A 250474-nucleotide genomic window follows, 5' to 3' on the forward strand; every position below is an offset into this window, starting at 1 on the left:
TTTGTCACTCACATTCCACGCGTTGCGTGAATCTCGCTCCCCGCGAGTAAAATGGCCACTTTGAAGTAGTATCTACTGTATATTGAACGAAGTTACTGTACAGTCTTTGTCACTGTACAGAGTAGACACTCTGTACTCACTAGCCTATAGCCTATAGGCACACCCCTCGCTTTCAATAATACACACGATATGTTGTGAGCCTCCGTCGTAGTAAAGCCATCAGATCTACTCTTCATGTAATAACTGCGCCACCTTGTGGCTAAACATCTACACTGAAGTCATCATAACTTCATAAGTTCTCATTTTCATTATGAATAGCCTACTATTATTGTTATTTGAAGCCGTGTCAGTCTTGACTGTGGGTGATGGGGTCATCTATGTCTGATAGTGTCTGTAGCCTACAGTAATATTTTTGTCGACATTATTAAATTGAGGAACTTTTATTTTGAAGGGCACAGGGCAAGGAAGCACACTAGGACCCGCCCACCCACGGAAACAAAATATTGAGTGGTAAAGTCGTTTTGTTAAATAAGAACCAAAAACGAGAAAACAAACTGAAATTTTGATTTCCGTTTTTTTTTCCAAAACGAAAAAACGAAAAAACGGCTTGTTTCTGGTTTCTCCTTATGTCAATTATTCCCAGAAAACAGACTGATAAAACGTACCTTGGTCAATATAAGTCTTAAATAGTTATATCTTCTGACAGCAATCACTTACATAGAGTGTTTGGTCTGAAACACGGGTCTGTCAGTCACTCTGCTCTGCTCTGAGCCGAGGAGAAAACATTTATCGTATCCTACAGTTTTTATCCAATGAGGAGAGAGAACGGCATGCAGGGCTGTGTGTGCAGCCAAGGGACGCCGTGAATGTGGCGACGTAGGGACGAGGACTGTTATGGTGCGTTCAAGGAAACTCGTATTTTTCCGACCGTGAAGTCGTACCAGTTCGATCTGGTACGAGTTCACCGGTCGGAAGTTACGAGTGGCCGTTATAGTGACTTTCACCGGTAAAACAGGTCGGAAAAACACGAGTGGGTTGCCTGGAACGCTACAAAGTCGTAAGTTGTGACTTGAAGCTGTAATTTACGATTTCAAAAGCCTGCCTGGAACGCAGCATTAGCGAAAACGACCGGACCACTTACTTCTGCTTTAATAATATTGCAGAACTTTCTTTTCAGGTTTTTAAAATATATATATATATAGTCGATGCTTAAATTAAATAATGTAGGCTAAATGAATTAAACATGGATGTATTATATTACATTAAACATATATTAAAATAAATATATAACAACATGCTGGCCGTGAACATTGACTGGCCGTGAAGTACCCGGATGTGTGACGTCATCTCGCTGAGACGAAGCTGTGTGCGGCCGCGACGTGACTTGTTGAGTAACCGGTGTGTAAAACGTCCTGTGATAGAAAACACACACTGTTAAAGTCATCATGTTGGCTTGTAAACGCGGTCTGTCCGGCCCCGTGACCTCGGCTCTCCGGTTCCTCCGCAGCAACAACCCGGTAAACGAACCGTTCATGTTGTTCACGTCGCTGCTGTTTCTGCCGGTGAGTCTCTGCACGGAGCTCCGGTGTTATGGTAACCGCTGACCGACCGCTGCTCGGTGTCTGTTTGCAGGTCGCCGCCGCCGCCGGTTGCAGCCCGGCGCAGAGACACCTGTCCACAGAGACAGACGGGGAGGTCCGCATCGCACAGGTCCTGAAGGAGAAGTTTCCCTCAGCCTCGTCCCTCAAAGTTGTGGATATTTCAGGTAAACACATAATGACAGATCTAGCACGTGACTGGCTGCGTGCAGTTTATTCTTATTATAACAACAACAACTAGGGCACATCATCAGGATTTGGGATTAGTGATGCTAGTGAGTGACATAAACATTAACTATTAGTTAACCGATTATTTTTCTCAATTCACCGATTAATAATCAAATTACGCCACAGAAAATTATGAAAATAGCCTATGTGTATTGTTTTCTAAAGATTCTATACTATGACAGGAAACGGCACAATAAGGTTGAAAACAGCATTTCCCTAACCATTCGTATTTAAGTAAATACTGAAGATTATTCAGTGGCACTTATTCAGTTCAGCACTTAATTGTTGTGGCTGCAGTGCAAATTGTTCAACCATATAGCCTACTCTTGTAGTGAGTTATTCTATCTGGCCAGTAACATTCTTGTAACATCAGGTTTCCCATTTTTTTCCTTAAAATATCAGCTTCTCACTGAATACTGATATTTACACTGAATAAAAGAAACCCAGCCATGATAGCAGTCTGAGGGGTTTAGTTTATAAATACTGACAAAGTTAATTACCAATCCCATTGGTAATGGTTTTTGGTGCAACACATCCCTGTTGATCAGTATACTACTAATATATCAACTTTTATTATGTAGACCAGTTTCTTATTATTATGTAGAGAGCAGATTGTCATAACAAACTTAGGAATTGACAGTGTTGTTTGTGTGATCCTGTGCTGTGTTTAGGAGGTTGTGGGGCCATGTATGAGATCCACATAGAGTCCAGTGAGTTCAAAGGGAAGAGGACGGTGCAACAACATCAGTTAGTGAATCAGGTAAATTACTGTAACAGTCAGCTCAGTTTTTTTCCTGTGACAGGATAAAATAAAGATTAGCTCTAAACTACATTTTGGCAACATGTTTGATGTCTTTGTTTTATTAATTTTACTGAAGCTTGTACTGGGACTTGTTTGATGTGGTCTGTATCAATCTGTCAACCACACACTTGAGATTTTAAGACATGTTCCTGTTAAAATAATAATTGATTTTTCTGTTGTGTTTTGTCCTCCACAGGCTCTCAAGGACGAGATTCAAGGAATGCACGGACTGCGAATATTTACTGACGTTCCAAAACATTAGAGCAAATCCTTCCACTGTTGTCCCACAGCTTTCCCCTTTGTCCACCCTATATCTACTTTGAATGTACAGAGGATATCGTGTAGCAAATTAATCTCATTAACAGTGAGAAGTGTGTAATGAATGAGAGATTACACTGAGCTATTTTTTTTAACCAGTGAGGGTATCTCCTCCTCTGAGATAATATATACAACCAGTGAAGGCTACAATACGCACAAAACGACTTGGTATATGCCAGAAAAATGTCTAGCCATGTTGGTCTTCTCAGGGTTGAAATGACTTTGGTGTCATAAAAAGCAGTGGAGGAAGTTATAATAAAACCAACTTGAATATTGAAGCTATGCCACAGAACCTTGTTTAAAACTATTAGAGGAGCACTACTTTTCAATGTCATTCACATTGTGATCACACTGTCTGTGCTACAGTCCAATGAAAGGTGATTCAAATAGGTTACAATCCATTTGATTGAACATGGACCATATATTTTATGCTACGTGTGCACCTGTAATTCAAGTTGAAATAAAAAGCTGCTGCTTTTCCCCACACACGTCTTACTCGATTGACTATAGAAGCTTTTGTGATTTGAAGAAAAAAATAATTGTAAGACTGAAATCGGTTAACTAATTTATGCTTTGTGTCAGTGTTATACACAGAAAATATAAACTTGTGTTTCTGCAAACCTTTGTTTGATACTGTCTAAAAGCAAGGACAGTTTTGCAGTTGTTGGAGAAATAAACGCTGAGACTCACTCACCACAGAGGAAGTCTGTTAATAATCCAAAGTGTGTGTCCTGAACAATAAAACGATATACAGTTAAGGCCAGAATTATTCATACCCCTTAAATGAATAATCATTTTGTCATGTTGCAGACTTCAGCACTCAGACTGATTGGTGGAAAAAGATGTAAGTGAGGAATGTTTGCAGACTTTGTGAAAATATTGAAATAGTATGAATATTCGGCCTTTAAATGTATTGGCCAAGCCGACGAATAACATGTCCATGAATAGTGTTTAAAGAAGAAGCAAAAATTAGGTTGTTTTTTTTTCCTGTTTTTTTTTAATTATTTTTTAAATTAACTATCTTTTTCAGCTCTACTTGGAAACACTGTCAAGTATTTCAACTCATAGTTGCACATCATATTGAACATGCTCCATATGCTCTGTGTGGGGAAAAAAATCATCTGTCATCTAATAATTAAAGCTGAGCCTGTGAAATAGATATATTTGAGTAAAATTATGTAAGTATGAAGTCTATAGCATTTCCCTCTGTGGAGTATTTGTGGCATGAAAAGAAAATGTAGTAGCCTAGTAAGCTACCTCAATTTTGTACTCGCGTTCAATCCTGCAGTATTTAATAGAAAATCTACTTTCCATCACTGGAACACTTGCTGTACTTCAGTCTTTTAACCAGCAGATGGCGCAAATCACACTTTAATAACCTGCTGCAAGAAAAATACAATACACAGGGATGAATTGTATTTCAATTCAAACTTCAAGTTGAAATCATCAGTTTGACTACGTCACTTTAGAAAAAAAGAAATACAGCACGTTATTTCGCATGATTGAATAAACTGAAAACAACAGAGGGTGAGCGCTCATGGCTCCACTGAAGAGCAGCACCATCCTCTCCTCTCCTCCCTCCGTCCATCCATCCATCCATCCTTTCATCCATCCAGCGCCTGGGCTGTGCGCAGGCTGCTCGCCACATCACTCTGAGCCCCCGAGGAGGAGCGGTGAGGAGAGCAGCAGGTCTCCGTCCGACATCATGGCTAAAGAAGGAGCAGATATGACAGAGGAAACCGAGTTCATGATAGACAAAAACGTGGGGAAAGAAGCGGAGACCGTGGAGTCGTCCGGCGATGCCAAAGAAATGCGAGCGGTGATACTGGCGGCTTTCGGAGGTCTTAACAAACTCAGGGTGAGCAGGAAGGCAATGCCCGAGCCTCAGAGCGGGGAAGTGAAGATCCGCGTCAAAGCATGGTAAATATGAGAAAGAAAGAAAAAAAAAGACATCTGACATGTGTTCACTGACTGTGATGAGCCGCGTCCTCTCAGTATTTTGTGACCACAGTCTGAACCTGGATGATGAACAACAACAAAGGAGGATTTCGCAGTCGTGAAGCTACAGGTCTTTCCCTGATAACAGCAGGTCGTTCTGGCTGGAAGCAAAAAACTAGGCAGCATTTTGATTTCCAAGCACATTCACTCATGATTCAAAGTACATTTTGTGTTTCTATTTTTTAACAGGGGTATTGATCAGTCAGTTTCGTCCCAGACTAGAGCTGGAGAACCTTTTTTCCCAGTGTTGGCTTTATCTCAGTTTTAGAGAAATTAAAGTGCAAGCCTTTTTAATTTTCCTTGAAAGGAAAATTGCCCGTTGAATCTGGCCTTGTATTCACAGGGGTATAAAGCCAGTGAGTCACTGCTGATAATCATGAAATAAATAGCACAGGGCAAGCCTCAGATCTCTCAACATAAAGCCAATACTAAATAGTTGTGGTATTGATTAAAGAGCTGCCAGTGGTCAGAGACGGGTCAGATGCATTGTTTCCATCCAGATATTGAATGGGGGTCTATTTATTCTTTGTTGCAGTGGCTTGAATTTCCTGGATCTGATGGTGCGTCAGGGGACTATTGATAATCCTCCAAAACCTCCTCTTGTACCTGGGTTTGAGTGCTCTGGTATAGTGGAGTCTGTGGGTGAGAACACAAAAGGTTTTGAGGTTAGTGAAATGACATAATGTGAATGTTGTGACCATGACTAAATGTTTCCAGTCCCCCAAAACCCCCAAAAGAGTTATCAATGCCTGCTGCTAACTAATGGTGTTTCTTTCAGATAGGCGACAGAGTTATGGCCTTTGTGAATTACAATGCCTGGGCAGAGGTGGTTTGCACACCAGTGGACTTTGTCTACAAGATGCCAGATGAAATGACTTTTGCAGAGGCGGCAGCGTTCTCCCTGAACTTTGTCGCCGCCTATATGATGCTCTTTGAGGTCGCCAATTTGCGAGAGGGGATGTCGGTGTTGGTGCACTCGGCGGGAGGTGGTGTAGTAAGTCTTGTTTCTTCCTACACGACTATTGCACAGGCAACACAACACAAGAAGTTCAGCCGTTTCATCCAGTGCTCATTATCACCCACAGTTTCACAGCCACAAATGGAACAAGTTGTCTATCTTGCTGTTGTTGTGTAATGTGTTGCACACAGTGAAGAAACTGTGCTTTGAATTATCTTTGTCTAAAACATCTGTAGAGTTTTTTGAAATTTTGAAACGACTGAAAGAAATGCTTAACGACTCAAAAGACTGACAGAAAGACACTGTGGGTTATAACCAAGGCTAAGCAATCAATCAGTAGTATTACACATATCAAAATAACTTGTTTTCTGTGAATTTCTGTTATGTGACAGTGGATTGTGCTGCTGTTTTCTGTGGTGTGTTAAGACTGGAGGCTCCTGGGCTCTGATAGATTGTTGCAACTGTTTGTTTATTCCCAGGGTCAAGCTGTGGCTCAGCTGTGCTCCACCGTTCCCAACGTCACCGTGTTCGGGATCGCCTCATGTTTCAAACACGCAGCCATCAGAGACTCTGTGACTCACCTGTTTGACAGAAATGTCGATTATGTACAAGAAGTCAAAAAGTAAGTCTCTGTTTCGCTCCTCGTTGTTTCTTTTGGGAACAGTAATTTGTTTAGGGCTGTAAAATGAAATTGAATCTGATGGTATCGCCATGTGATGATAACGTGGACCTTGCCGAGCGAGCACAGAGGGCTGCTGCGCGAGGGTGCAGATGTTACCTGTTGCCTTATTTGGTCTTGTGTGGTCATGGTCCCCATGGCAACTCGCAGCTCATCTCAGAGAGCAGCAGCATTGTGTAGGGCGGAGGTCTGCGCTGGCAATGTGGAACAACTGAGCCAATTAGGGGCCGGGTGTTGATAGCCCACACATTTCATTCACAACAAAGCACGCTCACACACACACACACACACACACACACACCAGTGCACGCCACAAAGAAAACACCTTGTAGCAAAAGCAAACCTGCCTGGCGTTTACTGCAACACTGCAACTCTGCCATAGAGTCTGCCTGTTTCTAAAGATGTTGCAGAGCTTTGATGACTCCATCACCACACCGCCTCCTCTGCTTTACAAAAGCTTTTGCAGTAATTTTTCTGCCACATGTGTCAATACTGTTGAATCATTTAACCAGGACAGATGTGTCATCCACTCTACAAATGAATTACGCTGCAACACTGAATTCAGCTGATTATTATAATACTACACAGGGATTCAAATTATATTGTTTCTTTAGCACTGATTGTTTCATGCTTTCTACTTACATATCAACAGTGGTAGTGGATTAATGTGCCTTTCATCTCTCTGGCCCACACATTCTTCTCAGGATCAAGAGCAAAGTACAATTAAATTAATCTTTTTACAAAAGGCAAAAACCATGGGAATCACAAGACCACCAAGCAGTTTAGCCAAGCCGGTGTCCCAGGCCACAAGGCAGACAAGTAAGGAATTAAGGTGCCCTTGATAATAACATGCCTTTCATTTTTTTCATATACATTCTTCTAATGAGTCTCATTATGTTTTTGTCTGATGTCTGATTGATTCGGTGTGCGCTAAGAGCATAAACCTTTTTCAACATGATATAAAATGTGTTTCCGCCGAGGAGCCATGTGGGCACTGCAAAACATCAATAATCTCTTTATAAGAAAACTGTGGGCAGAGTCAGAAGAAAAATGTGGGTTGCATGCTGCAACTTTTTCTCAAAGTTATTCTCCAGGGAATCAATTCCTATATTTTATAAATCCATGATGATGCTGCTGCTGCAGAGTTTGAATTATTGGGCTGAATATATGGTCTTGTACATTGTTTTGCACAGTTTGTGGTCACAGTCATAAACTAGGCATTGGCAATTCATATAACTGTGTGTGAATGTATGAAGTCGGCTGTTTAGTGTACTTTGTCTCAGCTGTATGAACTTTTTTTGTAGATTAAATCTTCACAACATGTTCAGTAGAACCAGAATGGTTAGTTGATTAACTGATTAGATAGATAGGTAATTAATGTCATGTTTGATTAACCTGCTGATTATTTCCTTGGTAAATCATTTGGCCTGTCAGAAAAACAGAATTTCCTAATCCCCAAGTTGATGTTTTAAGATTTGTTTGTTTTGTCCAACCAACCGTCCCAAACCCAAAGATTTTGAGCTCTTTATTGTGTAACACAAGTTCCCACATTTGAGGATTATTTGTTTTTCATCTTATTACCATTTCAACTAAAATCCTGACTGATGTGGCAATTACAATGTCTACAATTTTTTTTTCTTTTGGATATTGTTCAGCCCCGATTCAAACAATATTTTGCATGTATGTTTGCATTTTATATGAATCTCACTTTTAGTGGACGTCACCTTTACTTTGTTCTTAATGTTGTAGAATTTCTCCAGAGGGAGTGGACATCTTGTTGGACTGCCTGTGTGGGGAGAACACAGGAAAAGGTTTGAGTCTGCTGAAGCCACTGGGAACTTACATCCTCTATGGTAGGAACAATCACTTTCAGCGTGAAAATAGTGAACTTTATTCATTATGCTTCAACTTCCAGGCTAACATGAATACTTAAAGGAACAGTTTGACAACTTTGGGAATACACTCATATGTGTGACATGGGAAGATCGTTACCACTCTTATACCAGTCCAGTTTTAGTAAAATTGAGCAAAGAGGCTGATAACTTAGTTTAGCTTATCTTGGCTTAGTGGTAGATTCTTACCCAGACCGAGGCTTACAACTTAAACAGAAAAACACGTAAAAGACAAAAGCTTTACTGGGAGCTTGGCTTTAAATACTGTGTATGTAAGTGTAACAGAGGTGCAGTCACTCACCAATAAAGGACCATTGAGCTCTTGGTGAAACGGTTTGCAGGGCCAGATTAACATCAGATACATAAGCATAGACATTTGGACAATGATGTCAGCGATTTACAATTACAGCACCAACTTTGCACATTGACCATACGTTGTCTAGACATATATTACGTTTTGATCTAGCCTTAGATCTCGTCTAACAGACAGGCATGAGAGTGGCATCGATTTTCTCATCAAACTTGTAGCAAGAGAGTGAATAAATTAATTTCCCTTAATATTCAACTATTCCTTTAAAGATGAGTCTTGAATAAAATACAATCCATAGCCTGAAAATGAAATGTGTTGTCTTTAACAGCTACCATTCTTATCTGATCTCTGTTAATTACTTTAGTTCCTGTCAGGCCTCATGAATAAAGTAAGAGAATTAGATGAATTTATTAGTTATGTTGAATATGTGCGAAGGCATGCTCACACAGATCTAAAGGTCTGAAGGTGCCAAATGTTTCTCCCCCCACCACGTCACCCTTCATGCTTCTTAGCTGCCTATTAGTGACCAGTCACTTCTGTCTCGCCGTTTGTACAGCATACAGAAATCCTTTTATTTTTGTTTTTTCAGGCGCGTCAAACATGGTAACTGGGGAAACAAAGAGTTTCTTCAGCTTTGCAAAATCTGTGAGTCAGAGATGCAGTCTGTCATCAACATTTGAAGGAAACAGTATCCAGTTACTATCCAATGAACATTTCATGGCAAATGAAACACACATACAAATGAGTCACTCAGGATGAATGTGTCTGTGTTTTTCTTTTTTTTCCCCCGCAGTGGTGGCAGGTGGAGAAGGTGAACCCTATTAAATTATATGAGGAGAACAAAGTCATAGCTGGATTCTCGCTTCTCAACCTCCTCTTTAAACAAGGGAGATGCAGTCTCATTAGATCAGTGATGGACAAGCTCCTGTGCCTCTACAACCAAAAGAAGATCAAACCGGTAGTGGACTCCCTGTGGGCGCTGGAGGAGGTAAGAGCCAGATCAGAATGGCCAGAGGGCTGAAAGATGATGAAGTCAATGATGATGCGATTAAGAAAAAATGGAAATCTGATCACAGCGGTAATGGAAGATTTCATGCACACATCTTGGATAGCACAAATCTTTATTAGTTTGCTTTGCCCCCCCGCTGCTTTCTGTGGATCATCGTCAGCTGTTCGTGGACACTCTTCCACAGTTGGTGGGTGGGATGCATCTTCCTCTTCCACAATTATTTCACACCCACGCAAAACAGGCCATATGTTGATCACTTCACTCACAGTTTGTAGAAAGTCCCCACCCCACTGTTTATTTATTTATTTTTTTAAAATTTTTTGCCACATCCCAGAACTGGATAAATTGACAGTCAGGACTGGAGTGTCTCATACAGGTGGACACAACGATGCTGCCTTTGAAATCTAACTCAGTTCTTGATTTCCTTTCTTTGTCTTTAAACATAAGCCTTTAACTTTACAAACCCCTTTTATGGCAGGTTGGCCCTTCACATCTCAGCTGGTGCTTCTGCTAATAGAAAACTCTTATTCCTCTGCCAGTAAAGAGGCACAAACCTGTCTTTAGTTTCAATATGTCTTGTTGGCTGCATTGGAATCTTTTAGGATATTTCGTCTCTGGTCAGATGATAGAAATAGTTGTCACAGTCCCTAACGCCATGGCTCATAATGCCTGACTGCATGTCTCTGCTCGCTTGACTAGTTTGTTGCACTTTTCCTGTTCTTATGGGTTTATGAGGCTTGGTGACCTCATGTGACTCCCACATAGCATTGCCTTTAAATTGGCTGTTTTTCCACCCAGTATTAAAAATCTAGTCACTGTGTACAGACATAAATTGTTTAGAGTTGGTCTTCAGCAGCAGGCAGTAGCTACTTGTCCAAACCTATATAATCAGACTGGTCAAACTGGACCAAAGGTTAGAGAATAACAAACTGAGCAAAGTTTGTGGGAACTTCTGCAACTGTGTTTGGTGCAAAGTTTGACAAACAATGTTTCATTTCCACTGTATTTATTTGTCCTGTGCTTTATTTTCAGACATTACACTATGTAACAAGTGGAAAAAAATAGAAGTATTCCTAAACCTACCCCCCATGCTTACATATACAGTTTTACCAGGAAGTGATTTTCCATTTTGACCACTGTTCCCATCAGTGATATCAAAATGCAGCTTCTCTACAGTATTTACAGGTAAAATGTTAGGAATTTGTTTCACGCACACACAAACACTCCCAGGTTGCAGATAAGAGCAGAGGGAGGGCAGCTAATACATCACAGGAAGCAGATTACAAGTCCCCCAGAGCTTTCTATCTGCAGCCAGAGAGAGAATACGTTGATGAAATGATTGCTGTCCTCAGATTTTCAATTCTCATGGGAAACTTTCCCTCCGCTGTTGTCATTAAAATCTGGCTGATTGCTCAGGCCATTCACCGGAACCATTGCCCATGAAGAATCTCATTAGATGGGAGGATGGCGTGGGATGTGGTGTCAGGGGCACAGCCTGGTTCAATTGTTTACAGGCCTGGAAGGAGAAATCAGAGAGCATTCGTTTACGAGTTGACCTCGGGAAACCTTTTTTTTTTTCTGGAATGAAAAAGGCTTTGAACATGCGAGACATTTGTATAAGAAGAGGCTTTTTTCCCCCCATTAGTATCACTAAAGAAAATATTACATTTGTCTCTCTATCACCTGAGTTTCCCAGGTGTATACTGCCCACACACGTGTCCTATTGGTCACTGACCAAAAAGTCTTTTTTCAACCAAAATACCAGTGATATTTATCCCCTCTGCTCTGTAAACTTGCCACCTCGCAGCCAAGTGCTGGACAAGTTTCTGACCTAATTTTGCTCTTGGCTTGATTTCCGGTATTTAATTTAACAAATGAATGCTTGGGACACAATGGCTTCTAGACAAAGAGGCACATTCAGTTGTGTCTCTGTGTGGATTATAATAGGCAAGAAAGATATGACATCCTGAGTAATCTTTTGTGATGTGTTTTTTTCTCTCTCTAACAATGAGTCAGATATGGTTTAATGAGTTTCATTGGTATTTTACTGTTTATAGTTTCCACCTGCTACGTTGTTGCTGCCCTCAAAATAGGCTTGTTAAGTTTAGCCTAGTTGGAGGAAATCATGAAAATTATTGCACTTGCTGCCCTAGATGGCAGTTAATTGAATATATGGACCAAATATTTTAAGTTCTTATAGACAGGTATAATCGCCCAGCAGGTGCACTGGGATAAGTTTGGTTGAACTGGATCAAAATGTTGGCTAAATGAAATATACTGTGGACAGGTGTCTCCACAGACCCTGGTGACAAAAGCCCTGCCTGCTTCGTTTTGACTTAAAGCTCTGTCTGCAGAACCTGCATGCACTCTTGGAGAGTTTTGCAGAGTATTTAGGTTTCAAGGATTAATGTTCTTTATCTATAACAGACACTCCATATGTCAGTCATTACTCATTAAGTTAGTTTCTAAAAAAAGCAATCACTGCCTTTTAATGTGTTATTTAGTTTAAGTTGTTTGAAAATGTTAAGTCTCACTATTTCCTTCAGTTATCCTAACATGAGTGAAACCAGCACCAGATTTAGATTATGTCTTTGCAGAGTTGGTGTGAGCTTTTTTTTTTTTTTTTTTGAAAATGAAAAACATCTGTTTCTGCAAGATGTGAATCAATGAAGACTGAACCTACACAGTTCCTGCAGACTCAGTCATAGGTCATATGAAGCAGTGGCAGTGCAGTTACCTACATAGATCTATTGATCAGTAAAAGCAGTGAAGTGTTCAGTGTGTGATGTCAAACATGGCCGAGCAGGATGAGTCAGCAGCATCTAGTCAACATCAAGGCCATTAACTTTTCTCCCAGAGGGACTGTGAGGGACTCTTGTGTCTGTAACAGCCAAGAAGTGGTTACAAAAGTGTCGTTGGTGTGATGCTTTTAGCAGGTATACGTATTTTGTCTTTTCGGTGTCACCGCAGCCTCTGTCTTGGAAAACCTGTATTGTTGGAAGCTCTGTCTCATTCTGCTCATAAAAAGACCCATTTTATGAGCAGAAATTATTTTATGAGCAGAAGTGAAATCAATGTTATAAAGCAGCCCAATTTCTTTCACAGTTACAAAAAATGTTACAGTTAAATTCTGGTTTTAAAATATTGGTGCAGAAGTTTTTTGGATCAGACTAAGATGTAGTACCAGCCTAATGCTGCTCTACAAGAAGAACTTTAAAGGGATAGTTCAACATTTTGGTAAATTCACTTATTGCCATAATCCCTATAATCTTAGGGGTAGGTTCCATACCTTTAATTGTCGTTGCATGCTGTTCGGCAGGGCAGAGACACGAGCTGCTCAGCTAACGCAACGGAGGCGTACGGTACTTCCACCTTTCCCTCATCAAACTCATCAAATACACAATCCAGCAACTCCAAACTGCGCTTGTGGAGGTTGTGACCTGCACATTCACCATGCCATGAAACAATGATGTAACATTACAGGACAGAGTTGTTTTTAAGGCAAAGTGTAACCGAAAGTACATTCCAGACACGACTGCCGGGTGGAGTGATTTAAAAAATGCAAGTATTTGCTTCATGTGTCGTAATGTGCATAATTATACGTGATTATTTCATAGCATGGTGAATGTGCAGGTCACAACTTGTCCACAGGACCGTTTTGGAGTTGTTGGATTTGATTAGTTTTGAGGGAAAAAAGCACCGTTCACCCCCATTGCGTTAGCTACATGTAAGCAGCTCGCGTCTCTGCCCCGCAGATCTAAAAACAGCTTGCACCGACAATTAAAGGTAATGAACCTACCCCTAAAACTATAGTGATTATGGCAATAGGCGAATTTACCACTGCTATCCCTTTAAGGTCTTTGGTTGGTTGACACATAAGAGTCAGCATTGTATGAGATTTGATTTGTGATATCACAGTTGATGTCTGCACCTAAGCTTGTGAAAAGTAAGTTGACTGTTGTGTTTTTCTCTGCAGGTAAAAGAGGCCATGCAGAGAATTCATGACCGAGGCAACATAGGAAAACTCATTCTGGATGTGGAGAAGTCTCCCACCCCTCTGGTAACAACAGTAAATTGATCAACAAGAAAAAATATATTTTTTCTAAGTGCAGTGCTCTACAAATATATACAATGTTCACTCCAACACAGGCAGAAAAAAAAAGAAAAAAAAACAGTAGACAGAGACATGTATATGTTCACACTGGACACATGAAGTTATGTTTCACAATTAGTGATTCCAGCTTGAGCTGAATGACATAATAAATAGATATCAATGACAAAAACAACAGATTAAATATAAGTATCACATGACATTAATGGTTGTGGGTATATGACCAAAAGGATGACGAGGGACCAGAAGGAAGATGACTAAGAAAAATAATTGGCAAACATGCCAAACCAGATGAACCAACATTTCAACAAGTTATTGAGGAATGAAGAAAATATCTCCCCCTTGTGGACTCCCTGTCCTTGTTTATGTGGCTTGTGTAGAGTTCAGTGTTACTGTAAGATAGAAACGCTGTAAATATAAAAAGGCAATGAGTGAGATGGCTTTTCTTGTGTCTGTGCTTAAATAGCCACACAGACATCTTGCTGGCAGTGCAGTAGTTGTTGTTGATAAATAGTCCAGTCTGACATTTCGGATGCCTACTGCACAGTTTCAGGTCATAAATCTGTAAAGGATTTCCTCCCTCTTTAGTCCATCAGTCTTTTCCGTATCAATCTACAACGTATTAGTAGACTAAACCTGTTCATATTGAGAATTGCCTGCACCAGTACACAATTAATGATCTGCTTAATATTGTATGACCACTGTAGATGGCCAGCGACAGCACGGAGACCAGTGAGGCCGGAGAGGAAGAGGAGGAGCCCGAGGGAGACAACGACAGCAAGGAGCGGATGCCATTCATCCATTAGGGCCGACAGAGGCCTCTGCACTACGGCCAGAGAGGCTGCACAGCTTCACCACAGAGGAACACAACCACACACCAGTGTTGTGCAGTATGTGCTGTATGCATGTATGCATGAATGTATGTATGTATGTATGTATGTACAGTGTCAGTGTGTGCCTCCTACCTATTGTTTGTCAGTTGATTGGTCGAGCAAAATTTTGGGTTAAATGAAGACTAACTACATGTTTGTCACCCAGGCAACAAGTGTCAAGTGCCATTCTCAAAAAAAAAAAATAGTATTATTATATTTTTTACCGTATTATGAAGTAACATTACGCTAGCCAATAATGTGAATAGGTCTGTGCCTGTTTTACATTTAATTAAATCTGCCAGCAGTTTATTGAATTAGCACCAGACTTTGCTATTTTCAGCTTAAAGCGTAGTTTGTTTAAAATTAGAGTTAGTCAAAGCTCATAAGTGTCAAGCTCAGCAGCATGTTTAAACATTTCACAAGACGGAAAAAACATTTAATTTAATTCTGACCTGCATGTCCTCAGCGATGACAGAGGAGAACGAAAGCAAACAAGTGATGCTGAAGTTTGAGAAAATTACCCCAATGTGTTAAAGCCTCTGAATCACTTTCTCATGTTACAGTAGTAACACATAAGCCAGGAGAGATAGAAAAGTCTGTGTGTAGATACTTGCATGATATTTTACTCTTTGATGCCAACCTTGTAATATTACGGGATCACCAGTGCCTTTGAGCTACAGACGAGTATTTGATACTTGACATGTTTTCCTTCGTGCAAAGTTCATATTGAACAAACTTACAAAAAAAAGGTTGTTTTAACTGGAATGTGAAAACGGATGCATATACTAAAAATAAAACCTTCCTTGCATGATTATGTAATTTTGTAGGAACAAGGACACATTTCCCGACTAAACTCTCCGTATATGATACCTTACTGTGTTACAGTACATTTATCTTCAGATCATGTAAAGTTGACACTTTTGTAACACAGAACAAATTCGAGTTTCAACACATCAAATGTATATCTTGCAGAACATATAGAAATACAAAAGCAGCGAAGATAAATTAGTAAATTCTTGGATTTTCTTTAGGAGGAACATGAAAAAGCCAGTCAGACTGCAGCCCATTGTTTGTGGAGTATCTGCTACACTTGTCTGACCAAAGTTGTTTACTTGCTGGTGCCTCTCAACAAAAGTGCCATAATGCTCCGGGGATAATTTATTTTTACTATGAGCAGGTGTAGAAGGCAGGCTGATGCAGGTTTCAGCACCAATGTGTGTTTCTTAATTTAAGTATGACGCCCTCTACTATACTCTGAAATCTGCAAGTTGCTAATGAAATGCAAGAGAGGAACAGCTGACAAGGAACAAATGTTTGCCACACACACATTCATCCACTCCGATTCATTTGTTTTTATTTCTAATTGCAAAAAGTGCATTGAATTTTCACTATTTATTCGGCCTTGCTTACTCAGCTTGGTTGTCATCTGAATTGTTTATTCATATAATGTTTAGCAATCATGTCATTTAAAAAGAAATGTATCAGCTTAGCAAGAGCAAAAGTAACAGGAGTAAACACTGCATGCTTTGAAGCTGAGTGATAAACAGTGGAGACAGTGTCAGTGGTTGTTAATAATTTTGGAAATTGATTTCTAGACTTGGAGAAGCAGATAATGATGCATAGAGACCTTGAAAATACAGTTTTTATGCCTTCAATGTCAGGTCTGTGTGTGTGTGTGAGTGCGTTTGTGTGGGTGCAAGAGTGAGCATGTTTTTAAGTGTGTGCCTTGTAAAAAAAAAAAAATAGAAGAAAAAAGTCTAAACAAGAGTTTGGCATTGTAATACATTCACAAAATTCCTTAAAACTCTGGTTTACCTGTGGTCGTATATTTTTGTCACTTTTTGTGTACTTTCTTTGAGTACAGCTCTGTTTACTTGAATAAATGTATCTGCAAACTATTCTGTGCCTGTTTTTTTTGTCTTAGTTCATCATTTTAATTTATTTCATATAAGATTGAAACCTTCTTTGAAAGTATTTCTCCCCATGTTAGATTAAAAACACACCCCTCGTACATCTCTTTAACATTTGTAATATCAATTTGTACTTACTTTGATCTTATGAAATATAGTTTGTCAGTAAATATTTTGTCACCAGAGAAATATGCTGGCATCTAATTAATGCTTGTGTTCTACCATCATGCAAATGAGCAACTGTTGACCTTTGCTGTGGCGCACACAGGTAGACAACAGCACTGCCAGAATCAATTCATGAACTGCTGACAGAACTGCTGCAAACTGTATTTTATTCATGTGGTCTCTCGATCATTTATTATTAATTAAACTTTGACTACTGATCCTCTATAAAGCAGCTGCCTCATCCTCGACTCCAGGCCCAGAGTTAGTTTTGGGTGTTATGTTTGCCTCAGGGTGGAAAGAGAGTAGTGTTAGAGAGATTGCGTTGGAATAGCATGTGCTATTACAGCTTCTTTTTCTTTTTTTTTGCATGCTGACTAAACATAGAACTTGGACTCGGGGCTGTGCAATGAGTCTGAATTAAATAGATGTTTGATACAGTACCATTTTATATAATAATCTGGACAGCACATCAAAATGTTATCATACCGATGCTCAGAAATGTACAATTTGAACACTGTTCAAAGAAAAAGGGTGTCAAATGGGAAAACACACATGAGCTGGCTGTGAGCGTTGCATTGCTATATTGAGCCCATATGCCCGAGGGTGTTTCTTATTTAGCTCCCACCTCTCATCTATATACAACATCTCCCTCTAAAAATAACTTTGTCTGCAGCCTGAGCTGGGATCCGGACTTTCCTCGGGGCTAATTGGAGTTTTATTTTTAAATATTATATAAGTGGAAGTCTGTGTGATTGAACTGTTGTGAAGATATCTACAGTTTATAAAAGACAGCAGCATTTAGGGTACTTGATATCTGTATACATGTGCTGACAGCTCTTATTAAACCCTTATTATTAATACCAATAGTGCACATGAATCCAGTGTTTCCCTTTTAACTGGTGTCATTTCATAGTTTGCACTTTTTACCGAGTTGACAACAAGGTCTAACATAATTTTTCACTTGTCAAAAAGTGACTTAGCGTGTCCAAAGCTTATACGCGTGAGGGGGAAGGGAAGATGGATGAAGAACGCTCTGTAATAGCAAAGCAGTCAATGAATTTCCAGTTTGTTTGTGAAATGAAAGGGAACACTGCTTAGTGCACCTTGTCCCAAGCAAATATTTATCAAAAGCCAGACACAAGGAAATCATTATTTGCCACTCCACCCTTATACCTCCCTCACCTCCTCCTGATGTTTGGACAAAAACAAACAGAGCTGGAGCCAATGCAGGGAGAGTATGCCGAAAAGGCATACAGAGGGCCAGTATATATATTGAGCTGCCTGCAGTGTTTTTGGTTCCTTTCACAGCAGTATAAGTTGTGCCACTGTGTCCTGTCCCGTAGGATCCACTGGCCCTCAGACATGGCACGTCTGGCCCTCCCCGTCTTCCTCGTCCTTTGCTTCTCCCTTCAGCTCCACTTCAGCTCCAGCCGCCCATCGCGCACCAGAAAGGCAGTGTCATCTCGACAGTCCGGAGGTAACTGTAGGGTACACATCACGTACAGCTCAGCAGTTACATGCTCTGCACCGATGCTCCTCTGACGATGTTTCTTTCTTTTTGGTTCTTTTGTCGAGGTGCAGCTGCAGATGGAGATGATGTGAGGTCCCAGCTTGAGAGGTTGTGGCAGGAGGTGAATTCACTGAAAGAGATGCAGGCGTTGCAGACAGGTACAACTGCTCTCACTAAATAAAACTAGAAGACAGAAAGAACAGAAGACAGCAGAGACATTAGAATCATAAGCATCATTGCATTCAATGTTATATTTGAAAAACAAGTAAATCAGAGATAAAAATAAAAAAAAGTTAACGTATTTGTATTGTTAGTGTCTTAAGATGTTGCCTGTAATTCATGCCACTGGGCTGTTATGCAAGAGTGTGACACATAATTGGTAACTTCATAATCAGAATTTTGAAACAGTCAGTGTGAAGACTTACCAGCAGGGGGCAGCAGCACTCACATCTGCTATTGTAGAGAAAAAGGTCGGATCACACAAAGGAAAGAATGTAAGAAAGAATTTATAAGGAATGTAAGACCACCAAAATTTTTATATATTTTTTTTAAATACAATTTTGTGTCACTTTCTTATACTTTTCATTTGTCTTGTAGTTTTTCATATAAAAATGCTATAAATCTATCTATCTTTGTTGTTGTTATTGGCTAACTTCAGACTGATGGTGAGTATGGCTGTAATAACTGCTGCATTATCACAGCAGAAATAAGATATTGCAAAAATATTTTTTTAGCTCTTTCAGTACATTATAGTTACTTTAAAGTTACTCATTAGGTAAATACTCTGTGTTTTCAGTCTGTCTCCGTGGCATCAAAGCTCATAGGAAGTGTTATCTGACAATTGAGGAACCCAAACATTACCACGAAGCAAATGAGGACTGCATTGCACAAGGAGGAACTCTCGCAACGCCAAGGGACATGATTGAGAACAGTGAACTGAACGAGTATGCAAAGAGGAGCGCCCAAGGATCCAAGGACTTCTGGATCGGTGTGGCGGACATAGTGAAAGAGGGCCAGTATGTTGATGTCAACAGCCTGCCAGTCAGCTTCTTCAACTGGGACCGCTCCAAGAAGCAGCCCACAGGAACGAAGAGGGAGAGCTGTGTTGCCCTTTCAGTGGCTGCACAGGGAAAGTGGTACGATGAGGTGTGTCGCAGCCTCAAGAAGTACATCTGTGAATATGTCATTCCTTAGAGGCAGTGTTGTTGTTGTTGTTGTTGACAATCTGATGATCATTTATGCGGGTCATTAATTAAAAATTGTGCAAAGCTGTGTTGTCAAATTTGTGGCAATTCATAGTGGAAACATGATTGATATGTGATTATGTCTCTATAATGATTAACTCAAGAATTAGCCTTTATACACAAAGTAGTAACTGGCTATATGTCGTGTTCACCAAAGACTCAGGTGATGACTGAGTAGCATGAGAAATAAGATATTTTGGATGAAACTACGGTAACACTTCACAATAAGGGTCCCTTAATTAACGTTAGTACATTATTACAGTAAGCATTAATTAACTGTTTACAGATATATTAACAATCATTATTATGTATTGCTTAGAATTAGGATACACATTAATTAATGTAGCCTATTAGTAAGCAGTTAATTAATGTTTACTACTCAAAGTTAGTTAATACACTTAAAAGTTGAATAATGTAATTAGTTATCATTATGTATGCATTACTCAGCATTAATTAACACATTAGTTTATATATTATGCTTAATAATGTACTAACTAAGGTTAATTAAGGGACCCTTATTGTAAAGTGTTACCGAAACTACACAGAAATAAACAAAGATGTAATCATTTCGTTAAAACTATTTATTTTTGTCTGTACACTTCTCAACATTTCATGACTACTTTTCCACCTCGAGTTCAGATGCTACTGTATGTAATTTTACATTGAATTAGCTCAATGGGCAAATACAGATGGAGTGATTTACTCAGCAGCCGCATGGAAGTAATGGGAAGAGTTTTTACTTCCCATTCCTGTTGGTTATTCTTGGTCATTATTAAACATTTTCAACTAACTTTGAGGAGTAATTTACACAAAAGTTAAGGAGCTATTATGTCATCTTTTAAGGGACCCTAGTTGTGTTTTCAAATTAATTTTGAGATTCATTGATTTAAAAAATATTGAACCGTTTAGCTACAACAAAGCGAGGAGGCTCTGCAATATTACATTTGGTAAAAATTTCATGCTGAAATATTGAAGGTTAACAAACAAAGAGGTACAAAACTTTTTCCCTGCACTTAGAGGGGTTTACAGTGAAACTGAAACCATATGCAACTCTAATAGAGTTTAGACTCAGTAAAAGTGACTTGTCTCTGGAATGTGGGAGGAAACCCAGATCACTAAAAAAAAACCCTGAACAAACAGAAAAAGAACATGCAAACATACAGAATAGGTTTGTTATCAAACTGTGACCCTTTCTGCTGTGACGTGACAATGTGAACTATGCATTTTAACTGTTTGCTCTGAGTTGATGCTGCAACACAAGTCCAGTTATTTCTGCATCTCTGCCCCCTGTCAGAGAGATGCTAACTGCAGCCACTCATTGTCACCCACTGGTAGACATTAATTTAAATTACAGATCAAGGGCATCTCCTAATATTAGAGGTGAAGATGCCCCGTTTTGAGTTTGAACTGTTGAGTCTCTCTTTGTCTAAATATGAAATAAAGACCTAAACTATCTGTAGTATGGCTACAGCCACAATAACCTGCTGGCTTGTTATATCCACTCCTTCCCTATCTGTCCTCTGTGTACAGTATAACTCTGATGGCCAGAGAAAATTTAGTGATTTGATTATGCTCCATGCTCAATTTGATAGATTGTAAAACTACAATTCAATTCTGGGGCTCCTGGAACAGGTTATAAGGTGGGGCCCATAAAATCTGGGGCCCTTGAGCAGCTACAGGCTCCATAGAGTCTATATTAATACCATCTTCTGCAGTGTATCTGAGTTGTCTTACTGCAGGACAGGCTCTGACCAATGAGTCCCTTTCTACCATTCACATACAAAAATAGTTCCATGTGAATTTCTGTTAGCCTATTACTCATTATAAAATCATGCTGAGCACTTCCTTGGATTTAATCAATCATAATTGCTGTGATGGGATTGAAAGCGGTGCATTGTGGAATTGAAAGCATTACCGAGGTGAGTCTCAGGCTGACCGGTGTCGCTCCCATTAACATGGTTTTTTGGGTGTTTCAGAGCCGGCTCAAGGCAAAAGCAAACTAAACACCTGCTCAGGGCCCAGTGACCACTAGGGGGTCCCCAAAGCTGTAGTGCGTAATTGATCCCACAAGAAATTCTGTGTAGCCTAATTACAAAAAAAAACCCAATTGTTGTTGTTTGACTTAAAATTGTTGTTGCACTTTGCTGGTGCAGTTTATTTATAACCAAAAATAAAATAGCAGATGACATGTTTACAGCAAATGCATTGTCTATTGGTTTATTTTGTTACTCTTACTACACCTAGATGATGATATTCAGTAGGCCTATCACATTGAGATCAAGTGTAAATCAACCTGCATTTGGTAGGCTACAATTTCATGATTAACAACCATAGATGGATTAAACATGCCAGGCTAGGATGATGATTCCTAATGACAGATTAATAATTATAAAAATGAAATAACCGTGTACTAAATAAGCAACAATCAGTTTTATTGGCACAAATAGCCCCCCCCCCCTCCAAAAAAAGAAAAAAAGAAAGACATAATACAAAAGTTAATTTGGTTAGGGCCCCGTGGAGGCTTGGGTCGGCCCTGGTTTCTATTATCTCCCTCCTTTAAAAAAAGAAAAGAGAAACACAACAACAATCCGAAAAGCACAGACACTTACCGACGTCATCCTGTCCGCACACATCACGCACGCTTGTCTGGATGGAATGTGACGCCACAGCTCCGTGCGTGAAGTCTCGCGGAGTAAAAACACCGGCCATTTTTCTCCGTTTACAGCAGGACACTTTGTGCTTGGGCAGTGTTATCGAGATCGCTTTTTTTTTTTAAACAAGCCTACAAGTTTTGACAAGTTTAATTTTGTGATCCAAGCATCCAAACTTCCTACAAACAGGACACACGCACCATGTTTGTGTGTACCGTTGCAAAGTTTTTTCGCTGACATCCCTGCCCCGGATAGATGCTTGTCTAAACTGTCGCACAAATGGAAATGGTGCCTAGCGAGGAGAACCAGTTCGTACCCAAAGAGGTGAGGTTGTTACACGGACCCAGCCCAGGTCGGAGAAATCAGCCTCTCTGGCCGTCAGCTGTGACCCTCTCGCAGATCATTTAAATTCATTATGGCAAAAACTTTTGCACCACTTGGCGAGTTTGTGATCTTTGTGTATCATTTATAGGCTAACTCTGCTGCTAACAGTTAGCTCAACATGACTTCTATGGGCCTAACATGACATGGCTAACTAGCGTTAGCTGCAGCCAGTAGACAAAGTGAGTTTATATTGGTAGCTAAAGCTATTTTTATAGCTTATTTATCATTAAGTTATCCAGCCATCTATTTTTTACTTTCTGGTAATCAAAAATACAAGAGCTTTATGAATACCGTGGCTGACTGACACTATGTTATACAACCACCTAAAGACGACAGTTGTCAACAACATTAGTGAGGTAACTTGCAAGTAACATTTAGCTTGTCGGCTTTGGCTAAGCTACTATCGTTAGCTTCTTTCTTCTTCTTTTTTTTTTTTTTTTTTAAAGTCTGATTAATGGCAACAATTCCAGCTAATTTAAATGTTTATGAACTTGCTAAACCAAAAATAAATAGCCACACAGATGACATGACTGGCATCGCAGAAACACCGTTGAGCCCTAACGCTACTTTTAATGTTAACTTACATACATATAGACTTTGATGATGATGATGATGATGATGATGATGATAAAGATACACTTTATTCCAGACTCAAGGTCCATATATAAAAACGCACAAGACAAACATTTAACAGAAACAAACACACAAAAACAAAAATAACTCAGTAAAAGACAGTCTATAAGAGTTCACAATTAAAAGGGCATTTGTACCAGTGCTTCCATAGCTCAAATATGTAAGTTAGCGTGAGGCACTGTACCCGATGTTCACCATTACCAAAACAATTTAATTGTCGGAATCATGTGAATCTGTGTCTATTTTGTCTCTGTCTTGTGTAGTTCAGCTTGTTGTGAATGGGACTTGTAGCTCCACTGTAAAACCTAAACGCTAGCTTGTCAATTTCGTGAGCTAATGCTAAAGCTAAAGCTACCGCTGTTCACGTAGTTACTGTAGATGCAGGTGTGAGACATCGCGTTAATGTTACTGTTTGATACGTTAATGCTCCTCATATCATATTATATTATGTATATTTACCATTTCAATTGTCAGCATCCTTCGTTAACCCATATACTGTAGCGTTAACCACGGTGAGAGGTTACTATCATAGCTTTGCTCGTTTGTCCTGCCATGGTAGTTTGCTAACGTTAACGTTCACTATGCTACACAATAAAACAATATTATCTTGCTCTGCGATAGTATAGTGTTGTGTTAAAAAGGTTTGCACATAAGGTAGAATATAAATCGACTCTATGCCATTTGGTCGATACTGTTTAATTGTGATTTTAACATACATACATCCCACAGGGTTATTATTATTAACATAATAAGGATCCTCATGTTATTTTACATTCATGCCTATACCTAATATTTTTATAGTCATGTTATAGATTTACCTGGAGTAGCGATATGTGATTATGGGTGTATTTGTGGCACTTTTGTCTGCATTTACGTCAGCTGCAAAGTCACACGTCAGACATGGGACGTCACTGTGATTTTAAGGGCTTGTGGGAAATTGGATTTTATGATACATTGCTGCACACATTCAATATGCTTGCACAAAGTGATTGTGTGTCCTTTTTATTTACACACGTTAACAATGAGTCTAGTTAAACATGGCTTTAAAAGGCCTTGTTTAAAAGACATATGACTCACACCTATCAGGAGGAAATAAATTCATATTATATTTGACATTTGCATCATACATTAAACATTTGAAACATAGGCTACACTATATGAATGCTAAAGATAAGGTAGAGTGTGATCAGTGGATTGCTTCAATAATTGACCTGCTCTGCTTTAGATTAATTTCCTGTTTGATCTCAATACAAATATATTTCAACATATGAGTTCTTAAAAATGTTTCCATCTACTACAACATACAGAGCTGTAACATTAAACCCTATGTATCGACAATGATCATGTTCCCTAATATAGCTTATTATTGTTTTACACCACATGTTGTTCTTCTTTGAGATTGTTCAATTCCTTAGGGCCTGGGTTGTGACTGCTGCTATTATTCGGCACATGCAAAAAATACACATAGCTGCATTATGCATGAATAATTTAAAGAAGATAAGTACTTTCACTTTCAAAGGTGTCGCATATTGGTCTGTTTTGGTCGTACAACTCATGCCAAGCTAAAAACAAACAGGCAGTCAGCATGTGATGTTTGTCCCCACAGTTAAAATGGAATTTGTTGCCACCACTGATGTTTCCCAATTTAGTGCTTTGCTATAAACATAATCGCCAAAAGCTGACACGGTGGATTGTTCCACCTTTTTTTGTGTTTGACTTTATCAAGACTTCTTTCTTGTAGCAAAAGCCAAAGTTGACATTTTACATTTTACACATAAAGCCTCCTTTGTTGTCCTCACAGCTCTTTCACTTTTGCCGTCAGGCTACGATCCAATCAGGAATTTGAATAAGCCAATTTATTTTCTTGGGCCATGATTAAGAATATACTAATTACATTTTTTAGAATAGCCTACGTAGCATTAGCAGTGTGTATTTCTATAACAATTAGGCGCATAGACTGACCAGCCCGTTTTCCAAGACCATTCAATTGGTACTTGGTATTGACTGGTTTGCAAAGTTCAGGTAGTGGGATCAGAAGTGGGAAGGAAAATTGTTGTTGGAACGTTCTTAATAATTACACTTAGTTACATCATTAAAGAAATACTGTCTGTGCTTTACGGTACTTGTGGCTTCATGTCAGCACCTTGTGATTATATCCACGGTAAAAATAACCTTTAATCTCATAATACACTTGTGTGGTGTCAGCTGCAGCTTCTTTATAGGACCTGTCAGTTACATTTCGCCAAGATCACAAACCGCTCAAAGAGGTTGGAAGAATGGGAATAACATGAATTTATTCCTGTAATTATCACCCTGTCACCAGGAAAGAAGTTGATCTGCCGGGCAGACTGTAGAAGGCCTTCATGTTGGCTTCATTAAGCCTCAGAGTGGCTACTTCCTGTTTTAAAACTCTTTTTCCTTGATGTCTATGTGTGTGTGTGTTTTTTTTTAACTACAACTATCTCCACATATTATCAGGGTGTGTTTTGGAGTTGCAGACAAAGTATTTTTGATGAGATGAAGAGGATTTCTCAGGTAGACACGTGTGTGGTGTGGGCGATGGTGCTCGCAATTAAGCATGGTGTAAGATTAGATGCATGAGGCAGCACTGTAATGACCATTATACGCAGGCAATTGATTAAGATCAAATAAGAGGCAGCTTCAAAGTCCTGCCATTATCTAATGTAAGATATGTGCAGTTAAATAATGTCCATAGGTAAATGCTTTGGCTGGTAATGACATGCTAGAAGTTGTGCTATAAATGTAGCAAAATTAATGATTTACTTAACATATAGAGTTGTTTTCTACTAAATAATCCATTACACCAATGTAAGTTTTTCTGCCTGTTTTTAACATTTTGAATAATTGCATTGAATCTGCAAATCATTTGAGCCTGAGCAGGTAGAGCAAGTACCAGTACTACAGTATACTAACAAGGAAACAAAGTACAATGACTGGCTGCTGAGACAACATCAGGACTTGCTGCCTCTTGAAACTCCTGTTCTACCTGAAAAATATTTTCCATTGTGTGTAACAGTTTAATGGAGCGTGAGTGAGTCATCGATTGCATGGCATCACAACAATTGTGGCATGATGGATTGATTGTGAGATGGTAACTAAAGATCAGCAGCTGCCCAGCCAATGGGCTCGTCCCAGTCGTCATGTGTGGGAGGTTTCTCGTTGATGTTTTACTGACTGACATACTGTAACTCCCAGTCATGTATTATTCAGTCAACTACTGCAGTGACCGCACCACAATGACAGAAAAGAAAAATAAGCTGCTTTTGCAAGACTGTTATTATTAGAGATGAGTTACTGCAACTCACCACCACATCAATTTATGTTTTATTACTATCAGTTTCATATGGGATGAAAAAAAGATTTGTCCATTGATGAAAACAATAAGTCATTGGTGTAAATGTAAAATGTAAAGTTACATGGTGGTAGGTTTACATGTTACGAGAGCTATCTTTTTATTCATTACATAGCCTATCTGCTTTTCATTTTTTTAAAGTCTAATTTTTTGGGTTCATGCACCTGTTTTTCCAGATTTCATTGTGAGGGATAGAATCTGTATTTTTTGCAAACTTACAGGAATTTTTCTAAAATGAAATAATCAACAGTTGTCATCTACTTAAATGTGGATTTTTTTTACACTATTCAGTTGGATATTCTGCTGTATCTTTAAAAAAATGTACATTGCCTACTAACAGGTTGTTTGTGTCAGCTTTGAGGCATGAGGGGAAGTGGTATTTCTCTTTTGGTGTGTGATTCGTGTGTTTCTGTTACTGGTGTGTTTCTGATAACGTTTGCTGCAAACAAAGCTGCAAAAATATTCTAACACCAAAATACAGTGCCAGTAAATAGGCACAGGTGTGTTACCGGTACTGTTTGGTGAATTAACAGTGCTCAAAACACAGAATGATAATGAAGAAAATATACTGTACATCATGCTGATCTTGTGCTGTTCTTGGTTTTTTTTTTTAGATACAAAATGCAGCCGAGGAGCCCAGAGTGCTGTGCATAATCCAGGACACCACCAGTGCAAAGACGGTCAATGAGAGGCTGACCCTAAACCTGCCGGCCTCCACCACCCTCTCCAGACTTTATGAAGATGTTGCCCACAAAGCAGGATACGTAAATGGCACCTTTGACCTCGCCTGGGGAAACATACCAGACATGGTTAGGACATGAATTCAGTCAATTTTGTTTGTTTGTTTGAGATTACACTAATGGTTATTCTGGTCTGTGATCATCAAGTCCAAGTAAAAGTTGTATTTCAGGTCACAGGTGGTAGAGGTGGTTTGTGTTGGATTAAAAACATGTTGATGTGTCAGTTCAGACACGTTGAAACTACATTAATCAATATTTTATGTATCAAAAACTGATTAACTGACAGAAATGTGCAGGTAGTGATGAACTTGCGGAGATTTGCCACCAAACCTTCAGCTGCATGGAGCGGTTTAGTGTCTTTCAGATTATTGTTTTGTATTTACGGCCTGCTCCGATGTTACTATTTTCGTTTAATTTCTCCACTCTCATTAACCTCGTTTCCAGCCACAGGTGGCAGCTGCTTTCAATGAAAAAGCTCTTTTACAGCCCGAGCCAAGAATTTTCAGTCAGTATTGGTCCTGGTCATATGTCTGTTATAAAATCCTAGCGCACCATGGCGTGTCTCCTCTGCCTGCTTCCTGAGGGAGGGCAGGACAGGAGGTTGTACCAATATCTTTTTCATTAAGCTTTTAGCTCTGGAGCTGAGGGATCTTGGTTGCCCTGCCCTCTGATTCCATCGACAGAGCTGGTTTTGCTCGATGTAATTACATTTAAGACAATTATTTTAGGTGGATTTTAACAGGTGTCAGAATCATGGTCCCTCACCTGTCCACTTCTTCAACTTGTCAGAAGTTTATGTTAGCTGCTGCACTGTAGCTGCTGCAGTATCTTCACTGGAGGGGTAGTGTTGTCACCATATCATGACCTCAGGTAACCTGATAGCGGTGGAGATATGTTAGAAAGTCGGTTGGGGCCAGCAGCTCCTGTAGAAAAACACATTTTGCCATTCTTTTGTTCTCTGCTGGAAAAGAAAACAAAGTGTGTAAGAATGGTATCACACAAAGTAAACTATTAAATGAACCCACCCACTGTGTGCTCTCCCCGTATTGACTGAGTTTGCTCTGTTTGTGTATGTACATACTACTCCCTTTTCTTAAATGAGCCCAGGCTAATCCCGCTGCTGACCCAGGCCAAAGCCCAGGTGCTGTGTCTGTTGTTATCTCACTGAGTAGGTCAGTGGATTAAGCCTCTGCATGTTTCCACTGCAGCACTTTGCTGGCTTGTCCTCGGCTCGTCCAGGAGAAAGACAGCTACGTAGCGCTGTTCACATGTTGATTTCAAGCTACTTTCCTCGTGTGCGACAGTACAAGGAGTTTGCTGAGAATGAATTCAGTAGGAATATAAGAGTTCTCGTGAGTTTTTCTGGTTTCTTTGTTGTACATGACTTGTTTTGAATTTTTTTTTTAGGTATTTTCCAGGGATTGTTGATCTCTGTGTAAAATCTGTCTGTTCATGCGATTGTTGTTTCACTCTGCTCACCTCCAGGCTCCACTGGACCATAACAGTGACATGGCCCTCTCGGATTCTGGGTTTGAGCCTGGTGGTAAGAGGAATTTCCTTCAGGTGACAGACAAAGATGGAGAGCAGCCCCAGATCGCATCGGTGAGTGGCACAGAATTAAGAAAAGGGAGTTTACTGACATCAAAAACAAACTTTTGAGTTTTTGATCTACTGCAGATTTAAATGCAGAGCGGCTGTGGAAACTGTAGATCGTTTTATTAGAGGATTTTTGTCATGTGTGTGCAGGATGAGTCAGGAACAGCAGATAGCAGTGGGCTAGATGACAGCTCCCAGGAGCGGTTTATCGGGCCCCTACCGAGAGACGGCACTGCAGGCTGCAGTGGCGACTACAGCAGTCCATCTTACTCCTACTCGTCCATCCTCAACAAATCAGAGACAGGTATGTTTCAGTCTACTGTTGAATATGTGGCATCACTTAATTTATTTGATCCAAGATGACCTCTTACTACCTGTCTTTTACCTCCACTGTAGGTTACGTGGGCTTGGTTAACCAGGCTATGACCTGTTACCTGAACAGTCTTCTACAAACTCTGTTCATGACCCCGGAGTTCAGAAATGCACTCTACAAGTAAGGAACCATGCTCCTAGAGTCTTTGTAAAGTTTTATTTGTGACGTACAAACCCTAAAATTCTTTTTGTAACATCTGCGGACCTTCAGCTGGGAGTTTGAGGAGTCAGAGGAGGATCCCGTCACCAGTATCCCCTACCAGCTGCAACGGCTGTTCGTCCTGCTGCAGACTAGTAAGAAACGGGCGATCGAGACCACTGACGTGACACGGAGCTTCGGCTGGGACAGCAGCGAGGGTGAGAAGAACTCTCCTGTGACTAGACTCACATGGCCAGTCTGCGTGTTTGTAAAAAGGAGAAACCATGTGCCTCTGCATCGGTACACAAAAAAATGACACTTTTTCATGTATTTTTCTTTTCAGCTTGGCAGCAGCATGACATCCAGGAGCTGTGCAGGGTCATGTTTGATGCCCTGGAGCAAAAGTGGAAGCAGACAGAGCAGGTAGGAGAAAGCAAAAGGTTTTTTTTTTTTTTTTTCCAACACTTCTGACAATGAAAAACTCAGCAGCCAGACTGAGGCCCCCCCACCCCCCCTCCACAATGGAAACAAAAGGCCTACTGTGGGAAAAGTGAAATGGGCCAGTAAGCCCCAGGGTTAGCTGTTTCTTATCTGAGGAGTGCGTTATAAACTGCAAACACACAGACCAGTGTGCGTATATACAGCCATGTGGTCTGTACACATGAGGTCCTGGTAAAAATAACAGAAATAACAGACGACAACAATTGATTAGTTTAGTTTGTGGAGGTCTACTTGTAAAAGTGGCATTTTTTAATAAATGTGAAATGTGGACAAAGTGGTTGCAATATAACTGTTTCACCCAACTCTTGATGACATATGAGGAGTTAATGTTCCCTCAACATTCAGTCTAGGCTCTAGATAAATTGTTTGTGTACATCTAGACTTTGAAAACAGTTGTTCTGTTGAGCCTCAGGCCGTTATGCAGCTGCTTCACAGACTGTGTACCACTCCCCGTGACTTGTTTAAAATCAGTGGAGATCCCCTTTATATCTTAACACGGCACATTACTGTGTTGACTGTGTGTATATACAGTCACATGCAAAAGCTAAAACTGATTACTTCCATTTACTTTCATCCGTGCAGATGATAGACGGACTTCATGAAAAATTAGAAAGTTTTGGAAGCAAATGTCCCGTAATCACTAAAAGAAAGTGAAACTGAAAAGACTCTTGAGTTATGCAACTGGTTATTAATCGAAAGCAGTTCTCAAAATTCACAATGAACTTCCCCAAGAAGCTTTTGTAAATCGAAAGCAGTTCTCAAAATTCACAATGAACTTCCCCAAGAAGCTTTTGTAAATCACATTCCCCTGACCAGTAAACACCATTAAGAATGTGGTGGTAGATCTAAAATTTCCCACACTTTGCATTAATTAGATTGATTGTTGGAAGCTGAGATCCTAACATGTTAAATGCAATGTGATAAAGGTTCAAAGGGCAACATGCTGTGGTTCAAACAGCGGAAGCTGACAGAATACAGCTGCAACTGATCAAAGCTGGCGAACGTAGTGTGAAATGTCCTAAAACAGCCACCGTACAACAGATAATCCCTTCTGATTATGATAACCACATGGCATTGTCCTCCATTAGACCAAATTTTCGATTGTTTCACCCCACGAGTGATAAGAATCTAAAAATGGCAAAGCTGATTTTAATCTGTTTAATTCATCCTTGTTTAATCCATCAAACACTCCTCTGCGCCTACGTCGGTGCCTCCTTTAGTGAGGAATGGTATCAGGGAGAGAAAATCTTGTAGCCCAAACAAAAGCTGTATTGTTAGGAGGGAAACATAGCTGAGGAGGCCTGACTGTCATGCCTTCCTGTCCTCAGGCTGACCTAATCAACCAGCTGTACCAGGGGAAGCTGAAGGATTATGTTCGTTGTCTCGAGTGCGGCTATGAGAGCTGGAGGATTGATACTTACCTGGACATCCCTCTTGTGATCAGACCCTTCGGAGCCAGCCAGGCCTATGGCAGTGTGGTGAGTTTCTCTCTACATTTCATTCGCTTCACGACCATTTCCTTTCCCCCCCTTTTTTTTTTTTATATATGTTGTTGAAACTTTTATTTCTCTGCCACAGGAGGAGGCTTTGCAGGCATTCATCCAACCAGAAACTCTGGATGGGCCCAACCAATACTTCTGTGAACGCTGCAAAAAGAAATGTGACGCCCGGAAGGTGAGCAAACTGAAATTGTGACGTTGGAGTCGTGTTCAGAGAATACAGTGTTCTGTTGCTGACCCTCCTGATCCTCTCTGATAAACTGCCTCTGTGCACAGGGCCTGAGGTTTCTGCACTTTCCCTACCTGCTGACACTACAGCTGAAGAGGTTTGATTTCGACTACACCACTATGCATCGCATCAAACTGAATGACCGCATGACTTTCCCAGAGGAGCTTGACATGAGTCCGTTCATTGATGTGGAAGATGAGGTGAGATGACGGCACCTGTCAGATTTACATTAGATCAATAGATTGTCAGACTAATGAATGTTGGTTGGGTTAAAGGGATAGTTCAACATTTTGGCAAATTGGCCCATTGCCATAATGCCTATAGTTTTAGGAGTAGGTTTGTTACCTTTAATTGTCGGTGCAAGCTATTTTTAGAACGGCGGAGCAGAGCGGCGAGCTGCTCAGAGCTACGCTACGGAGGCTAATGGGATTTCTTGGTTTCCCTCATCAAACTCATCAAATACACAATCCAACAACTCCAAAACGCTCTCATGGACAATTGTGACCTGCACATTCACCACGCTATGAGATAATAACGAAACGTTAAGAGACAGAGTTGTTTTCGAGGTAAATTCATGCTGAACGGCTGATGTGTGTTCCTGTCAAGGGCAGTTTTTTGGCAAGAAGTCTCTGCATTTACCTCTAAAACAACTCCGTATCGTAATGTTCTGTTATTATCTCATAGCGTGGTGAATGTGCAGGTCACAACGTTTTGGAGTTGTCGGATTGTGTATTTGATGAGTTTGATGAGGGAAACCAAGAAATCCCATTAGCCTCTGTAGTGTAGCTCTGAGCAGCTCGTGGCTCTGCTTCACCGTTCTAAAAATAGCCTGCACCAACAAATAAAGGTAATGAGCCTACTGCTATGACTATAGGGATTATGGCAATGGGCCAATTTGCCAAAATGTTGAACTATCCCTTTAACCCAAATATATCTAAATATATCCAAATATATCTATTCACATATATCTGTTCACCATGATTGGTAAAAGTGAAACATGTCAGTGGTTCAGGTTACCTCTGGATAAATATGAATAGCCTGTCAATACTAATATCTAATAGTGAGTAAACTTAATACCCCTGTACAAATCTATTAATGGATCTTTTAGTGACCTTTGGTTTTATCAAGGTAACACCTGATATGTTACACTTGGATGTTGTCGTGTAGAAAAAGATATACATAGCTTTAGTTTGTGACATATCCAGCGCCAAAAGCCTCTCACAGAATATATATGATATGAATCACATTATTATCCCTCTGTAGATTAAACCCCTGTCTGTTTTTGTTGTTGTCTCTTTGACATCGCCCTCCTGTAGAAGTCGCCTCAGACAGAGAGCTGCACCGACAGTGGAGCGGAGAATGAAGGAAGTTGCCACAGCGACCAGATGAGCAATGATTTTTCCACTGATGATTGTGTGGACGAGGGCATCTGCTTGGACAGCACCGGCAGCACGGAGAGGGTGCTGAAGCCAAAGGTGCTCATCTTGACCACTCACTGTATAGATATTGCTGATTGTTGATTGATTGTCACTCTTCTTGGTTCATTACCTGTATGTGAAAACGCATTTGGCCGACAACGAATCCACAGGCAGGGGTCAAAGTACAGAGAAAGCGATCAGTACCACACAGCCATGAGCTCTTCTGGAGGCTCATTGTCTATATGTTGTCTTGTCTCCCATCTTTAGTTTCCATCCTGTAAATTTTATCGAGCAACTGTCCGCCGGCAGACACAGCTGTAAATTGATGCCTGTTACATGAGATGCCCGTCTTCCATTCATAATGTGTACTGGACTTTCCAGATGATGACCTAGCCAACACTTTGTGGGTCATGGTCGTTCTGTTATGTAAAACCCAAAGCCAAACTGTGTTTTTTTCCCTCCTTTTTTCTCAGTGAATGCTCTCTCCACATTTGTGCAGTCAGTGTTGCTATAATTTCACGTTTCAGTAGCTCTGCAGATCTTGAGCCTGATGTTTCCGTTGCCACTGTCAGCATCATGTTAGTAACAGTAAGATTTCCCCTCAGAGTCTGCTGACCTTCGAGCTGTTCTCTGTCATGGTCCACTCTGGGAGCGCTGCGGGTGGCCACTACTACGCCTGCATCAAGTCCTTCAGTGACGGCCAGTGGTACAGCTTCAACGATCAGCACGTGAGCAAGGTCAGCCACAGCCTGTTTTCTTTCTCTTTTTTCTTTTTTTTGTCCTCGTACGGCACTTAAATGTCAGGCAGACTGACTCACCAGACCATATCGGTGCTCGTCATCAGTTTGTTCTCTTCCTAATCTCAGCAAACGTCATTTTAACATTTTACTCCTGAACGTTGAAATGTGAGATCTTTCTGTGCATTTGTGTTGGGCAGATCACCCAGGATGATATCAGGAAGACGTATGGGGGGTCCTCAGGGAGCAGAGGCTATTATTCCAGTGCCTTTGCAAGGTCAGTTGTCTCTCATATTATGTGTCTTTTACAATGAGAAGGTTGACCCACATCACCTGCTTACGACACATTGTTTAAGAAAATAGAATAAAAAAGGACTGAAACCTGTTATTTATATAATGTTTTATTTATGTTCTTGTTTATTCTTCAATAGGAAGCTACTTTAACGAGTAAAAAAAAACAATATTCTCAATTTATCTTCTTCTAGATTCACTAACAAGACACTTTGTTTCTCCCAACAGCTCGACAAACGCATATATGCTGATTTATAGATTGAAAGATCCTTCAAGGAACGCAAGTAAGAAATCCATTCAGTTAAATCAGTGCAAAGTAGATCGAGCTCTAGTCCTGTAATGTGATTTACTGCTATACTCTCTTTCTGTGGCAGAGTATTCAGCCGTTGACGACTTCCCGGAGCACATTAAGAGTTTGGTTCAGAAGGAGAAAGAGTCTGAAGAGCAGGAGAAGAGACAGAGGGAGATTGAGCGCAATACCTGCAAGGTAGGTCACATGCTCCTTTGGCTCAATTCAGATCCGCTGCTCTGCCCCTGAACCAGGATCAGTTCATACATGACCTGTTTGCTTCTATATAAGATGATTCTTAATCTTATGCTCCTTGCTTTCAGATCAAGCTCTTCTGCATGCATCCCGTGAAGATGATGATGGAGAGCAAGCTGGAGGTGCACAAGGACAAAACTCTCAGAGAAGCGACGGAGATGGCCTACAAGGTTTGTTGGATTCCTGCTTTTCCTGTCCACCTGGTTTTCCAACAACATATAATTAAGTCAATCACAATCAAGTCTGCAATTGGCAGCAAGTAGTAATTAATTGTTCAGTGTTGAAGTGTCCTTAAAGCCTTTATTAAGGGGACTTGTAATGGAAGGTTTTTGCTTGGACTTGTCATGCCATGCAAAAATGATGTAACACTGACAAAACCATTGTTATTGTAACATTAACAAATGAAATTGTAATGTTGAGACAGAGTTTCCAGTGTAGAATATTAGGCTGAATATTCCTACTCTATTCCCAGCTATGGGGCTAAGTCTATTTTTAGAAAGTGCATTGCGGTCCTGGCACCACTGTTGTTGTGGTGGTAATTTGTGTGTTCTGTACCTCAGCTGATGGAGCTGGAGGGTGTCGTCCCTCTGGACTGTTGTCGCTTGGTCAAGTACGATGAGTTCCACGAGTACCTGGAGCGCTCCTATGAAGGTGAGGAGGACACGCAGATGGGACTCCTGCTGGGAGGAGTCAAGTCCTCGTACATGTTCGACTTGCTGCTGGAGACGCGCCGGCCAGAGCAAGTGTTCCAGCCTTACAAACCTGGAGGTCAGTCGCCATCTGATATACTACCGAGTGTTGTGTTGTACTAACTGCTGCAGAGGTGGCCATTTAAAAATAAATAATCACGAGAATAATGTACGCTGTCAGTCTGATGGATGTGTCTGTTAAAAAATAATCCTTTCTGCCTGTGTGGGTGTGTTTCTGACTGTCCACAGAGGTGATGGTGAAGGTTCATGTTGTGGATCTGAAAAGTGAGACCATCGCTTCTCCAATCAGCGTCCGGGCGTACTTGAACCAGACGATCACTGAATTCAAACAGCTTATTGCACAGGTTTCCTGCTCTACTCAGTTTCTTCACTGTGTCTATTTCTTCTTCATCATCATCTCCTCCTCTGTTTTCTTTTTTTCCCCCAACTTTGAACACAAACACAGAGAACTGTGTAAAATAAATAAGGTGAGATAAGACCTTGTAGGCTGATGTTTGTGTTCCTTTCCCAGGCTACAGGGTTATCTGCAGAGTCCATGCGTGTGGTACTGGAGCGCTGCTACAATGACCTTCGGCTCCTCTACGTCCCAAACAAGACACTGAAAGCTGAGGGATTCTTCAGGAGTAACAAGGTCTATTCGTTTTCTTTATCATTTTTTTTCTTTCGTTCATGTTTTATTAATTGAAAGTTTTCATCATATACATGACAAGGTAATTGAGGGTGAACTGTTCCAAAGTGATACTTAAAACAATTCACCGAGTATAATATAACGGTTACCTCACACGTAATATAGCATTGCCTCCTACTTCCACCTTAAGATTTGGAGAGAGTTACAGGCTAAATATTATATGACCCACAAATGAAAACAGCAACAGAGGGGAAAAAAAGGAAAAGAAAAAACAGTCATACAGAAAAAACAAAACAAAAATGTGGGGTAGAGGATTGGTCTCCAGAGCAGTTAGATAAGGAAATTCACATGCATAGGCCACAAAGTGATGTAATCATTTTCTTTTTCTGTAGTGATTCAGCAAGTTTCCATTGTGTTGGGCCAGTTTTGTTTAAAAAATGTAGCAGTCATATAATTTACAGTACCATCAAGCTTACGAACGCTATTAATGCTTTGTTTTTAATCAGTTTCGTCGTCTTGTGTTCTTTATCAGGTGTTCGTAGAAAGCTCTGAGTCGACTGATCATCAGGTTGCTTTCACTGACTCAGTCTTGTGGAAACTGTTGGATCGCCACGGGAATACGATCCGACTCTTGGTCTTATTGCCTGAACAGTCTCCTGGTACCTTGGCCAACAGAACTCTTTGCCAAAAAGCGGGAGGTGACACTGACGTGCCCTTTGACGGATCGAAGGGTAACAGGAAATCTGTAGAAGCTATACTTGAGGAAAGCACAGAAAAATTAAAGAATCTGTCTCTGCAGCAGCAGCAGCAGCAGCAGCAGCAGCAGCAGCAGCAGCAGCAGCAGCAGCAGGGCGGCTCCAGCACCAGCGACAGCCAGAAAAGCTCTGACGCCAGTGACTTTGAACATATCGAGTCCCCGACGCAAGAGGCCGACTCAAACTCTTCGCTCTGCGTCGCCGCGGACAACAGAGAGTTGGAGAACCGGATCAGGACCACGGCCGGCAGCAGCAGCGGCGGGGCCTCCTCCGACCCCGAGAACCACTTTGCCTGCGAGGAGCGCTCGGACTCTGAGGTGAACAATGACCGCAGCACCAGCTCGGTGGACAGCGACATCCTCAGCTCCAGCCACAGTAGCGACACACTGTGCAACGCGGACAGCGGGCCCATACAGCTGGCCAACGGCCTGGACTCGCACAGCATCACAAGTAGCCGACGCTCCAAAGCCCACGAGGGCAAAAAAGAGACGTGGGACACTGCGGAGGAGGACTCCGGGACGGACAGCGAGTACGACGACAATGGGAAGAGCAAGGCCGAGGCTCAGTACCTGTACTTCAGAGCAGAGCCCTGTTCTCAGGACGACTCCTCGTGGGATACGCAGAAATGTACGACTCCTGTTTATGATGTAGTGTGTAATTGACTGTGGAGACGGTCAAAGAGAAGGAGAGGGTGTGTCAGAGATGTTTTTCTTCATTTTTGTTCCCAAAATGTTGATTTCTAATTGTTGTTTCTTGTGGTCTACTGCAGGTTTAGTAGTGCATGTGGATAAGAGAATAACATTAGCAGCATTTAAACAGAACCTGGAGCCCTACGTCGGAGTGACCTCCACCCAGTTCAAGGTGTTTCGAGTTTACGCCAACAACCAGGAGTTCGAGAGCGTACGACTCAACGAAACACTCTCATCGTTCTCTGACGACAACAAGGTCGGGATAAATATTTAGCACTTCATTATGTGATAGTTTGCCAAAAAAAACTGAGCTTCCACCTGAACTAAAACTTTTACCTCTTTACAACTTTCCATAGATTACCATCCGACTAGGAAGAGCACTGAAGAAGGGTGAATACAGAGTAAAAGTGTATCAACTGCTAGTAAATGAAACGGAGGTAAGAACTGAGTAAATTATTACAGTGTTTCACAGACTGTCACGACTTCTCCACAATGATAATTATCACGTCATGATGTTGTCTCTGTTTTTTCAGCCATGCAAGTTCCTGGTGGACACGGTGTTTGCCAAGGGCATGACTGTCAGACAGTCAAAAGAGGAGTTGCTCCCTCAGCTGAAAGAGCAGTGCAAGCTCGACCTCAGCATCGACAGGTAACATGATAAAAATGATTGCTACATAAACATAACATCTAGACATTCACCTTCGCGTAGAATTTAGATCGGCATAAAAATATCTTACTGATGTAGATGTAGAAAATCTAAATCCTTAGATAAGTGGGTACAAAAAAAGGTATAAATTGTATAATGTACGTTGTGTGTTCAGGGTTCGTCTCAGGAAAAAGACGTGGAAGAACCCAGGCACAGTGTTTCTGGATTACCATGTCTACGAGGAAGACATCAGCATCTCCTCCAACTGGGAAGTCTTCCTGGAAGTCCTCAATGGTAACAGTCCCTTTATTTTTTTTTGTATTGTTTGTTTTAATTTGAGCTTATAAAGCTGTATTGCCAAACGCTTCTATGCCCTGTTTTTAACTTGCAGCAATAAAATCTCTTAAATTGATCATTTTACTGTGGTTTAAAGTGGTTTAAAGAGGGTTAAATCCTCTATTGCCTCTAAAGACTCTGCAAACGGTGAAACTGCAAATGCCAGCAGATAAATGTCGAGCTGGAAATTGTACCCAGAGAGCAGCAAAGTGCGTTTGACTTCTTCCATTGCCCGCTGCAGTGTCGGGTGACGTAAGGTACAGTTACCCTGGAACTCGATCCACGTTCCTCTTATCTGTTTCTCCAGAACCAGAGAAGATGAAGTCCATGTCACAGCTGGCTGTGCTGACCCGGAGATGGAGCCCGGCTACGATGAAACTGGGTCCGTTTCAGGAAGTGATTCTGGAGAGCAGCAGTGTAGAGGAACTCAAGGAGAAGGTTTGTCTGTCTCCTGACACATGCAATGTGGTGGATAAGTTCATGCACTGTTCAGTTTCTACTATTTATTCATGAATTGTGGGGAAATTACAATTTGTGACTTGTCATTCTTATTTCAGCTCAGTGAAATGAGCAGCATTCCTCTTGAAAACCTGGAGTTTGCCAAGGTATGTGAAACCCATGAGCTCACACATCATTTTCATGTTAAGTTACTTGACTGTTAAGCCCTGTGTCTGCTGTGTGCAGGGTAGAGGAACGTTTCCCTGTGATATTTCTGTGCTGGAGATTCATCAGGACTTGGACTGGAACCCTAAGGTGTCAACTCTTAACGTGTGGCCTCTGTACATCTGTGACGACGGAGCTGTGGTCTTCTACAGGTACAAACCTCATAACCACTGTCCACATGTAAACACAGCTTTTATGTTTTCTGTCTTCCCAGTGTGTTGACCATATCATTAGTAAAGTTGTATTGGCTATAATATGTGATTATCATGTAGTGTTTAAGTTAAATTTTTAGGTTTAGGCATGTGCCAATGTGAAACTTAAAGCAACTACAATTTACGGCACTCAGGCGGGAGACGGCATGCACGAGCCAGATAAGCATTTTTATGACAATACGCGCTAGAGCTCATGGGAAATGCAGTCTTCATTCTGGCAAAACACTTTGCCAGAATCTTTTGTCCACATGGGTTGCTTAAATCAACACAAATTGAAAATTATTTTGTAGATGCTTTAAAGAGGAACTATGCGGGATTTGTAGCTTAACTATGCTACATGTTTACCTTAATTAAAGAGCTTTGGAGTAATTGTGATGGTTTAATAAGTGGCTTAACTTGTTACGAGGGAGAATGGAGGCTCACTGCCTTCCACGTGCATGTCACTTACTGCGTCTCTTGGCTGAAAAACAACCTTGCAAGATCGGGGCCACTGCCCTGGGGTCCCAGCTCCCGTAACCCGTAATCTCTTGTTTATGACAGAGAAGACTACACAAATATACAGGTAAAAGCCAGTGAATTAGAATATTTTGAAAAACTTGATTTATTTCAGTAATTGCATTCAAAAGGTGTAACTTGTACATTATATTTATTCATTGCACACAGACTGATGCATTCAAATGTTTATTTCATTTAATTTTGATGATTTGAAGTGGCAACAAATGAAAATCCAAAATTCCGTGTGTCACAAAATTAGAATATTACTTAAGGCTAATACAAAAAAGGGATTTTTAGAAATGTTGGCCAACTGAAAAGTATGAAAATGAAAAATATGAGCATGTACAATACTCAATACTTGGTTGGAGCTCCTTTTGCCTCAATTACTGCGTTAATGCGGCGTGGCATGGAGTCGATGAGTTTCTGGCACTGCTCAGGTGTTATGAGAGCCCAGGTTGCTCTGATAGTGGCCTTCAACTCTTCTGCGTTTTTGGGTCTGGCATTCTGCATCTTTCTTTTCACAATACCCCACAGATTTTCTATGGGGCTAAGGTCAGGGGAGTTGGCTGGCCAATTTAGAACAGAAATACCATGGTCCGTAAACCAGGCACGGGTAGATTTTGCGCTGTGTGCAGGCGCCAAGTCCTGTTGGAACTTGAAATCTCCATCTCCATAGAGCAGGTCAGCAGCAGGAAGCATGAAGTGCTCTAAAACTTGCTGGTATACGGCTGCGTTGACCCTGGATCTCAGGAAACAGAGTGGACCGACACCAGCAGATGACATGGCACCCCAAACCATCACTGATGGTGGAAACTTTACACTTTACTTTACACTTTACACTTTCCTGAGATCTAGGGTCAACGCAGCCGTATACCAGCAAGTTTTAGAGCACTTCATGCTTCCTGCTGCTGACCTGCTCTATGGAGATGGAGATTTCAAGTTCCAACAGGACTTGGCGCCTGCACACAGCGCAAAATCTACCCGTGCCTGGTTTACGGACCATGGTATTTCTGTTCTAAATTGGCCAGCCAACTCCCCTGACCTTAGCCCCATAGAAAATCTGTGGGGTATTGTGAAAAGGAAGATGCAGAATGCCAGACCCAAAAACGCAGAAGAGTTGAAGGCCACTATCAGAGCAACCTGGGCTCTCATAACACCTGAGCAGTGCCAGAAACTCATCGACTCCATGCCACGCCGCATTAACGCAGTAATTGAGGCAAAAGGAGCTCCAACCAAGTATTGAGTATTGTACATGCTCATATTTTTCATTTTCATACTTTTCAGTTGGCCAACATTTCTAAAAATCCCTTTTTTGTATTAGCCTTAAGTAATATTCTAATTTTGTGACACACGGAATTTTGGATTTTCATTTGTTGCCACTTCAAATCATCAAAATTAAATGAAATAAACATTTGAATGCATCAGTCTGTGTGCAATGAATAAATATAATGTACAAGTGACACCTTTTGAATGCAATTACTGAAATAAATCAAGTTTTTCAAAATATTCTAATTCACTGGCTTTTACCTGTATATGTTGTAACATTGTATATGATACTGTATATAACGTTATCTACTGCTCTATTGATTGATTTCACACTGGCTTGTTGTACACAAATGCACATGGCCAGGAGGAGGGTTAGCAAAACAGCGGAAAAGCGACAGGATTCGCAAAATTCCCCTTTAAATACTGAGGTTGTTGTGCTCTAAAGTGCCAAAGTGTGCACATAAGTGTTCTTTAAATATTAAAGACTATATTGATTAGCCTACATTTTGGTTTTAAAGATGCAAGTCTCAGTTACAAATATTCAGTTAAATTAGCAACTTGATAAATGTTGTGACTACCTCTATGTTGAGGGGTCCAGTTGTTGGATCCATGATATTGAAAAGATGTGAGACTAATCTTTAATCGTTTAGCTGTATACTTTATTTCAGAGACAGATTAGGTCCATAGAGACAAGACAATGAGACAATAAAATCATAAAAAAAACAGTAAAATAATTAAACGATTTTAAAAGCTCTTATGGAGATTGTTGTGCCAGTGTTCATGAGGACCAGATGTATACCGATAGCAGCTTTGCTTAGGGCTAATCAATGCCTTTATAATAGCGTTCATGGACTTGTCCGAACAAGACTTGGATTTGTACATCATCTTAGTAGAGCTCCAACACCACAGTTTGCAGTGCAGCTGACTTGCACTGTGCCATCTGGGGACACAAAGCAGCAGCCTCATAGCATCATTGAAGGCCACAGTGAGCCTCCAAACGCTGCTATTGTTTTATTGCCACCACGTATATAAAATGTTAACCATTAATGACTTTGGATCAACCTTGTCTGTGCAGGGACAGTACAGAGGATCCCATGGAGCTGTCGGACGACGAGCGCAACGAGCTGATGAAGAAGGAGAGCAGCCGTCTGCTCAAGACTGGACACCGCGTCAGCTACTCGCCGCGCAAGGAGAAAGCCCTCAAGATCTACCTGGACGGAGGCCCTGCCAAGGACCCGGGGCAGGACTGAGGCGCGCAGAACCACTCCTGGGTATTTGGATCATCTGGCTGGCGTGGCGTAGCATAGCAGCCAGGCTTCAGGTCTCGGTCTCACTCTCTCGGGCCTGATAGTGACTTGAACATCAAGCAGCGCTGTGAGACGTGCTCTCACCCTCCACTCTGAGCTCCAGGACTGGCTCAGAAAACCCTATTGTGCACTATAGTGTATTGTACTGTAAAGTTTAAAGGGAAGTACAAAAGCTATTCAATACAGAAAAGAATCAAATACTGTATAGAAAAATCAATTGAACGTAAAAAAGCTCCAGAGATGGATGGATGGAGAGATGTTAGGACAGTGAAACTGGGCTGGAAGGCGTCCATCCCCGTCTATTTAAGTCTCCCGTCTTATCTACATCAGTCTCTTTCACTCTCCTGCGTGTTCCTCTTCCTGTTTTGGACATAGTGTTGATTCCGATTCAAGTGTGACCATCTTGTAAGTCCGTACGCTCACACCTTTTTTTTTTTTCCCAGCACCGCTCTGCTAGAGAAATCATTCTTATCTTACATCGCTCACCTTCCTTTAACAGTACATACAACCAAGAACTACTCATCCAGCCTTCCCCAGTCTCACCTCTTGCGGCGAGATAAACCTCACTCTCTCAGTGACTTTGACGAACTGAGGCGTCGTTCACTCACACGATTTGATGAAAAAAAAGAAAAAAAAAGAAATAGAAAAAAGCAACAATTAAGAATTTGTAAACTGGAGGTTGTTTCTGCTCCTCTAATGCTCCTATAATGCCAGAGTATCGTGTTGTCATGGGTCGTCCTTACTGCTGCTCTTTGTGCTTTATAGGAGCTTTGCCTCTGTTACATCACTTCCACTAGATTTAGTGAGACATAGGCTATTGGTCCTTAAATACAAAGTACAATGAAACAAAACCAAGTAGACTATGTTAAGAATCTCCTTGTTTTGTTTTTTGTTTGTTGTAAATTATTATTTTTTGCTCCAGACTTGGATCATTCAGTTAGGTCTCCTGAGGCACCAGGCTCACATCTGTGGTCTGTATTAACCTTTAAGTTAGAAAAGTGGATTTTTCTGTCTCTGTTGTTTTTTTTTTTGTTTTTTTTTGCACCATGTGAACTGGGTGTACATCTCTGGTGTCATCCACGTGTGTGTGTGTGGTGTTGTACTGAGGGGGAGGATGCTCTCTGGGTTTTTGACAGAGAGTGTGAGGTTGTTTTTGGCGCTTCTACCTGCTGCTGCTGCTGCTGCTGCTGCTGCTGCTGCTGCTGTTGCTTTGACAGACTGACACCAGAGGGTGCAGAGAGCCCGCTGGACTCCTCAGTCTGCCCGGGCAACCGCTCTGAGGACTGAAGCTCAGCATCCCGGCCCGTCTGGGCTCCTGATGCTGTCACCAGCTATTCACTGTAGAAATGCCAATATCTGAAGTTTTTTTTTTTCTTTTTCCTTTTTGTTGTTGATGTTTATTTCTTTGAGATTTAAAATCCTGTGTGAAAATAGTTTAAGATGATTTTAGAAATGAATTAAAATGCATTTTTTCATAACAGGTTTCTGTTACTGTAAATTAAAATTGCTCAGATTAATTTTAACTTTGTTTAATTTATAGGACATGTACGCTTCTTATTTTCAAGACTACTTGTTTTTTGGCATTTACAAAAACAAGATGATAACCTTTACAGTTGTAGTTGTAGCACCTGGAAGTTAAAGGGATAGTTCACTCTAATTGAAATTTCACTCATTATCTACTCACCCTCATGTCGACTAAGGGCTGGGAGAAGTTTCAGAGTCCTCCGTGCCTTCTCTGAGTTGCAGCGGGGCTCCGTGCAGCACTGCATGTCCATATGACGGTTGCAAATGGATACTACTTTTCTTCGTAACAAAAAGACACACCAAAAAACATCCAAATACCTGCTTGTATGTAATGTCCGTCTTGTATTTGAGATCGCGCGAGATTTGGACGGACCAGGAAGAGGAGCTTCCGCTACAAACAAGCTTGAAATATAGACTTATTTAATTTTTTTCCGGAACAATTTCGCATTTCGGGGCTTCAATACAAGACGGACATTACATACAAGCAGCATGGAGGTATGTTTTTTGGTGTGTCTTTTTTGCAACCGTTATACTGGACATGCACTGCTACGCTGAGACCCCCTGTAACTCAGAGAAGCCACGGATAACTCTGAAACTTCTCCCAGCCCTTAGTCGACATGAGGGTGAGTAGATAATGAGTGCAATTTGAATTTTGTGTGAACTATTCTTTTAACATCCAGCACAAATTCAATAGAAAACCAACCTGTCTCTTGGTGAGGTGTTGGGACCACCACGGGCCACCAAATCAGCTTCAGTGCACCTTGGCACTGATTCTAGTCTAAACTCTGCCGGAGGAATGAACATCATTCTTCTTAATGACAGCTCTTCATTTGCTGATGGAGGAGGCGAGCGCTATTGATCATGTTGGTCCGAAATCTCCCATAGGTGTTCAAGTGGGTTGAGTTGCAGCACATGATTCACATCTTTTCATTTTTTCATTCTCATCAAACCATTCAGTGAGCCCTAGTGTCCTGTGGATCAGGGTGTCGTCGTCCTGTTTCTCCACTTATTTTTCTGGTTTTTTTTTTTTGCCTGTATCCACAAACATCAGGTTTGGACTGCATCACTAGTTCACCATCCAGCCCATATATTGAAATGGCAAATTCCTGAAGCACATTCAAGTAACATGAGGTATTGGGTGTTGTGAGGGGATTAAATGTGTGTTTTTAAAAAGTAACAACATTTACCTACATTACCTAAAATATACCTTTAAATTTTCAGATTAATATTATTTCTAGTTCTTCAGGGCAAGAGTAAAATACAGCCTCATTGCTTATGCTTGCAGTATGTGGTCTAAAAACACTGAATAGCTGGAGCCCCAGTTAGACAGCTGGGGCGCTATGGTCTCTATTTAGTCCTGCAAAGACTTATCAGCCAGGGTCACACACACACACACAGAGGCCACAACCAACGTTTTTCCTCCGGCACTAATGTCATGGGAGATGTTCTTATATTTAGAGGTCATTTGAAACTAGATAATGATGATGATGCTCACAATGTCATGATTCAGAGCTCATAGGAGAGCAGGCTTAGTCCAAAGAAAGAAAGAAAAGCAAACAAACAGATATCCTTTGGCCCCTTTTTTAGCCCAGTTTTAATACTTTAATAAGTGAAACAGGATTTAAACCCCACATTTTAGTTAATGAAGAACAACTGTACAATTTAAAGCATTTGCAAATGGATACGAGGACCTGCCTGATGAGTGCATTACTAGAATAAAGTGCCATAGTATTCAGTTCATTTATAAAAGAAAAACACAATTTTCATAATCATTATATACACAAACAACCAATATGAGGAGAATAGATCACACCATGACACGATGGACAATGTTTCCTCTTGTTACACATTCAATAACACGCCATCTCTGAGTCTTACAAGTGTTGAGGCTTAGCTCTGAAAAACATACAGCATAACTCTGTGAAACAAAAAAACAACACAAAGGTGTTTCTAGGCAGCAAGGCAAGTTTTTGGAGGATCAAGCAGCAAAGGTCGGCAAAAATGCCTCTCGGGCATAACGAGGCCAAGCGCAGAGAAGAAAATAGAGCTGAACAACGAGCAGCCAGAATTAGATTCACTCTGAAACAACTTTGAAGTTTCATCTAAAAGGAGTGAAGCGCTGGCGTCACGTCAAACAATCTGGGTGATGGTGGTGGGTGATACTTGGCAGCCGTCAAACAACATGACTGCAACTGTGACTGCTTCTGTCATTTAGTTTTCCTGGTTATACAGGACACGGACCGTGACTTGCACCTGTTTGTTTTTGTTGTAAATGGAGTGAGACTGCAAATTCGGTGGTTCAAAGGTAACTCTGTTCTATTTTGGTCTGAGTTTATCAGGATGTTGCAGCGCTGCGAGTGCCAGTGACAATGACATGACAAATTTAGACAGTGAGCGCTTATTTCTGGGATTAGCACTAGATAAAAGTGAAGGTTATAGTAAAATATAAAGATGCAGCAGCACATGGTCAAGAAACCATGATTTAGTATCAATAGGATTTTGCAAATATATATATATACTGTATGTGTGTAGGTATGTGTTTCCTGCTTTTATCTACATTTTCAGAAACATATACTATATTTCCATCTTTTTTCATGCTGTATAGCTTGATCACTTTGGATTTAGTGCTAAAACCTTGCAGCAAAGTAGAGACTCAGGTCCAGATGCAACGTGAATCAAACTAAACTGTGTCTAGAGTATATAGTCTATCTCTGAGTACAGGGTGTCTGACAGGTCCTCTTCACTCGAGTCCTCTCCTTTAAGGCACATGGACCCTCTCCTGTCAAACAGCAGAGCACCACAGTGTGGAGTCAGGGATTAACGTTGCATAGCTCTGTGTTTTTAATTAAGACATTTTGTGGTATTAAATGTGCTGTGCTCACCCCAGGTGCTGGCAGTGGAGGTCTCCTGCACAGGGACAGTGTTTCGCCGGTCCCTCGCCCTTATCGTCCCAGGACAGCAGCGCTGCCAGGTGGTTGGAGGCGCCAAAGCAGCGCTCGCGCTCGATGGGCTTGGCCGAGCAGACGGGGAAGAGGAGGGCTGAACACACGTAAAGGAAATAACACACATACCACTGACTGACTTCTAGGAGAACAAGCAATCAGCGTAGAGAGCACTGTGCGTCCTGTACTGTACCTCTGTGGAAAGCACAGCAGAGGTCGGGGCTGCAGTCAGTCTGGCGCTGACAGGTGCTGCCAGCTTCTCCTTTTGTTGCGTTTTGAGTGCACTGACCCCACACACACAGCTGCTCCCCACAGCACTCCACGTCTTTAGTGCAGGACTGAAAGGACAGAAGAAACTCAGCCAACACTTCACTTCACAGACTTTAAATTCTTGTAGTACCTTCAGTTAAACGCGGCTGAAACTCATCAACAGCATTAATGATTCTGAGTGTGAAGTCTTTTGCCTCTGACAGCACAGAGAGAAGTTCCTGTCCTATACACATCCTTTATGAATAGTTAATTAGGTGGTGCAGAGAACTGGTTACGTCCATGCATTTTCTTTTTTTCCTGTGCATCGTTTTTGACGAGACACAGATCCTGTCCTCTGTATTTATTATCCCGGCTATGTGTCCTTGTTTGGCCGACTGCCAGTCTCTTCTCCCTTTGCATTACTTTTTACTGTGCTGTCCCAAAACCAAATTCATCCAATTAAGATTCAACATAAAAACCAAAAACAAGTCCTCGATAAGATTATTCAACCTTGACCGACACGTGACGTCGTTTCATGTGAAGCTCACAGGACACGGCGTCCACGAGCAGCACACTCCAGTTACACTTGTGGACACACTGCAATGCAGTTGAGGTGAAAACCACAGCTGCTGCTGCTGCTGCTGCTAGTGACTTGTATGTGAAGGCGTCCATATTGGATTCACTTACCACATCCAGTGCTTTGCAAGGCAGACACCTGGAGTCGTGCGAGACAGAGAGACAGTATCTTCCCGTCCCACAGTCCTCATGAGTGTTGCAGCCCTAGTGACAGGAAAGAGGAGGGGGTGTGGGGGGTTACATAAGGGGGTGTGCAACTTCATTTTCCAACTCCATGATGTCATAATTCCCAGTAATCACATAAGGATGACATTGTTTACATTTTCAAAAACATCGGTGAGCTGCTATATAGATACTAAACACCAAATGATATGTGAAACTAAACTCAATACACTTGTATTATAAATTCATATATTATGTGATGTTAAATAGGATTCAAACACCACAGGTAGAGAAACTCTGAAATTAATATGTATTCAGGTCAGGAGTATTTTGTCCAGAAAGCAAAATGAAGATGAAGATCTAAATAAACTAAGCTTCTGAGCTGCATAGACAGAAATCCTGCAACATATTTATGAAGGCAGAAGCACGTCCTCTAGTTTTATTATAGCACAGACTCCCAGAGCTGCCATGTAGACAGCAATCCACGTCTGCTGTTTCTCTGCAATCTGTCTCAACAATGAACTCCCTCTTTTCTGCATTTATATTAAGTATTTAAAAACCAAAAGCTCTATTTAAAGGATGGATTTCCTACTGGCCTGTGTATAGCGACATATTCAGAGCACATGAAGGAACTTACGCGATCAATACTGTTTTCTAAGTCACTGGGCAGGACAGTTGTGGTGCTGATGTTGTTGGTCTCCTGTGTGTGACAGAGCAACATCTGTTAAATTTCATTCACAAAGAGGAAACAAACAGTCTCGCTTTTTTTGTTTCTTGTTTACAAACCCACCTGTTCTACTGAGGTGTGGACAGATTCATTATCACTCACTTTGTCAGGGCCAGTCTCATTGTGTTGACCTGCAGGAAGGTCGCTGTGATCAGGGCTCAGACTGACACTGTTGTTCTCCCTCTGGAAGGATTGGACACATGATCACTCACAGATCTCAGCCAAACAGATGCAGGCGAGAGACAACTCCCATTTTCTAGCTCATTCCTCTGCTGCATGATTTGCAGATACCAACTTATAACAAAGATAGTGAGCAGTGTACTACCTACTGATGTTATGTAATAAACAAAGCTATAATAAAATGTGCAACTAGCTGCCTACTTGGTGAAACGTATCCCCAGGCTTCTGCTGCGGATCCTCTGGCAGTTGCTCCACTTCCACAAACACACGGTCCAGCTCCGATTGTCCCTGGTCGCCGGTGTTGTCCTCCAGGATGTGGCCGATGCCCGAGTCCACTATCTCAGGGAGGATCCCGCTGCAGACTGCGGTGAGAGCCGAGACGAGCAGGACGACCTGCATCATGCTGCTCATGGTGCTGATGCTGCTGCTGCTGATGCTGCTGCTGCTGCTGCTGCTGCTGCACTGTGAGGAGGGTGTGGTGCTGGCGAGGCCGTGATGCTCAACACCCCGCAGCGTCACCGCAGCTGATCCGCCTCCAGCCCTGCGGGGTCATCACCTCACACGTGTGAAAGTATCCCGACTAAACAGTTAAAAAAGAATAAATAGAAAATATTAGTTCACTTCTGCATAATTAATGATTTGTATCGAAATGAGTCGCAGGTGTCCCATAAACTTATTTAACTTTGTTTAAGCAAGTCGATTTGTTTCCATATTATGTGTGTGACAATGATGATAATAATAAAAAATATAGCCTATAGCAACGACCTCCACGACTATAAAAAGAAATCGAGACTCTCAAGAATATCTGGAAAATATACAAATATAAAGACTTTTGAGAAAACTTTCCATCAATCTGAATGAAAACTGACTCGGCCACTTTCAGAAAAACACGTGATCAAATGAGGACGATGCTGTTTTCCCATTTTCAAAGTAAAAGACAGTCTTTGAATTGTTTAACCTACTTACCAAAATAAGACACAACCCACCCAATGAAGCTTTAAATATAACAATATAACTTACAATTTCATCGCTAATATATTTTGAAAATATAACTCACCTTTCTCACATTTCTCTATCATTTTGCACAGAAAGTAATGTAAAACAACATATATCCTAACAGTGTAAAAATGAATGTTCAATCTAAGCTAAGTGTCAAATATAAATACCAGGCTACATTTTAATCCAAATGTCAATTTAACCCCACGCAAAACAGTCAAACAGTCAAAACTAAAGCCTGCTGGCAGATTTCTGGCAGCGCACATACAAAATGACACACATCATTAATGCATTGTGGTGGGAGATGGTTACACCGATGTTAGAGTTGGGAGAAACTAAACCACAACATTTTTCATTACCAAACTCAAGGGTTGAGATAAAAACATGACACCTTGTAGTTTCTTAGCGCAGCCAGGAGATGGCGTCATTTCCCTTCACAGTGAACCTTATGTATCCAATACATTGACACACTCACATTTGCAGCGTCAGTCCAGTGGTTTCGTCCACGTGCTGTGGACCGCTGCTTCTGCTGACACGCAGTAAAACGTAAAACGTGTTGTTTCACCAGGCAGGGGCGCGTGGCGCCAGGTGGTCTCGCGTTTAACGAGGAAGTACACCTGGAAAACCTGTGTGTTGAGTCCTGTAGCTATCAGAAAGAAGTTTCCATTGTCGATATCTGCTTTTATGTAGGCTACATACAGTTTATACTAATAATCTTGAAATGTACCTTTAAATCTGTGTCAAGTATAGTGTAGCCGAAATAAGTTCATACTTTTTTTTCCTTTTTCTTTTTTTTGTATTTTTAGATCTGCAGACCGAACAGATTCAACCCCAAACATCCAGTCTGTTGTGTTGCTGGTCTTTTCTCCCTCGAGGTAAACTCGCACTCGCAGGTTATCAGATGACAGCGGGTGGTCTGTGAAGTGCTGAACTTTGACATGAGAAAGTCTGGATCCCCCTGGATTAAACAACAGTCAGTTAGTGAGTGGGTGAGTCCCAGTAGCTGCTGCCCTGGGGATGTGTCTGCCAGCGGAGCACCGCCCTCCTCCTGCACTGACCCAGCAGCAGCAACAGCAGCATTACAGAGAAACTACCGCCTGTCAGACTGACACCGAGCACCGGCAACACAGCGCTGCCAGGACCCTGTTAGACGGGAGATACTGGGAGGAAGGAGAGTTTCAACTGGTTCAGATATGAGGTGAGTAGCCTACCTTTTGTTTTACACTTTGTAGTAGCTTTGTGAATGAGCTTGTGTGGAGCTGAAACACCTGACTGAAGTTTGGACCTGTTGTGTCTCAGCACCAACATCATTGACTAAAGTTACAGTATGAAACTGTGCTTCAATGAAGGTCTCCAGGAGTAAATAATATCACTATGAACTCACTATAAAGTCACATTGAATACAGCTCAGTAGCTTCATTTTGCTGGTGGGAGTGGGGGTTTGGACTTTTATGAGCAGCTGCTAAATCTTTTACTTTGAAAACCTTGATTGAACATTGTGTGAACTGAGTCAGGCAGCTTGGCTTGTCTTGTCTACTCCCTGATAAAACAAAACTTATCTCCACTTCTTGCGTAATCTGCATTTTTGTACTGCTGATAGCTATACTGTACGACAAAGCCACAAATCACTTTTTGAGCATAAATCACAAGCTGCTTTTCACACAACGCCCTGTGAAGTGACAAGCTCAAAGGTGGGAAGAGAAAAAAACAGCAGAAACAGGTAAAGCGATGTCATGTCACTCACTATCATCCCTCACCGCAGGGGGCTTTGTGTTTTTAAAATCCCACCATTAGTCTGTCACCGTGAGTTTTCCTTTTAAAAGCCTCCCTCGGGCTGACCCCACCTGCTCAGCAGCTTCTTCACAGCGAGTATACGTAGATCTCCTGGCCTGGTTTTGTCGGTTGAAGTGACACCAGGTGAATAATAATAATAAAGGAAGGTGTGGTGTTGACAGGCTTTACTGTCAGGCTGCTGAAAGGAGCACAGTGAGTTACACAAACTGCTTGTTAATGTTTTCCAGTGTGGCTGCAGGTTCATGCATCTAACTGCTACTGATAATACACAGTCTGGTAAACACTGCATTCCTCACGAAGCAGGACACACACAACCACACACACACATATTTGGTCTAAGGAGGAGAAAAAAAGAGATATTTGAGGAATAAATGAGATCAATAACTGAGCCTTAATAGTACATTGTGGATGGGCTCAATTTGTTTCTTCCTCTTCCACATTTCAACACACTGAGTCTGGTATGATTCATACGTTTCGATTCATTCATACTGCACGATGATGCAGGAGCGTTCAGCAACATTTCTTAGGAGAGGTCAGAGGAGTCATATAAACTGTGGTAGCTTTGGGTGAGCAATCATTTCCTGTGCATTTCACGACCGTTGAAAAACAGAGCGCAGCGGCGTCCTGCGTCCAGCCAGTAAGATTCAAACTCTTCTTACAAACAAACTCCTAAACTCCGCCAGTGAACGCGCTATCATCTAAACAGTGTGCATACATACAGTGTCTGGTCTTTGGCCCCACACGCTGATGGCTCACTGTGATTTATACTACAACTGCCACCACATTATCCCCCCCCCTCCCTCGCTCGCTAAGCCTTTCATTGAGTCATTCATGTGCTGTGATCTCAAAGTGTGTTGCTCAATAAGAGATGCAGTGTTTTTTGGGGCTAATACTTCATCTTGTGGTTTAGCTAAATAGCTGCAAGGCTTATGCTGTGATTACAGGTGATTCATGATCCCCTGTCAACACAGAAAGTTGCTGTGGAGCCGAGAGAAAACACAAATATAGGATAACAAAGCAGTGTTTGGGATATGTATGACGCTGTTTCACTGTGTATAGTTAATAATAACAGGTAACATGTTCATACTGTAGTTAAAAAAAGTTATTTAGATCAAACGATCAATGGTTTTGTGAATGAATTAATCAACCAGCTTTATATATCAGAGTGATAAAGTTATGTTATAGGACGTCCTGCTGTGGATAAAACAATGTGAACGTGCTTCTTGTGGCCTGCGAGTGGAAGCTTGTGCTCATTATTGCCAGGGAGGTGTTGTGAACTTTCTCCTTCCTCTTTGCAATATGTTTCCTTCCCTGTTCCACGGCATAAAAAACGGACACATGTGCCCAGTTAAACAAAAGAGATAGGAACTCTCAGAGATAGGTGGGGCTTGTCGCCCCCGCTGCAGTCTGCGAGTCTGTAATCAAACAAACAGTTTTTCTCCTGTATCAAAAACAAAAACACAACAACAGTGAAGCTAGTTGTCCAGTCAGTTCCCGTCTCCTCAGTAAGAACGCTGCTCTGCCAAACGCAGGTCAGATCAAAATAGGACACAACATTTTTAGTTACCATGACAAACATTTCTGCTTTCTGTGAAGCTCTTAATGCATCGCGACATTGGGAAAAACCACATCTAAAACCAACAGGGAGTTATTTTAGTAAATGAACCCCAGGATGTCATTACCGGGTCCCCTCTGGCAGACACAGCAACACACTGCAATGGGTTTTTAAACATGTCTTTTTAAACATGTCTTTTTAAACATGGCTTTAAAACCACAGAGGTGGGATTTTACAGAGGCAGCTCTGCTCCCGTGCTTTGATCTGGACAGGAAACTCTCCACAGGAAGAGTTTGGATGGGAGGCGTCACACACTTTGTTCTCGGAGCGTTTTGAAATGCAAAAGAAGTTATCTTATCTGTTTTGTTTTGTTTTTTTGGTGCATGGCCATGATTCAGTTTGACAGATAAATCATTTTTAACATTTTGTTTAGTGAGACTTATTATGAGTCTGTGTTGCTATCAGGGCCCGGTAGCAGGTCAACAGAGGTGAGAGTGTTATTGAGTTGAACTTTGTCCTCTCGTGTTCATCTTGTTTACATGGTCTCATGTTTACAGTTTCTAGCTCCTGTTGATATGTTTTCAGGTCATGTGCTGTTTTTTTTTTTTCTGCAACATGACACTTTGTCTATTCTGAGCCTGGCTTCAATGATTGTTGCCTTACAGAATCTGCTATTCTTGCCACACAGTTAATACTGCAGTCTAAACCTGGGCTGTCCGCTCCTGTGATATGGATGAGTTAAAGATGCCGACTCTGACCTTTGACCCCTTGTGCCAGTCTGCGCCATCTCATTTGTAATTCTCTGATGACTGTAAATCAGGATTGTGGCACTTTTGACAACTTTATTTTATAACACGAGATCGATTAATTGCAGATGATAGGACATTTCATAAACTACAGTTATCAGCAGAAGTATTGGCTCTGATAGTGGCTGATATATTGCACAAGATCATTTTAATTTAAATAGTGTATTGACATTGAGATTTACCTATATTGCAGAAGTGGAGCTTTCTAAATCAAATGAAAATTAAAATGTGTTGCGTCACATTGTGTAGGCAGGTGGGCTGGCGTCTCTGAGCAGACGGCAGCTCTGAAGCTTCACAAGCTCCACAAGCCGCCTTCTGTTTGTGTAAATGAATAGTTTTCTCCTGTGAAGTTGACTGACATTTTCCGCGCTCTGCCAGTCTTTCTACCTTGCTCCTGACTGATCTTCTTTTGTGTTGGCACCGCTGCCTGAACACGCAGCCAGACTTCAGAGCGTTGAGATAATACCGTGCAGCTCTGGGGCCTGGTGAAGGGCAGAGCTGGCAGAGCTGAAGTCCACATGAGAGCAGTGTTTTCTGAGGCACGCTGCCTCCTTATCAGGCCTACAGATGGTTCCTTCCTGGTTTTCTTGAGTCCAGTCTGTAATTACTGTAGCTGGCTGGCTGACTACACTGGACTATGTGCATTTCCCAGCACTCCCAATGTTTTCCTTGTGTAGTCAGCTTCCCATTGTATTCTGATAGCCTGGAGATATGTGGTCTGCAGAAACAAATGAAGACATTACATCACTGCTTCGACTCTCAGTTCAAGCTTTATAGTTTTGTCACTGTCAAAGTTTAACTGTTTGTTTTAAATTTAACTTTCCTGTAGCAAGTATAGTCTCTGGCAAACACATGGTCACATTGGGTGGTCAAATGTGATTATTTTGGATAAAACCCTTGGGCAGTCAAGGGTGAAACACTTAGTTGATTAAGAGTTGAGTTGTTTGCCAGAAAATTTGTCACCAATTATTTTGATTGAATTCATTCATAGTTTTAAGTCAGTAAGTTTTTCAAGCAAAAATCACCAAGTTGCAGCTTCTGAGATGTAAAATTTTGCTTCTTTTCTGTATGTAATGTGTACGTAAACTGAATACCTTTAAAGTTTTGGACTATTGATTGGACAAAACAAGACATTTTATGAAGTCACATAGGGCTTTATGAAGAAATAGTGTGAAATTTAATCATGCATACTAAAATTTTATCATTGCGTAGACCAAAAAATGATCAGAAGTGTAACTGACAATGAAAACAATCATCAGTTGCAGCAGGAAGGAAGTCGTAGTAACATATATTACCTGCGTAAGGCTCATATGGCCAATTTTATGGTCTGTGTTCATTGCTCAATGATGCACATGTCACACTGGGTTTTATGTTCTATTATTACAGTAAACATGGATCCTGTAGGTCCCTTTGAGTCAGTGTCACATACACTATATATATATACATACATATGTATATATATATCTGTGACTCATCTGTCCTCAGGAGGATCAAATGCCATAGACTTTATAGAGAACAGAGAGAAGTACTAACACATTATCTGTTAAATCCTCTTTATTGTTCCTTGACAGATCATCCCTGCTGCAGATGTTGTAGAGTAATGCTTGTTTTTTAAAAAGGGAATGTGGAAGGATATACTATGTGTGTCTAAATGCGGCATGCCTGTGCATGCTTTGATTTCTGTCTTTTTCTCTTTTTTTTCTGCCCTTCAGGTGTAACAGGTACATTTTTCACATTCCTCACATTCCCACTCCATCATATTGGACAGTGACGGCTCGCTTTGTCTCAGATACACACACTAGTGCTTTTATTTACACACACCACACTCCACCATATGGATCTGAGTTACACATAAAGTACAGACACTTATCTCTGTGATCAGTGTGTCACAAGTAAAGTGAATAATGCCACATGAATGATACATAAACATCACTTGAATCGTTAAATGAAAGTAACAAGCCATGGAATAGTTTGGATAAAGTTTTGATGACCTTAAGAAGACATATTTGTGGTTTAAAAGTAGAAAGTATGTCAGTGTAACTCCCCTCTCCAGCAAGTACAGGCCAGTTTGTGTCTGTCTGAGCCTCTGTAATGACGGGCTGAATGTTTCCTGAGTGATGCACAGCCAGGCCAAACACTGGTGATGCCTCACTACTGTAGTTTGGTAAATCTGACGATGATCAGACAGCTCCAGTATTTCAGAATAAGACAGACTTTAACTGCCATCCTGCATGATTATCGTCCGTGTGAAAAGATATATTCTCCATCTGACGTCCAACCACTGTGCATCCTGTTTCCATGCTGTAGCTTGCTGTCTCAGTGACAGATTTACTGCTTGGTTTTGTAGTTGTAAATGAAGTTAAAGCAACAAAGAAAAGGTCAGTGGGCGTGGCAGGCTGCGTAGTTGTGACATCACAGCCTCACAGACGTCCTGACAGCTTGTTTTAATGCATGGATTGTGTGTGCATCTCTCTGTGGAGCGAGGCCTTCAACACATCCACAATATGTATATCGCACCTGGTCCTGCTTTCTAATAAAGAAGGCATGGAAATCCCACCTTCAGCAATATGGGACTTTTAAACCGTGCACACACCATTGAACTCGCTGATCCTCTTAAGTATTCTATGGTTTGGTTGTGATGTATAATGTGTGTGTGTGAGTATTTTTTCCGCTTTGTCTGTCATTAGTTGTATTTTTACAGCCGCTCTGTGGGTTCAGTCCGTCTGCCCACAAGTGACTTTCCATTCTGTCAGACTGAAATGGTGAAGTCATAGGACTCTGTCTGACACAATGCAGTTTGAGTGTTGAGCGCTGACTTGGCTGGTAAGACAGTTAATGGTACCTTTTCATTAGTCCTCCTCACAGACATCTGCATACAACAGATGGTTCCAATAATTGGGCTTTTTTTCTTTCTTTTTTACCACTTTACTCGGACTGTAAAGGGGGAAAGCATAAGTGCAGTCAACATGTCTTTATTTGAACTTTCCACCAAAGTCACGAGAGATTCTTGAACAGTAGCCAAGGTTAAGGAATAAAATGATATCAACATGAAATTATTTTTAGGAGCTCTTGTGAAAAAATAGCCACTCCTTTGCTAGTTAACAAAAAATGGAAGTTTACTTTTTTTGGCAGGAAATTTGCATCCTGTAGTCTCAAAGAAACTTATTTAAAACTCGGCTGGTGAGAGAAACGACTCTGCAGAGGCTTTATAGGAGATTTTTTTTTATTTTTTATATTGGGCCCCAAACACTCGACATACCACATGGTAGAATACACAGCAATTTTCCCATCAGAGTCTCCTGCCATGCATGAAAGATTAAAGCACCTGCATCGTATATCATGCCTGTCTCAGTCATTGCTCGTCACTCACTGACAATCAGAGAGTAAATTCCCCCGAAACTATGAAGGTGGTCCTGTGACTAGATGGCTGGTGGAGCCACCGAGAGGCATAGCGGCGCACAGTGTTGGACTCATGCTGATGGAGCAGTTCAGAGCTGCTCTGGCCACGTGGCACAGGAATGTCAGCTCACTGAGCTCGAAGCCGAATGTTTGCTGTGAAAGACCTCAGGGGTCCGTGGTGTATACCTTCCCACAGGTCCGGAGCTTTATGAAGGTGTGAAGCTCACCTGGATGATCAGTGTCACTGCGACCTGGTTGCTGCTCTTTCCTTTGCCTGACTCACTCTCTGAAATGTAAAACAACAGCAGAAGCAAAACAGGATGCAAAAACACGGCCAAACAGGATCCTGTGTAAATTAATATGCTAATTTTAGCCCGGGGACAAACGCTGTTGCTGTGGGAACAACATTAAAAACCTCACTACATTCAAATCACAAACATGTCGTGACCCGTAACTATTAAACATTGAATGTCGTGAGTAACTTTTTATATACACATGTGTATTTGACTCTGTCTGAAGCTGCGTACGAACAGTTTTATGACACGGTCACGTTGCCACCTGAGGCCCCGGGGCTGGACTGTGACAGTAACAGTGGATTACTGAGGGGCACTGTTTGAGTCCTGCACAGCGAGCATGACCTCTCCTCTAACCCTGCCTATCCCACTCCATGGGACATTAAAATATCAAAGGCAGACTTCTCCTAAATCTCACGGAAGCCGTGGTCTCCGCCCAAGTGAGCACACACATGCTTAATGCAGAAAATTTCCACATTTTGCTTTGATGTCGACTTCTGGCACAGATTTCCTGGCATCTTTTTCTAAATGCTTGATGGTTGATTGGAGGAAAACGAGAGAGCGAGCTATATTGTGTTTAATTCTATCAGTCCAGCTCTGCTCTGACATGATGAGCGTGTGTTTTGGTAACAGCGTCTTTCACACACACACACACACACAGGCACAGATGTAAAGTTACCGAAGGCACATGAGGCTAAGTAGAAGGAGGATCCAGTCAACCTGTGTTGGTCTGGTGTGTTTTAACAAGTCACGTTCAAAGAGCTGCGGGAAACATTGTCTGGTTTTTCAGCTGGAGTAAAGACGCCACCAGACGTATACATCCACTCCTCCTGCCTACTCATCCATGTTCAGGAGAACTGGTTTGAAATAACAGGAAAACCACTTTTTGGCCTTGTTGAATATGATGTATGCAGATGAAATGTTGTGACATGTTGAAATAGCGAAGAACCAACAATAACACATGTTTCTGTATATGCATGTATGCCATAGACAGTATATCCATCCATTGTCCATGTCCATCCATGTTCTGCTTATCTGGGCGGGGTCACACAGGGCTGGAGCAAATCCTGACATAGGTCGAGGGCAGAGTTCACCCTGGACAGGTCACCAGTGTATCACAGGGCTGACATATAGAGACAAACAATCTCACACACCCAGATTCACACCTACGGACGAATTAGAGTCACTAATGAGTCATTAATGTGCATGTTTTTGGACTGTGGGAGGAAGCTGGAGAGAATCTACTGTATGCACGACTTCAACTTCACGCAGAAAGAGGGAATTGAACCTAAAACCTTCTTGCAGAGAGGTGACAGTGCCAACCACTGGTGAAAATGTAGGATGCATATTGTTGATTCCCTTGTGCCATTTAACAAGCTCTCGTGTCCATTAAACTTTGTATGAAGGTCTTCATGCTAGAAATAAAAAAAAAAGAAAAAAAAAGCCTACAGTTCATTCCCCTTACAAAAATATACAACTAAGGCCCAATGCTTCAGTTTTAAATAAGGCACTAAAATCTTATAACAATGCAGAGTAATTTAGTTTATTTATCCATGGCAGATATGTTGAAGTCATCACTCAAACTTGAGGCTGTTGAAGCAGTTAAAAAGTATTAAGAACCACAAACTGCTTCTTTTTATAAGCCGACGTGGTTATGGCTCTGTAAAAGTAGAAGTAGTAAATGTGCTCCACAACGACAGACGGCCACATTTTACCCTTGTCTGCATGCAAAATGTTATCTGGTGAGTGTGGGGGCGTGAGTTTACTCTGTTACGAAATGCATGGTGTGCAGATAGTGGGTCTGTGTGAGGAGTGGTACTGGAGGCTCTCCTGATAATTGAGTAATGCGAACTGGAGTCAGAGAGCAGATAAAATACAGCTGTGTTGTCAGCTTAATTTAAATGACTCAAATGTTTTGAGTCTCTTCATCATTTCAGTGAAGTGAAATAATAATATATAATAAGGCAGCAGCAATTTTATCAGACCTTTAACAGAATATGGAAAAACATCCGTCGCCCACAGCCATCTGTGCGGGATCCTTTGCCATGAGATGACGTCAGATGTTATGTGTCTTGCCTCCTCAGACTGGGCATGACGGTGCGGGCCAAGCTGAGGGTGTAGCCACATCTGGCAGAGAGCGCTGAAGTGAGCAGGAGCCTCGGCACAGCGAACCATCCAGTGCAGCGGGGGAAGATGGGAGAGACAGAGGAGGAGAGGGACAATGTGGGGAAGCTGTTTGAGAACTTCATCCAGGCCTCGACCTGCAAAGGAGCCCTTCAGGCCTTCAACGTGCTCTGCAGACAGCTGGACCTCGACCCCGCGGACAGCAGCACCTTCTACAGCAGCCTGAAGGAGAAGGTCACCACCTGGAAGGCCAAAGCTCTGTGGACTAAACTAGACAAGAGGATGTGTCATAAGGAGTATAAGAAAGGCCAGGCCTGTGCGGGCACCAAGGTAAGTTCAGTTCCAAAGTAAACCCTATATTTTGTTTTGTTAATTTCCTTTTTTCCAGACAAGACGTTGTTTTCTTTTTCATTTTGGTATGAATTCAGTCTCTTTTATAATTGTGTTAAATATGTAATTCATCCCAATTCACGTGCACTGAATGTTCAGAGATTTGTTATTTTTGTGCGGCCGTGCAGCTGTTTGTTTTTTTCGCTTTGTTGCAGAAGTTGTTGCCAGATTTTGGAGAACAAGAATCAACAATATACATCATCCTTTATACAGTTTCCTTGTTTGCATGATGTAATGCTGTGGCTCAGAAATACAACTGGTTTCTTTGTGTTCACGGCAACAATAGGAGTTTGTATCTGCAGTAACATCACTGTGACCTGACCCACTAAGATGAGCTGAAATGTCATAAAGTTACATGTACATTCACATACATGTGTGGAAAAAAGACCAAAAGAAATCTCATGAGGTTTGTTCATACGTCACAAAAGTTGACATAGTGATTGGGGAAGTGTCTGTTGTGATTTAACCTCATGTGGTTCCACTATTTTTTTTTTTAAACAATCTGCACTTTGTTCCTCTTCAGGACTGTACAGAGCAGCACCATGGCTAAAGCGATGTCATGGTCATCGCTTTAACCTCTACCTGCCCAGACACACAGCTCATCGGCTGCACCAACACTCACTCTTTCCCTGCAGCAGCTCCAAACAGACAGGACAGGAAATGAAAGAGATGTATACCTTGATTTGCACTGATTCTGACATTCTGATAGGTGCTACATGACAAAGTGCAACAATAATACTTAATAATACATAACTCATATATGAATGTGTTGCAGAACCATCAGTTTTTATTCAGCAGCTCTTCACATAATCATAAAGACATGAAATGGAGAGCTATTACTGAACAAAGCCATAATAACACTGGGGTGTATGGTGTCTTATGTGATGAGGAAACGTAGGAAAACCTGGCGGGGTGTGATTACCCCTCTGTCATCAGCTACCCCCGGCTCGAAGAGAGTGTTTTATTGCACAGAGAAACAGACAGCATCACTCAACAACTATGATTATTCAGCCACAGCTACACTGAGGGTGTGCTCTGCTGTTTATAGGCTCGGCCTGAAAGGCTGGAGCGCCGCCCGGATCGTTACTAAAGTGTGTTTTAAACGCTTCAGTGTGAGCTCAGTTTTTTTACAGGTTCAGTTTGTTTTAAGCCATCACCAAAATAGGTAAGAAAGAAAAAAAAAGAAAGAAGAAAATGTGACTCTTAAATTTCAGAGCCAAAGATTTTAGTTCAGATTTGATCATTCTGACAATGTGCAGGTTTGCGTTGTAAAATAAGAAACAGTGCTGTGTACTGAAGTCATAAATGTTGGATTGTGAGCGTTATTGAAACGCTTCGTTGTTGTAAGTTTATTGGATTTTCTTCTAAAAGCCTCAGGTTTAATAAGTTGCACAGACATGTACAGTTTGATTACATCATGAAATCAGTTTTAATCACACACAGGACAGAGACAGACAATCTGCTTTTATTCGATTACTCATTCTCCGTCTCCCTGGGAGAACCGCGAGGTGACGACTCGTGTTTTTATAGCAGCGCAGCTCTTCAGCGGTGACAGATGTGATATCACTCAGCTCCTCGTCTTCATATTCCCGCTGTAGCAGCAATCTTTAAAGGATGTGATGTCATCCCTGTTTTATGGCCCGACACAGCTGGCAGCGCTGACACATAACCGCAGCACGATTCTCTCCCATCAGGTTTTACTGTACCCCCCCCCCCCCAAAAAAAAACATTTCATAATTGATGATTTTTTAATTTTAACCCATGATATGACGTCATGAATCATCCCCCGCACACTTCATCATAGCTCTTTGACACAGTGTGTTTTTAATATACTTAGAAGAAGACGTGCATGGTGCATCCAAGATTTAATCTGTATAATTAAATATTCAGACAGAAGACGACCTCACCTCCATTAAATCCATCTGAAGCTGTAGATCTGGTTTGCTCCTCCACACAGTTGACAGCCTGAAGATATTGAGCAACGATTAACTACCGGTAATTTTTCAAAATTATGATAAAATAAATATATTTCGGCACTTTGTCGAACAAAACTACGACTACTATCAGTGTGGCTGTAGTAGGGGATACTGTACTGTGATGCTTCACTGTGTGCTTAGATGAAAAGCTTCACTTTGACTGGTAGCTATAGGGTTTGATTATGAGGGCAGGAGGACAGATGTGAGCAGGTCAGACCGGGGTGGGTGGGGTGGGGTGGGGTGGGGCTGGGATGAGAGCGAGGTCAGAGGTGGGAAGCCTGAAAGGAAATGGTGTGTGTCCTGACTCAGCAGATGTGGGGGCAAAAGCTTCAGGAAAAGCCTCATATCTGGAAAAATATATCAGCGAATGGAAAAGTACCGAGACAAACGGGCGTTATCTGCCGATGACTGATAGGCGGCTCGAAAACAGTCACATATGTTTAGATAAAAAATATGCGCATTGTGAGCATACTTCTGAATAAACTCAGCTTCAATTGTGAGTATAAATTCTAACATTTTCAACATCCTTCCTTTCTGTCTGTGGCTGTGTAAATAGCCTGTAAACTTACTCACCCTTTTGTTAAGAGATGAAAAAAAAAAAAAAACTTGGCCCGGAGGCAGACTTGTCCAGACAGCACTTCCACCACCTGTGTGTGTGTGTGTGTGTGTGTGTGTGTGTGTGGCTCACACCTGAGAATACCTCATCCCATGATCACCTCAGGCAACACATGATGAAAACTCATGCCCTGTGAAAACCACCCTGGAGCTCGACCAAGAATGAGAGAATATATATAAAGTCACTGAAGCCCAATCATCTTGTTTTTAAGAGACGTCAAGGCTGTGATGTGGGATTTTTTGTTAGCTGACACCGGGCGCTCTGTAAACAGCACCCAGTCTGAGCGTCTCACCGAGCTGACAGCCAGTGGAGCCACCTCGCCCTGCTGCTGCTGCAGCTCTGATCCTTGTTGGTGGATGCACACGGTGGCAGGAAGGAAGTCAGTCCTCCTGAGTCAAGTATGAAGCAAAAAAAAAGCACAGAAAAGAAAAGAAATCCCATCTCTGCACAGTGTAGTAGTGTGGAGTGGCAGCTCTTTGTGCTAGCGGTTGAATGGAAGGCCAAGAAATTCAAGTGTTTTCTGCTACAGTGAAAGAAAAGGGTATTTTCAGCACTAATTTGGTGAAGCTATCGAGACAGGAGACTGTCCAGCTTGTTGAGCACAGCAGGGGCAACCTTCAGAAGTGGTTTGGTCCTGGATTAAATGTCAAAAGGAATACACACACACAGAGACACACACAGAGACACGCACACACACACACACACACACATGCACACATTTGCTCCATAATGTCTCTTAATCTGTTTAGAAGAAAGGAAGATAGAGTTTGCCAGCGCACATGCGTCTTGTTCTTTCATCTATCACTCAAGGGGATGATGTCATGTTTGACCACACATTCTCAGACAGACCATGTTTCTACAGGCGACTGACTTCATGCATTTTTTTTGGGTGAAGCCGATCCATGAATCACACCTTTGATATGTAAAGGTTGTAACAATACTTTACTTGAGGTGTGTGGGAGTTCTCTGCCAACATCCCTCAGTGAAATATCCTCATAAATTCACTTCTTTTTGGGACATGTTTAAACTCTCCTCCTCATTCTTATGTTTTACTAACAATCGCACGCACAGAAGGTGGTCTCGAGAAATAATCTGAAGACTGGAATGATCCTCAGACTCTGTGTATCCTGCTGAAGTGTCCTTGAGTCAGACACTCAGCCTCTAAAGTGGTGCAGTAAAGTGCTGCTCCCCTTCATGATCTATGTACACGTTCGCATACTTCCTGGTGTATTAATAAAAAAAAGTGGGATATGAACCATTCTTCAGCTCAGGCTCTTCAGGGGGAAACGTCTCTGCCTCCTGTTATTGATTTGATAAAGGTCCAGCTCATTTCTCTGAGGTCATTTTGTCTTTTTTTTTTTTTTACTCAGTGTCTCATCATCGGAGGAGGCCCCTGCGGGCTGCGGACAGCCATCGAGCTCGCTCTGCTGGGGGCCAAAGTGGTGGTGATTGAGAAGAGGGACTCCTTCTCCAGGAACAACGTGCTGCACCTTTGGCCCTACACCATCCACGACCTGCGGGGCCTCGGGGCCAAAAAGTTCCACGGCAAATTCTGCGCCGGGGCCATCGACCACATCAGTGAGTATCTGATGTAACAGACACAAAACAGGCTGCAGGGATTTGATTTTCACTGACCCGAGATCACAGGGCATCAATGTCATTGAATTATAATCTTCTCTTTGAGTATGTGCGTGTCTGTAGTTACTGTATGTATTTGAGTTCTGAGTCTTCTTAATCCTTTAATCAAAGCAACAAGAGAAAACAAATCTTTGCTTTGGATTTTCTCTTAACAGTGTCAAGACAACATAACACACAATACAAAGTTTGGCAGAGGTGTACACTGAGTATACAAACATCAGTGTGTGTCTGTGTGTGTGTGTGTGTGTTTGTTAGGCATTCAGCAGCTGCAGCTGATCCTGCTGAAAGTTGCCCTCATCGTTGCAGTGGAGTTTCACATCAATGTGGAGTTTGTCAAGCTGCTGGAACCATCAGAGGATCAGGAAAAAGACGGTATTCACCCGCACGTTCACGTCAGCTACACGTCCAAACAATAGATAAACGGTGCTGTTACATTCACCCACTGACAGTCGCTTTATGAGCCGCGAGCTTTGAGAGAGTAGAGCTGGAGCATTTAGCAGGATGAGGCAGATGAGAAGTTTTATAATGTGTAAAGTTTGATAGAAACATCAGGCTGCATCTGCCAGTTAGTTGAACAGATATGTCGTGCAGCTTCCTGGAAGGTCTATATTTACCCTGCTGTTCCTACGGCTTTGGCCGGTCATGCAGCGAGGGACTCTTCTCATCCTGGAGTATTTAATTTCCTTGACATCCACCAATAAACACAACACAAATATTGGCACCGTGCTGCTGGGTTTTTCATCATGCCTAGATGAGGTCAGTGGACATCGAGTGCATTGCTTAACATCCATGTTATCTCGCTCAAATGCATACAGAATACCAAATACTATATACAGTGTGTGCTTATCGCATTAATACAACAACATTTGTTTGAAAACGTCTACACAGCTACAACCACTCCGCCATAAGACGTAAATGTTTTATAGCCCTGCAGATGACCCCTCTTATCCCACGTCGGACTATATCTTGCACAGCGCTGTCATATGTTGTCTTTTCGGCTGTAATATCACCACACTGATAACAACGAGAGCCTTTGCCTAAGTTTAGACACACACTTATCCCTCCTGTTATGCTATGAAGGACTGAGCGGAGCCCCTTGACATCATGGGATGCATTTTCCACATGGTGATATTACACTTCAAACTGCCAAGCTGTTCCTGTTGCTGCTCTCACACCTCTGCAGCACCCACACACTTAAAATGGCCTATATGATGACATAATTATAATATCATACAGTTTTCTAACTTATTATTATTATTCCAGGTTCGATGCAGATGTGAAGCGTCCTTGTCGTACCTTCATGTGGTTTTATTTTTCTCCAGTCTGGCGTGGACGGCTGTATTTGTCCATGTTTTTCTGGCATCGTACTGTAGCAATAGCAGGTGTTACTGGAAAACAGCAGCATAGAAACACCAAACAGCAACAGCGCTTCAGCGTGCTTACTCATTCCCCTCATTCATTGTCTCTACACTGACACATTTAGATTTTGCACAAGCGTGGCAGGTGGCAGAGTGGTCCAGGAAGGAGAGACAGAGAGAGAGAGAGAGAGAGAGGGTTTGATGGAGATTATTGAAGTGTCCTTGAGCAAAATACCAACCCTTATCCGCTGACATACCACAGCTGATTGTTTGGTGGAGGGGGGAACAGCACAAAGGGAATGTGTCCAGGATTTATATCATGTAGGTTGTTTTTTTTTCTCTCTCTCTCTCCCTCTCACCCCTCTCACACTCTTTCTATGTCTTTGTTCAGGGCTCGGGTGGAGGGCTGGAATCCGACCCGCTGATCACCCTGTGGCTAACTTTGAGTTTGATGTCGTGGTGGGGGCAGACGGACGCAGGAATACTTTGGAAGGTGAGAAGAAAAAGAAGGAGATAAAAAAAGGAAAGACAAGATCAGTATAGAGGCCTCCAGGATGTACTGACCTTTCAAAAAGCTGACAACAAAGTCTCACATCAAGGCACAAGCTGTGATACAAGTGTTAGTCTCCCACTATCTAGTTACTAGAGGCTTTAAAAACTCACGTAATCCTGCACAAATGCTGATTTTTTTTAGTTAAACCTATTGTCTCTTGTTGTTTTTGATGTGCATCTTAACATAACATCCAGCAGCTGAACATACTGTATTGTGTAAGTGAGTGTCTGAGCGTCCTAGATAAGGAAATCAACATGTTTTCTCATGCCAACATTGTTTGACCAGTCATTCATTCATCTGTTTGCACTACTGTGAACATCTATTGACGTATCACATGGAACAAACAGTCTTTTTAAGAGTTTGACATTCACGTAATGAGTTAAAACCCAGCGCAGCTTCATACAGACGTCCCACATTGTTGTTTCTGGACACTCTCTTTGAATAACTGAATAACTTGTGCGGCATTACCTCTATAAATGAAACTCACCTTCTGTAAGCCTACACTTGTGTGAAGCCATTGATGTCTCCCAGTGGGGAAAAGCAACACATGAAACCACTAAAAGTTGTCTACATAAATAGAGCCGAGCCGGGGCTCAGCGCAGCAGCTGATGCATTCATGCTGGACTCACTCCATCTTCTATGTCTCACTGTTTTTGGTCTCTCTCCTTAAAAATGCTGTCATCTAACAACCAATTCACATCAGATGCTTATTCCTAAAAAGGACATTTTTTGGGGGGGCCGAACGAGACGTCTAGCTCATTCTCAAATTATGAAGAAGCCTTGGGGAATGATTTTTCCCTGCAGTGAGCCTGCTTTTGTGCCACGGAGTTAAATACAATTAGATCCGCGCTCTGTTGATTGTTGAGGACCTTTGAAGAGGGATGAGGTGACAGAAAGGAGAAAAGTCCCTTTGTGAGTTTTAACAGCGGCTGTGTGGGGAAGTTGTAACACAAGTTCAAGCCCTTAGTTTTGTTGCCTTAGTTCTCATACATCACTTGTCTTTTCCTTCCCGCAGTCGCAGCTATAAAGTCAGTGACATTCAGGGTAGAGAAGTTGTTCCACAGGTCAAATGATGAACCTTCAATTGAGTCTATTTGACGTCTGCTTGGTGTTTTGGTTTTGTTCTCGCAATTAAGCAAACAGCATTTAACTTTGATGGAAGCATTTAATTCCTGGTGCTTCCTACAATCCCCTGTCTGTATGGAGGCTAGGCTTTGGTAAACTGCCTCTTATCCTATAATAACTGCTTTGTAATTATGGCTTACGGCTTCTTCTTCTTTCCTGTTTTCTGTTTCATTGTATCTCTTCCCCCCCCCCCCCCCCCCCCCATGTCCCTCTCTCTCTCTCTGTCTCTCTGCCAGGTTTCAGGAGGAAGGAGTTCAGGGGTAAACTGGCGATCGCCATCACGGCCAACTTCATCAACAGGAACACCACCGCAGAGGCCAAGGTGGAGGAGATCAGCGGAGTGGCCTTCATCTTCAACCAGAAGTTCTTTCTTGACCTCAGAGAGGAGACAGGTGGGAGAAAGAGGCACTGTTGGGCCACATACATAGATATTCATGTGTGATGATCATACAGCAGTGGTTCCCAACCCGTTTTGGCTAGTCACCCCATTTTGACTTCACAAATTTCTGGCGACCTCGCTATCAAGTACAGTCAAGTGATCACAGCCACCAATCAAGATGCGCCAGACCAGATATATTTATATGCTGCATTTTATTTGAACTTCACTGAAAGTGAAAGTATAGAATACAGTTGTTTAAGATTGTGCGTAGTGTTCATAATTTCATAATCATAATCATAATTTTAAGAAGAAGAATAATTAGTAAAAAAATATTTTTATCAGTGTTTTTTTTTATCAATTACTCGACATTTGGGGCGACCCCATTTGAATTCCAGGCGACCTCACGTGGGGTCCCGACCCCAAGGTTGAAAAACATACAGAGTACACTCAGTTCATTGATTATCTTCAGCAATACCAAGTTAGCACAGCTATGTGTGTGTGTAGGACATTCGCTGCTGTGGGTTTTCTTGTTGATGCATTTTTAAAGTTGTAGTCATATTAAAAGTGTTTCATGTCTTGCAGGTATCGATCTGGAGAACATCGTGTACTACAGGGACAACACACATTACTTTGTCATGACTGCCAAGAAACAGAGTCTGCTTGAAAAGGGTGTTGTCATCAATGTAAGTTGAATTGACAAGAGGCTCGTTGTATAAAATCCAGTATCTGTTTTATTATTTCATGCATTTTTGATATACAGCACTGGTTTCATTTGGCATCTGTGCAGCGTTATTAACAAAAACTCTCCATGGGAACACATCATAAGCAAATGAATCGTAGCCTGTTAGAAGTGCTAAGCTCAGACTTGGCCTGTGTGAACTCCCCCTGACTCTCACGCTTCTTCAACAGGATTACATCGACATCCAGAAGCTGCTGAGCAGTGAGAACGTTAACCAGGAAGCTCTGCTGTGCTACGCCCGCGAGGCTGCTGACTTTGGCACCAACTATCAACTTCCCACGTTGGATTTTGCCATGAACCACTGCGGGCAGCCAGATGTAGCAATGTTTGACTTCACAAGCATGTACGCCTCGGAGAACGCCGCTCTGGTCAGGGAGAGGTTTGGACACCAGCTACTAGTGGCGCTGGTTGGCGACAGTCTGCTGGAGGTAAGAGGAAAAAGAAGAAGATGAAGCTGTGTATCTGTGAGTGTGTGAGTTCAGGGAGGCAGTGGTGTGTTTTAGGAGCCTCGGAGAAGAAGAGGCTGTTACAGAATCTGGCAGTCATGGCTCAGGCGCTCCGGTCGGTGACTCCTGCCAGATGTTGCAGAGTGAGGAGTGTCGGACAAAGCAGGGAAGGGTTTGTTACGGTGCCGGCAACTGGTCCCGTTCCAGTGCTGTGTGAGACTCCAGCTCATCGCTCTAGGCAGAGTTGTTGATGGAGTTAGCAGTCACTGAGGCAAGAGAGAGAAAGAGATGTTTGAGAGTCATTTATCCAGATCAGATTTTTCTCCTCTGTTTTTCCCTTTTATTTAAATATTTTTCCATTATATTTTAATTTCAATTTCATAACGGACATTTATGACAACTAAACATCCATCCATCAACCCCTTTCCTGCACATTATGCCCACATTATCTCCTGAGCTGTGTCTACCCTGACATCCGACTATGCCCAGCAGCATTTTTCCATTCTTATGCTCCCAGTCTCATCACAATATTTGCCAATATTTCAAAATATTGTTGTTTTGTGTCCTCTCGTGCACTGACTCACACATATTCATATATTTGTTGTGTGTTCCTCTGCAGCCGTTCTGGCCGATGGGGACGGGTTGCGCCAGAGGCTTCCTGGCTGCCTTCGACACGGCCTGGATGGTGAAGAGCTGGGCTCAGGGTCGGACAGTCCTGGAGGTGCTGGCAGAGAGGTACAGTACACACACTCAACACACTCACTCACACACATTATGCAAGTGTTTAGATGTTGACAAATCACTGTGCAGAGCTCATTTGTTTCTTTCGTTTCTGCAGGGAGAGTATTTACAGGCTGCTTCCACAGACTACACCAGAAAACATCGCCAAAAACTTTGAACAGTACACTGTCGACCCCGCAACTCGATACCCCAACCTCAACTCCTCCTGTGTCAGGCCGCTCCAGGTGAGAGGAGGAAGAGGAGGAGGACTCACTCTGACAATATCAGATTATTACCATCTGTCTGTAGGTGTTGGACTCATTTTTTCCCCCTCCTTTCTGTTTCAGGTGCGTCACTTGTACATCAGCGCAGAACTGAATTCCTGCTCTCTGGAGCGTGCTGCTACCATACGACGGCCTGTCAATCTCCACAGACGAGGTAGGTTTAACAGGAACTGACAGATTCCTGTGTGCTGCTGTGACATAACTTTTTCAACTTGTCTGCCCATCCCATGCTTATGTACACAAGATCTCGAACATTAATAATTCACTTGATCTCAAAGATGATAAAAATTGGGTGGCGAAAGGTCAAAGGGCAAATGTCAGGGTCATTGGGTTTTTATCAAACATATTTTTGGACATAACTCAGGAATTCACACACTAGTTATTACAAAATGACACGTAAGATGAAATGATAACGTTTTTATGGGTAAATCTACAGGTTAAAAGCAAAGACTGTCACTGCCTGATTCTCTTCTGTTACTTTACAAGGATTCTCACATGATAACATATTATAATGTGTGTTTCTTTTGTCCTTTTCACTTTAACAGAAGTAGCAAGGAGCCAGAATTAACTTCAGTTTAGGGAGTAAGTCACTAGCTGAGGTTTGTTTTTACATGTGGGTTGAGTAGAAGGAGGAAGCTGTGAGAGAACAGCTGCAGGGTTGTGGTAGAAACCGTCAAATACACACATCTCCCTCTCCAAGGTCAACATTACTTTATGTCCCTGTCTATAAACAAAAAAAAAACTCTTACATCATTTTGAAATGTATATGTATGTATGAGGCGCAAGGTAAACATGTGTCCGTATTTATGACAATGTTTTGTTATGGTTCTGCTGAGAGATCAAAGTCTGGTTAAATCTGCTCAGGGAACAGTAAAGACTGAACTGAGCTTTATGTTGCAGCGAGGACGTACATGTTCAGACAGAGCTCTGTACATACTTCATCGACCAATCCCACCTCTCCTGTCATGGCCTTATTTACCGGCACAGTGTTCGTACGCCTACACGATGTGACTTTCAATGTTTTCTTTTGTAGAGTCAGAGATCCGGCCGGCCAGGCTTCTCACCTGGTGCCAAAAACAGACGGAGGGCTACAGGAATGTGACGATCACCGATCTGACGTCTTCTTGGCAAAGCGGCATTGCCCTCTGTGCCCTCATCCACAAGTTCAACCCTCAGCTGATGTAAGATGTGCACACATCTGATATTAACATCCCATCTCTTTGCAGCATTCAATGCCCGAGCGCGCTCACACGAATAAACCAGCTCGCTGTGAGGAAAACTATTTCTAAAGGGTGTGTTAAATATGCTCGGCATGGGAGCGACCAGTTTATCTTGCGAGTCTTCCCTGCTGCGCCGACGTCGGCCTCCTCCTCACAACAGCTTTTTAAAGTGCTGATAGATGAGAAAAAGACTTCGCACATACAGATTTTGTATATATGTAGCTAGTGGAGTGTTCAGATGCAGATGTGCACATTTCACATCAGTCAAAAATGATTATTATTGAGAAATAAAAACAGGTCAGTGGTTTTTTATGTTGTGACTGATCCGTTTACTATTTTTGAGCCATGAAAATGAAAAATTAAAACTAACTAAATGAAGTTTTAATCAAATTACTAATGGTTTAACACGAATAAAAAGCTGTTTCTTGTTTTAATGCTATGGCTGATTGATGTATAATTCAAAATCATGCTGATCTGGAGCTGTGAAAAAAAACAGCTCATGTAGGACTTAGTGTCCTTTGGTTTCTGCTTAGAGAACAACAAATCCTCCTTAGAAAGCAGAAACTGTACCTTAGTTTCCACTTTTTCTGAAGGGTCAGGCTGCCTCGCACAGCATGGAATTCGTCTGTGCAATTGTAGATTAGTGCATTTACAAATCTAATTATATCCTCTCGCTCTTTAATTATTGCCTTCGTACTCTGCCGAATGCCACGACAATTTCATGTGGTGCTGTGAGTTTTCCAGGAACCGCTGGTGTTTTTTTCCCCCCGTTTTCCCTCCTCCATACGTCTGTCAGCACAGAGAGCGAGCGTCTGTAGGTTCAGAGCGACTCCAAAGTTTGTGTGTCCTGCTGCTGCTGCTGCTGCTGCTCGGTTACCGCTCTCCTCTTACATTATGTCTGTCGGTGACTGGACATTGTCAGTGCAGGCGGAGGAGAGATGTCACGGCTGTTTTCTTTTTCTCACATTTAGTTGTAATTTGCTGCCATTTGCTCCCACAGTGTGAGACAGACATTTTTTTTTCTACAGGGTTGAAAGTTGAAAGAGATAAGTTTCAGTGAAAAGTCGTTCCATTGTGCTGACGTCTCCCGTTTTCATATCAAAGTGTGTATTATCTTACTCTCTTGCTCACTCTGTTAGGAAACAGTTTGAGTTAGAAACCTCGCTGCAGCCATCTTGTGTCAATATTCACCTTAAAGGATTAGTTCACCAAAAAATAAAATTCAGTAATTATTGACTCACCCTCATGCTGATGAATATATTTTTTATTCCTCAAAGTGCATCTGGAGATCCGGGAGGTGGGTTCGTAGCCCATAAAAACGTTATATGATAAAAATAGGGCCTTACACAAAAACATCCATAAAACTACACAAAAACCATTTGCACCGTTTGTCCGCGGCAATCCAAGTGTCCTGAAGGGATATAGTCCAGAGTTTAGGCAAGTCCGGTCAGATCCGTGTGCATCGCGTGAACGTGAGAGTGCGCCACAGGCAAATTCAATACAGGAGACTGTAAAAATGTCCTAAATGACGTTGTTTCGAGTAAACTCTGGACTATTTCCCTTCAGGACACATGTATTGCAGCGGACGAGCAGTATGGAGGAATATTAAATAGTTTTTGTGTAGTTTTATGGGCGTTTTTGTGTCGGGCACTATTACTCTCTTATAAAGTTCGTTGGACTAGTACGAACCGGCCTCTCGGGTCTCCAGATGCACTTTGAGGAATAAAAAACTACTCCGGAGTATTCATCAGCATGAGGGTGCGCCACTAATGACTGAATTTCATTTTTTGGTGAACTATTCCTTTAAATCAATGTGACTCTACATTTAAGAAACAGTAAAAGTGAAAATATGTTGAAAGAAACTCTGATTAAACTGAAACTGAAACTGTGGTGCTGATATTTTCACGTAATAACCAGCTTCTCTTTGTCCTTCTCTGCCTCCGTCAGTGATTTTGAGTCTCTGAATGAGGAGGACGATGCTGCGAACCTCCAACTGGCCTTCGACATCAGCGAGAGGGAGTTTGGGATCCGACCGTTCACCTGCGTGAAGGAGCTGAGAGCGGGAGAGGAGCTGGACAAGAGCCGGATGAACTGCTACCTGTCCAAGTTCTACGAGCTCTTCAGAGGAACCCCTCTACCTGCTGCAGGTACTCTACTCTACTCTACTTGACTCTACTTGACTCTACTCCACTCTAGTGTCTGTTCTGCTCTACACTGTTGTACTTCTTCTGATTCTATTGTTCTGTCGTCTACTTGACTTTACTGTTTTCTGTTTGGCTTCACTCAACTCTGTTTTACTGCACTGGACTCCACTCTACTCATCTCTATTGGTTTCCCCTGACTCCACTTGACTCCATCCTACTCTACTCTACTCTACTCTACTCTACTCTACTCTACTCTACTCTACTCTACTCTACACCATGCTACGCTGTTCTACTCTACTCTACTCTACTCTACTCTACTCTACTCTACTCTACTCTACTCTACTCTACTCCATGCTACTCTACTCCATCCTACTCTACTCTCCTCTACGTTGTTCTACTCTACTCTACTCTACGCTATTCTACTCTACTCTATTCTACTCCATGTTATGCTGTTCTACTCTACTCTACTCTACTCTACTCTACTCTACTCTACTCTACTCTACTCTACTCTACTCTACTCTACTCTACACCACACCATGCTACACTGTTCTACTCTACTCTAATCTAATCTACTTCACATTCTGCTATGACCTTATCAACTGTACTGAATTCTACTCTACTCTACTCTACATTCTGCTACGATTTGATACTCTACTCTTATCTACTCTACTACGCTCTGATCCACTCCAGTTAACTCTTCTCTACTCTCTGATTCTACTCTGTTTCATCAGCTGTAGTCATTGAGGCCTACTGTTTTACTCTTCTTTTATTCTGGTTTGTTGACTAAAATATGTACAAATGACACACAAAAAAACAAAAAAACACTTAAATTCCAGTCGAAGGTATTAAATGTCTTTTGGTTTCCTGTAAAAAAAACTCAGTCATGTATAGTGGCATGACTGGAATGTGTATTTGTACCACGGCTGTGGACTGTGTGGACTCCAGTAGTATGACATTCTTGACAACATGAAAACAGCTGCTCGTCTCCGCAGAAGACCAAGACATTATGTTCACCTGTGTTGTTTTATTTAACCTCTAACACAAACTCACCTTCCTCTCACCTGCAGCCGAGTGATTAACCAAAGTTTTGTTTTTATGGGAACTTCCCTCTTCATAAATACACCCCTCTTTTTTTCCCCCAGACCATTCCCATAACCTCACTAATCTTTAAAGGCATAATGCATTGATATTATCTGACATTTATGGCTGTGCATGGTGGAAAATGTGAAAACACTAATGCAGTCACGTGTTGCTCTGCAGGCTCCAGAGGAGTGGACGAAAACAATGAAGATTATCCATCTAAGGAAGTCAGAAGTAATAATAATGTGCTCAATCTTGCTGCTCCCAGGAAACGTGTTCCAAAGGTAACTCCACCCTGACATTTTTACACCTGATGGATTACAACATGTTGACATCTCTGCCTGGGATTCATTTTATCTTCATATAATGTATATATTTAATACAAAATGCTGGTTTGAAATTCCTCTTCTTGGGCCTGCTGGGTACTCAGTCTTTACTCTTTTTTTTAGAACGAGAAGAAGTCAGACGGTTCGGACCCGATTTACAAAAGGAGGCGAAAATTCTGTTATTTGGAGGAGGTTTGTTAATAAACTACTTTCAAATTCACTGCTGTGTGAGACATGTAATATACTCAGTGTAATCTCTCTCCCTTTAGGCCACCAATCTGTCCAGTAACGGCTCCTCTGTGCAAGAGGGTCAGGATCCTAAGGAGAATAAAGTGCGTTCAATGGCCACTCAGCTGCTGGCCAAGTTTGAAAGCTCACCCAACCACACGATCCGCAGAACACAGGTATGGGCCTGTAGATTTTAATTTACTGTAGTATGATTTAGTATGTATATGCTTAATTTATGTATCTATTCATCTATCTGTCTACAGATACTTTTTACTTTTTTATTTTCCCGACTACAGAAAGTTAAATGTGGCGGTTCGCCCTCTTTTTCATGCATCATAAATATGTTTTAAATTTCCCTTGTTGTGAGCTGGAGCTCTGACAGTGGTCTGTGGTTTTAATCTGACAAAACTTTCCCTCTGCTAATGTAACAAAAGTCTTTCTCTTGTCTGTTATTTCCAGCGTCTAATCTTTTCAGCCTTTGCTCCTTTTCTGACTCTTTATTAACCGTCTTCCTGCCATTTTTCTGCACAATCTCAGTCAGACTGTGAGAGGTCATCCCCGCTGCAAACCCTTGTCTTGGTCGACTTCCGTCTGCACAAAAAACCCAGGCCTCCAGTGCCACCTAGACCTCCGCCTGAGACACAGGTTGACAGAAGATGTCAATTAAGACACTAATGCTACACAGACAGCATACATATGTGTGGTACAGAATAAGCCAAACATACAGACTTGTAAGCACATCCTATATATGTACATGTTCCTCAAATACACCGGCCATGTGTAAAACTCAAACAATATAATTTAGGATATTTAACAGACCATACCGGTGGTTTTACATTCTTTAGTCATGACTGACTTGGACTCTAAATTCCCTTCAGAAAATAACTGAACGTGTCACTGCAGCCATAGATAACTATATAGTTATGTAAGACCAGAAACTACATCAGTCTAGTAAAAAAACCAAACTATGAGCTCCAAAAAATTAAATTTGGAAAATGGAAACAATTCAAGTTATGCCAGAGGTCTGTGCAAGTTCTGAGTTTGATAGAAGTTCATCTTTAGGGTCAAGTCAAGACTTCTCTGATGTTTGGTCAAGAGTCGACTGTAAAATGAGACAGAGTGAATTGTACGGTGGCCTTGAGGGCTCAACTCAACACTGCAGTTGAAGAAAACGTGCAAATACGCAAACCTGCTGCTGTTGTTGTTGTTTAATGATCAATTGTGACTTTTCACGTTAAAAGCATTGAATCACAAGTACGTCAGGGGCAGGTTCATCACTTTCTTTTCTCTTTAAGTGATTCTTATGATATTACATTTTTAGTATTTGCCTTAATAGCAACAGTTAGAGAGAGACAGCAAAGTTAGGAAGAAAGAGAGAAGGTGATGAGGGGTCGGGGGGCCACAGGTTGGACTTGAACCCATCACCCTTCACCTTCATGTGTTGTGTCCATTGGAAACACTTGTGTTGCAGGACTGAACCATTGAATATGTCTGGTAATTAGAAACTAATACACTACACACTTATATAATTTCTCCCCAATATCTAAACCAGACGATAACCCTCTCTGCATACAAGTGTAGTCGCTGAGCTCAGAGCATTGTATTCATGAGTTCAAAATCATATCCGTCAGGAAAAAACAAAAGGGAAACATGAGTGTGAAGAAGAGTGAAGATAATGTGAATTTCATTTGAATTTTAGCTCTCGGCTGTTGACACGCAAAGTCAACGCTTGAAAAATGGTTCCTCACTCCAAACTGCATTTCCATGTGACGATTACATAACTCTGGCAAAACATGAAGCAGGCAGAATGTATTCGCTCTAATGGATTACCTATGCAAGCTGCTTTTCATGCTGCGCTGGCAGGACTCGCGCCCGTCAGGAGGGTAAGAAATCAATCTCAGAAACTTGCACTTTGCTTTGAAAGTGGCTGGCAGCTCAGCAAAGAGTTCATAATTCATAGTTAATAGACTGAAACATATAAAACCACCTGTATCGTGTATTTTTTTTAAAATGATCTACACACTCCTCCACACTGAAGGTTAAAAATAACAATAAATTCTAACTTTTCACTGTTTAGTAACTCGACGAGGAACCAAACGAACCACAGCTCACGTGTGCACTGCTGTACTGTATTTTATCCCTTTCAGTTCGAAGTCAGTCTCAGAAAAGCAGCAGAGCAGTTAGTCCGTCTGCCGCCAAAGACTCTGCCCAAACCCCAGATCCAGCCTGAGCCTGAGCCTCAGCATCCATTTTCCATAGTGAAGCTCAGACACGTTGATCTAACACACACTGAGACGAAGCCCGAGCCTCAGTCTGAGAGCGCAGACCCCTCTGCTTCTTCTCCCTCCTGCCAATCTGCAATCCAATTCATGTCAAGAGTCCTCCAGCGCCTCAGGGAGGTGGACGAGCACGTCTCTGAGGTGAACGCTATCTCCTCTCTCATATCTCTTCTACCTTCTTTATTTCCTTTCCTCTTCTGTTTTCCTCTCTGTCCTCTTTTTGCCTAAACTCTTGTGATTGTTGTGATTGCTCCAGAAAAGCCCCGGTAGAATGTTGATTATATATTACACCCTGATTATACATTTAGGTTTTGCGTAATGTGCAGTCAGATGGATGAAGTCAGCCCCTAATTATCCGGTCGGGCAAAAATGGAAAGAGCAGGCGCACAGACCTGGCACAGGCCGAGGCAGACACAGTCGGATTATTGACCGGTCTGCGTCTGTGCGGAGCAGGCCTGCAAAATTGTTCATGTTATTAAGTCATTTTGTGCAGAGTTGAACTGGCAAAGTGTGTTGTTTCAAATGCTGCTTCACCTGATCTTATAAATGCAGGAAACAGACAACATAAAGAAAAAAACTGCACAAAGACGCCTTATTTTAATGGTGTTGGGTTAGTTTTAAAACGTGTAGGCAAGATTTATTGGACTTCTTCTCCTTAAATATGAGATATATTTTAGTTTTTTTTATTACAGATGGGCATTATATCTTAATATGAATGTGTTAAAATGTTGCATGATGCTCCTATTTATAGCCGACATAATAGGCATAAGACATAGGCCTACAGCGCTATCATTACAGGCAGTTTGACAAGTTAGATGATTAAATTGATGCCACGTTCATACACTACCTGTTCTTTTAGTGCAGAGCTGCTGGAGCCAGAAGGTGATTAGCTTAGCATCAACTACTGGAGCCAGGTGGAGACAGACAGTCTGGCTTTCTTGTAAAGTTCAACTATACAGCTCCCAAACGGTGACTTATTAAAACAGATATGTCTCAATCGTTTAATTTATTTTTACAAAAGACGGTTTGCGACCTATGGGAGAGTTGTGTGCTGCAGCTACATTTTGGCCCCAAAACTGACTGCAGTCACTTCTTATAGTGTTTTTTTTATTCAGATACAGTACAGAGGTGTTGTCAGGGGGATTTTTGAACTTTAGACAGAGAGACACTCGCTGTGTCCTTTGCTTAAACTGGGCCCTAACTGCCCTCAGGCTCTTGGTACAGATTTAACAGTAGAGACATAAGCGATAATGATCCTTTAACTCCGCTAATAACAATATGAATAGAGGAACTGTTCCTTCACAGTCATATTATCACTGTGTAGATAATCTAACTTTGAATATGGCTTTCTTTTAAACTAATTTTAGATGTAATTATTATACTTTTATCTATGTGCTGTGAAATTTGCCTTAGATTCACTTGAGCCTCGATACTTCACCATGTGATTTATTAATGCTGATGTATTTTGGCTGAACTGATGAACTCGTCTCAGTTTTCTGTCCCAGTGCAGTATGAGTAACCACATCAAGTGGGGTGTGAAATTAATGTAATAAGGCGGCCTTCGTTCCACACACAGCTACGTTATTGTTCTCCTCACGGCAAAACATACGTAGCTGTCAAATCCTGCTTCTTATTGGGAAAGCAGAACAGAGAGGTCTTTCATTGTTTAACTGTGCAGGGCTCATTAAGTGGATATTAATCTACCTAATTGTGTCTACACAGAAAAAAAAGCTTTTCATTTGTTGATGGGAGAACTCACTGTGCTGAGGACGGAGGCGACACTCATGGTTGTTCTTTTGTTCCTGTGCCTCGTGTCATCCTGCAGAAAAAAGCTCAGACACAACAGACTAGAGAGTTTCACACAAAGAGTATAAAGGAAAAAGCCGTTCACCTTAGTGGACTGTTCACAGGAGACAGCTCTGCTGTGGTCAAGGTGACTATCTCCAGCTCCATCTGTGACCCCACCCTGCTCTTGTGTTTTGCACCACCTGCCTGTCACAGTGTGTGTATTTGCATGTTTGAAATACTTCACGTTTGGGATCACAAGTGTTGCATGCAGCCAATTTTCCCTTTCATCTATTACTTGATAAAGTGTAGATTTTTTTCTATATTTAGATTCAGGAAATCTCATGATAATTAAATTACTTAGCTTTTTTGTTTCTTTGTTCCAGCTCATTAGTAATGTGTAATGTGTCCCTTATTATTTCAGTAATTATTCCTCTTTTTGTAATTTTTTCACCATTGATATGATTTTTCTCAGCTATACTGTAGCCTACCTCAACTTTTTATCTGCAAAAAGATTCTTGAGTCTTTCGCTAATCGAAGCGCTGAAAGTCAAAATCTCCATTAAGAGTTTGGCACTAGGATTGTTTTAAAGGCAATCGTTTTTTATGTTTTACTGTTTATTTGTTACTAACCATGACTGGTTTGTTTTGAAAGCACATTTTATCCAGATTTCTGTTTTTCAGTGGACTTAACTCAGTGCCAGTTTATTAGGTACATATATAGGCTACTGTAATATTATATCAAAGACATTAGATTTATAAAACACAATGGCACCACAAACTCCAGCCTGTAAAATGACCATTAAGTATCATCAGTACCCAGTGAAGTCAATATTTGTTGCAGGGCCGCTGTAGTCATGGTCTGATAATTAAATCAGATATTGTGATTCCCTGCCATATTATACAATACTTTTCATAATATCAAAAACAAAAAAACTGCAGCCTTACCCTGGTGTAAGGAGTTCCTAATAAACTGGTGCAAGAGTGCAGTCATTGTACATTGTAGTGATGTTTGTTCTCAGACAGATATACTATACTAAAGAACCAGACTCTGGCACGGCAGCTCTCTCTCTCTCTCCGACTGCTGTTTCAGCCTCTGGTGCTTTTAATTAGCAGCAGAGCAGAAGTGTGTGTTCTTGTGGTGGCACTTTGTGGGTTTCTGTGCTCCACCCATCCCAAACAGCCTGCTCCATCTCAGCAGCCAGATGTTGGAGCAGGACTTACATACAGACTTACATTAAACATAAAGGAGCAGCTCCCCGCTACACAATTACAATCCATGTGTGTGTGTGTGTGTGTGTGTGTTATTTTTTTTGTTTGGATCTAATTGAATTCTTGAAGAGCAACATGGTTTCTATTCAGAGCCATGGAGCACAGAACATGGTGATTATCCTCTTTCTATAATTATCGTACATTCTTTTTCTTTCTTCTCGTCTGAGCGTGAGTTAGTTAGTGAGTGAGGGAAAAGATTCTCAGAGCCTCATTCCTCTCGTTCTCATCTCAGCCGTCACTCAAAATGTCACAGAGACGCCACCTGAGCATTGAGACATTCATGAAGTGACGTTCACAAGAAAATCATTAACGTGGCTTTGTGTTTTCCTTATCCTCATGTCATCTGCTCACAGTGTTTAGCACCTACGAGACAGACTCGGTGAACATGAAACACAAACATATTCATTCTCAGATTTCACAATGCAAACTCAGAAAATAGAAAAGAAAATGTCAAGTTATTACAGTTTAGCTAACATGTCATATCAACATCCTCAACGTTAGTAAAAATGTTGAGCATGAAAGTTTGTTCTTGACACAAGTTTTTCTCCAGAACCTCACTGATAAGAAGAAAGAGCTGATGTTTGGACCCAGATGCAAGAATACATTGTAATAACAATAAAAAAAAAACATATTTGCAGAGTATTTTCCAAGTAGAAGAAGAAAAACAGAAGAATAATAAAGTCAAACAAGGAATGAGGCAAAATACAGTTAAAAACAAAAGATAAGAACATAAAAAAAGCAAAAGAGATGGATAAAGACTTCACCAAGGATTCCTTATTAAGAAGTTTTGAGTATTTCTTTTGTGAAGCAGAAACAAAGCTCCAGTTTAAATTCAATAGTGATTGACAGCTGAGAGATTCAGTGATCTTATGTTTGCATGTTCACTTATGGGAGATGTTAAAATGAAGGCTCGAATGACTTCAGTGTTGTACTCTGTGTTGATGACTGTCACTCTGCTCTGTCTCTCAGGGCAGCTCACTGCGCCGAGCCTTCCCCCCGTCGGGCGACAAGTGTCACTCATGCGACAAGCGCGTTTACATGGTGGAGCGGATCTGCGCCGAGGGGCTCTACTTCCACAGGGAGTGTTTCCGCTGTTCCACCTGCAGCTCGGCTCTGCGACAGGGAGCTCACGCTTTCGACTCTGAACAGGGTTTGTATCCTCAAGTAGCTTAAAAAAACAGAACAGAAAAAAAGACAAACACCAAGTCTGTTTTGCTGATTTCTGCTGTGATTTTTACAGGGAAACTTTACTGCAAACTTCATTTTGATCAACGCCACAATGGGACAAACCTACGGAGGAATTTCTCTCTACGCTCAGTGAGTAGGCTATATTTCTCTTGATCTGAGTTTTACCAACACTTATTGTAAAGAAGTTTAACTCAATTTCCGTCACTTCCTCTGCTTCAGCATCGTTATGGAGCTGGAGCTCAGGAGCCGTCTGTTGAAGATGAAGAAACCTCCCAGCCCGGCAGCGCAGCAGACCTGCAGAGTCAACCTGCAGCAGGTACCTTCGGCTCGTTCATAAGGAAAAAGCTGAGCTGGCCCCTCAGCGTGACTCGCACGGTGTGTAACGCCCCCTGGTATCTGTCCTGCCGTGTGCGTAACACGGCGCAGGCCCTCGTTGGCCACCTGAGGGACAACGCCCAGGACTATGCATTCCTGTTTGAGCTACTGAGCATGAGCTTGCCCCTGCTGTTTGTTTTACAAGAGGTACTGCTGCAGATGTACACAGAGGCCGTGCCTGACGGGCCCAGCTCTTTCCACCGTCTGCTGCTGTGGCTGCAGGAGCAAATCGGGCACAGGCTCATCTAGACTCTCTCAGCGGTCAATAATCTCCATTGAACATCGCTCCAAATGCCGTTAAACCTGTGGCTGAGGTGTTCTTGTCATATTATCCTCTGTAGCTGGGCACAAGCACCTTTATTTTAATGTTTACCTGCCTGTTAATGATGATACTGTAGTTAGATTCGCTGCCAGTGTGTTGGATGTACATATGCACCAGCCAAAGAAGAGACACTATCACTTGCCCCGTGCAACTTTTTGCAGTTCACTACAGAGGGTTGGGACAGTTAACGTCAGATAACGAAAGCTGCACAATGCAACAATTTTAGCAGTGGTTAGATATGGAAACTGTCCAGTACCTTTAGGGTTGAAGTAGTAGTCAGTGCCTTAAAGACTTGAGACTGCTGAAAAATCACCATTGCTGTAGAATTGAACATTTTTACAAAATGTCTTGGAAAACAGATCCTGCAGTTATAATTTCTTAACTCAGGTTATGTCTGACTGACTCGATGCACTTTATCTTTTGGAACTGCCTTGTGGATGTAGCAGGAAACTGTCACATAGATAAAATAAAAGCCTGGTGTGAGGTGACCGCTGACCACCAACCAGGTCTTCCTATGACTAGTCATATGTTTTCTTTCAATACATATATGCAGGTGTGTGTGTTTTACACATTGGTTAACAATTTGCTCATTAGGTTTTTTTATACTCTAACCACTCCTTTTATGATTTTTTTTATGAATGATACCAAATATCTCTCATGACTTTTATATAATACTGTGTGGACTATGTGGAGTATTTATTAAGTTCTACGTTGCTGCCACCTACAGTCGACTCTCAGAAAGTCCATGATGGCAAGAAAGGACACACTCTGCTCCTCCTCTCCCTGTATAACATAGCAAACAATGACATTTTAAATAACTGCTTTAAGACGTGTTTTCAGACTTACTGTAGACAATAGAAGCCGGCCAGCCTGCTGTGATGTGTTTGAATGTGCTTGCCGCTCTTGCCTTGATTTTAAAGCATGATGTTGGAAGTTCAACTGTAAACCTCTTTGACTATAAGACGCACAGTTTCTTCCTATTCACACTCACACTATCTAATGATGCTTCTGAAGCACTTTAGAGTTGCTTTGTTTAATACGTTTTTTTAAAAATATTTGAAAATGATATTTGCAGAAACTTCAGGCATTATGTCAAATGTTTACGACATGATAATCTGGGATATGCAATATAATGTTTTTTGTGTGCTGCCTTTTACTACATGTTGAATTACTGAATGTGCTGCAGGTAATATGAGCTACATGTTTTGTTTACAGTGCAGTACAGCTGGGAAACCTCAGTGTTTTTTTTTTTTTTTTTAAATGCCAAAGAACTGTTTTCATACACACTGACTGGACTTGTATAATATTAAAGTTAAACAACACGACGACAGTCGCGCAAATTGTTAACACGTACTGTACAACAGTGCCAACGTACAAATATCTTCTCCATAACGAATGTCAGTATTCAGTTTGTTCTCATAAACATTTTCTACTTTTGTGCACTCAGCTGTTTTTATTTCTGTCTGTATGTTTCCTGTGTTTTAGATTATGTTTTTTTCTTTCCTCCCATCAGCCGGAGCCTTTTATGAAGTGTGTGAGACAACAGGATGGTTAGGAGAAAAGACGTTTTGAAGGTGATCACCTGCATGGTCACACGGTTGAAGTGTCATAATTGTGATGTGGCTGCAAGATACTGACGATAAATACCTGACCCAAAGGATCTGATGTGGCTTAACAACATTTTCAGCGCTGAAATAATGACAGATTTTTCCTTTGATGTGACACTGAAGTTTTGGCTAAACTAAACTTAATGAACTTTGTCACTGATCTTAGAGTTGTTATGGGAATGAACTACTACTAACATAATTTGGATTTGGTTGGAGACCACTTCTCAGAGCTTGAGTAATGAATTTATTAATAAATAATGAGGTGGAACTAAAGATTGGAATAAACTGATAAAGAGAGAAAACTAGGATATTTTTTGACTTGAAAGCCAGAAGGCAATAAAATAAACAAAATTGAGGATTGAGTTGCAAAAAATTTTCATGGACTTTGTGGACTTTGAAGGGCAAGACATTTCTGGTTTATATTTAAAACCAATGCAAATGAGTAATCCTCAGAAAGTGTTTAGAAAAATATAGTTTTGAATATCGGCAGTTCAGCTCCATCTGCTGAGGAGGATTTGATTGAAATCTCCAGAACTGTACTCGTCAGCTACTGTTCCCATTTCAGCCATCAAAGTCAACAATTTCCCACAGTGTTCTTGAATGAACTGTGTCCCAGTAACCTGATTATAGGTTTCAGTTTAAAGGGGAACTCCACTCAGTCTGTTTACATGGACATGTGTGAAAACATTACGTAAAGCCTGTTGTAGCTACAGAGGGGAGCTGCTTACTGTCAGATAAACTGCTCTGAGCCACGTCACTTGATATGATACTGATATTTAAATTCAGGCATTAAAAGTTTAACTTGGTAACAACCTGCAGAAACCATGTGCAAAGTCTGGCAAATGCTGCATAGTATCTTCTCATTTGATAGAGAAAAAGAAAGCAATTATAATCCAGTTTAAGAAAATAAGCTTTCCATTGGGCCTTCACCTGCAGCCTGACCAGTGCAGTGAATGAGAAGGATAAACCAGGATGGATGCAGCACTTGTTGCCCTCTTTGCCTCCTTTGAGTTTGATCTGTCCAGCCGCCACCCGCTCCAGAGGAGCTGCTCAGATACATTTCCCCGATGATCTGATAATAGCAACAACAACACACTTCACGTTTACACACAAACTTTCAGATTTAGTGAAGCTTTCTGTGTGCACGCTGACCTCTGTAACGTTATACATTCATCACATAACGACCTAACAACTGGTTGGAAAAACCCATAGTAGTAATACTCTGCCTCCTCCTCGGTCACATTAAATGTAAAACTACATCTGCATTGTTCCAGTTACTGTTTAGAGATCAACTTTGAGCTCAGGGGACTGAACCTCCACTTTACAACAAACACGTTACAGTACATGATTTTTATTAAAACAAAGTCCCTGACTCTGCAGCTGCACACACTTCTTCAGCCTTGATGCAGATCACTGGTTAATTACGCTTTGAAAAGCTGTTGGTGTAAAAACAAATGTTTAATATTAACCAGAATAAATGTAAGGCTTAATAACACAGTCAATGAGTGTATAGCACCACATTGTAGTCATTGAGTTGCACACACAACAACTAATGCTGCATGTTGTGGTGTTGTGTCTTCTGCAGCAAATGTAGTTCTCAATGTTTAATTAAATAGAATTAATTCCTTTTTGATGTAGTTAAATGTATTTCTCTTTGACAGATATGACACAGTTAATGGTGACCTGGCAAACACAACATTAGTTAGAAAATCTTAAAAACTGCAGCTGAAAAAAGTAAACTGAAATAAACTTTGAAGAGCGGTGAAGCGTGAGCATGTCTGCAGAAATATTCAGATTTTTCTTCCATTGTCTGTTTTTTATTCAGAAGCTGCTAAACAGGAGGAGAGTCGCCTCATCCACTCAGGACTGACAATCAGCTTTACTTTTATACTATAGAGTATTATAGATAATGTGATCATGTATATGTTTATTTCAGCTTTTTTGAAGAGTGTGATGAAAAAAAGTTGCATTGTGTTGTTTAGCAAATTATTTTACTACTTAGTTTTACTATTTTTTAACCATTGAATGTAGCCTATGAAGTTACTGTACAGAAGAGGATTCGAGCCACATGTACATTTTAAAATTATATAGAACTGCAAATATATATAAATATACAGTATTCCTTCACATGTGATTTCCATATCACTTATTCATTTTTGGGATTCAGAGTTAGAAGAGAGATTTTTGACTGGTTCACATTTGGTGCTTCACCTTGACAGTGAAGGTTACAGATGCCTATGGTTGTTTTGTTGATCAAAGCAATTGAATTTGAATAGAAAAATACCTTCAATATGTTAATAAAAAAAACTCTCTCTGTTTCCTAAAAAAAAACAACAGTAAAACGATAATAAAAGAAAACAATGTGACCTACTGTATAATGGTTGTTAAAGAAAACATTCATCCTAGAAATTGAATCACAGTGTGATGTAACATTTCCTCAAAATGTTTTGCCAAGATCTGACAGATCCACTCTTTGTCTCTGTTCAAAATCACAATAGCACCATCAACATCTCGACAATGTTCACACACTGACCTTTATATCTCCGTGTTATAACTGGAATAAAATCTGGTTAATAAACTGCATAATTCTCTGCCTCCTCTTAAAAGCAGAATCATATGTGGTGTTCAGAAATGCACTTATACTATAAAGGGCGGAGAGCACTACCTCCATTGACTGCACAGTAAAACAGAATAAAGGTTGGGTAATTGAAGTTTTAAAAAAGTCCTTGAGTCTAAAGAGCTGGTTCATACTCTGAATGCGTTTTAGATTTGACAGTTTTCAAGTGTCAAAGTCGATGAAAAGAGCGGGAAACATGGCTGAGAGTCTGGTGATATATCCAAATTATATTTGCAGTCTGTTAGTTCTCCCACTCTGTTAACAGGTAATTAAAGGACAAGAACAAACTCTCTGTTTCATATTGATTATGGAAGAAAGGTGTAGGTTCTTAATAATCCAGTTTTGTGGATTGAGTAGGCTACTAAGTGCCATTTCATAAAAATCCAAAAAGTCATTCAGAGCAGTGTTCGTTCTCGAGTATTGTAGCTGTGACACTGAGAGCTAGTTTCACTCTGCAGGTAATTTGCTCGACTCAGAAACGCTTCAATTTCAATCCATGAAGCATTAAAAGGTGTTTAAAGGTTCACTGTAATATGTAATGTCTCCACATTAAAATGACTACATATGACTTCATCAATTAATGGAGGTAATGATCTTCATCGAGTTTCATTCAGTCATTCTGTCAATGTCGGCATAACCCCTTTGAATATGTGTCAGTATTGTTGTTGTCTGCCTGAAATGATCAGAATCAACCAGAATTTAGGATATAAATTGTAGATATTGGTCATTTTTAACTCTACATTTTAAGTAAGTGAAGTGTTTAAATCAATAGATCTCTGGATCAAATGTATCAGAGGAACATCTAGTATCTAGTATCTATCTATCTATCTATCTATCTATCTATCTATCTATCTATCTATCTATCTATCTATCTATCTATCTATCTATCTATCTATCTATCTATCTATCTATCTATCTATCTATGAAGTTTTGACATTCAAAGTGATGCTGCTCTGCTCTGTAAGTTGTAGAGACTTCAGAATGATGTGTTCAGTCTGGTGTGGATTTATCAGCCATATTTGTACACGTTACCTTTTTACCCTTTTTTGGCCACCTGGGGGCAGCAGAAATAAATTGTAAGCTCTACACTGATATAATATCGACACCATCTAAGTTGATAATATATTTGTTCATTTATATGTCCAGTAGTCACAGAGTCTTCTTTCAAGTCAGATATCAACTCTCTATTATTATTTAATCAGCTGCTTTGTTGCACACATCACTGTGAGTGTGTAAGTTTATCATATCAGCTCAAACGTACATTGTTGTTGCTGATGTCTAAAATCCTTGAAAAGGATCTTATACAAATATACAGTATGTTTAAATCATAAATGGAAAAACTGGAATGAAAAATAAAACATAATAAAGTTCAGAGGGGCAGGTTGATTTCTGTGGGTTTACCTCAAAAACTTCATATAGTTCACGTTTTTAAAAATCACATCAAACAAACACAAACAGCTCTGTGGATACAAGCTGCATTACACAAATATCAAACAGTCATGATGACAAAGAGGTTTTATTTTTTCAAGTAAAATGAAAAATAAGTAATTATAGCTCACCTCACAGCTGCAGCCTGACTGTGATGTGAAGTGTTGTCATGTGGAAGCTGCAGCTCCTGCTCTTTGTTGTGTGCACACATCTCTGTTGAGTCCAATCTGTACAGACTCCTTATAACTTTCTAATTTCTTTATTTTGTATTTTTCCTATGACATAACCTTTTCGTACATGCAGACAGAGCGGAGCAGAAGACAAGTTATAGCTAAAGTAACAATGATTGGCATTCAAGCAGCAGAGCAATCAGAGCCTGAAATTGCATTGAAATTACAGAAGCTGTCAAAGTTGATGACAAAATAGAAAAGGTGGGACGAGATGAATCTAAAAATGTAATGTCATTATTTTAGCACTTTCACGCAAATCACCCCTTTAAACAGTCAAACACAAATCTCCAAAACAGATGAGCAGAGCTGGCGGAGTAAATAGGCCTAATCTATAATCTATCTGGACATTTACATTTAGAAAATGATCCTCCTTGTGACCCAAAGCAGAGTTTCCTACACATTTATAAAGATGTTCATATTAAAATATAATCAATAAACTGAGAATAAACACTCTTAGATAAAATAAAGTGATTGTAATTGTAAAAATGCCAGTGAGGTCAAAGATGAACTATCTGCTGAGGCTGTTTCATCTCCACAAATGTAAGACACACACCAATCAGGAAAAATATGTTCTGATTATCCAGATAAGATACATTGAAGGTGGAAAAAAAAAAAACAGATAAAAAAAACAGTTTGTTGTTTTATAAGCCGGTCAGAGAGGCTCCTGCTTGACTAGACAGACACCTGTTTGCCAGACAGCTACAACATAGGAAATTTATTATTGTGTTTTTAATGTCTTCAATCACAGGGCAAGTGAGGAAAATTGGGAAGAAATAGATTATTAAATGTTTGCCAACTGCAGAGAGTAGGACAACTAAGCAAATGAGCCATGGGAAGAAAAAAAAATGGAAGAACTGTAATAATGATAGTAATGAAAATACTTAAATAAAAGCATCACAGTGACAGAGGTGAGTGTTGGATGTAACTTTAAAAAGGAGAAGTTTTAGGGCGGCAGGAGAAATCCTGAGGGTGGGGCCGGGTCTCTAGGGATGGATGGATGGATGGATGGATGGATGGATGGATGGATGGATGGATGGATGGATGGATGGATGGATGGATGGATGGATGGATGGATGGATGGATGGATGGATGGATGGATGGATGGATGGATGGATGGATGGATGGATGGATGGTAGGCCGGTGGTAGAGATTTGAGAGGTTGAAGTCGGGGGGCTTTGTACCAGATGATGAGGAGGATCTTGAATTGGACCTCGTGCCTCAAAGTATTGCAGTAATCACTTCTTAAATCAGAAGTGTACATTTTATCGACTGACGGTATTAAATGAAAAATGTTGTTGAAGATCCTTGAACACATCGTACGCTGCCTCTTCAGGATCTACCTGGCGCTCAGAGCATAATGCAAACACTTGAAATTGCAATTTGTAAAAGCCAGTGGGGGGGAAATCTAATCTAATCTAAACCCACACAGCCTTCATCCAAACTAACCAAAGCGAAATCCTTCATATTTCTGCATTTTATTTGAACTGCCAAATTCCAGCAACCTGTTCAAATCGAGTTTCTACAGTTCCTCTGTTAAATTATGCTGCTAAATTATGCTGTGATGTTTTGGCATCACGTCTGATTGTTAGTTACTGTTTTAAAATCAATTTTGAAACACCAACTTGTATAATACTTTGGCAAATGCCACTTAAATACATTACAGATACTTTTTTTTTTCTTTTTCTTTTTAAATCTTAGACAAGTGTTATCCAAACTTGACTCATTGCTAGATGCTGTGTTTGGTATAGTATGTAGTGATTTGAGTGAAGTGAAGTGAACCTTTAAAATGTTCACTAACAATGACATTAACAATTCTCATTGATTCAATTCAATTTCGTTCAGATACCTCAGAGTGACTGTTAGTTTGTCCAGACCTCTGTCTGATAACATGGAGAGACACTGTCTGTGGGTCTGGCAGCGTTAACATTAGCAAATAAAAAAACCCTCAGCAGTGAGTGAAAATGAAGAACCATGTCTGCAAATGGCAACTGAATCAATCCTTGTAAAATATAACTTGATGCAGAACAATGAAAACCCTGTTCTTATTGCGAGCGTGGCATTTTGCCAGAAATGTAAAAGTCATGGTTTGGAGGATTTCTTCCAGGAAATAAGTGAATATAGAGCGGCTGTACACGATACAGTCACATGTAAAAGCTCTCATAAAATGAGGGTAAAGCCTAAATCATTATTCTGGTAAATTAACTGGAAGCACAGAAACAGAAATTGATTCAATTAAAAATGTCACAGATGATTACTCGAGAGGCATTCCACATACAGGAAAACACAGGTTTTACAAGGTAAAATGTAATATAGTACAACATAAAACCAGTTGTTGTTTTCTGTATTGAATATAAAAACATTACTCTGGGGACACTTTTGCAGCATGTCATCCCCTCTCTCCCTCCTTTCCTCCAAACTTTCCTGTCTCTCTCTCCACTGTTATGATAAAAGCATATTTGTGATTGTGTCATTCTCTGTTTGTTTTTCTGTTTTTCCTTTTTTATTATTTGTATCAGAGCACACCAGTGTCTACAAAACGTATGAATATCACATATTCAAGATGGTTTCCCAATAAAGAAAAATGTCAGAAATGTGAGAGAGCAACAATAAATTGGTGAGGGAGTGAAAACTTTCGTTTAATTTTTATCAGATTATGTGAGTGCTCATGTGAGGGATTTTATTCTGGTTTTGCTCATGTTGAGGAATTTCATAAAATTATGAATTGATATAAACTGTCATGGTTTGTGTCTCTCGTCCCATTTTAGTTCCTGTTTTATTTTGAAGTTCAGTGTCCTGTCTTCCTGTGTGCGGCGCCCTGCTGTGGTTACTACATGTGTCTCACCTGTGTCCAACTGTGACCAACTGTGTCTCATTTCCTCATTAACCTCAGTGTTTTCCCATTGGCTTTGTCGGATCATCTGTTGTCCATGCCTGCCTGCGTTTGTCCTGCGGTCTTACCCCGTGTGTTTTCCGTGTTTCTGCCTTCTTGTTTCCTTTATGAGAGAAATAAATACTTTTGTTCACCCAGCCATCCCTGTCTCTGCCTGGTCTGCATTTGGGTCCAGTTTTTCTCGATTCTGACATAAACACAGCTAATGACAATATTTCTGAGCATGAAACTGACTGTGAAACCTTTTATTTTAACCTTTGTTTCACAAGCTATATGAATTGGGGGGGAAAAAAACAACAGCAATGTCAACCAACTGAATGAGCAGCTCCATACATACAGAGGATTAGAGACACATGTGACATTTTTTCCTCTGAATTCTGAGATTAAAGTCAGAATTATAAAAAAAAAAAAAGATAAAATAGAATTCACATGTGGCCCTAATCCCCCCTCTGTGCAAATGTGCCACCGCTGGCAGTTAAAACAAGATAAAATCCAATTTGAACACTAATACTGCTGTGTATCTGGTTTCACTTGGTAATGAATATGTAACACACACAGCAGACGTATCTCAATTAGGCCGTTTATCTGATGTGACTGTGAGGTTAGTACCAGGGCTAAACAGTTTAAAGGCAGTATCTAACTCGTGGTCTGTGATTGGCAGGTATACTGTAGGTTCGCTTTGTTGTCAAACTGATGTTTCCTTGTTTTCCTGCCTGTTAATCCTCTTATCTGCCTGTCAGTGCTTTGCCAGTATCCTGCCTCAGCCCACCAGGTTGGTACCCACACTCATCAGCCCCCCGTCAGTGCTCACTCATACACAGGTGCTTTAAATCTTCCCCAGCCAGCAGACAACCAGACTCCGATCAGACCCTCCTCCTGCTTCCTGCAGACCTTCACCTGTTTGATTCACGTCAACCACTGGGACGAGCAAGCTGAGAAGCAAAAAAAAAAAGTGCTCCCTACAGATGACATGAGAAGAAAAGCACGCGTCCGCCGCCCAGATTCCTCTGAGAAATATCTGTCTTTTCTGTGTTAATGGCCTCAAAGCAGTGACCAGTACAAATGGGTATAATGGTGCACGCTTTCAGACCATCTCTCTGTCAAGATATTCATGGTGTTACACCGAGAGAGAACCACTATGTGAGTGTTGTTAAAGAGTACACCGCCAATTTAGCACTTTTTCTACTTTAGCACTTGTATATCACTGCTGGACTCATAATGGACCATTTTTGAAAAAAAAAAAAAAAAATCTAAATCAATAAAGCAGAGCCAGACATGTGTTTTTTATTCCATTCATAATCTGCCTCATCTTTTCCTCTTCTTTCTTGACACCTGTATTACCCACAATGCAACTAGACTGTCAACAGTTTTGTTGGACATTTAGGTGCATCATGCAGGTAGCGGTTAATACATAGCTGCTGATGGTGACTTACTTCACACGGCTGCCTCTGCAGACACACATGCATTTATATACCCCCCCACTACCCCCCACATAAAGAGGTATTCAACCTGTAAACAGACTTTCGTGTGTAAAAGCACTTGAGTTCCACTTTAGGTCAAAACTGCACCAAAATGAACCTGTGTAAGTTTATTCCCTCAACTCCAGTGTGGCTGCAAAATCCCTCGTTCTGCTTGTGTCTGCACTGGGCAACTCTTGAAAGTGAGTTTTTTTTTCTTCTCCTTCTTCATTTTTTTTTTTTTTGTGCGACTCTGAAACCCCTCAGCTGTGTCAAACAGATGGCTAACTGTAATACATGGACTGACTTATGAGCGGTACTCCACAGGGTACTGCGCTTAAATTGACTGTTGAAGTTGGAGTAGTTTGGATTATAGGACTCTGGAAATCTGCAAACCAAAAATCCTTTTCATCAGAATGTTTATATGTGTCATAGTTCAGCTGCCGTGCTGTAATCCATGTCGCACCCGTGTGTGTGTGTGTGTGTGTGTGTGTGTGTGTGTGTGTGTGTGTGTGTGTGTGTGTGTGTGGTCCCTTGTGGCACTTGAGTGTTTCCATTTCATGCCACTTCTACTGCACCACAGCTCAGAGGTTCATATTGTAGCCTACTTCACTTGGCACACTGAACAAAAAGGGACATACTCAGACATCATCAGTAATAATAACCTAATATTGTATTACATTACAATGCTGACAGTGCAATTAAATTAATGTTAATGATGTAATCTACTTTTACTAAAGTCATTCAGTGTAGGACTTAAATTGTTTGAATGTCCGACCGTACTATACTTGTAATATGTACTGTATACTGTCTTCTTCCTGTATGTACTGTAGCACTTCCTTTCAGTGTGGTGATGTATTTCTGCTATAGTGAGATTTGCTGTTTCCATTCTCTGTGTATCTCTCCCTTCAGTCTTGAGGTTGACCTTTTAAACTGTGACAGCTCTACTTCAAAATATGATCGGAATTTGACGTCATTATAACGACACTAATGTGCAGAACAGATCGACTTCTTTATATGTGAATCTCACGCTTTACAGTATGTACAGTATATACTGTATGTATTTTCAATTGCTTCTCAAGGGGTTGCTTTAGTTCATAGCTTCATAGCAGCTGCTCTTGGTTTTGCTTGAGGATGCTACGATAAATTGAGCCCTGGATTTCTTTCCGTCCTTATCCCCTGACATTTAAGCTGGGATAGTGACAATGCATTTCAATAGCCCATTGTTCTGAACCACTATCATCAGTAAAACCCAGGACCTGGGAGCTGTGCTTTTTCACCAAAAAGCAGAAAATGATCACCCATAATCAGACATCATACACCAAGATATCTTGAACAGGAGCATTTCCAGCCATTAGGTGTAATTACTCTCCTGTATCTGCCTTTATATACCTCTGTATTCATATCAAATAAGCCTCTCTGCACATGCTAACACCGCGGTCCTGTCTCTCCTTTATATAGGACAACAGCGGTTCTGGCAGCAGTTAAGAAAAACACCCAACAAAAACACGAAATGGCGAGCTTGGCAAGACTGACACTGGGGCAGAGTAGTTTATGTCTATTAGAGGTCCAGGAACTCGTATATGTTTGTTATTGATTTGTTCTAAGGTCTGAGAACAGGAGAATCTATCAAATGTTATTCATGTTCTGCAGTATTATCACTCCTCTTTCAACACACCTGTGGTCAGTAATGTTCTGCTTTTCTGAAAAACAGCCAATTCACAGCTGAGATTGTGTGCCGGGAATTTTATTTCACCACCTTTAAAAGCCATATGCCTTTTTTTAATATATATATAAATAAAGCCACGGTTTCTGCAGGAATAATTCCTTCTGAATTTTTTTGTATCATACCGTAGGTCCAACTATTTTTTTTGCCAGATGGCAGAAATTCGATGCTGCACTGATTCTCTTTGATGGCAGGACATAAAGCGCTGCTCTAAAAACATGCATCTGTGTGATATCACAAAATCCTCTGCCTCAGATACAATCTGCGTGTACATCTGGTCATAATCACATTTTAAACATTGGTTATACAATAATCTGTCTTTAATGTCTGTGTGTACTACTGGCAGTGCCTTCTACTGAACAGCAAAGTGAGCTGCCACAGAGATAAAGCGATTTGTAGGCAGCTAGCAGGTATGTAAACTGCTCAATATTCAGAAAAAAAAAATCAAAGAGAAACAATTACAACAGCAAACTGGAACATTTGAAACAGTTTTCATTGAGGATTCTTGTTTGAGCTCCATCAGAAGTGATACGTTCTTCCATATTGGCCTTTATATATCTGCAGAGCACAACTACAACTACCTTTGTATAGTGTGGGTGTAACTTAGGAAAATGTTTACGAGCCTCTGTGTACATTAGCATCTGGACTTGTCTGCATGAACCAGATCACACTGGAGCTTCACACCTTTCGTCTAATGAAGAAGGCGGGTGGCTTTCACGATAGTTACAATAATTTCACTTATAAGTAAAACTGATCATTTGTATCATTTAAATTGCAAACAATGTCAATTGTCAATTGAAAAGAGTTCCTAATGACATCTGTAAAAACAGATCAAGCAGCTCATGTGCAGCATATGTGTGATTAAATAAGGCCTGAACACATCAAAATAAAATTAATGAGTGAGAAAAAGTAAAATGAGGTAGCATTTGTAAAATGAAAAAACAAAAACTAAAATGTGTTCATATAGAAAAAAACACTCAGTATACAAACATTTTATATCTTCACTCTTCAGTTGTGTGTAGAGAAAGAAGTAGGTCACTAATATCTTGGTTGTTCTGTCATGAAAAACATAACAGGAACATATAATTCATATAATTTCATTGCCATACAAAAATACGTCTAAGTCTCATCAGTGATTCACAAGTCTGCAGTGATGAAATATTAAACGTGCCAGGCTGCCCTGACCAGTCATTCGTACATTTCTGCACAATGTACCATACAACAGTAATTTTCATCCATTAGGACTATTGATGGTCAACTACAGACCTACCTGCTATCTAATGGAGTCCTGTTTAACAGCCACAGAGTGGTTGCTGGTGACTGGTTGTGCTACAGAGATTTATTCTATCTTCATATCATAAAATGAATTATCATGGACAGAAAAATGACAGTCTGAAAGCATGGCATCCTGCCAACAAGCTTAGTATCTATTAATTCTGTTTTAGCTGACAACGGTCCTGCTCATTACTTTTCACTTCACGATTTGAAGGCAGTCATTTTGTCTGTTTTAGGACCGTGAAGGAATTGGTTTCTTACTATTTCCAGAGACGGATGATTTGGAGAAAGCCTGTAATCTGGTCCAGACTAGGAAAAGTTAGTGTGCTCCTGACTTTTAGAGGCCTGTCTCACTTGGAGCAGCGTGGATCACCATGGTAACGGACACAGAGTGGCTAACCTGCTCTGAAGCAGGTTATGTTTAGAGGATTACATAAAGCTGTGTGTGAACAGCCTGCCTCCAAACCAATCAGCTCTCTGGAAAAATTGTCAGAATTTCATCAGGATTTTGTTGTTGACACACACACACACACACACACACACACACACACACACACACACACACACACACACACACACACACACACACACACACACACACACACACACATGCTGCTTTCACACGAAATGTCCAGCAAAAACCTTAACTTACCGCAGTTTATAATTAATGTTCATCATACCAACACCCACCGAAACACCTAAAAAGTAATTTGCTATAATACTTCTTTTTTGGAAGAACAATTGGGTCAATGTGGCGTAGTTGTATATCATCAGACTTCAAGCCTCTTTGGGACCAGAACTCAATCAGGTGGTGTGATACTATAAAATATGTCTCCTGTGCTCTGAAGACTTTTAATCCAACAGGAGAGATAATGGGCTCACTGTGATTACACACAAAATATGAAAAGTTTAGATAATGTGGAGTAGCAAATGAGTAAATTTGTATTTCAGTCTTCAACTCTCTGTCACTCTTTCTCTACAAGAGCACAGATATTCGCCAGTATGCATTGAACTTAAACTTTTCACTTCTTTAGGCTTCTTAAAGGGATAGTTCAACATTTTGGCAAATTGGCCCATTGCCATAATCCCTATAGTCATAGCAGTAGGTTTGTTACCATTAATCGTTGGTGCAAGCTGTTTTTAGAATGGCGGAGCAGAGCCGCGAGCTGCTCAGAGCTACACTACAGAGGCTAATGGGATTTCTTGGTTTCCCTCATCAAACTCATCAAATACACAATCCAACAACTCCAAAACGCTCTTGTGGACAAGTTGTGACCTGCTACGAGACAGAGTTGTTTTCGAGGCAAATGCAGAGACTGCTTGCTGAAAAACTGCCCCCGACGGGAACGTGCATCAGCGGTTTTGCATGAATTTACCTCTAAAACAACTCTGTCTCGTAACGCTCCGTTATTATCTCATAGCGTGGTGAATATGCAGGTCACAACCTGTCCACCAGAGCGTTTTGGAGTTGTTGGATTGTGTATTTGATGAGTTAGATGAGGGAAACCAAGAAATCCCATGAGCCTCTGTTGCGTAGCTCTGAGGAGCTTGCGGCTCTGCTCCGCCGTTCTAAAAATAGCTTGCACCGACAATTAAAGGTAACGAACCTACTCCTAAGACAGGGATAATGGCAATGGACCAATTTGCCAAAATGTTGAACTATCCCTTTAACACAAAAAAATGCACATTCACACAGGTGAAAATCTGTTTTCCTTCTTCTACATCAAAGAGGCAGTTATAGCAGACATGCAGCGTATAAGGAATACAGGTACACTTAGTGAGGCAGTATAGTGGCGATGAAAAAAAGGAACCTATGTAGTGTTACAATGAGCCTGTGTGGAGGCTGTTGTACCCACTGTATTTTCACTCATCACTCACTGCTAATGCTCCATTGTTGTCATTCTCGTCATTGTGTGTAAAATATGCTCAAGTGGAAACAAGTCCCATTGTAAAAATATCTGAGGAACTTGTATGTAAGCAGTGACACAGAAACAAGTTACCACAAGGGGGCCTATCTTTCAAAAAAAAAAGTACAACCTTCATTTTACAGCGTTTTTATACATTTTGGACATAAAGAAAATTGGTTTGATTTATGATATCAACTCATTCCTGAAAATAAATTCCTCAAGGTGTTTAAAATCAGATGGTAACAAACAACAAATTTATAGTTGCTCATAATAAACATGTGTAAAAAAAAAAAAAAAAAAAAAAAAAAACACACACATGCACTTAAACACAAAAAACATCAGGAATAATCAGAAGCTTTCCTGATTGGGATGTGGGTTCCCCCGCTCCTATTCATTTATCCCGTAAGTGGCCCTCACTAGTCCTTCTCTTATCTCTGAGTAAAGTGAATCAGTGTGGCCAGCTGAGCAGTCAAAGCAGAGAGCCAGGGAAGCACCTGGCCTTACACAGCTATCTGATTAGAGGACGTTGCAGGCCATGCCGAACCAGACCAGGGCAGGCAGTGGCAGCAGCAGGGCAGATCTGGAGCAAAATGAACTAAACCAGGCTAATTCTATTGCAACTATGGCCTCCCTTAGAGGCTTAGAGCAGCAGGTTCAAATCAAAGCAATGCCATAGCACAGACCAACCTTATCAAGCCAGGAGTCAGGAATGAGGACTGCAGCGAAGAAACTATAGCTTCACTGGTTCAGAACAGCTGATTGGTGTTCTCTGAAGCATGCATTTAATGATTAAACTCTTATTATCTACAGCGTCCCCAAGCTCCCAAATTGGCTTATGAAAAAGAGTCCTCTGACATATTTTATCTCAGCTGACAAACACAGGGATGTTGAAAGTGACACAGTAGAGTGAAGGTATTAGTGAGAGAGTTTCGACATCGAAAAAAAAAAGAAATAAATTACAAAAGAGTTCAGAGAGAATTTCCATGTTATAGAAAAAGGTGGTTAGCACATGGAAAACCATCTGCACTTGCAACATGGAAATATTGCACTGCACCCCCATGATGGTAAAGAATGTATACCAGCATAAGGTAGAGGCTTAGTTGGTAAGACCCATGGGCTGTGCTAGAATTAGATTTGAAGCCGGTGCTACCTGCAGCATGCAGCTGTCAATTTCAGTATCCACATGCAAAATCCATGACTTACATGTTCAGATGAGGCAATAATGCACAGCACATTTTTAATGCACATCTTGCTCATCAGTGCACATGTGATGTTTGCTTAGATTGTTATATTTAGATGTAGAGGGCAACGGAACACAAATCAATTCTTCTCTCATTAGGGAATGTAACCCAGTGAACCACTTTGACTATGGGTGGAAAAATAATATCAAGAGACACATTATGTAGGCTGTCACTAATAGAGCAAGCATCATCATGTCATGATGTGGTATTGGGCCCTTCATGCTGATTAGTTATTTATAGAAAAGGATACTATTAGGCAATCAGAAAGACCTGAAAAACTACAGCCTGTTGTGCAGAAGTGTTTGTTAGTGCTGAGCAAATGTAAGGCTTTTTTTCCTTGACAGTATCAGTCCCATTAGGCTGTTGTTGTTCTTTTTTTCATTTTTTGGTGGAGTGCATGTTGTGCAGTGTGAGTGTAATACAGGAGAGTTGTAGGTCAGAGTACTGCAGGAGTAGTCTGAGCAAGAATGGCCCATGTTTCACTTTTGCTTTCGTCAGGAGTCCATGACAACGACCACAATGTCTGCATTATATCATAGTTGTCGTTTTTAACCATCATATTAGCTACATTGATTAAAGCAGAAGTGAGTGATATATTTGTGTTAATATAAGTCTTAAATAGTTATATCTTCCGACAGCAATCACTTACATAGAGTGTTTGGACCGAAACACGGGTCTCTCAGTCCCTCTGCTCTGCTCTGAGCCGAAGAGAAAACATTTATCGTATCCTACAGTTTTTATCCAATGAGGAGAGAGAACGGCATGCAGGGCTGTGTGTGCAGCCAAGGAACGCCGTGAATGTGGTGACGTAGCGACGAGGACTGTTATGGTGCGTTCAAGGAAACTCGTATTTTTCCGACCATGAAGTGGTACCAGTTCGATCTGGTACGAGTTCACCGGTCGGAAGTTACGAGTGGCCGTTATAGTGACTTTTACCGGTAAAACAGGTCGGAAAAACACGAGTGGGTTGCCTGGAACGCTACAAAGTCGTAAGTTGTGACTTGAAGCTGTAATTTACGATTTCAAAAGCCTGCCTGGAACGCAGCATTAGCGAAAACGACCGGATCACTCACTTCTGCTTTAAGTGCAGCAAATACAGACAATGGTTACATTAAAGTTTTTTTTTTCTTTTATCATGCTATTACATATTTTAAATTCAAGTTTCAAAGGACTATCTGAACAATGCTGAATAAAGTTTGGCCTTCAAGTTCTGTCTGAATGGGCAGGTCCTGAGGTCAATCCTTTCATGGCTGGATTACCACTGCTTCCTCAATGTGTGTCAAGTATATATAAATGATTAATTAAGAATTTATCTAAATAACCTTTTTAGTCTCTTTCATATTTTTCCACGTTCATCAGGACAAACCACTGTGACTCAGTCTATAGGCCAGACTGTTTCTCTCAGATGTAAAGCCAGTTCAAGTACGAGTGGCTTCCTTCATTAGTACTTTCAGAAACGATGTCCTGTCTGTAAGGGGGTTCCCATGTTAAAATTTAGTCTTAAGACCTTTTCGTATTTCAGTTTTGGGCTTATACTTTGCATATTCTTGAATTCATTTGTTTAATCAAGTGACCACCCATTAAATCAAAGACCAGCTAGTATTCTTGCATAGAAACACTTTCCTTATCCCAGCGAGTGTTTCTAAGAAGAATAAAGGTTAACTAGGCCACAAATCCTTCAAATCCAACCCGTGAACTGGGGCACAGTGGAGTTATCTGTCTGATTTTTTTTTTTACAATGTGCTTAATAACCTAAAAAGGAGCCAAAAAAGAAAACATGAATTACCCAACAGAGGTAAATCCCACTGTAGTTCAGTGTCAGACTCCTTCAGACAAAAATACTGGAGACTTCCAGGAATTCCAAATAACAACCAGAGTTCAAATATTTACAATAACAATCAAATATATGCTGATATTATTGTTATTTGGCTTATATAAAATGACCATGGCCATCATGCATTTGAACATATGACTCTCTCACTCTGTCTCACATGTATTTCTTCCCTGCTGACACATTTTTCACCACCTATCACAGAGACAAGACCACTCATGTGGTTACATCCTGTTGCATATGTTGCATAACAAGGTGAGTGACAGGACATCAACAGGAGTCTGCCCCCCCCCACCCATCCATATAAAATGGGCAGCAGGTTTGCACAACCCATAGTTATTGTTGCACAATTCTTGGCCCATGCTTGGAGGAGGTTGGAGTGTATTTCTTAATGTTACCATGACAACAAAATATGCCAATATGCACGCCACTGTTACATTCCAACGGGTCGTATCCAAGGTAGAGACAAATGACCGATCTGGTTGTTTAGGTCTGTGGACTTAATAGCGTCGTCATAGGGTTGGCTTGGTGGGTGAGCTATTTGTTTCGGAATTAACATTTTGGTGCGTGGCTTTTTCTACCTCACCAACTGCGAGAAAGACTGATGAAATACAATAACTGCACGGTGAGGCAGGGAGAGAGATAAAGACATCAGGAATTCATATATCTATAATTTAGCAGTAATCATTTGGCTCAGTAACCTACAAAAACGCAGTCTCTGCCTGGTGCACTGACACCGACTGAAGAAGACTTCTCAGAGCATAGTCTTTCAGTTCGGACACATGTGACAAGATATGCACTGAGATAATGTTTAACAAAAAATGCTGTAAGATGTGAAATTCACAGTGTTACATCTTAGCTTTGTAAAAAAACAAACAAATACTTCTCAGTAAAGGCATCCCATATTCAGCTACAGTTTGATGATTCATATTGTTTTTAAATTGAAGGGATATGCTCAGAGATATGATAACATCGGCCCATTGAATAAAAACACATATGCAGTATAATACAGATTTAAATCATACACTTGCCTGTGTTTCTTGCTCAGCTAAACGTGCACCGACAAGTGTTTAAAGGTGTTGATGGATGCCCTCAGAGGGGCAGTCGTTCATCTTCATAGATCCCTTTCTTTTGAAGGATTGGTGTCAAAACACTGGCTTCTAATGGATGACTTGCTCAGACAGGACCACAGCTGTGTCTCTGGGTTTTCTCTGTATAACTGTTTGAACTCGCACTTGCAGATCTTGCAAACTCTGCCTATATGAAAATGTGTTGAAAGCATATACATTTTGATAACATGGTGAGTTTGGCTTCAGAAATGCATTTTGAGGAGGGGGTGTTTACATTATGACCGTTTTTTGTTGTTGTACATCTAGATGTATATCTATATGCAAATACATAGGCCCAAAAGTTTTTTTCAGTACAATTAATAATACCAGTATAGCAATTTCAGTTAATCTTCAATCTTTTTAGCGCTTTGTTTTCTTAGTTTTCAAGTGCCAGCAATAAATGTTACGTGGGGACTGTGGAGAAACATCCCTGACAGTCAGGACATCTTGAATCTTCAAGCTGCTTTCAAGGTTTGACATGTGTTTGGGGTCATTGTCTTGCTGCAGTGTGACTCCTTTTCTTCAAAGATGCAGACCAGAGGGCATAGCATGACTCTGAAGAATGATGCAGTGCTACTCAATGTTTAGTCAATCCAGTGCAAGTCTCTCTGCAAATATTCCCTCCAAACGTTTGGCCTTGTGTCCCCCTCCTGAGAAGTGGATTGAAGTGGTCTGTTTTCTAAGAAAGTCCCCTCGCTGTTTTTGAGTCTTAATTCTGTATTTAGCAAATTCTGTATCTGTGATGGAGTTACTTTTCTGCCTCTCAGGGAACCTAACTTGTTGTATTGATCTCCTGGTGGAGTGGTCACTTTTTGTCTGTCTGATCGTGCTTTAGAAAACACTGATCCAGTTTTCACAAAGCGCTGCAGAGTTCCCTGCACTGCTCCCTTCGAGACCTTTAGTCTAGCCATGATCTGATGCAGAGAAAACTCCTCTTTGTGTAGAATAACAATTTCACTTCTGACACTTCCACTTTGCACTGATCCCATTTTGCTGCTGTGACAATGCTTCTCAGAAAGCACTGGTCTGCTGATGACTGAAGGGAGAGTCATATTTATATTTATAGCAGGTGAACACTGGCTGCAAGTTGAGTCACTTGAACAGGCCTCTGAGAGTAGATCAGATATATAGATAGGCTTTAGAAGTGGAAAACACACACCCAAACTGGATTTAAAGGAATGCAAACTGTGATACCCAGCTGGAGGCCACAGTTGTTTTTCAGCTGGTGATTACAACTTAAGTTTCTATACACCCAATCTGCAGGAAGGCCTGCCCGGTCCCTTCAGCACCCCCCTCCTTTCCCCTGTTTGAATTTGGTCAGTCCTGTGAATCAGCTGCTGCCTTTAAGTGCCATAGGAAATATTGGACCTCTGAGCTGAGCAATGACGAACGTTGTCAAGATGTCGCCACGTGTTTTGAGGGGAAATGACAGATAAAACCATGACAGCAAATCACACTGTTTGATATATTTCATTGGTTTGCTCTGTTTATTTATTTATTTTTATTTTGACAATTTTTATAGGATAATAAAGGGATTTAAACACCAAACACGGACGTAATGCAGCACAATCCAGCTGCATAGTACTGTTCTCTTTTAGGCTACTACCAGAGTAGCCTTTTCAAATTTTCTGTATCATAGACTGTTTTTTCACAACATTCAAGTGAAAAATAAGGTTGGAAATCAAATAATCTCAGTTCATTTTATTCGAGTTAAATTCACACAATTTAAGTAAAAATTTAAGTAATGGTGTCTTGAGATAGGCTATCAATGTTTGAATGGCAGCATTGTGTTAACCTTTCCACTCACTATATCTGTCTTGTGAGAAACTGATTTATATTTAGTAGTTTGTAGGATATCTCAAGATAATGTTCAAAGTAATGTTTTTTCTTTTCTTTTTAAACAAAAAGCAAAAAACAAAACAGGTGGTATCTGCTGTGATAGCCTAGAAAGTACAATTTTAAGCAAAATGTCATGGAATAATAGAGCTATTATGAAATGAATGACCAATGAGCCCAATGCCACAATTCATTTAATTTGTCATACATGTGCTATTTATGTGTTCTGCACAATTTGTTAACATGGTTATTTCAAAAACATGCATAAAACATTTTCTATTGAATAACAAAACACTCATCTGAAAGCTTCCTACTAATAAGACTGAAACATCACTTGTGTCATTAGTCATTTTGTGTTTCTTTGGAGTCACTTTGTGTCTCATTTTGGATTTTTTTTTTTTTTTTTTTTTTAGGTCTCTGTGGTTATTTTGTGTCTCTTTGTCATCACTTTTTTTTCTTTTAGCTTGTTTGTGACTCCTTGTGGTGATTTTGTTTGTTTGTTTGTTTCCTTGAAGTAAATGTTGAATCTCTGTGTTGTTGTTTGTGATACTTTGTGCACATTTTATGGCCTGTCATCACATTTTTTAGTCCCTTTGTTGCATTTTCTGGGTCTCAATGTTGTAACATTTCAAACACTATGCAGTGTTCATGTAGCATTTAAGCTATTCCCTACTACTCCATTCAGAGGAATTAGGTCAGTATAGTCCCATCAACCACACTTTAGAGAGTTTATCTGAGGTGGACTTTGTTCAAGTGTGTTTTGATCGATAGCTAGTTATAACCTTTTGCATGAGGTCTTCGCAGCTCTGGAGTTGTAAATTCTGAGTTTTGTCGTGGCCCTGAAGGCGTCACTTCCCGGGATGTTTACTGCGCCCTCCTCCCAGTCCCCGCCGCTGCCTGCCGCCTGCTGCCCAGGGCTGGCTGCTGGGGCTCGGGGATGACGCCACCTCTCGCTCCGCCCCGGCGCAAACTCGCTCTTTGCGTTCATTTCATTCCTCTTCTCATTCCGAGCATTCTTCGCATCTCTGTCAGTGCGCGAAGCGATTCACCTACACCTTTTTCCCGGCTGGCTCAGAAACACCAGAATAACTTGACATAGTATTAAAAAAAATACCCAGTAACATCACATTAGCCTACCAAAAGAAAGCGACATTTTTTATATGAGATAGCTATCAATAACGAGGTAAGTTTCACTGGTAGTTGCAGGTATTCAAACTGGTTGTAAGACTTCTGTTCGTGGGGGCTTATAGTTTGCGTGTTTTTTTTTTAATATTTTATTTTGGAAATGCTGTGCAATTTATTAAAATGTTGGCTACATTTAGGTGTTTACTATTCATTCCCATGGCGTGAAGTAACGTTTAGGTCGTCTTGTTTTTTCCATCGCTGAGATAGATGGCCGATTCTGGTCGCTGTTGCAACAGGATGCTCACTTTGAACACTCACTGTTGTTGTGCAGCCCGTGGCTTTGACATAGCAGCGGAAAAATCTTTGACATTTTTCACATTTTTTTGAGAAGAAGCCCGATCGTACGCCCCTATAAAAAGCCCCCAGGTGTCGTTTTGCCCAGTGGCCAAGATCCTTTCCTCAGAAACTCCCGGTGGGATTCAGGATCAGGATGAACTAAAAAAAAAAAAAAAAAAAAAAAAAAGAACACACACACACTGGCACGGTTAACATTTTTTTTTTGGACAAGATGACGGCTGAAAACGTTGCTGTTTTCCTCTCTGTAGTTGGCTCAGCCGGGACTTGTTGGAGATTTCACCGGAGCATTTTCGGACCACCTCGAAGAAAACGCCGGAGAGAGAGAGAGAGAGAGGGAGACTTGTTGCTTCAACACGTTTGACGGTGCTTTTAAAAAAAAATCGACAGCGAAGTTTTGTGTAAGTCATTTCTTTTGTTTCTCTCCCAAACATGTCTTTATTTCTTACTTATCTCACCGGTCTCCATGTTGCTACTGTAACTCTAACGACACCGACTGAACTGAACCGGAGGAAAAGGTTAGAGACCAAACTCCTTTTTTTATTGTTTCGTATTGCGGGCTGGATTAAAAGCTCCTCTCTGCCCCTCCCTGAGTGTCAGAAGTGTAACAAAAACTACTAGTCTGACAAACAAACTATACTAATTTCCATTTTTGTACAGTCTGGTGTCACTCAAGGGATATCTCCAGTGATATAAAGCAGAGTATTCCGGTAAATGTGGAGGGTTTGTTGAGCTTTTACGTGGGGTTTCCTTCATTGTTTTCCTTTTCCTCCCTCCACTTTGGGAAATGCCTGCTCAGCTAAAAACTGAGGTCCCCTAAGTGTAGGCCAGCAGTGTGTGTGTGTGTGTGTGTGTGTGTGTGTCACAAAGTTTTCACTCCTTACTGTAGTTTCCACCCTCATAGCCTATGCAAAGTGAGAAATGTAAGAAAAGGCCAAAAGTTTTCATTATAGCTACTGTTTTTTAAAGTCATCTTAAACTAAACGTGGGTGTAAGCTACTGTAAGCACTGCACTGGACCAAACAGTGAAAGATTTTTCCCTCTTTGTGCCAGACTTTGGTAACTCTCTGCTCCACCACCACCACCACCACCGACCCCCCCTCCCCTTTTCTTGACACTTAACTGAATATTTGCTGCATCAAGTTGTCAGATTTGGTTTGCTTTGAACAAACAGCCCAGTCAGGTCATCAGGCCACAGTTTACACAGCTCAGATATGCGGCCGTGATTCAATCAAAGTCTACTTTGTTTATATACTTCATTAATTTAGCTAAGGGTTGTAAAATGCACGTTAACGTCGCCTCGTTTGTTATGTTTTGGCTCTTCAGTTCAGTATCTCTGTCAGCTGTCATCGCCGGCTTGAGGAAAGTAACTAATCGCCTCCTTTTAGAATATGAATATTGTGAAAATTGCTGTTATGTATTATTATGACTATTGTTATTGTTAGCTTAGCAGGAACTGACACAGCTGAGCAATGGGGTGAGAGACAGATCAATACAAGCTTTAAGGAGGTTCTTGAACAAAATCCACTTTCTGTCACTACTACTAGCCTATTAGAAGTTTTTTTTGTCTGCAGCACCCACACAGCCACCATCCCTTATATGTTTTTGCAGTTTTCATTATATCAAATATGCATTTTCGGCATTTCTTCCAGTAAGTTTGTAGAAAATAAAGATTTAATTTAAGTAATAGGTCTTTTGTCATTTCCGGGATACAGTTTGGATGCAGTCAGGCGTAACCCCAGTCATGTCACAGTGTAAATCTGCTTGCCTGGAAGAAAAAAAAGAAAAGAGCAGGAGTAGAAATAGATGCTTTGTTTTCAGCTTATGCAACCAGTGGACCTGTTGGATGAAAGCCTGCATAACATTTGTGCAAGAATAGGATGTTGTCTTTGTTTGACCGAATTAGACTTTACTTCTGAATCGAAGAGTTTCTAAACGTCCGCTGCTTTTCAATGGAGCATAACTCATCACATTAGGTATTAACTAGCCGACATAGACATGTTCACAGCTATGTTGACAAAGAGTGTCTTTTTCTGTATAGTGTAATTAGTCTAAAGAATGTGTTAAAAAAAAACAGTCTCCTAAAATGATTGTTAAAATTATGTTGTGTGACATTTAAGCAGATGCCGATAGATATGTGAATGGCAGTGGGTTGCTCTGTTATCGACACAGAGCTTTCGAGGCTATACACAGGTGGTGTGTTTTAATGTGCTTTAATGCATTCCTCATTCAGATGTTGCCCCTTTATGTTTCCTTGTTGAGGTCTGAGCGCAGGACCGCACAGTGTCGTCAGTCTGTTGTGAAATGTTGATAGAAGAATAATATTCTTTCTGAAGCACACTGACTTGACTGTGTTAGCTCATGGAGTAAAGTGAGACTGTTTCCTCTCTTTGGCCGTCCACCAAATATCGTTTAAGGGCCGTTGACTTTCAGAGCATCATATTTTGGCCAAACATCTGTCAAATATATTTGTGCGTTTTGAGCTTGATGAGAAAACATAGAAATCAATTCTTGCCTTTTGCTTTTTACAAAGTAGAGATTAACTCTCTCTTGCCAGGAACGGGGGTTTGTGAGGCCAGTATTATGTGTGTAAGACACGCATCGGTCTTCTTCATGTGTGTCTGTGCAGTGACACTGATTTTGAAACTGTCTTTCCAACACTGTGTGTACTTTTGGCATCTGGGGTCATAATTTCTAGCTGTATATCATTTAGTATAGTACACAGATAAACCCTGTGACCCATATCTGTCTGGGCCTCATAACTACACTCTGGACTGATAAGAATATGCTTATTTATTTTCTCGTAACCAAAGAGGAAATAAAAACTCCCTCTCCTACAACTCCATATAGTCACCATCATCTTAAATCTCAGATCGACCCCTAATGGTTCCTGGCTGCTAAATTAATAGCACAAACTCTGTTTCCAGCAGGATGCCCCTGTGTGTCATGTACTCCATGCAACAGGTACTATGGAGCAGCAATGTTTGAATCTCATCTGAATATCTTTTCAGTCCAACCAGTTTTATTTTACATCAGTTGTGATTTAAAAAGAGCTGCCATTAACTCTAATCATAGATTTGGGCCTCATGTTTAGATTATATATAAATATACTGTATAGATGTTACACAAAAGACTTAACAACTGAAATCGTTTCCAGTTTGGATTAAAGGTAATATCTATTGGGTAAACTGCACTGTAAGCTGTCATTTTGTGTTTACTAGTGTTTGTGTGCACAACAGAGGAGATTTAAAAGGAAAAAAATGTCTGTTTACGTCTTGGTTTATGGTTTGTGGGTTACAGCTTTGTTACCACTTAGATTAGATGTTAGGTCCTTGCCAAGATACTTTCATGGTTCGGATGATATTTGTTACTGTCAACAGTGTAAAGCTTTCATAGTGTCGCAGTTTCCACAGTTCTTGGGAATTATTCCACATCATACATGTGTGAGACAGACGTTTTGTGTTCGACGGACAGGCTTTAAGCTGTGAGTGAGTGACTGAAAACACGCATGTATGTGTAACAGGTCTGATGAATTCCTCATGGGAATGTGAACACATTATGTGTCCCAGATTTTTAATTGAAATGATAATACATGATACAATTTTTTGTTATGAAAATTTCCAGGCTAGAAAAAAAAAAATCTCTGATGTGTAATTGAGTCTGATCACAGAGTCATTAATTGTGTAATTAGATGTGATGTGTGGCAGGGGTAGAATCACATCAAAACATCAGTGATCTCCATGGTCAAAAGCACGCTTTAAAAAAGAGGACACTCCTGCAGGCTTCCAGACTGTGTGTGCCCTGAGGTAAACCCTGGTCTAGAAAGGGAATTTTAGAGTATGCACTGCAGCTCAGCAGTTTGAGCTGGGCCCACTGAGGCCAGCGGAGAGTGCCACCAAAAAGGAAAAGCTGGCTCAAAGCCACTGACGTCATCTAAGTAAATCTGCTTCAGTACTGCAGCCATAAAATGACTGCCAGCTACCGAATGCACTTTGGCCTTGTCAACCACCTTTAGTGGTGCAACACGGTTTCTTTTTTTTTTTCTTTCCTCCTCACTGTGTATAGTTATGGAAGACAGTCTGTGTTTAAGTCTAGTCCCATTTCGCTTGAGTAGTAACAGACTTTGCCTGTTCATTCAAAAGGAGCAAGTCATGTTTGAGCCCTTCTAGGTTTACAGAAAGCATCAAATGACTTTGAGCGTTTCATATCCTTTGAAGTCGTACCACTTTAATATTACAGTCTCATAATGTTTACCATATGGCAATCTCAGTCATTTGCTCTGGAAAGAAGGCATTAAGACTACATAATGTCTTAACCACTTACTGTATTATGGACATGCAGTGCCGTAGAAGTAATTTAGATGCTGGGACATGGTCATTTTTTTTCCAAGTTTTTGTTTGAATAAAAAGACAAAATAAATGAGCTGCCTCATGATCACTCACAGATGAAAAGCAATATGTACTCCATGAATCATTAGATGAGTCAGTTTCTGAAACCACTATAAACATTTTGAGTTCTTAACCACAATGAAAGCAGGAAATCTCGGCTTCAACAACTTCCTGTCTCTGGTGGCCATAGTAGCGGTGGTGGTGTTCAGCTTCCCACTAGTGAAAAGAAACAAAGGAACACAGTCACTTCATTTACTGTGTATAATTTGCGGCCTGTATTCAAATGTGGGTTATTCAGTCTCGCTGGCACCGTATTCTCCAGTCGTTGCTTGTAATAAATTCCCACAAGACCTTTCATCAATGTTGTGTTGTTATCATGGCCGACACAGATCAGGCAGGCTCCCTCTGCCCTGAAGGTGCCCTGGATTCAGTGGAGGCACAGATAGACTGGAGGGTAAGCTCCCAACATTAACATGCAGGCTGTGCCCAGTAAATTAGTTTGGAATCCGAGCTGGGACAGAGCAGTGGAGAGCTGCATTGTCCACTGGGCTCCACGCTCACTTTTTTCACTTTTTTCCTCCTCATGTGCTTCTTCTAAGTTGAAAAATTTTAAGAGCACATAAAGAACTTTAGAGGCGTAATGAAAATTTTTATCAAATTATGTGTTTTCCGTATTAAAAAGGGAAAGGAGGAGGCATTTACTAGCAAAATGATTTCACTTATTTGAATACAAAAAGTACAGAAGTTTTTATTTTATTTTTTTTTTTTTTATAAATTAATTCGGCTTCCAAGTGTATTTATTTGATAATGATGTAATTATTCATACTTATTGCCTATGAACAGTATTAACATGGGGATATTTTCTGCCACTGTAGGTGGATGATGGTGTAGTATCAGTATCAGAGCCTTTGGTTAATGTAAATTTGTTTGACTTCCTCCTTTTATGAATCAAAACTTTGTGTATATGCTACTGAACTGAACTGTAGGCATCATCATTATCATCATCATCACTGTCCGTTCCACTCTCGTAAACTTTTTCCCTGTTAAGTCTGCTCAATAGACCCAAATAATAAGCATGTTGGTTTATAAGTCCACCAACATACAGTATTTTATTTTCAAATTTTTAGATGCTATGTCGTTACGTCTACAGCTAATGATTGTTTTAAAATAATCTACTTATTATCTTCGTGCGTCCATTTGTTGTCATCTCATCTCGTTTTGTCCTGATCTCTAACATATTAACTGTACAAATCACAGAAGTGTATGGAAAGGAGCAGATATCTATGGATTTTCTGTTTAACCGACTCTCTGTTTCAGTTCTATATGTCCAAAAAGCATAATAAGACCAAAAGCAAGTATTTGTTAATCCATTTTTTTTTGTGTATTTTCACCAAAACAGATCACACAAATACTTTTATGTTTGTTGTTATATACAATTCATAGTGATTTGGAGAGCCGTGTTCTGTGTGGGCGACTGGACATCTTCTTCTTTGTATAGACTTAGTATAGCGTCTAACTTAATAACTGACTCCTCAGTGTCTTACAAAAAACATCAGCCTTGGATTTCTCATTACCCATCCAATGCCCAAAAAATTCCAATTACAGTAAGCTATACAAGTAAAGACAAGTTTACTGTTTGTTTGGTCAGTGCACTAATCTAAAAATTGATTTTTTTTCGTGGATGAACTACATGAAGTCAAAAATAGAAAATGTATTGTCACATTTCTGTCACTGTTGTAGCTTTGTATCCTCATATTTGTGCCCCCTGCTCCCATATGGAGAGTCTGCCTTTTCATACCACGTTGACCTACAGTAGATGAAAAAACAGAATTTGGTCAAATATGTCATTTTTTACTCCTGTTGCTACATTAAACAATGCTAGTAGTTCGGTGTTGTATAGTGTTGGTATTTCTTTTGTTTTGGACAAAAAGTATTGGACTGAAACACACTGGGAATTTTCTTGATTATACCAGTCATACTTTTCCTTAAATATTTACATCAAATAGTTTTTTAGGAAGATTTATGCTGTGACATGATTTCTTGTTTTCAGCAGCAAGTCTGTAAGGTACATCAACAGATGTCTCAAAAATATTTGAGCGTAAATATATTCTTAATGCAGCCACAGTCATCACCAAAATAAAATCACATTATACACAATTAGTAAGTAGGGGAGAAAAAAAAACACATTTGATTTTGTTAATTTCACCTGGCTGCACAGCAACCCTAAGGAGGCTGCTTTATGGCAGATGAGTCCAGTGTGATATGAAGGAGTTGCCAGGGGAAAAAAAGAAAGGAGGAGAAAAGAATAATGAGATGAGACAAGGAAGAGGGAGAAAAAAAAGTATATGGGGTGGATAAATGATGGCCAGAAAAGCAGAAGAAAGGAGATGGAAGTCAGTGTGAATTGGCAGAGCCAAATGCAAATGGTGGCCTTCATGCTCATCACTGTGATTTGTTTTTTCATGCCCATCCGCACGCGTCCTGATTGAGCCAGTGGCCAGCCCTCGGCCTGCTCTGCTCTCATAACTGTCAGGAGATCCTTTATCTGACGGACCTTTATTTACAGCTTTAATTTCCTGAGCTTTATGTGTTCCGCTCGCACTCCTCACCGCTGTGACATGGGCGTATGCTGTCTGGAATGCACTGCAAATTTTTGATAGGCAAATATCCTCTGAGCTTTCATTACATTTCATGTTTGAATGATAAATTGTATTTTTTTTTATATATATATTTTTGGTATTACTGGCAGGACAGTGATGTATCCTCAGAAGGAGAGATTTTTGTCTCTGATATTACAGTCAATTTTCCCTCTGTTGTTCGGAGTAGAAGACCTTTAGCTATTCCTCTTTTCTCAGCTGCCGACATATCTGATGTTGTCCAGGTCATGTTGTTGCTACCTGTTTCTCAGTCAGAGGCAGGTAGAAAGGGGCTGCTTTGACAGAACCTGTAAATCAATCCCATTCTCTGGCAAACAAAGATTGATCCCACGGTGGCCTGATGGTTGCTGGGTGGTGGGATTCAGGCCTCGGATTTGAGTGGGATGATATCAGACAGATTCATGGCACCTAAGCATGCCGGTTCAAAGAGGCATGAAATAAACACTAGGCCACTGCCAATAAAAGAAGCAGCATAAGTAAGCTTTCTAGCCTCTCCAGTGGACCCACGGAAATTGGTATTGAAAACCTTGTTTACTCATTCATCTGTACTCCAGAGCTGTAGCTGCATTCAGGAAACGTAAAGGAAAATACAAAAATCAATCGTTTTGACCAGAAATTCTTACATAGTTTAGTGACATGAATGCGTTAATTTAATTTTTCCCCTGCTACCAGCCCCATTTTCTTTTCTTAAATGAAATCTAGAGAGGTTAAATATGTGCTTTGAGGATCTTTTTTTCTTTTTAATTAAATGTTGGGGTTTGTGTTCAATGATTCACCTGTTTTGTTGATTTTAATTTATTTTAAACAGTAGCTGCATGCCTCAACTTTACCTTGAGTACTAAAGCTTTCTAAATAGACTCAGAAGACTATCCCCATAGGTTTTTAGGTCAATTTCATTTGATTTTTTTCTTCTGTTCCAAGGTTTGAGGTCCTTAAATACCTACTGCCAAAGACTTCATTCCATAAACACACTTTTCCTAAAGTAATTAATTTGTTTTAATGACAGAAACTAAAAGGAATTTCAGAAACATCTGTCATTGTAAACGTTCATTCATAGTCGGTTACGCGTTGCTCAAAATGGAATACTTTTGACATTGCCGTTATAATTATGCAAAGGCCAGGTTATGTCTTTATAACATGCTGAAAATGTTGAGTTTTGAAATCACATGGTAATTATAGTTTTACACACTGTGGCCTTAACTACTATGGGCCATTATGGGGTGCACAAAAGTCATTCACAGAATCATTATTGCACCCTCTGAGATAACGGCACAAAAGAACTCCACATGGAAAATTACATTTGAGACCTCTCATCTGCTATTTCATTACCTTGCTCTGTCTGATGGGTGAAATGGGTTCTCTTAATTTAAGGAGCTGGATTCCAGCTTGGTGAGTGGTTTATGTAATCTCACAGTAAGTGTAATTTCCCATAATGCCATGTCACAGCTACTACTCTGCTTAGCTACCACATTCACTTATTGCATTGCGGGGCCATCTTCACCCCGCATCTCACAAATAAGACCATTTCTATGGTGCACACCCTGCAAAGACAGAAGTATGCAATTATCTGTAAGCCACAAGTGTTTCTATGGGTGACATTCATACCTTCTTTTGACAGACAGACATTAGTCCGCAGAGTCTAAGGCACTAAGAGACTGTCTTCAATGACGATGCTGCTAGGTTATTCACATGTTGCACATTGCAAAAGCATCCAATTGATGCCAAGGGATTCTTAGAAACCGATCTATTGAGGACAAGATGACTTTATTCTGCATTGTTTCAGCACTGGGGCCGAGTCAACAAACCCCATCTCCAGGTGACAAGATAAGACAGAGATAACGGTGTTAATAGTGGCCGAGGCTTTGTTTACTCATACTGGTATTTAAAGAAGTATGCAGTAGCATCTTTTGTGGACACATGAATAACCTCACCCCACACCCTTTTACTTCTTCGGTGCACAACAACACACATTTCTTTCTTTAGTATTCCACCACATCCCACATTATATGTTGGTAATGGTTTATGTTTTTGTGAGTGTAGCATCAAGGAGCAAGAGTTGAATGAGCAAAAATGGCTCGGATTCTTTTATCAGTCGCCCAAACAATAAGATGTTTTTCTCTGCTGTACGGATCTACAGTTACAGTGTGTATTATGTGTACTAGTTTTTATTGGTGAGAGATGTATTTAATGACAGTAAGAACAAGTCTTTAGCTTATGATGCTGAGTGATACACTGTGGGTAAAGACATTAACTTCATTAGTTGTCAAATGATATGAAGCAGGAGCAATTGTAGCTTTACATAACCTTTTGTAGAAACCCATACAGTTGCTAATAATTTATATCTTTGTTGACCGTAATGGTGCAATCCTTCAATAAATTATTAATAAATTGCATTAATTGCATTAGTCTGCATCCATGTTTTATTCATGTCCACATAAATCTGCACCTTCTCCAAACATCTGCTATGTGCCGCTTAAGTAGAAGTAAGTGTTTCAGTTCAGAGTGTCACCATCACTTACACTTTGTCAAATTGTTTGAAAAATGCATTCGTGAAAGAATCCAGATAGTGTAGGAGGGTAGGACTGCAAGACTGCGCCAGATAATTTGTTTCATTCACAAAAAAATTTACAGAAAACATTACTCATGACAAAGAAACAGAGTGTTCAGAAAAAAACATTTTGAAGTTGCAGGAAACCTGTGTGAGGACCCTTGAGAAACATTAAGGAACGAGTTGTTGAAAGCTTTGTGTGGCTTTTAGGTATAACTGGTATAACTTACCTTGTGAGTGACACGTGAAATTTTATCCAGGGTTGAATCGCTTCGGCGTTTTTTAGAGTGTTGCTCTGCCTTGCATTGATGCACATCAGGGAGAATGTGAACGACTATACCTGAACCATGAAGACGCAGATTATTTTTTACAGATTAAGAAATTATGTGGCGGTGCAAAACAAAACGTCCTGAGAGCGGCGAATTCTTCAAAGAGTGGCATGAAAGTTGAAAGTGAGTTCATCTGATTTGTTGTGTTATTTGTATTGGACGGCTTGTTTCAGTTTTCCTTAGATAATGATCCAGGCGACACAGTTGATCTCAAACTGTAGAAAAAACCCCTGGAGAACCATTGTTTACCAAGTAACATCTGTATTGATGTCCATGTGATGAAGAGTGATTGCAGTAGTGACATACTCAGTGACCCAGCTTCTCCAACAGCCATCGCGTTTCTTTTTTTTCCTTTTTTTTTTTGGAAGCAACACTTTTCGGCAGCAATAATTGATGTAGTTCTTCCATGTCTTGAGTTATTCTCATACAGTTCAGTGAGACAAGTTGAAGTTTATATAACGTAATTCATTGCACGCTACTGTAACAGTAATAATTTCCTGGTGAGGTGTTGAGCGCTGGCAGAGGAGGGAAATGTTGGTGTGTAAGAATCAATCTGCTTTGATGGACAGATCCACAAAGTCACCAAGGACTACTTAAACATATCACTTCATCAACTTTAACACAGCATGACAATTAAACGGAGCCAATGCTCATAAAAAAGAAAATTAGAAATTCATAGTTTTATAAAGGAAGGATTGACAAAAAAAAAGTTTATAAGGGGGGGATCATAAAAAGCTAAACTTTAGGTTTAATGGACAAAATCGACTTTTGCATTTTTGCCTTTTTAAGCTTTTACAAACTTTGTAATCCAGTGTTTGGACCTGATGGGGACAGAAATAACTTTCCTCAGAAGCTCTTCTTGCAGTGAAAATGAAAGGTGGAATTGATTACCAGCACAGTTCATCATATGGTCGGGATGAGAGGAGCAGAGGATCTAGAAAGAGTCCCAGCCTTTTAGTGGTTGAAATGGGAATTTTTTCCCCTCCCTCATCAGTTTGTGAGTTAGTTCTGCAGTGTCAGCAGTCAGCACACAAAAACGGAATTCAGTAAAAGCTCTCTCTGCTCTCTGGGAGTGTTTTTTTCCCCCAACAGCTTGCTCCCATCCCCCCCTTTCCCCCTCATGAACTGACATGCTGGAAGAAACATATGCTACTATTCCCACTTCCTGACAGCTTGTGCTGCTTGAATAGGATCTTGCTCAGGGAGGAAGCAGTTGTCTGGAAAGAGTGGAGAGATTAAGACAGGAGAGAGAAAAAAAACCTCTGTGATTTTCCTGTAAAGGAAGTAAAACGGTATTTGAAACATTGAGTTAAGGGTTAAAGACAGTAGCTGTTTGATAGTTGATAGATATTCTGAGGTTGCTTTATATTGAAAGCAAAGTCTTTGTTTGGTTCTGAGGTGAAAAAAATCAAACACACTCGACTCGTCATGTTATTCCGAGTTAGAGCGACTGGAAACAAAACTCAGTCAGGGCAGTGTTACATCATTTCACACCAGGAGGGTGGTAGCGTCACCTCACACCTTACAGTTTGTGCAGTAGGCTATATAAGTATAGTTTATACTGTAGGTTGGCTTTGCCATGACGGCAGCACATCAGCAGAGCAGCAACAGCTGGAATCCTTCACCTGTGTGTTCACTAGATATGATCAGCCTCAGTGTTGTTGTTGTGTTCACACTCACAGAAACATTCGACATGTCTCACTGCCCAATATACACACTTCACAGGTCTCCCAATGTAGGAGCAGTTACTGTTATTATCGTCCTTGTTGTTATCGTTATTATTTTTGTTACAGGGGAAGGCCATTTACAGAGAGCTCTGTTTTACAAGGGCGCCCTGATTACATTACATATACCACCATTTACATATATTACAGGATGCATAACAAAGACATGTATAAAAACTGTGTAGGTAAAAATGCATATTCAAGAAAGATTGGTATGCCCCATACCATAAAGTAAACCAATCAAAAGAGATTTAAATTGATTAAAAGGGATTAGTTAGTCTATTTATTTTAAAAAATGAAAAAAAAAAAACACTTATTGGTAGTTTCATTGAAAACCTTGTTTACTCATTCACCTGTACTCCAGAGCTGTAGACACATTCAGGAAATGTAGGAAGAAAAATACAAAAATCAATCATTTTAACCAGAAATGCAAAAAAAAATGCAGCTATGAACTAAAACAAGTCTGGTTTACACAACCTGTCACAGTGTTTCCTCCCCACCTGTTGGTCAGATGAGACCTGTTCTTCATTGGGAATGTGTCTGCTGAAGAAGTTCTGTGAAACATTTACTATATCATGACATGAGCATTAAATGCCTGTCTTGTTTATTTAGGCATGATTGAAGCAATGTTATCTTATTTGGCTTGAGCCGTGTTTGCTTTGCTGCAATCTGCATTTATAAAAAAAAACGTAACCATAACAGTTGAGGGACTGGAAAGTTCTGAGAATCAACTATTATATTATTTTTTATTCTTTGTAGTAGAATGATGATAGCACCGTTTTGTAAATAAAGCTCACCTATGCAATGTGTGCCATAAAGGAAACCATCTGTGTGTCTGCTGGTTGTGTCTGTTGAACTCCGTGGCTGCTAATCCCGCTCTGCAGAATGATTTCCATTCATGAAGGCCACACAGCGTATATTAACTGCAATATTGCTGAATCTCATTTTACCACATGCATGCTTCACTGGTACCCAATAAAATACCATGATTAGTCTCATCTGTACATTCATGAAGTTGTATTGTGCAAGAGTCATTGCCCATAATATGCAAGAAAGTCCGCTGGTTTATGTTACTGGACATGCTACGCACTCTGCTTCTGATGCAGTCAGTCGCCACATAATGATACAGGCCCCCCCAAGTTTATTAGCTGCAGATTCATCGAGCTCGTTGGTCTTGTCAAAAGCTGCTGGTGACATGAGACTTTCTCCAGCAGCTTGGTAAGCCACACAAAAGGGCACTGGTTCTCAGATTGAGCTGTAGTCTGTTAATGGCAGTTTTCTTGTAAAGCCTGCAGATCTCTAGTCCACTACAGGACAAAAAAATCCTCTAATTTCTCTGAGTTGCTTGAGTGTCTGATGTCTGTATATTATTATCGTGGTGCAATGACTGTGGCTGATTAGTAGCCACAACGCTTTTTTTCAAATGTTTTGCAGACGTCTTGTCGAGTTCATAACTTTCAAAAAAAACAATGACATTTCTCAGTTTCAGCATTTGATATGTTGTCTGTTCTATCTTCCAATAAATATGGGGTTTAATCGTTCTGTTTCTATTAATGCTTTTTTCAAACCTTTTGGAAAAGTGTTGTAAAACCTTGTGGACTCATCAAATCATATTTCTCCACATGTACCCTATTATCGTCAGAAGCAGGTAACACTTTATAATAGGTCCACACTATTAAGCATTAGTTAAAGCAGAAGTGAGTGATATATTTGTGTTAATATAAGTCTTAAATAGTTATATCTTCCGACAGCAATCACTTACATAGAGTGTTTGGACTGAAACACGGGTCTCTCAGTCCCTCTGCTCTGCTCTGAGCCGAAGAGAAAACATTTATCGTATCCTACAGTTTTTATCCAATGAGGAGAGAGAACGGCATGCAGGGCTGTGTGTGCAGCCAAGGAACGCCGTGAATGTGGTGACGTAGCGACGAGGACTGTTATGGTGCGTTCAAGGAAACTCGTATTTTTCCGACCGTGAAGTGGTACCAGTTCGATCTGGTACGAGTTCACCGGTCGGAAGTTACGAGTGGCCGTTATAGTGACTTTCACCGGTAAAACAGGTCGGAAAAACACGAGTGGGTTGCCTGAAACGCTACAAAGTCGCAAGTTGTGACTTGAAGCTGTAATTTACGATTTCAAAAGCCTGCCTGGAACGCAGCATTAGCGAAAACGACCGGATCACTCACTTCTGCTTTAAGCATTAATAAATACTGAATTCTTCATCTATAAAGCATGAATACTCATTAGTATGTAGTTTATAAATACAGTTAGTTATTGCTTATCAATGATGAGTAAAATATTTGTAACTGTGTTTATAAACTACATACTAATGAGTATTCATGTGTTATAAATGATGAATTCAGTATTTCATGCTTAACAGTATGTACTTATTATAAAGTGTTATAGCATATATCTGATCTCTGAACAATTGTTCGTGGTTTTAACCTTTGTCCTCTCACTTAATAAGAAGGAAGTGCCACAAGTTCATATGAGAAAATATTTCAAATTGTTTAAACCCATCCATTGTAAATCAAGTCAACAATATTCCTGGTCATGTCCAAGTTTATTGGCTGCTTTCGCTCCATATTGTCTTGTCATCTAACAGTGTGCAGTGTTGTTTGAAAGCAGATGTCCGCTGCTCTGTTGTGGAGACTGACATCTTGGTTGTGTTTTGTTTATTTGGGAATTCCAGGTCTCTCCCTAGTCTGCTCCAGGCTTCAGCTTGGAGAGCCCAACCGCCACGATTGATCCCAGCAGCTGGAGCGGCAGTGAGAGTCCTGCCGAGGATCTGGAGAGGATGAGCGACTCGGCAGACAAGCCTGTAGACAATGATGCCGAGGGGGTGTGGAGCCCTGACATTGAACAGAGCTTCCAGGAGGCCCTGGCTATCTATCCTCCTTGTGGACGCAGGAAGATCATCCTTTCTGATGAGGGAAAGATGTACGGTAAGTCCACATGTGTGTATGAATGAGCTTTAACCAAGGCGGCATTATCTGTGTTTGTTTTTTTTTGCATAATTTCTAATAGATGAGAATAGAAGGAGCTTAAAGGAGTTACTTTAAATGTGAAGCTGGTGTAAGAAGCTGTAGCTTAGCATAAAGTCTGAAAGCAGGAGGAATCATTCACCTTACTTTGTTCAAAGGTAACACATCTGTCTACCAGCACCTAAAGTTATACTCTTCTAAAGTATTTGTTAATATCATTATTTTGGATATGTATGGATATGGATTCACCGCTGACTGTAGTTTCATATTTAACAGACAGACATGACAGTGGCATCAACTCCTCATTTAAAATGACATAAAACAAAGTGATGAAGTATAATTTTCCCAAATGAAAAAGGGGAATCAATACATGCTTGTGCTGAGAAATGCAACATTATACGACTCCCATGCTGAGATCAGTCTGTGATGTGCTCTGTGCCTATATAGCCACTACTCTGGTTCACAGAAGTGCAAGTTTATAAGTAAAGCAGCATGAACTATTAGTCAGTAGCAGATGGTACTGCGGCTGCCACCAGCTGTGCCCTCTCTCCTCCCGCCACTTCCCCCCCCCATTCCTGGCTGGGTGATGTCATGGAAAGAGGGAATATTTTCTCTCTGTGGTGTTGGACCGTCTCACAGCCTGTCAGTGTCAAGTGAAAGCAGAAAGCCCCTCGGAGCATTCGCTCGCAGCTGTCATGTGACCCCTCCGGCCAAACAAAATGTAAATTCTAGGAGTTTCAGTGAAACCCCTCAGCTGCCACTACAAAGATATGGGCTCAGACAACAGGACACTCCCCATTGTCTTTTCCTCCAGTTCCTCTGTCCCCACACAGAGTGAAGCTGGCAGAGAAGCTGCCCCTCTGCTGTGGATTAAAGCATGACAATTCGGTTTTTCTAGAGTTATAAATGAGCAGTGCTAAGTGCAGGCCTCTCTGTTTAGTCAGTGAACACGCTCAGTATGATGAAAATTTTCAGCTTTTTGGCAGACTGTGGCATTAAAAAAGGTCAAATGCCCTTTTTAATTTATTATTTTTGAGAAGTTACAAAGAGAATAGAAAGTCAGCTTTACTGCAAAGACCTTGAATGGGGTCGGTGCTTCTCGTTTAAATCGTAATGTTTAATTAGATAAACAGATGAGAATTATCATAAACTGAGCTGAAAGACGACCCTAAGCCACTGAAATCTACCTCATGAAAAAGACAAAGGATACAATTCACAGACGGAATAAAAGATTATTACTCAAGAGAGATTAAAAACCTCAATAACAAACCCAGCGAAAGGTTTGTTTTTGTGGTGTTGAATCCGTCTTAAAATCTGCTGAGGAGACAACTGTGGGGTTGAATAGACGTTCGTCCTGCCAGATGTGCTCTGTATCTGGTTACACGTTGTCTCACCGGTAGCAGAATCCTTTGTCTGTCCGTCTCGTCTTACTGAATCAGAACAGTATGGCGTTAGATAAATAGTAGATAAAAGTGTAGAAAACTGAAATTGTACAGAATAGAGAGCTAATGTATAGTTACATGTTTCAAGAATGTGGAAGAAAAAGGAGCTGAATGCCGCGGTGGACTTACAGCTTAACGTATGGGAGTTTGGTTGGTGGGACAATGTAATGGACTGTGAACAGCCTCGTATATTTTCTGGGGACAGTGCTTGTTGTTCAGCTCTCCAACTGTTGCTACAACCCAGTGCCAGTTCCATCATGCCATGAACCGTGACAGTCCCCCAAAGCGAGGAGGTGCCATGGGTCTTTCTTACTCCAAAAAAAAAAGAAAAGAAAAAAAGGGAAAAGGCAGCCATGTTTTATTTTCAATAGATTGAGCTGTTCATTATTTGAACAGGGTGTTAACCAAACATAAAACTACACCAGGGACAATACAGTGGACTTGTGTTTGTGCAGTGTGACTGTACACATCACAAATTAAATACAGTATAGACACTGACATGTAAATAGTAGTAGGGGACTTTTTTTTAGAAGCTACAGGACAGTGTCTTTGTGAACATTCACACTGGATTTGAAATGTTTTATGGCTGTGAATGAATCCCATGTGTGATGGACAATAAGGTCATAGCTGTAGGGAGCAGCCAGTTTGATTACCTCAGTGTTGAAAATTACAATGAACTCAGTGTTGGGAATGTTTTGAGGAATGCTTGGAATGTGACTCGGTTCGTTTCTTTTTTTCTTCTCTCTTCTCTTATTCCTCTGACATATTTACTGTTTTTTGTGAGCAAATCTTACAAAATACTTTCCATTGTTTCCTTTTGACTCTGCCGTCCGCTTCCTCGCTCCTCTTTGTGAAATACGTGAAATATTGTAACACTCAGTCAGTATGCAGTATTAAGATGCAAAATAAATGATATTATTTAAGGAATTTATAAGCTAGACAGATTTACTATTAAGACAGCGCAAATATTCAAAGAAATGCAAACCCTGGCTGCATGCGCTCTATAAAGATAAAGATGCTCTCTTAGCCAGTATGTGTACACTGTATATTCTTTGTATGATCCCTCGGATTGTCATTTGTGCAAGCAGTGCAGGCCTTTGAAATGCCATCAAAAGATAAGTAACCAATGAAGTGGTCCTCCATGCTGCTGCAAGGGATTGATTTGTCTAAAACATCCAGTGATTTGTCTTTTGAGAGGGGAAGGGTTCAGCTTATCATGGTGAGGCTGATATGGCACTGTGATCCGGGTCCATAGGGTTTATAACAGACACAGAGAGACACCACACAAAACCTCTTATGGCATCTGAGATGAAAGTTGGCTACAAGGAGACAGGTATTTTGTAGTTGAGAGACCCTGGGGATGGCATAGTGTTCCATACACAGAGCTCATCACAAGAGGAGCCGCCCTGAGTGCCCTTAAGCCCTTTGTTATCCTGGGGTAGAGTGCAGTTAATTAGCAACAGTCTCTATAGCAACTGTGTTGCGGTTCAAAACAATTTCTAATTTCTGCTTCTTAGCTTATTGTGGTGTTTACCTGAAGTGTTTCGGATGTGCTGAGACCAGTGCTGGCTGGCGCTGCGCCCGTTTCTCTGAGGCTAATTGTAACTGCAATGGAAACACTACATCTGCATCTAGACTGTATCACCCAGCCAGCGTTTTGCCTCTGCCCCAGAGTTTACTTAGGAGAATATTTTAAAAAGTAAAGGGAAATAGAGGGCACTGGCCCCTAGCCAAAGGCCTTAGATTCTGCACTTGCATAATTCACCTGCTGTGCGGGGCTGCATTCATTTATCCCAGAAATAGAGTTGATAAATGAAACAACACGCTTCACTCAAATTGTATGTTTATTCATTGAGTTATGTATTTGCACTTGCCCCGCAAGCTAAATGACATTGGTGAATTTTTCTCAGTTACCGTTTAAATATAGAAGAACTGGTTCTTATTCCATCTAGTGACAGAAAAATGTAAATACCTACTCTACCTGAAGGCTGCTTGCACCACACCCACATGGTGTTTTTCCTGTTTTTGCAGCGGCCACTTGTATTTGATGGCTAAGGTTCTCAGTCTATTGAAACCTAAATGGCGGAGTCATATCCATCTCTCAAGACATTTTCGGGTGCTCTTTGTGCCAGTGTCATTTAATCAGTCTGGTTCTGATAAGCAATAGCAGTAATCATTACCATTAATCAGATCTTCCAAATGATACAGTCAGTAAATGATTGAAAGCCTGTACATACTGTATGTTGCAATATTCCCGTTGCAGACGCGCTGCTGGACGTTATGCCTCCGTCTGCACGTGACTTTTGATGTAAAGCTTTTCCTGTTACCATTGTGCTGTTTGCTCTGCCATCTCGTCAGTGATCCAGCCCAGACCCCTCCTGTGGGAACTAAGTGGCACTTGGTTTGCAGAGATGCCAAGGATGAGTTAGATATAATGAGCAGACCTGGCTTGCCCCCGATGGCCCAGCACTGTGCTCCTCTGGGTCTCGTCTCACCGGGCCGAGCATGCTCTGAGACAGAGCGAGCGGATCTGATCCTCCCTGCTGGGCAGATAATGAGGAATTCTGGGATCAGCTCAGGCTCCCCGAGTCACCTGCATTCACTCAGAATGGAGTGTGAGGAACTTCATTGCAGGAGAGGCATCACACACCTCCAGAATAATCCCTCATTTGTTCCCTCGTCATTGTCAGTGTAAGGCTACCGTGTTTTCACACACATGGTAGTGAAAAAAGTCCAATTATTTTATGTCTTTCTCAAAAGACGTAACTGTTGAAAGTGTAAATAGCATTGATGCAGGTTACGATGAGGGGAAGGAAGAAGCCATTTTGAGCTGAAATTCAAGGTTTTAAGGTTGGTTTGTGGCCAAAACTGGTTATTTATTCATCACGGGTCGCTATGGAGATGCCTTTAACTCAACATGCACAAGTTGACCTGTTTTTTGTTGTTGTTTTTTTTTAACTTATCTCGTGAAGATGTTGGACTGGTCATGCAACCTCCTGTGATGAGAACATCATATATACAAGGTGTGAAGAGGAAACCACTTTGTCCACCAGCGTTATGAAACATGGATTATGTATCAATATGCTATATTTAAACTATTACATAGCACATGTGTGTATGTGTTGACGTGATCCTCTCATGTCTGTTTAAACAAACCCCGATGTTCCTCATGGTCCTTCTGCACCTGTTGTTTTTCACCGCAATGCGATGCACTCCTGGGTCTAATACACCCAGTAGACACCAGTCAGACCGAAAGGAGCCAACCAAAACATACAGATGATGATGATGATGATAATAATAATAATAATAAAAGAATTGAGATGAGGCTGATTTCACTCACTCTTTTGCATCGCTCAGTTCCTACATCTCTTTAGCTTATTGTCCATGTGTGATTTTGTGGCTCTGAGAACGAGCAATTAATGAGACTCAGCCCCAAAATGGGTCTACGTTTAGAGCTCCCCTGTTGCTGAGCAGCAGAATTGATTTTGAAGTGCATATTATTTCATGGCAGTCTGTTCAGGGAGGGGGGTAGGGGTAGGGGTAGGGGTAGGGTTTGGGGGGTGGGGGGGGGGCAGGTTTTTTAGCTCTAACTCATGTCCATGTTGTGGTGACCAAGCATAACATGTTGTGGCTCGTGCGAGATTCCAGTCTCCTGCCCATGGCCTCATGTTGCCGAGGGTTCATGCCTCACAGGGCTGCCGTGGTGATGGACAGGACTGATGCTGACCAGGCTGTGGAGAGAGGTTTCTGAAAAAAGGAGGATTTGTGACTTTCTGAGGCGCTGATTCTGTGTTTTGTCTTGCACCATGTTGTATAAAACATTTTTTTTAAGTTAATCCAGTAGCACCACATGACAATAGTGGATAATGCTTTCACAATCAAATCATTGCTGAACACTGTTAACGTTTCATTTTTTAGAAACTGGGTGCTTGTGTTTCCAGAGGTTAGACGGAGCCGCTCTGTGAGTGTGTGTGTTTGTGTGTATTTTTCAGACTTGTGTGTGGAAGTGTTTTCACTGAATGGCTGGATCGCAGGCCGTGGTTCTCTGCCTGCCTGAATCGGGAGCACACGGGGTGTGTCCGTGCTCTGAGGACTGTGCGAGGCCCTCTGCGCCTGGCTTCTGGTTTCATGTTGCATGTTCTCAATTGGCTGCTTTTGTTTGACTAAAACACAGTGAGACTCTGGGCTTCTTAAAGATGCAGTGTCATTTTTCATGCTCTCCTCAAGAAAAGTCATCAGTTTCACGCTGATTACATCATACCCCATTGATGAAACACTTTTATTCTGACAAGATCATCTCATACTGATGGGACGATTTTGTGTAATCAACATATGAATGGAATCTGAATGCCAGTGTTATTCTCTCACCCAGAGCGCAGGGACTTCACTCCAGTGCTAACACACTGTCATCTCTTTCTGTGCTGTTTGTGCAATAGACAAAGGTCTCTCAACACTGCAGCAGCATCCCTGGAAACAAAGGAAGACTGTCGTCATAGTCATAAAATGATCATACTCAAAACAGTGTTATTGTCTGACCTTAAGCTGAATATGTTATGTATATGACCATTTATTATCCTTGTAATCAGATAGTAAGTGCATGTTTACCATGGCCTGACTGTCTGGGCTTTCTGTTAACTATTTAGGACCTTGTCTCTTTCCAAAAGACTTGGATTCAGTTGCAACTTTCAGTCAAGAATCCCTCAACTTTGCACCCGTGATTACAAAAAGAACGTGAGACAGAAGAAGCCCATCATGACCACAAAGTTTGACTTTTCATTTATACACAATGGGCACAGCCAACATGTCTTCCTTTGTGCTCAGATGCTGAATTGATCCTGAGAGATTGAAAATATTGATTTGACTCAGTGTCTTACTTTGTTGTGGAGAAGGGGGGTAAGTGCACCTTCCTGACTGTTAGCGCCATGTTCACACATTGGACTTGCCACACAGCCAGTTCCTCGGGAGACTCATAATTACAGCCGTCCTTTCAGATTAGTCCAGCAGTCTGTCCAACTGTGGCTTCGCTCCCTGGTCATTTATTTCATCTGTTTCCCTCTCCTGAGAGGCACACCTCAACACAATGACCAGGCCAGCCTCTACAATAATGTATGTGATGATAAACACAGTGGCTCCTAATTGATAGAGTGATTCAGACAAGGGCTGGCTGTGCAAATTGGTCCCCTGTGAGTATACTGCACTGAGTTGGGACTAACAGGTTTCAGGTCTGGCCTTGTTTGAGAGAGGCAGTGTGGGGAGAAAAGGAAATAGAATGGGCTGGACCTGCTGAGTGATAAAGAGGCTGTCTTTGCCTCCTCAGCCCCGACTGAATACAAGCACAGTTCAGCAGAGGTTGGCTGCTGTAATCCTCTCAGTGTCTCCAGGAAGGCTCAGGTTAGTGACCTGCTGCTTTGTGATGTCTTGTAAGATTTTGAGAGAACACCTCACCTTTAATCCCCCACTGTTCAACTAACACATTAGCTCAACCGCTCCTGACCCAGCCCCTGCGATAAAGCCTTTTATCCAGCTCAATAAGGTCATTTGAAGTTAAGTATTGATTTCTTTTGGTGTCCAGAGAAAAAATGGATTTTTAAAGAGCTGTTAATTACAGTCGCACACTACATTATATAGAGAACTTAATTTTACCAGGGCTGGATTTTTAAACCCCGAGTGATTCTTAAAATCATCAATTAAAGTCTAAAAAGCTGTAATGTCTCAGAGCAGAGCTTTGTTCAGTTGACTCCATTATATAGTTGATATCAATACAGATATATTTGAGATCTATACTGTGCATCTTTGTAAAAAAGTTTAAATGGTTATACCCAGTAGCATATGGAGTGGGAGCTGAAAGATGTACAATGGAAAGATGGTAACATTTTGTTGTTGTAAAATGCAATTGAAACAGACTTGTTGAATTTATTGAGATATTTATTAATCATCACATACAAGAAAGGGGCGACAAAAAAGTGCCTGTCAGATGAAGGGTGATGAAGAGACTCTAACCTTCAAATGAATAAACAACATGTGCTCTTTTAAGCTGATTTTGTGTAAACTTGCTAAATTTGGACGGAGGCTAGCTCCATTAAACACGGTGGATTTTGCAGATATTAAGGCTGTCAAGATTTGTGTTTTACCAAAACTGTTTGTGATGTTGATTTGAGATATAAAAGGTTGCAATTAAAAGAGAGCTCTCTACTCACCAGAAAGATGTACTTCTGCTGAGACCCAAAGACATTGGCCTTCTGTGTGAATAATCTCTCATATGACAAAGAATAATAATAATAAACCTAAGCAGTGCTGCCATGGTCATTAAAGAGAGGCAGGTTTTAAAATCACGTATCATCAAAGTTGCAGAATAAATTCACACAAAGCAGAAAACCCACTCGGTGCCTCTGCCTGTCGCCTGAATGAGTAGTGAACAGAGCAGTTACCTGAGGATGTGGGAGGAACACCCTTGTTCATGTGTGGCCAGAACTCAAAGAGCCTGAGAGGATTTTATGAGACACTGAAGAGACTGTTGTACTGGATGTAAGTCAGATATTACATGGAGTTTAAAGGAAAAGTATAGAAGAGTTTGGTTCAGTCCCTAATTACACAAATATAATAATCTACAAGTGTGTCAAATTTACAAACACGTGATGCATTAATGCAGAACCAGTTTAATGAGAGGATACATGGGCTTGAACTTTACTGATTTAGCCTGCAGGCATTGGGTTGTGTGTGTGTGTGTGTGTGTGTTTTGTGTGCACGTGTGTGTGTGTGTGTGTGTGTGTGTGTAGGAGGAGGAGGGGGAGCAGGAGGGATTTCTATTGTGTCTCAGAGAATAGCTTTAGTGTTTGTGATCACTGTGGCGTCACGCATGCAGCGTCTGGCCTTGAAGTCTTTCTTATGGACCCACGCTTCCAGTGTAGGCTAAGTGTCCAACAATACAGGAAGTTAAGGCACTTGTGTCAATCAGCTGGTGGACTGGAGTCAGATGTTACGAACGATCAGCAGATATTGTCTTACTTGGCTTTCACAAGGGATCTTTTTTTTTTCTTTTTCTCTGCCTGAGTGAAGGGGCCTGAGAAAGGACTTTGTAAATGTTGGTGCGGCACCTTCCTCGGGAAACACCTGCAGGATCTGGCCGGCTGCACAGTGTTTTTTTTTTTATTTAGTTCTAATTGTTTAAGCTTACATAACTGACTTGTTGTTTTCTCAGTGAGGCAGCAGCTGTGTGTTATTTGGTCTCATGAAAATTATTCATCATCACACAGGAACCTCAGCCATACTCTTTGACCTGTCAGCCAGAGTTAATGCAACGCTAAACTGATAGCATGGCGTTTTTCCTTCCAAAAAAAAAAAAAAAAAAAGGCCACTGTCAATTTTCTTTCAAGTCGCAAGTCACAGCTTCTCCTCCACTTGGCAAGCGGTGTTCTCCCATTGATGTTGTAAGTAAAAGGCTTCCTGCCCCTGCCTGCTATTCCCAAAACCTGGGACGAATGCCTTCATATTGTTGGTTTAGTCTATTGTGATGCTAATGTCTGCCTGAGACCCCTGAGTCATCTATCACGGATGACAGGAAAGCTGGGGCCATTGTGTTGGCCTGCTACACACACACACACACACACACACACAGGAACAAACCCATAATGGGCTGTGGTCTGCATAACTTCAAAGTTGAAGAAACTGAAGAAATTATTTTGATTTGTTGATTTTTTTTTTTTCTCGAAATGGCAAACTGATTAATTAATAATTCTCTAAGTAATAGCAACAAACACCGATCACAAGTTTCAAAAGCTCAAGGTTACATTTTCAAACAGTTTCAAACTGCTTCTTTTGTCGGACCAAAGGTCTACAACTCAAAAATATTACAAAAAGATATTTGAGAGGCTTGAGCCGGCAAATATTTTCCTATTGAATACAAAACCTACATGTCATTTGACCCAATCATTTGTATAGATGTAGGCTATAAAGTATTAGTTTAATTTTATTGAAATGACTTTTGTTTTATTGAAATGAGTTTTGTTCAGGAATTAATGATGTATGGTTGAATTGAACCTAATGACTTCATAATCGTTTCCTCTGCCATTCATCTTCTCTCGCAAAGATGTCGCCAAGATTTCAGAAAACAATGAAAATATACCCGGCACAGTTTCCAAGGTGACATCATTGTTGCATTGTTTGGTCCCAACAACCATCTAAAGCGCAATAATATTCAGTTTTCAGTCACGCCAAGACCAGGAAAATCAACCATCCAAAGTTTGACGACATTGTTGCTCAGAGGAGGACTTTAATGAAAAGATCATTTCCGGCATGTTGTGTCAAAGCAGTTTATCCATTTAAATATAAATAATTGAATGAGGGGTTAATGATAGATGTGTCCTGTGTGTGTTGGCCAGTGTGACATGTGTGCTCTCAGTTCTGTCAGGCCCTGCACAGAGACAGAGAGACAGAGAGACAGAGAGAGAGAACTGGGCGGTCGAAGCCACACACATGTAGGCAATCTGCCGACTGATTCTTGGCCAGGCCCGGCGCTGTCTCATGGCAGAGTGCTGGGCCAGATGTGACTGTGGTTCTGCCTGTGTTAGAAAAAAAAAAGTGCTGTTACAGGAAATGGATGCTTTTAAAAAGAGCAAAAGGAGAAAAAATCCCGAGCGGAGCAGTAAAGTATTGTTCTTGCTGCTCGAAAGGAGGCACCCAAGGCAGTTAAATTGTTTAATATGCCATTACTTAAATTATCCTCTGTTTATGTTACACAGGTGCACAAAGGCTTTTGGGAGTGGATTCAATGACAGGCCTTTGTGCCTGCATGCCAGTGGAGATTCAGCACTGCTTCACTCAGTATTACCTCATTCATCAAGGGAATTTAGAAAGATGCAAAAAACAATCAATTTTTTATATGTAGTATTGATTAAAATGTGTTTACATAGATGTCTTTTTTTCTATTCTGTAACAGATATCTTGATGAAGTTTTTAAGAGATGTTAATACACATTAATATTAATCACAATCTATCAAATTTGTCAATATGATTCCCAAAAATCCTTTTGCAAAGTGGAAACAAAAGTGGAAAAGGACCAAATAAACAACTATAAAAGTTAGAGTTTCATTATATAAGCATAATATTAGTCTTTTTCTTTTACTGTTTAACATGCTAAATCTGGATTGCTACACAGAAATCATGTAATATCCCACTGATACCCGTTTCAATCTGCCACTTTCAACCAGCTTCAATACAAAAACACAAATAACCAACTTTCTTATAACTTTAGCAAACAATCCTGTGTTTTAATGTTTAACCAGACTGCGAATAATAATCTGCTGATATTCAACACATGTAAACATCTTCAATGCGGCTACAGTACAGTTTGATAACCGAGCGTTTCTCAGCTATCTAAATCATGAACCGTAAAGGTCAGGTTTGGATGTCAGTCCCTCAGAACTGGAGAACAAAGGCTTCTGTCAACACTCACTATTTACACTGATGTTCAACAATCATGCAGGGTGTAATCCATCGTAGGAATGTCGGGATATACCAGTTTATTCACTGGGAGGAGCCTTAAGAAACCAGAATGCAATATAAACCTACAATATACTATATTGTGCTTAGACTAAATTACATGATTCAGTTCACCTATCACTTATAGGAAAAGCTCTTTCTCTTTATGTTTTACTGTAAGGCTCCTGACAACAACAGGTTGATGGAGGGAATCGCTGTTAAAAAAAGAATACGGTTGTAGCAAGAAGGCCTGTAGTGGCTCTAATAGCTCTTACACTTGAGCTGACTAATGCACTTGTTGCAGCATTTGAGGGCATAAATGTAGCCTATTTTACAAGTAACCACACTGGATCACACCTTCATCTGCAGGGGATGATTGCACTCGTTTTTTTCTTCTTTCTCTCGTTTTGTTTGAGTCGAAGCAGAAAACAAGTCAAGTGTGAGAACCTCATCTTTAAGTTTTGGGTGTCTACAGTACAGTACGTACACTGAATTGTCTAAAACACCGACAGGCAATAAGTCAGCAACTACTTTGCAAATTGATTTAAAGCAGATGTACCAAACATTTGATGAATTGAGAACTTGCAGCTTCTTCTATTGTCTTATAGCGTTGTAATGAGCATTTGGTTTTTTTTAGGCTGCATCTCTGGATTTGGAGTGTTTGTCGGACATAACGAGCAATTTCCGTTTTAAATCTTGGGCTCCAAGAAATTATAGTTGACAATTTTTTCACTAACGTTATAATCACGACTACCCAACATAATAATACACTCAACCCACATAACTAACTAACCAGGCCAGCAAAATAATTGGTTCACCCCAAACCTCCCCTATCTGAGCCGTACACCCGGTCAGTAATCAGGAAAGCCACCCTAATCATGCAGCAGGGCCCCTCTCACCACATCCACCAATCCTCCCAGTCACTGCCATGTGTTTACTTTGTACAGCTTTCCAAGTTGAAAAGGGAGAATTAAATACAAGACACATGCAAAAAAAACAGTCCATGGCATGCTATGTCTTATTATGTTTGTTGAGGTCATTAAGCGTTGATTTAGAGAGTGGAGATCCTATGGGAGGTTATGGGAACTTATTTTTGGGTGTGGTATCTCAGAGGTTGGTCCACAGTGGACTGTGACAATACACCCCATTGTTATTCACAACAGTGGGAGCCTGTCCCAGGTTCCTTGGAGAAAGGATGCTGAGGGCCAAATTGGATTTCTGACTGAATGAGGAATCAGCTGCTTGGGGACTGTCTAGAGAAAGCTGAGCCACCGTCTCTTTGTGGCCTTGCTGCTGGAGTGCCATTCACATGTCGCAGATCCTCCAGACTCATTGAGATTCAGAGGAGAGTTCACTCCGGCCAGGTGGAGGAGGGCTCCTCCAGCTGCTGAACAGCACAAAATCTGCTCAGGGGTCACACTATAAACATTTAATCCCTTTTCCTGCTGCTTTGAGTGACAGGAACACCCCATAAAGAGTTAATTTTCTTAGCTGTCTCCTGGCCTTCCTTCCTTCCTTCCACCACCACAGGACTTTATCGACTATTACCATGAAGAACTTTTCACATGTGCTAATGGTGCTGTAGAATTAAGGAGGAATCCTTAGTGGCAGCCTCCCTTAATGCATGTCTGCCCATTATACATGTAATTAACACAAGAAGCATTGTGAAAGGATGGAGCAAACATTAATGCAAAGATGCTGATGGTTAAAATCGTTCCTGCTCTGGTTTTAGTTTGATTTACTACTGTAGTTGTGGAAAGCAGATTTGAATTAACATCTTACACTGAGGAGAAGTCAAAGTTAGTGCTGAAAATCTGCATGCTCTACTTTTTATTTACCACAGAGATGGGGGGGAAAAAAAACATCTGCTACGTTTTATTTATGGAAGATAATTTTCATATTAGTTTGTGGGGGAAAAAATGTAGCACCTTATGAATCTCAGGTGTGGAAAAGCAGAGTTATGTCTAAAGCATTTCTAGTCCTGAATGTCTGCAGTCACAATTTTTTCAGCAATTGTTTTGCAGTGCAAACACAGGCAAGAAAAAAAAGAATGCAGACCAGCCAGGACCCACTGAGCTTTTTTTTTTTTTTTTTTCCAGCCTGGTGAAAAGAATGAATTATTCAACAGTAAGCAAGCTTTCAGCTGGCCATTTGTGTGCTTTGATCTACGAATCAGGAGTTTGCATGAATGCCTGTATTGTCATGTTATGTTTCCACAGTGTGTGAATTATTGAAAATAGTGTAGGCCCCTGCTTCATCTGGTAAAGTTTACACTACCGGCACACTGGATAGGCTGGTTGGAATTGTAAATCCCCAGATGTTGTTTATTTGTCCTGTGAGGTCGGATGAGTGGGTTCAGTCAGTCTGGCCTCGCCTAAATGTTCGGTGTGAAAAGCGCTCCGGGGGCAACCTTCAACAAACTCCAACTTGACGTCAAACCCCACCCTTCCCCTCTGCGCTGCGCTCAGTGGAACAACAAAATGTGTAGGTGGGGCAGGCGGCCAGGTGCTACAGGTATCAAAGCTTCTCATGTTGCTGACAAGTGTACACACTTGTGTTTTCATTTGAAACTCACAGGGCTCGGATGAAAACAAAACGTGACCTTTCACTGTAACAACTCACGCTTTCTGTGATTAAACTCGGCACAAACAACACATGAAATTGCAATGACACTGAAGAATAAATCTTTCTTTCGTTAAGGGCAAAAGCGGCAAAAATTCTCTAGATTCATTTTTTTTTGTCTTCTGTGGCAGTAAATTGAATTTTTGAGATTCAGAGGGTTTGCTGAACAAACCAAGACATTTGAAGTCATCAAACACTGGAATGTTTTCACCGTTTAATAATTGCTGACACGTTACGGACCGAATAATTTATTTACACTGGCAAATCTGATGTCAAATTTTTAATTCAAGCACAAGAAATTACTAAATGTCAACGACAACGTACAATTTAATTAAATGAGGATTGCAATTGCAGCAGCACACTTGGGCAATACATTCACATAAGAGCGTTGGTGCCTCAACAGATGAGGCTTGGTGGTGGCTACTTGTTTGCATTATACCAACAACAGACAGAGAGGCATCTACATCTAGCACTGCTCTCTTGTCTCTGGATGAATCCAAAGTGACTATGTTCTTCCCCTTTATGCCGCTGAGCTTTACTTTTGTGCTCTATCACATTCTGACCATTGACAGAAAATGCCTTTCCCTCTGATTACCGGAGATACGGCTTATTAGCACATGTGCGATACGTCGCGGTCCCATTGTGTCCTAATAAAAGTAAGACCTTTAATTGATAATGAAGTGAATGTAGAAAAAATATTTCATTATATCGAGGGGTTTTGGTGCATTTCATTGAGGAGAAGAGCAGATCCATGGCATTGGTTGGCTACAGCTGGACACATAATTAGAGTGCCTCCTTACCTATAATTTGTGTAATAGTTTTGGTTGGCGGCATGTTATTACCATATGAAAGGGCTAAGCAGGGGTCATGTGCATTGCTACAGCAATAAGGGCAGAGCTGAGGGCAGAAGAATGTTTAGAGCCGTTGTTAATTGGAGACCTCTACAAAGCTATGCTTTAATTATAATTTAGTCAGAGCTGCACTGTTTTAAACCCAATATATTCAGTTGCCATTATTTTCTGTAATAGTATGAACAGCTAGGTCTGTTTCCTTTCAAAGCATCAGGCTTTGAAGAGAATGAGATTGAATAAGATTAATTTGAAAGGCTGTGCTGCTGATGCTGCTGCCAGTTTTTTTTTTTTTTTTTCATGCTAATGTCACATGGTGTTTTCACAGGGAAATTGGATTTGGTTTTGTTTAGGAGATGTACATACCTTCTGTTGTGGCAAGGTGGCAGAGCTTATAGTTTAGGGCTTTGTGTATGAATCCATGACTGCATGCTAGAAATGTTGTCAATAAAGCTACACACCAGCCAGGTGGCTTTTTGAATATTTGTTGTTCACAATTTGTTTTCTCAGAACTTCAAAGGTATTTATTGATTTATTGATGTGGGTTTAAGAAAATTACCAAACTATGTCTGACTGTATTCTAATTTCACTGTAGTGCACAATCTTTTTCTGAAGCTTAAAAGCAGCAATAAACTGTTATTATAAGAAAAATGATTAACCATTCAAGAAATAAAGATCTCCAATCCACTTCACTAAGAAGAACACAATTGTTAAAAACCCAACACATCGCACTTAGACCTGAACTAAATACTCAGACTCACGAATTGTCATTTTCACACATCCTAGTAATTGGTGCACACACACACCTATTAATCCTGATCCTGTGATGTGGTGTGTTTCTAAATGTTCTCTTCCTCCAAGAAATCCTGAGCTTATCGCTAAATTTTGTTGTTGTTGTTGCTGTCGGAGATACTTTGTCCTTCTTTTCTTTCATTGAACACATTCTGCTCTGTTTTTCTTGTTCACACAGGTCGAAATGAGCTGATAGCGAGATACATCAAGCTTCGGACCGGGAAGACGAGGACTCGTAAACAGGTAAGGCCGGGAGAGAGATGCTTCTCTGTTGCATGAGTGTCAGAGGGCTGTGTGTGTGTGCTCTGCTGCCATTGTTTCTGCAGGGACCTCTGAGGCTCCCCGGCCACCGCTGGGCTGCATGAACAGATGTCCCTGGATTATGACGTTTATGAAAACATCCATTTAACCCTTACTTAAAAAGAACTGTAGCTATAGAAGTCTTGTAAAGGAGATATATTATAGATTCTTCTTTTAAAAGCTTTGATATACAGCATGCCAGTATTCTGCCTAAAACGCAGGCTTTCATTTTATCTGGCTACAACAAATCCACCATCATTGTCATTTGAACAGAGAGGAGCCACTGCGGCTTAGCAGAGCGAGCAGTCCTCCTTGTGACTACATCACAGAGGCTTGTGCACTCGGCCGGGGTAGAGGCCTTTTATTAATAGGAAGGTCGAAAGCCTTAATAGATTGGTACCATCTCTGATCAAAGACTATCTGCTGCTGTAGTCGGTGTTGAGAGTACACGCTGCCGTCTACGACATGCTGTGTGCTCTGGACTGGAGACACACTACTGCAACCACAGGGTTAAGGTTAGACTTAACCTGATGGATTAACTAAGATCTGCTGTGACATGTCAGGCAACTGTCATACAGATAATATGTAAATAGAATAAAAATGCAGGGCTCTTACTGTAGTGTTTTTGTATAAGAGTTATTGAAGGACCTGATAATTAGCAGCTCTCCTGGTGCTTCAGTAACAGTATGAAGCCCACTGACTGATCGTCCCTCTAAACAGGAAATTCCCTGTATGACCACTGACTTGAATGACAATGATAAACAAGCCGGTGTCTACAGTGACATTCGATCACTGTGTGTGAATTGATCAGTCTGGGCCAGAAAGGCCGTGTGGTTTCTCTCTCTCTCTCTCTCTCTCTCTGTGACTCTTCTCGTCAACACAGAGCCAGAGAGAGAGAGAGAGTTGTTTACCTGCAGCTATAGAGAAACACACATCTGTTTCTATTGTTAGTGTAAATGTGTGACGTGTGTGTTTGTGTGTGTGTGTGTGTGTGTGTGTACAGTTGCTGTTATTTATATTAAGTCTGCAGCTAACAGTCTCATTAGAGATAATACTGTTACATCAATCAAGGTTAAATCCATCTGCAGTGAGTTATGTACATTTATTTTAATCAGAAACCACCAGTTTCAGCTTCTCATCACATCCTCCTTTCTTCTGGTTTTTTGATTCTTCTTTGATGATGCACTCAAAATGATTGGGTTTAGTTTATGTTTGTTGGACAAAACATTCTGTCTGTTTAGTCTTTTTTTCTCTGTCTGTCTCGGGCTTTAGGAAATTATGGTTGACATTTTTTTTTTTGGTATTTTCTTACGTTTTCCAGGCTAAACGTTCAATCGAAAACATAATTGTGCATTTATTCTAAAATGAAAATCATTGATGGCGACAGTTCCCATTTTAATTATCAGTTAATTTGCAGATCATTACCTTAATTGTTTTATCCATAACATACAAGAAAACAGCAAAAAAATGGCAAGTATTATTTCCCAGAGCCCAGGGTGATGATGTCCTGTTTTTTGTGGGGGTTTTTTCTCAAACCACCACTCCAGCTCAAAGATGCTGAATTTAAAATAATGCAACACAATAGGAAGTCCTCACATTGGAGAAGCAGGAAACCAAAGATTATTCAGCATCTTTAGTTGGACAAATGGTGGAAATGAATGATACTGTATATGATTGCTGCTTCATTTTCTGTTGAACAATATATCAACCAATTGTTTCAACTTTATTTTATTCTATGTATCAACCTGAATAGAAAGAAAATATGCTCAGGTTGAGTGATGGGGTGTGCTTTTCTGTTAAATCACTCCATTCCTGTTAGAAAACTCACCTTAGGTGTGATTTTGAACAGTGCCAGAGGAGACTGTAAATCCAACCATCGCCGAGGCACATGTAACTTCTCTTTCAAACTGCCTCTTGCACTGGTTGTAATATTAGATAATATTGAACTGTGTGAACATCGGAGGTGAAACTTGGCTGGTGAAATGCCTCGCCCGGCTCCCGTAAGAATACTAGACTAGCCAATTCTCATGCAGCACACAGCAGATCACATCTGTGTGCTCTTAATGTGTGCTAAAGGGGCCTGCATCCTCCTTAATCAGTTCACTTAAGTAACGACAACACAGGAAAACGCTTTATTGGCTGTTAGCTTGTTGTGTGGTTTGGAACATGCTTCTGATACTATGCACCTTATCTCCATCAAGTGTTATTTAAACCAAGAAAGAAATGTGTAATATACCTTGTACTTTTTTCTTTTCTTTTGCTTTTTCTTGTTGTTTTATTTTCCCCTTTTTTCTCTTTTTTTTTTAATGGAGGTGTCTAGTCACATACAGGTCTTAGCAAGAAAGAAAGTTCGAGAAATCCAAGCAGCCATTAAGGTACGTCTGGCTTTGCCCAGTTGTAGGGGGCTTTTCATTGCCATGGTTACAGGCTCTTCCTTTGTTTTCCTCCCCTCCCCTACCCCGCAGGTGTCTAGTCACATTCAGGTTCTTGCCAGAAGGAAATCTCGTGAGTTTCATTCCAAGCTAAAGGTATGCGCTTTTCTGCTTTTGGGCTTGTTGGTTGCTGTGCGTCTTAACTTCCTGTTTCCTGTGGTGACAGAGTGAATGCCTGGTGCTCTGATTTCTCCCTAACCGCTGACTGTAGCTACTGTAGTCTGTTCAGATTCTCTAACCCACCTGCACCTTCTCACTCCTTCTCTCTCGCCCATGCTCCAGACGTGCTGTCGCTGTCCTGTCCTCTTGTTTCATCTAAAATCACTTCCCTTTACGGGTCTTTGCTTTGAGAGTGCCATTTTTGTCATTTGAAGGCGTTTTGCCTTATGCCTCCATTAATAAAAATAATAAAAATTGATTAATAACAATAAGCACTCCAAAGCAAATGCTCCTGGTAGTTTATATGTTTAGTTTTTGATTGCACAAGAGCCTGACCAATATTGAATTTTTTATTTACTGATACTGCGTTTAAAAATCTGATAAATATACAAGATTCACTGAAACACAGCACTTAAAAGATGTCAATAAGCATTGTGACCAATATACAGTATGTATTCTGTAAGACATCATTCAGTTCAGCCATACCAGTGATTGTTTAAGGCTGCATTTAAACACAACAGTGCTTTTGCGCTAATAGCTCACATCACCGTGCTAAAGTGTTTGGAAAGGTCCGACCTGATGGTGGTGCTAGAAGAAAAGTCAGGGAATTCACTAGGATTTGATGTAAGGAATATTTTTGTTTTTTTTAACCAAATTTCATGGCGATCCATTCAAAATTTGTTGAAATATTTGTTTGGACCAAAATGCTCTATGGAGTGGGACAAACAAATATATAAAAGAAAGTGATAACCTTAAAAAATACTTTTTGCATCTACAGTATATCCTGCAGTTTGTTGTTTCTTATTGTCTGGCGTTTACACCAGCACAGGTCACGCTGAGCTAACCATCACACATTTATCGGCTCGGTTTATTCATTGGTCAGGCTCTAAGTCTTACTCTCTGTGTTTGTCAACATTTAGTAAAACCACAGTTAAATGTGCAATTGTCGGGAAGCATGCTGGCATTGGCTGTCGGTGAGTGGCTGAGAGCTGAAGGTCAAAGGAAAGAGTCTGCTTACATCTCTTACTGAGCAGAGTTCATAAAAAAAATGGGGCAAAAAAAGAGGGTCTGTGTTTAGAAAAATAAAGAATGAAGAGGTGATTACACCTCTAGCTCCTTTGACTACGTAACCCAACTTTCCTCGGCTGTCAAAGGCTCAGTTGTGCACATTCAGAGTGGAGAATGGCCGTGGAGCTGGCTGTTTCTGAAATGCCCTCTCTGCTTTCTTGTTCTCCCTTCTAGCTGTTGATAACTCCAGTCTCTCACAATGCCATGGCTGTCAGTCGCTCCCCCCCCCCCCCCCCCCTCCCAGTCCAGATGTCGTCATTTTAGGGCTCCTGTCAGTTATTTCAGTAGTAGTCAAATCACTGGGAAAGCTTTTTCAGAATGGCATATTCAAGTGGGAGAAGCATTGTGGAAAAATGTGTGATAATTATGCAATTATAAGGAAATTAAGGAAGTAATGTGCATTAAAGGATCACATATCCACCTATGGACCATTTTCCTCTTTACTTGGGGAACCTACCATACATTTTGACTTTCACACTTTGCTCCACTCTTGTATTCAACACGAATTAATGACCCCTCATTAATCTGTGTGTGTGTGTGTGTGTGTGTGTGTGAATAAATGTGTGTGTGCGTGTGTGTGTGAGTGAGTGAGACAGACAGAGTCAGACAGGCAGCTAGCCACATGAATGCCTGGTCTTTCAGGGGCACAGGCGGCAGTCTGAAGAAAAACAGACAGCTTTTGTATGAATCCCTGTCTTTTCTCATTTAAAGCAAATTAGAGTTCAGTGGCAAAGAGAAGTACAAGTGTGCCCTTCATTTTAGGGGGCATCAATGGAAACCTGCTGTTTCTGGTCTTGTCTATGGCGTTTTAGTGAAATTACAGTCATTATGTTACTGTTCTGTTGTTTTGTCTCGAGTGAAGACTGCTGATCAGATTGTGAAAATTATAGAGAGCAAGACATTCGCCACAGAGACCAACGATAATTTGTAAATACAAATTTTATAATCCTTTGTTATGAAGTATTCATTACACATCTGTGTTTGTTGTACTTTGTGAAGAAAGCAAGACACTGGTCAAATCAAAGTAGACCTTTTTTTGTTTTGTTTTTTCAACTGATGATTGCAGTAACATTTTCACATTTTCATGCATAGCTTAGACTTGTATCTGTTTGAAAATGTTCAGTTTCTATAATTTACAAATGTACAATAAAACCCTGTTTGTTTGCATCTAGGTTACAAGCATGGTAAGTATTCATTTTATGTTGCTGATGCTGTTTGTGCTTTAATTAGGGCCTGCCTCGTCCTTCAGCTGCTAGATTTGCATTTGTGCTTCTGCCATAGTGTCACAATAGCTGCTGCCCAGTGTTTCCCCCAGTTTATTGGTGTCTCTGTTTGTCATCATATTGCTGCACACTTAGCTATCATACTGTAGCTTGACTCAGCTCCACCAGCATCTGTTGCCAGCATGCTTACCCTTAGCTTCTGCCTTGTGTGTCTGCATGAGGTTTGCTAGCAGCACGTCTGTTGTGTGTGTGTATGTGTGTATGTGTGTGTGCAGGGTCAGTATAACCCACAGTAACCTTGTTAGCACCCTTTAACAAAGGACTATGTTCAAAACAACACACAATGTGTAGAGCTCTTCTGCAGGCCTTTTTGCAATTCATGTAGATTCATCCTGATAATTTAAAAATCTTTTTTAAATGAAAGGAACTAACTGGAGCTTTGAAAGCTCCTCAAACAGTTGTTGTTTGTGTCCTTCAGTTCAGAAAAACATCTTTGCGATGTTTAGATGTGTTTTGACATGAAGACAAATGCAGCCTTGATAGAAGTATTGCTGAATGAGTTTTTATAAAAAGTATTTTAGCAGTAGATTAGTCAATAAGCAAACTCATTTAAGTGCATACCGCTGCTAACCATTGTATAGTAGAATTCAAAGGCGATTGTCTGGCACATTCCTTTTTTTAAAGAAGCCTACACTTAAATAGCAATACTGATGCATCTTCTTTTTACCTGCTTGCTGTTTTCTGTTGTGAGAGAGGTCAGCGGTGCTTTCAGTCTGTTGTTTAGAGTCTGGTTGTTGCTACCTCTGCAACATACTCCACCTCCCTTTTCCGTGTGAGTGCTAAGCCTTTTGTGACTGCTGTTTAAGGACCAAGCCGTGAAGGACAAAGCCCTCCAGAGCATGGCCTCCATGTCCTCGGCTCAGATCGTCTCTGCCACGGCTATTCACAACAAGCTGGGCCTGCCAGGCATCCCGCGCCCAGCCTTCCCCGGAGCAGGGGTAAGAGCCTCATCGGCAGCACTTTTTGATCCATCCAGTCCAGCTTCACCCAGGGCAGCCATGGGGCCAAACACACCGACACCCGGGCCAAATCACATTACACACCGCAGCTTATCTGCCCCTATCAGATAAGCACATGATCAAAAGGAGTGGTAGTCAAGATAACTACATCCACTGAACATGGAGCTAAAAGCCATTTTGATCTTGTCGCTCACAGCTGCTCACAATTGGATGTTGTTTGTCCTTTGTTGTTCTTTGTTGTCTATTTATACATCTAATTCTCTAGTTATGGCAGGGTATGATATCAGCTGGTCAGCCAGGATCCTCACAAGAGTAAGTATCAGAAAAGAAAAACCTGAACTCTCTTAAAGCAATGAGCTCGACATTGTTCGCGTTGTTCTGGTGATTTTTCCTTCTCTCTTAATGGGTCTGTCTTTCTCTGCTCCAGCATTAAGCCTTTCACCCAGCAAGCCTATCCCACCCAGCCAGCAGTCACAACAGCCATTTCAAGTAAGAACACATTTGATTAAAAATCAGCATCACACCTTTTACAGATGTCTTTTTCTAAATTCGACAATTTTTTAAAAGGCAGCTTGTCATTCCTGTCAAGCTGTCTTTGTGCGAAAAGCTGCACAACATAATAAATGTGCTAACTGTAGTACAGTCTGTCAAACTCACTCCCTCTCCACTTCGTCTTTCCCCTGCTTCGTTTCAAACATTTCTGAGGCTCCTAGCTTCTTGCTGTAAAACAAATACACTGACAGACAGAGGTCTGCTTAGAGATAGCAGTGACAATAAAGGTGGGTTTGATACTTTGGACCTACATACTGTACCTTTCCCCCCCCCAGAGCACCTTATCTACTGTGTTCGTCTAGGAGGAATGAAGTAGATGTTTTACATAATGAATGTAGTGATCTATTGTAGTTTGATAGTAATGAATTTAGTGATCTATTGTAGTTTGATAGAATACCAAAATCAACTCTTTTTTTATCAGCTAGAATCTGAAACTTTCAGATTTATCAGCAGCCAAGGTTTATTTTCTAACTGTGTTTTAAGTGCTTAAATGTCCCTCAAACATTATCAGAGGAGAGAAATAACTGCGACTGCAGAAATTCCTGTCATGCAACATATTAAGTCTGATTCAAGTTTGTTTTTTATGTCTGTCTCTTAAAATGTTCTTATTAAAACTGGATGAAAAAAGAAAACAGGCACAAAACCTTGAAAAAATGCACAGACCACTGATCCATCAAAACATTTCTTTAAACTGGGATTATGCATAGATGTCTATAATAGTTATTTTGTCCTAATGCCAGTGTGTTTGTTTTTTCTTGTCCAGAACTGGCCACAAACAGTACAAGTAATGATCTGGACAAATACCAATACCAACCACCAATTAAGTTGCCCACAAGTTTATAGTAGCTCTATGCAGATTTTCATATTTGTGCCATTGCCATGACCTAAAATAACTGCAGTAATTTGCCCATTAATGATTCATTTAGGTTCTACAGTTTGCTGTGCATATTTCTTTTAACTAATGAGCACTATTGCCAATAACATAAGGACAACATAAACAAACGTGACCACCCAACAGATTTCAAAAAGAACACACTCAGACTACATCTAATATAACATAAAGGGTTTTATTTGTTTTGAAATGAACATAATCATGCGGTGGAATAGAGGATAACTCTTATTCTGGTTTTCCTTCAGGTTACGAGACCACAGCAGCTCCAGCGCCCACAGCACCAGCATGGCAGGGCCGCTCCATTGGTACATCTAAACTGCGACTGGTGGAGTTCTCTGCCTTCCTAGAGCAACAGAGGGACCCAGACTCAGTGAGTGGGGCACGACGATACTAAAGCATGAAATATCACATATCTCACGGTGTTAATTCCCACTTCTTATCATCTTTTCCTCTATGAATACACTGGGACATTTTCCCAGGCACACAGTCAGCTGAGAGGGGGCCAAAACAAGCTGAGAAGAGAGAAGTCTGGCCTGTAGGGATGCACGGCAGGAAAACCTGCAGAAATAATGAACGGCTGTATATTAATCAGTTCCCTAAAAGGCATGCCAAAACTATATTTAAACTGCAGACTTCAGCTCAGCAGGACAATCCAGTTAACAAATCAGCATCAGCAGCTCACGTTTCTACAATTTCTTTATTGTTATTGCTCAGAGAACAATAGACCTGAGTTGCACCCTAGACAGTTCATTCACTTATGACAAGCAGCCACCAAAAAATACAAGAATTGACAAAGCAAAATATATAAATAAATTGTATATATTTGAAGAAATAGAGATGGAAAATGGATGCAGTAAGAAAAACAGCTGTGGCATTGCATTTATCAACACATAAAACAGTCTCTGTGAGGGTTTGGCACCGTTTGGTCCTTGTGTAGCTGTGGGGTAGAAGCCAGAGTGTCCGAGCCGAGGTGTGACAGGGTTTTTTTTGTATGTTGGCTGCTCCACTGAGGCAGAAAGAGCTGAATAAGTCCTCTAAGGAGGAAAGTGAACGGCCGATGATCTTCTGGGCCGTATTGACGACCCTCTGGAGGGCTTTATTGTCCACTGCTGAGCGGCTGGCATCAGCACGACCTTGATAGAGCAGCAGCAGCAGCAGCAGTAGTGGGACAAGTGTAGATGAAGAGCTGCTGCCGTGCTTTTGTGGCGTTGGTGGTCCAAGTGCGATGTTGGGTGAGGTGTCGTTACCTAGGAACCTGAAAACAGAGACCCTTTCCTGTCCACATAGTAGAGCTCAGGACGAGATCATTCTCTGTAGAGTTTCTTGTCCAACTACAGTCGTGTCTGTTCGCAAACTTGAAGGTGATGTTGCCGGTGGGACGAGTGGGGGGGCACAGTAATGAGTGTAGAGAAGGGGAGTCAACACACAGCCCTGTGGGGCGCTGGCATTAGGAGAGGTGGGGTTTTAGTCTAACTAGACACTCTGGGGGCAATTAGAGATAAAGTCCTTGATCCAGTGACAGTCTATGAAAAGCATCCTCGCGTGGTGTTCAGGGGGATTCAGTGCAGTGTGGAGAGAAGTGGTAACGTAACCCCTCTGCTGATTGATTTACTCTTTAGGCAACGGGTGTGGGTTGAAGGTTGAAGGTGTCATACAGGAGCAGCAACTGGAAACACTACACTACTACGACCAGTCTCGCAGGTCACTGAGGCCTCTCATGGTGGTCTTCTTCACCAGAGGAATGACTGTGGCCGATGTCTGGCAAAGAGGGATAATTATTTTTTGTCCAGGACAGGTTGAAGATCTTTGTGACATCCTTGCTTGCAGGTTTCCTTGGCTACATCCCTCTGAGGACCGACCACACCTTGTGCTCCTGAGCAGTCAGGATGTGGAGGTGTGATGTCTGTCTCTGCTGCTTTCACCTCATAGTGAGGAATGAAACCATTAAGTTAAGATTACTATGCCAGAATCATTGTTGACAGTTTTGCAGGTGCTGGATTTGTAGTTTCTAACGTGCTGGATGACCAAAAGTCGCTAATTTGACCAAAGTCGCTTATGTGCGTGCCCGTCGGGGGGCAGTTTTTCAACAAGCACCTCTACATTTGCCTCAAAAACAACTCTCATAATGTTGCATTATTATCTCATAGCGTGGTGAATGCACAGGTCACAACTTGTCCACCAGAGCGTTTTGGAGTTGTTGGATTGTGTATTTGAGTTTAATGAGGGAAACCAAGAAATCCCATTAGCCTCCGTAGCGTAGCTCTGAGCAGCTCGCGGCTCTGCTCCGCTATTCTAAAAACAGCTTGCACCGACAATTAACGGTAACAAACCCACTGCTATGACTATAGGGATTATGGCAATGGGCCAGTTTGCCATAATGTTGAACTATCCCTTTAACAGAAATGATAGGTGATATGCCTGGGTTGAGTTTGGTAGCGTTTACGACCATAATGGTTATTAATGTTTAAATAAACTTTCCCATCCGGTCCCAGTGGGAACACATTTGATGTGAGAACGGCCTTTACTGCATGGTTAAAATCACAGCCTATGATATTATTTGCTTTAGCAATTCTTTTAATGTTTGTCCACATTTCATTTTTCCTGTGCCCTTTTTCTTTTTGTATTGATATCACATGACAACAGCCATTAATCTTACATGCAGCTTTGCCCTAAAGGCTACATGCTAGAGAGGCTGCTCTGTGGGCTTTTAGACTGAAGTGCAGCAGCGCCACATGAAAGAGTTTCATAGGGTCACGACGAAGCCAACAACCCTCTGAAAAATCAAATGTTGTTCTCAGATGTTACGCTTCTCTTTCTGCTTTTGGCGATGCATCAAATCCAAATATTGTCAGTTGAAAAGTTTAAAGGAATAGAGCAAGTCTCTGTATTATTTCATCCCATGTTGTCAATTTAGGCTGATTGTAGTTGCCTTTGATGCAGAAATATTGCTTTTCATTTGAGTGCAGACTGAATTATATTCATCTACTATTAGCTTTTCAGAAAATGAATTGGTTTTACCTAATTTAATGCTTGAGATGGATCTATCTATAACAGAATTTGCAGTTTCTCAACTTTCTTTGTTACAATAATGTCACATCTTAAGCTCAGAGAATTTGGTTGAAGCAGTCACATATTTCCTGATTTGGTTTAATCCAAAAAAAGATTGAGATTTTGATTTGAGTTTTTGGCTTTAGTGGAGCAGAATGGCTTTGCCTAATTTGTACAGCATAAAATAAAAATATGACTAAAACCTTGCAGCCAAATAAAAAGCAATGATGTGTAGGCTTATTTCTCATCACAAGACTGCATTGTTACCAGTCTAATTCTGGCTACCTCTTGCTTATTATTTTTGGTTATTTGTCAAAATTGGTTTATTTTACTTCAGCAAATCTTTGTGGATATTGATTTGGAATTTTCTAAATCACAATAATGCAACCTGAACGAGATCATTCCCTTTTTAAGATCCATATTTTAAAATAATGTATGTTTCTAATACTAAATGTATTTTCTTTTCTTCTTCTTTTTTCAGTACAACAAACACCTATTTGTACATATCGGGCAGACAAATCATTCCTACAGTGACGCCCTGCTGGAGTCGGTGGACATTCGTCAGATTTATGATAAATTTCCAGAGAAGAAAGGAGGACTGAAGGAGCTGTATGGAAAAGGTCCCCAGAATTCATTCTTCCTTATAAAGTTCTGGGTGAGTGTTATTTTCCAGCCACGCTGATTATTAATCAACAAGTATAATACAAAATGTGTTGCAGCTTGATGATGTTTCACAAATATACACACTGGTCTTAGGATGATTGGTAAGGTTTTACACATAGAGAAATGTTTGATGACAGAATCTGGTTTGCTAACAGCCTGTTCAGGTTCGTCTTTAACGACCCGGTGTAATCAAACTACACAGAGAAGACTGCTCTCTTAATGTTTGCAGAATGCACTGTGCTATATTTGGACTTGCATAGCAGGAGAGCTTTTGATCAAAGCACTCACTAATTCAATGTAATATCTCCAAACAATGGAGTGACCCAGTTGCACTCCTAATGGCTGTTTAAACATTGCATGTATTTCCTCCTTGATGCAAAATGCTAACTAGCGGCAGCCAACAAAGTAGGGTCCGTATGCACTTGGACCAAGTCCCCTCAAATTCCTTTTGAAGTGACCGACCAATCTAAATTTCAAATGAAAGACAGAATCTGCACAATAATGAATGTATAACTGCTTTGCTTAATGAAGGAGGAGAATGTTGTAGGAGGATGTCTCCTCTTTTTGTATCCATAATGAACAGGATGTTCAGGGCATAGAAAGGCTGCCCTCCGGGAGCAGACCCGTTCAACCTTATAAATCAGTCTTTTAATGTAACTTCATTTAATCCTCTTTAGAATCTTCTTTCCAATATGGACACATTAACATGCTTATTCAGATGTGGTCGGAGATATTCTAATTTGACACGCCGATCTCCACAGCTCTGTGATCACAAATTCAAATTAATTTCACACATTTTCAGGAACAGGTTTAAAAACAAATTCTGACTCGAAGAGTTCACCAGGGTCTCTGTTCAATACAACTGTATGTGCTTTAATTATGTGTTTCTCCACTAATACACTGTTGCCCATAAAGTTGGAATAAATTAATTTTCAGACACATTCCTCTTTTTATTCCTATTTACACACATCAGTAATCACCTTCGACCAGGTGCAGTGATTACATACTACCAGTTTTGAGAAGATATGTACTTTATCTATCAAGAATAAATCACATCACAATAATTTCATGAGAAGAGGTAAAGAAAATATTTTATTTCAACTTTATGGGCAACAGTCTACTAACAAGATACAGGGCTTTTGCTCTGAGACTTGACAGTAGGACGGGCAGTTACACTTAAATCTGCTATGATTTATACTTGAAAATAAGAATTTTGTTCTTAATTTGCTTGCCTGGGTAAATAAAGGTTAAATAAAAAATGTATATATTTATACATCAAATCATAGTGATGAACCTACAGAAAAGTATCTTGCAGCTGCGACTTCACTGCTGTCTCACTGCTTTCAAAGCTTCGTGTTCTGCAGCAGCCGGTTAAAGTGAGAACTTACTTTTGCCAGGTTTTATATGCGTTGTTTTTTCTGTTAAAGCGGATCCTAAACACAAATGTTCTTTTTTTCTCCTCTGCTCTCCAGGCGGACTTGAACTGTAACATTCAAGATGATACTGGATCTTTCTATGGAGTCACTAGTCAGTATGAGAGCTCGGAGAACATGACCATTACATGTTCAACAAAAGTCTGCTCCTTTGGCAAACAGGTGGTCGAGAAAGTTGAGGTACGGACTCAAATCTTTCCTCCTGTAATTTAGCCCCCAGCCTGTATGAGAAAATGCACTGCATATTTTTATTTTTACGTTTCTGTTGTATATTGCTTTTTACCTTCTTAAAATGTTTCGTTCTCCTCTTCCTCAGACTGAATATGCACGCTTTGAGAATGGACGGTTCGTCTACCGAATAAGCCGGTCTCCCATGTGTGAATACATGATCAACTTCATCCATAAGCTAAAACATCTACCAGAGAAATATATGATGAACAGTGTGCTGGAGAACTTCACTATCTTATTGGTAATCACCTCTCTGACCCGAGTGGGTGAGGTTCCTCTCCAGGATCCTCATTCTTCTTCTTCCTCTTTGTCATCGTCTTCTTTCTCCTCCTCCTCTCGTTGCTGTCAGGGTGTGTTGGTGGCTCCAGCTGGCTTTATAAAAAAAAAAAAACTAGGGGGGGGGGGGGGGGGTTAGTTTGGCTGAGCCTTGAGATGAGTTCCTCTTGCTGGTCTCGCATTCCTCTCATTCCACAAGGGATGAAACGCCATGTGAGGAGCCTCATTATCTGCAGGGGAAAAGGGAGGATAAGAGGGGGCAGGAGAAACCCCTGTTATTAGCCATCACATGGGGTCTTAAAATGTCATTCACCACCACTGATAAAGCTAAAAGTGAATAAAAAGACAGGGAGAGATCCGTATGTGTGGGCGTGTACTCAGGATGGCAGCCAGCGCCCCGCTTCCCAAAAGCAAGTAAAGGATAAAATTTTGAAATTATCGTATATTATCACGTGTCGAGATCATCTAAAGAAAGGAAGGAAACCTGCAGGAAGAATAAAAAGTGACATTTTATTGATTCTTAAGATATACTCAAATCCAACTACAGATGATCTTCGTTAAGTGACTCTTAATATAAAATGAGAGTGACGTTTATATGTGCATGAATAAACAAAAACTACAAAACAATAAATGTCTTCTCCCTCTACTACTCCATAAAAATCTGAATGTCTTTTGGCTTAAACACTGTCCTGACGTTTTATCTAATTCCATCGATTAAATACAGATCTGGTGATATTCACATCAGATGAGGTGGATGTTTATCTTTGCATGAGTCAAAACCTTCATGAATCATGCAGAGAACGAAAACCTAACAAGCTCTGAACATGCATCACATGTGCCCACTCCTACTTATTTGTTGGCATGTTAAATGAATAATAATAATACATTTTATTTGTAAGTGCCTTCACAAATGCTAAAAGACACTTTTGTACACTTTTAAGAATTATAAAATAGATCTGAGTCAGAATACAATAAATACAACTCTTAAACAATACATTAAAGGCTGATTTAGAAAGGTGAGTTTTGAGCTTGGTTTTGCATGTTGGGAGGTGTGTGCCGATACGTTAAGGGTTTGGGGAGTGAGTTCCTGAGGGAGGGGGCAGCGATGGAGAAGGCTCTGTCCACCCGGGTTCGATACTTGATCAGTGCAGGTAGTGAGAGGAGATTTCCTGCAGATGAGCGGAGGGGGTGATGGTGTAGTAGGAGGATACATTCATAATAAATACATTTTGAGAAACTTTTAACCTCTAAAAATCGATCAGTATTGGGGATTAGTGTCTATGAGACAATATATATATAAATGATTCATACACATTTGAGCATTAGAGGCATATTCTAATCTCCCTATTTATGATCTTTCAATTCATCTTTTTGTAAAGCGCTGTGTAAAGTTGTTACACAGTTTGGTTAGATCAATCAATCAATCAATCAATCAATCAATCAATCAATCAATCAATCAATCAATCAATCAATCAATCAATCAATCAATTTATTATTTAAAGTGCAAAATCACCATGGTACATGGTCTCAATACACTTTACAGTAAAAACAAGTACAGTAATAACAAACAAATAATAAAAAACAATAGAAAAACACCAGAGGAAAAAGATAAAACAGTTAAGAGTTCGTTTACAATAATAACAGACAATAAAACAATAGTAAAACTTATGTAAATTATAAAATTAGTTAGTTTAAACCAAAGCAATGGGTAAAAATATTAGTTTTAGTTTAGATATTGGCTTTCATGATGATGCTTTGCCTGCGACATTAATAGGAACACTGTAAATAGCCACAGCTGACTCAGAGGAACCCCACTGATAACAACAACAATGTGTAAAATTGTTCCTCTTTTGTTATTGACAGATGTGACAGATGTGTAACAGGTGCTGGGGCGGGCAGAGGTGTTGTTATGTAAACTGGTGATTAACAGCGTTCACCTCGGTCCACACTGCCTCTCTCATCAGACTCTGACTTTTTCTGTCTCTTCTGTTTTTGCAGGTGGTGACGAATAGAGACACACAGGAGACGCTGCTATGTATGGCGTGCGTGTTTGAGGTTTCAAACAGTGAGCACGGCGCCCAGCATCATATCTACAGACTGGTAAAGGAATGAGAGGCTCTGCGCTTCCCCTCATACTATACCACCCCACAACCCCCCCCTCTCTCTTTTCATAGACTTACCAACCTCAAAACAAGTGGCAGTGCCTCTACAGTACCTGAAAAGTCACACCTACAATGCTTTTTGGTCATGGTATCGGGTGAAGTCGGTTGTTTTAAATTTGTTTTGATATAAGTGTTTGTTCTTTGACTGCAGCTGTGAATTGCGGTACAGTTGTTATATGTTTAAAATACGGGAATTCACGTTTAAAATATGTTGAGTTGGTCTCTGTTGGGTATAAATGTGGCCATTCTTAAAGAGTTTACTAGATTAATTTGGTAAATGGAAATACGTGTGTCGTCTTCTTCTGCTTTGTTACGTAGACTAAGGTTTAAAAAAAAAAAAAAAAAAAAAAACCTGATGCTGGCCTTTTCTACCAGCAGCCTGATGTGGTCTTTGTAATATGTTTGAGTGTGTTTTTGTATGTCTGTAGTTCATAATTTATGAGCATACATACTGTAGATATACGGACATGCACCCACAGTCAATAGATTTTTCCAAAGAAACAATACTAACACAACACTACATGTACAGTAGGAGAAAGCAAGTGGTTGTGAACATTGCAGAATTACTGTTATTTAAAAGAAAAAATCATGTTTCAGACGTATATGAATCCCCATCGAAGCACTCCAAGTCTTAGACACTAAGAGCAGAAATGAATGCACTGTGAAAATACTACAAATGTTTTGCCTGCGTCTGCTCCATTAACGTAGACAAGTCTTACCACCTGCTAAGCATTTCTGTGCTGCGAGCGAGTCTTTCCTCTGTGACAACTGATAAGAGAATTTTTAGGTTTTAGACAGGTGAAAGTACTGCTAAAATTACTCTAACCGGACTCTCATCCTGTCCAAAAGCACTTTGTTCCCCCTTCCTGGACTTGCCTTAGTAAAGCATTTTTTTTATTTTACTTTATTTTTTCTGTGGGTTTAGGACAGGTTAAATAATCATAACACTACAAATCACTTGTAGACAGCAGCTTTTGTTCTGTGTGCTGTGGCTTTGCCCCCCCCTTTGAAAGACTCTCAGTATGTTTCCCCTCCGGGATCACGGTGTAATAACTCCCAGCCAGAGAGTTGCTGCCTTCACGTTCACACTTATGTTTACATGTTTCTGTGGCCTACGCCGATCCCCGAGCCTTAAACATGTTATAGCTGTGTGTGAACTCCAAAAGATGCCACTAAAACTGTGATCTCTACATGGGAATACTCTTCATACGTTTGCATTGTGGAAGAAATTCACAATACAATCTGCCAAAGTGTAAGTGTACAGTGCCTTAGAATATATTCTAATATTACCCTTTGTTTTGTTTTTTAAGTCTAAAATCAGTTCAGCGGACGAGACAAAAATGTCTCTGTGGTTCATCACTTGGTACATCTCCACATCCGAGAAATTGTTTCTCATAATTGGTACAGTCCTAAAAATACAGTTTTTGTTGTTGGTTTTTCAGAGGCAGCGTACTTATGTTAAATTACATTTTGCAAATTTAAGGTCAAAAACTATCATAATACAGGTTATATTTTTCTCTCTAAGTATTAATATGTTCCTAAAATATCAGCCTTTGTCTGAGAGTGTACTACAAACACAGACCGACTGCCTTTCCTGTCGTAAGAAAGACCAAAAATACAGAGATACAGTCAATCTTTTGTCATGTCCTGCACGGTAGCAAGGAAGTGCCTTTGGTTTTAAAAATGTTCCAGCTTCGAAAAAAGATCAACCACAAACTAAAATTTAAATGTTGCTAGACCAAAAATGAGACATAAGTGAAACCAATCACCACATTGCCTTTTTTCAAAGGATAATAACGACAGCAGGGGGAAAAAGCTGGCTACTGGTAAAATAAATAAATGGTATAATCATTTTTATTACATTGTAAATTGATTTCACAAATGATGTATTTGAAGAAAAACCTATTTCTTTGCTTGAGGTCAAAGACTGAGAAAAAAAAAACCCTGCTGATAACGTACAGCCGCTGACTCCAAAAACACTGCAGCTGTCTGCTTAGTGCACACTTGCAGGTTCAAGTGTTTTGTTTTGTTTTTGTTTTTCTTTAAAAGGAGTTTTTTTTTTTGTGGAAATGTTACAGTTTCCTCTATCTCGCGACCACATTTGAAAACCGCAGAAAACATCAGGCTCTCTCAATGTTACCTTTTGACGATGCAGACACAGCTGTGATGTCGACGAGGCAGGGACCAACACGAGCTTTTAGCCTTTATTATCTCTCACACTGAAAAGTAAACGGTAGAAAACACATCTAGAGTCCAATTTGAAGCTGTTTAAACTAAATCTGAAATAGTTCAAGATGCTGTTTTGGAAACTAATTTTTCACAACTGCCAGTGCGGGCGAGGCCGCAGAGGTTAATCTACTTTTCACTGTAAGGATCATAGATACTCAGACATTTACTGTTTCTTAAAAAAAAGAAGAAGTTACAATCATCTTGAAAGTATTTTTAATCAAAGAAGCTCTAAATAATTGCAGACAATGTCTCGGTGGATGCAGATAAAGTTCAATCATTCAGTATTTTTGCCACAGTCCTGTGGACACTGTGGAGTTTTAATAGGCTTTTTTCTTATGTTTACCCTGTGTATCTGTTCACATTTATTGATTACTTAGTGAGATGTTCCTGTTTTCTTATTGTATTGTATACAGTTGTACTTGGTTTTGTGATGACATTGTCTGTATATTGCAAGGCCAATAAGATGGTAATGATGTTACTGCTGCACTGCTGGTACATTTTAACATGTCGTTTCAACACTCAAAAAAAAAAAAAAATCAGCAGGGGTGATGCCTTCACTGGCACGAATGTCTGGTGGACCATTTAATGAGAAAATGGACACATACATATATTAAAAGAAATCAGCTAAATCAAGGAATCATGCTACAAACATATCAGCAGTTTAGCTCTTGTTATTTGTAATTCTGTCTAAGAGTAGGTACTGGTACCTTTTTTTTGTTTGTTTATTTTATGACCATTTTCAGATGGTGGCTTTAAAATGATTCTTCACATAGCTCACATATAGTTGTCATACACACATTTGGGTTTTGTGTGCAGACTTTCTCCCCTTTTTTTGTAAAAAGGTGCTTTGTACAAAATTATCTTAGCTTTTTCTTGGTACAGATGTGTGATATCTTTCCATATCCATGACGGTAAAGTGTTGGAGCAAAAGGAGAGAAAAAGAAGCTCTGCTATGTTTCTGTGTGTTCTGCATTATGGTCGTGTCTTTGCTCCGTAACATTATGATGCCTTCTTGATAATAGTAGTTATTTTGTAGCTTTCTAGATACTTTGTATGTATGCAATATTGAAGTTAAATAAATCTGAAAAATATTGCCTCCTTCCTGTTGTCACTGGAGTGAAACATTTGACATGATTACATAAAATAAAAACAGCAGTAATTTCAGACACAGCTCTTGGCTGCAGAGCCCTCAGGTCAACAGTAGATGGAGCCTGTCACTCGCTTTATATTTAACTGTCCGCATCCAAGCGTCAGTGTATAGATGTGGACCAAGCGACAGAAACCACCACTAAAGGGAGGCATTGACAAATTAAAAGCAAATACATCCTACAGCTAAATATGGCGTGGAGCGTAAAGCCACCAGAAGAGGCGCATCACGACGCTCGTGGCCCCTCCCCTCTGTGCGTGATGCTCGTAAAATAAATGGTCATCACAGTGCTGCTGACCCTTCCCCAGGTCGCTGCAGTAGTAGTAGTATGGAGTTGTGGTTGGTTGTGCACATATCCTACCATAGTGTAGATGTAACTAGCTGGTTCACTGACAGGACGCGGTGTGCGCTCCGGTCAGCAGCACAACCAACAGAACTGGTCGGAAGAAGAGTGGAGGAGGACAGCGACAAACACGGGAGGAGTTTTCTAAACTTCTACCGGGACATGATGTCTGTCACCATGAAGCGGGGAGCTCCTGCTGTGTGTTTAGAGTCGCTGCCACCGACAAGGAGGAAGCATCTTTCTTTCACAGCGGTTCGCGTTGACGCCGCTGATACTGATAACAGGAAGTAACGAGGAGGCTGAGGAAGGAAAGGAAGGAGCTCCGTTTTCTCCTTGACCAGTAGCTAGTAGTCTCGGGTCTCACTCTGTTTACCTTCCGTATGCTACCTACCTACCTGGCGGCTGGCTGCCTCGTTTCAATTGGCCGCGCGGGAGTTCGTCACGTTGTGCGGAAAACCGTCGTGTCGCGGCTCAATCTACTGGAAGTGATGAATCCAGAGCGAAGCGGTGCCGCTGCTGCGTTCAAGCCGCGCCCGCAGCTACTGACTGAGCTACTACTACTACTGTAACAATACACTGTGTCTGAGTTATTGCATCTTTCACACACATATCATAAATCAGTGTAACTTGCTCTGTTACTTTCTATTGTTGTATCTGTAACACTTAATGCGCCTTTAGTTACAATAATGTGGCAATATCATGACTCATAATATCGTTCAATGTAGTTACACAGGTAATCTGTAGGCTAACTGATAAATGCTAACATATTTAAAAATGTGATTTTTTTATTCTTTTATTTTTTACATTATAGGAAGTAATTTATGGTTTTCATGTTATTCATTCCATTTTTTCTAATCAGAAAGTTGCTCCTGATGAAGTGGAAACTCTTAGTCTTGTAGCCACATATAACAATTGAGAGAAAACTATTTGCTGCTACAAATGAGGTATTATATTAAGAACTGAAGTTGTTCAGCTCTAAATAATGATAATTGTGATCATGCACTGGAAAAAAACAAATGACACATAAACATTGGCCTGATTTCCTGCTGTGTTCAAACACTATAACTCCCCCCAAAAACTCCCTAAATTAAAACACCTGTTCCAGTTTAGAGAGGAGTAGTGATTGTGGACCAAATTATTAGAGTTGCAGCTCAGAACTGGAAGATTTAGTCCCGTCGACCATTTGCAGCCTAAAGATTTGTTATCTCTTCTGAACAGATTATATTTTCAGCCATGTTTGTCTTAATGTGGGATTTCAGTTTCAGTGCACAATCCCAAAAGTCATTAGGCTTTGTAGTGCATTGTGCCACCATGTGGACATTTACAGCACACTGCACTTTTGCTGATGTGTGAGGGTGCAGTAGCATTTTTTCATGTGAACAAAAAACTCTTAAAGTGCTCCCAAATTAGAATGATTTTGACAATGTTCATCAGTCTGGCTAGTAGATATTTGTCATAGTGAATGGCCATGATTATAATTGAAATTACAAATTTGCAGGGCTGTGCAGGAAAAAAACTGCCATATTTAACCAAAAGTGTCTTTGTCTGACAACTCTACAAACTTTCATTCATACTCAGCTGTTCTCCTTTACTTCTCTGCTCATGTTGTGCAATGTTTTTCCTCATAATAAACCTTTAAACCCACTGCAAGTCTGAAAACTTCATCTGCACTATCAAAAATTTTCAGCTCTCTATTTCTCTTCATACCAACAGCATCAAACTGAGTCTGAATATTCATCACAGAAGCAGTTCATCAGATAGAGAGGTCACCGCTGTGCTGTTTCACATTTTTAATTCACCCAGTTTGATTCTGCAAAATATTCAGAGTTCAGTTGTTGGCTGCTGATCAACTGCACATGAAATGACAAATCAAGGATCAAGTACAATACTGAGAGAAAGAGGACAACAAACAGCTGTGACCAGCTCCACATTCATCAGAAGAAAAATCTCAAGTATATAAAATCCAATGTGTCCTGGTTCATCACCTGTGCTCAGTAGCCCACACTGGAAGAATCAGAGAAAATAAAATCGATTAGGCTAAGTTTTGTAAAGATATTCTCCCCCTGAGACAGAAAACTAAAGCTACATGTTTGGTTTCTCTGGATGTTAATGTATTTCTGTTCTTGCAGTCGATAGATCAATAAGTAGGCAGCTTTGAAAACAATATTAAGTAGCAGTAATGTTAGAGTAGAATGAATCAGGAATATTCATGACGCATTTACATCATAAACCTACAACTGTTGAGCGTTTTAATCCTGTGCGTCTGCAGCTGAAATCATCGCAGCCTGTGGCTCAGCAGCTCAACACAGAGCCGTATATCTCAGTAGTAGCAGTCATGTGACCTCAGCAGAGTTTCCTTGACTTGGCATCAGCAAAGTGCACGAGAGGACACATGGAGCTCCAGACCTCTCACATGAGTCTGGGACGCAGCGCGCATGCACAGTGAGGAAATGAGCTCGGACACCGCTGCGCTTTTCAACACACATCCGTTTTAAGGATGGCTTTTTTTCTCAGTTTATTTTGGAGAGATACAGTTTAACACGAAGTCATGATGGAGTCGGAGGAGAGTAAGATATCCGTGTGGGTCTGCCGAGAGGAGAAGCTCGTCCACGGGTTGTCAAAGCGCACGACCTGCGCCGATGTGGTCCAAGTGCTGCTGGAGGACCAGAACTCGCAGCACGGTCTCTCTGCAGCGCAGTCCTACTGCATCGTGGAGAAATGGAGAGGTTTCGAGAGGATACTGCCGAACAAAACCAGGATTTTACGGCTGTGGGCTGCGTGGGGAGACGAGAAGAGGAACGTGAAGTTTGTGTTGGTGAAGAGCGAAGCGTCTCTGGCGAACCACGGCGCCCGGAGCGCAGAGGCGCGCGTGGTGCTCAGCAAACAGAGCCCCTGTGTCGCCAAGGGCACCGCGCGGGCCGTCATGGGGGGCATCTCACCTGAGAAACAGCGACGGATCGTGAGGAAAGCTTTCAGAAAACTGGAGAAGATCAATAAAAAGAGGGCGCGTGCAGCCAACAGAGACGCGTCCTCTGCGGAGAAGATGGAAACTTTGGTTCATCTTGTAGTTTCTCAAGATCACACGATCCGCCAGCAGATCCAGAGGATTACAGAGCTGGACGCGGAGATCGACGGCTGCGAGGCAAAGGTGCATTTTGACAGAATCAAAAGACACGGGATTAATTATGTTCAGGACACGTATTTGGTGGACGCTGCTGCAGCCTCGGGTCCAGAGGAGGAGAAACTGTGTTCACCCGAGACACTCGCCAAGTTTGAGGAGTTTGTCCGGCGGTGTGAAGAGGTGGTTCGACTGCAGGAGGATCTGTGGGAGCAGGATGCTCTCATCGAGATCCTCACGGTGCAGATCCAGGAGGAGCTGAACCACCGCTGGATGCGGCGGAGGAGAGAGGAGCTGCAGAGCAAAGACTCAAACCCCGGCGAGGACGCACCGTGCGTCCCCGGCACCGAGGCAGACACAACGTCAGAAAACGAGCTGTTTTTGGAGGAGGAGAGGATCAAAACGCAGCTAGATGCGAGTTTATACATCGGTCTGCGCCTAAACACGGATTTAGAAGCTATTAGGAGCGATTTAGAGCTGAGCCAGGAGATTTGCAGGGCGAGGGAGAAGGAGATGAGGGATTTGTTGGAGAAAGTGAACAGTTTGGACATAGAGGAAGAGACAGCCAGCGAGGAGACATGTAGCCACGGGACGGATGACAAGACGGGGATGATGAGCAGTTTGGAGGGGAAAAGTGAGTGGGTGGAGCAGGCCAGAGGTCTGTCCAAGGCGCACAGCGTCAACAACGACGACGACTCAGACACTGGTTTAAGTTCTCTGCACAGCCAGGACTCGGACAGCCACACTGTGTGGGAGTCCCTGGTTTAGACTCAAACCTGGAAACCTTCATAGTCTCAGGGATCACATTTACTCTCAAGTAATCTCACTTTATGTTTTTTGATATGTATATTTTGTATGGCATCATCATAATCCCCATATATCCCTATATTTTTTTATAACATCCCTCTTAAACCAGCTTAAAAACAGTTTTTACTGACAGCTGTTGATTTGACACAAATAAAACTACTGGTTTTGAGTTCATGCGTCTCTCTGCTCTTTGAATGTCTCACACAGGACTGAACATAAGATCAAAGAAGCCTATGAAATGTGCCAAAAAAAAGTAGATAATTCACACACACACCTCAGAGAAGCAGCCTGAGCAGCCAAAACAATGTTTTTGTGGTTACTCTGCAGACGGTTGCTCTCTCCGTTTTCACTGTGACCCAGACACTGAGCGATGATGGAAACCTCTTCACTGTGAATCAGGGAGTCATAATAATATCTGAAGTCAAAACAGAGATGTGCGACTCACTCAGCAGAGATGACCTCAGATGATAAGTGACATCTCACTCACTGACATGAGCAGTTGTAGCTTTTTCTTACAGGAGTCAGACTTTTCAGACTTCAGCACACACGGCCTCCAACGTTTATCTGGGGAAAAAAGGCTTCAGTGAAATCAGGTTACAGGTCAGATTGTGCTGCTGGAGTGGAAACAAATCTTTATATCCACTAAAACACAGTAACAACAAGTGTAAACACGATTTTTTATAGCATCTTTGCTACTGGAACGCTTTATGGAAAACCTATAAATACATTACTCATAGTAATTTTACAGTAACAATAAAGTTTGACCCAGTAAGGTCAAGAGGATGAATTTACTTTTTCCTTCTTCACTCCCTCTGACGTCCAGTAAGCACCTACTACCTACAATATCTATTAAAAAAAATAATTACGTTCTTACATTGTGCATCACATGTTAGAGTGAAACAAACTGTTCATATCATTCCCATAATATTAATCTAGATTGACAGCAAAGAAGAAAAAGCATCAAGACACATTACCTCTACTCCTCCTTCACAGCTGAACCTCCTGACCTGATCTTCTTCCTCCATGTCTGCCTGGTAGATAAAGATGAATCCAATGAGTTGCAGCATGCAGTGTGGTATAGGCAGATGTAGAAAGAAAACAGAGAGACAGTCTCAGATAAAACTTTTGAACAATAGATCCATGTTAATGGATTCCAATTCTACCTTTCCACTCTGACAACATGCATTGTTTATACTGTAAAGTACGTATATAAGTATGCAGAAATGTCTCCCAACGTTAGCTCTAAATATCTATAAATTAGTCAAGGGCCTTTACGTACTGTGATTTCAGATTTGCATCATAAAACTTGCTTTTCATTTATTACTGTGACTGAACTGCACCAACACAGATTACCTTAAGCATCACCCTCGACCCGTGTGCTCTGTGTAGTAAAGTGCAGCAGGAGACGTCCACTACGTCACCTGCAACACTCATGAAAGAAAACATGATGCCGTGTTCCTGCTGCTGACGTGAGTTGAGTTTATTTACTGTAAGAAAAAAATTCCAGGTTCAGCACCAGAAAAAAAGACAGGGTATTGAATTTCCTCCCCTGATAAATCCACCCATGTGCTGCTTTATAAACTGAATACACACAATGATACATAAGACAACACACAAGTGTATATTACCGCCCGCCATCAGAGTCGTACTCCTCCTTAAGACGTATCAAATGATTCAAAACCTCAGGAAGAATAAAAGATGAGCAAAGTGTTTTCTCAGCGTATACAGTGACTGAAAAGAAAATGTTACACAACTGTCATGTGTTTGTTATATTAGTGGATCATTAAGTTTACAGTCTGTTACATGCAAAATGTTTTTTTTAATATCACAATCACATTTTGCTCACTGAGTGTGTTTGTTAATCTGTCAGAGACATTTTGTTAATGACTTTTATTTATTATTAGAAAACTTTCCACTGCATCCTTTTAGAGGACACACACACAGCTGAGGATAGAACTTTGGCCTGGTTCGTCTTGTTTGAAGATGTTTAACCTTCTACAAATTTGTTCATACTACAAAGCAGCATAGATTAAGTGCAGATTATGAGACTACTGTAAACACGCCCCAGGCACAACAGTTGTTGAAAATGTTTAAGCATGAATCTTTGATGCAACTCACACAGAGAGAGACATCAACTACACAATCAGTTTGCTTCTTTCTGAATAGATCTTATTAAAGTCTGACACTGTGGGTGAAAGGACGTTTTCTGATCTGAATATCAGGTAAACACCGTCATCATCCAAGAAGACTGGAGAGTGTGGTGAAGGGAGAGATGAGAGAGCTCCTTGTATTTTATTAAGCTAAAAGGTATTGAAATGCCATGATAACAGTCCAGATGGGGAACATTTGGCAAAGGAACTGGAGCCTTGTTTGGATTTTTTTTGTGATTAAAAACAGAACAGCTTTATTGTGCAGTGCAGCAGAGAGCTGCAGCAAGAGCTTGCTCCAGGCTGTTCCTGTTAACTAATGTGTCTACAGCTGCTGATGTTCAGAGGCAGTGATCTGTCTGTGTGCACTAAGTTGTTTTTGTCTTGCTTTGCAGCTGAGATCTTGGCGAGACGTTTCTTTAAAGGACAAAACTGAAAATTATGTGCAGACATCTCTCACGGGGGAAGAGGTCTAACATCCACATGTCACTTATAGTTCAGAAACCTTGCAGCTGGTTAGAAGGCCCAGGCGATGGTGCGTGTTACAGCTGCAAATACTTACATTTTCACAAAAACAAAAACAAAAAAATTATCAACTTAACACAGTTTCTCAGAGCCTGAGACAACATCTTCAAATTGCTTAGGTTGTCTTGCCAACACACTGATGCACAACAGAGAAAAGCAGCAAGACAATGCACTGACTTATCAAAATAGTTGATTTGCACAGAGCATTTCCATGGCCACCGACACAATCTAGACAAAAACACATGTCAATTCTCTGTAATGATGGATGGGACAGTAAAACCTAATGCAAATTATGGGTACAGGTAGCAGCTACAGTCATCAGGACTGACCACGGAGAAAATGAAATGAGATGAAATGATTTGATCTCTAAAAACAAAAGCAACATCCAGTCACATGTAGAAAAAAAAATACCATTCACATCATTCATTAAATGGCAATTTCATCACTCGAAAAAGCAAAAGGAGCCTTTTAGAGAGCTGACAGATTGGGCTTTGATTATAATCACCATACTTGAACAACTAAAACACAGAGGAGCATGAAATTGATCCACTCTGCTATGGAGCGATAAACGAGAGAAGTTTCTCCACAAAACTCATTGACAAACACATTCAGTCACAACCACCCACAACTTTAACCAGTCGAATGTAAACCTGCTGTAAAAACCTGTTTTAACCCCTGAAGGACCAAGGAGGATCATCACTGGTCCATTAATCATCATTAATCAACCCCACTGAACTCAAACCGGCCCAAGAATAGAAGCACAAAAACACAAACGCACATATATATATATATATATACAAACCACCAGACCAGAGTCTTTGTTCTTTGAATTCAGGGCAGCATCATTGTCAAACAAGAGGAAGTACTGTGTTACATGCTCACTCAATGGCAGCCACACAGCTCTCTTTTCACCGGTCACTTTGTTACACTGAGGGACATAAATTAAACTGACCTGAGAGAAATCTAAAAAAAAACAACCTTATCTCACATGTGACAAGCGACACTGCAATACTCCATACTCCTGTAGTTTTCTCGGGGCAGCACATTCCTTGACTTTTGTTTCAGAGGAAGCTTTCCCACATCTCTGAATGTGGTTCCTTTAAATGTCAAGTTTTGATTATGTGGAGTGTCACCGTCTCAACTCTGGAGCCACTTGAGTGAACTTTCAGGAATCTGAAGTGTCCTTGTCTGAAGCTTTTCATCAAGCTGGCCTGATTAAAGGGACAAGAGGTTTTTAGAGTTTTTTTTTCTTTTTTCTCCTGGGTATGCAGTCAGAGCTTCCCCCAAAGATGGACAGCCCTTTGTCTCAAAACTATATTAAGAATACTTTTTATTACAACTTCCTGACATGTACAGAAACCTGTACAGCTCACATCCCTACGTGCACCCTACAAACACATGCCAGAGCTTAATAAAGGAAATGCCTCAGTCTTTGTTTTGGGGGTCATCGCTGGGTTCACAGGTCATGTAATCAGAGGTTAAAGTTACTGAAGCATCGTTGCCATCTGACTCTTTCTGCCAAGGGGAGTTTGGGTGGGGGGGTCATGAAGGTGAACGGTAGGGAGGCAGGAGCTGAGAGGAGAAACACACTTTAACTCCGGCTCCTTGTGCACAGAGCAGAGGGTTTCCTGTGGGACCAGAGGTCTCTGCACGGCCACTAAATCATCATGTCACCTTCGTTAACTCCAGAAAGAGCCGACTCAATCAATCCATGCATCAACTCTGTCTAAAGAAGGAAGTGACACCGTGAAGAATATCCTCCCCAGGAGACGTTCACATGTCAGCAGGTGGCGTGTTCACATGGATGCTATGGTTTCTGCTGGGTTCACCAAATATTAACTTTTAAAGAAACCATAGAACGATATTTAACATGTGTTTCATGATCACATTCACTAAGAATTCACATTCACACTAAGATTATGGGGGATAATGATAAAGAAAAGCCTAATATGAACACTACTGAACATACTTATCAACCTCAAGGTGAGGACCCAATGTTCAGCTCAGACAAAGCGATCCAATGGATGAAGCTTTAGTCTAGGGGAAAACAAGTAGACACAGATGCAACACATTTGGGATTAGGGAGACATGCCAAAATAAAACAGGAAGTGAAGCACAATTATGAAAAGGCAGAAAACATAAGCTAGGTTCAGAACAGAAAATCTATGTTTTGTCTAAATGCTGTTATTGTATTGATGATATTGATGTGCTATGATACTTTCAGTCAAAAGGTTGGATGGAAAGTTGGATGACCGCTCATATTTTTCTTCCAGACCTTTTTATCTACAAAGTAAACATTGTCCTTTTAAAACCAGAATGGTTCTTTTATTAAAATGTGTATATGTGTGATGGCTTTATGGTAAGTAACTGTTTTTTTACCTCAACCTTTGACCACCAAAATCAAATCAGTTCACATGAACATTTGTGCCAAATCTGAGGACATTTCTCCAAGGTATCTCATGTTGAAGAGACTGAGACTGATCCACAGATGTTCAGACCTCCAGCCAAGGCTGTCACCAAGAGATTAAAACTATTGTCAAGATAAACTGATGCTATTTTGTGCACTAAGTATCTATGGGGACTAATAAATCCCAATTTTACAGATAACACACTCAGACAAAATCCTGATCTGAAGAGTTCACACAGAGGAAAATCCGAATAGAGCATAACTTCACGCAGAGAACATATTAACTGAAGCAGTTGTCGATTCACTTTCTATCAACTGATCAATCGACCATCACTTGTTGCAGGTTGGACAGTCTCTCATCTTGGAGCGCACTTTCCCTTTCAAAAGTCCAAAACTAGCGCAAAAAAACCCTGAAATGCATCTGATGAGGTGAAACGTGTCAACACCACTCCATCAAACTGCCGATGGAGTGGAAGAAAAATCATCTCATCAAATTAATTACATTGAAATGTATTATTTTTTCCCGTTGTCAAAGCGAATTCCTTGCATTTAAAACTCTTTGAATGTCGAACCTGCCGGAGCCCTCTAATCCCAGGAATGTGTCACTCTGGGCTCCTGGCGGCCTTTGTTCGGCTCCGGAGAGTGATCTGCCATGAAGTCACTAATGAAGGTATTGACTCGAGAGCCAGGACTTCAATACCAGCACTGAGGTGTGAGCCACTCAGAAAGCACTTGGCCTGCTGCTAACAGACTGGGGCTGCCAGTGTGCGCTCATTAGACCTCATTGTGCTGGTGGCAGGTGTGTTAATCCTGTAAGGCAGGGTGCTGACCCCTGGACCTCGCCTGTGGGATACTGTACAACCTCTCTTGAAGCCACTCAAGGCCTGTCGCCTCCTGTAGGAAAGGATGTAGCCCAGATCTGTCACCAACAACCTCATTACCCTCCAGTAACCTTCTTCAGAGGGGCCACTGGTTTATGGTCTCTCACGTCAAGCTCAAACGACATGTCTTCCGTCCATGTTTTAGACATCAAATGTGTTTCTAGTCGTTTCAAATCGCAACAATGGGATGGTAGAGTTAAAAGCTGACGATGGAGGACATTAATATCATTTAGTTTAAACTGGGATACAATGCATATTTTCAGATATTCTCTCTCCAGGAGGATTTTCATAGAAAAGTGCCATAAATAGATCAAGAAAGCTATCCTACTGTCTCTGACAAGCAGCCTGCATGGAGTAGAAATGCCACTTATATCATGACCAGTGGAGCAGCAGTGTAGGACAATGTCATGCTACTCTATTTTGAAGAACAGCCATCTTTGACAGGCTATAAATCACCTTTGTGAAGAGCACTCGCGTTTGATAAATCAATAAGTCATCAGTCATCACAATTCATCTGACAGACACACAGACACCCCCCCCCCCCCCCCCCCCCAGCAGACAGATACACTCAGACTAACACATAAAGATTAAATAGTGCAAACATTTTACATTTACAGCCTCTGCAACTCTGTTCAGGCGTCCATATATTAATTATTACATAACATGGAGAACAAGAAGTGATCTGGGCCAACAGGGCGCTGATCTCAACATGATGGAGAACATGAAGATACAGAGGAGACTGAGAAAACATGAATCGACTGTGACCTGTTCTCCAACAATGTTCCACACGACAAGCTCGAAAGCGAACCGTTTAAACAACAATAATCACTGGTAGGATTATGAGGTCTTCAATTTGTAAACTGAGCATGAGTTGATGCAAGGATTCAGAGAGAAGGGTGGAAGTTTCCTCTAAGAGCAGGACGGTGACACGAGAGAGCAGAGTTTGCATCTTGCAAATGAGGCAGCAAAAAACACTTTGGATAAATGTTAATGAACATGCTGCAGATTTTCTCTTCATCAAACCAATGCCTGGAGGTAAACATAAAGTTGAATAAATCTGGATTTTATACTGCAAGATCCAATAACAGGAAATATTTACTGATGCACTTGTTAAATGCATTCATTTCCAATATAGTTAAAGCAGAAGTGAGTGATATATTTGTGTTAATATAGGTCTTAAATAGTTATATCTTCCGACAGCAATCACTTACATAGAGTGTTTGGACTGAAACACGGGTCTCTCAGTCCCTCTGCTCTGCTCTGAGCCGAAGAGAAAACATTTATCGTATCCTACAGTTTTTATCCAATGAGGAGAGAGAACGGCATGCAGGGCTGTGTGTGCAGCCAAGGAACGCCGTGAATGTGGTGACGTAGCGACGAGGACTGTTATGGTGCGTCCAAGGAAACTCATATTTTTCCGACCGTGAAGTGGTACCAGTTCGATCTGGTACGAGTTCACCGGTCGGAAGTTACGAGTGGCCGTTATAGTGACTTTCACCGGTAAAACAGGTCGGAAAAACACGAGTGGGTTGCCTGGAACGCTACAAAGTCGTAAGTTGTGACTTGAAGCTGTAATTTACGATTTCAAAAGCCTGCCTGGAACGCAGCATTAGCGAAAACGACCGGATCACTCACTTCTGCTTTAAGTCAAACTATAAATAACCAAATTAAACTATACATTATGGTTTCTTTAGTGCTGGTGGTAAAAAGTCAGGGGATTAATAATTTCATTAAGAGTCTCCCTGAATGGGCCACAAATTCTGGACAAAACGTCATGAAAAATCCAACTGATTTGAATCTGGACCAAATTTGTGGACCAGCCACTATCCTGTTGTGCATATTGTCCCTGGAGCCACGATTTAGACAAAACATCTTCAAGAAAAATAGCCTTCAAAGGCAGAGAGGTCTGTTTTGCTGCTGCAGCTCTTGTTACACTCTCCATTGGTCAAACTCTTCTCGGTTGGCTCTTCGCCTGTGGCGCTGTGCAGTTTTAATATGAATGTTTCATGGTTTGGTGGAATAAAACACCACTTTACAAGTATCCATCATGCTGGTCTGTGGGAAAAGGTGCCACATATGAGAAGAAAGGAGTAGCTGTGATTATTCTGCAGCTCAGTGTCTTGTCTACGTGTGACACTTGTGTATAAAGAGAGGATTTCATGGGTGTGCTTGGTGTATCAGTTACAGAAAAAAAAAAAACTCATGATATGTGGGTGTTTCTGGAATTCACTGAATTATCTTCCTCCCCATAAAAGTGAATGGATTCTGCTCAAGGCAACAAATCACAAGGTCTTTTCTTCAGAACAATCGTAGCTGCTCCCCCCTCCCCCCTCCTTATCACCTAATGGGAAAGTTTGGTCTCATGAACAATGGGAGTGGATTATGTTGCAGCGCTTTTGTAGGTCACAATTTCTCCTTTGGACACACACACACACACACACAAACACACACACACATATTCGACAGCTATGAGTTCTTCTGCGGACACACACAGGTATCTGAATTCAGGTGTGTGATGAACTTTCAAACTCAAATATTGTGCAACGGTCTCAGTTGTAAAGAAAAGTCAACTACGTCATCTTAAAGTACATGTGGATAGAAGAGATAGATGAAGCCTTGATTAGATTCAAAAATGCAATTAATTTCCAGAGGCCTCTCCTGCCTAATTCCAACAATCAAACCCACAAGAAATATATTTTACTTTACTTTCTCTAATCCACACCAGCTACATAACTCCACCCTCAGTCCAGCAGCAAGTAACTCAAGAGATGACACTGATCAAAGACTCAACATCAAAAACCTTAAGTGAGGACTGTGGATCTACAGCCAAATCACAAAACTCTTTTACTTATTCTCTGTTTGAGTGAAGAAAAAAGACAGATATTAACGCCCTTGTTGGATCACTTTAACAAAAATAAATATGCGCTAAACTAAACCTAAAATTAAGTTTCTTCCAAGATCGTTGTTCCAAGGGTAAACGACAAAGAAGGAGGAGGAGGAGAAGGAAAGGAAGGACAGAACAAGGAATTTCTGTCGGACCAGTACGTACCAACAGGAGAGCACTCTTGATGCTCAAGTGTGAGCCCCCATAATGCGATAAAACGTGGGGCCTCTTCCGGGTGTTGTCGTGGTAACCAGTCAACAGGACATCTGTGGGAACCCTAAACATTATGATAAAGGTGCTGAGAGAAGAAACTTAAAGGGAGAGTTTGGTTTTTTTGACCTGGAGTTGTGTGAGTTAGTTATAAATAGAATAGATACACAGATAGAGCTGAGGTGGGAAATGTGCTTTGAAATAGCTACTTGAAAAGTATATGAAGCCTTATACTGATTGTTTAAATAAAGAAATTAAGAACTAGAGTAAATACAACTTGTCTAGTCAGATAATAAATAAATAAAAAGAAACAGAGGAAAGACGTTTTTAGCTGTGGAGAGAAGGTTTAGTCATAAGACTTTGTTTTGACTCGTTTCTGATCAGATCAACTTGTGATTCAGTATCTTTGAGTTATCACCAGCATGAACTTGGACAGACAACGACAGAGTTTAGTCATCCTCTGCTGAGAGCTGCCTGAGAAAGTCTCTCAAAGTAAAATATCACACACACAAAGCCTGCTCCTGGAGATGGAAAAAAAAGAATCTTCTAAACGGCCAGAGACATCATGTTTTTAGGTTTTCCCTTTGTCTGTCCCATTCTCTTGAACGTGATGTCTCATTCTGAGGGAATTGGTTTCAGATTTGGCACAAACACTCATTTGGACTCAACAATGATATGATTTGATTGTGGTGGCCAAAGATCAGAAATCAGTGGTGGCTTCACAAAACATTTTGCAATTTCTAAGGAAATCTTGAAGGCCATCCCATCAAAATCTGGCAGATGTGTCCTTCTATAGCAATCAAGGATCAATTGATTAGATTTTGGTGGTTTGAGGTCAAGAAGATCACATGTCCTCACAAAACACAATATTTGGCCATAACAAACATAACTAAAACAATAACGAGATTTTATAGCCAAACAGTGAATGAACGACTTCACAGTGACCTGATTCCTCCTGCCAAAAAGCACTTGTGGCCATTATTCACAGCTGTAACTCAGGAAGAAGAGACTGTAGCCATATTTTCTGCAATTTGGCTGTTTGGTGAAGGCGACCATCCGCAAGGCAGTGATTCTGCTTTCCCCCCATGACTCACTCCAGACAGATGGAGAGTTCATGATAACAATCAAGCAGCTTTTCTCAGACTGAACAGAGAATTCCCTCCAAAAGAAAATAGTTAATACTCCTCAAGCAAGTCTAGAAGTAACAGTACAGTGTGTCTTCATTAAAGCAGAAGTAAGTGGTCCGGTCGTTTTCGCTAATGCTGCGTTCCAGGCAGGCTTTTGAAATCGTAAATTACAGCTTCAAGTCACAACTTACGACTTTGTAGCGTTCCAGGCAACCCACTCGTGTTTTTCCGACCTGTTTTACCGGTGAAAGTCACTATAACGGCCACTCGTAACTTCCGACCTGTGAACTCGTACCAGATCGAACTGGTACCACTTCACGGTCGGAAAAATATGAGTTTCCTTGAACGCACCATAACAGTCCTCGTCCCTACGTCGCCACATTCACGGCGTCCCTTGGCTGTACACACAGCCCTGCATGCCGTTCTCTCTCCTCATTGGATAAAAACTGTAGGATACGATAAATGTTTTCTCCTCGACTCAGAGCAGAGCAGAGGGACTGAGAGACCCGTGTTTCAGACCAAACACTCTATGTAAGTGATTGCTGTCGGAAGATATAACTATTTAAGACTTATATTAACACAAATATATCACTTACTTCTGCTTTAATGTATCTCAGCAGCAATCAACAGATGCACTGATATCATCCGGCTGAAATGCACACAACACTGTCTAAAACAATATCATCCCATTTCTGCATATATTTGTTACAGTCAACAGACTCTAATCTTTCCCATTAGCACATTTAGGCTCAGATTTCTTTTGTCTGACTGCGACACTTGACCTTTCTCATCTCTGGTTTCACATTGTGTCTGTGTTTTGTTCTTGTTTCCTTATTGTTTTTTTGTTTTTTTTTATCAAGAATACAAATTGTTTCTTGCACTGTTTTGGTTAGAGAAGGCTGACAGGAAATGGGGTTAAGGCTGAATGAGATAAACAGTTACTGTAAACTGAGCTGCATTACAGACGTAGTATCTGAAAGTATCCGACAATTGTGGCCAGATGGATGACACACTCTGTAGATTCATGAATAAAACTGTACTGTAGGTGTCTGCAAAGAAGCAGAAACATGCACACACATGGTTCAGGTTTGTAGATCACTTATTGAGAAACCGGAGACGTGTGCACAAACCTCAGCTACATCACCACAATTGGATGAAGACACTCCTTAAATCAATCAGCATAAAAAAACAACACTGTGCTCCAGATTATCAGGCACAGAAAAGAAAGATGAGACAGAGGCAGTTGTGAAACCGAGGGTCTTTTAGTACAATCACTCCAAAATTAGAGTCCTGTTTTACTGGTAATAAAAAGTAAATATGTCACAATGTTCACAATATGTAATAAGAATAATAAGAATAACAATAATAAAATGCTATTTATGAACTGAACAATTGTTATGGCTTTGTAAACACACAAACTATTTCTTACTATGATAATGAATGAAGTTAGTAATCTTGGTTGATTGTGTAAATGTTTTGCTCTCATACTATTTCCACTTTCATTGGTATGAGCATCTTCTAAGCAAAACGAATCTGATGTAGCGCAGTCATATTTTAGCACACACTATGGAATTAAAGTGTAATATAATAACATTTTAAACAAGAACCTGTGAATAATCATTTGATCTAATTATATTAGAAATAATAGAATATTTCAGGATGAAGAAAACACTTTATAACAGGCCCATTGGTTTGAAAAAAAAAAAGATATTTTCTCCATGTGAAGAGCAGTGCACTGACACTGTATCCTACAAAAAAGGGCAGATGGTTGGATTCAGTTAAATTTGGGTATAATGTTGCATGTTCACATCACTCCGGCTGAATTAGATTAAATTAGGAGACACCAGAGCCAGTCCTCGCCCATCTGTTTAGTAAAGGAGTGAAAACAAGCAAAAAGTCAAACAATTACAACTCACTTCAAAATCTATTGCACATATTTGAAACTACAGAGATCTAACTATGCAACATCTCTCTCTAATGTCTTGAATAAGCACTAGTTTGTATTAAACTGTGATAACATGTCTTCTTCCAACCAGCATTATCACCAAACACCTTGTTTTGTCTGAACAACATGTTTAGTTTACTGTACTGGCCCCAGTATGTGAATGATCTCCTCTTACATATAAGTTCACTCATTAGTTTCACTTATTTGGACAAAATTTCTGTTGTATTTTTCTGAATACAAGTCCCTCTTGTGTGACATAAGCTGTAAACTACATACAGTAAACTGTACATGTTACAGTGTTATGTGATTCTTCAGCTGTGCCTGTGACATATGCTCCAGTCTGAGAGCTGCTGCACCAGATGTTGGTGTAAATGATAACAAGCAGCAAAGGGCCTGTGTGGAGGAGTATTACTGTGTGTGTGTGTGTGTGTGTGTGTGTGTGTGTGTGTGTGTGTGTGTGTGTGTGTGTGTGTGTGTGTGTGTGTGTGTGTGTGTGTGCGTGCGCGTAGTAATTAGCAATAAAAGCAGTGTATTTGATAGTTCCATTGAAATGTGCAGAATGAAAAGCATCTCAGGCACAGACATGCTGAGTAAATGAAATTAAATAAACCATAATCGACGCAGCCCATTTGTAATCTTAGCAAACTGCCACCAACATGTGTGAATGACATATATGCTATATCGTTATTATTTGTTGCGTCTTCTGTAGAACAACACAGTTCAGGTCGAGCCTAAATTTGCACCTTTACTACATGATACTACAAACTAATGAGTTTGATAGACAGAAACAGTTACAGTCAGATCTAAGGTACATTTGAAACTGTTGGAGAAATTCAGCTTCAGTATCTGAGCACCAGAGTAAAGTCGAGGTTTGTTGTGCTCTGCTGCCGGCATGTGGTGAAAAGAAGAGATGGCACAAAGGTTTTTGTAAAAAAAATTATCGCATAAGATTGGATGGAAACAATATATAGTTGATCTCTTGACTTTCTGTCTGATACAACAACAACAGACCTACAACTGCTACTGCTGCTGCAAACAGCCAGATTTTTTATAGCGGTTATTATTTTTTTCTTAATGACAGTCCATTAAGGAAGCAATTTGCTAGATGAAACTGGAGGGGGTTACTCATCAATCTGGGACATTTGTTTCTCATCAACAGTTTCCTACATTTACTCTGTTACATGGATATACAGAATATAACATGACTGCCTAATATGTCATTTGACAGAAAATGCATTAATAACCATCTTGATAGATCATTTTAGTCATTTTTTTTAACATGTCACAGATATAATATTATATAAATTACTTTTATTTGGATTTTGAACTGTCAGTCAAATAAAAATGGCACATTAAGACAGCTACAGCCTGACAGCTTAGAACCACCTGTTATATGTGTTCTCAAATACCTGTATGTGCAATACCAAGCGCAATTATACTGATGAAATTACAATATCTTCTAAAGACAGTGTAAGGTCAGTTTGATCTAATGAAACCAGAGATGCTGTTACACAATGTTCAATTGTGATGACATTAAATAGATGGTGATTGTTATGTTTAGTAATATGAGGATGTTATGGCCCTGGAGCCAATGAAAAGCTCTCACATTGCTGCTGACTTTGAGGTGTTATTACTCCTACCATCTGTTCTACATAAAAACAGCATTTTACGTAATGACCTCTAACAAGGATCCTTTCATGGAGCAGTTACATCAGAGCCTGTTTTTTATTACATGTTGTTATTAAAAGGATCAATTCTGATACTGGACTGATTCTTATCTTCAGGTAACAAAATGCACTTGTGTACTCAAGTCAGGATTACTCACTCTGACCATAATCTTGATTGAGGTTCTGTTTCCTTGTTCTGGTGTGTTTATTGACTATCAAACAGGCGAGTAAGATCAAATCTGTATTCCTTGACTCAGCTGTTTCCACAAAAGGATGACAAGATTACAGGCAGTTAATCGACTTAAATATTTCACTATTTGTATCTAACTGTAATCAGACAGCTGAGCCATATTTCTGGACGACCCTTTCTGCTCATCCATCAACGAGAGCCCTGAAAAGTCAGTGACAGGTGAGGATTTATTTGAACCACAAAAAACAATCTTGTTTAATGCCACTATAAGAGCCTAGGGTCAGTGCTGACTGCAAAATTTATAACCAGTGATTTCTCCCTGTGAAAACCCTCCTGGCTTTGATCTGTGCTCCTCTCTGTCCGACCCTCACCTGCTGTTGACAGGCAGCAGATGGCTTTCTGTTTGCTGCTGACTCTCATCAAGGAAAAATATAGTTTCTCTCTAAATCAGCTGTTCAGTATTTCTGTGATGGTTAACTATAAATAAATACAATTTGAAATCCTAATTCTGTGCTTCTTAATTTATTTGTCTTGGCGATTACATTTTGTGGATAGTAAAACATGTAATGTGGTGTTAATAATATCACTTCTTGCATTGTGTTTGTCAATGCAGAAATACTACAACATTATTCCTACAGAGCTGCTTCGGCTTCAGCTTCAGCTTCGATATAGCCTACTCTTCAGAGTGGCTCTCTCTTTTTAGTTTAAAGTCATTCTGTTCTAGATTAACTTTAACATTCAAGGTCATTGGTGGTTCACAGTCACCCTGACTTCATCCTGTAAATGACTTGAATAAACCAGGGAATTCTATTTCCTCCTGATGAGGTACCCAGCAGGGGATTTGCTTTTATACTGAAAGGAATAAATTGCAACACCTCTATGCTATAACGTCTTCTTAAAAAAAATATATATATATATATACTTTGGTATTAGTATGCACTGTATTTATGTCGTTTTTTCGGGTGTTTTTGTAAAGACAGAAATAAACCTTTGTTTTAAAAGACTTTGTTTTGGGGAGGGACAGTTATTTTTTCAGCTGGATGAAGTGCAACTGAATTATGGAAGATGACCATTTTTTCTGCATTGCCAAGAGAAAAAAAAGGATCCATTACATTACTTAGTGCCTCTGTGGTTTTCTTTTAAGCAGCACATTGTGTACCGCTGATTAATCAAATCTGATGCTCACACATTAGCGCTAGCATACATCTGAGCACTCTCCTTTGTCCATGGCCTATTGTGAGAGTCTCTGCACCCCTCAGCGCACTGCTCACGTAAAAGTCCTTTAAAATTAGATGGATCTGGGTGAAGATAATGAGAAAGACAGCAACAAATGTAATCTAAACTGTCTGCCAGTTGAATGTAATGCTATACAATGCTATATGCAATGGTATGTAATGCTTACATTTCATTTATCAGTCCATATATAATCCATTTACACTTTTAATACATGATAAAAATCAAAGTCACTATTTCTTTTCTATTGAAGAGCCACGACTATTTTGACTTTTTCTCTTTTTTGTTTTTGGATCCTTTCATTAAGATGACATCGTCCATTTCACACAATGTCACAGACATAATGTTTGTACCTTACAGAAGAGACAATGCAGAACTTGATGACCGATGCTGGCACACATGTAGCTCACCCAGAGAGCAGGATTTCTGGCCCTGACAATAGTTACACTGCTTGGTCTGGTCTAGATGCGCTGTGGTGGAATTAACAGTGTTTCACTGACTTTTTTCTGTAGCAGAGTGAAGCAAAGTGGATGAAAACGGTGCTGCAGTTAATCCTACCTGTGGACAGTTCATCCATTATCAGCCTTTGGCCCCCTCCGTCTCTGTCCAGTGTTGGTGCTGCAGATGAAAAGAAAAGATCAATACAAGCTGCTGCAAGTTAAAAACAAAAGGCGGCTCATTTATCACACTAAAGAAGCTGCGGGTTCGGTTTCGTGAGCCCTTGGACCAAAGGGGTGGAAGACACTGTTTGTAATCAGTCATACAGCTTATGATGAAATATAACATATTGTCACACCCCCTTTTATCCTTTATGGATTGTTTCCATTTTTAATTCATGAATCCATGGTTTTGTTATTATTATCAATATCTTTTTCCATCTAAGTTGTTAATATATATTCTCTATGGACCATAAGTCATCCAATAGTTGTCAACTTATTCCAATTAAGACCTAAAAAAAAAAGAGAAAAGAAATCAACCTCACAGTGGCAGTAGGCTGCAGAAAAACTAAGAGCATCACAGATAGGATATCTTTTCTGGGAACCTCAGATATCTGTGTTCCAATCCACAATGCAAGTGTTGAGGTATTTGACAGGATAAATATGAAGTTTGCCCTGCTGGTTGTGTTGTGACACTTTACACAGCCATGCCTCTTTCCACATTTCCTTAAAAATAGTTTGTCCTTCAAGTGGCAGAAACCTGCTGCCTCTGCACTGACAATGAAGTCAGTGAAGAGGGAGCAGCAGACTCTGACAGATGTGGTTCTCAGATGTTTATTCTCACTGCAAACTCACTGACACTGTGTTCTCCGAAATACCAACCACCGACTTGTGCTGCCTCACTTGTAAAAAAAAATCTCTAAAATATCCTGTGTACTGAGCTTGACACCAAAATACCACACAGATGCTTTAGGTAAATTTCAAGTTTAGAAAAACTGTCAACATGCTTTTTTGGCCTGGTAACTGCAACACTCATTGTTAAATAACTCTGAGTTTGCACGGATTTAATGGATGGGTACATGGGTGCTTTTAAATATTTGTGGTGTCAAACAGCTGTTGTGGATGCACGCAATAATCAAATCTGTAAACCAAAGCTTCTGACTGAACTAAAAGAGAATTGTATTTCTTTGTTTCAGCAAGCCACAGCAAAGCTCTCAAGGTCACAAAATCTACAACAATTTAACTAAATTACAGCTGCTGTAGCCCAGCACAAATTAAATCAAACCTTAAGTTGCCATTAAGTTACTTACTTGCAAAGAGGAAAGTGCAGTTCCATGTCAATCTGAGTCTTTCAGCAGCTCCTTTTGTTCTCCAACCAGGTGAAATCAGACTTCACTTGTACCCACAGCTGGACTGGAAAAATTCAACCTTGGACTTAAATGCAGGTCCAGCTGCAAAAAGACACCGACAGAGCCAGAACAGACCTCATGGACGATTTAATGGTCCACCAGCAACTGAGATTTGAGCTTGTGGATCTGCTGTTCTGGTCTTATCTTTCATTGAATGAGGCTTTTTAAAAGGAAAATTGGTTTCATTTGGTAAGCAGAAGATAAGGGAGATAATTATTAGTTTGAATAAAGAAAACTGTATTCATTGTTATTGATGGTAGTTCTGTTTGACATAATTCTATACTTAAACTTATTATTTCTTTAATTAAAAAGGCACATGTAACAAGCAGTTTAAGGCGATAACAGTCAATAACAGAAGTGGCTTTCCATCAGGCCCGATTGATGGGGTGTACTGTATTGTGGGGCTTTAGTTCTATTAAAAATTGAAGGTGATCTCAACAAAACATGGACTTCAATGCCCTGATTGATCTCAAAATCATTACGTCTCGGACGAATCCTATGTAGCTCTTCTGCACACTGTCATGGCTAAAGCATAGACCATATACGTACTTTTTTTTTCATTTTGATGTCTTTATTTCATGATTTTATGTTTTATTTTTAAACAACAATTTCAAGCTTTGCACAAAAAGATTCTGACCACAATAGCTTGTGCTCTGCTTAATATCTTGGCCGCGGGAGGAGCATAACATCACATTTCAGACCCAGCCAATGACTACATAACCCCATTACAAGATTCAAAGACATCTTAGAGGAGTTCAACTGGAGATCATGACACTAAGTGGTGATAGCTGATATTCTCCATGACCAGAGAGTCAGATTAGCGAGTCTTATATTCTTCCCCCCAAAGCACATTTAGTAGTTAGGCCACCCAAGACAGTCAAAATTGAAATTATCAGTGAAATAAAACCTGTGAGAAAACAGTGACACCACTGTGCTCAGCCAAACTCATCAAATTAAGGTACAATAACACTGTAAATAATAATAATGTTATTAATAATAATAATAATAATAATAATAATAATAGCCCAAGTGTTTTTCTTTTTTTTTTTTTTTTGTTTCCAAACAGAAAAATAAATTCCTTTGGTCAAGTAAAAAACAAAATGAAAACAATAGTGAACTCTTCCTTTCACCTTAAATCCCTCGTGTTGCGTCTTCTACAGTCACCCAGGTTCTTGAGGCTCTAAGGCTGCAAAGGAGGTGTCAAGGCAATATGGTTATGGTGCCCCTGGCGCTCCATGCTGCAGCATGCTGGGAATAGGTCTAGAGGAGGAGGAGGAGGAGAGGAGCAGAGGCATTGAAAGAGGACCAGTGTGTCCTCACACAGCAGGTGAAGGTGCATCTGGGTCAGGCTCGTTGCTGTAATTGTTGCTGTAGTGATTCCCACTGGGTGGCTGATTAGGGAGGATGTCCAGTTCATCCACTTGGGGGCCAGGGTGCATCACCACCAGCTGGTCCTGGGGGATGTCTGCTGCTGCTGCCGCCAGGTTGGTGATGGACTTGGACTTAACACACTGGAAGTCCACATGACGGCTTTTACCCTCCTCCTTTTCCCAGGACATGCGGATGAAGGGCCTCTGGACGTAGTTGTAAATGACCTCTGGACGTCCTCCTGGTCGTTTCTTGACCTTCTCTTTGTATGTAGGGTAACCTATCCACGGCACAGACAGAGCAGAGCAGAAAGCTCAGTTTACATTCACAGGTTTTTCTTAAGATTATACAGTACAACATACCGTCATTACTTCAACTCCTATGTGAAGGGATCATACTGATATTTATTTCTACGACGACAAAGACTGGCTTCCTATGGACGTTTCTTATTTGGATTGAATTCCCTTTGTTCTTGACAGTGCACAAAACATTCAGGCCATCCTTTAACTGGATTTATCAGATCTGAAAAATACATCTATAATAACAATTAAATCTTATACAGCTGACATTTGAACCTGGAATGCATGATGTCTCAGAGACCCATTTGTTAAACTGACTGAGCAGAGCAGAGGATTTTTTTTAATGTGGATACATGTCACTAAATTGGGCTGAAGCATTTCTCATTCTTATTTGTGAATCAGGATATTTTTTGTCCCATGGCTGCACAGCTGCTTTGACTGCTTCAGTGTTTTATATAGTGTAGCATCACTAGGAAAATGAAATTATTTGATTTGATTTGATTGGTTTTAAACTGATTCAATTGCCATTTTGCAGCTTTGTAGATATTCTTCTCTGTGACACATCACCAAACTCATCCGCTTTATAATAGTTATATAAATACTTTCACACAGCAGGACAACAGTCTTTGTATTAAAACCACAATATTCAGTGTAGTATTCTCCTCATACATTACATGCCTGCTTGTGGTGACATTTCTGGCCAGTTTATAATACTGAACATCATTGAAAAGTATTGACTTACCTTCGATGCCCAGTCTTATTTTCTTTAATCCTCTTTCCTTTAAAACTGACTTGGCCACATCTCTGTTCTCAATATACTTGAAAAATCTGTACAGTTTTGTGCTGTAGATAACTGCAAAGAGAAGAACAAACACAACCTTGTTTATTGTGTACAGGTGTGTTTTGTATATTGTGTGTATTCTGTATTAGTGTGTACTCACTCTGTGAATACTCTTCTCCCATCTGTGGTGGATATTCTTCATCCCAGTCGACCACGTCGTCATCAGTAAGGACAACAATGTGACATTCCCTCTCTCCGCTCTGGGCACTGGCCACCATCAGAGGTAAAACCATTTCCTCAAGGTAAAACTCAAATTGTCGACGAGCGCCGTCATTGGACAGCTCATGCATCAGGGCACCTGGTAACAAAGGAGATGCAGGACATGGCTTAGACAGAGGATGTCAGCAAGTTTCTGCCAACACTCAGAATTACCCATCATATATTGTATTCAAGCCTGGAGGAAAAATAACCTATTATCCAAAGCCACCCAGAGTCTTTATGTGAGGAGTGACTTATAAGATAGTCGTGAACTGACTTACATTCTTGATTTAGACTTATTCAGTTTTAAACCATAGAGCAGGATAGAGATGTGAAATAAAAGCCTTAAGTTTTAATTGATATCTACTGACAGTGTCTAGGCAAGTAAAACCTGCTTGAGTTATCAGAAAGCTTTGCCTCATTTCACCTCCATTTTTGGTAAGGTTGGGCTAGTGGGGAAAACAAAAAAACAAAACAACCTGTTACATATATAAAGCCAAACAGTGAAGCCGACTTCTGAATTTTACCACTAGGTGTCAGAATGCCCTCAACAGACCCTCCCAAATGGCACATAACAAGGCAAAGAGCACATCAATGAGAGCGCAGCGTCTACAGAAACTGACCTCCAGCATGACGCCGGCCTAAGCTGGCTATTTTTTTAAGTTGTTGGTTCAGCTGGTTCACACCAGTTTAAGTGCCTACACCGGACTAGACTGGCTAAACACATCTCTAAATCACAGAGCTTTCATCCAACTGAAGTACTGCTGAACAAAAATACAGTTTGAGCCATGTCCAAACACAGCAGCCATAACAGTTTCAGACGCTCAGCTCCCACTAAAAATGCTGTAGAAAACCCACAGGAACTGAGACAATCTAAGTTGAAAGTGTAACACTTGTCGGCTTCTGCCCCCCTGAGGAAATACTCACTGAGGTCTCTGCATTTGATGGTGCTATAGTCGAAGGAGATGCACAGATAGTCACACGCCTCCCGTAACTCAGGGATGGAGATTCCATCAGGACAACGGATTATCCCAGATTTGTAGTAATCCTGTCGATTAAATAGAAATCACAATAAAGGCGGTCATTTCCAAAACTGCTATTCCATTATAACATGAAGTGAGGGTCAATGCCTATGGTCAATGTTACAGCTCCAAGTTTTTAATATAAAAACCCTGAATACAACTCTAAAGACAAAGACTGACCAGAATTGCTCGGAAAACCGTGGAGCTGATGCCCTCAGCTACTTCGTACTCTCCCTTCTCGTTAGGCCGTGTGAAATTATGTTCTCTTCCAGATCCAAACATCCTGAAATAAAGAAGCACTGGTTAATTCTCTGCATCACACAAACAAGTACGACATTTCCACATCACTTCTATAACAGTGTACAGAAGGGACACAGAATGAAGATAACAGAAGTGTATCGTACCTGCCCAACATTGTATTGGGTTGTGCAGTGAAGATGGAAGGATCGACTACAAAGCGCGTGTTGTCAACGATCAGAGTCACTCTTTCTGAGGTTCTGATGTTTCGGTTCCCGACAGTGGCACTTGCTCCTCCCTCCTTGGGGTTCTCGTAGACAAAGACCATTTCTCCAACTCCCAAGCTTTTGAAGGTACCTTCAGTGCTGGACAGGCTGCTGTTGCGACTGCTTACCACCCCGCTGCTGCTGGAGCCACTGGGAGAGACTCTCTGAGGCCGTGGACTACTGGGCCTCGAGGACGGGCCACCATCTCGTTCACGGTCTACACACAGAAAAAGGCAGAGCATCAATTGCTTAAATGTTGATGTACAATTTTCTGTTGTTTTGCAGCTCGATTTAGATGTTCATGTGTTCATGAGAAACATTTGTACAATCTATGGAGTTCATTTGAGTAATGGGCCGTGGTTACTAATGTCAGCTGTGAAACCGACCAATCTGTAATGTGTCAAACTACAAGTCTTGGACTAAACACAAACAGGTGGATTAGTGCTGACTTGATCCGTTCGCAGCCAAAAACAGCAGAGATATAAACCATGTCTGAGCTGCGAGTTGATAAATGCAGTCAGCTGTTCTGAACAGCGGCTGCCAAGAGCTGCAGACCCCAAACATGACATCCATATAAGACCTCTATTCTCTCCAAGCATACCCACCACTGTTGTGTTGGCGGGTGGGTGAAGTGACGTTTCGAATGCAGGGGGTGAGCTGGCCTTCTCTTTCGTGTGAGGAATCCCGGGAGCGATCGCTGGAGCGGCGGCGGTCACGTGAACGGTCACAGCCCCCACTGGCACCATGCAGGCTCATCTTCCTCTGTTCAGCCTCCACTCGAGATGCTCGGGCCTGGCTGCTGCTTTTCAAAATAAGAGCATACGTTTATGTTCCTCTCTCTTCTTCAAGACCAGAGGACACTTTTATTCTATAACTGTAAAGTTATTATGACACACGGGCATCTAGATATACTGTTTATGTTCATCAAACAGTCACTTGTTTACAGACACACTCATTCTCAAAAGTTATGGGTGTGTAACATTTTAACAATAATAGACAGCCGGCTTACCAAGATTCCTTTTAAAAGTATGTCACAACTAGAGCAACCACATTCTGTAAGCTCGCAGTAAGGGGGTGAAATGTTTGACTGATGCACTGTCACAGTGGCAGCAAGTCCTAGTAGCTTGTTTGCAGCTTGTGTGTTTATTTTCTATTTTGGTGTTCATTCTGCGTTGCTATTTTATCTGATGATGGAGAATGCCTTCTTGCTTTTAAGTGCCACAGACATGGAGTTAAAGATAATATCCCTACTCAGCTGAAGAAGCTGTAACATAAAGATTAAGAGCCAGGGCTGAGCTAAAGTCTAGGAGACGGAGATGTAAGCCTTTTCTGAGATCCTAATGGGGAATGTCAACACCCTGGTTAACTAATGTAATGAACTGACAGAATCATTGATGCACTCCAAACATTAACTTTTGAATAGACACTGCTTCCCAAGCAACAAACCCAGCACTATAAGACGCAGCCATCTTGGACAGTACTAATCACCCAGTACATAACATTGTGGCAGGTCACAGAGGCCACTGCAGCAGCCAGTGTCTCATCTATCTGCATTGCAGGACAGAGGTTCAGGAGATCCTTTGCCCCCACTGCCATCAGGCTGTATTACACCTCAGCCAAAGGTAGTAGCTTATAACCTGGACTATTGAGCTATTATAAACAATTATTATTACTAGTAGAAAAAGAAGAAATATCCAAGGCACTCTCTGTGAATAGTTAAAAAGCCTGGCTTGGTCATGTTAACCTTTAAAAGACTCCTACGCGTTTCTGCTACACGCCTTTGTCAGGGAGTCAATCGTTAACATGACCAAGTCATAGCAATAAAGGCTTTTTAACTGTTCACAGAGAGTGCCATGGATATTTCTTCTTTTTCTACTAGCATTTGCCCCATCCAAAGAGCACCTCAAAGAAAAGACTTTGGGTCGAGGAAGTGCTCCTCCTACACAGTAATTTTGTTTAATTATTATTACTACTAAATGAATAACATCCTTCCATCCATAAAACAATGCAGCCTCGTTAGAAATATCCTGATACTGGTATCAAAGATGCCTCCAATACTGCCAAAAATGCCGGACTGGGCATCGGAAAACATGTAAATCTATGCACTGATACCACATCTTTAAAGTTGGTGTAAACTACATTCATTCACTAACGGTAGGAGGTGGGGTTGAGGGTGAGGGCATAGTTATTGTTATCATTATCAGGAAGTAAAAAATTGTATCAGACCATCTCTCGTTTCCATCAACTATTCCTGTCTTCTCTATGGTGCCATCCTATCCGCCTGTCTGTTCCTTCAAATAAATAAAGACCTCAAACATGACTCAGGATCATCAGTCTGATTCCTTATTGATTCCCACAGATGAAAGGAGATAATATTTGTTTAGCATTTATTTTCATACAGTTTTCTTATTTTTTTTAAAAAGTAAAAAATATCCCTGATCAGCATGGTAGTAATGTTGTTGTAACAGACTTCCTGTTCAAAGCAGTGGCTTTAATGCATAAACAGTGAACTTTATGAAATGAAATTTAAGCTTATCTACTGTAATAGCATATTCCTGATGTTTCTATCCTTAGTTGACCTTTTTACAATCATTAAAACATACACTGTTCTCATCTTAATATAGACAAAAATCCATGTTTTGGACTGTTTCCTCATCTCCACAACCACTACTTGTCACAAGTTTACAACAGTGTAGTAACACAATATTCAAGAGGGAAGGATTTTTGAGGTACTAGATGCACTAGTTTTACCCAACATCCAACTAAGTGTATAATCCTCTACACCTACTCTGCTCTTGTCCATCATATGCCTTTAATTTGGTTTAGATCGATACAAGACAGGAGCAATGTAACGTTACAACAAAAAGCCATGTCATATGATGCACGGACACAGATCCATGTCTACAATCTATTTGAACCGTTTTGAGCAACACCTCATAAAATATCTGGTTTTAGCTATATCAGATATCATAATCCTAAATTGAAGCAATAAATGATGATGAATCTATCGCCCAGCATCAGAGTGACTGACACTACACTGCTGTTATGAACTGTAGGTGTCTGACAGGTTTTCAGATGGTTCACCTCGAATGCTTGCAGAGTTTGCGAGGTCGGCTTGTCGCTTTTCGTTCCCAGTTTTCGGTGTCACTGGAGTTGCTGTCATATGACTGCAGACGTGCTGCCATCACCCGAACAGGGGGGAGTCCGGTCTGGATCTTTCACCGTTCATAATCTGGTTAATGGCGAAATCAACAAGTCACAGTTCGATCCACTGGTCAGCAGCACCTCGCAAAGAAACAAAACCCACAGGCTGCTAACAAACATAGTTTGTAAACCGAGTTAACGTGTGCCTGTGTGGTAACCCAAACTGAATGATCACAAATGGCTACATAAGTGCCTCATGTTTGAAACATCTTTCCTGTCAGACTGAGTCAGCCTAACGTTACGATCCCCGGTTAGCTATCCGCTGTTAGCAACGTAGCTAGCTACCATTAGCTGGCACTGCTAGAACTACGTTACAATGCTATTAACATAATATTCTCAGACAGCTGCGTAGCCGGTGGAGTTCCCCCCATTGTATTGACATAAATGCTGTCATGTTATAGGCAGATATGGCAAAAAAAGAAATATCAAAGATAGATACCTGGCTGGCTACAGTTTCCGCTGAAGTGTAATCCCAGTCGCTCAGCGGCTAACCAGCCATCTCCTTTCAAAACACTGACGTGCAACGTGACGACCGTTAACGGCCTGCCGTGATGACGCAGGCAAAGATTAAATCAGAGGTGTTTTTAAAACTATCTAATAAAATTCAGTTTTATGTGACATTTTATTTGGAATAAAGATAAACGAAAATGTTTACAATATAACCATGGATGTATTATATAACCGGTTTGTTTCCTCCAGCAGGTAGATCAAAGACGGTTTATAAACCAAGACCTTTCATGAGAGTCAGCTTCCTGTATGCATGTCACGTGGGCTTCTGCACGGCCACGCCCCTTTAGAGAGACCAGAGGCAGCTTGGAGTGTATTGATTCCTATGGGACAATTTAATGTGAACACCGATTATGGTCGGGCCTTTCTCCCCACGGTCACTGAAGCAAATTTTGGACTCATTTTTCACAAGCCACATCTCTTCTGAACAGTTTGACACCAAAATGGTAATTTTCAGACGGAGAAATCCGGAGAAAATCCACTTTGTTCCAGACCTGTCTCTGTCTCTACGACACACTCTCGCGAGATTTGGCACCGATCTCCTAGGCAACGTCAAACAAACGGCCGCGAACTCCCGTGAAAATGATTTAAATTATTTTTGGCATGCTAAATATTACTGTTAGTAGTGTAAATATTTAATGTTATCATAAGAAAAAATAAATATCTCACTTTCATCTACCTAAAAATTGTATAAATCCACACACACGTTCACAGACGAGGTGGGGTGACGGTTGGCCACGCCCATTTAGAGAGACAGGAAGTGTATACCATTTCATATCATTGGAGCAGCCACTCATGGAGTATCTTTCCATTTATTGAATATCTTTGGGTAGATTCTTGTTTGTTCGTTTTTTCGAGAATTGGGTTCCCAGTCTCCGGGAGATCTCGCGATGTTTTGCAACGTGTGTGTGTGTGTGTGTGTGTGTGTGTGTGTGTGTGTGTGTGTGTGTGTGTGTGTGTGTGTGTGTGTGTGTGTGTGTGTGTGTGTTTCCCATCCTCTGGGGTAGACTACTGAATATCATAACATTTCACATTTAGACTAACATTTAAATTACAATATGAGGTAGAAAATACTTCCTATTGTAACTTTCCTCCAGAGGAAGGAAGATAGATTGATAGAGCCACTGCCCCAACTGGCAGATCAAAAGACAGCTTTCCCCGACGCCTGGCTGTGGCTGCTGAGGAATAAAGTGGACTGACAAAGTCCTTTACTGTATGTGTCATGATCATAAAGACATGTAGCCTATTTGAGAATTTGAATGGGTCTTTACTGAGTCTTTACTTGGACTGGACAACTGATCAGAAACAAATACAACTGCAACATCAGTGGTGGAACATATAGTAAATTTACTAAAGTATACATTTGATACAAATTTTATATAATTATTCTTTTTTTCTATTGTCAGTCAAACAAAAGCACAATAATAATTTTGACACATGACATGGTTGGCTTATAGCCTACACTCTGGTGTAATTGGTGTAAATCTTGCCTTTTTCAGTACAATGACACATGTTAACTTCTCAGCTTACTCTCATGAGTCAACCTTACACTCAAACCCAGAGTTATCAATAGGCCTACATTAATACCACAATCTTAACTTTATTTCTCTGTATTGAGAACTTGTAGTGGAAGGTAGGCTAGTGCCTACAAAACATCTGCTGAATTGAAGATTTACAAGAGTGCAATGGCCTCCATAACTCTAAAAGGGAAAAAGTTTGAAACAACCAAGCCACATTGAATACTGAATACTGAATACTGAATAATGGACATTGAATACATCAGTGTGAAATTTCAGTTTCTCCCTTTTTAAAAAATTGCTAATAAAAGCGTTCCTTGTCATTATGTGAGCAGAATAATCAAGGTTTTTATTTCATTCTTGACTGAATGGAAGGCTCTGTAATTCAAGGCAAGATTGATTGACTCTGTGAACATCTCGGTTGTTTAAATTGTTAAGCTTCCAGCTCATAAATTGAAGTAACAGGAACACAGAAAGGTGAACAGGTTACAGGGCTGCACAATGATCATGCTTTTGCAAATAGAGATTATGCTTTAGAAAAACCTTTGTGATATCTGTGGTTGAAATCACGAGCAGATGATAAGGTGTCAGTCTGACTCATACTCCAGCCAAGAACAAACAAAAAACACCATGCCAATCAAAACTCGACTACAAACATGTTGTTCCTAAAAGCAGTTACATGACATCATGCCTATGGTGTGCAAGTGAAACAAACATTACATACAATAAGACTAGCTATTTAGTTGGTCCTCATCTTAACACTACAGTTCACAGTAAACATGTATTTTGAAAGGTGAATTTTGACACCGATAGTCATAACAAGAGGTAATATTTTACTCAAACAGACTTCGCTATGGAGGAACAGCTTTTCTTCCATATATTGGCCTGAGATATTGATTTTAATAGTTGTATCATTGCAAAAGAATGTAAACAAAATAAATACAAGAAAAAAACAAAAAAGTAGAGCATTTAGGACATAAATAAAATAAAATATATTAGAAATAAAAAAAAATGTAAATAAAATAATGAATACAAATAATTGAGATAAATAAATAAATAAATTACATAAACAATACAAAAACATAGAAAACACTGTCTCACTATGAGTTCCTTAAATATTGCATGGGGCTTCTGCTTGGATTCTAGATGAGAAATAAGTTATATTCAGCTTTTCCAGATGTTTGATCCAAGAGGATCATTTGGAAAAAGACTTCTGATATTTCCTGAATGTCCATGTTGCGGTTTGGCACTGGCAACAATGATGTCCTTTAACTTTTCCTGAAGCCAGTCCTGTCTGTCTCCAACTTGTTTGTGTTCTCGAACATTGTGCATGAGCTGTACCTCACTGATTGTTCTCTTTCTGTAGAAATACAAAATACCACTGTTAACTCAAAGAAGAACTCATAATCATTGACTTTTCTATTGTAATTATTCATTGAACATCATGTATTATCACTCCAAAGATGATATTTCACAAAGGGAGGACACCAGCTGTAAACAAAGTTTACCTCAGTGGTTTTGCCTCTGTATGTAAATTGATGAGGAAGATTATCAGAACCAACGTTTCCAAGAACCTCCATGAAAACATGTTGACCAACTGAAACAAATTAAATGCAACAGTGGTTAGAAAATTTATTAAATTACCTTGCAAAAAAATCTCTTGGTTTTGTTTTTCTTTCTTTTTTTGTTGTTGCTCATATCCAACTATACAGAAGATAAATTCAAACTCTGACCCACTGTCATGTCATTCTTACCAGATTTTCTGTCCTTATATCCAGGGATAAGTATGGCAGGTTTTGTTGAAACAGTTCGGTATCAGTGAAGTCAAACTTCTTGATCAGCCTTTGAGTGTGAAGAAGGTTCTCCCTTTTATATACAGCGTAGCCCTCCCCTGGTCATCGATGAGCCATTTTCACAGTTGATGTTGATGTCACTTTTCCAATGCATTGATGGGGACAAGCATCTGCATGACACCACCTCCACCACCACTCACTACTAACTCATCTTTCAACACCTCCAGAAAGTGCTCTGTTTGTCACACTGTTTTTTCGAGCCTCCATTTCCACCCTTCACGCTAAATATTGAGAGTTTTGTTGTGACGCATATGTGTATCTTATGACACACTATCTTCAACAGAACTCTTTCTTGGACGAAATACCTCTAATTGGATATGTCTCATGCATTAGGACCGCAGTGAAAACATATACTCTTTGAAATGGCAATGACTGTCATGCTTAATTTATTAGCAATGTAATTTATTTTATGGTCCACCTCATGCAAGCATCTAAAGGTCATGAAGAGGTGCAAGTGGGCCAGGCCAGCCCTAACGGCATGAAGCAGAGAGACCTGTCCATTCCTGATTAATAGTTACTCCCAGCCTGTGAGGATCTCAGAGGGGATAGCCACCGCTATTTAGTGCAGGATGTTCCCAGAGTCATGAGATGGGACCTGCTCTTTGACTGGATTTCCACAGATCTGAGACCTCTCATTTCTAAAATCTGCTGTTGTTGACCACTGTAGACCTTGTCAGCTGTGGAGCTGTCACAGGCCTCTGGTAAACCAACACATCACCGAAACGAATGTCCATTTGACAATTTCTCTTTCTTTTGATAACTAGAAATTGAGCCATATTTGTATTTTATCTGTCTTTTCTCTCCCTGTCAAATCAGCCGTATGATGCTGTTTGAGCGTGGATTTCCACAGCACATCCATCTGCAGATACAATATCAGGTTGACTAGCTATTAATGAAAAAAAAAACAAAAAAAAAACAATTTGACAAACATACAGCTAATTTACTTTTAAAAAATTTGTAACATTGCAGTTACATGACGTATGTGTTGTGGATAACCTTGTCACTGTGTCACAAGGTGCATTAGGTAACCATGAAAGACATTTTCTAAATGTGGCAAAGGAATGGCTATGCCATGACTGAAGGAATAAGTGCCACAGAAGGACCTATATCTCTCTGTCATTGAGGTTCCCAGCACAACCTACTATGTATTTACAGTGTCCTCTAGCAATTATTCACATTTTCATGCTGTTGCCTTACTATTCTGCAGGGTTGCATTTATTTTCTATTCTATTGATCATCACCATTAGTTAATTTGTAATGTAGCATTACGTCATTCAATCTCATATTCAAAGGTCACAAGTTGAATTGGACAAATGAAAGTGGTTTCATATTTGTCCATACATCAAAGTAGGTCATAATGGTGAAAATCCAGAGCTCAATCCAGTGTCAGACCCACTGATAAAGGATATGAGGCTGTCCTAAGTCTGGACACATCACTGGTGATCACATCAAGTGCAGAGTTATTATAACAGACCAGTATACCTGGCTCAGGTTGGCCTCCCTCTGGGATATACACAAGGATAGAGTACATGTAGGGCGATATTGCTGATGCTGACCTGTGTCTTTATCAGCCCTCTCCATCACGCTCGTAAAAAGCACTCAGCACCACCTGTGGTTTCAACTGAGCTAGATTTTTTGTACACGTGTAGTATACTCAACCAAGTAGCTCTCATTACCTCATGCAGTCACAATGTGAGCCATCTCAGTAATGGTATGCTGTTGGTGTGCAGGAGGACTTGACAGGGATTGATGGGAAGAATTGCACGCAAATCATTAACTTGGGTCACCCCCATGTCACAAAGAAAGTAATGCACATAAAAATGACTCATCTCTTTGAACTATATATAAGTGCATTGGCTGTAAATAGGCTGCCTGTATACATAAAGCTTCTGAAGGAGTTTTCATAGATTTTCAGATCACCATACTTTCTATTTGTGTTGTATTGTGTCTGTTGTATTTAATTACATAGACATTCATAACAGTAATTTTAATTAAGTAAGTTAATACAATCCTGTTTAATTCAATTTAACCTGATGTGTGAAGTATGTTTCCCTAATGTGTGCAGTACGTGACAGATTCATTTGTCTGGCTTCTGTATTATATGTTTAAAGGTATGGAAGGACACCAAGTCCATGTAGTGCTTTCCCTGAAATCTATAAATGGAGTTACTTTTGTCATGAAATGAGGTCACCTCACTTGAAGATATCATGTAACGAAATAGAGTATATTTAGATTGTTGACATCATCCCACCTTTGCTCGTGAAACCAAACAAACACATAGAATACATATCTAAATCATAAAATTATTGCTTATGAAGGGGGTAGACGCTATAAATCATTCAGATGTTTGTGCATCCATGTCTTCTTGGAGCGACTCAACAGTTTGTTTGCCAAAGTCAATATTTTATTCAACCGTTAAATAAGTTTGCAGATGTATGTCTGGTTTGTCAGTGTCATTTTATATGGATACCAACACTCAAAGCAATCTATCACATACTTTTGCAATGTCCATCTGACTACCAGGCACAGGTGGTGGTGGTGTCAAGTTAGTTAGTCTGGACCTCTCCACGGTGGTGCACATAGAGCATTGACTCCACAGAAAACAAAGAAGAAACTGCCAGGGGGAGGGCCAGTTCCTTCACAATTATCATAGTCATCACACTTCGATATAAAATAAAATAAAATAATATTATCAATGTGTTCATTTTTGATTAACTATGTAACATGTGCCCCCCCCCCCCCCCCCCCCCCCTTTTTTTTTTCTTTAAAGGGGAACTCCGCTAGTTTAACACATCAAAGTTTGAATCTTCACAGATCTTGTGGAATATGACTGTAGATGTGAAAACAAGTTGTAAAAAGCCCTTTGTGGTCCCAGTAGAAGCTGCCTGAAGTCGGATTAAAACCCTCAATTGATGTCAGTAAGGTCAGCATTGGTTGGGTCGGAAGATTATTAAAAAAATGATGAGGAGGAGTTAGATCTGCAGCTCTCTCCAGCTCAAGGATACACTAGCATAACACATCCAACTATAGATCGTAGTTGAGAAAAATTCACATTTCTGCTGAATCGATATTGATGTTATTTTTTCTTTCTCACCAGTCCCACATTCATTCTGCAGCAGGAAAAGTCACAGTCATAAAGAACCTTCTCCAGTGACAAGAAGAACAAGGAGTTCTGCAACACACTGAGCCTCCAGAGTCCTGTTCAGCACATATTCAGGCCGGTCTGGGATTACTTGAAGAGAGTTAGAGACTGGAACAGCCTAAATACACTGAAGAACTGAGGCAGGTTCAGCCAACCTATATCTAGTAATACCATGCAATGAAATCTCAAAGATACCAAGAGCAGTTGCTGTTTTAAAGACATGGTCACATTAAATTGACTAAATTGACTGATTACTTGCACTTTGTAGGAATTCAAGACATTATATATTCATGAGCATCTTTGGTTTAAAGTTGAAGTTGTTGGAGTGCCTAACACTTTTGCAGAGTACTGTCTATATTATACATGAATTCTCTTTCAGCCCGTTCCAACTTGATAGTGATTGATGTCCATACTCCATGAAATATTCAATTCAATTTTATTATTTTTATGGCTGCACCTTTGGATCAAAGTGAAATATTCTAGATGTCTGCTAAATGTTACATTTTTATATGACTGTCATTTCATATTCCCCAAATCAGCAGGACATAGTTAATGTCTTTGGAAAAGTTGGAATGACAGCTGGAATATATCTATGCATATTTGGTTTTGTGGGCCAAGTCACATTTTTGAATGACTTTTTAATGAGTTAGTGTGGGTAAAGGAGTAAATGATTTGTTTGCACAGAAAATACATGTAAAATATGGCGTGCTGCTGGCAAAAAATAACAAACTGTATTGACACAAATGCAAATCTGCACAGAAGGTGGATAGACCAGCAGAGGAACTGCTTCTACACATTTTGTAACATGTTATTTGTTCATGTTTATGCTGCAAGGTCAAGTACAGTACAGTACAGTACAGTACAGTACAGTACACATGTTCCTTTTCTGGTTATGCTCTGATGGGCTTTTACACGTTTATATCTTGACGTCTGGGGCCTCTCAGTTGAACCTGGTTTCTTCTGATGTGATTTCCATGAAAACAGCGTCAGAGGAGAGGCCCTGCTAACAATGGCAGTACTGTGGAAGTGGTTGGTGTTGTGGCATTATTCATGCAATTTAACCTACAGTGTGGTGGTATCAAACTATTATAAACTATTATTAGAATGATTGTTTTTGGTTATTATGTTGTTAGTTCAGTATCGCTGTAGTTTTGAGTGAATTATTAATAGTGTTATATACAGTATAGTGTCATATTTTCCCACAATTTAAGGTTTTGTCCACAAGAGGTCGCTCTGATCCAACTGTTCACTTCAGCACATCCAACTCTACTGAAATTTCTCTTCAAACAAGTTAAAGATTATTAAAATATTTTGTTTGAAAGACTTTCAAAATCAGTATGTGTGGAACCACACACAGAATATAGTCTGCACAATGTGATAAAAAGAAAGTGATAAAGCAAAAAAAGAAATCATGTGAAAACACAAAGGGAAGAGTCTCTGTGGGACGACAACACACTAATAATAAAACCAAGGGCAAAAAGACAGAGTTACGTCGAAACGTGTTAATGGAAGACTTGAGATTTGTCCAACAACCTTAGGTTGAACCTTCTATAGACATCTATAGACATCCTTAGACATCTAAGGATCCATAGAGAACCATCTTTCTACAGTCACAGCATTTAACACCATTATTACCAGATCCTTGCAAGCCATTATACCTGTAATCAAAAACATTAATCAGTCAGAAAAGCGACAGAAGCAAGTTAAGTTTTCTATCCTATAAATCTGTAATCCAACCAGAAGATGCTTTGGAAAAGCACTGGTACAGTATATTCAGGCTTGTGCATTGTGATGGGGCTATGTAAAGTATTCAAATGTACAGATTAACATATGATTTACATTTGCATACAGTGTATTCAGTATTAGCTTCTGAAATAGAGCTGAAAAGCTGGCAGATTATGTGGTATTTACCCAATAAACAATATATTCAATACACAATAGGCTCACTTGCTTGTGTAAGAGCTAATCAAACTTGACAACATTATTTTTGTTTTTTGTTTTTTTTTGCGTGGTCTGGTGTTAAATGGAAAATATCAGAGCAGTACTGTCTGGGGAAAAAACAGCACAAAAACAGAATATACAAAAATATACAACTATACAAGCATCCACTTTTAGATGAAGAGATAAACACCGCCAGCTGGGCTTTTCCAGCGGCTCCAGGTAGGCCTACTCAGTGCCGAGTGAGGTCCCATGCGGTTTGATATGAATGAAATACGAAGACAGTGAGAAGGATTCAGAGCAAATGGAATTTAAAATGGAAGAGGTTTACCCAGTTACATAAATATTTGAGTGATTTTATTGAGTCGCGGAGCATTTTAGCTAAAGCTGCCAATCATTTATTTCATAATGCTGGTTGTGATGCCCGTGTTCCTGCTCACATCTGTATTTGACACATTTTTGAATTCATGCTTCTTTCATTTGTGCCATATGCACCTTGTCCCAGTCCTGCAGGAAGTACGAATGTGAGTGTAATTCATCCTAATTGATCTAATATGGGTAAAATAACTTATATACTTTTACTTCTACTTATTTTTTACTTTCTTTTTTGTACTTGATATAGCAGGCAGTTTACACTAGGTGTCAACTATGTAAATACAAACTGAGCTCCGGAAAGTCTGACAGCTGTCACATTTCCTGACTTGTTTTTTATATATATATATATATTTTTTTTTTTTGTTTGTTTGGATCTGTGCCACCTGGATGTTATCCTGATAATGGTAATGTATACTGACCCCCTGCTGTGCAAGCCAAATGAGAGAGTTGGCTCACCAACCCACTTTACTCTCTATGCAAGAACGAGCCTATGGAGCTTACTGTTGGAAAAACTACCTGTGCAGTACGTTTCGACCACTTAATATTCTGGTGTCCTGAGCGTTCAGTTTATTTTGGTCTGAATACTCTTCTGGCTCATGTCATATCCCACAGCCTGTCGCAGTGCTCAGTCAGAGGAACTGAGCTGATCATGGGCCGGACTGGTTGTAATGTGCATGTAAGATAAACCAAATGCAAAATTATCATCCCGCTGCAAACATGGAGCTACTGTTTTGACGGTACACTAAGGCCAGCTGGGATTTCACCTGGTCTTCACCATCATCAGTGTGTCTGTGCTCTGCTTTCATCGCTCTCTGTGTTGAAGGCTTGTTACAACCAAAAACGTAATAACTGCCAATAACGTAATAACTGCCAATAATGTAATAATTTTGGCCATTTCAAATGTAATAAAGCCAATAGTGTAATAATGTGCCAATAATGTAATAAAAGTTTTGAGCCAATAACGTAATAACTTTTTGCCGATAATGTAATAAGGCATTACATTATTGGCTGGTTATTACGTTATTGGCCTGGTATTAAAAAAAGCCTTTCAAAATGTAATAACTGGTGCCGATAATGTAATAATACATAAAAACTAGAAAATTTCCTCTCGGGAAATTTTGAATGGGCCACGGCTACTGCTGATTTTGCCATCTCTGTCAACATGGGAATCAAACCCACAATCTTAAGGTCAAGACAGAGCTGATCAGACAGACACATGATCATCTTTCTATAAGCACTGATATGGAGGAGCTGTAATCACATTAGGTTAACTGTGTGTGTGTGTGTGTGTGTGTGTGTGTGTGTGTGTGTGTGTGTGTGTGTGTGTGTGTGTGTGTGTGTGTGTGTGTGTGTGTGTGTGTGTGTGTGTGTGTGTGTGTTTATCTTGTGTAATAGGGCCAGGACTCAATTAAAACTATTAATCTAATTAATTAGAGGCTTTGTAATTAATTAATCGCAATTAATTGCATTTTAATCGCATATAAATATTTGACCTGAGAACAGTGAGAAGCATTTTTTTTCACATGGATTTTAGTATACCATTGAATGACTGAATAGTTTAAGCAACAAAACATTGTTTTTTTTTTCAAGGTGGTACTTAACCTAGACCAACATGCAAATTATCGATTAATTAATTAATCGATATTTGATACAGATTTAAATGGTCTTTCCTGCCAATACACTATGATGATTACTGTAGTATTTAACTAGGCTACATAAATCACAGTAGCATAAACTGATTTGTTGAACGGACCAGGTGATGGGCTGACTGGTCCTGTCTAACTTCTGTGTACTGGGTGCCATTGTGCAGGGTGTTAAGGCAGCCTTCCTCCACTGCAGTCCCTATGGTCCTGGACCCTCTGGCTGGTGGGGTGGGCTGCTTTCAGCTGGGGGGGACTCTATCAGCTGCTCCCACGAGAGGCATTTGACGCATTTGACACCAACAAGGTTTAACTTTAAAACCAGATTAAATCATGGTTTAAGTTTAAATTCTGTTGCACGTTAACTGTGTTTTAATCACATGAAGGTGTGTGTGTGTGTTTGTGTGTGTGTGTGTGTGTGTGACTGTAATCACATGAAGCTGGCTCTAGAGTCTGTGTGTGTGTGTGTGACTGACTTGACACATAGTTAGTAGCTGCATCCTGTGTCAGTCTGATTTAGCTGTGTCTGTGTTTATAAACATTTAAACGAGCGCCAGGTGGATTGTTTATGAAGTTAACGAGCTCTGGCCTGAGGATCAAAGAGGTTACCACGGCGATAGGGGCCCCCGCAGGCTGAGACAGACAGAAACGTGGAGAAAAAGAGCCATTTTCTGCCTCTGCACCGGTCTCACAATTAGGCTTAGCATGACAAAACGGTAACTCCTATCAGAACAAAACACAGATCAACGTTGCTCTAAGGACTTACTGAAACTTTTGGTACGATTTGGTGTTTCTACAGTAAATATTTTGGCGACGCTGGCAGTTTTAAAACATCAGGCCGTTCTGCTTCTCTCAGAAAATATTTATATTGGAGTCAATGAGGAGCAGAGACAGACGTGGCCGCACTTAGAGGCTCCAAGTTTAAATTCTGTAAGTCTCTCTGATATTTTGAGCAGATGATGAGTGACAGGACAAGTTTGTCTTACAAATTCTGAAAAAATTATGTGTGTAGAGTGTAAATTGTGGCCGTTTGGAGTTTGGAAAGAGAAAAAATCTGGAGTTTTTCTGGCATCTCTCCCACTCTAACCGATGATGTCACGCACTCTGAAACGAACATTCCGTCCAATACACACCCATTATAATCTCATAATTTCTCCAAAAATGATCATGGTCATTGAACAGGGATTGATCAAAAACTATATGACCTATCAAAACGTGGAGTAATACGCCAATACACAAGACTTGTGTCTACTGTTTAAAGTTTAAATGGAGTCTCTAGGTGAAAGTATGCCTGAGCAGTAGACGTTTGTTAAACTCCAATGATTGGTCTTTTTCGCTCTTTTTTTCCCGCCCGTCCCATGGACTTCAATGCAAAATTTTGCGCAGTTTTGCCCGGGCACTGGTCCCTGCAGCTATTGGGACCAGTGCCCGGTGCGATTGCCCGTGGCCCTAACAAGAAGAAGAGGGAGGAAGCCTCAGGACGCTTGTAACACACCTCTGTTGCTGCAACTGTTAACCAATCAACAAATAGATTACTACTGAAACCAGCTGTTGGAGATCTAAAATTAAATCTCTGCAGGGTTCATATGTGACCCGCTCTGGCGAAATGAGTCGGAAGTCGCAACGTTCTATTTTTAGATAATCAGCTGATAAGGTGGAAAATCAATAAAAACTCAAAAAAAATTTTTTTTGCTAATTTCAAAGAAATGACATTCAAAAACAATCTCCCAAAGTTTCATAGTCCAGATAATTGAGGAAAGGCACGTAAATGACGATTAAAGTTGACTTACAACTTTTAAACCTCTAGAGAGGAGCACAACATTAGCAGGCTAAATAACTTCTGAACCTGATAGGGACGAGCTGTAAACTGCATCTGAATCGTGAGATTCTCCGCTTTCCGAGGGTCCCTGAATGGTGCATTTGTGACAACAAGGGTAGCCATGTGTAATCACGTAGTACGGGACCAGATGCTCAGCTGAGCGGTAGCAGCGATGCTAAACCGAGCGTTAGCATCGATGCTAAACCGAACGTAGTAGCATGCTAACGCTTGCAGATGTTTTACAAAACATTAAATATCTTCTGAACTGTTTATGATAGAGACGAGCTGTAAACAGCATCTGAATAGTAACATTCTGCTTTCCGAGGGTCATTGAACGGTGCCTCTACAAGGTTTGTGTAATCAATCACATACAGAACAGACGCCAGATTCACGGAAGGCATTAAACCAGAGACGTTCTAAATTGTTTGAATGCAATTTTCTCAGGTTTTCAATCAAAAGCAGTGAGTGGAAAACCATAATTAAAATCGCCATATCTTAAAAACTATCCAATGTATGACTTTGACTAGGGTATCATTTTAAAGCTTATTTTCTCCTCTTTCCATTGATACCAAAATCTCAATTTTGAAATTTGGGTCACTCCGACTCATTTTGCTGGATCAGGTCACATATGTCTAACTTTGTTTTTCATGTTTGAAAATTAAAAACTACATCAACACATTGAGCATACAGGCCCCATGTTGGATAAGTGACGTTTCAAAGTTGTTGTTGTTTTTTTGTTTTTTTTACAGTAATGATAAAGCAGCTTTAGGTTCTATATACTGTGAAAGTCTAAAGGTAGATGTTTGTATTGCTCCATTTTTTTTTTTACATTTGTGAATGAGTGAAAGCTACTTTTCATTTGAGAAGGAACAGTTTTAATTTAATTTTGATTGTTCATGTTCTATCCTGTGTATTGTACACTGCAGTTCAGATTTTGGGATTAGAAATAAATAATAATGCTAGTCCAGGAAAATATATGGTGAATTCATTTGACACCTCAACACCCTCAACGAGACACTGATTTTATGGTATATGCATGGTACACGTGAAAAATTGCCCGTTTAGACAAGAATATCTATGAATATCTATTTGGCTAAAGAGGGGAAAGACCACACAATTATGAGAGAGAGAGAGAGAGAGAGAGAGAGAGAGAGAGAGAGAGAGCATATCTTGGATGAATAAGTATGACAACTATATGTCATCCACTAACTGCCCAAAAACTGCAAAAAAAAAAACCTTTATTTCCAAGAGCTGCTGTCATTTTTATGTATTATTACATTATCGGCACCAGTTATTACATTTTGAAAGGTTTTTTTTAATACCAGACCAATAACGTAATAACCAGCCAATAATGTAATGCCTTATTACATTATCGGCAAAAAGTTATTACGTTATTGGCTCAAAACTTTTATTACATTATTGGCACATTATTACACTATTGGCTTTATTACATTTGAAATGGCCAAAATTATTACATTATTGGCAGTTATTACGTTATTGGCAGTTATTACGTTTTTGGTTGTAACAAGGCTTTTTTGGGTATAGAAGTGGTTTTCTCAGTGGAGGAAATCCTGGAAGGTCACTTTCAGCTGAACACTGCATGCTGGATTGTGCTGTCTCACAGGTGGGTGGCCTCAGAGTGTATTATCTTATCCTGGGGAGGGCCAAATGGTTTAACAGGATGGACTGACAGGAATGCGCATGCCACCAACAGGGAAACTCAGGCTACAGAGGTGTGCCAATACGCCAGTATTTCTATATACAATAGCTGTTTGCTGCTATATTGTTGTTTAAAATCCTGCTCACAGAATATTTCAGTTTAAATATACTCTCAGTACCCTTGTTTACCTAAGGATTCACGCACATTGTCCCATATTTACCAGTTGTCTTCTAATATATTGAAGAACTGGTAATAAGTCTGGATCAACACTGCATTGCCACGCTCTAACTACCCAACAACACTCTGTACACATGACAGGAAAACAACAGCAAAAGCAGATTAGTAAGGCATGGGTTCAAATAAAAACCCTCAAGACTGTTCTCGCTGGTGTTCTGCATCACGTATTGATTTTCTCTCAAATTTATTTAGAGAGATTGGCGCATTGCTCACAGCCCAAAATGAAATTCATGGGAGTCCAAATTAAATTCATAGGAAAATGCTGGTAGTTCGAGACGGCAATTAGTTCTGATCAGTGTGGTCAACGTTAGAGAATGATTTAAGGTGATTGATTTTTTATCCTCTCAGACTGTTGCTTTCACTTTTTTTAGTACGTCCTTGATATTGTTGCATATACACCATAAAGCTTATACATATTTACTTTGTCTGACATGAATAATATTGCCGGTACATTGTTTACATGTTTGAATCCAGATAATTCTACAACAATTACCATGTAAAAATATTTGACTTATGAGTTCCAGTTTAGTGCAGTTGTTGGGCAATGTTTGGCGGGCACTCGCTTCTGTTTACACACTGAAACTGAACAAAGCTTGGAGCAGATGCAGTGAGAGCGTGATTCATCATTTTGCAGCCCTGAGCTTTTGATCATTTGAACATTTATGAATTTTAAAGTGCACACATTTGATACTCACTGTGTTCACCGATTAAATAAGTAGCACTTCACCACAAATGGCTTGCAGAGCACACCTCACTTAGAAATAGTTGTCATTCCTTCAAACGAAAAATCTTCAGATCAAAATTTACTCACAGAAAGTTTTGAGTTTGAAGATGCCGAGTGAAAACCTGACACATCCTTTTCAATGGGAATGGAAGCTTCTTCTTTCCAGCCAATGAATATTTAATGCAGGGGAAGGTTGCTTTAATAAAATGGTGTGCAGGCCAGTCAAAGACATGTTGGACGAAGAGTGTCTTGGGGGAGCTTCTGTTGCTTCTGTGAAAGAAACGACTCGGCCTCTGAATACTAAAAGGGACAATAACAAAGCAGAAGAGAAAAAGACAGTGAGAAAAAGAGAGAGGAGGAGAGATTCATCTGCATGTCTGTACAGGACTTTGAAGCACAATCACTTTTAAAATCTGATAATATTTTTCTTCAGATTCCTCCACTGTTGTGTCTTCAAGTTAAGCACCTATTATTTTCTGATGCGATATAATACTGCAGAAGATTCACATGACCCTACTGTCACTGTCAAATAATAAAACAAGCAAAGTTGAACTACAGTAGCCTATACAGTAGCCAGTTGTTCAGCTGAGATGAGAGCACCATCTCAGGAAGGAGAGGACACTTCACTGAGACTGCCAAAGCAGGTCGACTCAAACGCTTAGTGGAGGTACGAGTGGATGCCACATTGTGACTGGGACAGAATAACTTCTTGACTCTACCTAATGAGACTCAAGACTTAAACCACACACAGTGGCGCCACCTGTGGGAATTGAAAAAGGTTCAACTTTATGCAAATGGGACAAGGAGATCATGTTTGTTTTGATCCAAATCGAGAAACTTGGGAATAACCATTTGCATTCCCCGCTGTGAAAGTAGAAAATCTAGCCATCACAGTGAACAGCTTCATGATTGACTGTGATGTAACTTCAACAGGCTAATTGAACTTGAAAGAGAGGAACATTGCATGAAAACGTTGCTACATTGCTGGTGAAATTAACTGCTTTGTTGTGCACCATTATAGCCATATACCAGGAAACAATAAATATGTAAATGATGCACTGCAAGCTGCAGGCTCGTGAGAGAAGAGGAGAAACTCTGCAGCTCAGAAATGTATGTGAACAGCAGGTCAGGCAGGTCACAGATGGCCTTAGACATGGGTAAAAGTAAACAGACTGCTTTTTAGTAGCAGGGAAGAGGTTGGCAGGTTATGGAAACAGGCACAGGGAGCTGTGTATTGGGCAGCGAGTCAATGAAGAGGGGAAACGGCTGGTATACTGCACTGTATTCTTATCATTCTCAATGTTGCTGAAGTGAAAACAGTGAGAACCATCAGCTCCTTATTAAAAGTCCAAGTTGGGAATCTCTGACATCTACATCTCCCAATTAGATACAGAAATGTCATGATGGTGCATAGTCACCATCACTGAGAGTTATGTCTAAATAAAATCTAATATCTAATAATACCACCTTAAATTATACTACTGTAAAATGGCATCTTCCAACATTGCATGGTGCGGGATCAGGTGACTGGCAAGGTGTGTGAACCGGTGAAGACAACATCTCAAATAGTGCAGAAGCAGGAGGCAAAGAAATATTTGCACTGCCTGCCACCTGCAATACAATTTAATTTTTATTCTGATCATTTGTCGGAAATGTTACAGCATTCATTTTTTTGTCTAACAAAACAAAAACAAAAGGTAATTTTTGCATTGTCTTTAACAGTAGGCTAGTCTATCTACAATCCAGTGTTCACTCAATTATTTTCATATTTGGACTGGTTTTCTTTCTTTTTTTCTAAGCCTTTGAGCAATTTGTGCGTAATCCCTGCTCTGTAGTTTCCATGAAGTGACTGTGCAGGATGTGTTTACTTATCTCTCGGTCTTATTGGAGATAACATCACTGATACACCAGATGATAAGCCTGAAAATCAGGCATGGGGAGTGAGTAATCTAATGAAAAGAGATGGTTTGCTCCCTCACTGACCATATGGCACAAATTCACTCGAAGCCACTACGATTAGCCTATTTAATGATGATGGAACAGCCATGCTACTGTTGATTAGTGCCAGGAAGCTATGGATGACTTTAACATGTCTGTTAAATACAAACAGGGCATTTACTAGATAAGATACCGCAACACTAATTAATATCAGTTCCATACAAATCTCTCGCTGAATTTTATTTTCAATAGGGCTATTTGTTGGTCGCCTGACGACATTTCCCCCCCCCCAATGAAAATCTTTATTTAACATTTGAAAAAGTAGGACAGACATCAGAATATTCACAGAAACAGACATTGAGAGATAATGGGATGATACAAAAATAATAAATTATATAAAGTATAGCCTAGCCTATATAAATAAGAAAAAATAGGCTATATTTAATTTAAAATGTAGGCCTAAATAAAGCAAAAATAAATAGGCTAGATAAGGCACTTCTTATTTTGGGGTAAGTGAAAATGAGTTTAAGTATAATAGTGTGCACTCACTTTTCTTGTTTTGCATCAATGACAAGGTTTTTATATAAAAATTAAACTCTTCTGTGAAGGCATAAAGTTAGGGAGGTCGCCTGTCGACATTCCCGCGCTGGAGCACAGGAAGTGACGTTTTACCTCAAAGGAGGGGGAGGAGGGGCAGTTCATCTCCTAGCAACAGGTAGAAACATGGCCGACAACGTGAAAAGAAGCGCCGAAGCGACACAGTCCGAAGTGGATTGTACCAGAGACGTAAGGACTTTGACCAAACCTGTTTTTTCAGCAGAAGGAATACAATCAAAGAAAGAAAGAAAGTTACCGACGGAGAAGACAAACGCGCATTTGCATTAGTGTTGTTTTTCCTCGTTGGAGAGCGCCCTTAAAGCGGAAATCGGACTGAGGGAAGGAGGTGCTTTACTACCATGGGGCAGGTAAGTACACTAACTTCATTTGTTTCGCTGTTGTTGCATGAGCTGGACCTGGTTAATATTGTCTTGGAAATGGTGCTGTGAAGTAGGACTGTAATAGCAACCTGGTGTTTCTACTAAACAGTTTGAGAAAATGGCTGACATTAGTCTCTTGAGTAGGCTAATAAAAACAACTCGACGATCTGCATTGGCTCATGCTACACTCTTACATAGAGTTTCGTTCAGTTTTGCGTAGATTTTTTTCCTTAATCCTTCTTACAAAAAAAAGACATAAAAACACATCACTTACAACAAAGTCCTTGGCGGTGCTAACACTCCAGTTTGGGCCATGTGCAGGATGTGACACACGGACGTTTTATTCGTCCCTTTTGCTACTCCTTCGCCACTGTTATTCGCGTATGTGTGACCGCAGCTGCAGCCACGCGTTTAACCTTCACCTGCAGTGTGTAGGGACCTTTCCACCATGTAGATAGACTGTAAAAGTGTGTGACTGGAGCAAGCTGCCAGACACGACGTGGAAGCGCTGGCAGTGTTTTTGTGATTACGCAGACTTCCGCTAGGGGGCGACAATAGCCCACTAAAGCATGCTGAGCTGGGAAGACAGTGAGCAGGACTCAAGCAAATCCATAGTCCTGAATAAATATTTACAACAATAAGCAGCAAGTAAGCAAGAACCATTCAGGATCAAGCATAACAGGGCTGTAAATTGAAGAGAAAAATACAAGAATGAAAGATTTTGTAATACAAAGGCTCTAAAACTAACATGAAGCTAGAATAGAGGCTGCATGTGTTGTGTCCTTTATTTTGGAGTTTGTTTGGAGCCCTGCAGCAGCTGCTTTGGCCACAGCAGAGGGAGTTGGATGGTTCAGATGAGATGAGATGCATATTGATGGATAACTTTGTCCATGTCTGTGCAAGTGACACTCCTCCTGAGCAGCAGCAAATTTTTCACTATAGTCTTGGAGAAGAACATGATTGTTTTTCCAGTTTTGAGACAAAAAGTATTTATCCCTCCAGTTGGAAACTTTTTTTTTGTCCGGAGGATCCTTTGACTAACTAGTAAAGTAAAACCTTATCTTTCTCTACCAAGTTAACTGTAAATTTCAGCTTGATGTTTCCAAAATTTACTGTCATCACCCTGGGGAATTGATTCTGATATCTAGAAATTCAGCCAGGAAATAATGTCCCCCCTGAATTCATTATGATAAGAAAGTTAAAACTCAGTCATATTCATACTGTAGACTCATCTACCTATAAACATGTTAGCCCGGTAAATTTCAGACAGTATCACAGTGGGTGAATGGATATTGTGATAGCTGGAAATGTAACCATCAGATGCTGTTTTCCAATATCCATTTCCAGATCTCAGGACATGGTCTAAACCTAAACAAACAAAGATGAAACCAAAAACTGGCAAAATCACTTTAAGTTACTATTTTTATAGACACAAAAAGTTACAACTTATCTTTAACTGGTGGATTAACATAGTGGTTAAAACCCACCGATTAGAAATCTTGTTTAACTCTTCCTTACTTATTAACAAACAAAGCAAAACACAGTTTACATGTTTTTGTCTGCAAAACCAATTTGTTGTGGTGACTGCTTAGTTCAGCCAGCCTGCACACAAAAGTGCAACTCTGAGCAAAACAAGAAAAGGATAAATAAACATGCCTTAAGCTATTATGCAAATGTATTTAATATTCACACTCTTTCAAATATTGTTCATGGTTCTTTTGTATACTTGAATCTGAATAATTAATTAATGGTTATCCTCATTATTGTATAAAACAAAACCATTAGGGTTCATTATCTTTTAGATATTATGAAGCTCTTTGAAGATTACTTGAAGACAGGTTGTTGCTCACAAACATCTCTTAAAAACCATTTCTGTAAAATCTATGAATCTTGTCTGATCTTCTTTTTTATCGTTCACAGTTTGAGCTGCATAGCACCATGAGAGCTGACCTAAAAGTTCAGAAATGTTCCTATCTAATTTCCGTCTGTGATTCTGGTGATTCTCTATTCATATTAAGTGTCAGAGGTATTTGTACTGCAGACCGGTCCTCTGAATCATGCCAGAGTTAACTGAGTGCTTGAATTCAGTGAATGATGTCTAATAAATAGTTCAGAACCCCGTTTTACATCTTTATGGACCTCCACGCACCAAAACCTTTAGTATGTCGCATTCAATGGGCCACTTAATAACAGTTCAGCTTCAACATTTACACTATTTTGCGTCCTGGAAACAAATCCAGTTGCTCCTCAAATTGCCCAGGACATATGTGGACAGTCCAATCTGCTACAATCATGCCTTTCCTCCTGCAATAACAGATCCTGCCCTCTCCGTCTGCAGAGACAGGCAAATCCTTACAAATAAGGACATTTATACTCCAATGAAAAATTGCAGTCATTTGAGCAATTACAAAAGTCATATAACCTGCCCGTAGCACTTTTCTTTTTTAGGTTTCTTCAGATAAGGAACTAGGCTACATAAGAATCCATATACCTCAAGACAGCATTTTGCAACATACACAGGGCTCTCAAGGAACAGTTTCCTTTTTTTATGGTATTTTACAAGCCAACATATCGGCTTCCACTGTAAAACTGAGGTGTGACTGGGATAAGGATTTGGGCACAACAATTCCTGGGGAAGTCTGGAAGTCGGTTTTGGATAATATTCACCTCAGCTCTGTGAATGCCAGACATACTTTAGTACAATTTAAAATAGTCCATAGATTACACTTTTCAAAGTCCAGGCTCCAGGCCACGGAGTCAGTCATAGCTAATTACCATAAAGTTAACAGAGACTCAACTTCTCGTCTTGTGACGCTTTGGAAGCTTTGGAAGCTGGCTGACGGCAGTTGACGCTTTGGTCGCTGAGGTCGCCGGGCTCTCATTGAACATGAATGACTTCTGGTGTTTTTGAAGCTTTGGGAGCTTTTGGTGTGAACGCACAGTTAGAGATCTGGGGAGATCTGGGTCCTTCAGTTGGAGGGGCTTCGTCTGTGTGTTTTCCATTTTACATTATCATATAGTAGCCTACTGGTGTTCTTGGATAACTGTCAAATCATTTGCAGTTATGGTTTTATTCCTTTTAAAAAATATATATTATTATTATTTTTTTCTTCAATATTTAAATATTCATCATTTATCGATTTACTTTTTTTTGTTTAATTTATCACTATTATTATTATTATTATTATTATTATTATTATTTTTTTATCATTCTTACTATTGTTGTTTAACTTACCTCATTTGACTTTCTTCCTCAAGCCCATCCCCTTATCTATTCAGCTTCTCTGCACTTAATGGCTATTTTTCTCCCCGCTTTTTTTGTCCTCATCATTTTAAGCAAGTTGTTGGAAGGGAACGGGTGAGAGGGTGTTTGTCTCTGTGTAAAAGTGGAAAACCATAAGGAAACCTTTCTCCACTGTTATCTATGTTACATGCTCTGTAATTACTTCAATGAAGACATATGTAAAAAAAAAAAAAAAAAAAAGTAATAATAATAATTTGTGTGCTCGTCCCAAGAGTTGGATTAGATCTACTTTTTTTTACACTTTGCTTTTTGCATAAACCATTTATTAATCGTTTATGCTTTTAAATACTGACCAGGAGAGGGTCAAGTAAAGATCTTATAGCAGAGCACACATGTGAGTACAGTATAAAACTGAAAACCTGAACTGCTTGCTGTCTCCATGGTTACCATAAGATCTCTGTAACCATGGTTTGCAATTATCTGACTTGTGAGCAAGAGGGGAAACGCATCTTTGCACAGTTGTAGCTCCGGTGTAAAGTGTATAATATAGAGCATTTTCTCTGTATTGGAGGTTAAACTGGGCCGTGTGTCCAGCGCTCGTTGGCCTCTAATGCTGCAGGTCAGTGGAGCTGCAGGGGTTTCAGTCTGGTGTTTTTCGTTGTAGGTGGTGATCAAGAGTGATAAGAGGCTATTTGCAGTTGATGTCAGAGAGCCATGCAGACAAAAAAAAAGAGAAATGTAAAAGCTGGAAGTGCTGCACTTCTCTAACAAGTAGTGATTTCCAAGCTGAGGACTGGAGCAGGTGACAGAGATGAGTGCTGAGGCTGAAATAAATTGCAGAGCTGTCAACTAGAATAAACCGCAGAGCTTACCAGCAACCCGTCCCCCAACCGTTTGCGCACAGAGGGCTGCATCACCATGGATGAAATCAAATATGAAATGTTTTTACCTGGATCCTCCCGGGACCGTCCTGTCTGATGCAAAAACATTTTTTTTTCAGACTAGTTCAATACGAAAATGTAAATCCCAGTGGCTAAAGTGTTTTAGGGAGGTATCGCCTTCATACCGTGGAATATGCACAATTGAAGCAGCAGCCCTTATAGGGAGGTGACAGCCACTCATATTCAGTGCTTCACCATAATCCAACTGTAAATTGCCACTGAACGGGCTCTGCGGTGAAGTTTTGAAAATGTTTTATTTTGCTGCAGACTGTATAAATAAAACTTGTTGGCGTTAAATTGTTTTGATAGATTATAGTCTGAACAAAGAGTTAGAGGGGTAAACAATAGCCAAAGGATAAACACACAAAAAGAAAAGAATAGAGCTTTACCTCCATTTTTTTTTCTCCCAGTCAGAACATTTTTCCACTTTGAGGCCACATCGGGACACTGTGTGAATATTTGTTTTGATGACCAAGTGCAACAACTCTGATAAATGTAATGGACGTAAGGTTATAGTTAATGCATTTTATTAATTCATGATTCAAGGCGTGTGTTCACCACATTGTAAAAGAGCATTGTATAATGCCATGTTTAAAAGGCTACTGTGCAATAATGAGTATTTCAAATGAAAAATGAATCATAGTTTGTTTTTCTCTCACTAGTGACCTGTCCAAGGTGTACGCTGCCTCTATTGTGGATGCATGGATGCTACAAATGTACAGCTAAAAAGGTTTTTGCTTTCAAAATGTAAATTTACAGAGGAAAACAACGCTGCTGAGCAAATACAGAGGTCAGAGGTCAGCAGCATCCTGATGGAAAGGGTTTTCTCTCTGTGTCAGAGTGTAGAAGCAAAAATAATCTAGTGCTGGGATGGCGAGGATCCTTCTTAATCCTACTAGTTCCAGACCTAGCAGCAGAGTAGATGGTCTTTGTGACCCCCAGAGAGCTGTCTGAGGTGATAAAGCTGCTTTCTCGCCACAATGTCTGTGTGGTGTGTGGACCATGTCAGATTCTCTGGACGCGAATTCCCATACACCTGGAGCTGAGCACCAGCCTCTTAAATATCCTGTTCATTGTCCGGTGTGTGTGTGTGTGTGCGTCTGCTTTCTCTGCTGCTTCCTTCCTCCTCAAATCCACAACCACCTCCTTTGGTTTTTACTGATGTTCAGTAAGTAGGTTTTTAGATTTGCACCAGAAACTCCAGGTAGATACTACTTGACTGAGTATAATGAGTGAAAACTGAAAGTCTTTTACAAACGCACACTTTTAAGGCGAGATGATGGGAAAAGTGTGGAAAATAAGCCATGTAACACTTCCCTCCATATGCATAGTATAGTGTATAATGTAGCTACTTATGTTAGTGATACTAGCAGGACGAGTTATTATGGATTCATAAACAGCATTAGTTATCTTCATGGCTTACTTGCCGAGACTCACCAATTTGTCACATCCTATGATTTGACAACCAGACACTTCGACTATAAATTAAAATTCATTTCGCAAGTCTTTACAGTTATTTAATCTTTAAAGGGTGTAAAGTGAATCATTTTCTTCGGAAGGAATCCTGGCTTTTACAGATTAGGCTCCCTACAGCTCCAAAAGAATTTTAAATTTGAGAAAATTGCACGCACTAAGTGACTGCAGCCTCCCTTACACCCTGCTATATCACTGAATACCTTTGTTCTCACAGACATCTGAGCACAGGCCACAAGTTTCCACCGGGCCTGAAGCCGGGAGAGTCTGCAGAGTTTTTGTTCCAGGGTGATGTTTGCAGAGGTTGTTTGCTCAGGAAATGGAAAATATTTTCTACACAGATACCTACAGTGTTGAGTGACCTCACGCATCAGGCTGCAGCTGTGCAGATGGCAGTGATGCAAAATGCATAAAAGCAAAACACAAACACAACATTATTATTTCCATTTCAACCATATAGTTTTAAATCTCTGACAAAAGGTAATTTGCATGTTATAGGAATCCCTCACCGCCTCGTCTCATGAAAACCATTATTAATACCAATAGAGCAGAATGATAATGCACAGCAACAGTAAATAAGATTCAGAGGTGTATAAGAACAAAGCAATAACAGGCTTTAATGTGTAAATTTTCCACAATCAAAGGCATACAGTATGTGTTCTGTTGAGTTGTGTACTGTATTGAAATTTAGAAACCTTTCATAATTTTCAACATAATAATGCGTTTGGTTTCATTTAGTTGCTTGTCAGCTGCACCATATCCCCTTAGTGGATGTGTCAGCATCATGTTGCCTGCCAGAGGTGGTCAAATCAACTTTTATTCAGTTTGAAGCCACATTTTTATAGTTTAAAAAAATAATATATTTTAACCTGTTTAAAGATTTTAGTCATTGAACATCTGCAGAAACAAGCTTTTCGTTTATTTTAAAGATGAAGATTGCACAATGTCAACAAAGTGCGTCTTTTGTAATTGTTTAATGGAGAGACGCCTGGTGGCAGAAAAATACATCTGTGCCTTTAAACTGACTTTAGTTTCCATCATAGAAGAAGTTTAATTATGATTTCTTGTGCGGACAATTTATGTTTAAATTGTTGATTTGACTGCATATCTCTAATTATGCAGAGCAATTATTAAAGGGATAGTTCACCCTAGAATGATATTTCGCTCATTATCTACTCACCCTCATGTTGACTAAGGGCTGGAAGAATTATCAGAGTCCACCGTCCCTTCTCTGAGTTACAGGGGGTCTTGGAGTCGCAGTGCATTTCAATGCAACGGTTGCAAAGGGACACCGGAGCTCTTCGTAAAAAAACACACACAAAAAAACATCCAAATACCTCCATGATGCTCGTATGTAATGTCCGTCTTGTGCTGAAGCCCCCAAATTGCGTAATTGTCCCGAAAAAAATTAAATAAGTCTATATTTTAAGCTTGTTTGTAGCGGAAGCTTCTCGTCTTCTTCTTCTTCTCCTCTTCCAAATATCGTCCAAATATCGCGTGATTTGCAGTAACCGCACTGACGCCGGCGCAAATCACGCGATATTTGGACGGACCAGGAAGAGGAGAAGAAGAAGAAGACGAGAAGCTTCCGCTACAAACAAGCTTAAAATATAGACTTATTTAATTTTTTTCGGGACAATTACGCAATTTGGGGCTTCAGCACAAGACGGACATTACATACGAGCATCATGGAGGTATTTGGATGTTTTTTTGTGTGTGTTTTTTTACGAAGAGCTCTGGTGTCCCTTTGCAACCGTTGCATTGAAATTCACTGCTACGCCGAGACCCCCTGTAACTAAGAGAAGGGACGGTGGACTCTGATAATTCTTCCAGCCCTTAGTCAACATGAGGGTGAGTAGATAATGAGCGAAATATCATTCTAGGGTGAACTATCCCTTTAATTCTCTCTAACATTAGCATTATGATAATTATGAGGTGGTTTCCCAGTTATCACGCACAATTAAACCAACTGGCTATACTGATATATCTGTGTCTTCTATTGTGTTAATTTTAAAAAAAATGTTTTTTTTTTTTGACATTTCACAATTTTCTTGTCTGACAGAATTTATCAGCAGCCAACTTAATATATTATATATATTAATTAACTTACTTAATATATATAAAATAATGCATGCAAATATGCATCTACATAAGTTTTGAGGTTTGATTCTTATATAAAAGGTTATTTAAGTTTAGGCTAAACATTTCAACATTAAGCAAGACATATATAGTGATTTTCTCTTCGTAGTTCAGGTTTGAGGGTTATAAAAACCCCTTAAAGGAGAAGTTTTCTTTACATTTAACCGTTTTGACCGTCATTTGTCTTAAAGCACAATGCAGACAACATCAGAGACACAGGGTCTGATCTGGACCCAACTGTATCAAAAAGGAAAAAAAAAAAAAACAGCCATCATCAGTCGTCATTGCAGCAATAATATGGGACAGTAGACTTGTATGTTACATTGAAATATGAATTTAATTGACTAACGGCAAACAAAGACTTTTAAGTCAGTCAATGCAACATATGAGAGACGTTTATTATTTCTAAGGTCAAAGAACACAGTAATTGCGCACTGGCTTAATAGCTGGATGAATCCTCCTGCGTACTCCATAATGTGCACTTGTTTACTGCCACATATGGTACGAACAATAAACTGCTCTGACGACTCTCTCTCTGTGCAACATAAAAACATAAAGGAGTGAGTTATAATCTTTATCGTTTAGGAAAATTGGCTAAAGAAAACAGCTGCTTTGTCATCAATAACTAAAAGCATTTATTTTCACATGAACAGCGCTCGCCATAATGAGCTACAACGGTGGCAGCAAGGCGAGTGTTTACAGTGCATATAAAGATCCTTGTTTATTATTATGTTCATTGATTTCCTTAACATAGTCACACTCTGAGTTGTAGGCCCAGTAATTAAAACACAAGGTCTGCAGTACAACTGTGTACGCAGCTTGATCTGTGTTTTCTGCTGATCAGCATCACCTCTCAAACCATGTTTTTATGCTCTGCATCACCTCCTGAATGGCTGTAGGTATGTATATATATTTAGGTACCTATAGTAATTCAGTGTTCACTGTTCCTAATACTCCAGTGTACTGTGTGCTATTCCTTGACCATGGCTGAAGGAAAAAAATAGTCAATGAAATGATAAATAGCAAAAATGTGTCAAAACTGAAAAAGTTGAAATCATTTAGAATAAAGCATATTCAGCTCTTTAAAAATCCTACAAAATGTGACCTCATTAGGTCCACCTGAATGAAAATCACATTTTAATGTAGTGTGCTGATAATGAATATATGGAAACATTTGTCTCCATACAGAAATGTAGAAATATAATTACAGTAATGTTCTTTTCATCCCCTCTAATTTTAGAAATGCTTATACCACTAACGTGATGGCAAATAGCCCATTTCCAACATACCCGGGCTCGTACATGGAGTTCAGTTCACCACAGGCTGTAATGAGTCTCTGGCTGGCACCAGTGGGTGGGCAGAGAGCAGAACAGATTCACAGCCTCAGGAAAAGTAAGGAGGACTTTTCCTTGTAAATGACTTTCATGTATTGTGGGTCGCAGTGAATGAACATCTGTTGGCAGACGCGGATCGGGTTTTCAGTAACACTAATATTCAGCTGTGGCGTTTTGGAGTTGCACATTAAATGTTGTTTGGTAACCTTGTTAATGTTGCTACATATGATTAAATAACAAAAGGTCTGTAGTTTCACACATAAGCTGACTAAAGTGGATTTTGTCGAATTGTTGACTACTGGAAATCTGCTTTAAATCCTGTTTATCTCAACATGACACCTGCAGGGTTCGGATGCTTGCTGTTCTGGGAGGGGTAACACTGCATAACAAACATAATGCGTCACCTTCAAGGACCAGTTAGTGAGGTGGGGAAATGTGATGCTATCTAACACAAATTTTCTCAAGGATGCCGGAGTGTCAGGACAGAGTGAGACCTTGTGGCTCCCACAAACCTGAAGTAATTCTTCAAAACAAATATAGTTAGCTAACGCCGCGCACCTTGCCTTTGGTAATATATTACTGTGTGCAGCCGACATTTTCAGTTAACCGAACAACACATAAACACACAGCTTAATCCCTTCTTGACACTTTTGCACTTGTTTTCTTGGCTATGAAAGGGCACTATCCTTCACTCTCTTGAATATTGCTTTCATTAGAGGCCCACACACAGACACACAGACACAGTTTGATTTGGAACAAGAAGAAAAGAGTGAGGAGCTGAGAGCTGCTGCTGTAGAGCTTCACACAACCAAATCTCAAAGAAAACTGAATACATAAGGCAACATAAAAGAGACATCCTTAATCGCTGTCAGTCATAGAGACAAGCTTTCAGGTAAACGCTGCTCGACTCCATATTAAGAGAGCTAAAGATGACAGCTCCATAATACAGAGTAAAATTACAAACAAGCTTAAAAAACTGTCGATAAACGTAGGAACTGGGCTCTTCTTCACTGATCTCTTTTTTTCTTTAGTAACTGTCCACTTACAGAAGACATAGATGGGCACAATGACATAGATGTGAGCACAAACGCACCACTGAACAATAGCTCTGGGATACAGTAAATACTACCTTTTGTGAAGCCTTTTTGTTGATGCTGGCAGAGCTGCTGATGTTTGAGGCTGTAGCTTTGTGTTGATGTGTTGAATGGCAAGGTGTTGATTTATTCTGCCCGCCCCCTGATGTGATGAACCTGTAGAGAAAGCATGAACCGCTTCAGTGCAGTTAATGTATAGTCATTACTGACGCTTGAGATTCTTTTCAACAATTTAAGCAATGACCTTTGCATTTTCCACTTGGACCTCAAACTGCCCTGTGTTTCACACAGAGCCCCAGGCTAAAAACACAAACACACAAAGGAGAAACACACAATGGGCTTTCATCTTTCTATGTGCCTTGCAGACATGACAGCTTTGGTCAAAACAGGGAGGGGGTTACAGGTTTTCATCTGTCCCCGGGCCACCTGCTCCAGCTGAAAAAGAAGAGCTGGATCTTTGATTCAGATGGACTCGGTAGGACCAGAGGTCAGGCTGCACTGTCAGGAGAATTCTCCTGGAGACTGAAAAACCTAAACATCAAAATACAACATACACTGCTGTGAGATGTGGGATGACAACCTGCTTGCCATCAGGCCTGTTATCGTCGTTCGAGAAAACAAATTCTACACTACAGTCGCAGAAGAACATTCAGTTGATCTTGAATGTGAGATTGTGTTGTTGTTTTTTTAAGTATATTTTTTGGCTTTTCATGCCTTTATTTGATAGGACGGTTGAGAGAGACAGGAAATGGGAGGCAGAGAGGGGGAATGACACGCAGGATAGGGCCGCTCGACGCGGGATTCGAACCGGGGCCGCCTGCAGTGAGGACTATAGCCTCAACACATGGGGCGGGTGCTCTACCAACTGAGCTAAACACCGCCCCAAGATTGTGTTTAAATGTTTAAACGCTCGTCATTAAACTCCAAATACTAAAAGCTGTGTTGACGACCACAGGGCGACTCGGTCATTCACTAACCGGAAGGTCGTGGTTCGATTCTTGGCTCCTCTAGCCTGAATGTTGAAGTGTCCTTGGGCAAGACACTGAACCCGCACCTGCCCCCAGTCTGTGTGTGCGCTGTGTGAATGTGTGTGAGAAGGGATGAATGCAACATACAGTGTAAAGCGCTTGTGGTCCTAGAGACTAGAAAAGTGCAAGTCCATTTACCATTTACCAAATCACTCCATCAAAGTCACTTGCCAGAGAAAAATACTTGGTAGTTTCAACAGAATGCAGCTCTGCATACAAACTTTAAACATCATTTACAAGCACATCTCCTGTTCATCTCAAGTCATTGTTTCGTGATGTTAATGGGGGGTCATCAGTCTGTGGTCGGGGACTGAATCTCTTCTCTTTGCCGCAGGACGAGCTTTGAAGACATCTGAATTGATTCAATTTGCTGATTATGGCTGAAAGCTTTGCTGGACCTTCAGTGAGTTACCTTGAGTGCAGACAGACAGAGATTATGTTTACAGCACATTTTGTTGGAGCAGTGATGGACTGTACGTAATTGACAGGTCTCACAAATGTCCAACCTTGCAGCACAGTATAGCACACTTATAGCGACAGCAGCATTTGTGGTTATTTTTAGGCACTCATAGCACTTAGTTTAATTGGTAAGGAAAATCGTCCACACTGACCTGAGAAAACAACATACACGTGTCTAAACCACAGACGGGACTCTGGATGTGAACCCAAGTCACTGGCGAGACAAATGTGCAGTTTTGTACACCTGCCATCCAGCTCAAACAGGTCTCTGTAAATGTAGCACTTCATTTATTCGAAAACTATATTTCCTTTGAGCATAACCAATCCAATGATTATGCATTTCCTACAGACCACATTAACTGTTGGAGTTAGAAACATCATTTCTAGGAGACAGATTTTGCAAACTGTGAGGCACAATAGAAGCCAGCCGTGTTGTGAGAAATCTTTTGAAAGGGTTAACCTTCAAAGGGCTCTGGGGAAGTTATTACTTTTCTTCTACTGTATACACTGTATCAGGATTAAGCTTAACCATCATTTTAATGGAGAACCACAGGGGAGCTGATAGTGTATCTTATCCATAATTAGCCTTGCAGCTTCCTCGCAGGATCGACCTGTGACAACCAACAAAGAGACTGAACAGACACAAGGCACAAGACTAAGCCTTTTGACTACACATATTTTGCAAGTTAAGTATCAGTTTGTTTGCCTTGTTTTGCCTTTTTGTAGGTTAATGAGTGAAAAGTGATGGAAAAGTAAGAGGGACAGAAATGAGGATTGACACGGAAAATAGTTCTCAAGCCATAAGCCACTGTGGTGTTGTTAAAATATGCTCATAATCATCATCTCTTCAGTTTTAACATGCTTATAATTTCATGAATGAGTAAGCCTACACTTTGTAGTAGTAGACTTTATCCTGGTCTAAAAACTACATTAACAATACACACATTTCTATCGATGACCTTCAGTGATCTTTATTGCTTTGTCTGGTGCTTTTTTCTTTTTTTCTTTTTTTGATATATCTGACAAAGAAGCTGTGTGTTTTGTAAACATTGATTTTCACCTTCAGTACTCGACTGCATCCACTCTGGTGTGTAGAGGCGTGTATTGTGGTCTGCCGTTGTTTCTTTTTTGATACGATCTATTGGAGGGGGAAGGGGTTTTGAAATAACGTGTAAGGTTGGTAGCATGTCGTGAAGAAGGCTCTCAGCAGATGCTGATCAGAGACCAGATTGCCTGTTTGGTGCAGCTTCAGCCACTTGTGTTGAGCAGAGCGCCAGAGGATGTGGATATATCACAACAGAAATGCAGAACAGACCATCATACACTTGGATGAATACAGGAAAGGGATAATAAGCATAAATCCAGATGAACAGCGTTATTATGCTTTGTTGCCACGACACAGTTCTCGTAAGGGGAAGAGATAAGTGATGCTTCGGGGTGGGGGGGCTGCTTGCAAACAAGTGGTATACACTGGGGAGATGAACGATGCAGAATAGGGTGAAGTAAAAAAAAAAAAATCTACTGTAGATGACTGAAAGTGGAAGTAAAGACAACGGTTGATGTTCTTATTTACTGGAGGTAAACCTCAGGGGAAAACACCAGACCCATCACCAGAGCGGTGGCAGTGGAAAAGTAATTAGACCATTCCCGGAGAACATTTCCTTTAATTGGAATTATTCAAGGGTGTCATTGTAGTCAGAGGTCAGAGGGAGGGTGAGAGAGGCACAGGAAGTGGAGGACAAAACTTTAAAATGTTTAGAACAAACTCAGGCAGGTCTTAGTATGACATGTACTGTGCATGCATTTTTTGCATTTGCTTTTTAATAATTGATTAATTGATTTATAATTTCTGTTCAGAAAATGTCTACAAACCTGCCTTTACAGCAGCGGTTATTAATAATATGAAAAACAGGCGGTGAGTTTTGTTGAAGAAAAAAACTCAAGCATCGGTACTGTATAATGCTCATGATGCATTACATAACTACTTGTACGTGAGAGGGGTTGTAGTGATAAACTCATGGGAATGATCACTTGACTCTGCAGTTCCCCTCAGATCTACAGAGCTTTAGTGCACTTTTTTTTTAAGCTCACTGTTTTCAGCCATAAGTGTTTTAAAGCTGTCTCTTTAAACCTGCCCTGCGCCAAACAGCAGACAGACAAAATTAGCAACATTAAACATAGTGAGAGATTAAAGCACCTAAAGAGTCAGATAATTTGTTGAAGAGACTAAAAACAGAGCCAAGAATAGAAAGATTATTGGATTAACATTCATCAGATGAACAACCCAACTGATCGAGCCAGACGGGCTCACAACCCGAGCCCAGTTCTGTTGGAAGTTGGAAGTCTGTTAAAAGGGAGTTTGACCAAGTGCTGCCGTTTGTGCGATCCATTGGGTTTCTCTCTATAAGATAAAATAAGAACGACTTTATTAATCCCTATAGGGGGAATTCGTTTGTCTGGCAGCTCATCTACCATTTGAAGAAGAATTAAAAAGCCTGATGGCTGTAGGGACAAAGGATCTTCTATAAGTTTCTTTGTCCGGCATCAAAGAGAGAGGAGCCGTCCACCAAGGTGTTATGAAGTGGATGATCTGAGTTGTTCAGAATGGCCTCTATACCAGCTTCAGTGTACATCTCTCCACCACATCCAAACTGGCTCCAATCACACCTTGAGATAATGCAAATTATGAAACCAATCGAATTGAATCAATGAATAAATTGAAATTGCAACACACCATAACATTTGTGAGTATGCCTTGTCAATTTAAAAGGTGAAAACATGTCTATTGTTTTCACTTATGTCCCTTGCCATGCAGACCCAGATGCAATATATAAGTCATTTGCCATTTTAACCCATATTACTCCAGCAACACTTTGGATGCTGTGATATAAATGATTTGAATATGACATCAGCAACAAACACAGAAATCTGAGGTCTGATGGACCTGGCCAGAAAGCCAAACTGGCAGCATCATGCTTTTGACACTTCATTTAAAATGAAGGTGGTGAAGTGCTGCCACACTCAGGTCTCTGTGCCACAATAAGCACCAGTGTAAACCACCACTGATCCACACGCTAATAATTTCAAATAATTTATATGTGCCCAGCTCAGGTTCAAATGGTCCCATTGCTCATTCTCAGTCCCCGGTCAGATCATCCTCACTTACATCACTTCCACAGTATAAAACCTAATCAGAGACAGTCATTTATCCTGCTGAAGGAATATGACTGCCATAACTGGACTAAAAGTGCTGTGTGTGCAGGTACACCACAAACCCATATATAATGCCTATCAAACTGCTCATTAATATTGTGAAGCTATTTCCAGCTTCCCTCATTGGGGCACTTGTGTTAACTACACCATAAAGCAGCACATGCTTTATTTGGGAGATGAGGGTGGAGATGGTGACCCCACATGCAGTGAACGCATCACATGTTTAAACACCATGCCAGATTATTAAACCAGAAGAAATCACAAAATTCAAAAATGTAAATGGTGTAAATCCCACGGTGTTTAACTGCATTTTCTCATTCACTTCCTGGATTCAGTGCCGCACAATGTTGCACAACTTGCAGGGGAAAAAAAGACCTATTAGCTTTCTTGAATCATAACAATCATTTCCCTCTACAGGACCCTCAGTCACATGCAATCATGCTTTTGGCTGTAGCTACAGATTAAACAGATGGCAGACAACTGTGCTGAAAAAAAAAATCTGGTTTGACATTTTGCATTTGCTGGCTCAGAGCTCTAAACCCTGACTCAAGTGTGGCATTGGATGTCTCCCTTTAATACAGGCAGATGGGAATAGGAGAGTGTAGAAGGAGGGAAATAAGATGAATACTTGTATTCATACATACTGTATCTAAATTACATCCGTACCTACTGGATGGATTTATTTCTCAAAAGAAAAGTCTCATACATCCCATTTAAAAGAGTAGCAACAAGTACTATCTGTGTATGGAAAACCTAATAGAGTTTTTTCGTTGTTGTCTAATTAAAAACATATCCATGAGGCACTCTGCTTCTTTCTTTCTTTCTTTCTTTCTTTCTTTCTTTCTTTCTTTCTTTCTTTCTTTCTTTCTTTCTTTTCACAAATGTGGGCCGTATATTTCACATTCTTGATACTATAAGAACTCAGTGCACCAAATGTGTGTCTGTCTACCTGCAGCTGTAACTCCCCAACAAATACACAGTTCACTGCAGCTGGGAAATTATTGAATGTTTATGTTTCTAAAGATCTTCAGATCTCATCAGCTTGGACCTGAGCAGCACTAGAGACAGAGCAAACAACATGGGAAGTACTGAGAGAGGGATGAATGTTGGCTGTAGTTTGAAGTGTGATATAATGGCAAAAATATAAACGCATCAAATTTAGCTTCTATGATTTTGCTGTCACAGATTGTACTGGCATGTGAGTCAGTTCTGACCAGCTCATGTGCCTGATGCCTTTACACTTGGATTTACATGTTTGTTTGTTTTCTGCTGATAATATATTTCAACTCTTGGCGCAAATAAGATCAATGTGCATCAGTCATTCTTTTATATAATTTGTTACGAGTGAAAAATACAAGCTAAACAGATCTGTTAAATGCCATCCCAGTGAATAAGTAGAGAAGAGAAGGGCCACATCCTGAAGTTTAAATGGTGCTCAAAAATGTGTTATGGAAAAAGATTCTTTAAAAAATAATACCTGCCAAAGTGTAGCCATGAGGTTTGTCTAATCCTCCTTAACCATTTCCTTTTAAAATCAACTCTAACTTAAGATTTAGCATTTACCTCTATTTTTATCTTAATTTCCCCCAAGATACAATTCAAACTCATCAAAACATTTGCTTTAAAATAGAATCCAGGTCCAGCTTGAGGGAGCCGTTAGGTAGCTCAAAAGTCTCTGACCCAGTTGTGCTCCAGCGATTTTTTGGGGGCAGAGGGATTCTGGGGCACTCCCAGGCCAGATGGGATGTATAATCCCTGCTGTGTGTTCTGGGTCTGGCCCAGGGTCTTCTCTCAGAGTACCTCTGCAGGGAAATGTTATCTCGACCAGATCTGAGTCAGGAATTCACAGTTTGTCTCATACAGTTCGGTTATTTGAGTCCAGGTCCGACAAGAAAACAGTCTGGACACTGACAGTGACATGCAGAAAACAGATAAGTCAATGAAGTATCTGATGAGGTGGAGGGTGACACTTGAGCCAGAATATATTATGCATGCAGCAGGTGTCTGATGGGCAGGACCGACAGACAAGCTGAGCACACACTGCCACACTTTGCAAGACCCACACACACACACACACACACACACACACACACACACACACACTGAGTGTAGGCTTATGTAAGCAACACACTGTCACACAGACACCAGGCAGGCAGTGACTGTAATGATGCCGCCACAGGCTGAGTTCCCAACACTCAGTCAGTGGGCATATTAATGCTGAGTGAGGAAGAAGGTGAGGAAAGAGACTGTCAATCCCCAACAAGACAGGGACAGTGCTGCTGATATGACAGTGGAGATAGATTACTTATGAGTGTGCAGGTTTGAAGATTTCTAGGTTTGAAGAATTAGCAAAGAAGAAGTTGGCTCCGACCTAAAGTCACGGAGCTTGGCTGGAAAACACTCGGCTGTCTGCTCATTTTTCTTCTTGATCCCTGAGACAGTGGGGAAAAAAATGCGATCCTTCGAGGACATGAGCCGACCAGAGGGGTCAGATAAATTGGGCGGCGAACACTTACAATGATTTACACATTACTGAAGTAGTTTAAAGCGAAGTCTGGCTGATGATGGTTTTCATTATTCATTTAAACTTGAGTGACTGACTCCACTGAATCGTCGCTCACTGACTGAATCAGTAGCTTTTGGCACTGGAGCTCCACTCACAGGCGAGTGAACATGCAGATGCTCCCGCTGAGCGATTATCCTCATGAACAGAGCTCGAACCAGCCTGGGTTTTTATACAGATTTCAATTTGAAATAGAAACTGTAGAAGAGTAAAGGCTTTTTCATAAAACTGCCCTGTTTAAGATGCCATATGTGAGTAATCATATAGAAGATGGAGGCAGCCTCCGTGTTGTCACTCATATACTGTAGGAGTGTGAGGTGTAGATGGAAGCTCAGAGTGGGCTTTTCCACCGTCTCCATGTTGCCAGTACCTGCCTCCATTGAACCCCCAGTTAATCCAAAAATGGGCAAAGAGAAACGGCGCGTATGGATTATTTATGACACTCTCCTCCTCTCTTTCACTGTGTTTCCTGTCTCTTTTCACAGTCCTAAAAAAAAAGAAACAAGTCCTAGGTGAACTTGCTGCAATACTATTGAAATAGTAGGACCTTTTGGCGATAGGTAGTCTCTGAGTTTTCTTTTAGTGGTACAGTGAAAAATACTACTATTTACAATCAAGAGCTAAACGTCTCTAAAAAAAAAAAAAAAAAAAAAAAAGTCATCCAACCACCCACGTTAGGCTTTTACGTTATATATATGTATGAAGTCTGTCAATGATAATGAAATAGCAGCAAGATGGAAACTGGCAGGAAACCTGGTTAGATGAGATGAATATATATATGGGCCTTACTGTACGCAGCCTAGTAAATCCAGGCAGGAAAAGGATGAATAGACACGACGTATGAGAGGATCCATTTAAAATGGATTCAGGAAATGCTCTTCTGTCCTGCTACTGAAGTAGAAATTTGTATTGAGGCGAGAATGAGCCAAAGCTGTAACAGTAAAGATATGCATCTGCTGAGATGATACACAGATGCTTTATGGAGGGGAACAGTCAAACATACTGCACCATCTCCTGAGACAAGTTCAGAAAAGTCGCGGGGTTTTTCTGTGATACTCTGCAAGTGAGAACTGTTAAGAAGGCAGTAAAAGTGGGACACATGGGAAAGAAGTGGATCAGTAACACTGTGTTTGTCTGTAAAGAAGAACAAATAATGATCACAATGAATAAATATGAGCAACACCGAACTGCAAAAGTAAAAAAAAAAAAAAAGAAAAAGCGACTGCTGCCAAGCTCTGAAAAGATAGCTGGAGGAAACGGCATGTGTAAGTAAATAGGCCCATCACTGCCAGGTCATTAAAGCACTGTGGGGATTTTTCATTAATACAGAACGATATATTCGCACTGAGGTGGAGGAAGGGTTTCTGATTCACAAAGTTTGCTTTGCTACGCGTCCCCTAAAGGCTTGTGCTGACGTCAATATGAGTATAATCACTTGTTTCAGTCACTCCAGAGACTCCAATTGAGGAATGTCAGCACACTTGATATGCAACAGTACATTTCATTCAGTAAATACTCAACTCAGCTTTGTAGTCGGAAAAACAACGTCTATATTTGTGACACTAAATCATCATGTTTTCTCTTCCATCCATAAAATATGACCTTTCATATTTTGGTCATACTTTCCACAGAGTTTTGAGGGTTTTTTTTTATTTTTGGTTTTGTTTTCATCTGCACACCCTTAGCAGGTTTACTTATAGCTTCAAACCAAGTCATTGTCGTGAGGCAGAAAAGCCACGGCTAAGCCCAACTTTAGCTTGGTAACCCGCTAATCCTGCTTCGTGAGAACGGCCCTTGAAAACAAAATCTTAATGTCACATCTAATCCCAGAAGCCTCCCTGCCCCAAAGTTCCTTTCAGCTAAGCTTCTTCATGTACCCACTTGCAGAACTTGTGAATAGGAAAAAAAAAAGTTCCTTTCATATTTCATAGCCTTCACTTTGACTTACCGGTATGTAGACTTTATGTGAATATTTACAAACACTGTGGTGGAAAATTAATACTCAACAGTGTCTGCTTATGCTGTATATAATAGAAAATGTTCAACAGGAAAAGCCTTTTGATGAATTTGAATGAATAGACGGAGAAAGACAAACCTTGGAGCAGTAGAGTAAACAGATACAGTAGAGCAGCCAGAGTAAAACATTATCATAAGAGGAGTGATTACACCCTGTGATAGTTGGTCTTTTCTCTCCGTGTCATATTAGACTCAGAAGTATAGTGTCACATGTTATTTTAAGGTTAGGTTATCATACCCTCCTTCAGTGATAGAGAAACCAACTCCCCAGCTGTCACAGTAAACAATAGATGCTGGAGGAACCACTCCACTGACCTCAAACTCAACTTCTTGAGCACACAAAGTCTCCTCTGTTTCTTTATCAGTTCACACAGACTCATACTCGGCCTTCATTAACATACTCAAATGCTGGGGACACGTGATATACACACCTGCTCCCTCCTCTAATCTCACTGTGCAGGTGCTGTAATATGATGCAGGTCAGATTAGTCTCCTGTCAGTATCATGTGTGCTACTGTCTCACACAGGTGTGCCATTTATAATATTCATCAACCACGAAGGTGAGACATGCTATTAATGATTATTATTATTATACAGACAGTTATAGTTATTGATTCCTTCCTATATAATGTTTACTCAGGGTTTTACAAAGTTAGTGATCAAAAAACTGAGATTTTGTCTGTCTGCATCATCTGAAGAGTCAACACATTGCATTGTGGGATTGTTGGTGGGAACTAGTGTAACATCCAAAGTTTGCACTCAAACTTTTTTGTCCATTGCAAAATATTTTGGGATAAATGTATTTTTATGATTCATTACTTTCAAATCAGATTGACAGCTGGACTTCTGCTTTACTGCCATCATGAGGTTCACGTCCCATGATCCTCAGCTGTGCCCCTATTTTTATTTATTTTTCTCAAATTAGCTATTGGTAGGAGGCTAACACGGTAACTGATCTGAACATCAGCATGTTAACAGTGTCACATCATCATGCTGGAGTGAGCATTTAGCACAGAGCATCTGAGCCGTTAGCTGGAGACCTGTGTTTCCTCTCTGCTGTGCTGTTGTTGAACAGGTCCTCGTCGCACTTCGCCTCTGCACTGACTTCAAACACTCCTTTGTGCTCAGCGTGTGATGCACTGAACTTGCAGTCATACAGTACATGCAGTTTGTGCACTGTACGTATGAGTTTGACATGTCATTAACAGAAACAGACAGGGGGGGCTGAAAATGTACAAACTTTATATCGATACTTTAATTCCACCCTGACACTTCAAGCCCAGATGATGGTTTTACCCCGACGTGTCTTACTGGTGGGATTTGCTCTTTTTTTTTTTTTTTCTAGTGTTGCATCTGTGAAAGCTTTTGCTCAAAGCCCTTCTTCTCTTATCTCCACCCTGAGCCCAGGATAAGACAGGACAGGACTTGCTGTTTTAAGTTGGCCCTCTTTAGGCAGTTTGGCTCCTTGCCTATATCCTATGCTGACCTGGAAATGAAAAGTATGGAGTGGGGGCTCTGGAGAAATGACAGAGCTGTGTCCCTGTTCTCCTGACAGAGCTGATCTTTAATGCCGCTTTGCCTCTCCTTAGCTGTCAATCTGCTCTCCCTCCAACCGATAACTGGCTGCTCCTGCCTTCTCCTAATTGTGTCTCTTAAGCTTAAGTTTGTCACAACATATTGGTGCATGGCATCGTGGTGGGTATGAGCATGGACAGCCTTGACTGCTCTGACAGCTCAGTGCTTGCCAAGCTTATGCCTCAGATGCCCTGTAGTGAAATTGAAGAATTTTTTTTTTTTTTTTTTTTTTTTATCCTTGTCCATATTTCAGCTACATGTTTCGTAGCCCGCCCCCTCCATCATCCTGCAGTGTCACAGCAGTCTAGCTTAGGTGTGGTATTGCTCACTATGCGTACATGCACTCCACTGTGGTCACTGGCATTTAGGAGTCATTTGTCCCTGGGACATTTTCCTACTAGCAGCTATAGAGCTTATCAACACATTAAAGATGTAAATGGCTGTCATTAACATGCAAAGGGTTAGGCTGGTGATAATTTTGGTATAGACAGCTCATAGGTGGGTAAGTAGATGGATATTTAAATAGATCATTTCAAACCAAGGTGCGCCATATGGAAACAGCATCAGGTGCTTATTTCCACAGCTCAGAGGCCCCGGAAATTACTGTAGAAATACGTTAATCTGGATACTTCTCTCACTCCTAGAGTAAAGTAATTAATTTGTCGAGACAGAACCTGACGTTCTGAACTGACGCAGCATCTGCCATATTGCATGCAGATTGCATTGCATTGCCCGGATAATGACTTGCTGAAATATGAGAGAGATGAGTATTCTCTCCAAAACACAATAGGAAGTACTTAAAATGCATAATTTATCACTGAAGACTGAAGTGGGAGCTAACACTGCTGCACTTTATTGTCAAAAGTGAAAAACAGGTTCATTCCACTTGAACTTTGAGAAAATGTAATATACTATATTATACTCTATATTTAAATGGCTTTTACCGCACAGAGTTGTCTCAGAGATACAGGATACAGGAAATAAAGCCATCATATGACATGTGTTGCACTTTTCACCCCAGGCGTTAAGCGTGTCCCTTTTGCACAGAGGTGCAGGTTTAGGAACCGGTTTAAAGAGATTGGAGAGGATAAGTTTCAGCATCAGCAACTGGACTTGCTGTGCTTACAGTGCAGCACGAAGGACTAGAGTGCTGATATAACAGGGTTTCCAACCTGTGAGTCATGCAGTCTCCGGGGACTCGGTTCCTGTCTGAAGAGCTGATAAAACTGTTTGGTTTTCGATTGCCGGTTCTGTTGTCCTGATTATTAGCTTGTCTTTAAGTCAATAGATGTTTCGTTCCAGGCGTTGTTGACATAGAGTCTCTGCGTCTTTGTCTGGTCTGGTTCTGTGAGGAGGAGGCTTGTCTTCTGTCAGTATCCCCCACAATCCATGTACACACAGAATTATGAGCATTGTTTAGGATGTTATCCAGTATTGTCTAATGTCCTCATCAATTGCCATTACAGCACAATGACAAAAAATCATACTGAGTGCAATATAACATGGAAATACCAAACTGGCAATCTGTACAACAGCTCTTTTAGTGTTGGTTTTACTCTTCTTCGTTGTGCTCTGTCATATGATTAACCTCCAGGGTCTGCCTTTACACTAATTATTCTCATTTCGCACGCTCTCCTTCAGGCGTATTACTGTATATATAAACATAATATTGGTTTCCATTGCTGCAAGGACGACATTCAGCTCTACCTCCCCATTGACCTTAATAGCACAAATCAATGTGACATTCTCCACAGCTGCATCGGGAGTCTCCAAAGATCTGATTCAATAATAGAAAACAATCTGACAGTGAGGGACTAAAAAAGCCCACTGTCACTCCCACTGCCCTACTTAAACTCTGAATAAATTAGTGATAAATAAATTACTACATCGATGTCAGTTGGCTTATCATTTGAGCATTGAGCAGGAAGTCTCAGCAGCTATTCAACAAGCTATTCACGGCCCAAAAGAAAAAAAAGAAAATCTCATTTAGCCTATGATATTGTTGACCCTTGACATTTCGCACAGCGCCGCTGTCTGGTCAAAATGTCCCCTCCACCACCGCTTGGCAGAAACTACTGGCTGGATTTCCGTGACATTTGTTGTGAATATTCATGGTCCTGTGACCTTTCCTCTGAAGTCGGTGCTGTCAGGTTAAAAATTTCCACATGTTCACAAACCCTTTAATCCTAAATGTTGTTGGACTGTTCTGAAGTTTACTGAGCACATCCTGCTCATTTGGGAGGATGGAGTCTCAGCTTGGCGCCCCCACACTCTTTCCTCTGGCTCCATCCTCAGGTCAACGAAACCACATTCATGCCCCCTATGGGAAAAGAAAAGAGAATAAAATAAAATGTTTATGATTCTATGGCTGGCCTTTCCTCTGGCACCGTCCTCAGAACTGAATTTACATTTTTAGCTGCATGTGGTCATAACACTGAACAATAGCAGCTGCCAGCCTTGCAGGATGGCCGACTTTGTGCCCCGGTAGTTTTTTATTCCAACAGCATTTTAACTACCGGGCTTTATTATATCTGAAAAAAAGAAGGCACACGCCATGGAGGCCGTGATGTTTATTAAACCCCGGATTTGGAAAAGTACAATATTGTATGTGCTGTATGATTATGTGTTTGTTCTGTCTTAGTGCTGGCTCCATTGTGCATGAAGCCAACACATAGTTTTCAGACCATAAATCATACAAAGAATATTACTGCGACCAGTGAATACAAGTTAAGCTGTCCCTATTCACAACCACCCAATCATGCATCTTTCTATTGTGTCTCTATTTTTCTATTAAATCTGTGCATTTATTGCCACAGTTTAATATAGCAGTCGGTTTGTAAGCCTTATCACTTTTCACAGAGTAATTTCATTTCCTGAACCAAACTGTTATTCAAAAAGACTGCACTGCTACAGTACGGCTGTCTTTACAATGCTGCTGTGACTGTCCGTGGAGCCACAGGAGGGAGAAAAAAAACTCTGAAGCAATGAAAAGGGTTCCCATGGCTCCTGGTCAAATGAGATCAAACTCAGTGTGATACACTTGCAGATTTTCATAAAAGCAACTTCGTACCAGTCATCCAAAAAAAAAAAAAAGAGTCAAGGTGAAGAAGGAAGTAATTCTCCAGAGTGGGTGGTGGACTATCCGTGTGAATATCTTCCTCAGTAGTGGGCCTCTCCACTCAGATGAATGAGTAAACACCAACTTCTCTTCCTGGATGAAGAGCAGGTCAGAGAAGGTGGAATTGCTTTGGAAATATTAAGGCCATGCACAGAAAAGAGAAAACTTTCTCCATACTCTGCACAACTACAGAACAAGCCACGACTCTTTGGTTTGAGGCTGCTGTGTTACTCAAAAAAAAAAAAAAAGAAAAAAGTCTGGGCCTCTGCAACAAGATGTAAACACAACACTGACGTATTATCAGCTTAGGAATGTAACACCACCAAGAATGTCTGCACACATTGTTGTACAGGAGCAAGTATGTCGATTCAACATTTCATAAAACTCTAACATCTAACACATACTTCAGTCTAGACCAAAGTGATGAGCATGGCGACATTGCCATGCTGCTATTATGCCTAAAAATATTCATTAATGCAGCTTTTAGATGAAATTGGTAAAAACATCACTGAGTTCTTGTGTGTGGTTGAATACTGATCATTTAAATCTGCTACTTCTGTTAGAGAAACACACTGCATTGCTTTTAATGAGCTGCAGTGGAATTTTGAACACATAATATTGGCGTTGTCAACCAGTCACCGAAGCACCGGTCAACTATTTTTTTTTAGCAGCAAAAGTAGAGAGCATCTCCAACCACAGCATGTTTGTTATTTACAACAGGATACAGAAAGGATGAATAATTATAGATTATTTAAACACACACAAGGTGACAGCCCTCAGAATGACACAAATGTATTTTTTCTAATTACCACACTTGCATCACTCAGAGCTTTTCACAATACAGACTTGTGTTAAAGTCAAATAGGTTTTTCCAGATGACTGCAAATACTGCTCATTTTTGCACTATTTCTTACCCAGCCATTTGTTTCCCCAAATTAATTAGCTTTATTGAGGTAAATTGCCCTGACTCAGACAGTGTGTGGTGTCTGTTAGGGAGCCACGCATGAATGGAAAATGGTTTGGAAGGAAAAAGCTGGCAGATAAAACCGGAACAATAGAATCCCTGAATGCAATTAAGCAAAAAGAATTAGACGTCTCTGCAGTGAAAAAAGAAATGTCCTGCCTCAGTAGATCCTCTCGCTCATGCAGGGAAGAAGAACTTTGGTGATAAAGTAAAGCCTTTCATTCCTCTGTGCTGGGAACCCCTGGTGTCCAAAGAATTGAGGAGAATTTCATACTTTATTTTCATGCTGGAGCTGAGAACTCAGTGTGCATGATATTAAGAACACCTTCAGTGCTACTATATATTTTCGTCTGAAAACAGTAGCCGCTCTTTGAAAAAATGGATTTTTACAAGATGTTCCACATGAATGCCAGCAAATACTGACCCCCCGGGCTTTTCACGTTTCTTCTGCTAAATCTGCTCATTGTGGGTCTCCACGTCCATCTGCAATTTGATTGGAAGCAAAGCTCCTGATGTAAGTTTAAATCACTTGCATGTCTATTGAACCATACCTGCATGTAATCCTTGTGGGAATGTAGAATTATCAGATTTACTCTTGAAACAGCTGTCATGTAAAAATGTTGCTAATTAGTGGAGATGTTAAGAATTCAAGTGACATATAAATGTTTTCCATGGTGCAACAAAGACACAAGACACATCATTATCACCAGCCTGTCAGCGACGTGCGTCATGATGAATTTATGCACTGCCTTTACTACAAATTACCCTCATAAAGTGGGATTTATCACATCTGTGACAGAAGAAAAAAATCAGCCGTGGTAGAAGAGCAAATTGATCTCCTTGTTCCAACATCATGTTTTACATTATGTTCTGTTTCATTAAAACATCCAGGATCTCTCCAAGCTCCCAGGTGAACAGGACAGACAGGAAATATATGACAAACAGACAAAAAAACAAAACAAAGCAATAAAGAGGAAAAGAAGACAGATAGTGGTTTTGTGCAGGATTGCAATGCACACTGTATGAGTGTGTTTATGCATCATATAGTAAATGATCTTTTTAAAGTGATTTTAGATGATCCATGGAGAGGACAACAGTTTGTGAGATTGAATTGATGGAGTGTGTGCATGTCTTTTTTGTTTGTTTCCTATTTCTTTATTTTGTAGCGTATATAAACAAGAACATGTAGCTGTAGCTAAACGACCACTTAGAGCCCTAGTTTCGTGGCGTGGCGCAGGGTGGCACAGCCGGCGCAGTGCAAGTTTCGACCAGCGCAGCCCAGCACACGGTCAGTTTGGCAGTTTAGTAGGCCGCGCTGCGCCGAGATGGTGTGGCGGCGCAGCAGGGGGAGGTGTCACAGATTCCGCTTGGCATGTTGCATTAAACACTATTTAATGCAACTAATGGAATCAACACGTGAATTTATATCTATATAGATTGTCCCGTCACATCTGACGTCAGATCAAAGGCTGTTGGTACGGATGACTGCATGTCACTGCCGTGTTGAGATACGCACTGTGCCGTTGTGATGATCCGCTTTATTTATTTATTTATTTACTTATTAATTTATTAGCGGGCGAGCGACCGCGTCGTCACGCAGCTGTAACGAAAAACAAAAAACAAACTATCATCTCTCTCAGCCAACCACAGCCTCGGCATCAGGTAGTGAGTATATAGCCTATACTCAGCATCTCTCATCACAGAAAAAAAAATAAAAAAGAGACAGACAGAGAGAGAGGGAGAGAGAGAGAGAGACATGAAGATCTGCCTCGGCTGTGTTAATCCCACTCCACGCCTTCAGGAGTGCCTGCGCCGGTCTACGCCGGACTGCGCCGTGCACGAAACTTGCGAAACTAGGGCCCATAATGTTGTGTGAACTGCAGGGTACAAATGAGGTGTGTGTGTGGGGGTGAAGGGGAGATGTAGATTATTTTGTGGAACATAATCACTGTTAATAAGAGGTAGACTCACACAGCAATGAAGTTGTAAACTTGATGCCGACACTGATTTGAAAAGAAAAAAAACCAAATAAAAGTAAGCATTAAGCCTTTGACAAGACATTCAGCATTTGGGTTATTAAGTTTTGATCTACAAGATGAAATACTGTTTTGTTGATTGATGTTTATCAGTATTTTCGGGGGGGGGGGGGGGGAAACAAAAACAACAATAAAAAAAAACAAGCTGTAATTTATTCATTAAAATCATCAAGCAAAAGTTGATGGACAACTTCCAAAGCCGTCTTTACAAAGTTGTGTGAAAATCACAATGAGGGACGGATGTTGTCAGATTTTCATCTCCGGTTGTCAAAGTTGCACATCATCATTAATTCATCTGCTCTCTCACTCAGCAGATGACACATTCCAGGCGGAGAAGCAGATGTACAAGCTGATTGATGTGATTTGTAGAACAGAAGCGTGCCATGCGTGGAACATTATATCATATCATTTTGCATCGTCAGTTTGCCGTGAGACAGATGTTGTCAGGAGACGGAGAATAGCTTGACTTCTGAATTATCTCCTCTTGCTTCCCTTTCCTGTTTGTAGTTTTTGAAATAATGTTGGCATGATTTGCTCCGTTTGATTCCCTCTGAGCATGAAAACCACATTTAAATCTCAGGTTCAGTCGTGAGCTGCATATTTATTGCGGAGCCCCGGCGAAGCTTAATGAACCGTATCATCGCTAAAAGAGAGGAAATATTATGACCACAATTTCTCACTTTAGGCTCTTTTGACTACAACAACGTTCATTACTCGCAATTGAACGCTGTAATTTGATTTACATTCAATCAAAACTGGGTTGCCAGTCATTAAAAACTGCTTCACAGTTAACAGTTAGGTCACTCTTATCAAAAACATATTTTCCTTTGTTTACCTGCACATACAATAAAACATCTATCTATCTGCTAAATTCCCTATGCACTCTTACAGACTTCAGGTGGAATATAAAACATATCAATCACAGTTAGTTTTACTGCTTGTATTTTGCCTTTTGTTTTGTTTTTGCAGTAGCAGACTTCAGTGTAGCTTACTGTGGCATATAGGCTGCTATGAAAGGTTATTGGCAGCTCTGAAAACAGGACCGGAAAGCAGATCAGGAAGGCGATATGACACGAGGTTTGAGCTGTGGTCGTGATCCTGAACTTTAGCTAAAACTTTTTTATTTAACCTTTATTTATCCAGGCAAGCACAATTCTTATTTTCAAGTGCAGCCTGAAAGAGCTAGAAGCTCTTAAGGCGAGTGCTAAAAGTGAAAACAAGGTTATATAAATTACACTTCAAATTCAATATAATACAATTCAATACAATAAAACAGTTAATCAATAGGGCATGACAAGAAGGCATATTTAGCAAGTGCAGGAGTGAACTGTGAACTTCATTCACAGTGTTTTGGTTGACAGTGAGGTAGCGTCTCAATCAGAGGACGGAAACATATGATAGTAACCAGAACCAGGCTGTTAATCCTTTTATCAATATCACATCTATGAATTAATCGCCACGTTGACTTAGCAACAGTGTCACGACGAACTCACTGAATACGTTTCAAGGCACTGCGGTTTGTGTGATGAAGTGTTGAGGATGTTTCTCTCTCCACTGCTCTCATGTTGTGACAACAGTGAATGGATGAACAAGAAAGTTTGCACATTTGTGTTTGTTGCATTTATGGTCGACTAAGTCCATTATGTGAGAGTAGCCAGCTGTCACTGCACTCATTTTCCAATGTGTGCAGACAACAACTGTGCCTGTTCCACCATCAGATCCAGTGTTGTGTGCTCTTGTTTCTTTATATAAAAAAAGAAGTCTACTAACAATTTGTATGCTATTGTTGAGTTGTTAGAGAGCTGATGGTGATGTCTGTCTTTTCCAATAACCTTTACATTTCGAAAATCACATCCTGAACACAGACTTTCAGCACAAAGCCCAAAGGACATCCTTTGTTAAGGTGCTGAGCTTTTTTAATACCCTACACTTAGAGGATTAAAGGGGGTGTGCGGGTGAGGGTGCAGGCAGGTAAGTGAGACCGTGGGGTTCAGAGAGGTCCGCACCTGAACAAAACACCTCGCGGTCAGACACAGGCTACTGGGCGGAAACACACTGCATGAACAGCCCTGAAGGAATATCAGTGTTCACAGAAAAACACTGGTAACACAAGAGCCGCTGAGATGCTGATGTTCGATAGTGAATTGAGCCAGAGCTGAATGAGACTGCTGTGTTCCTGTATTTTTTTTTTTTTTGATTGATTTGTAGACTCATACCTAATCATTATTAGTTTAAATGGTTAAACTTTCCAAGGGCACCTTTTCAGTTTTTTATTCCATGCATTGCACGTTGTTTGCTTTACAGTAACAAACAATTTGGTTTGAGAATAATAAGACATGCACACAACATGAACAAGATCCCATTCCCCTTCCTTTGACGACTGTTATTACAGCATATTTCACTTATAGTTGCCAAGATTTAGCTTCTATTTGTGTTTTATACATTTCAGTATGACAGGACAGAATATGGGCTGCTAACTGAAATGGATTATTATTTAAAGCTATTAACCAAAACTAAAGGTAATAAGTACAAGTACTATTAAGCATTAGTTAAGCATTAATAAATACTGAATTCTTCATTTATAATGCATGAATACTCATTAGTATGTAGTTTATAATTACATTCAGTGCTTATCAATGATGAGTAAAACATATTTTACTGTGTTTATAAACTACATATTAACGAGTATTCACGTGTTATAAATGATGTATTCAGTATTTAATGCTTGGCTAATGCTTAATAGTGTATAGCCTACTACTTATTATAAGTGTTATCAAATTAAACAAATCTTTTGACAAGATAAGGAGTTAAAGCAGAAGTAAGTGATATATTTGTGTTAATATAAGTCTTAAATAGTTATATCTTCCGACAGCAATCACTTACATAGAGTGTTTGGACTGAAACACGGGTCTCTCAGTCCCTCTGCTCTGAGCCGAGGAGAAAACATTTATCGTATCCTACAGTTTTTATCCAATGAGGAGAGAGAACGGCATGCAGGGCTGTGTGTGCAGCCAAGGGACGCCGTGAATGCGGTGACGTAGGGACGAGGACTGTTATGGTGCGTTCAAGGAAACTCGTAACTCGTGTTTTTCCGACCTGTGAAGTCAGAGGCGCAGTTTGTGAACAGGCAAGGCAGGCAACTGCTTGGGGCCCCGAGCCATTAGGGGGCCCCCGAGGGTCGGGGCCCGAGGGCAGTTTTATCGACAGAAATATCTCAAAATGCGCTACCCGCAGTGACCGCACCCCCCTCCCCGTATCGTCGTATAGCGTCGATTTGCAATTACATCTCAGTGGGAAACCCCCCTAACGGGGCCCCATGTCATTCTCCTGATCCCATCTAACGTCAACCTGTATGATGCACCTTATCACTGGGTGTTTCTAATGAAGCCGAGGGAAAAAGAAGAGTCCACCTGGGAGCAAGACGTGAAGAAAAAAGAGGCGGAAGTAAAAAAAAAGAATGCAAGACAGTGGTGGTAAGTGGAGCAGAGTGTAACGTGAACAGTAAATAACTGTTGAACAAATGCTAATAGTCTAACTGGGAGACACTTGAATAGCAGCTAATGTTAGCTTCAGACCAGTGGTGACCAGGCTACTTCACGTTTACAGTCAGTCAGTCAGTCAGTCAGTACTGCACCTGACTGAGGGACTCGGTGCGTGCGGTTCTGGTGCTCCACTCGGTTACGGTCGTTAAGTGACAAAAAAAAAAAAAAAAGCAAGTTAACTTAACGTGGTCTCCTTGGCAGCAAGTAACAACACTATTAACTTGCTAGGTAGCAGGGTGACATAGTAAAGTTATGTTACAGTATTGAAGTGAGTAGCCTATTATTATAATAATAATATGAAAGTGTAGTTTGTAGTTAACAAGCTATTGGTGCTATGAAAGCTATGCCCAAGGAAAACATTTAAAAATCACTCTCTTATCTCTCCTCAGGATTATTATTTGATTTTCTGACAGCAGCAAAACAGAGGGACAAAGTGCCCCCTCCCAGTGCTGACAGTGAAAACAGTAAGTGTATATTGTCATAGAGAATCTTTAGAGGGCATGGTATTATCAATTAAAGTAAAACTGTCTTTTGTTTTTTTGTCATATCAGTTGAACGTCCACCTCCAGTGAGACAGCAACACCTGCCCATCATGAAGACAACATTGAAATTTGTTTATTTGGATAAAACCCCTTGAGATGTAACATGTCACCTGCTTACACCATAACTGGACATTTTGAATAAAAAAAGTTTAAATTTCATACATTTTTTGTTGGTGTTCGATTATTTATAAAATGATGGTGATAAACACTGGTTGGAGGGCCCCCTGGGGATTTTTGCTTAGGGCCCCAGCAGACTCTAAAATCGCCTCTGTGTGAAGTCATACCAGTTCGATCTGGTACGAGTTCACGGGTCGGAAGTTACGAGTGGCCGTTATAGTGACTTTCACAGGTAAAACAGGTCGGAAAAACACGAGTGGGTTGCCTGGAACGCTACAAAGTCGTAAGTTGTGACTTGAAGCTGTAATTTACGGTTTCAAAAGCCTACCTGGAACGCAGCATTAGCCAAAACGACCGGATCGCTTACTTCTGCCTTAACTATTAAGTTCTTATTCCAGGCAGTTATTAGAAAAGATTAAATCCATATTGCAGTTTGGAACACTGTTGGTACTAAGAGATTTTCTTCCCTATATATTCATCATTCAATGTATTCAATACACTGACTTCACAGACACTATACAGTAGACCATGAATATTTATTGTACAGTATATTGCCATTTCAATGAAAGAGAACAAAAAGACTGAGACCTTGTACAGGTACAGTATTGATCTTCTTTCGTAATAAGGTGAACGTTAGTTGAAGAAAATAACTTGACGCTGTTATAATTTGATGTATTCAACACTGGATTGTAAGAAGCAACATACTACAATCAACCATAACATTAGCACAATTGACAGATGAAGTAAGTAACACTGAAAGTCCATGCCTTTAGGGTCAGAGCTGTTTTGGTTGTGAAATGTGGGGCCCACAGAATATTAACCAGGCTGTTATATTGTTATGATTGTTTGGCGTAAATCAATATACAATCCTGTCTCAGCGAATTATGTTGCTGGAAGTAAGTAAAATCCTCCTGTGTCCTCCCATCCACCACATAATGGTGTTTTGTATCGACGGTTATACATGAACATAATGGACTGTCGCCTGTCCTCTACATCTGTTGCCAGTTGGAGAGTGACAAGTTGATTTATGGGACTTGGAGGAACAGTAATGAATCAATTAGGCTGATAAGATGCTCTCCTCAAGGTCACTGTCCAGTGATTCATATACATCTACTCAGTGCCTGTAAATCTGATTCATATGCGCAGAATGAGAATCAACGTTCAGCAAATGAGCACAGAAAGACCCGACAACATAGTGTCTCATCTGTCTATTTGTTTTAACCTCATTTACAGTCTTTAAATGGACAGTCAGGAGACACATTTCCAGTTATTTAAACATTATTGAGCCAATTAATTTACTTCAGTGTCATATAATGCACCTCCATAATAAAATAATACGAAAATAGATACAGTATTTCTCCCTTCTCCCCTTGATAAATAACTGAAATATATAAAGATGCATTCATAGGGAAACAATATGTCAAACATTAGACTGAGTTAAGAGACATACACAGTTTGTGCATACTCTGGGTCTGATGGAGAAAAATTATGATTCAAAACATAATAACACAAAATCTGTAATCAGCGACAACCAGAGAAGAAGACTGTGAATTTTAGAGGACTCAGCCGAAAGATTGTGGTGTCAGATAAAATGTAGTTTCATAATGAATATGCAGCCTTAATCAGGACTGGTGCACAGAGTGTTTGTTTCTTATCTTGTTTTCTATTCGGCAAACACTGCTGAACATTTTGGGCCCTGCAGAAGCTGCATGACAGAGAACACACACATTGTTTGAATGTGCTTTGCTTATGAAAAGCAAATGAAAGGCAGATTCTCTTTCTAATGGAATCGATTACAACTTTATAGCCTATAAATTTGTAAGATTTTCCTCACCCCATCTGACAGCACATTAAAACATTAAAATACACACATTACATCACAACAATGTCAACAATGACAATGTGAAACATAATGTAATACAATAATAAATAATACACTACATTTAAACCTTCGAAAACTGACATTTGGGCCATTGAAGGTCTATAACTTTGATATAGTATCAAATTTTAACTGGATGTCAACTATTGCCAAGCCGTTTAGTTCATTATTGGAACTCGAATAAACTCTTCTTTATGTTTTTGGTCTCCACCACCTCCTGAGGGAAATATCTGGCTCTTTAGCTGTTAAATGCTCCACTATGTTCACCACATAGTTTCAAACTGTGTCTGTCTGCTGTTTGGCTATGAACAAGCAGTAAACAGTGGATTTTTTGGTTTGTTTTTTTCACGGAGGAAAGCTACCTACCTGCTGCTGTGACAGAAAACAGCACAGTGAGAGCAGCCAAGAGTAAACCAAAACAGTAAAGTTTGGACGGGAAGATCACAACAAGAAGCGACCACTTTCACAAAGTAGTCATGTGACCCATTGTTAATACACAATAATGATAATAATAGCCTCTTTGACAAGGACACTGAAAATTGAATTCCTTTTCCCGTGGGATAAATTGTTGTTCGAAACATACTGTATCAAAGTTTCACATCTTGCACTCGGTTTCTGGATGATGCACAAGTCTTTCCCACTCATCCACTTTTCACAGAAGTTTCCTTTCGGTTGGTGAATTCCATTAGCGGACTGACTTTCCCCTTCTACCCCTGCTACTTTGGAGACATAGAGACAGAATTTAATTTGGTCTCAAAATGAATCCGTCACCTGTGGTACTGGCCAATTTCTTCAGTTTATCAGAGGGACCAGCGACTGTAGAGATCCTATTGATTGGTCGCAGGAAACTAAGAACTTCCACTTTGCTCAGCAAAACGCCGCAGACTACTTCCCGTGGAGGCCATTAGCTCTCTGATCAGGCAGAGTAAAGACGGACAGACTTTATCAAGGCTGCGGCTGTTAAATAGAGCCTGGCCGTGGTTTGCAGGTTTCATTGATGATGCTATTGAACGTGCTCAAGCTGTGTGAAACACCCATAGTGACCCAGCGGGGGGCTCATGGGGAGAAACTATTTAGCCGGCTCAGTGTATCTACCAAGGAGGCGCCATTACATCCCATTAGCAAACATAGTCATCGGGATTTGATGCTGTTGTTTCTGTGAGTCAATTTAATTTTACAGCTCAGTATGACTCAAGGACAATATCACAGTCTGTCTGCGTGAATGGCATTTTACTGTACACAACTCCTTTTACACTTGGCTCTTATATGCAAATGGTAAAATGCATCTGAAGGAAATGAAATGCCACCTGAATCACATCTTTCTATATTGAATTGTTTTAATGACGTAAAATGGTGACATTGAAGATATAAAATGTTCCCTGACAACACGTGTAATTTCTCGCAATACAAGATTGACTTTTTATAATCATGTCTAGCCACTTGAGGTTAAGTTTATCAAATGATCTATGTCTCAGTTACACACTGAAAAAAATCTCAGCTAAGTGACATAATGAATTCAGTACCTGCTCCTGTTTTTAACCAGTTTAATCCCATTTCTTTTAACTTCTGGAAGCACTAAAACTGCTGTTTTAGGTCTGGGCAGCTAATGCAAGTTTTAAAATGAAATAATATGTTGTCTGCTCTAAATTGTATCAATGTAATGTGTGAATGGTCACATGACCAGGCCTCTTTACTTCCTGTTTGCACCTCTTAGGGGAGATGTCTGCCTCAAATGTGTATGTACATATTCTTTAAAGGGTCTACTACTAATATATAATGAGAATGATATGCTATGTTAGTTTATTTTGTGTAAATACGTCAAATTAAAGAAATTTTGGAAATTTAGACTATGCAGTTTCCCACCAGCAACAGTTGTCTAAGTATAAAACCGAAATTTTGAACAAAACCAACATGAAATGAAAAAATCATACATATTAGGGAGGTCTAAGGAGATACTACCCCCCCCCCCCACACACACACACACACACACACACACACACACACACACACACGCACACACCACGCACACACACCCCCCGCCGGCCATGTGCATTTGTTTTCAACAAAGCGTCGAGAAGACAATCCAAGGAGCAGTGGCTAACGTTATATATCATACACAGTATGTTTTTCAATGTGTAGTACTCTTATCTGTCATAAACATGGATCACGGGGTGTGTTTGTGTCATGATGCCGCTGAGATCCGGGACACTGGGTCTGAGGCGCTGATCTTGCAAGGTTGGTGTTTGGCCAAGAGACGCTAGGTGGAAGGCAAGGAGCCTCCATTCTCCCCATAACAAGTCATTTAACCATCACAATTACTCTGAAGCTGTTTAATTGAGGTAAAAAAAATGGTTCCTCTATAACAAACCATCCACACCAACTCCAGAAGCAAAAGGCTGATGAAATGCTAAATGAACATAATCCAAAACAAGAGGAAGGGTTGTGTAAGTGTTTGAGGTACAAGGCTGCCTACATGTGACCACTAACAGCTTTTACAAGCAGCTGTCTGCACTTTACAGATGTATGCACACTTACACAGCAGATAACACTCTGTTAATAGAGCAGCAAAGTGTCCACAGCAGGAAATGTGTTTTCTTTTTCTCTTTTGCACTTCATGACTAAGAAAGGAGGCTGCGTTGACACTGCTGATGTTGTACCTGCATAACATGAAGCTGTGAGTCATGGGAACTCGCAGGTTCTGACAGCTACTGTTAGATGTCTCCGCTTATTTAACACCTTTCCTGTCTTCCGTGATTTCTTTTCATTTCACATCTTTGTAATTTTGCTGTGTGTATATATATATATATATATATATACAGACACTAATGACGTTACCTGCTTGGTTCTTTAGGGACAGTAGAAAGAAACAAAAGTGAAGCTGATAAATAAGGTGTTCTGATACATTAGCCGTGCAATTAAATTAAGTATTTAAGGTCAGATGTTTTGTCTTGTTATAGCAGAAAAGCACAAGTGAAGCCCATTTATTTTTCAAAATTATGATTTATATCCTGTGATTAAAATATCCTCTTCGTTTCTAGAGGAGGATGAACATTTGTTCATTTGACGTCTTCTGAAACCATTATTACAATTCACTGTTGAAATACATAGAAATGTGGTTTTAGTTTATGTTTCATCAGGTTTAGTCAGAAAAACACCTTTTATCAGGTTTGGAGAATATCTTTGGATTAAAATAAGTACTTAGGTTCGTGAAACATTTTTTGTTTTGCTTACAGTAACTATTTTATGAAGATAATAAGAGACTTTTATCAACATTGATACAACAATAACTTATAACCTGAGGAAATTATGCTTTTTGTTGACTCATCCACCCACCTCGACCTCTTCCTTCAGCTGAGTCTGTGGCTCTATATTAACTATACTGCTACAGTTTTGCATACAATAAATTACTACAGTGGTATAATATATAATATACTGGTTTTCATATTTTACACAAAACATAAAGACACAGAGAAAGAAAAAATGACAAACAAAAAGGGAAACATGGTTTCATTTAGTCCATAAAATGTCCACATATTTTCTGGACTTTCTGCTAATGGCTTTGTTTTTCCATGGTCTGACGGCTTAGGGAGCTGCTCAGCCATTGATTAATAGTTCAATTTTTCCAGTGAGAAGGTGTAAAGATTTTTTTTTTTTTTTTTACCTGTATGACACAAAGACTGGCTGTTTCTTTTTACTTTAGTTTTTGATCATTTCATAGCATCAAGAAAGAAACCCCAAGACGGAAAAACATGAGCAGAGGAGAAATGTTAGAGAAATCAATTTGGATTAAATGTGTATCTGCATCTCCTGGCACATCCACATACACTGTACTAATCAGGACTCTGAGGCGCATTATTACTAAATCTGTGTGAGAGAATACAGGTAACATATGTACATGATCCATTTATAATTCAACAGTTTCAGTGAAGGTTTTGCCACTTTGTTGTTTTGCTTAAGTAACAGACTGTCATTATTTTTAAAATCACAGTCCCCCCTGTCTGTGAAAAGGTTCGTCTGTGTAGAGAGTCTATGTTTAATAATAATAATGGGTCTCTCATGAAGGTGGTAATTTATTGTTTGCAGAGCTAAAAATAAAACTCCATCACCTCTTTGGGTGTGATTCCTCTGGCACGAAAAAGTGTGAAAGCTAACAGTTAGGACGACTGTGAGAACTAGTGGGTATAAAATGGGACACAAGTGTATAACGCCAAGATTAAATTAAACTACTGCATGCGCGAGCAGGTCAGACACACCTGTGTTTGAAGATTCATCTTTTTCTCTTATTATATCTCATAATTAAGACAAATGCGGAGCTGGGCTTGTGTTTAATGTTCTCGCTGTGTTACCACCACTCTGATCATAAATTCAGAGCTGAACGCTAATTGCAGTTAGTGGAGCTCGGCAAACATGAACAGAAGATAAGAAGATTTGATTTTTTTTTTTTTATCTATAAATAGATACAAATAGCTCATTGTCGTCTCTGTGTTTCCTCCGATTGTCCAAAGGATGACTTTAGTCTGAAGTTTTTCTCTAAATTACACTTGAGCTAAATGAGCTCTTTTGTCTTATCCTTCTCATTTCTGCAGACTGAACATCTGTGCATGGCTGCACGCCTAAGAGTCAAACAACATATGGTCCCAAATTGTTTAACAGGCATGAATGGTTTACTGTATATTAGAGGCTGATGCTGAATTAGCGAATAAGGGGAACAAAGTCTGCGTGTGGCTCCAAAGCCTCTTCTAAGAGTCTGTGCGAGTCTGCAGTGATGAATGCTGTTTTCTACTGGCTCTATGGTTTATGAGGAACTTTTTTGTCAACTTTATAAGAAATGAAAAAGTCCCAAAACTTACTTTTTTCCATCAGTTTGGTCATCACTGTCTATTTTTTTTAAAAAGCATAAAAAAGACCACAAAGCATAATTACATTATTCATGTAGATTTCGCCCTGTAACCAACGCAGAATCAGTATCTCTGGAGACAGTGATGCTACGTGTGTTGGAGGCTGCTCATGAACTACTTAAATATAAAGTAAATGATGCATTTCTATTTTCGGCTATCTGAATAAGGTCAGAGCTATTTTAAGTACCGTAAGCAGCACCTTACCACCTCTAAGTTTAATCTTAGTTGAGTTTCATGTTGACAAAGCTGGCAATTCACACACACATATACTATATATATACACTATTATACACACACACAGACACACACACACCTGACTTCATAGGCATGCATGATGAAAGCAGATAGTGTGGTCTTCAGTAGTTCAGCTGCATTCACACATGTGCATAGTGATTCTAGTACCATTGCTTTGCTCTCATTTGCTTTCATCCTGCCACTGTGAGGGCATGTGCAGGGCAGGCAATGCATTTATCAGGCAGTTCACATTATACACTTGACATTTGTGTTGTGCATGTGCAAAAGCGAATGGCATTACTCAGTGTTCACATGGCAACATCATCATCATGGACACACCTCCCTGTATCATCATTATCAAACGGATATTGTTTTACAGTACGAAACTCAGGCTGATATTCCAGCTCTTTCCATAAATAATCTTGTACAGTATTTCATTTCAGTGGTTTACATAATGGCTTCTGAACTTGTAGTGTCAATTTAGTCTTGTTTCCTTTTACAAAGTAGTTTGAGCTGCAGTTTCTGTGTCATGTTAGTTAATCAAACTGGATGTCTCCCCTCAGTATGGCTTTGCTGTAGTTCAGCTCCTTCAGCTGGGAAGTAATTGGCAGCTCGCAAAGCTACACTTTCAAAGTTGCTTCTCCCAACAACGACGACGGCTCTTGGGTTCTCTGTTTCTGGGGTTAGCTGCTCGCCTCGCACGCCCACCTCCAAGCAACCAAGGAAAAGCAGGAAAGAAAACTGGAAGCTGGAGAATTGAGTCGGTAATCAAAGCTCTCGTGTGCATGCGATGAGATCCTCCATCTGGGTGTGGAGACATCTTCTCTTCTCTGCTCGGCCTGATGACAGAGACTCGCTAACCTGCAGTGACCGGAGGGAACAAACAATCATACTTTAATTGATTTTACTTTTATGTTCTCTTGCTTAATGAAAATCAAATCAAAACTAAGCCAGGGGCCACTCAGTCTCTCCCTTCTGTCTTTCTGTCTCTTCCTCTTCCTCCCTCCTCGTCTCTCCTTCTCCCCCCCATGTCTCTCGCTGTGTCGCTTTGAAGTGTAAATCAGATTCTACTGATGTATGAAAGTGAAGTGCAGACTGTACACCAGAGACCATTTTACAGCACTGAGGGCTCACAGGGTGTAACCAGATGTAAGTGTATCTTTTCCATCAAAAGTGTAGGTCAATAATTCCTTATATAACCGTGTCAGTGTGTGTGTGTAAAGCCACTCACCATAGGACTTGCCTATTAAAATTTATGAGGCTTCGTATATATGACAGTAACATTTTTTATAGCTACACCTGGTTGTTCTTTATCCCTGCATCAACTGCAAAACTGCAATAACCCCAATAAGTATTTTAAAGTGTTAAATACTTCTGTCAGCTGCTCTTACTTTTTGCTATTCGCTCCGTTTGTACATCGGTCTGTGTAGTTTTAAATAAAAAGATCATAAAGGCTGAGTGACAAGAGCTCTGATCTATGAAAAGGTAATGTCTTCCTGAGTGTAATCCTTTCTATTAGTTATTATAGAGCCATCTGACGTCTCCTCCCCGGTGATTTGTGGTGATTTAATACAAAAATAATTAAGATAAGCAATAATATCTTTCACCTGGATTCCCCTCATTGGTGTACATCAAGAGAAGATCACGTATTAATAGAGTTATTTGTGCAGGCGCAGGGGTGTTTTCATATTCTAGTCACGTGTTAGACAAACATCCAATCATCAAAGAACTGCCACACATCAGATTACACTCCACATCCCTCATTCTACTGTGTAGTGGAAAACACATGTTGTTGTTTCATTCATCAACAAACATTGCTGTGCTGTGTGGGAGAAAAGAAAATATTACAGGTGTGCCTTCGCTGGGAGAGATCCATGCACGCTCCGGGAATTTATTATCATGTCTTTCTGCCGTGCTGTGTGATTTGGAATAAGGACAAGAAAAGAAATGGGTGTGTAGTTTTGAAAACTTTGTCCCTGGCAGGCATGTTCGCAGCAGCTCAGAACAGATGTGCTGGAGGAGAAAACAAAACATTTTGACCTTATGAATACAAAGCTATGGAGATTTTCTGTTGCCATCCAAAGGAGGAAAATTGGAGAGTTTCAAACATTTTTTAGGAGCTTCAAGATGAAATGTGCCAGTCATTCATTTTTAAAAAGGCAAGATTTGCACCTTAATAAATCAGTTTTCGGAGTAATTTATGGTTGAATGACTTGTTTTGCTCTCTGCCTTTCCATATCGTCTCTTTGCCAAAAACCAAACTTGCAAGATCAGCGCCTCCGACCCGGTGTCCCAGATCTCGTCTCGTGAGAAACATGTACTGCTTTATGGCACTACGACACAAAAGCGCCCGGTAATCCGTAATCTCTTGCCAATGTTACTCACCTTGGTAGACAACGCTCCTCGGATTGCCCTATCGCTGGAGTCGTCAAATGCACATGACCAAATTGCATTTGTCAGTGAAAAAAAATGCACATGACCAAATACACAATCCAATAACTCCAAAATGAGAGCGTTTTGGAGTTGTTGGATTGTGTATTTGATGAGGGAAACAAGAAATCCCATTAGCCTCCGTAGCGTAGCTCTGAGCAGCTTGCAGCTCTGCTCCACCGTTCTAAAAATAACTTGCACCGACAATTAAAGGTAACGAACCCACTGCTATGACTATAGGGATTATGGCAATGGGCCAATTTGCCAAAATGTTGAACTATCACTTCAACCACATGTTTTTTTTTTTTTTTTTTTTTTTTACAGTATAGAGGAGTGATTTATTTTTAAAACAGCACTCTCAGCAGTATGTGCCCATGTATGAATATGGCAAAGACTGCATTTGATCAAAGACTCAAAGATCATCACTCCCGTTTTCTATATTCAGCACAATAAGATTTCAGCTGATATTCAGCAGCACACAGCGCCAGCTCTTTCCTGGAGGACCTTGACTGTCACCTCTTTGGTTCAGAAATCACATCACATATTATGTTATTAAACCCCGAGACACAGACTTTCCCATCTTTTCTCTCATCTGGGACACACAAACACACACACACACACAAACTATGCACATATTGGGTCACAAATACTAAAACACTTCTTTCTGACTCAAAAGTGCTGAGCTTGTTTCTAAGTCAGTCACCCACAGCTAAGGGATGTCATCTTCAATATTAGTCAAAATTGTTTTAAGTGGATTTGCTGTATGATTTTCTGCCTGTTACACCCTATATATTATGAGTTTTTTATTTGACAAATTGAGGTTTAGTGTGAAATGTTTAGGCTTGTTAGGAAATTGTGAGTCACTTCTGGCTTAACGGCTTAAAAAACAAAAGGATTTAAAACAGATTTATATGTTCTACAAAGCTTGTATTATCAGGATTAAACTTAAAGTGCCCAAGGGTAATACAATATAGAGAGGACACGCAGAAATACGTGCTCGGGGAGAAAGAGTTACTTTGTTCACTTACTATGGTAACACCAAAAAGAAGCCACAGTACACCTAATCAAAGCAAATATAAAAATTACCAATAGAGAAAGATTTTTAACCACAGATAAAATTAAGAGACATTGAGATCCTTATTTTGAGTGACATATTGTATCTACAGCTTTAACTGTAGTAGGAAACAGCAGACTAACACTGGGGAGAGGCTGCCTTTACTCTTTAAACAGCCTCAGCTCTTTGAGGTGTTGAATCCACAACATGCTGGAAACATCAGGCTTTGAGGTTCAGCTCCATGTTGACACGATTGCATCACGTTTGTTTCCTCGGATTCATCGGCTGCACATCCATGATGCCAATCTTCAGCCAACTTTATCGCTGCACCAATTTGAGACAATCATGATTGTAAAATGTGGTCGTAAAGAGAAGCAGATTGTCAGCACAACTTTGTGGAATTCAAAACATTACCAAGGGTTCATGCTGCTAATGTCAAGCACAAATCCAGTTTCATCAGACCAGGCTTTGATTTTCCAGTCTTCCTCTGACCAGTTTTGGGAGCTTGTGTGCACCTCAGCCTCAGATTTATTTTTTCTTATCTGACAGGAATGAAAGCCTTTGTGGTCGTCTGCTGTTCCTCAAGGTTTGACATGTTGTGCTTCCTGCTCACCACACCACAGTTGTGAAGAGTGGTTAATTGAATTACCGTAGGCTTTCTGTCTCCAACCAGTCTGACCTTTCTCCTCTGACCTCTCACTTTAACAACAATGTAGGTGCATGTTCCCAATAAACTGTATATGGGAGTTTATCAGAATCAGAATCAGAATAGCTTTTATGGCCAAGAAGTCGTTACACCTACAAAGAATTTGAGTTAGTGAATGGTACAAAAGACAATAAAGAAGAATAATTTAATATGTGAAAAGACAAAATTACAGTAACAACACAATTTAAGACAAAATAAGAAGACAAACTTCATAATATAGCTCTGAGCAGAATGCAAGATGTCAGCTACTGGACATTGGTTTTCTCTCTGCTTCATTCCTCCATGAAAAGAATCTGAAGCTACAGTAAAATGGAGAAAGTAGGGCAAAGAAAAGAGACTTTGCACTGGGCATTAGTCTGCACTATTATAATGTTCAGAGATGATGAGTTCATTTCTGCTCCATAGTCGCGGAGTAAAAAGCCACCAGAGTTTGAAAATCTTATCCTACAATAAATGTTAGAAATGTTCAAGTCCTTCAGTTGTGTATGAGCCCGCAGAAATACCTCAGCTCCATATGTATGAAATGTGAATTTATGAACGTTGACTCTAGTTTTTAGTGCATTCTTTGTCACATAGAGATTGAACATATGAATACATGGATCTGTAGGTTATTAAAGGTTCAGTGTGTAATAATTGGCAGGGTTTATTGGCAAAATCTGAATATAATACCCATAAATATATTTGTGTATAATCGCTATAGAATAAAATTTGTTTGGTTTTCGTAGCCTTATAATTGTTCTTTTATATACATATAGCAAGGGTCTTGCTTTAGAGAGTGTCTCCATCTTGCGCCACCATGTTTGTACGGCAGCCCGTACGGAAAATCCAGCCAGCCAGAGAGCACGTTCCGTGAGTTTATTAAACATTGCATCATATCCCCTATTTAATTTCCATAACAAGAATTGGAAACAAACACTCAATATGAGAAACACTGAAACAAAGTTGCCGTTTCTTTTGGGATAAAAAGGAAAAGCCTTCAGTCAACAAGTCTGAACCAATTCTGTGTCAACAGCTGTTTCATTAATTTGTAAACCCTTCCCAAAATGCTTTGCACAGACTGAAAGACCCCTAAAGTCACACTACCAAGGCCAAAATAAATCAGGCTAATTATTCAACTTTCCAGATGCTGCTAATGGTCTATTTGCATCAGTAATGTCTGTCAACACAATAGCTGAGCGGAAAGTACCACATTTCAAAGATCATTCAGGAAGACGTCCATCTTCACTTGTATGATATTATTTAACAGCCACTGATGTAAACGAGCCACTTGATGAGCTCAGTTTTTTCCAACATCCTTCAAAACACGAGAGGTTGTCATATTGTTTTAGCCACTCAAAGAGTTTGTTCAGCTTTAGGTTAATTAAAATGCTAATATCATCACCTCTTAAAATTACAGAAACAAAAAAAACAAAACACATTTCAATTCCAGTCCTTTTTTCCACATCACTACTACTCAACTGTTGATGAGTGGCAGAGTAAAATCTGTCAAGAGTTGGATTTCTCCTCTTGTAGGTGTAGAGTTCATGGAGCCATTCTACTCTTCTGAGCTATTCGTAGTATATCACAAGTTTGTTTCTATCAGTTTTCCAGGGTGAAAATATACAGAAGCATGCATTTCTTGTCTTTTTTATATTTTGAACAAACAAACAAATAATTATCAAAGCAGCCAAACATGGTTATGTTGACATAAAATATCAGTATCAGTAAAACTAGTGTTGTGGTACTTGAGACCGGTTTTGAGACCACATTTTTAAGGACTTGGTCTCGTCTCGGAATCGACTACATTGTTAGTTGGTCTTGTCTCTGTCTCGGTTGAACTGGTCCCAGACCAGTCAAAACCACAGCGGCAATGACATCTTTTTTTTAACCGCAAATATCTCTCTCTGCCACTCACTCACTTTGGTTTATGTAATGTAATTCAGTCATTTTAAGGCAAGGCAAGGCAAGGCATCTTTATTTATATAGCGCATTTCACACTAAGGCAATTCAATGTACATAAAGACAAAACATTTTAAAAGAACAGCATAAAACAGCATAAAAACAAACTATTTAAAAAAATAAAAAATAAAATTGTTGTACAAAAGTGTAACCATCTGGAAAAAACGTTTAGGTTAGGAATAGGTTTTATGTCAAATTGTCTTTCTTTTTAGCTGAGGAATAATGTAAATGTCAAGCCACAAGATGATTATGAGTACTGGTACTGAATACAGTAATGGTCTTGAAAAGGTGTCTGAAAATCTATGACATGTACATGTTTTACATAAGAAAATGTCCACAGGTGTCTGATTATTAACTGTGAGAAAACTAACACAGGTGTGGCAACAGTCACTAAGGTCATGGGGTTTAGAAGACAACCAAGAAAATGTTTTACGTAATCTTTTGTTGTTCATACGGCACAATAGTACATTGTCAAACCGAGTGGTGTAATTACTCCATGCATGAAGACATCAGAAATTAGTTCATTCTTTTGTTTGAGGAGAGATTTGCTTTTTCTTTTTCTTCTTTTTTGCTGTCAAATGCTTCATGAAAGTTCAAAGATAAACATTTTCTCAGCAGAAGTCTGTAACTTGTATTCTGTTCAACCTGTCACTGGGTGTATTTTGATGTTTTTTATAGTTTAAATTGAGGTGTTGCCATCAAAGCACAACTTCAGAACAATGAGACTCTGAGTTAAAAAACTATTTTTCAGTTTTCCTCAAGGAAAAAAAAGACGATATTTACAGAGAAGTAGAGCTGCAGCGACAGTGCATTTGGAGGCTAATCCTTGTCAACAATGGCCTGACATCGTGCCAGTGCTTCTCTCAAACATCCTCTTATTTAGGCATTTATTTTCTCTCAGTCTTTCACTCCAGTGTGTTTGACGAGAAAACAGAAGTTATGCTTTTGCTTGCTTTTCTTTTCTGTCTGTGTCTCCTGCTAACTCGACTCCCTCCTGCACGCAAAGAGAAAGCCTGGAGACTTCATTTTCGCGGCACCACACTGAGCTTGTAAATTCTATTTCCCCTAAAGCTCAGGTGAGTTCACGTACCTTTCTCCCTCAATATTCTGCCAAAGTCGACGGCTGCCTGCCTTCAAACCCTCAACCATCACTTTCAGATACATCAGTTGATTTTTCCACATCAATGAAAAAAAAAAACAACCCTCTTGAGTCCCTCCATCTTGTATAATTGTTTCTCTCCAGCAGGGAACGCTGAAATCAGTCGTTTCACCGGTTACCCTCTGGGTCTGTTTTTTTCCCATTTTCAAACATTTTCTGAGCTCATTTACTCTGCAAATACTTTCCAAAATTAAAGCCTTTCTTGGTCTTGCTTCGTCGGTCCATCACGGGGCTGTGTGCTTACCTTGAGACCTGTGGTTTCTCATTTTTTTGTGGTTTTATTTGAAGAGATGAGTTGCTGCACTTCACAGGCAGACTGCATAGCAAAACATGTTATTAAGACTCAGAGCACTGACCTCGAAATGCACAGAGAAGGGAGATTATTATTAAAATTATTCTTAGTAAAAGGGTGCCATACTTCAAATGAGACATCACCAGGTGGATGCAGCTTTGACTGCAACAAGATGAAATAGTTTCTTTTCCACCGTCTCTGTGGGTTCCCGGTTGGTGGTGCTGAGAGTGTGTACCTACTGTATAGGCACAGGTGGATACAATATCATGAATAATGAATAATCTGTGCAGCCAGATGACGTCTTGGCCTGCATTGCTGCAAATATTCCTACTTGCAATAGTTTGAATTGCTGAGGTTGTCATTGTGTTTTGTCCTCATCAGCTCCCTTTCCAAAGACTACGATTCAATCCACACAAACAACACCACCAAAGCTTAATTTACCAGAGTCAGCTCTTGTCATATACCCAGTCTCATCTAAAAATGCCGTTTGGATCGCACAGCTACCTGCGATGCTGCGTCCGCCTCCTGACGATTAATTATACGTGGAAGGTCTTGTGTGAGTTGTGTGCTTTGTTTCCTTCCCTGCATTTCACTTGTTTCATCATGTATTACAGCACTTCATTTTGCCATGTGAATGATTATGATTGGAGAGATCTAAAAAGGTTTGCACTTTCTCTCCGTTGAGTCCGTCGAGACACACTTGTGAAGAAGGGGCTCTATAAATAAATGAGCTTGAACTTAATGTGATTTTCATCTCATAATCCGTGTGTCCACACCGCAGCTACTTACCTTAATATGAAGGCTAATTTAAAAGTACAAATATTCAAAACACTTCAGCGCAGAGTCAAAAAAAAGAAAGAAAAAAAATCTAATCAGAATCTTTGCCCTTCAGCTGTTGGCAGTGAAGACTTGTAATATAACTTGAATCCATGTTTTTTAACAAGGTGCAGTGATGGAAGCCAGGCGGAAACAGGAAGCACGGCTGTAGAAAACTTCATCCATCTGATTCCTGCATAAATGTTTGATGTGTGTTAATAAATTGTAGGAAATAACAGGATAAATGTTACAGTGCAGTTGCAGCTTGTATAAACACTCATCAGTTTCAGTAGTGTAACTCAATTTAAAAAATAAAAAATGCTGCCGGTCCAATGCCAAGGTTAAAATATTTTGTTCTTTGTCCACAAAGAAAAGACAATCCCTATAAATCCAGCAGCATGAATAAGAGACTATGAAAGGAAACCAACACAAAGAATCTCACACGTGGCATCAAGTGACTTTATATGTATTTCAGTGGTGTGAAGGTGTTTTTTTTTATTTGAAAATCACATTAATTAACTTAAGGCTCCTATTCAACCGTCAGCAGGATGCACTTCATACATGAATTAACTGAGCATGATCCTGTGTCTCCGGGGAAATTTCCTTTTTTTTTTTTTTTTTTTTGCTCTTGCCCACCCACTCTGTATGGAGGGTGATTTGTGCCAGCCATTTCCTCCATTTAATGTGAGACAACCGGAGGGTCAAGGTGGTGAGGAGGATTCACAGTCATTTTCAAAAATGTCTGCATCAATGACTGATTTCTTTTCTTTTTTTTCTTTTTTTTTATCAACAACGTTCATGCAATCTAATCTAAAGGCATGATATCAGATATAATGGGCTTTATGCACAGCTCCACTACTTCCTGAAATAAGCCAGCTCCTTTATTTCCTGTTTTACATTATTGGACAAACTGATTAATCCAGGTGTGTCTGACCATTGTTGTGAGGTCAGACACACCTGGATTAATCAGTTTGTCCAATAACGTAAAACAGGAAATAAACGAGCTGGCTTATTTCAGGAAGTAGTGGAGCTGTGCATAAAGCCAATTGACATCCATCATAATTATTTACATATTAATTACTTATTTACCTTCCTGTGTTGTCATGGTCTAACACTTAAATGTCGAGTATGTGGTTTGCTGATTAATGGCCGCTGTCTCCTCAGCTGAGGAACTCAGTGCAGTGTCTTTGTCGCTGGGACCTCGCAGTAATGATTATGGGATAACCTCTTGCACAAAGTAATTAATCAGTCCAGAAGAAGCCCATTCGCTCAGACTAAATGTGACAGCTGCTTGGCTGGGTGGATGACTCACTGGGAGGATCATAGGTCTCTTATACCACCCTCAAAGGGTCCATAAGCCTGGCTCCAATTCAAAAGAAGGAAATCAATAGGTTGCAGGGCCGAGACCTGCAGGTGTTTGCAGCTTGTCAGTTAAATGCGTACACAGCTTTGAGGTCGTCTTCACAACAACATATTGTGTATGACATCCAGTGGTTGTACTGTACTCACAAGGACACGTAATGCTCTTTAGAGAGGAGAGGTCAGATGTATGAAATAAATCTAGACGTGAAACTTTTACTCCCCACTGAAGCTCGTACATCAAGTTACTGTAGGTATATGGGTCTGCCCTTCAGTGGGATCGTCTGGTGACGTCACCGAGATGTAATTTCCATCATTAAAAATTAAATCCTCCCTAATTGTATTCATCTCTACACTGTGCAGATTTTACAGTCTGATAAGCATCACACAGTGGAAGAAATTATTCCAAGATTTGATTAGAATAATTAGATGTTTGTCAGATTTCAGAGAAATATTTCTCCACTCTTTGATCAAAAGTTGTTTTAGGTGATCTCAATGCTGAAATGTAGTCCATAAAACTAAATATGGACCAAGAAGCGAAAAGAAAACTATGCAGACTCCAGAGCTGGAAGTGTTTTTTTAAACTGTCACTTAACTGGTAGGAGTGTGCACTTAGTTTGAAGCATCTTCTGAATGATTAATAATGAAAATGATAGTTATTTTAAAGCCCAAAGTGAGCCACATGCAGATATTCAGTTGACAGAGATGTTTAATTGATAGTTAAAAGTGGATTTATTTTATGTTGATCGACTCATCAATTTGCCTTAATTGATCATTTCAGATCCAGGGGGCATGCATAATTGTAAATTATATTCTACAAAGTCAACACTTTAAACTTCTACACTGTAATGGACCTTCCGATCTGGACCGTTCGTGCCTCGGGGGGTAGAAATCTCACAAATAATTTATTGACTTTTAGTAGATTCTCTTGGGTTAAGATGAGAAATTACATGAACAGAAAAGCGAGAAAGCCCCTTTTTCATCACGTCCGTGTAACGAGCAAACACAGAAGCACTCCACATATTGCAAACCAGAACAAAAAGCATTTTGCACTCTAGCAGGTGTGTTAGCTGAGATGAATGGGCAGCATGCTCCTGCATTGATCATCTGCAGGCATAAACGGTCTCTGCTGAGGAGACAGCACAGAGGGGGTGGTCCGTCATTACATCTGGATTATACAGTGAAGGGCAAATCAGGGTGGCGCTGACGGACACTGATGACTGACAAAATAAATTACAGTCAATTACTGGTACCTTTAATGTGAAGCCATGTGTAGTGGAGTTGAAAAAGAATCTTTTCTGTCTTGAACGGCATCTTATTTCCAGCTGTCTCTCTCCACCGTCCTCAGTAATGGAGGTGTGCGATAGCAGCCGGCCACAAAGAAGACAATTCACATGGCGTTTGCTCTGAAAAGCCAGTGACTGTGAATACTGTTGCAAACGATAAAGTGTTTTCTTTCTCTATCATACACTGCATTCATCAAGAAAAAAAAACACAGGGAATCAAGTGTTACTGAAGCTGTCTATCCCATTACAATGAAAGCTATTAATATTTTATATTTTATATTACACTTTTTTCATGTTTCAATAATACTTTCACTCTGACAGACTGTTGTATTAGACAGGATGGAAAAAGCCTGTTATTTACAAAGAAGATATTGGATAAAACCGTCAAAAACAAAAATCAAGACCGTTAGTACAAATACAGAAGGAAGCCTGGCATTGATTCAGATATTGCAGTTTTCATGTGCATTTAGA

At 40.4% G+C, this 250474-nt stretch overlaps 9 protein-coding genes across 16 annotated transcripts; 7 read left to right on the forward strand and 2 right to left on the reverse strand.

Annotated features, from left to right (window-relative positions):
• The first annotated feature begins 1357 nt into the window (after positions 1-1357).
• On the forward strand, positions 1358-3854 carry bola3 (bolA family member 3). The gene is made up of 4 exons (XM_083994574.1): positions 1358-1517; positions 1633-1765; positions 2498-2586; positions 2825-3854. The coding sequence occupies exons 1-4, from the start codon at positions 1446-1448 to the stop codon at positions 2888-2890; spliced, it is 360 nt and encodes a 119-aa protein (XP_083850700.1). The 5' UTR covers positions 1358-1445; the 3' UTR covers positions 2891-3854.
• A 797-nt stretch (positions 3855-4651) lies between these two features.
• Positions 4652-14709, forward strand: vat1l (vesicle amine transport 1-like; the record flags this gene model as incomplete). The annotated part of the gene is made up of 9 exons (XM_083992531.1): positions 4652-4866; positions 5480-5613; positions 5727-5938; positions 6382-6524; positions 8331-8434; positions 9373-9428; positions 9577-9771; positions 13769-13852; positions 14611-14709. 9 exons carry the CDS (start codon positions 4652-4654, stop codon positions 14707-14709), a joined length of 1242 nt encoding a protein of 413 aa, XP_083848657.1.
• A 3365-nt stretch (positions 14710-18074) lies between these two features.
• On the forward strand, positions 18075-19554 carry clec3a (C-type lectin domain family 3, member A; the record flags this gene model as incomplete). Of its 2 annotated transcripts, none has more annotated exons than XM_084001732.1 (3): positions 18075-18327; positions 18432-18518; positions 19157-19554. In XM_084001732.1, 3 exons carry the CDS (start codon positions 18075-18077, stop codon positions 19552-19554), a joined length of 738 nt encoding a protein of 245 aa, XP_083857858.1. The 2 variants fall into 2 exon arrangements, with proteins under 2 accessions (XP_083857858.1, XP_083857859.1); XM_084001733.1 differs by having other exon boundaries at positions 18213-18327; positions 18426-18518.
• A 2743-nt stretch (positions 19555-22297) lies between these two features.
• Positions 22298-43835, forward strand: usp47 (ubiquitin specific peptidase 47). Of its 2 annotated transcripts, XM_083997792.1 has the most exons (29): positions 22298-22579; positions 25751-25807; positions 27260-27454; positions 28871-28987; positions 29132-29285; positions 29378-29474; positions 29565-29710; positions 29836-29915; positions 31322-31471; positions 31572-31667; positions 31769-31921; positions 33038-33196; positions 33745-33876; positions 34077-34153; positions 34396-34451; positions 34542-34654; positions 34780-34881; positions 35272-35479; positions 35650-35765; positions 35933-36052; positions 36582-37431; positions 37574-37749; positions 37850-37930; positions 38027-38142; positions 38315-38433; positions 38783-38913; positions 39033-39080; positions 39160-39290; positions 42187-43835. In XM_083997792.1, the coding sequence occupies exons 1-29, from the start codon at positions 22535-22537 to the stop codon at positions 42359-42361; spliced, it is 4200 nt and encodes a 1399-aa protein (XP_083853918.1). In that variant the 5' UTR covers positions 22298-22534; the 3' UTR covers positions 42362-43835. The 2 variants fall into 2 exon arrangements, with proteins under 2 accessions (XP_083853918.1, XP_083853919.1); XM_083997793.1 differs by lacking the exon at positions 25751-25807.
• A 1722-nt stretch (positions 43836-45557) lies between these two features.
• dkk3a (dickkopf WNT signaling pathway inhibitor 3a) lies at positions 45558-50408 on the reverse strand. Its single transcript, XM_084001528.1, has 8 exons — positions 50250-50408; positions 48980-49358; positions 48662-48781; positions 48509-48571; positions 47821-47913; positions 47078-47222; positions 46825-46981; positions 45558-46721 (listed from the first exon to the last, which is right to left on the reverse strand). Exons 2-8 carry the CDS (start codon positions 49187-49189, stop codon positions 46634-46636), a joined length of 876 nt encoding a protein of 291 aa, XP_083857654.1. The 5' UTR covers positions 49190-49358; positions 50250-50408; the 3' UTR covers positions 45558-46633.
• A 102-nt stretch (positions 50409-50510) lies between these two features.
• Positions 50511-85716, forward strand: mical2a (microtubule associated monooxygenase, calponin and LIM domain containing 2a). Of its 3 annotated transcripts, XM_084001467.1 has the most exons (24): positions 50512-50972; positions 59706-60075; positions 64098-64305; positions 64621-64737; positions 66115-66216; positions 67638-67793; positions 68363-68463; positions 68690-68947; positions 69585-69700; positions 69804-69930; positions 70033-70123; positions 71003-71150; positions 73137-73336; positions 74594-74697; positions 74863-74931; positions 75009-75143; positions 75505-75612; positions 77115-77387; positions 79072-79179; positions 81272-81452; positions 81543-81619; positions 81710-81806; positions 83701-83761; positions 85620-85716. In XM_084001467.1, exons 2-23 carry the CDS (start codon positions 59815-59817, stop codon positions 83757-83759), a joined length of 3096 nt encoding a protein of 1031 aa, XP_083857593.1. In that variant the 5' UTR covers positions 50512-50972; positions 59706-59814; the 3' UTR covers positions 83760-83761; positions 85620-85716. The 3 variants fall into 3 exon arrangements, with proteins under 3 accessions (XP_083857592.1, XP_083857593.1, XP_083857594.1); XM_084001466.1 differs by lacking the exons at positions 83701-83761; positions 85620-85716 and having other exon boundaries at positions 50511-50972; positions 81710-83625; XM_084001468.1 differs by lacking the exons at positions 75505-75612; positions 77115-77387; positions 79072-79179; positions 83701-83761; positions 85620-85716 and having other exon boundaries at positions 81710-83625.
• Positions 85717-105053: 19337 nt separating this feature from the next.
• Positions 105054-153390, forward strand: tead1b (TEA domain family member 1b). Of its 3 annotated transcripts, XM_083969262.1 has the most exons (13): positions 105054-105221; positions 119159-119411; positions 134810-134874; positions 137244-137306; positions 137397-137459; positions 140680-140811; positions 141098-141144; positions 141260-141321; positions 142522-142646; positions 145806-145979; positions 147460-147600; positions 147737-147889; positions 149923-153390. In XM_083969262.1, exons 2-13 carry the CDS (start codon positions 119264-119266, stop codon positions 150034-150036), a joined length of 1287 nt encoding a protein of 428 aa, XP_083825388.1. In that variant the 5' UTR covers positions 105054-105221; positions 119159-119263; the 3' UTR covers positions 150037-153390. The 3 variants fall into 3 exon arrangements, with proteins under 3 accessions (XP_083825388.1, XP_083825387.1, XP_083825389.1); XM_083969261.1 differs by having other exon boundaries at positions 137244-137459; XM_083969263.1 differs by lacking the exon at positions 137244-137306.
• Positions 153391-156234: 2844 nt separating this feature from the next.
• On the forward strand, positions 156235-157715 carry rassf10b (Ras association domain family member 10b). The gene has a single exon (XM_083993305.1). It carries the CDS (start codon positions 156354-156356, stop codon positions 157689-157691), a length of 1338 nt encoding a protein of 445 aa, XP_083849431.1. The 5' UTR covers positions 156235-156353; the 3' UTR covers positions 157692-157715.
• Positions 157716-175365: 17650 nt separating this feature from the next.
• On the reverse strand, positions 175366-182761 carry btbd10b (BTB (POZ) domain containing 10b). Of its 2 annotated transcripts, none has more exons than XM_084001754.1 (9): positions 182667-182761; positions 182108-182255; positions 179629-179822; positions 178925-179240; positions 178701-178803; positions 178426-178546; positions 177401-177598; positions 177202-177312; positions 175366-176440 (listed from the first exon to the last, which is right to left on the reverse strand). In XM_084001754.1, the coding sequence occupies exons 2-9, from the start codon at positions 182206-182208 to the stop codon at positions 176109-176111; spliced, it is 1476 nt and encodes a 491-aa protein (XP_083857880.1). In that variant the 5' UTR covers positions 182209-182255; positions 182667-182761; the 3' UTR covers positions 175366-176108. The 2 variants fall into 2 exon arrangements, with proteins under 2 accessions (XP_083857880.1, XP_083857879.1); XM_084001753.1 differs by having other exon boundaries at positions 179629-179825; positions 182667-182743.
• Between the last annotated feature and the right edge of the window lie 67713 nt (positions 182762-250474).

This window comes from Trachurus trachurus (assembly GCF_905171665.1).
Source record: "Trachurus trachurus genome assembly, chromosome: 3".
Lineage (NCBI taxonomy): Eukaryota > Metazoa > Chordata > Actinopteri > Carangiformes > Carangidae > Trachurus > Trachurus trachurus.

Coding starts and splice junctions, on each gene's coding strand:
- bola3 (XM_083994574.1), top strand. CDS start 1,446: ATGTTGGCTTGTAAACGCGGTCTGTCCGGCCCCGTGACCTCGGCTCTC. Junction 1,518..1,632: donor TCCTCCGCAGCAACAACCCG/GTAAACGAACCG, acceptor GTCTGTTTGCAG/GTCGCCGCCGCCGCCGGTTG. Junction 2,587..2,824: donor AACATCAGTTAGTGAATCAG/GTAAATTACTGT, acceptor TGTCCTCCACAG/GCTCTCAAGGACGAGATTCA.
- dkk3a (XM_084001528.1), bottom strand. CDS start 49,189: ATGAGCAGCATGATGCAGGTCGTCCTGCTCGTCTCGGCTCTCACCGCA. Junction 48,782..48,979: donor CTGGGGATACGTTTCACCAA/GTAGGCAGCTAG, acceptor CAATCCTTCCAG/AGGGAGAACAACAGTGTCAG. Junction 46,982..47,077: donor CTGCTGTGCTTTCCACAGAG/GTACAGTACAGG, acceptor ACGTGTGTTCAG/CCCTCCTCTTCCCCGTCTGC.
- tead1b (XM_083969261.1), top strand. CDS start 119,264: ATGAGCGACTCGGCAGACAAGCCTGTAGACAATGATGCCGAGGGGGTG. Junction 140,812..141,097: donor CAGCCTTCCCCGGAGCAGGG/GTAAGAGCCTCA, acceptor CTAATTCTCTAG/TTATGGCAGGGTATGATATC. Junction 142,647..145,805: donor AACAGAGGGACCCAGACTCA/GTGAGTGGGGCA, acceptor TTCTTTTTTCAG/TACAACAAACACCTATTTGT.
- rassf10b (XM_083993305.1), top strand. CDS start 156,354: ATGATGGAGTCGGAGGAGAGTAAGATATCCGTGTGGGTCTGCCGAGAG.
- btbd10b (XM_084001753.1), bottom strand. CDS start 182,208: ATGGCAGCACGTCTGCAGTCATATGACAGCAACTCCAGTGACACCGAA. Junction 179,826..182,107: donor AAACTCTGCAAGCATTCGAG/GTGAACCATCTG, acceptor TATTTTGAAAAG/CAGCAGCCAGGCCCGAGCAT. Junction 177,313..177,400: donor GGGAGAAGAGTATTCACAGA/GTGAGTACACAC, acceptor TTCTCTTTGCAG/TTATCTACAGCACAAAACTG.
- mical2a (XM_084001466.1), top strand. CDS start 59,815: ATGGGAGAGACAGAGGAGGAGAGGGACAATGTGGGGAAGCTGTTTGAG. Junction 60,076..64,097: donor AGGCCTGTGCGGGCACCAAG/GTAAGTTCAGTT, acceptor TTTTTTACTCAG/TGTCTCATCATCGGAGGAGG. Junction 74,932..75,008: donor AATTCTGTTATTTGGAGGAG/GTTTGTTAATAA, acceptor CTCTCCCTTTAG/GCCACCAATCTGTCCAGTAA.
- usp47 (XM_083997792.1), top strand. CDS start 22,535: ATGGAAATGGTGCCTAGCGAGGAGAACCAGTTCGTACCCAAAGAG. Junction 29,916..31,321: donor AGTGGAAGCAGACAGAGCAG/GTAGGAGAAAGC, acceptor TCCTGTCCTCAG/GCTGACCTAATCAACCAGCT. Junction 33,197..33,744: donor AGAGGGTGCTGAAGCCAAAG/GTGCTCATCTTG, acceptor ATTTCCCCTCAG/AGTCTGCTGACCTTCGAGCT.